This window comes from Tachyglossus aculeatus, chromosome 11, assembly GCF_015852505.1.
Source record: "Tachyglossus aculeatus isolate mTacAcu1 chromosome 11, mTacAcu1.pri, whole genome shotgun sequence".
In the NCBI taxonomy this organism is placed as follows: domain Eukaryota; kingdom Metazoa; phylum Chordata; class Mammalia; order Monotremata; family Tachyglossidae; genus Tachyglossus; species Tachyglossus aculeatus.
The window spans coordinates 23,433,031-23,696,839 of record NC_052076.1 but is presented as its reverse complement, the minus strand read 5'-3'; the positions used below and the strand labels follow the sequence as shown (position 1 = coordinate 23,696,839).

The window sequence follows — 263,809 nt, the reverse complement described above, 5'->3', positions numbered from 1 at the left end:
GGAGTACAAGCCAACTTGTACTTCCCAAGCGCTTAGTACAGTGCTCTGCACACAGTAAGCGCTCAATAAATATGATTGAATGAATGAATGAACAGTGCTTTGCACATAGTAAGTGCCTAATAAATGGCATCATCATTATCATTATGATTAGTGAATTACAATCTAGGGGAGAGCCACCCCTGAAATTCATTCATTCAGTCAATCGTATTTATTGAGCGCTTACTGTGTGCAGGGCAATAAAATAATTAGCTTGTAATTAGCTTGTACTTATATTAGCTTAAAACAATTTAATAATTTAATAATTTAAGATTGGGTGGAAGAAGCAAAGGGAATATTTAGGTTGGTGCAAAGTGCCGACATGAGAATTGTGCAAAAAAATTTATTCTAATTATTTTGTTAATATGTTTTGCTTTCTTCTCTGTCTCCCTCTTCTAGCCTGTGAGCCCACTGTTGGGTAGGGACCGTCTCTCTACGTTGCCAATTTGGACTTCCCAAGCGCTTAGTCCAGTGCTCTGCACACAGTAAGCACTCAATAAATACGATTGAATGAATGAATGAACAGTGCTTTGCACAAAGTAAGTGCTTAATAAATGCCATCATTATTATCATTATTATTATTATTATTATTATTACTGAATTACAACCTAGGAGAGAGCCACCACTAAAATTCATTCATTCAGTCAATCGTATTTATTGAGCGCTTACTGTGTGCAGAGCAATAAAATAATTAGCTTGTAATTAGCTTGTACTAATATTAGCTTAAAATAATTTAATAATTTAATTTAATTTAATTTAATAATTTAAGATTGGGTGGAAGAAGCAAAGGGAATATTTAGGTTGGTGCAAAGTGCCGACATGAGAGTTGTGCAAAAAAAATGGGATGGGGAGAAATTTAGCTACCAAGTAATTCAGTGTCCAGTCTCCTAACCATGAATCTACGCCACTCATAGCCTAGGGGAACCAGTTAATAATCGATTAATAAAATCGTATTTATTGAGTGCTTACTGTGTGCAGAGCACTGTACTAAGCGCTTGGGAAGTCCAAGTCAGCAGCATATAGAGACGGTCCCTACGCAACAACAGGCTCACAGGCTAGAAGGGGGAGACAGACAACAAAACCAAACGTGTGGACAGGTGTCAAGTCATCAGAACAAATAGAATTAAAGCTAGATGCACATCAATAACAAAATAAATAAAATAGTAAATATGTACAAGTAAAATAAATAGAGCATTCATGCATTCATTCAATCATATTTATTGAGCGCTTACTGTGTGCAGAGCACTGGACTAAGCGCTTGGGAAGTACAAGTCGGCAGCATATAGAGACGGTCCCTAACCAACAGTGGGCTCACAGTCTAGAAGAGCAATAAATCTGTACAAAAATATGTACAAGTAAAATAAATAGAGCATTCATTCATTCAGTCATATTTATTGAGCACTTACTGTGTGCAGAGCACTGGACTGAGCACTTGGGAAGTCCAAGTTGGCAACATATAGAGACGGTCCCTACCCGACAGCGGGCTCACAGTCTAGAAGAGCAATAAATCTGTACAAACATATATACATCCCATCCCCCCCGCCTTCCCTCCTTCCCCTCCCACAGCACCTGTATATATGTTTGTCCATATTTATTACTCTATTTGTACATATTTATTCTATTTATTTTACTTTGTTAATATGTTTTGTTTTGTCGTCCGTCTCCCCCTTCTAGACTGTGAGCCCGCTGTTGGGTAGGGACCGTCTCTAGACGTTGCCAACATGGACTTCCCAAGCGCTTAGTCCAGTGCTCTGCACACAGTAAGCGCTCAATAAATAGGATTGAGTGAGTGAATGAATGAATATATACAGGTGCTGTGGGGAGGGGAAGGAGGTAAGGCGGGGGGGATGGGGAGGAGGAGAGGAAAAAGGGGGCTCAGTCTGGGAAGGCCTCTTGGAGGAGGTGAGTTGATGATGATGATGGCATTCGTTAAGCGCTTACTACGGGCAAAGCACTGTTCTAAGCGCTGGGAGATACAATGGGATCAAGTTGTCCCACGTGGGGCTCACAGTCTTAATCCTCATTTTACAGATGAGGGAACTGAGGCTCAGAGAAGTTAAGCGACTTGCCCAAGGTCGCACAGCAGAGTTCTCAGTAGGGCTTTGAAGGGAGGAAGAGAGTCGTTAAATTCTGAACGAGAGCAAAAACCTCTCGAAAACCTGGAGATATCAAAACGGTTGATGTGTTTCTTGCCTTCCTGTGAATCAGCTTCCTTTCGGAAGGCCTGGTGACTGTGAGTCACTGATAAACTGTGGAAGGGACCCGGAATTCTCCTCAGAGATGAAAAGCTAGGATCCATTCCTGATTGACCGGACGGAGGCGGGCACCATTTAAAAACTCACAACTACAACAAGTCAATCAATCAATCAATCGCATTTATTGAGCGCTTACTGTGTGCAGAGCACTGGACTAAGTGCTTGGGAGGTCCAAGTTGGCAACGTATACAGACTGTCCTCTATTACTCTATTTATTTATTTATTTTATTTGTACATATCTATTCTATTTATTTTATTTTGTTAGTATGTTTGGTTTTGTTCTCTGTCTCCCCCCTTTTAGACTGTGAGCCCGCTGTTGGGTAGGGACTGTCTCTATATGTTGCCAATTTGTACTTCCCAAGCGCTTAGTACAGTGCTCTGCACATAGTAAGCGCTCAATAAATGCGATTGATGATGATGATGATGATGATGTCCTTACCCAACAGTGGGCTCACAGTCCAAAACGTTAGGGTTTGTTTTGTTTTTCTTTAATAATAATAATAATAATAATGACATTTATTGGGCGCTTACTATGTGCCAAGCACTGTTCTAAGCGCCGGGGAGGTTACAAGGTGATCAGGTTGTCCCACATGGGGCTCACAGTCTTCATCCCCATTTGACAGATGAGGGAACTGAGGCCCAGAGAAGTGAAGTGACTTGCCCAATGGTGGAGCCAGGATTTGAACCCATGACCTCTGACTCCAAAGCCCGGGCTCTTTCCACTGAGCCACACTGCTTCTCCAATGCTATTTGTTAAGCGCTTACTGTGTGTCATGCGCTTTTCTAAGCGCGGGGGTAGTTAGGAGTTTGTCAGGTTAGACAGTCTGTGGCCCATAATAATAATAATAATGTTGGTATTTGTTAAGCGCTTACTATGTGCAAAGCACTGTTCTAAGAGCTGGGGAGGTGACAGGGTGATCAGTTTGTCCCACGGGGGGCTCACAGTTTTAATCCCCATTTTACAGATGAGGTAACTGAGGCACAGAGAAGTGAAGTGACTTGCCCAAAGTCACACAGCTGACAGTTATATATACAGTTATATAATGATATATATACAGTTATATAACAACAATAATAATAATAATAATGGCATTTATTAAGTGCTTACTATGTGCAAAGCACTGTTCTAAGCACTGGGGAGGTGACAGGGTGATCAGGTTGTCCCACGGGGGGCTCACAGTTTTAATCCCCATTTTACAGATGAGGTAACTGAGGCACAGAGAAGTGAAATGACTTGCCCAAAGTCACTCAGCTGACAGTTATATATAGTTATATAATAATACATATACATTTATATAATAATAATGGCATTTATTAAGCACTTTCTATGTGCAAAGCACTGTTCTAAGCGCTGGGGAGGTGACAAGGTGATCAGGTTGTCCCACGGGGGGCTCACAATTTTAATCCCCATTTTCCAGATGAGGTAACTGAGGCACAGAGAAGTGAAGTGACGCCCAAAGTCACTCAGCTGACAGTTATATATACAGTTATATAATGATATATATACAGTTATATAACAATAATAATAATAATGGCATTTATTAAGCGCTTACTATGTGCAAAGCACTGTTCTAAGCGCTGGGGGGGTTACAAGTTGATCAGGTTGTCCCTCGGGGGCTCACAGTCTTAATCCCCATTTTACAGATGAGGGAACTGAGGCACAGAGAAGTGAATTGACTTGCCCAAAGTCACACAGCTGACAGTTATATATACAGTTATATAATAATGCATATACATTTATATAATAATAATAATGTTGGTATATGTTAAGCACTTACTATGTGCAAAGCACTGTTCTAAGCGCTGGGGAGGTGACAAGGTGATCAGGTTGTCCCACGTGGGGGCTCACAATTTTAATCCCCATTTTCCAGATGAGGTAACTGAGGCACAGAGAAGTAAAGTGACTTGCCCAAAGTCACACAGCTGACAGCTATATATACAGTTATATAATAATATATACATTTATATAATAATAATAATAATAATAATAATGGCATTTATTAAGCGCTTACTATATGCAAAGCACTGTTCTAAGCGCTGGGGAGGTTACAAGGTGATCAGGTTGTCCCACGGGAGGCTCGCAATTTTAATCCCCATTTTACAGATGAGGTGACTGAGGCACAGAGAAGTTAAGTGACTTGCCCAAAGTCACACAGCTGACAGTTATATATACAGTTATATAATAATATATAGAGAGTTATATAATAATAATGGCATTTATTAAGTGCTTACTATGTGCAAAGCACTGTTCTAAGCGCTGGGGAGGTGATAAAATAATAATGGCATTTATTAAGCACTTACTATGTGCAAAGCACTGTTCTAAGCGCTGGGGAGGTTACAAGGTGATCAGGTTGTCCCACGGGGGGTTCACAATTTTAATCCCCATTTTCCAGATGAGGTAACTGAGGCACAGAGAAGTGAAGTGACTTGCCCAAAGTCACACAGCTGACAGTTATATATACAGTTATATAATGATATATATATATACAGTTATATAACAATAATAATAATGATGGCATTTATTAAGCGCTTACTATGTGCAAAGCACTGTTCTAAGTGCTGGGGAGGTTACAAGGTGATCAGGTTGTCCCACGGGGGGCTCACAGTCTTAATCCCCATTTTACAGATGAGGGAATTGAGGTCCAGAGAAGTGAAGTGACTTGCCCAAAGCCACACAGCTGACAGTTATATATACAGCTATATAATAATATATATACAGTTATATAATAATAATAATAATGGCATTTATTAAGCGCTTACTATCTGCAAAGCACTGTTCTAAGCACTGGGGAGGTTACAAGGTGATCAGGTTGTCCCTCGGGGGGCTCACAGTCTTCACCCCCATTTTACAGATGAGGGAACTGAAGCACAGAGAAGTGAAGTGACTCGCCCAAAGTCACACAGCTGGCAATTGGCAGAGCCGGGACTCGAACCCATGATCTCTGACTCCAAAGCCCGGGCTCTTTCCAGTGAGCCACACTGCTTTGGGATTCACAGTCTAAGAGGGAGGGAGAAGGATTTAATCCCCATTTTACAGTTGAGGAAACCGAGGCACAGAGAAGTGAAGCGACTTGCCCAAGGTCACGTACAAGCCATTGGCATGGTGGGAATTAGAATCCAGGTCCTCTGACTCCCAAAGTCTCTGCTCTTTCCACTAGGCCATGCTGCTTCTCATCATCATCAATAGTATTTATTGAGTACTTACTGTGTGCAGAGCACTGTACAATACACTAGAGTTGGCAGATAATAATAATAATGATGATGATGGCATTTATTAATCGCTTACTATGTGCTAAGCACTGTTCTAAGCGCTGGGGAGGTTACAAGGTGATCAGGTTTAGGGGCAGGTCTGTGACAGTCTAGAAAGGGGGAGGTGGCAGAACTGGGATTCGAACCCAGAAAGCAGCAAGGCTTTAGTGGATTGAGTGTGGGCCTAGGAATCAGAAGGATCTGGGTTCTAATCCTGTCTCCACCACTTTCAGTCATTCATTCAATCGCATTTATTGAGCGCTTACTGTGTGCAGAGCACTGGACTAAGCGCTAGGGAAGTCCAAGTTGGCAACATATAGAGACGGTCTCTACCCAACAGTGGGCTCACGGTCTAGAAGGGGGAGACAGAGAACAAAACAAAACATATTAACAAAATAAAATAATTAGAATAAATATGTACAAATAAAATAGAGTAATAAAAAATTGTCTGCTGTATGACCTTGGGCAAGTCATTGACTTCCCTGTGCCTCAGTTACCTCATCTGTAAAATGAGGATTAGGACTATGAGCTCCATTTGGGACAAGGATTAGGATTAAGTGGTTGTATCTAACCCAGCACTTAGTACAGTGCCTGGCACATAGTAAGTGCTTAACAAATACCACTGTTTTTGTTATTATTACTATTATTAGTTGTAGTAGTAGTACTAATAGTACTACGAGAAGCAGCATGGCTTAGTGGAAAGAGCCCAGGCTTGGGAGTCAGCGATCATGGGTTCTAATCCTGCTCCACCACTTGTCAGCTGTATGGCTTTGGGCAAGTCACTTAATAATAATAATAATAATTATTATTATTATTATGGCATTTATTAAGCGCTTACTATGTGCAAAGCACCGTTCTAAGTGCTGGGGAGGTTACAAGGTGATCAGGTTGTCCCACGGGGGGCTCACAGTCTTCATCCCCATTTTGCAGATGAGGGAACTGAGGCCCAGAGAAGTGAAGTGACCCGCCCAAAGTCACCCAGCTGACAATTGGCGGAGCAGGGATTTGAACCCACGACCTCTGACTCCAAAGCCCGGGCTCTTTCCACTGAGCCACGCTGCTTCTCTGTGCCTCAGTTGCCTCATCTGTAAAATGGGGATTAAAACTGTGAGCCCCAGGTGGGACAACCTGATTACCTTGTATTCCCCCTCCCAGTGTTTAGAACAGTGCTTGGCACGTAGTAAGCGCTTAACAAAATGCCATTATTATTTTATTATTTTTAATAGCGCTTAACAAATACCAACATTATCATCATTATTATTCTAGCTTTACTTCTATTTATTCTGATGACTTGACACCTGTCCACATGTTTTGTTTTGTTGTCCGTCTCCCCCTTCTAGACTGTGAGCCCGCTGTTGGGTAGGGACCGTCTCTCTATGTTGCCGACTTGCACTTCCCAAGCGCTTAGTACAGTGCTCTGCACACAGTAAGCGCTCAGTAAATACGATGGATGGATGGAATGAATGAATGAATGAATGAATGTACCCCCACGCCTGGCGGGGCGCTTGGCGCGGCGCTCCCTCCCGCCGACAGGGGGCAGCGGCGCCCCGCGCACGCGCACTCCCACCCAGCCTCGCGAGCCGGCCACGCGCCAAGCCACGCCCCTTCACGGTACTACAACCCCCATGGGCCTTTGCGCGCGCACGCGGATGGGAAAACTACGTCTCCCATCAGCCCCTCGGGTCCACCTTCCGGTTCTCATCTCCTCCACTTCCGGCCCTTCGGACGGATGACGGGCGGCTTTCCCTTCCGCAGCTAATTAGAAGGCTCTGACCTTTGACCTTTGACCTCCTTCCTTCTCAGTTCGAGGAAGGAAGAGAGTTTGGGCCCTGGGCGGCTCCTTCCCTCAAAGACACCCCTTAATAACAATAATAATGATAATAATAATATCAATAATAATGAGTGTGGTATTTGTTAAGCGCTTATTATAAGAATAAATAATAATAATGATGGCATTTGTTAAGCTCTTATTATGTGCCAAGCACTGTTTTAAGCACTGGGGGGAATACAAGGTGTCCCACGTGGGGCTCACAGTCTTCATCCCCATTTTGCAGGTGAATAATAATAATAATGATGGCATTTATTAAGCGATTGTGGTATTTGTTAAGCGCTTATTATAATAATAAATAATAATGGCATTTGTTAAGCTCTTATTATGTGCTAAGCACTGTTTTAAGCGCTGGAGGGAATACAAGGTGTCCCATGTGGGGCTCACAGTCTTCATCCCCATTTTGCAGATTAATAATAATAATAATAATGATGGCATTTATTAAGCGATTGGGGTATTTGTTAAGTGCTTAGTATAATAATAAATAATAATAATGATGGCATTTGTTAAGCTCTTATTATGTGCCAAGCATTGTTTTAAGCGCTGGGGGGAATACAAGGTGTCCCACGTGGGGCTCACAGTCTTCATCCCCATTTTGCAGATGAATAATAATAATAATGATGGCATTTATTAAGCGATTGGGGTATTTGTTAAGCGCTTAGTATAATAATAAATAATAATGATGGCATTTGTTAAGCTCTTATCATGTGCCAAGCACTGTTTTAAGCTCTGGGGGGATACAAGGTGTCCCACGTGGGGCTCACAGTCTTCATCCCCATTTTGCAGATGAATAATAATAATAATGATGGCATTTATTAAGCGATTGTGGTATTTGTTAAGCGCTTATTATAATAATAAATAATAATGGCATTTGTTAAGCTCTTATTATGTGCCAAGCACTGTTTTAAGCGCTGGAGGGAATACAAGGTGTCCCACGTGGGGCTCAAAGTCTTCATCCCCATTTTGTAGATGGATAATAATAATAATAATAATAATGATGGCATTTATTAAGCGATTGGGGTATTTGTTAAGTGCTTATTATAATAATAATAAATAATAATAATGATGGCATTTGTTAAGCTCTTATTATGTGCCAAGCACTGTTGTAAGCGCTGGGGGGAATACAAGGTGTCCCACGTGGGGCTCACAGCCTTCATCCCCATTTTGCAGATGAATAATAAAAATAATAATGATGGCATTTATTAAGCGATTGGGGTATTTGTTAAGCGCTTATTATAATAATAAATAATAATAATGATGGCATTTGTTAAGCTCTTATGTGCCAAGCACTGTTTTAAGCACTGGGGGGAATACAAGGTGTCCCACGTGGGGCTCACAGTCTTCATCCCCATTTTGCAGATGAATAATAATAATAATGATGGCATTTATTAAGCGATTGTGTTATTTGTTAAGCGTTTATAATAATAATAATAATAATAATAATAATAACGATGGCATTTGTTAAGCTGTTATTATGTGCCAAGCACTGTTTCAAGCACTGGGGGGAATACAAGGTGTCCCACGTGGGGCTCACAGTCTTCATCCCCATTTTGCAGATGAATAATAAAAATAATAATAATGATGGCATTTATTAAGCAATGGGGTATTTGTTAAGCGCTTATTATAAGAATAAATAATAATGATGGCATTTGTTAAGCTCTCATTATGTGCCAAGCACTGTTTTAAGCGCTGGGGGGAAGACAAGGTGTCCCACGTGGGGCTCACAGTCTTCATCCCCATTTTGCAGATGAATTATAATAATAATAATAATGGCATTTATTAAGCACTTACTATGTGCAAAGCACCGTTCTAAGCGCAGGGAGGCCTCAGTCCCCTCATCTGGAAAATGGGGATGAAGACTGTGAGCCCCCCGTGGGACAACCTGATCACCTTGTCACCTCCCCAGCGCTTAGAACACTGCTTTGCACATAGTGAGCGCTTAACAAATGCCATTATTATTACCATGACCTCTGACTCCAAAGCCCATACACTTTCCACTGAGCCACACTGCTTCTCGGAACTGAGGCTCAGAGAATAACGGTAATAATAATAATAATAATGGCATTTATTAAGCGCTTACTATATGCAAAGCTCTGTTCTAAGCGCTGGGGGGATACAAGGAGATCAGGTTGTCCCACGTGCGGCTCACAGTCTTCATCCCCATTTTGCAGATGAAGGAACTGAGGCTCAGAGAATAATAATAATAATAATAATGATGGCATTTATTAAGCACTTACTATATGCAAAGCACAGTTCGAAGCGCTGGGGAGTTCACAAGGTGATCAGGTTGTTCCACATGGGGCTCACAGTCTTCATCCCCATTTTACAGATGAGGTAACTGAGGCACAGAGAAGTGAAGTGACTTGCCCAAAGTCACACAGGAGACATGTGGCGAAGCTGGGATTAGAACCCACGACCTCTGACTCCCAAGCCCGGGCTCTGAGCCACGCTGCTTCTCTGTGTGCCAGGCACTATACTATACAAGAGAAGCAGTGTGGCCCAGTGGAAAGAGCACGGGCTCTGGAGTCAGAGGTCGTGAGTTCAAATCCCGGCTCCGCCACTTGTCAGCTGTGTAAATTGGGGCAAGTCACTTTAACTTCTTTGCACATAGTAAGCGCTTCATAAATGCCATCATCATCATCAAGTCACTTCACTTCTATGGTCCTCAGTTCCATCATCTGTAAAATGGGGAATAAGACTGTGAGCTCCAAGTGGGACCACCTGATCACCTTGTATTCCCCCCCCCCCAGCGCTTAGAACAGTGCTTCACACATAGTAAGGGCTTAACAAATATCATCATTATTATTATCTACCCCAGCGCTTAGTATAGTGCCCCAAACATAGTAAGCTCTTTACGAACATCATTATTATTATCTTGTCATCATCATCATCAATCGTATTTATTGAGCGCTTACTATGTGCAGAGCACTGTACTAAGCACTTGGGAAGTACAAATTGGCAACACATAGAGACAGTCCCTACCCAACAGTGGGCTCACAGTCTAAAAGGGGGAGACAGAGAACAAAACCAAACATACTAACAAAATAAAATAAATAGAATAGATATGTACAAGTAAAATAAATAGAGTAATAAATATGTACAACCATATATACATATATACAGGTGCTGTGGGGAAGGGAAGGAGGTAAGATGGGGGGATGGAGAGGGGGACGAGGGGGAGAGGAAGGAAGGGGCTCAGTCTGGGAAGGCCTCCTGGAGGAGGTGAGCTCTCAGCAGGGCCTTGAAGGGAGGAAGAGAGCGAGCTGGGCGGATGGGCAGAGGGATTGGGGGCATTCCAGGCCCGGGGGAGGATGTGGGCCGGGGGTCGATGGCGGGACAGGCGAGAGCAAGGTGAGGAGATTAGCGGCGGAGGAGCGGAGGGTGCGGGCTGGGCTGTAGAAGGAGAGAAGGGAGGTGAGGTAGGAGGGGGTGAGGTGATGGCCAGCCTTGAAGCCCAGGGTGAGGAGTTTCTGCCTGATGCGCAGATTGATTGGTAGCCACTGGAGATTTTTGAGGAGTTGTCCTCTCCCAAGCGCTTAGTACAGTGCTTTGCACCCAGTAAGTGCTCAATAAATACGACCGAATGAATGGGTGACCCTGCCTCCCTCCCTCCCTCCTGGGCGCTCAGCCCGCGTTGACCTCTGAACTCTGACCTCAGCCAACCTCCCTCGCCGAGTCCGAGAGGAGCGGGACCGCGCTTCTGTTGGACTGTTCTCTCCCGAGCGCTTAGTACAGTGCCCCGCACATGGCAAGCGCTCACTGAACCCCACTGATGGATCGATCGATCAATCGATTGACTGATTCAAAGCCCTTCAAAGCCCTACTGAGAGCTCACCTCCTCCAGGAGGCCTTCCCAGACTGAGCCCCCTCCTTCCTCTCCCCCTCCTTTCCCTTCCCCTCCCCACAGCACCTGTATATATGTATATATGTTTGTACGTATTTATTACTCTATTTATTTTATTTGTACATATTTATTCTATTTATTTTATTTTGTTTATATGTTTTGTTGTTGTTCTCTGTCTCCCCCTTCTAGACTGTGAGCCCACTGTTGGGTAGGGACCATCCCCCCATCTTACCTCCTTCCCTTCCCCACAGCACCTGTATATATGTATATATGTTTGTACATATTTATTACTCTATTTTACTTGTACATATCTAATCTATTTATTTTATTTTGTTAATATGTTTGGTTTTGTTCTCTGTCTCCCCCTTCTAGACTGTGAGCCCACTGTTGGGTAGGGACCATCTCCAGATGTTGCCAACTTGGACTTCCCAAGCGCTTAGTACAGTGCTCTGCACACCGGAAGCGCTCAATAAATACGATTGATTGATTGACCGTCTCTATATGTTGCCAACTTGTACTTCCCAAGCGCTTAGTACAATGTTCTGCACACAGTAAGTGCTCAATAAACACCATTGAATGAATGAATTGAATGAATGAATGAATGAATGAATGATTCCCGCCAAGCGCTCGAACCGGCAGGGCGCTCTCCGGCCGCCAGGTGGGGCCCTGGGCGGGGTGGGCGGGGATTGAGGGGGCGGGGTTTAGGAGCCGGTCTCTGATTGGTCAGGGCCCTGGAGGGGGCGTGTCTTGCGCGCGGGGCCCGGAGGCAGGGACGGGGGCCTAAGGGGCGGGGCTTAGGGACCGGTCTGTGATTGGTCAGGGCCGGGAGGGGGCGTGTTCTGCGGGCGCGGGGCCTGAGGGGCGGGGCCTAGGGGCCGGCCTGTGATTGGTCAGCGCCGGGGAGGGGCGTGTCCTTCTTGTCCTTCTCAGACTGAGCCCCCTCCTTCCTCTCTCCCTCCTCCTCCTCCCCATCCCCCCACCTTAACTCTTTCCCCTTCCCACAGCACCTGTATATGTGTATATATGTTTGTACATATTTATTACTCTATTTATTTATTTTATTTGTACATATTTATTCTGATTATTTTATTTTGTTAATACGTTTTGTTTTGTTGCCTGTCTCCCCTTTCTAGACTGTGAGCCCACTGTCGGATAGGGACCGTCTCTATATGTTGCCAACTTGTACTTCCCAAGCGCTTAGTCCAGTGCTCTGCACGCAGTAAGCGCTCAATAAATATGAATGAATGAATGAACTTGTACTTCCCAAGCGCTTAGTACAGTGCTCTGCACGCAGTAAGCGCTCAATAAATACGATTGAATGAATGAATGAATGATTGATTGCTCAGGGCGCGGGAGGGGGCGTGCCCTGCGGGCGCAGGGCCTGAGGGGCGGGGCTTAGGGGCCGGCCTGTGATTGGTCAGGCCCCGGGAGGGGGCTGGTCCTGCGCGAGCGGGGTCTGAGGGGCGGGGCTTTGGGGGCAGGCCTGTGATTGGCTAGGGTCGTGGAGGGGGCGGGTCCCCGCGCGCGGGGCCTAGGGGGCGGGGCTTATGGGCCGGTCTGTGATTGGTCAGGACCCGGGAGGGGGCGTGTCCTGCGGATGCGGCTCTGAGGGGCGCGGTTTAGGGACCGTCCTGTGATTGGTCAGAGCCAGGGAGTGGGCGTGTCCTTTGGATGCGGCCCCCCCGTGGGGCGGGGCTTAGGGACTGGTCTGTGATTGGTCAGGGCCTGGGAGGGGGCGTGTCATGCGGATGCGGGGCCCGAGGGGGCGGGGCTTAGGGGCAGGTCTGTGATTGGTTTGGGCCCGGGAAGGGGCTTGCCCTGCTTGCTCGGGGCCTGAGGGGGCGGGGCTTATGGGCCGGCCTATGATTGGTCAAGGCCGTGGAGGGGGCGTGCCCTGCGCGCGCGGGGTCGGAGGGGCGGGGCTTAGGGGCAGGCCTGTGATTGGTCAGGGTCGGGGAGGGGACGTGTCCTGCGAACGCGGGGCCTGAGGGGGTGGGGCTTAGGGACAGGTCTGTGATATTGGTCAGGGCCGGGGAGGGGGCGTGTCCTGCGCGCTAGGGGCCTGAGGGGGCGGGGCTTATGGGCAGGTCTGTGATTGGTCAGGCCCGGGGAGAGGGCGTGCCCTGCGCGCGCGGTGCCTAAGGGGGCGTTGCTTATGGGCCGGCCTGTGATTGGTCAGGGCCGGGGAGGGGGCGTGTCCTGAGCGCGCGGGGCCCGAGGGGGCGGGGCTTATGGGCAGATCTGTGATTGGTCAGGCCCGGGGAGGGGGCGTGTCCTGCGCGCGCGGGGCCCGCGTTGGTTGGCGCCCGGGGCCAGTGGAGCGGCCGGACGGGCCTCGGGCGGGAGCCGAGCCCGGAGTCCGCCGGAGCCGGATCGGGAAGGCCCGGAGCGCGGAGCCCGGAGCGCGGAGCCCGGAGCGCGGAGCCCAGGGCCGGATCGGGAAGACCCGGAGAGCGGCGTCCGGAGCCGGATCGGGAAGGCCCGGAGCCGGAACGGGCGGGCCCGGAACGCGGAGCCGAGAGCCGGATCGGAAAGACCGGGAGCCCGGAGTAGGATCGGGAAGGCCCGGAGCGCGGACCCCAGAGCCGGATCGGGAAGGCCCGGAGCGCGGAGCCCGGAGCCGGATTGGGAAGGCCCCGAGCGCGCGGCCCAGAGCCCGATCGGGAAAGCCCGGAGCCGGATCGGGGAAGGCCCGGAACGCGGAGCCCGCAGCCGGATCAAGGAAGGCCCGGAGCGCGGAGCCCGGAGCCGGATTGGGAAGGCCCCGAGCGCGCGGCCCAGAGCCCGATCGGGAAAGCCCGGAGCCGGATCGGGGAAGGCCCGGAACGCGGAGCCCGCAGCCGGATCAAGGAAGGCCCGGAGCGCGGAGCCCGGAGCCGGATTGGGAAGGCCCCGAGCGCGCGGCCCAGAGCCGGATCGGGAAAGCCCGGAGCCGGATCAAGGAAGGCCCGGAACGCAGGAGCCCGGAGCCGGATCGGGAAAGCCCGGAGCGCGGAGCCCGGAGCCGGATAGGCAAGACCCGGAGTCCGGAGTCGGATCGGAGAGGCGCGGAGCGGAGAGCCGGATCGGGAAGACCCGGAGCGCGGAGCCCGGGGCCGGATCGGGAAGGCCCCGAGCGCGCGGCCCGGAGCCGGATCGGGGAAGGCCCGGAGCCGGATCGGGAAAGCCCGGAACGCGGAGCGCGGAGCCGGATCGGGAAGGCCCGGAACTCGGAGTCGGATCGGGAAGACCCGGAGCGCGGAACCCGGAGCCGGATCGGCCAGGCCCGGGGCCCGGAGCCCGGAGCGCGCAGATCCGCGGAGCGGGACCGGGGTGGATGTCGGGGCGCGGCGCCGTGGGGTTCCCGCTGAGCCCCGGGGGCGGGCCGGTGGGGGCCGCCGCGCTGGGGGCGCCCCCCCCTCCGCCTCCCTCCCACCCTCCTCCTTCCCACCCGCCGCCGCCGCCTCCTCCTCCTCCTCCTCCTCCTCCTGCGTCCGGCCCTCCCGGCGGCCCCGCCGCGGGGCCCGGGATGCTGCCCGGCCCGGCCATGCGGGGCCCGGGGCCGGGACAGGGCCCGGCGGGGCCCGCGGGGGCGCCCGGCCCCAACGCCTTCAGACCCCTGGGCCCCGCGGGGAACAACACCCCCTACCAGGTGAGACGGGGGCGGGGGGGAGGGAGGGAGAGAGAGAGAGACCCCCGGGGCGGGGAAGGGGGGGGACAGGTGGGAGCTGGGGGGGGGGGGAAGAGGCGAGGGGGATGGGGTGGAAATGGGGGGGCGGGGGGGCGGGGGAAAGAGGGGCAGCGGGAGGGGGTGGGAAAGATGGGGCAGGGGGGGAGGGGGTAGAAATGGGGGGCAAGAGGGGATGGGAAAGAGGCAGGCAAGGGGGATGGGGTAGAAATGGGGGGAAGGAGGGGATGGGAAAGAGGTGGAGCAGGAGGAGATGGGAAAGAGGGGGAGCGGGAGGGGATGGGAAAGGGGCAGGGGGGATGGGGTAGAAATGGGGGGCGGGAGGGGGTGGGAAAGGGGCAGGGGGGATGGGGTAGAAATGGGGGGCGGGAGGGGATGGGAAAGGGGCAGGGGGGATGGGGTAGAAATGGGGGGCGGGAGGGGATGGGAAAGGCAGGGGGGATGGGGTAGAAATGGGGGGCAGGAGGGGATGGGGTAGAAATGGGGGGCAAGGGGGGTGGGGAAGAGGCTGGAGGGGATGGGAAAGGGGCAGGGGGGATGGGGTAGAAATGGGGGGCAAGGGGGGATGGGGTAGAAATAGGGGGCAGGGGGGGATGGGGTAGAAATGGGGGGCAGGAGGGGATGGGGAAGAGGCAGGAGGGGATGGGGAAAGGGGCAGGGGGGATGGGGTAGAAATGGGGGGCAGGAGGGGATGGGAAAGAGTCAGAGGCAGGGGAAGGAGGGTAGAAGTGGGGGCTGGAGGGGATGGGAAGAGGTGGAGCAGGAGGGGACGGGGCAGGGGCAGGAGGGGATGGGGTAGAGGCAGGGGGGGATGGGGTAGAAGTGGGGGGCAGGAGGGGAGGGGGTAGAGGCAGGAAGAGGGAGGTGGGGTAGAAGTCGGGGGCAGGAGGGGATGGGGAAGGGGCAGGGGGCAGCAGCAGTTGGGCTAGAGGTGGCGGCCCAGAGGGATGGAGGAAGGGGGTGGGGGGGGGGAGGTGGGGAAGGGAAAAGGGCCGGGCGGAGGGGCTGGGGAAGAGTAGGGGGCCCGGGGAGGGAGGGAGGGAAGAGGGGGAGGAGGGAGGCTGTTGGCCGCCTAGGGCCTCTGTCCCCGTCCCCGGGCCTCCCCGAGAGACCCCAGCCCGCCCGGAGCCTGCCCAGGTGGCCCTCAAAGCCGCGAGGGCCGGCATCGAGGGCCTCAGGGCTGGGGCAGTGGCCTCGGGTAATAATAATAAGAAGAAGAATTATAATGATCAATCAGTCATATTTATTGAGCGCTTACTGTGTGCAGAGCACTGGACTAAGCGCTGGGGAAGTCCAAGTTGGCAACACATAGAGACGGTCCCTACCCAACAGTGGGCTCACAGGCTAGAAGGGGGAGACAGACAACAAAACAAAACATATTAACAAAATAAAGTAAGTAGAATAGATATGTACAAGTAAAATAAGTAAATGGAGTAATAAATCTGTACAAACATATATACATATATACAGGTGCTGTGGGGAAGGGAAGGAGGCAAAGCGGGGAGGATGGAGAGGGGAAGGAGTGCGTAGTACAGTGCTGTGCACACAGTAAGCGCTCAATAAATACGATTAATTGATTGAAGGAGGCATTTATTAGCACTTACTCTGTGCAAAGCACCGTTCTAAGCCCTGAGGAGGTTACAAGGTGATCAGGTTGTCCCACATGGGCCTCACAGTGTTAATCCCCACTCTACAGATGAGGGAACTGAGGCACAGAGAAGTGAAGTGACTTGCCCAACAGACCCGTGGCGGGGCCGGGATTAGAACCCACGACCTCTGGCTCCTAAACCCGGCGTTTTGGCCACTAGGCCCTGGAGAAGCAGGCAGGGGTCTCCCCCCACTGCCCTCCCACCCGGCAGCCTGGTTTGGCTGGTTTGACTGGTTGCTCAATCCCCAGCCCCGCCTGGGGAAGTTGTTGAGGGGCAGTTGGGCGGGGAGAGCAGAAGCGGCGTGGCTCAGTGGAAAGAGCCCCGGCTTGGGAGTCAGAGGTCCGGGGTTCAAATCCCGGCTCCGCCCCTTGTCAGCTGGGTGACTTTGGGCAGGTCACTTCCCTTCTCTGAGCCTCAGTTAACTCATCTGTAAAATGGGGATTAAGACTGTGAGCCCCCCCGTGGGACAACCTGATCACCTTGTAACCTCCCCAGCGCTTAGAACGGTGCTTTGCATATAGTAAGCGCTTAATAAATGCCATTATTATTATTATTATTCTCTGTGCCTCAGTTACCTCATCTGTAAAATGGGAAATAAGACTGGGAGCCCCCCTTGGGACTATCTGATCACCTTGTATCCTCCCCAGCACTTAGAACGGTGCTTTGCACATAGTAAGCACTTAATAAATGCCATCATTATTATTATTATTATTATTCTCTGTGCCTCAGTTACCTCATCTGTAAAATGGGGAATAAGACTGGGAGCCCCCCTTGGGACTATCTGATCACCTTGTATCCTCCCCAGCGCTTAGAACAGTGCTTTGTACATAGTAAGCGCTTAACAAATACCACAATTATTATTATTATTATTATTATTATTGTTCTCTGGGCCTCAGTTCCCTCACCTGGAAAATGGGGATTAAGACTGTGAGCGCCCCATGGGACAACTTATCACCTTGTGTCCTCCCCAGTGCTTAGAACGGTGCTTTGCACATAGTAAGCGCTTAACAAATGCCATCATTATTATTATTATTCTCTGGGCCTCAGTTCCCTCATCTGTAAAATGGGGATGAAGACGTGAGCCCCCCGTGGGACAACCTGATCACCTTGTAACCTCCCCAGCACTTAGAATGGTGCTTTGCACATAGTAAGCGCTTAACAAATGCCACAATTATTATTATTCTGTGGGCCTCAGTTCCCTCATCTAGAAAATGGGAATGAAAACTGGAAGCCCCCCGTGGGACAACCTGATCACCTTGTAACCTCCCCAGCGCTTAGAACGGTGCTTTGCACATAGTAAGCGCTTAATAAATGCCATCATTATTATTATTATTCTCTGCGCCTCAGTTCCCTCATCTGGAAAATGGGGATGAAGACCGGGAGCCCCCCGTGGGACAATCTGATCACCTTGTATCCTCCCCAGCGCTTAGAACGGTGCTTTGCACATAGTAAGCGCTTAACAAATGCCATTATTATTACCACGCAGGGGCAGCGGGGCTGCGCTGTGTGTCGATTGGGGGTTTGCCCCTGCTCTAGCCTGCCTCCTCCCCAATAATAAATAATAATAATAGTAATGATGGTATTTATTAAGCGCTTACTATGTGCAATGCACTGTTCTAAGCGCTGGAGAGGTTACAAGGTGATCAGGTTGTCCCACAGGGGGCTCCCAGTCTTCATCCCCATTTGACAGATGAGGGAACTGAGGCCCAGAGAAGTGAAGGAGCAGCTTGGGTCAGTGGAAAGAGCCCGGGCTTTGGAGTCAGAGGTCATGGGTTCGAGTCCCTGCTCCACCACATGTCTGCTGTGTGACCTTGGGCAAGTCACTTAACTTCTCTGAGCCTCAGTTCCCTCATCTGTAAAATGGGGATTAAGACTGTGAGCCCCACGTGGGACAACCTGATCACCTTGCATCCCCCCCAGTGCTTAGAACAGTGCTTTGCACATAGTAAGCACTTAGGAAATGCCATCCCAGACTGAGCCCCTTTCTTCCTCTCCCCCTCGCCCCCCTCTCCATCCCCCCCATCTTACCTCCTTCCCTTCCCCACAGCACCTGTATATATGTATATACGTTTGTACAGATTTATTACTCTATTTTCCTTGTACATATCTATTCTATTTATTTTATTTTGTTAGTATGTTTGGTTTTGTTCTCTGTCTCCCCCTTTTAGACTGTGAGCCCCCTGTTGGGTAGGGACTGTCTCTATATGTTGCCAAATTGGACTTCCCAAGCGCTTAGTCCAGTGCTCTGCACACAGTAAGCGCTCAATAAATACGAATGATGATGATGATGATGATGAAGTGATTTGCCCAAAGTCACCCAGCTGACAAGTGGCGGAGCTGGGATTCGAACCCATGACCTCTGACTCCAAAGCCCGGGCTCTTTCCACTGAGCCACGCTGCTTCCCAGTGTCTCGGGAGAGGCCGGGGGTGGTCGGCCCTGAGTCCGGCGTGGCTGTGGGGTCCTGTCCCCCACCCCACCCATGTCCTTTACCCACAGGGCCCAGAGAAGCAGCGTGGCTCAGTGGAAAGAGCCCGGACTTTGGAGGCAGAGGTCATGAGTTCAAATCCCGGCTCCGCCAATTGTCAGCTGGGTGACCTTGGGCAAGCCACTTAGCTTCTCTGTGCCTCAGTTAACTGTAAAATGGGGATGAAGACTGTGAGCCCTACGTGGGACAATATTATCACCTTGTAACCTCCCCAGCGCTTAGAACAGTGCTTTGCACATAGTAAGCGCTTAACAAATGCCATCATTATTATTATTATTATTATTAAGAGGAGGAAAGAAAGGGGACCAGGACTAGTGACGGGCGAAGCAAGGGCCACCTCCATCCCCCCCTCGACCTCAGTCCCCCGCTCGGCCCATCCCCGTCTTCCCTGGGATCTTGGAGGCCGCGGGGGCGGGGATGGGGTCACTTGGGTTAGAGAAGCAGTGTGGCTCAGTGGAAAGAGCCCGGGCTTTGGAGTCAGAGGTCATGGGTTCAAATCCCGGCTCCGCCAATCGTCAGCTGTGTGACTTTGGGCAAATCACTTCACTTTCTAGACTGTGAGCCCACCGTTGGGTAGGGACCATCTCTATCTGTTGCCAACTTGTACTTCCCAACCGCTTAGCACAGTGCTGTGCACACAGTAAGCGCTCACTAAATGTGATTGAAAGAATTGAATGAATAACTTCCCTGTGCCTCAGTTCTCTCATCTGTAAAATGGGGATTAAGACTGTGAGCCTCGTGTGGGACAACCTGATCACCTGGTAACGTCCCCAGCGCTTAGAACAGTGCTTTGCCCATAGTAAGCGCTTAATAAATGCCATTATTATTATTATTATTGGGTTTCGGCGCCCCCCTCTCCCATCGCCCCCAGTTCCTCATTCATTCATCCAATCGTATTTATCATCATCAATCGTATTTATCGAGTGCTTACTGTGTGCAGAGCACTGTACTAAGCGCTTGGGAAGTCCAAGTTGGCAACATATAGAGACGATCCTTACCCAACAGCGGGCTCACGGTCTAGAAGGGGGAAGACAGACCACGAAGGAAAACCTATTAACAAAATAAAATAAATAGAGTAGTATTCACTCATTCATTCATTCAATCGTATTTATTGAGCGCTTACTGTGTGCAGAGCACTGCACTAAGCGCTTGGGAAGTCCAAGTTGGCAACATCTAGAGACGATCCTTACCCAGCCGCGGGCTCACGGTCTAGAAGGGGGAAGACAGACCACGAAGGAAAACCTATTAACAAAATAAAATAAATAGAATAGTATTCACTCATTCATACATTCAATCGTATTTATTGAGCGCTTACTGTGTGCAGAGCACTGTACCAAGCGCTTGGGAAGTCCAAGTTGGCAACATATAGAGACGATCCTTACCCAACAGCGGGATCACAGTCTAGAAGAGAGAAGACAGACCACGAAGGAAAACCTATTAACAAAATAAAATAAATAGAATAGTATTCACTCATTCATTCATTCAGTCGTATTTATTGAGCACTTACTGTGTGCAGAGCACTGTACCAAGCGCTTGGGAAGTCCAAGTCGGCAACATATAGAGACGGTCCCTACCTGACAGCGGGCTCACAGTCTAGAGCCTTCCTCCCTTCAAGGCCCTACTGAGAGCTCACCTCCTCCAGGAGGCCTTCCCAGATTGAGCCCCTCCCTTCCTCTCCCCCTCGTCCCCCCTCTCCATCCCCCCCATCTTACCTCCTTCCCTTCCCCACAGGACCTGTATATATGTATATGTTTGTACATGTTTACTCTATTTATTTTACTTGTACATATCTATTCTATTTATTTTATTTTGTTAGTATGTTTGATTTTGTTCTCTGTCTCCCCCTTTTAGACTGTGAGCTCACTGTTGGGTAGGGACTGTCTCTATACGTTGCCAACTTGTACTTCCCAAGCGCTTAGTCCAGTGCTCTGCACACAGTAAGCGCTCAATCAATACGACTGATCGATTGATTGATAGAGCCAGTCTAGAGTCATGAGCCAGTGAACGGGCCGCCTCTCTCGGGCGCCGCGGGCACGGGCAGAGCTGCCAAACCGGGTTTCTTCCTTCCTTTCTTCTTTCTTCCTTCCGGGTTTCTCCGGAAGAATCAATACGATTGATTGACTGATTCTTCCTGAGCCCCCGCCCTCAGGGCACGAGTCCAGGGCAGAAGGAGTAGCCAAGAGCCCCGGCCTTGGCCTAGCCCGGGCTGGATGGGGCGCAGCGGTGGGGAGCCAAGAGATAATAATAATAATAATAATAATAATAATAATAATAATAATAATAATGGCATTTATTAAGCGCTTACTATGTGCAAAGCACTGTTCTAAGCGTTCAGCACCGTTCTAAGCTGCTGGGGTGGGTGGGCGGCCCCTTCTCCACCCCGGGCACCGCTGCCTTGGCAGTTGGTGAGGTTGGGGCCGATGGATACCCGGGGAAGGGGACGTGGACCAGGTCTGTCCGGTCGGGGGGGGAAAGCCGGGAGGGCCAGTGGGCTGGACGCCCCGCGGTGACACGCGTGTCCTCTCTCTCCCCAGCGTCCGGGCATGTCTCCCGGGAGCCGCATGCCCATGGGGGGTCTGCAGGTGGGGCCCCCCGCCGGGCCCCCGTTTGGGACGGCCTCCCCGCTGCGCCCCGGGATGCCGCCGGCCATGATGGACCCGTTTCGCAAACGCCTGCTGGTGCCCCAGGCCCAGGCCCCGCTGCCTCCCCAGCGCCGAGGGTGAGGTTCAGCCATTCATTCCATCGTATTTATTGAGCGCTTCCTGTGTGCAGAGCACTGGACTAAGCGCTTGGGAAGCACAAGTTGCCAACTCCCGCCGGGGACGGGGAGGGTGGGCCCGCCGGCCCGCTGACCGGCCCTCGCGTGTGTTTGCCTTTGCGTGTGTGTCGCATGTCCGTGTGTCCCTCTCGCGTCCGGACGCTCAGCCTGAAGAGGAGAAAGATGGCGGACAAAGTTCTACCTCAGCGGGTGAGCCTCTCCCTCCTCCCCTCCCTCCTCCCCTCCCTCGCTTTCTGCCGCACTGGACTCCAGACACCTTGCCTGGCTCGGGGTGGAGGGGGAAAGGGACCGTGGCGACCCCCGGACGACGGGACGGGGCCCTACTGAGAGCTCACCTCCTCCCGGAGGCCTTCCCAGACTGAGCCCCTTCCTTCCTCTCCCCCTCGTCCCCCTCTCCATCCCCCCCATCTTACCTCCTTCCCTTCCCCTATTACTCTATTTATTTATTTATTTATTTTACTTGTACCTATCTATTCTATTTATTTTATTTTGTTAGTATGTTTGGTTTGGTTCTCTGTCTCCCCCTTTTAGACTGTGAGCCCAATGTTGGGTAGGGACTGTCTCTATATGTTGCCAATTTGGACTTCCCAAGCGCTTAGTCCAGTGCTCTGCACATAGTAAGCGCTCAATAAATATGATTGATTGATTTGATTGATTCCCCACAGCACCTGTTTATATGTACATATGTTTGTACATATTTATTACTCTATTTATTTTACTTGTACACATCTATTCTATTTATTTTATTTTGTTAGTATGTTTGGTTTTGTCTCCCCCTTTTAGACTGGGAGCCCACCGTTGGGTAGGGACTGTCTCTAGATGTTGCCAATTTGTACTTCCCAAGCGCTTGGTACAGTGCTCTGCACACAGTAAGCGCTCAATAAATACGATTGATGATGATGATGATGATATGTATATACGTTTGTACATATTTGTTACTCTATTTTACTTGTACCTCTCTATTCTATTTATTTTATTCTGTTAGTATGTTCGGTTTTGTTCTCCGATGATATGTATATATGTTTGTACGTGTTTGTTACTCTATTTTACTTGTACATATCTATTCTATTTATTTTATTTTGTTAGTCTGTTTGGTTTTGTTCTCCGTCTCCCCCTTTTAGACTGTGAGCCCACTGTTGGGTAGGGACCGTCTCTACATGTTGCCAACTTGGACTTCCCAAGCGCTTAGTCCAGTGCTCCGCACACAGTAAGCGCTCAATAAATACGATTGATGATGATGATGATGACGACCTCCCCGTCTCCTCCTCCTCCTCGGCTCCCAGATCCGGGAGCTGGTCCCGGAGTCTCAGGCCTACATGGACCTGCTGGCTTTTGAGCGGAAACTGGACCAAACCATCGCCCGGAAGCGCATGGAGATCCAGGAGGCCATCAAGAAGCCCCTCACGGTGAGGCGGCCCCCGTCCCGGCCCCCTCCCGTGAACGGGAGGCCTGCCCGGGGGCGGCGGGCGGGAGGGAGGGGGCCGGGACGGCGGCCCCGCGGCCCCGGTGACGCGGGTCTCCTCTCGGTCCCCCCAGCAAAAGCGGAAACTTCGGATCTACATCTCCAACACCTTCAGCCCCGGCAAGGCGGAGGGCGAGGGGGCCGCCGGCGCGGCCCCCGGCGCGGCCCCGGGGGACAAGGTGGCCTCCTGGGAGCTGCGCGTGGAGGGGAAGCTGCTGGACGACGTAAGCGGGGAAGCAGCGCGGCTCAGTGGCAAGAGCCCGGGCTTGGGAATCCGAGGTCGTGGGTTCGAATCCCGGCCCCGCCACGTATCTGCTGTGTGGCCCTGGGCAAGTCACCTCACTTCTCTGAGCCCCAGTTCCCTCATCTGTCAAATGGGGGTTAAGACTGTGATCCCCGTGTGGGACAACCTGATCACCTTGTATCCCCCCCAGCGCTTAGAACAGTGCTTTGCACATAGTAAGCGCTTAATAAATGCCATCATTATTATTATGGGGAAGCTGCGTGGCTCAGTGGAAAGAGCCCGGGCTTTGGAGTCAGAGGGTCAAATCCCGGCTCCGCCAATTGTCAGCTGCGTGACTTCGGGCAAGTCACTGCTCCGGGCCTCAGTTCCCTCATCTGGATAATGGGGATCAGGACTGTGAGCCCCCCGTGGGACAACCTGATCACCTTGTAACCTCCCCTTCGCTTAGAACAGTGCTTTCTCCCCCTTCTAATAATAATGATAGCATTTATTAAGCGCTTACCATGTGCAAAGCACTGTGAATGTGAGCCCACTGTTGGGTAGGGACCGTCTCTATATGCTGCCGACTTGGACTTCCCAAGCGCTTAGTACAGTGCTCTGCACACAGTAAGCGCTCAGTAAATACGATTGATTGATTGACTTCTCCCCCGTCTAGCCTGTGAGCCCACTGTCGGGTAGGGACCGTCTCTATATGCTGCCGACTTGGACTTCCCAAGCGCTTAGTACAGTGCTCTGCACACAGTAAGCGCTCAGTAAATACGATTGATTGATTGACTTCTCCCCCGTCTAGCCTGTGAGCCCACTGTCGGGTAGGGACCGTCTCTATATGCTGCCGACTTGGACTTCCCAAGCGCTTAGTACAGTGCTCTGCACACAGTAAGCGCTCAGTAAATACGATTGATTGATTGACTTCTCCCCCGTCTAGCCTGTGAGCCCACTGTTGGGTAGGGACCGTCGCTATACGTTGCCAACTTGTACTTCCCAAGCGCTTAGTCCAGTGCTCTGCACACAGTAAGTGCTCGATAAATACGACTGAATGAATGCTTTGCGCATAGTAATCAATCAATCGTATTTATTGAGCGCTTCCTGTGTGCAAAGCACCGTACTAAGCGCTTGGGAAGTCCAAGTTGGCAACCTATAGAGGCGGTCCCTACGCAACAGTGGGCTCACGGTCGAGAAGGAAAGCACTTAATAAATGCCGTCGTTATTATTACGGGGAGGCGAGCCGGAGGCGGGCCCCCCCCTCCCCGACGCGTCTCCGTCCCCCTCCAGCCCAGCAAGCAGAAGAGGAAGTTCTCTTCGTTCTTCAAGAGCCTCGTCATCGAGCTGGACAAGGAGCTGTACGGGCCGGACAACCACCTGGTGGAGGTGAGCCGCCGCTCGGCCCCGCCGGGCCTCCCCTCTCGCCCCCCCAGCTTGGCCGTCCGGGGGGCCTGGGGGGGCGGCCGGGCCCGCGGGGAGCGGCCGGATTCGGGGGGGGGGGGGGCACCAGCCCGGAGCTCATCCAGCGCTTAATAAATAAATACGATTGAATGAATGAATGAATGAATGACTGTGAGCCCGTTGTTGGGTAGGGACCGTCTCTAGATGTTGCCGACTTGTACTTCCCAAGCGCTTAGTACAGTGCTCTGCACACAGTAAGCGCTCAATAAATGCGATTGAATGAATGAATGAATGAATGAACAAACGATACAGTCCCCAAAGCTATATCTTCAGCCAGATTCCCAGATGACTGAGTCCCTTCCTTCCTCTCCCCCTCGCCCCCCTCTCCATCCCCCTCATCTTACCTCCTTCCCTTCCCCACAGCACCTGGATATATGTTTGTACAGATTTATCACTCTATTTGTTTATTTATTTATTTATTTTACTTGTACCTATCTATCCTATTTATTTTATTCCGTTGGTGTGTTTGGTTTTGTCGTCTGTCTCCCCCCTTCCCCACAGTACCTGTATAGATGGATATATGTTTGTACAGATTTATCACTCTATTTATTTTGCTTGTACCTATCTATCCTATTTATTTTATTCCGTTGGTGTGTTTGGTTTTGTCGTCTGTCTCCCCCCTTCCCCACAGTACCTGTATAGATGGATATATGTTTGTACAGATTTATTACTCTATTTGTTTATTTATTTATTTATTTTGCTTGTACCTATCTATCCTATTTATTTTATTCCGTTGGTGTGTTTGGTTTTGTCGTCTGTCTCCCCCCTTCCCCACAGTACCTGTATAGATGGATATATGTTTGTACAGATTTATCACTCTATTTATTTATTTATTTTGCTTGTACCTATCTATCCTATTTATTTTATTCCGTTGGTGTGTTTGGTTTTGTTGTCTGTCTCCCCCCTTCCCCACAGTACCTGTATAGATGGATATCTGTTTGTACAGATTTATCACTGTATTTATTTATTTATTTATTTATTTTACTTGTACCTATCTATCCTATTTATTTTATTCCATTGGTGTGTTTGGTTTTGTCGTCTGTCTCCCCCCTTCCCCACAGTACCTGTATAGATGGATATATGTTTGTACAGATTTATCACTCTATTTGTTTATTTATTTATTTTGCTTGTACCTATCTATCCTATTTATTTTATTCCGTTGGTGTGTTTGGTTTTGTTGTCTGTCTCCCCCCTTCCCCACAGTACCTGTATAGATGGATATATGTTTGTACAGATTTATCACTCTATTTATTTATTTATTTATTTTGCTTGTACCTATCTATCCTATTTATTTTATTCCGTTGGTGTGTTTGGTTTTGTCGTCTGTCTCCCCCCTTCCCCACAGTACCTGTATAGATGGATATATGTTTGTACAGATTTATCACTCTGTTTATTTATTTATTTATTTTACTTGTACCTATCTATCCTATTTATTTTATTCCGTTGGTGTGTTTGGTTTTGTCGTCTGTCTCCCCCCTTCCCCACAGTACCTGTATAGATGGATATATGTTTGTACAGATTTATCACTCTATTCGTTTATTTATTTATTTATTTTACTTGTACCTATCTATTCTATTTATTTTATTCCGTTGGTGTGTTTGGTTTTGTTGTCTGTCTCCCCCCTTCCCCACAGTACCTGTATAGATGGATATATGTTTGTACAGATTTATTACTCTATTCATTTATTTATTTATTTTGCTTGTACCTATCTATCCTATTTATTTTATTCCGTTGGTGTGTTTGGTTTTGTTGTCTGTCTCCCCCCTTCCCCACAGTACCTGTATAGATGGATATATGTTTGTACAGATTTATTACTCTATTTATTTTGCTTGTGCCTATCTATCCTATTTATTTTATTCTGTTGGTGTGTTTGGTTTTGTTGTCTGTCTCCCCCCTTCCCCACAGTACCTGTATAGATGGATATATGTTTGTACAGATTTATCACTCTATTTGTTTATTTATTTATTTATTTTACTTGTACCTATCTATCCTATTTATTTTATTCCGTTGGTGTGTTTGGTTTTGTCGTCTGTCTCCCCCCTTCCCCACAGTACCTGTATAGATGGATATATGTTTGTACAGCTTTATCACTCTATTCATTTATTTATTTATTTTGCTTGTACCTATCTATCCTATTTATTTTACTCCGTTGGTGTGTTTGGTTTTGTTGTCTGTCTCCCCCCCTTCCCCACAGTACCTGTATAGATGGATATATGTTTGTACAGCTTTATCACTCTATTCATTTATTTATTTATTTTGCTTGTACCTATCTATTGTATTTATTTTCTTCCGTTGGTGTGTTTGGTTTTGTTGTCTGTCTCCCCCCTTCCCCACAGTACCTGTATAGATGGATATATGTTTGTACAGATTTATTACTCCATTTATTTATTTATTTTGCTTGTACCCATCTATCCTATTTATTTTCTTCCGTTGGTGTGTTTGGCTTTGTCGTCCGTCTCCCCCTTTCAGACTGACTGTTGGGTAGGGACCGTCTCTAGATGTTGCCAGCTTGGACTTCCCAAGCGCTTAGTCCGGTGCTCCGCACACAGTAAGCGCTCAATAAATACGATCGATTGATTGATCCGGGCCGTCGGGTCCGGTCCGGTCGGGGCGGGCGGGCGGTCTCACGACGGGTCCCGCCTCCCCCTCCCCGCCTCAGTGGCACCGGATGCCGACGACCCAGGAGACGGACGGCTTCCAGGTGAAGCGGCCCGGGGATCTGAACGTCAAGTGCACCTTGCTGCTCATGCTGGACCACCAGGTGACCCCCAACCCGCCCGACTAGCCCGGGAGCCCGCCCTCGGGTAGGGACCGGCCATGTTGCCGACTTGGACTTCCCGAGCGCTTAGTCCGGCGCCCTGCACGCAGCAAGCGCTCGGTAAATACGATGGAGAATGGCTAGCGGGCCGCCGCCGCCGGGCCCCCCCGGGTGACCCCCCTCCCCGCCCTCCGCAGCCCCCCCAGTACAAGCTGGACCCGCGGCTGGCGCGGCTGCTGGGCGTGCACACCCAGACCCGGGCGGCCATCATGCAGGCGCTGTGGCTCTACATCAAGCACAACCAGCTGCAGGACGGGCACGAGCGCGAGTACATCAACTGCAACCGCTACTTCCGCCAGGTCCGTCCCCTCGGCCGCCGGCCCCTCCTCCTCCGGCCTCAATCAATCAATCAATCAATCGTATTTATTGAGCGCTTACTATGTGCAGAGCACTGTACTAAGCGCTTGGGAAGTACAAATTGGCATCAATTGGCCTCCCCTGACGCCCCCCGCCTCCTCCTCCCCCCGCACCCCCCAGATCTTCAGCTGCGGCCGCCTGCGTTTCTCGGAGATCCCCATGAAGCTGGCGGGGCTCCTGCAGCACCCGGACCCCATCGTCATCAACCACATCATCAGGTGGGGTCGGGCCGGGGGGCGGGGGGGGGGGGGGGGCGGCCCCTCACCGGACCCCGGCTTGACCCGCCCCGGTCCCCCGCAGCGTGGACCCCAGCGACCAGAAGAAGACGGCCTGCTACGACATCGACGTGGAGGTGGACGACCCCCTCAAGGCCCAGATGAGCAATTTCCTGGCCTCCACCACCAACCAGCAGGAGATCGCCTCGCTGGACGGCAAGGTCAGGGGGCCGGGAGCCGCGCGGCCGGCGCGGCCGGCCCCCGCCGCGGGCCTGACCGTCGCCCTCCCGCTCCCCCCGGCAGATTCACGAGACCATCGAGTCCATCAACCAGCTGAAGACCCAGCGGGACTTCATGCTGAGCTTCAGCACGGACCCCCAGGACTTCATCCAGGAGTGGCTGCGCTCCCAGCGCCGCGACCTCAAGGTCTGGACCGCGTTAAGCCGGGGAGGGGCCGGGGCCGGCGGTCCGGGCACGCCGTCTCTCATTCCCTCCCTCCCGCAGATCATCACGGACGTCATCGGGAACCCGGAGGAGGAACGCCGCTCCGCCTTCTACCACCAGCCCTGGGCCCAGGAGGCCGTGGGCCGCCACATCTTCGCCAAGGTGAGGCACCGGCCTTCCCCTCCGCGCCGCCCCTCGGGGTTCGTTCGTTCGTTTAGTCGTATTAATCAATCGGGGTTCATTCATTCGTTTAGTCGTATTAATCAATCGGGGTTCATTCATTCGTTCAATCATATCAATCAATCGTATTGAGCGCTTACTGTGTGCACGGCACCGTACTAAGCGCTTGGGAAGTCCAAGTTGGCAACACATACAGTCCCTACCCAACATCATCAATCGTATTTATTGAGCGCTTACTATGTGCAGAGCACCGGACTAAGCGCTTGGGAAGTCCAAGTTGGCAACGCATACAGTCCCTACCCAACATCATCAATCATCAATCGTATTTATTGAGCGCTTACTGTGTGCAGAGCACTGTACTAAGCGCTTGGGAAGTACAAATTGGCAACATATAGAGACAGTCCCTACCCAACATTGTCAATCGTACTTACTGAGCGCTTACTATGTGCAGAGCACTGTACTAAGCGCTTGGGAAGTACAAATTGGCAACATATAGAGACAGTCCCTACCCGACAGTGGGCTCACCGTCTAAAAGGGGGAGACAGAGAAGAAAACCAAACATACTAACAAAATAAAATAGATATATACAAGTAAAATAAATAAATAGAATAATAAATATGTACAAACATATATACGTATATACAGGTGCTGTGGGGAAGGGAAGGAGGTAAGATGGGGGGGGATGGAGAGGGGGAGAACAGTGGGCTCACAGTCTAGAAGGGGGAGACAGGTAATCAGACTGTCCCACGGCGGGGCTCACCGTCTTCACCCCCATTTTCCAGATGAGGGAAACTGAGGCCCCAAGTCACAGCAGACGTGTGTGTGGGGGTCGGGATTAGAACCCACAACCCCCGACTCCCAAACCCGGGCTCTCTCCGCTGAGCCCCGCTGCTTCTCCGAGGAAGGGAGCGGCGTCCCACGGGCGTCGATCCCAACCCCCTGAGCCAACTTGTACCTCCCCAAGCGCTTACTACAGTGCTCTGCACGCAGCGTGATTGATTTCCAAGGAAGGCTTGCATGATGCCTGGGCATCAGTACTGTCTCTGTATGTTGCCAATTTGCACTTCCCAAGCGCTTAGTACAGTGCTCTGCACATAGTAAGCGCTCAATAAATACGATTGATGATAAAGGAAGCTTTCTTTTGGGTAGAGAGTGTTGGGGAATGAGATAGGTTACATCTAGATGAAACCATTTTGAGCCAAAATATAATTTGATCCATAAAAATGTTACACACTTGCTTTAAAAATTAGATACAGAACATGTTTGTGCAGGCCTTTTCTTTAATTACAGATGTCTGTTTGACATATTTATTACTCTATTTTACTTGTACAGATTTATTCTATTCATTTTATTAATATGTTTTGTTGTCCGTCTCCCCCTTCTAGGCTGTGAACCCGCTGTTGGGTAGGGACTGGCTCTCTATGTTGCCACCTTGTACTTCCCAAGCGCTTAGCCCAGTGCTCTGCACACAGTAAGCGCTCAATAAATACGATTGAATGAATGGAAAGAGCCCAAGCTTGGGAGTCAGAGGTCGTGGGTTCTGCTCTCAACCCCCCCTCACACGTCTGCTGTGTGACTTGGGGGCCTCAGTTCCCTCATCTGGAAAATGGGACAGTCTGATTACCTTGTATGCACCCCCCGCACGCTTAGAACAGTGCATCGCACATAGTAAGCGCTTAACAGATGCCACCATTATTATTATTATTATTATTATTCCTCGCACATAGTAAGCGCTTAACAGATGCCACCATTATTATTACTCCTCGCACATAGTAAGCGCTCAACAGATACCACCATTATTATTATTACTCCTCGCACATAGTAAGCGCTTAACAGATGCCACCGTTATTATTACTCCTCGCACATAGTAAGCACTTAACAGATGCCACCATTATTATTATTACTCCTCGCACACAGTAAGCGCTTAACAGATGCCACCACCATTATTATTACTCCTCGCACATAGTAAGCGCTTAACAGATGCCACCACCATTATTATTACTCCTCGCACATAGTAAGCGCTTAACAGATGCCACCATTATTATTACTCCTCGCACGTAGTAAGCGCTTAACAGATGCCACCATTATTATTACTCCTCGCACATAGTAAGCGCTTAACGGATGCCACCAGTATTATTACTCCTTGCACATAGTAAGCGCTTAACAGGTGCCACCATTATTATTCCTCCTCGCGCAGAGTAAGCGCTTAACAGATGCCACCATTATTGTTATTACTCCTCGCACATAGTAAGCGCTTAACAGATGCCACCATTATTATTATTCCTCCTCGCACATAGTAAGCGCTTAACAGATGCCACCAGTATTATTATTCCTCCTCGCACATAGTAAGCGCTCAACAGATGCCACCGTTATTATTATTCCTCCTCGCACATAGTAAGTGCTTAACAGATGCCACCATTATTATTATTACTCCTCGCACATAGTAAGCGCTTAACAGATGCCACCATTATTATTATTACTCCTCGCACATAGTAAGCGCTTAACAGATGCCACCATTATTATAATTACTCCTTGCACATAGTAAGCGCTTAACAGATGCCACCATAATTATTATTATTATTATTCCTCGCACATAGTAAGCGCTTAACAGATGCCACCAGTATTATTATTACTCCTCGCACATAGTAAGCGCTTAACAGATGCCACCAGTATTATTATTCCTCCTCGCACAGAGTAAGCGCTTAACAGATGCCACCATTATTATTATTACTCCTCGCACATAGTAAGCGCTTAACAGATGCCACCACTATTATTATTACTCCTCGCACATAGTAAGCGCTTAACAGATGCCACCATTATTATTACTCCTTGCACATAGTAAGCGCTTAACAGATGCCACCATTATTATTATTACTCCTCGCACATAGTAAGCGCTTAACAGATGCCACCATTATTATTATTACTCCTCGCACAGAGTAAGCGCGTAACAGATGCCACCATCATTATTATTATTACTCCTCGCACATAGTAAGTGCGTAACAGATGCCACCATTATTATTACTCCTCGCACATAGTAAGCACTCAACAGATGCCACCATTATTATTATTACTCCTCACACATAGTAAGCGCTTAACAGATGCCACCGTTATTATTATTATTATTACTCCTCGCACATAGTAAGCGCTTAACAGATGCCACCAGTATTATTACTACTCCTCGCACATAGTAAGCGCTTAACAGATGCCACCATTATTATTATTACTCCTCGCACATAGTAAGCGCTTAACAGATGCCACCATTATTATTATTACTCCTCGCACATAGTAAGCGCTTTAACAGATGCCACCATTATTATTATTACTCCTCGCACATAGTAAGCACTTAACAGATGCCACCGTTATTATTATTACTCCTCGCACATAGTAAGCGCTTAACAGATGCCACCACCATTATTATTACTCCTCGCACATAGTAAGCGCTTAACAGATGCCACCATTATTATTATTACTCCTCGCACATAGTAAGCGCTTAACAGATGCCACCAGTATTATTATTACTCCTCGCACATAGTGAGCGCTTAACAGATGCCACCATTATTATTATTATTCCTCGCACAGAGTAAGCGCTTAACAGATGCCACCATTATTATTATTCCTCCTCGCACAGAGTAAGCGCTTAACAGATGCCACCATTATTATTATTCCTCCTCGCACAGAGTAAGCGCTTAACAGATGCCACCGTTATTATTATTATTATTATTGTTCCTCTCCCAGGTCCAGCAGCGGCGGCAGGAACTGGAACAGGTGCTGGGCCTCCGCCTGACCTAGCGCCCGCGGGGAGCCCGCGGCCTTCTTAGTTAGCCACAGTAGATGTAGGATGGGGAGGGGGCGGCCGCTCCGCCCCGTCTCCTCGCCCGCCGGGGCCACCGTCCCGGGGGTCCGGAGCCGGGGAGGGGGGCGCTTGGTATATAGGGGGTGGGGGTGGGGGGGGGGCGGCGGCGGCATTGGGGGGACGGAGGGTGGGTGGGTGGGTGGGGGCGAAGGGGCTGGGCTGGGACTCTCCAACTGAGAACTTTTCCTTCTGAACCAAAGGCGGCGAGTGCGTGTTTACAGGCCCCGGGAGGGGTCGGGGGGCGCGGGCTTTTCTAAACCAAAGATCCGGGTGGGCCGCCCCGTACCCCTCTCCGCCCCGCCGGTCTCTTTCCTTCAGGTATTTGCACTATCCCGGGGGGGGGCGCGGCGGCGGCGGCAGCGAGGAGCCGGGGCGGGGGCACGGGGGGGCGATGCCAGCCGCCCCCCTCCCGCGGCACTTCTTTCCTCCATCTATGCAAGGGGCTCAGGGTTGCCCCCCGACCTCGTGGGCATCATCGCCGGGAGCGGGGCGGTTGGGGCGGGGGCCGGGTGGGGGCTTTAGCGGGGGCCGGGGTGGGCTCGTTCGGAGTTTTTTCTTTTTCCAATAAAAATCCCTTTGTTTACGTGTGGGCCTGGTCCCTGCGCCCGCAGGAGGGGCCCCAAAGCCAAGCAAAACGACCACCGCGTCCGGGCAACACAGCTTTATTGGGGTCGGCCACGGCCCCTCATTTCCACAGCTTCTTGATGGACATGTTCTTCTCGCTGTCCTTCTGCATGACCTACAAGGGGCACACACGGGGGGTTGGGAGCGGGCACGCACCCCCGAACCCCTCTCGCCACCCCCTTCATTCAATCGTATTTATTGAGCGCTTACCGTGTGCACAGCACTGGGCTAAGCGCTTGGGAAGTCCAAGTTGGCAACATCTGGAGACGGTCCCGACCCAACGGTGGGCTCACAGTCGAGAAGGGGGAATCCCTCCTAGCGCTTAGAACAGTGCTTGGCACATAGTAAGCGCTTAACAAATTCATTCAATCGTATTTATTGAGCGCTTACTGTGTGCAGAGCACTGCACTAAGCGCTTGGGAAGTACAAGTTGGCAACATCTGGAGACGGTCCCGACCCAACGGCGGACTCACAGTCGAGAAGGGGGAATCCCTCCTAGCGCTTAGAACAGTGCTTGGCACATAGTAAGCGCTTAACAAATTCAATCGTATTTATTGAGCACTTACTGTGTGCAGAGCACTGTACTAAGCACTTGGGAAGTCCAAGTTGGCAACATATAGAGACGGTCCCTACCCGACAGTGGGCCATCATTATTATTATTAATTCCCATTTTACTGATGAGGACACTGAGGCCCAGGGAAGTGAAGCGGCCTGCCCAAGGTCACGCAGCTGACAAGCGGCGGAGCCGGGGTTAGAAACCCGGGCTCAGTGGAAAGAGCCCGGGCTTTGGAGGCGGAGGTCATGGGTTCAAATCCCGGCTCCGCCACTTGTCAGCCGTGTGACCCCGGCCAAGTCACTTCACTGGGCCTCAGCTACCTCACCTGCAAAATGGGGATTAAGACCGTGAGCCCCACGCGGGACAACCCGATCGCCCTGCAACCTCCCCAGCGCTCGGAACGGTGCTTCGAACGTAGTAAGCGCCGCCTTGGACTTCCCAAGCGCTTAGTCCAGTGCTCTGCACACAGTAAGCGCTCACTAAATAGGATCGATTGATTGATTGAACAAATACCATCCTTATCATGGGAAGCCACGACCTCCGCCCCCCAACCCCAGGCTCTTTCCACCGAGCCCCGCTGCTTCTCTCTACCTTGGCCACGGCCATCTCGAAGTCCTCCTGCGTGACGTGGACGCGGCGTTCCCGCAGGGCGTACATGCCGGCCTCCGTGCACACGCCCTGGGGGGGCGGGAGGGAGGTGAGGGGCCCGCGTCGCCCCCCGCCGAATCCATCCCCCGGCCCCGAGCCCCGGCCGCCTACCTTGACTTCGGCCCCCGACGCCCCCGGCATGAGCTCGGCGATCTTGCGCAGGTTGATGCCCCGCGTCAGGTTCATCTTCCGCGAGTGGATCTTGAGGATGTCCAGGCGGGCCTGGGGCCGGCAGGGCACCTCAGTGCCCGCCCTCCCGTCCCGTCCCGTCCCGTCCCCGCCACCCCAAAACCACCCTACCTCCTCGTTGGGCGGGGGGAACTCAATCTTCCTGTCGATGCGGCCCGGGCGCAGCAGGGCCGAATCCAGGATGTCGATCCTGTTGGTGGCCATGATGACCTGGGGGCCGGCGGACCGTCGTCAGGGTCTCGCGGGACGGGCGAGCCCGGCCCCCCGCCGCCGCCGCCGCCCCCCGGCCCGCCCACCTTGATGTTCTTGGTGGCCTCGAAGCCGTCCAGCTGGTTGAGCAGCTCCAGCATCGTGCGCTGCACCTCGCTGTCGCCGCCGGAGCCCCCCTCCAGGCGCGAGGAGCCGATGGAGTCGATCTCGTCCATGAAGATGATGGAGGGGGCGTGCTCCCGGGCCATGACGAACAGCTCCCGCACCATGCGGGCCCCTGGGGGCGGGGAAACCAGCCGTCCAGGGGCGGTCAGCGCGGGGTGGGTCGGCCCCCGGCCGGCCCAACGGCTCCGTCGGATCGGTCGGTTGGCAGTGGCGGCCGAGCGTCGCCCAGGGACAGAGCAACAGTTGCTCTGAGGGGACCACGGCGGAGGGAGCGGTGACGATCCCATCATCAATCGCATTTATTGAGCGCTTACTGTGTGCGGAGCACTGGACTAAGCGCCTGCGGAACGGGCCGAGCACTTGACGCCGTGCTGACTGGGGACAGGAGCAGGATAACCGGGTGGGACACGGTCCCTGCCTCACCCGGGGTGCCCAGTCCGGGGAGGAGGGAAACGGGTTTCGAATCCCCGTTTTAGACCGTGAGCCCACTGTTGGGTAGGGACTGTCTCTATCTGTTGCCAATTTGGACTTCCCAAGCGCTTAGTACAGTGCTCTGCACATAGGAAGCGCTCAATAAATACGATTGATGATGATGGCAGGAGCAGGATAACCGGGTGGGACACGGTCCCTACCTCACCTGGGGTGCCCAGTCCGAGGAGGAGGGAAACGGGTTTCGAATCCCCGGTTTAGACCGTGAGCCCACTGTTGGGTAGGGACTGTCTCTATGTGTTGCCAATTTGGACTTCCCAAGCGCTTAGTACAGTGCTCTGCACATAGGAAGCGCTCAATAAATACGATTGATGATGATGATGATGGCAGGAGCAGGATAACCGGGTGGGACACGGTCCCTACCTCACCCGGGGTGCCCAGTCCGGGGAGGAGGGAAACGGGTTTCGAATCCCCGTTTTAGACCGTGAGCCCACTGTTGGGTAGCGACTGTCTCTATGTGTTGCCAATTTGTACTTCCCAAGTGCTTAGTACAGTGCTCTGCACATAGGAAGCGCTCAATAAATACGATTGATGATGATGATGATGACAGGAGCAGGATAACCGGGTGGGACACGGTCCCTACCTCACCCGGGGTGCCCAGTCCGAGGAGGAGGGAAACGGGTTTCGAATCCCCCTTTTAGACCGTGAGCCCACTGTTGGGTAGGGACTGTCTCTATATGTTGCCAATTTGGACTTCCCAAGCGCTTAGTACAGTGCTCTGCACATAGGAAGCGCTCAATAAATACGATTGATGATGATGATGATGACAGGAGCAGGATAACCGGGTGGGACGCGGTCCCTACCTCACCTGGGGTGCCCAGTCCGGGGAGGAGGGAAACGGGTTTCAAATCCCCCTTTTAGACCGTGAGCCCACTGTTGGGTAGGGACTGTCTCTATGTGTTGCCAATTTGGACTTCCCAAGCGCTTAGTACAGTGCTCTGCACATAGGAAGCGCTCAATAAATATGATTGATGATGATGATGATGACAGGAGCAGGATAACCGGGTGGGACACGGTCCCTACCTCACCCGGGGTGCCCAGTCCGAGGAGGAGGGAAACGGGTTTCGAATCCCCGTTTTAAACCGTGAGCCCACTGTTGGGTAGGGACTGTCTCTACATGTTGCCAATTTGGACTTCCCAAGCGCTTAGTACAGTGCTCTGCACATAGGAAGCGCTCAATAAATATGATTGATGATGATGATGATGACAGGAGCAGGATAACCGGGTGGGACACGGTCCCTACCTCACCCGGGGTGCCCAGTCCGGGGAGGAGGGAAACGGGTTTCGAATCCCCGTTTTAAACCGTGAGCCCACTGTTGGGTAGGGACTGTCTCTACATGTTGCCAATTTGGACTTCCCAAGCGCTTAGTACAGTGCTCTGCACATAGGAAGCGCTCAATAAATATGATTGATGATGATGATGATGACAGGAGCAGGATAACCGGGTGGGACACGGTCCCTACCTCACCCGGGGGTGCCCAGTCCGAGGAGGAGGGAAACGGGTTTCGAATCCCCATTTTAGACCGTGAGCCCACTGTTGGGTAGGGACTGTCTCTACATGTTGCCAATTTGGACTTCCCAAGCGCTTAGTACAGTGCTCTGCACATAGGAAGCGCTCAATAAATATGATTGATGATGATGATGATGACAGGAGCAGGATAACCGGGTGGGACACGGTCCCTACCTCACCCGGGGTGCCCAGTCCGAGGAGGAGGGAAACGGGTTTCGAATCCCCGTTTTAGACCGTGAGCCCACTGTTGGGTAGGGACTGTCTCTACATGTTGCCAATTTGGACTTCCCAAGCGCTTAGTACAGTGCTCTGCACATAGGAAGCGCTCAATAAATACGATTGATGATGATGATGACAGGAGCAGGATAACCGGGTGGGACACGGTCCCTACCTCACCCGGGGTGCCCAGTCCGGGGAGGAGGGAAATGGGTTTCGAATCCCCGTTTTAGACCGTGAGCCCACTGTTGGGTAGGGACTGCCTCTATATGTTGCCAATTTGGACTTCCCAAGCGCTTAGTACAGTGCTCTGCACATAGTAAGCGCTCAATAAATACGATTGATGATGATGATGATGACAGGAGCAGGATAACCGGGTGGGACGCGGTCCCTACCTCACCTGGGGTGCCCAGTCCGGGGAGGAGGGAAACGGGTTTCAAATCCCCCTTTTAGACCGTGAGCCCACTGTTGGGTAGGGACTGTCTCTATGTGTTGCCAATTTGGACTTCCCAAGCGCTTAGTACAGTGCTCTGCACATAGGAAGCGCTCAATAAATACGATTGATGATGATGATGATGGCAGGAGGAGGATAACCGGGTGGGACACGGTCCCTACCTCACCCGGGGTGCCCAGTCCGGGGAGGAGGGAAACGGGTTTCGAATCCCCGTTTCAGACTGTGAGCCCACTGTTGGGTAGCGACTGTCTCTATATGTTGCCAATTTGGACTTCCCAAGCGCTTAGTACAGTGCTCTGCACATAGGAAGCGCTCAATAAATACGATTGATGATGATGATGATGATGACAGGAGCAGGATAACCGGGTGGGACACGGTCCCTACCTCACCCGGGGTGCCCAGTCCGAGGAGGAGGGAAACGGGTTTCGAATCCCCCTTTTAGACCGTGAGCCCACTGTTGGGTAGGGACTGTCTCTATATGTTGCCAATTTGGACTTCCCAAGCGCTTAGTACAGTGCTCTGCACATAGGAAGCGCTCAATAAATATGATTGATGATGATGATGATGACAGGAGCAGGATAACCGGGTGGGACACGGTCCCTACCTCACCCGGGGTGCCCAGTCCGAGGAGGAGGGAAACGGGTTTCGAATCCCCGTTTTAGACCGTGAGCCCACTGTTGGGTAGGGACTGTCTCTACATGTTGCCAATTTGGACTTCCCAAGCGCTTAGTACAGTGCTCTGCACATAGGAAGCGCTCAATAAATACGATTGATGATGACGAATCCCCGTGTCACAGAAGAGGTGCGGAGAAATGGCTAGCCCGAGGTAACAAGGGGGTGGCAAAGCCGCTTCTCCCGGAGACGCCACCCCTCCCCTCTTCGGGCGGGTAAGACGCCCCGTGCGCCGGTGCCACGGCCCGGCGGCCGGGCTAAGCGGGGAAGGCCGCCCGGAGGAGAGGGGCTCTCACCTTCTCCGATGAACTTCTGCACCAGCTCGGAGCCCGAGACGCGGATGAAGGTGCAGTCGGTGTGATGGGCCACGGCCCGGGCCAGCAGGGTTTTCCCGGTGCCGGGGGGCCCGTACAGCAACACTCCCTGGGACGGATTTGGGGGTCAGCGGCCCGGCGAGCCCCCGCCGCCGCCGCCGCCCCCGCGAGCCTCCCCTCACCTTGGGCTGCGCGATGCCCAGCGCCTCGAACAGCTCGGGATGCTTGACGGGCAGCTCGATGACCTCCTTGATCTCCTTGATCTGCTTGTCCAGGCCGCCGATCATCTCGTAGGTGGAGTCGGGCACCTTCTCCACCATCATGAGCGACACCAGGGGGTCCACTTTGTTGGGCAGGATCTTGTGCAGGGTGTAGCTGTCGTTGCGCAGGGCCACGCGGCAGTTGGGGGTCACCTGCCCGGGCGGCCCACCAGCCGGGTGACTCGGGGGGGGCCCCCCCTCCGCGCCCCTCTGCCCCGTCCCGCCGCCGCGGACGCCCCCCATCCCCGGCCCCCCGGCCCCCGACTCACGTCGTTGATGTCTATGTTCTTGTCCACGTCCACCACGAACTTGCCCTCGGGATGGACCTAGGCGTGCACACCCGGAGCTGCTCAGCGTGGGGCTTCGGACCACCACGACGGGGGGACGGGATGATAGGGGGGGATCTGGGAGGGGGCCATACCTTCACCAACACCTTCTTCTTGTCCATGGCCCGGACCACCTCTCCAACGTAGGAGCCCTGCTCCTGCAGCAGCTGGAGCTCTTCCCGCAGCAGCCGCACTGAGAATAATCAATCGATCAATCAATCAATCGTATTTATTGAGCGCTTACTGTGTGCACGGCACTGGACTAAGCGCTTGGGAAGTACAAGTTGGGAGTACAAGAGAGAATAATAACAATAACAACGATGGCATTGGTTAAGCGCTTACTATGTGCCAAGCACTGTTCTAAGCAAGTGCTGCGGAGGTTACACCCCATTTTCATTCATTCAATCATATTTATTATCATTATTATTATTAATAGCATTTATTAAGTGCTATGTGCAAAGCATTGTTCTAAGCACTAGGGAGGTTACACGGTGATCAGGCTGTTCCACGGGGGGGGGCTCACAGTCTCCATCCCCATTTTCATTCATTCGGTCGTATTAATTACTATTATTAATAGCATTTATGAAGTGCTATGTACAGAGCACTGTTCTAAGCGCTGGGGAGGTTACAAGGTGATCAGGTTGTCCCACGGGGGGCTCACAGTCTCCATCCCCATTTTCATTCATTCAATCGTATTTATTACTATTATTATTATTAATAGCATTTATTAAGCGCTTACTATGTGCAAAGCACTGTTCTAAGCGCTAGGGAGGTTACAAGGTGGTCAGGCTGTCCCACGGGGGGCTCACAGTTTCCATCCCCATTTTCATTCATTCAATCATATTTATTATTATTATTATTGTTAATAGCATTTATTAAGTGCTTACTATGTGCAAAGCACTGTTCTAAGCGCTGCGGAGGTTACAAGGTGATCAGGTTCTCCCACGGGGGGCTCACAGTCTCCATCCCCATTTTCATTCATTCAATCGTATTTATTACTATTATTATTCATAGCATTTATTAAGCGCTTACTATGTGCAAAGCACTGTTCTAAGCGCTAGGGAGGTTACAAGGTGATCGGGTTGTCCCACGGGGGGCTCACAGTCTTCATCCCCATTTTACAGATGAGGGAACTGAGGCACAGAGAAGTGAAGTGACTTGCCCAAAGTCACCCAGCTGACAACTGGCGGAGCGCTTACTGTGTGCAGAGCACCGTACTAGGCGCTTGGGAAGTGCAAGTCGGCGACATATAGGGACGGTCCCTACCCGACAGCGGGCTCACAGTCTAGCAGTTCCAGGTGAGGGAACTGAGGCCAAGAGAAGTGACTTGACCAGAGTCGTTGATAGTTGGCAGAGCCGCGATTTGAACCCACGACCTAGACTGTGAGCCCACTGTCGGGTAGGGACTGTCTCTGTATGTTGCCAACTTGTACTTCCCAAGCGCTCAGTCCAGTGCTCTGCACGCAGTAAGCGCTCAATAAATACGATTGAATGAATGAATGACCTCTGACTCCAAAGCCCGGGCTCTTTCCACTGTGCCACGCAAGCACTTGCCATGGGGCTATTTATTTATTCTATTCTATTTATCCTCGTCCCCCTCTCCATCCCCCTTATCTCACCTCCTTCCCTTCCCCACAGCACCTGGATATATGTTTGTAAATATTTATTACTCTATTTATTTATTTATTTTACTTGTCCACATCTATTCTATTTATTTTATTTTGTTAGTATGTTTGGTTGTGTTCTCCGTCTCCCCCCCTTTTAGACTGTGAGCCCACTGTTGGGTAGGGACCGTCTCTAGATGTTGCCAACTTGTTCTTCCCAAGCGCTTAGTCCAGTGCTCTGCACACAGTAAGCGCTCAATAAATACGATTGATGATGATGATGATGATGTTGGGTAGGGACCGTCTCTATATGTTGCCAACTTGTTCTTCCCAAGCGCTTAGTCCAGTGCTCTGCACACAGTAAACGCTCAATAAATACGATTGATGATGATGATGATGATGTTGGGTAGGGACCGTCTCTATATGTTGCCAACTTGTTCTTCCCAAGCGCTTAGTCCAGTGCTCTGCACACAGTAAGCGCTCAATAAATACGATTGATGATGATGATGATGATGTTGGGTAGGGACCGTCTCTATGTGTTGCCAACTTGTTCTTCCCAAGCGCTTAGTCCAGCGCTCTGCACACAGTAAGCGCTCAATAAATACGATTGATGATGATGATCATCTAGTAGGCGCCTACTATGTGCCAAGCGCCGAGAGAGATACGAGTTAAGCGGGTTGAACGCAGGCCCGCCCCGCATGGGGCTCCGTCTCAATCCCTATTGTCACGTGAGGTCACCGAGGCGAGTGGCGTGACTCGCCCGAGGTCAGACAGGTGGCACGGCCAGGATTAGAACCCGCTCCCTCCATCTCCCGGGCCCTCATTACTAGACTGCGCGTGCGCCGGGGTGGATATGAGATTCAGTCAATCGTATCTATTGAACGCTCACTGTGTGCAGAGCACTGGACTAAGCGCAAAGTACGAGATGGCCAGACCGGAGGCGGTCCCTGGCCCCTCAGGGGACTCCCGGTCTAAGGGGGAGGACGGATTTTTTCGACTGTGAGCCCACTGTTGGGTCGGGACCGTCTCTATATGTTGCCAACTTGGACTTCCCAAGCGCTTAGTCCAGTGCTCTGCACACAGTAAGCGCTCAATAAATACGATTGATTGAAACATTGATTCCTCCCTTCAAGAGCTCAGGGCCTTCCCAGGCTGAGCCCCTTCCTTCCTCTCCCCTTCGTCCCCCTCTCCATCCCCCCCATCTTCCCTCCTTCCCTTCCCCACAGCACCTGTATATGTGTATATATGTTTGTACAGATTTATTACTCTATTTATTTATTATCTTGTACCTATCTATTCTATTTATTTTATTTTGTTAGTATGTTTGGTTTTGTTCTCTGTCTCCCCCTTTTCGACTGTGAGCCCACTGTTGGGTCGGGACTGTCTCTATATGTTGCCAACTTGGACTTCCCAAGCGCTCAGTCCGGTGCTCTGCACACGGTAAGCGCTCAATAAATACGATCGATTGATCGATCGATCTCACCCCATTTTACAGAACGGGAGACCGAGGCCCCAAGAAGTTAAATGACAGGACCGACATCACCAGAGTTGGGATCAGGACCCAGATGTCCGGATTCCCAGGCCTCCTCCCGCTAGGACGAGCCGGGAGGGCCATCGGCTTGGGGAAAGGAGCCTACGTCTCCCGCCGGGCGGCTCTGGGCCGCTCAATCGATCAATCCGTCGTATTTATTGAGCGCTTACTGTGTGCACAGCACTGTACTGAGCGCTTGGGAAGTCCAAGTTGGCAACATATAGAGACGGTCCTTACCCAACAGTGGGATCACAGTCGAAAAGGGGGAGACTCCAAGCTCCCCGTGGGCAGGGAGCACGTCAACCCGCTCCGTCGGACTGGGCGCTCAGTAGCCGCGACGGACATCGCGGATGGATCGGGGGGGGCCCCGCCGCTTTCCCCCCCGCCGCCCGTCTCCGGTGGGGAGAGGGACCCCCGAGGCCCGGCCCCCCGCTTACCCTTGGCATTCAGCTCGTTTCTCTGGGCCTGCAGTCGCCGCAGGTTCTGGCTCTTGTCGTTCACGATCAGCTGTTCGGGGGCGCAAGGCGGGGGGCGTCAATCATCATCATCATCAATCGTATTTACTGAGCGCTACCACCGCCCCGGGCAGCGGGGACCCCCCCTTTTTAGACTGTGAGCCCAATTTTTAGACTGTGAGCCCACTGTTGGGTAGGGACCGTCTCTATATGTTGCCAATTTGTACTTCCCAAGCGCTTAGTACAGTGCTCTGCACATAGTAAGCGCTCAATAAATACGATTGATTGATTCCCCGACCCCGGCGGGCAGACGTTGCCCCGACGCCCCCTCAAAAACCTCAGGGACCCTTGGGGGCCCCCCATCCCGCTCACCAGGCCCACGGCACTCTTCTCCCGTCTCCGGGCCCCGAGCAGGGCCACGCTTCCACCGGCGCTTAGAACAGTGCTTGGCACATAGTAAGCGCTTAACAACTACCAGCATCATCATCGTGTAGACAGTAAGTTCCTCTGTGGGCTCAGTCCAGTGCTCAGCACGTAGTAAGCGCTCAATAAATACCACCGATAAGTCCCTCTGTGGGCAGGGGCGTGTCTGTCAAGTCCGCTGTTTCCTCGCAAGCGCTCAGTCCAGTGCTCAGCACGTAGTAAGCGCTCAATAAATACCACTGATAAGTCCCTCTGTGGGCAGGGGCGTGTCTGTCAAGTCCGCTGTTCCCTCGCAAGCGCTCAGTCCAGTGCTCAGCGCACGTAGTAAGCGCTCAATAAATATCACAGATAAGTCCCTCTGTGGGCAGGGGCGTGTCTGTCAATTCCGCTGTTCCCTCGCAAGCGCTCAGTCCGGTGCTCAGCACGTAGTAAGCGCTCAATAAATACCACTGATAAGTCCCTCTGTGGGAAGGGGCATGTTCCCTCACAAGCGCTCAGTCCAGTGCTCAGCACGTAGTAAGCGCTCAATAAATACCACTGATAAGTCCCTCTATGGGCAGGGGCGTGTCTGTCAAGTCCGCTGTTCCCTCCAAAGCGCTCAGTCCGGTGCTCAGCACATAGTAAGCGCTCAATAAATACCACCGATAAGTCCCTCTGTGGGCAGGGGCGTGTCTGTCAATTCCGCCGTTCCCTTGCAAGCGCTCAGTCCAGTGCTCGGCACGTAGTAAGCGCTCAATAAACACCACCGATAATAATAATAATTGTGGCATTTGTTAGGCACTTACTCTGTGCCAAGCCCTGTTCTAAGTGCTGGAGAGGATACAGGGTGATCAGGTTGTCCCACGGGGGGGCTCACAGTCTTCATCCCCATTTTACAGATGAGGGAACTGAGGCCCAGAGAAGTGAAGTGAATTGCCCAAAGTCACACAGCTGACAAGTGGCGGGGGCAGGATTTGAACCCATGACCTCTGACTCCAAAGCCCGGGCTCTTTCCACTGAGACACGCTCTCTCTGTGGGCAGGGGCGTGTCTGTCAAGTCCGCTGTTCCCTCGCAAGTGCTCAGTCCAGTGCTCAGCACGTAGTAAGTGCTCAATAAATACCACTGATAAGTCCCACTGTGGGCAGGGGTGTGTCTGTCAAGTCCGCTGTTCCCTCGCAAGCGCTCAGTCCGGTGCTCAGCACGTAGTAAGCGCTCAATAAATACCACCGATAAGTCCCTCTGTGGGCAGGGGCGTGTCTGTCAAGTCCGCCGTTCCCTTGCAAGCGCTCAGTAGTAAGCGCTCAATAAATACCACTGATGGATTGATTTCCCCCCACTTCCAAGCCTAACTAGGAACCGAGCCCCTTCGGGAATCAATCAATCAATCAATCGTATTTATTGAGCGCTTACTATGTGCAGAGCACTGTACTAAGCTCTTGGGAAGTACAAATTGGCAACATACAGAGACAGTCCCTACCCAACATTGGGCTCACAGTCTAAAAGGGGGAGACAGAGAAAAAAAAAACAAACATACTAACAAAATAAAATAGAATAAATATGTACAAATAAAATAGAGTAATAAATATGTACAAACATATATACATATATAGAGGTGCTGTGGGGAAGGGAAGGAGGTAAGATGGGGTATGGAGAGGGGGACGAGGGGGAGAGGAAGGAAGGGGCTCAGTCTGGGAAGGCCTCCTGGAGGAGGTGAGCTCTCAGCAGAGCTAGGGGCGCCTGTCAAGTCCGCTGTTCCCTCGCAAGCGCTCAGTCCGGTGCTCAGCACGTAGTAAGCGCTCAATAAATACCACTGATGGATCGATTTCCCCCACTTCCAAGCCCAACTAGGAACCGAACCCCTCCGGGAAGCCTCTTCCTCCTCCTCCCCGGGCCTGGCTCTGGGGCCCACTCCTCCTGGACTCTAAGCTCGTTGTGGGCAGGGAACGTGTCCGCTTGGCGTCGCGTCGCACGGTCCCGAGCGCTTACTACAGTGCTCGGCACCCAGTAAGCGCTCCCTGAACGAAGGAACGGGGCCGGGGGTGGCACTCACCTGCAGCTCCTCGATCTTCGACAGGTAATACTGGCGGAGGCCGCTGCCCACCTTGCCCTCCTCCAACTCCATCTGCAAGCAGAAGGCACCGCCGCCTCGTCAGCCCGATCCCACTGATCCAACTCCCTCCGGACTGTAAGCTTGCTGTGGGTAAGGGACGGGCCCACCGTATTCATTTCATCATACTGAGCGCTTACTGTGTGCAGAGCACTGTGCTAAGCGCTTGGGAAGTCCAAGTCGGCAACAGAGCCGGTCCCCTTGGACTTCCTGAGCGCTCAGTCCAGTGCTCGGCACACAGTCAGCGCTTAATAAATACGATGGAATGCATGAATGAATAAATAAATAGGGAAGCAGCGGGGCTCAGTAGAAAAGAGCCCGGGCTCGGGAGTCAGAGGTCGTGGGTTCTAATCCCGACTCCGCTACTTGTCTGCTGGGTGACCTTGGGCAAGTCGCTTCACTCCTCCGGGCCTCAGTTACCCCATCTGGAAAATGGGGATTAAAAAGTGTGAGCCCAATCATCACCATCATCAATCGTATTTATTGAGCGCTTACTATGTGCAGAGCACTGTACTAAGCGCTTGGGAAGCACAAATTGGCAACAATATGGGACAATCGGATTATCTTCTATCTACTGTGCTTAGAACAGTGCTTGGCACATAGTAAGCGCTTAACAGATACAATAGTGATTATTACTATATACGATCAAGTGAATGAATGACTGAATTCTATACGCTTTATTTCTATTTATTCTGATATCCTGACACCTGTCCACATGCTTTGTTTTGTTGTCTGTTTTCCCGTTGCTGGGTAGAGACCGTCTCTAGATGTTGCCGACTTGGACTTCCCAAGCGCTTAGTTCAGTGCCCTGCACACAGTTAGTGCTCAATAAATACGACTGAATGAGTAAATTAATGTTTTGTTTTGTCGTCTGTCTCCTCCTTCTAGACTGTGAACCCGTTGTTGGGTAGGGACCGTCTCTATCTGTTACTGACTTGTGCTTCCCAAGCGCTTAGTCCAGTGCTCTGCACACAGTAAGCGCTCAGTAAATACGACTGAATGAACGAATTAACGCTTTGTTTTGTTGCCTGTCTCCTCCTTCTAGACTGTGAGCCCCTTGTTGGGCAGGGACCGTCTCTAGATGTTGCCGATTTGTGCTTCCCAAGCGCTTAATACAGCGCTCTGCACACAGTTAGCACTCAGTAAACACGACTGAATGAGTGAATTAATGTTTTGTTGTCTGTCTCCCCCTTGTAGACTGTGAGCCCCTTGTTGGGCAGGGACCGTCTCTAGATGTTGCCGATTTGTGCTTCCCAAGCGCTTAATACAGTGCTCTGCACACAGTTAGCGCTCAGTAAACACGATTGAATGAGTGAATTAATGTTTTGTTTTGTTGTCCGTCTCCCCCTTCTAGACCGTGAGTCCCTTGTTGGGTAGGGACCGTCTCTAGATGTTGCCAGCTTGGACTTCCCAAGCGCTTAGTCCAGTGCTCTGCACACAGTTAGCGCTCAGTAAATACTACTGAATGAACAGATTAATGTTTTGTTTTGTTGCCTATCTCCTCCTCCTGGACTGTGAGCCCCTTGTTGTGTAGGGTCCGTCTCTACATGCTGCCGACTTGTGCTTCCCAAGCGCTTAATACAGTGCTCTGCACACAGTTAGGCGCTAAGTAAGTACGATTGAATGAATAAATTAATGTTTTGCTTTGTTGCCCGTCTCCCCCTTCTAGCCTGTGAGCCCGCTGCTGGGGAGAGACCGTCTCTAGATGTTGCCGACTTGGACTTCCCAGGCGCTTAGTCCAGTGCTCTGCACACAGTCAGCGCTCAGTAAATACGACTGAATGAACGAATTAACGTTTTGTTTTGTTGTCTGTCTCCCCCTTCTAGCCTGTGAGCCCGCTGTTGGGTAGGGGCCGTCTCTATCTGTTGCCAACTTGTACTTCCCAAGCGCTTAGTCCAGTGCTCTGCACACAGTAAGCGCTCAATAAATACGATTGAATGAGTGAATGAACATCCATCCCCCCTCCACCCCCCCATCTTACCTCCTTCCCTTCCCCACAGCACCTGTATATATGGATTTATGTTGGTACATATTTATTACTCTATTTATTTTACTTGTACCTATCTATTCTATTTATTTTATTTTGTTGGTATGTTTGGTTTTGTTCTCTGTCTCCCCCTTTTAGACTGTGAGCCCGCTGTTGGGTAGGGACTGTCTCTACATGTTGCCAACTTGTACTTCCCAAGCGCTTAGTCCAGTGCTCTGCACACAGTAAGCGCTCAATAAATACGATTGATGATGATGATGATTGAATGAGCGAATGACTAAGTGAATGTTTCGCCCTCCCCGGGGGGGGGCCGGTGATGCAGCAGATCGTCCCCCCCCCCCCCCCCATGGCGGTCCCTCACCTGCTCGGGCCCGTCCAGCGCCATCTTTGCCCACTTCCGGCGGCGGCGGCGGCAACCGGCATCTGAGCCAGGCCGCGGGAACCACTTCCGGGTTAAGGGTCGGGCCGCGCCTGCGCACCAAGAGGGCGGCGGGCCGGACTTCCGGCGAGGGGTGGGTCCGCGCCTGCGCACTAAGTGGGCGGTGGCCCGGACTTCCGGCGAGGGGTCGGGCCGCGCCTGCGCACTAAGCGGGCGGCGGGCCGGACTTCTGGCGAAAGGTCGGGCCGCGCCTGCGCACTAAGCGGGCGGCGGGCGGAACTTCTGGCGAGGGGTCGGACCGCGCCTGCGCACCAAGCAGGCGGCGGGCCGGACTTCCGGAGAGGAGTGGGTCCTATGTATATATCAATCAATCAATCAATCAATCAATCAATCTTATTTATTGAGCGCTTACTATGTGCAGAGCACTGGACTAAGTGCTTGGGAAGTACAAATTGGCAACATCTAGAGACAGTCCCTACCCAACAGTGGGTTCACAGTCTAGAAGGGGGAGACAGAGAAAAAAACCAAACATACTAACAAAATAAAATAAATAGGATAGGTACAAGTAAGATTTATAAATAAATAAGTAAATAGAGTAATAACTATGTACAGACATACATACATATATTCAGGTGCTGTGGGGAAGGGAAGGAGGTGAGATGGGGGATGGGGAAGGGGACGAGGGGGAGAGGAAGGAAGGGGCTCGGTGTGGGAAGGCCTCCTGGAGGAGGTGAGCTCTCAGTAGGGCATTGAAGGAAGAGAGATAGCTTGAAGGATGGGCAGAGGGAGGGCATACATATATATACATATATGTATATATGTTTGTATTACTCAATTTTTTGGTACATATTTATTCTATTTATTTTATTAATATGTTAATTTTGTTAATATGTTTTGTTTTGTTCTCTGTCTCCCCCTTCTAGACTGTGAGCCCACTGTTGGGTAGGGACGGTCTTTATAGGTTGCCAACTTGTACTTCCCAAGCGCTTAATACAGTGCTCTCCACACAATAAGCGCTCAATAAATACGGATGAATGAATGAATGAATGAATGAATGAATGAATGAGAGGTCGTGAGGCCGGCGGGAAGGACTTCCGGCGAGGGGTCGGGCCGCGCCTGCGCACCAAGCGGGCGGCGGGAGGGACTTCCGGCGAGGGGTCGAGCCGCGCCTGCGCACCAAGCGGGCCACCGACGGGCGGGACTTCTAGCGAGGGGTGGGGCCGCGCCTGCGCACCAAGCGGTGGGCGGCAGGAAGTACTTCCGGCGAGGGGTGGGGCCGCGCCTGCGCACCAAGCGTGCGGCGGGCGGGCGGGGGAAGGACTTCCGGGTGAGGGGTCGTGGCGCGCGGGTGACGTCAGGGAGGGCGGGGCCGGAAGTGTTTTTTGCGCGCGGGGCTCCACGTGCGCGTCGGAAGGCGCGAGGCCCGAGGCCCCCCGGGCCCCCCGAAGCCCCCCGAAGCCCCCGCCATGGGCAAGAAAGGAAAAGTCGGGAAGAGCCGCCGGGACAAGTTCTACCACCTGGCCAAGGAGACCGGTGAGATCATAATCATAACAATTATAATAATGGCATTTAGTAATAATAATAACAACTGGCATTTGTTAAGCGCTTACTACGTGCCAAGCACTGTTCTAAGCGCAGGGGAGGATACAGGGTGATGAGGTTGTCCCACGTGGGGTTCACAGTCTTCATCCCCATTTGACAGATGAGGGAACTGAGGCCCAGAGAAGTGAAGTGACTTCCCCAAGATCACACAGCAGACACGTGGCGGAGCCGGGATTCGAACCCACGACCTCTGACTCCAAAGCCCGGGCTCTTTCCACTGAGCCACGCTGCTTCTCTTAGGAAGCGCTTACTATGTGCAAAGCACTGTTCTAAGCGCTGGGGAGGATACAGGGAGATCAGGTTGTCCCACGTGGGGCTCCCAGTCTTCATCCCCATTTTACAGGTGAGGGAACTGAGGCCCAGAGAAGTGAAGTGACTTGCCCAAGATCACTCTTCATCCCCATTTGACAGATGAGGGAACTGAGGCCCAGAGAAGTGAAGTGACTTCCCCAAGATCACACAGCAGACACGTGGCGGAGCCGGGATTCAAACCCACGACCTCTGACTCCAAAGCCCGGGCTCTTTCCACTGAGCCACGCTGCTTCTCTTAGTAAGCGCTTACTATGTGCAAAGCACTGTTCTAAGCGCTGGGGAGGATACAGGGAGATCAGGTTGTCCCACGGGGGGGCTCTCAGTCTTCATCCCCATTTTACGGGTGAGGGAACTGAGGCCCAGAGAAGTGAAGTGACTTCCCCAAGATCACTCTTCATCCCCATTTGACAGATGAGGGAACTGAGGCCCAGAGAAGTGAAGTGACTCGCCCAAGATCACACAGCAGACACGTGGCGGAGTCGGGATTCGAACCCACGATCTCTGACTCCAAAGCCCGGGCTCTTTCCACTGAGCCACGCTGCTTCTCTTAGCGCTTAGTGTGTGCAAAGCACTGTTCTAAGCGCTGGGGAGGTTACAAGGTGATCAGGTTAAGCGCTTAGTCCAGTGCTCTGCATCATAATCATCATCATCAATATGTGCTGTGCTAGATAAATAGAATAGATATTTATATTCTAGAATTTATATTCTATTTATCATCAATATGCTTTGCACAGACTGAGCCCCTTCCTTCCTCTCCCCATCGTCCCCCTCTCCATCAATCAATCGATCAATCGTGTTTATTGAGCGCTTACTGCGTGCGGAGCACTGGACTAAGCGCTTGGGAAGTCCAAGTTGGCAACACATAGAGACGGGCCCTACCCAACAGCGGGCTCGCAGTCTAGAAGGGGGAGACAGAGAACGAAACCAAACATACTAACAAAATAAAATAAATAGAATAGGTATGTACAAGTAAAATAAATAAATAGAGTAATAAATCAGCACAAACATATATCTATCTATACAGGTGCAGTGGGGAAGGGAAGGAGGTAGGGCGGGGGGGGGGTGATGGACGAGGGGGAGACTTTTAGACTGTGAGCCCACTGCTGGGTAGGGACCGTCTCTATATGTTACCACCTTGGACTTCCCAAGCGCTTAGTCCAGTGCTCTGCACACAGTAAGTGCTCAATAAATACGATTGATGATGATGATGAGAGAGGAAGGAGGGGGCTCAGTCGGGGAAGGCCTCCTGGAAGAGGTGAGCTCTCAGTAGGGCCTTGAAGGGAGTGCTAGTGATATGTTTTGGTTAGGGAGAGGAGCTTCAATAGGCCCAGTTTTCTGATGCTAGCCCACTGTTGGGTAGGGACCGTCTCTATATGTTGCCAACCTGGACTTCCCAAGCGCTTAGTCCAGTGCTCTGCACACAGTAAGCGCTTAATAAATACGATTGATTGATTTAAAACTCTTTCTCTAGGGCAAGCGAAATAAGTACTCACTTATAAGTCCCTTTGCTTATAATAATAATGATGATGGGGGCATTTATTAAGCGCTTACTATGTGCAAAGCACAAATAAGTCGTCCCCCAGCCCGTGTGTGACCCGAGTTGGACGCAATCCTAGCCCAAATCCACAACTCCAGCCCAGCTACGGTGGAGGGCAGTGGGCCGCAGTTCAGCCAAACTCCCACCACCGCTCGGCCTGCCCCCGTTTCGGCCCCTCTCCATCCCCCCCATCTTACCTCCTTCCCTTCCCCACAGTACCTGTATATATGTATATATCTTTGTACAGATCGATTACTCCATTTATTTATTTTACTTGTACCTATCTCTTCTATTTATTTTATTTTGTTCATCGTCATCGTCAGTGGTGTTTATTGAGCGCTTCCTGTGTGCAGAGCACTGTACCAAGTGCTTGGGAAGTCCAAGTTGGCAACATCTAGAGACAGTCCCTACCCAACAGCGGGCTCACAGTCTAGAAGGGGGAGACAGGGAACAAAACGAAACATATTCACAAAATAAAATAAATAGAATAGATATGTACAAGTCAAATAAATAAGTAAATAGAGTAACAAATACGTACCAACATATATACATATAAACAGGTGCTGTGGGGAAGGGAAGGAGGTAAGTTGGGGGGGGATGTTAGTATGTTTGGTTTTGTTCTCCGTCTCCCCCTTTTAGACTGTGAGCCCACTGGTGGGTAGGGGCTGTCTCTTTTCGTTGCCAACTTGTACTTCCCAAGCACTTAGTCCAGTGCTCTGCACACAGGAACCGCTCAATAAATACGATTGATTGATTGATTGATTGAATAAATGATTATTCAACCGTATTTATTGAGCGCTTACTGTGTGCAGAGCACTGGACTAAGTGCTTGGGAAGTACAAGCTGGCAACGTATAGTGACAGTCCCTACCCAACAGCGGGCTCACAGGCTAGAAGGAGGAGACAGACAACAAAACAAAACATATTAACAAAATAAAATAAATAGAACAAATGTGTACAAATAAAATATAGAGTAATAAATACGTACAAACATAAATACGTATATACAGGTGCCGTGGGGAGGGGAAGGAGGTGAGGCGGGGGGGAGGAGGAATTAATGAATGAATAAATAAATCAGGTTGTCCCACCGGGGGCTCACAGGCTTCATCCCCATTTCCAGATGAGGGAAGTGAGGCCCAGAGAAGTGAAGCGGCTTGCCCAAAGCCACCCAGCTGACAAGTGGTGGAGCCGGGATTAGAACCCACGACCTCGGACTCTCAAGCCCGGGCACTTGCCACTAAGCCACGCTAATGATGATGGTATTTGTTAAGCATTTACTAGGTGCGAAGCACTGTTCTGAGCGCTGGGGGGGATACAAGGTGATCAGGTTGTCCCACGGGGGGCTCACGGTCTTCATCCCCATTTTACAGATGAGGGAACTGAGGCCCAGAGAAGTGAAGGGACTTGCCCGAAGTCAGCTGACAATTTGCAGAGCTGGGATTAGAACCCACGAACACTGAGTCCAAAGCCCCTGCTCTTGCCACTGAGCCACGCTGCTTCTCTAGTAATAATTTTGGTATTTGTTAAGCGCTTACTATGTGCAAAGCGCTGTTCTAAGCGCTAGGGAGGTTACAAGCTGATCCGGTTGTCCCACGGGGGGCTCCCAGTCTTAATCCCCATTTTCCAGATGAGGGAACTGAGGCCCAGAGAAGTGAAGTGCCTTGCCCGAAGCCAGCTGACAGTTGGCAGAGCCGGGATTTGAACCCATGACCTCTGACTCCAAAGCCCCAGCTTTTTCCACTGAGCCACGCTGCTGCTCTAATATTAAATTCGGTATTCGTTAAGCGCTTACTAGGTGCGAAGCACTGTTCTAAGCGCTGGGGGGGGATACAAGGTGATCAGGTTGTCCCACGGGGGGTTCACAGTCTTCCTCCCCAACTGAGGCCCAGAGAAGGGAAGCGGCTTGCCCAGAGTCACACAGCTGACAAGTGGCGGAGCCGGGATTTGAACCCATGACCTCGGGCTCCCAAGCTCAGGCTCTTGCCACTGAGCCACGCTGCTTCTCTGAAATACATCACCCGACCCCAGTGCTCACATCGGCCGTAAAGACACACAAACAGGCTACTTGAGGGAAGCAGTGTGGCCTAATGGAAGGAGCCCAGGCCTGGGGGTCAGAGGACCTGGGTTCTAATCCCGGCTCTGCCACTTGTCTGCTGGGTGACCTTGGGCAAGTCACTTCCCTGGGCCTCAGTGACCTCATCTGTAAAATGGGGATTAAGACTGTGAGCCCCACGGGGGACAACCTGATCACCTTGTATCTACCCCAGTGCTTAGAACAGTGCTTGGCACATAGTAAGCACTTAACATTCATTCATTCAGTCGTATTTATTGAGCGCTTACTGTGTGCAGAGCACTGGACTAAGCACTTGGGAAGTCCAAGTTGGCAACATACAGAGATGGTCCCTACCCAACAGCGGGCTCACAGGCTAGAAGACTGCCACAGTTAATAATAATAATAATAATAATGATGATGATGGCATTTATTAACTGCTTAGTATGTGGCAAGTAATGATGGCATTTATTAAGCGCTTACTATGTACAAAGCACTGTTCTAAGCACTGGGGAGGTTACAGGGTGATCAGGTTGTCCCATGGGGGGCTCACAGTTGAGGTAACTGAGGCACAGAGAAGTTAAGTGACTTGCCCAAAGTCACACAGCTGACAATTGGCGGAGCCAGGATTTGAACCCCTGACCTCTGACTCCAAAGCCCGGGCTCTTTCCACTGAGCCACGCTGCTTCTCTGCTGCCAAGCACTGTTCTAAGCGCTGGGGAGGTTACAGGGTGATCAGGTTGTCCCACCGGGGTCTCACAGTCTTCCTCCCCACTTTCCAGATGAGGTCACTGAGGCCCAGAGAAGTGAAGTGACCCAAAGTCACCCAGCTGACAATCGGCGGAGCCGGGATTCGAACCCCTGACCTCTGACTCCAAAGCCCGGGCTCTTTCCACTGAGCCACGCTGCTTCTCTGCCCCAGTTACTGTTAATACACAGACCCGAGCGCTTAACAGATGCTAAAATAGTATTAACACAGACCCGAGAGCTTAACAAATACCGCAATTATTATTAAGACGTAGACCCTCCATGTGCTTCCCAATGCCCACGTATCCTCCCTTTGCACCCGCCAATACGTACACACTTCTGTGCCACTTCCCAAGGCCCACCCCCGCCCCCCCTATTCATCATCATCAATCGTATTTATTGAGCGCTTACTGTGTGCAGAGCACTGGACTAAGCGCTTGGGATGTACAAGTCGACAACATCTAGAGACGGTCCCTACCCAACAGCGGGCTCACGGTCTAGAAGGGGGAGGCAGACAACAAAACAAAACAAAATAAAATAAATAGGATAAATATGTACGAGTAAAATAAATGAATAGTGTAATAAATATGTACAAACATATATACATATGCACAAGCAAAATAAATAATTAATAATAATAATAATAATAATTAATATTATTAGCAGCGGGCTCACAGTCTAGAAAGGGGAGACAGACAACAAAACAAAACATATTAACAAAATAAAATCAATAGGATAAATATGTACGAGTAAAATAAATGAATAGCGTAATAAATATGTACAAACATATACATATGCACAAGCAAAATAAATAAATAAATAATAATAATTAATAATAATAATAATTAATAGTAGATAAATATTCCCAACGTTCCCACCCTGTCGCCGGCCCCGCTGACGTCTTCCTGCCGTTCCCACAGGTTACCGCTCCCGCTCGGCCTTCAAGCTAATCCAGCTGAACCGCCGCTTCCAGTTCCTGCAGAAATCCCGGGCCCTGCTGGACCTGTGCGCCGCGCCGGGCGGATGGTACGTGTCATCATCAATCGTATTTATTGAGCGCTTACTGTGTGCAGAGCACTGGACTAAGCGCTTAGGGTGGTACGTGTCGTCCCGGGAGCTCGCCCCGGCCCCCTTTCATTCATTCCGTCGTCTTTATTGAGCGCTTACTGTGTGCAGAGCACTGGACTAAGCGCTTGGGAAGTCCAAGTTGGCAACATCTAGAGACGGTCCCTACCCGACAGCGGGCTCACAGTCTAGAAGGGGGAGACGGACAACAAAACAAAACATATAAGCCAAGTAAAAGAAATATGTACAAGTAAAATAAATAATAATAATAATAATGACGATGGCATTTGTTAAGCGCTTACTATGTGCAAAGCACCGTTCTAAGCGCTGGGGAGGTTACAAGGTGATCAGGTTGTCCCACGGGGGGCTCCCAGTCTTCATCCCCATTTTACAGATGAGGGAACTGAGACACAGTGAAGTGACCTGCCCAAAGTCACCCAGCTGACAGTTGGCAGAGCTGGGATTTGAACCCATGACCTCTGACTCCAAAGCCCGGGCCCTTCCCAATGAGCCACAGCAGCTTCTCCTGATAGAATAATAAATAATAAATAATAGATATAAATAATAATAAATAATATAATAATAATAAATATGTACAAACATATATACAGGTGCTGTGGGAGGTCGGGTGGAATAGTAATAATAATATTCATACATTCATTCAATCGTATTTATTGAGCGCGTACTGTGTGCAGAGCACTGGACTAAGCGCTTGGGAAGTCCAAGTCGGCAACATCTAGAGACGGTCCCTACCCAACAGCGGGCTCACAGTCTAAAAGGGGGGAGACAGACAACAAAACATATAAATCAAATAAAATCAGTAGAATAAATATGTACAAGTAAAGTAAATAGAGTAATAAATATGTGCAAACATATATACGGGTGCTGTGGGAGGTTGGGTGGAATAGTAATAATATTCATTCAATCGTATTTATTGAGCGCTTACTGTGTGCAGAGCACTGGACTAAGCGCTTAGGAAGTCCAAGTTGGCAACATCTAGAGTCAGTTCCTACCCAACAGCGGGCTCACGGTCTAGAAGGGGGAGACAGACAACAAAACAAAACATATTAACAAAAGAAAATCAATAGAATAAACATGTACAAGTAAAATAAATAGAGTAATAAACACGTACAAACATATATACAGGTGCTGAGGGAGGTTGGATGGAATAGTAATAATAATATTCGTTCAGTCGCATCTCCTGAGCGCTTACTGTGTGCAGAGTACCGTACTAAGCGCTTGGGAAGTCCAAGTTGGCAACATATGGAGACGGTCCCTACCCAACAGCGGGCTCACAGTCCATAATCAATCAATCAGTCGTATTTGTTGAGCGCTTACTGTGTGCAGAGCACTGTACTAAGCGCTTGGGAAGTCCAAGTTGGCAACATCTAGAGACGGTCCCTACCCAACAGTGGGCTCACAGTCTAAAAGGGGGAGACAGAGAACAAAAACCAAACATACTAACAAAATAAAGTAAATAGAATAGATAGGTACAAGTAAAACAAATAAGTAAATAGAGTAATAAATATGTACAGACATATATACGGAAGGGGGAGATGGACAACAAACCCAAACATATTAACAAAAGAAAATCAATAGAATAAATATGTACAAGTAAAGCGACCCCCACAAGGCTCCAGGGCCCGCCGTGGGTCGGGATGGGGCCGTTGCTGCCGACTGAGCTTCTTCAATCAATCGTATTTATTGAGCGCTTACTGTGTGCAGAGCACTGTGCTAAGCGCTTCAGCGTTCTTCCCTCTCCTCAGGCTGCAAGTGGCTTCCAAGTTCATGCCAGTGTCCAGCCTGGTCGTCGGTGAGTAGCCGGGGGTGGGAATCAGCAAAGCCCGGGCTGGGGAGGGGGCAGGAGACGCGTAGAGTGGCAACCATGTAATCGATGGTATTTACGGAGCTCCTGCGCTGTGCAGAGCAGCGTACTGAACGCTTGGGAGAGGGCGGTAAGATTGGGAGATGTGGTTCATTCATTCATTCATTCAATCAATCGTACTGTTCCTAGTAACAGTAGTAATAATAAGAATAATGATGGCATTTATTAAGCACTTACTATGTGCAAAGCACTGTTCTAAGCACTGGGGAGGTTACAGGGTGATCAGGTGGTCCCACGGGGGGGGCTCACAGTCTTCAGCCCCATTTTACAGATGAGGGAACTGAGGCTCAGAGAAGCGAAGTGACTTGCCCAAGGTCAAACAGCAGACACGATTGAATGAATGAATAATTATATTGAGCGCTTGCTTATTATGTGTCAAGCAATCAATCAATCGTATTTATTGAGCGCTTACTGCGTGCAGAGCACTGGACTAAGCGCTTGGGAAGTACAAGTTGGCGACATATAGAGACGGTCCCTACCCAACAGCGGGCTCACAGTCTAGAAGGGGGAGACAGAGAACAAAACCAAACATATTAATAAAATAAATAGACTAGATATGTACAAGTAAAATAAATAAATAGAGTAATAAATATGTACAAACATATATACGTATATACAGGTGCTGTGGGGAAGGGAAGGAGGTAAGACTGGGGGATGGAGAGGGGGACGAGGGGGAATCAATAAATCAGTCGTATTTATTGAGTGCTTACTGTGTGCAGAGCACTGTACTAAGCGCTTCGGAAGTACAAGTTGGCGACATATTAGAGACAGTCCCTACCCAACGGTGAGCACTGTTCTAAGCGCTGGTAACAAATCACCATCATCTGTTGTCATCGCCATCACGAGCACCATTATAGCAGATCAGATAAGTGCTTCGTACAGTGCCAAGCACATAGTACAGTGCTCTGCACACAGTAGGAGCTCAATCAGTACAATTGAATGAATGAATAATTATTTTAAGCGCTTGCGTACTATGTGTCAAGCACTGTTCTAAGTGCCGGTAACAAATCACCGTCATCCGTCGTCATCGCCATCACGAGCGCCGTCACAACAGATCAGATAAGCGCTTAGTACAGTGCCAAGTGTGTAGTACAGTGCTCTGCATACAGTAAGCGCTCAATCAATACAATTGAATGAATGAATAATTATATTAAGCACTTGCATACTAAGTATCAAGCACTGTTCTAAGCGCTGGTAACAAATCACTGTCATCTGTCACATCGCCATCACGAGCGCCATCCTAACAGATCAGATCAGATAAGCGCTCAGTACAGCGTCAAGCGTGTAGTACAGTGCTCTGCACAAAGTAAGCCCTCAATACGATTGAATGAATGAATAATTATATTAAGTGCTTGCGTACTGTGTGTCAAGCACTGTTCTAAGCGCCAGCAACAAATCACCGTCATCCGTCGTCATCCATCGTCATGAGCGCCATCATAACAGATCAGATCAGATAAGCGCTTAGTACAGTGTTCTGCACGCAGTAAGCACTCAATCAGTACGGTTGAGTGAATAAGACCATCATCGGAACAGACTCTGCCCCCCGGACTCACAATCTAAGTAGGAAAGAGAAATTGAAAGCCCGTTTTACAGTTAAGGTAACCGAGGCCCGGAGATGTGAAGGGATTTGCTCGAGGTCAATCAATCGTATTTATTGAGTGCTTACTGTGTGTAGAGCACTGTACTAAGCGCTTGGGAAGTCGAAGTTGGCAACATATAGAGACAGTCCCTACCAACAGTGGGCTCACAGTCTAGAAGCAAATGAGTCGTAGAGCAAATGAGTGGCGGAGCTGGGATTAGAACCCAGGTCCTTCCGATTCCCGGGGCTATGCTCTATCCACTTGGCCGTTCTCTGGCATTTGTGAAACCAGGCACTGTACTAAGCGCTGGATATAAGCAAATCCCGTTGGACACAATCAATCATATTTATTGAGTGCTTACTATGTGCAGAGCACTGTACTAAGCGCTTGGGAAGTCCAAGTTGGCAACATAGAGAGACGGCCCCTACCCAACAGTGGGCTCACAGTCTAAAAGATGCAGGCACTCTTGCGGGGAGGGTCTCGGGCAGGTCGAGACTGTGTTTTCTTCCCCAGGAGTGGATCTGGTCCCCATCAAGCCGCTTCCCAACGTGGTCACCCTGCAGGAAGACATCACCACTGAGCGCTGCCGCCAGGTATGCTCCCCCCGGCCCGCCCATGGCCCGCGTCCTTCCCACTCCCCCGCAGAGGAGGGCGGGAGTCCGGGGGTCCGGGAGACGCCACCGTGACCCGCGTCGCCGGGAGAGGTGACGGAGAGGCCGTCGTCAATCAATCAATCAATCAATTGTATTTATTGAGCGCTTACTGTGTGCAGAGCACTGTACTAAGCGCTAGGGAAGTCCAAGTTGGCAACATATAGAGACAGTCCCTACCCAACAGTGGGCTCACAGTCTAAAAGGGGGAGATGGAGAACTAAACCAAACATACTAACAAAATAAAATAAATGTACAAGTAAAATAGAGTAATAAATCTGTACAAACATATGTACATATATACAGGTGGTGTGGGGAAGGGAAGGAGGTAAGATGGTGGGGATGGAGAGGGGGACGAGGGGGAGAGGAAGGAAGGGGCTGAGTGTGGGAAGGCCTCCTGGAGGAGGTGAGCTCTCAGCAGGGCCTTGAAGGGAGGAAGAGAGCGAGCTGGGCGGATGGGCAGAGGGATTGGGGGCACTCCGGGCCCGGGGGAGGACGTGGGCCGGAGGTCGATGGTGGGACAGGCAAGAACGAGGCCTAACGGTGAGGAGGTTAGTGGCAGAGGAGCGGAGGGTGCGGGCTGGGCTGGACAAGGAGAGAAGGGAGGTGAGGGAGGAGGGGGTGAGGGGATGGATGGACAGCCTGGAAGCCCAGGGTGAGGAGTTTCTGCCTGATGTGCAGATTGATTGGGAGCCACTGGAGAGTTTTGAGGAGGGGAGTAACATGCCCAGAGCATTTCTGGACAAAGACAATCCGGGCAGCAGTGTGAAGTATGAATTGAAGTGGAGAGAGACACGAGGATGGGAGATCAGAGAGAAGGCCGATGCAGTAGTCCAGACGGGATAGGAGGAGAGCTGAATGAGCAGGGGAGCGGTAGGGATGGAGAGGAAAGGGCGGATCTTGGCAATGTCCTTCCCGCCAGGCGCTGCGGAAGGAGCTGCAGACGTGGAAGGTGGACGTGGTGCTCCACGATGGAGCCCCCAACGTGGGGTCCAGCTGGGACCACGATGCCTACTCCCAAGGTGCCGGCCGGGGCGGGAGGGGGGTCGGGGGGGCGCGGCGGGTCCTCGGGCCGAACCCCAACGCCCGTGGCGGTCTTCTCTCCCGCCCCGCAGCCCACCTGAGCCTGCAGGCGCTCCGCTTGGCCTGCGACTTCCTTGCCCGCGGAGGCTGGTTCATCAGCAAGGTGTTCCGCTCGCGCGACTACGCGCCCCTGCTCTGGCTCTTCCAGCAGCTCTTCTGCCGCGTCCAGAGCACCAAGCCCCAGGCCTCGCGGAACGAGTCGGCCGAGATCTTCGTCGTCTGCCAGGGTGCGTGGGGGGGGTGCCATCCCCGCGGTCCCCCCCCGTAATCAATCAATCAATCAATCGTATTTATTGAGTGCTTCCTGTGTGCAGAGCACTGGACTAAGCGCTTGGGAAGTCCAAGTCGGCAACATCTAGAGACGGTCCCTACCCAACAGCGGGCTCACAGGCTAGAAGGGGGAGACGGAGAACAAAACCAAACATATTAACAAAATAAAATAAATAGAATAGGTATGTAGATATATAGATACATATGTAGATACATACGTACATATCTACATATGTAGATACATATCTTTAGAATAGATACTAGAATATCTATTCTAAAATAGAATAGAAATAGACTAGAATAGATTAGAGAAGCAGTGTGGCTCAGTGGAAAGAGCCCGGCTTTGGAGTCAGAGGTCATGGGTTCGAATCCCGGCTCCGCCACATGTCTGCTGTGTGATCTTGGGCAAGTCACTTAACTTCTCTGAGCCTCAGTTCCCTCATCTGGAAAATGGGGATGAAGACTGGGAGCCCCCCGTGGGGCAACCTGATCACCCTGGATCCTCCCCAGCGCTTAGAACAGTGCTTTGCACATAGTAAGCGCTTAACAAATGCCAATTATTATTATTATATGTACAAGTAAAATAAATAAATAAATAAATAGAGTAATAAATCTGCACAAACATATGTACATATATACAGGTGCTGTGGGGAAGGGAAGGAGGTAAGATGGGGGGGGATGGAGGGGGGACCAGACAGAGGCGGTCCCTACCCAACAACGGGCTCACCGCCTAGAATAATAATAACGATGGCATTTCTTAAGCGCTCACTATGTGCAAAGCACTGTTCCAAGCACTGGGGAGGTTACAAGGTGATCAGGTTGTCCCCCGTGGGGCTCGCAGTCTTCATCCCCATTTTCCAGATGAGGTCGCTGAGGCCCAGACAAGTGAAGTGACTTGCCCAAAGTCCCATAGCTGACATCTGAAGCAGCGCAGCTCAGTGGTAAGAGCCCGGGCTTTGGAGTCAGAGGGCGTGGGTTCAAATCCCAGTTCTGGTAATTGGCAGCTGTGGGACTTTGGGCAAGTCACTTCACTTCTCTGGGCCTCAGTTACCTCATCTGTACAATGGGGATTAAGACTGTGAGCCCCACCGTGGGACAACCTGATCACCTTGTAACCTCCCCAGCGCTTAGAACAGTGCTTTGCACATAGTAAGCGCTTAATACATGCCATCATTAGAGAAGCAACATGGCTCAGTGGAAAGAGCGTGGGCTTTGGAGTCAGAGGTCGTGGGTTCGAATCCCAGCTCCGCCAGTTGTCAGTTGGGTGACTTTGGGAAAATCACTTCACTTCTCTGGGCCTCAGTTCCCTCATCTGGAAAATGGGGATGAAGACTGGGAGCCCCATGTGGGGCAATGTGATCTCCTGGTAACCTCCCCAGTGCTTAGAACAGTGCTTTGCACATAGTAAGCACTTAATAAATACCATCGTTATTTTTAGAGAAGCAGCGTGGCTCAGTGGAAAGGGCCCGGGCTTTGGAGTCAGAGGTCATGGGTTCGAATGCCGGCTCCACCAACGTGTCTGCTGTGTGACCTTGGGCAAGTCACTTCTTGGGGCCTCAGTGACCTCATCTGTAAAATGGGGGTGATGACTGTGAGCCCCACGTGGGACAACCTGATCACCTCGTATCCCCCCAGCGCTTTGCACATAGTAAGTGCTTAACAAATGCCATTATTGTCATTATTATCTGGCAGAGCTGGGATTTGAACCCACGGCCTCTGACTCCAAAGCCCGGGCTCTCTCCACTGAGCCCCGCTGCTCCCATTGACCCGACCCGCTTTTTCCCCCCCAGGTTACCTGGCCCCCGACAAGATTGACGGCAAGTTCTTTGACCCCAAGTACGCCTTCAAGGAAGTGGAGGTTCAGGCCAAGACCGTGACGGAGCTGGTGACCAAGAAGAAGCCGAAGGTGTGGGGGCGGCGGGGTGGGCCTCCGGGCCTCCGGCCGGCCCCATCGGCGCCCGGGGGAGAGACCGAGGCCCTGTGGGCCACCACCGTTGTCCCCATCATCACCATCATCGATCGTATTTATTGAGCGCAAACTGTGTGCAGAGCACTGGACTAAGCGCTCGGGAAGTCCAAGTTGGCAACATAAAGAGACAGTCCCTACCCAACAGTGGGCTCACAGTCTAAAAGACTAAAGTCCCCTCCCCAAGAAAAGCAGCGTAGCTCAGTGGAAAGAGCCCGGGCTTTGGAGTCAGAGGTCGCGGGTTCAAATCCCGGCTCTGCCACTTGTCAGCTGTGGGACTTTGGGCAACTCACTTAACTTCCCTGGGCCTTAGTTCCCTCATCTGTAAAATGGGGATGAAGACTGTGAGCCCCCCGTGGGACAACCTGATCCCCTTGTAACCTCCCCAGCGCTTAGGACGGTGCTTTGCACATAGTAAGCGCTTAATAAGTGCTATCGTTATTATTATTATTCTTCACCCCGGGTCCCTGGACGCCTGCCGTCCGTGACCGGTTGCCCCACCGTCCCACCCGCCAGGCCGAAGGCTACGCCGAGGGGGACCTGACGCTCTACCACCGCTTCTCGCTCACCGACTTCCTCCGGGCGCCCAACCCCGTCGACTTCCTCTCCAAGGCCAGCGAGGTGAGCCAGGGCGGGCGTGAGGCCGCCACCCCCGGGGCGCCCCTTCCCCTTCCCACCCCAATCAGTCAGTCAATCAATCAATCAATCGTATTTATTGAGCGCTTACTGTGTGCAGAGCACTGGACGAAGCGCTTGGGAAGTCCAAGTTGGCAACATATAGAGACGGTCCCTACCCAACAGTGGGCTCACAGTCTAGAAGGGGGAGACAGAGAACAAAACCAAAGATACTAACAAAATAAAATAAATAGGATAGATATGTACAAGTAAGATAGGGTAATAAATATGTACAAATGTATATACATATATACAGGTGCTGTGGGGAAGGGAAGGAGGTAAGATGGGGGGGATGGAGAGGGGGACGAGGGGGAGAGGAAGGAGGGGGCTCAGTCTGGGAAGGCCTCCTGGAGGAGGTGAGCTCTCAGCGGGACCTTGAAGGGAGGAAGAGAGCGAGCTTGGCGGATGGGCAGAGGGATTGGGGGCATTCCGGGCCCGGGGGAGGACGTGGGCTGGGGGCCGATGGCGGGACGGGCGAGAATGAGGCCTAACGGGGAGGAGGTGAGTGGCGGAGGAGCGGAGGGTGAGGGCTGTGATGGACAAGGAGAGAAGGGAGGGGAGGTAGGAGGGGGCCAGGGGATGGATGGATGGACAGCCTGGAAGCCGAGGGTGAGGAGTTTCTGCCTGATGCGCAGATTGATTGGGAGCCACTGGAGATTTTTGAGGAGGGGAGTGACATGCCCAGAGCGTTTCTGCACAAAGACAATCTGGGCAGCGGCGTGAAGTCTGGATTGAAGTGGGGAGAGACACAAGGATGGGAGATCAGAGAGAAGGCTGGTGCAGTAGTCCAGACGGGAGAGGATGAGAGCTTGAAGGAGCAGGGGAGCGGTTGGGATGGAGAGGAAAGGGCGGAGCTTGGCAATGTTGCGGAGCTGAGACCGGCAGGTTTTGGTGACGGCACCACCCGCCCCCCCTCCCTCCCTCCGGGCAGATCACCCTGGACGACCCTGAGCTGGAGGGCCACCCGGCCACCACCGAAGACGTGCGAGAAAGCTGCCGTGACATCCGCGTGCTGGGCCGCAAGGAGCTGAGGTGGGTTGACGGGGCGGGGCAGGGCAGGGTGGGGAGAGGCCGGGCAGCCGGATATGCTGAGCGCTCACTGTGCGCAGAGCGGGACAGTAAAAGAAGAAGCGGCGGGGCTCAGTGGAAAGAGCCCGGGCTTTAGAGTCAGAGGTCATGGGTTCAACTTCTGACTCCGCCACTTGTCAGCTGTGAGACTTTGGGCAAGTCACTTCACTTCTCTGGGCCTCAGTTCCCTCATCTGGAAAATGGGGGTGAAGACTGTGAGCCCCCCCGTGAGACAACCTGATCACCTTGGAACCTCCCCAGCGCTTAGAACAGTGCTTGGCACATAGCGCTTAACAAATGCCATCATCATTATTATTATTATGCTCTGGCCCTCGGTTCCCTCATCTGTAAAATGGGGGTGAGCCCCACAGGGGACAACCTGATTATCTTGCTACCTCCCCAGCGCTTAGAACAGTGCTTGGCACATAGTAAGCGCTTAACAAATGCCATCATTATGATTATTATTCTCTGGGCCTCGGTTCCCTCATCTGTAAAATGGGGGTGAGCCCCACGGGGGACAACCTGATCACCTTGCTACCCCCCCAGTGCTTAGAATAGTGCTTGGCACATAGTGAGCGCTTAACAAATGCCATCATTATTATTATTATTATTATTCTCTGGCCCTCGGTTCCCTCCTCTGTAAAATGGGGGTGAAGACTGTGAGCCCCATGGGGGACAACCTGATCACCTTGTAAACTCCCCAGCGCTTAGAACAGTGCTTGGCACATAGTAAGCGCTTAACAAATGCTATTATTATTATTATTCTCTGGCCCTCGGTTCCCTCATTTGAAAATGGGGGTGAAGACTGTGAGCCCCACGGGGGATAACCTGATCACTTGCTACCTCCCCGGTGCTTAGAATAGTGCTTGGCACATAGTAAGCGCTTAATAAATGCCCTTAGCATTATTATTATTAATAAAAGAGAACGGTATAGTAAGCGCTTAATAAATGCCTTTATTATTATTATTACTATTAATGATAAAAGAGAACGCTATAACAGATAACACTCCCCACGCAGGTCCCTGCTCAACTGGAGGACAAAGCTGCGACGGTTTGTGGCCAAGAAGCTCAAAGAGCAGGCCAAGGCGCTGGACATCAGGTGAGGCCGGAGCGGGGGGTCCCTCCGTGCGGCCCTAGCAGGTGGCGGGGGGCGCGGGGGGCCGGGCCAAAGGACCCCCTCTTGCCTCAGCCTCAGCTCCGGGGAGGAGGACGCCGAAGATGAGGAGCGGGACCAGAAGACGCAGCTGGAGGCCGAGAGGAAGAAGGAGGAGGAGGAGGAGGAGGAGCAGCTGCTGCACCGGAGCCTGGCCGAAATGAAGGCCCAGGAGGTGGCAGAGCTGAAAAGGTGCCTGGGGAGCCCCGGAGGGGCTGGGGGAGGGAGCGGAGCGGTCGTACGGGGGGCCTGAGCGCCCTTTTTTCCCCTCCCCCCCCCCCCCCCCCCCCGGCCCCCCAGGAAGAAGAGGAAGCTCCTGCGGGAGCAGCGCAAACAGCGCGAGCGCGTGGAGCTGAAGATGGACCTGCCCGGCGTCTCCATCGCCGACGGCGGCGACTCCTCTATGTTCTCCCTGAGCGCCGTGCGCGGCCGACGGGTACGGGGAGCGGGGCCCGCGGGGACGGGTGGGGGCCGGGGCCCGGGGCCCGGGGCGGCGTGGCCCCCGCTGAGCCCCCGCTGAGCCCCCGCCGCCCCCAGCTGATGCAGGAAATGGTCCGAGGGGACATGGGGGGCGGCCGACGCCTTGCTGGCCGAGGCCCCGGACGCGGACGTCTACCTGTCGGACGCCGACGACGCCAACGACGACCTGTCCTCGGACGGTGACCTGGACCCGGAGGAGCGGCCGGAAGCCAGGAGTCCCCGCCGGCGGTACGGACGGGAGGTTGGGTCAACTCGGGTCGGGGGTCAGAGGTGGGGCCGGCTCCTTTCATCTCTCAATCAATCAATCAATCAGTTGTATTTATTGAGCGCTTACTGTGTGCAGAGCACTGTACCAAGCGCTTGGGAAGTACAAGTTGGCAACATATAGAGACAGTCAATCAATCAATCAATCGTATTTATTGAGCACTTACTGTGTGCGGAGCCCTGGACCAAGCGCTTGGGAAGTACAAGTTGGCAACATATAGAGACAGTCAGTCAATCAATTAATCAATCAATCAGTTGTATTTATTGAGCGCTTACTGTGTGCAGAGCACTGGACTAAGCGTTTGGGAAGTACAAGTTGGCAACATCTAGAGACAGTCAATCAATCAATCATATTTATTAAGCGCTTACTGTGTGCGGAGCACTGGACTAAGCGCTTGGGAAGCCCAAGCTGGCAACACCTAGAGACGGTCCCTACCCAACGGCGGGCTCACAGTCTAGAAGGGGGGGACAGACAACCAAACAAAATCAATCAGTCGTATTTATTGGGCGCTTACTGTCTGCAGAGCACTGTACTAAGCGCTTGGGAAGTACAGGTTGGCAACATAGAGAGACGGTCCCGACCTGACAGTGGACTCACAGTCTTTAGAAGGGGGGGAGAGAACAAAACCAAACGTATTAAAAAAATAAAATAAATAGATATGTACAAGTAAAATAGAGTAATAAATATGCACAAACATATATATACATATATATATACACACACACATATATGTATATATATATGTATATATGCATATACATGCATGTACACACATACATATGTACGTATACATGTATATATACATTATGTATATATACACATGTACATGCATATATACATGTATATGTATGTATGCATGCATATATATGTATGTATACATATATATGTATGTATGTGTATATATATGTATGTGTATATGTGTGTGTGTGTGTGTGTGTGTACGTATATATATATATATATATATATATATATATATATATATATATATATATATATATATATATATATATATATATATATATATATATATATATATATACACACAGGTGCTGTGGGGAAGGGAAGGAGGTAAGACAGGAGGGATGGAGACCCTTGAACTGCCCGTCGTGTCTTTCTGCCTCTCATTTCATTTGGTGCCCATCTGCCCGTCCCCCCAGGCCGGGCACAGGTTGTCCTGGGGCTCCGGCCGGCTACCCGCCGACTGAGGGCTGCCCGCTCTGCGCCCAGAGGGCCCTCGGGCAGGAGACTTTTAGACTGTGAGCCCGCTGTTGGGTAGGGACCGTCTCTATATGTTGCCAACTTGTACTTCATCGTCATCATCATCAATCGTATTTATTGAGCGCTTACTATGTGCAGAGCACTGGACTAAGCGCTTGGGAAGTCCAAGTTGGCAACATCTAGAGACAGTCCCTACCCAACAGCGGGCTCACAGTCTACAAGGGGGAGACAGAGAACAAAAGCAAACATACTAACAAAATAAAATAAATAGAATAGATATGTACAAGCAAAATAGAGTAATAAATATGTACAAACACATATCCATATATACAGGTGCTGTGGGGAAGGGAAGGAGGTGAGATGGGGGGGATGGAGAGGGGGACGAGGGACTTCCTGAGCACTTGGTACAGTGCTCTGCACACGGTAAGCGCTCAATAAATACGACTGATTGATTGATTGATGGATGGATCAGCTGACCGAGCGCAGGGGCGCCTCGGCCAAGCTGTCCCGGTTGGAAGGGAACGGGGGCCCGCCCGCGACGGCCGCTTCACCTGGGCCCGGCCCCCCGCCTCCCCGTTCCCGGGTTGCAGGGCGAAGCACCCGGGCGGCAAGAAGCCGGAGGAAGAAGAGGAGGAGGAAGAGGAGGAGGAGAACCCCTTGCTGGTGTCCCTGACAGACAAGGCCACCCTGCAGGAGCAGCAGACCAGCCTGTGGTTTTCCAAGGTGAGGGACGGGGTATCTCTGGCCGGGCGCAGACTGGACCCGCGGGGACCCCCCCAGCTGAGCGGCGTCCCCCGTCCCGTCCCCCGTCCCCCCCCAGGGCGCCTTCGTGGGGATCGAAGATGACGCGGACGAGGAGCTGGAGCTCCAGCAGAGCCAGGTGCTGCTCCGGGCGAGTCGGGCCCCCCGGCCGGACGCCCGAGGGAGCCGCGGAAGGGCCGGAGGGGACCCCCGGGAGCCCCCCGAGGCCGGGCCCGGGCCGGGAGAAGGCGGGGCCCCGGACCCCCTGGACCCCAGGGCCCAGGCCGGCTCCCCGGGGGATACCGAGGCAGCAGCAGGCGCCGGCGGCTCAGAGAGCGACCACGACACCGACGACAGCAGCAGCATCAGCAGCGAGGAGGAAGAGGGGTGAGTCCTGGGCGGGGGGGGGGGCTTGTTTAGCGTGGCTCAGTGGAAAGAGCCCGGGCTTGGGAGTCCAAGGTCATGGGTTCTAATCCCCGCTCCGCCACTCGTCAGCTGTGACCTTGACTTCACGTCACTTCTCCGTTACCTCCTCTGCAAAACGGGGTTTAAGAAGACTGTGAGCCCCACGTGGGGCGGCCTGATGACCTTGAGAAGCAGCGTGGCTCAGTGGAAAGAGCCCGGCCTTTGGAGTCCGAGGTCATGGGTTCAAATCCTGGCTCCGGCGCTTGTCAGCTGTGTGACTTTGGGCAAGTCACTTCCCAGTGCCTCAGTTACCTCAACTGTAAAATGGGGATTAAGACTCTGAGCCCCACATGGGACAACTTGGTCACCTTGTAACCTCCCCAGTGCTTAGACCGGTGCTTTGCACATAGTAAGCGCTTAATAAATGCCATCATCATCATCATTGTATCTACCCCAGTGCTTAGCACGTAGTAATTGCTTAACAAATACCATCTACCAGGAGAAGCAGCGTGGCTCAGTGGAAAGAGCCCAGGCTTTGGAGTCCGAGGTCATGGGTTCAAATTCCAGCCCCGCCAATTGTCAGCCGGGTGACTTGGGGCAAGTCACTTCGCTTCTCTGGCCCTCAGTGACCTCATCTGGAAAACGGGGGTGAAGACTGTGAGCCCTTTGTGGGACAACCTGATCCCCTTGTCACCTCCCCAGCGCTTAGAACGGTGCTTTGCACATAGTAAGCGCTTAACAAATGCCATCATTATTATTATTATGTTGCCGATTTAATAATAATAATAAAGCATAGTGACTTGCCCAAAGTCACCCAGCTGACAAGGGGTGGAGCTGGGATTAGCACCCATCGCTTCTGACTCCCAAGCCTGTGCTCTTTCCACTGAGCCACGCTGCTTCCCCAGCGCTTAGAACAGTGCTTTGCGCATAGTAAGCGCTTGATAAATGCTATCGTTGCGTGTGTGTGTGTGTTTGTATGTATGCAGATGCTGAATTGTACTTTCCAAGTGCTTAATACAGTTCTCTGCATACAGTAAATGCTTAATAAATATGATTGGATTTTTAAAAGAAGAACCACCCCCCTCCCATCCCCTCTGCCTACCCCCTTCCCCTTCCCCCAGCACTTGTGGATATTTGTACATATTTATTACTCTATTTTATCAGTGATCATCATCAATCGTATTTATTGAGCGCTTACTATGTGCAGAGCACTGTACGAAGCGCTTGGGAAGTACAAATTGGCAACGTATAGAGACAGTCCCTACCCAACAGTGGGCTCACAGCCTAAAAAGTGGGCTCACAGTCTAAAATGTGCATATGAATTATGTGCATATTGCTGTAATTCTGCTTATTCTGATGGTATTGACACCTGCCTACTTGTCTTGTTCGGTTGTCTGTCCCCCCCCTTCTAGACTGTAAGCCCGTTGTTGGGTAGGGGCCGTCTCTAGACGTTGCCGATTTGTACTTCCCAAGCGCTTAGGACAGCGCTGTGCACGCAGTAAGTGCTCAATAAATTCGATTGAATGAATGAATGACTCGATCAGTCGTATTTATCGAGCGATTAATCAGTCATTAGTGAACGAATGATTAATTACCTCAGGGAGGCCCCGCGACAGCGGGCCCAGAAACGGGGCCGGCCGGAGGCGGGCGACGGCTTCGAGGTGGTGCCCATAGAGGACCCAGGTGAGGGGGCGGGACGGGGACGGGGACGGGGTGCGGGGAGGCCCAGGCCGACAGCCGTCCCTCTCCGGCTCCAGGGAGACGGCGGGTCTTGGACGCCGAGGGCCTGGCGCTGGGGGCCGTCGTCGCCACCTCCCGCCGCGCCCGCCGCGACCTAGTGGACGCCTCCTTCAGCAGGTACGGGAGGGGCCCGGGGGCGGGGGGGGGGGGGGGAGCGCCGCCACCGCCGTCGGCCTCCCGGCTACCTGCCGCCCACCCGCAGGTACGCGTTCAACGAGGAGGCGGAGGAGCTGCCGCCGTGGTTCGCGCAGGACGAGCAGCAGCACCGCACGCGCCCGCTGCCCCTGGACCGGCAGGAGGTGGAGCGCTACCGGGCCCGCTGGCGCCAGATCGACGCCCGCCCCATCCGCAAAGTGGCCGAGGCCAAGGCCCGCAAGAAGCGCCGGGTGAGTGGGGTCCGGTCCCCGTCCCCGTCCCCTCGGAGCGGCCCCTGACCCCTCTCCTCTCCCCCCGCCGCAGATGCTGAAGAAGCAGGAGCAGACCAGGAAGAAGGCGGAAGCCGTGGTGGGCGCCGTGGACGTGTCCGACGGGGAGAAGGCGGCCCAGCTGCGCAGGTAGAGACCCGGGGGGGACACGCAGGCGGCCGCGGGAGGGTCCCCGCCCGCGGCCCTGACCCGGATCCCCCCCCTCCCCAGCCTCTACAAGAAGGCCGGCCTGGGCAAGGAGAAACGCCAGGTCACCTACATCGTGGCCAAGAAGGGGGCCGGGGGCCGCAAGGTGCGGAGGCCCGCCGGCGTCAAGGGCCACTTCAAGGTGGTGGACACGCGGATGAAGAAGGACCTGCGGGCCCAGCGGCGCCAGGACCGGAGGAAGAGGCGGAAGAAGAAGTGAGGGGCGGCCGGCCCCGTCCAACTTCTCTGGGAGCGGGCGGCGGGATGGACGCGCCCGGACTTTGGAGGGATTCAATGAAGGGCGGAGAGCCGAGTTTAAAAAAAGAGCTGAGGTTTATTTAATTTACCAACCTCTGGGTGGGGCGGCCGCCGCGGGAGTCAGGGGGATGTTCCCTCCCCGTCCCCCAACTCTTGCGTGGGGGGGAACTGGAGGCCAAAGCAGGGTCCGGAGGGGTCGGGGCGCCGGGGAAGGGGGCCCCCCCGGGAGTCGGGCTGAAAAAAGAACCGAGGTCAAAGCGGTAGTCCGGGGGGGAATTCCCAGGGCGGGGTGGGAAGCCCCGCCAGCCTGGCTTGCCCATTTTGGGGGGGGAGAAGTGGGGGGCCCGGGGTCAGCAAGAAATCCTAAAATAAAATAAACAAAATGGGGGGGAGACGGAGACAGACAGACACACACACACACACACACACCCGGCCCGCACGCACGCGCACACATCCACACAGACGCACTCGCCCCCTTAACTGTCCCACCGGCTCTTCTTGCGTTTGGGCGGCTCGGGGACGGCAAAGCCGTCCGACTTGTCCGTCCTGGCGTCGGGCGCGGCGTCCGGCCTGGGTTCCGCCTTGGCATCGGGCCTGCCGTCCCCCTTGGCCGGCCGGCCGCAGCCGTCTCTCCTGTCGTCCCCGTTGCGGCCGTCGCCGTGCCTGCCCGCTCCGCCGCCTCCGCCGCCGCCGCCGGGGGGGTGCCGGTGGGGGTCCCCGCCGTGCCGCCCGCCGCCGGGCTCGGGGTGGCGGTGCCCGTCGCCGTGGCGGTTGTCGCCGTGGCCGTGCCGCCCGCCGCCGCCGCCGCCGCCCCGGGCCTCGCCGTGGCGATCCCTGTTGGCGTTGGGGCCGCCCAGGGCAGCGGCGGCGGCCGGGTGACTGGGGTCCTGGGCTCCGGCCCCGGGGTGAGCCGCGGGCACGCTGCTCAAGTTCCCGGCGCTGGTGAAGCCCGGGATGCCCCTGGGGGCCGGGGGAAGGGGGCCGTCGGGGCCCGGGTGGGCTGACCGCGAGCAGGAGGAGGCCGAAGAGTTGGCGGGGACCGAGTTGAGGCTCCCGGCGCTTTTCCAGCCGCTGGCCCCCGCGGCCGAGCTGCCGGCCTTCTGGTTGGTCAGGCTGGCGGCCACAAAGTGGCTCTTGTACTGCGACTGTCGAGGGGAGGGAGGGAGACAAAAGCAGAGCGGAGCCCGTCAGAGGGCCAGAAGCCCCCAGCCCCTCTCCGTCTCGCGCCTCGCCCACCTCAGGGTCCTCAATTCTGGGGGTCTCGCCCTGTACCGCGGGCGTGGGAAGCGTCTCCGTTCTCTCCCGCGCGCTCGGCGCAGTGCTCCGCACACGGTCAACGGCCCGTCAACACGCGGCCCCGCGGTCGGACCTGAAAGGCGGCCTTCATTGCGGTCAGCCTGTCCCCCATGGCCCCCGTGGCCGGCTTGTAGGCTTCGTAGTTGCTCATGACGTTGCTGTTCCCCCGGTCCTGCGGGGCGAGAGGCGGCGCGGAGGTGAGGGCTCCGCACACGGTAAGCGCTCAATACATACGGTCGATTGATTGATCGATCGGCCGGGCCGGGGGCCGTCGTCCTGTTCCCCCCACCCAGGGCGGAAGCCGCAAGCCGAGCCCGCTGTCGGGTAGGGACCGTCTCTGGATGTTGCCGACTTGGACTTCCCAAGCGCTTAGTACAGTGCTCCGCACACAGTGAGCCCCCCGTGGGACCACCTGATCACCCTGTAACCTCCCCAGCGCTTAGAGAAGCAGCATGGCTCAATGGAAAGAGCTTGGGCTTTGGAGTCAGGTCATGGGTTCGAATCCCCACTCCACCACATGTCTGCTGTGTGGCCTTGGGCAAGTCACTTCACTTCTCTGCGCCTCAGTGACCTCATCTGTAAAATGGGGATGAAGACTGTGAGCCCCACGTGGGACAACTTGATCACCTTGTATCCCCCCAGCGCTTAGACCAGTGCTCTGCACATAGTAAGCACTTAATAAATGCCATCATTATTATTATTTGCACACAGTAAGCCCTTAATCATCGTCATCATCATCAATCGTATTTATTGAGCGACTACTGTGTGCAGAGCACTGTACTAAGTGCTTGGGAAGTACAAATTGGCAACATATAGAGACAGTCCCTACCCAACAGTGGGCTCACAGTCTAAAAGGGGGAAATAAATAAATGCCATTATTATTATTATTATTAATAAATACGACGATGAATGAATGAATGCTAGACCATCAGCTCCCCGAGGGCAGGGATCCGTCTCCCGACTCGGGCGCTCACCCACGCGCCCGCTACAAGGCTCTGCCCACCGCAGGCGCTCAAATCCGGCTGAGGCCCCCCATCTATTAACTGGTTCTCCTTGGGAGAAGCAGGGAATGTGTTTACTGGTGTATCGTACTCTCCCGAACGCTTACTACAGTGCGCTGCACACAGTAAGTGCTCAATACATACTACTTACAGAGAAGTACTACTAATACAGAGAAGCAGCGTGGCTCAGTGCTCAATAAATACTACTTACAGAGAAGTACTACTAGTACAGAGAAGCAGCGTGGCTCAGTGGCAAGAGCCCGGCCTTGGGAGCAGAGGTCGTGGGTTCGAATCCCAGCTCTGCCACTTGTCAGCTGTGGGACTCTGGGCAAGTCACTTCACTTCTCTGGACGCTTCCCAGTCTTCTAGCCTGTGAGCCCACTGGTGGGTAGGGACTGTCTCTATACGTTGCCGACTTGGACTTCCCAAGCGCTTAGTACAGTGCTCTACACACAGTAAGCGCTCAATAAATACGATTGATTGATTGATTCTCTGGGCCTCAGTTCCCTCATCTGGAAAATGGGGATGAAGACTGTGAGAGCCAAGTGGGACAACCTAATTACCTTGCAGCGCTTAGAACAGTGCTTGGCACATAGTAAGCGCTTAAGAAATAGCAACATTATTATTATCATGTCTCCCACGGCTACTCTGCCGGTTCTTCGAGGGTGGGGACCACAGGTACCCGCTCTCTGGTGCTCTACACTCTGCAGGTCCTCTGGAAGCCCACTCGGGACAGGAAGGGCCTTGGGGGGCCCCTGCTTATAATAATAATAATAATAATAATAATAATAATAATGGCATTTATTAAGCACTTACTATGTGCAGCGCACTGCACTAAGCGCTGGGGAGGTTACAAGGTGATCAGCTCTCTTCCTCCCTTCAAGGCCCTACTGAGAGCTCACCTCCTCCAGGAGGCCTTCCCAGACTGAGCCCCTTCGTCTCCCCCTCGTCCCCCTCTCCATCCCCCCCATCTGACCTCCCTCCCTTCCCCACAGCACCTGGATATATGGATATATGTTTGTACGGATTTATTACTCTATTTTACTTGTACATATCTATTCTATTTATTTTGTTAGTATGTTTGGTTTTGTTCTCTGTCTCCCCCTTTTAGACTGTGAGCCCACTGTTGGGTAGGGACTGTCTCTAGATGTTGCCAATTTGGCCTTCCCAAGCGCTTAGTACAGTGCTCTGCACATAGCGCTCAATAAATATGATTGATGATGATTATCAGGTTGTCCCACGGGGGGCTCACAGTCTTCATCCCCATTTTACAGATGAGGTCACTGAGGCCCAGAGAAGTGAAGTGCCTTGCCCAAAGTCACCCAGCTGACGATTGGTGGAGCCGGAATTTGAACCCACGACCTCGGACTCCAAAGCCCGGGCTCTTTCCACTGAGCCGCGCTGCTTCCCCAAGCACTTCTAAGCCATTCTGCTTCCAGCTTGAGACCCTTGGGTCCGGGGCTGATTCCAGCTCCGCGCCCCCAGCCCCATTTCCGCCTCCTAGGACTGGGGGTGGTGGTGGGGGATAATAATAATAATTATGATGGCATTTGTTAAGCGCTTACTATGTGCAAAGCACTGTTCTAAGCGCTGGGTGGTGGCGGTAATAATTGTAACGATGGCATTTATTAAGTGCTTACTATGTTCTAAGCGCTGGGGAGTATACAAGGTGATCAGGTTGTCCCCCGGGGGGCTCGCAGTCTCAATCCCCATTTTCCAGACGAGGTCACTGAGGCCCAGAGAAGTGGAGTGACTTGCCCAAAGTCACCCAGCTAGCAATTGGCGGAGCCGGGATTTGAACCCATGACCTCTGACTCCAAAGCCCGGGCTCTTGCCACTGAACCACGCTACTTCTTCACGGTAGCCCCAATGGGGCTCGCCTACGATGGCCGGCAACCCTCGGGGCCGGCCTGCCGCCTGGCCGCACCGTCCTGGCCTGGGTGGGTAAGATGATGATGATTATGATGATGATGATGGCGGCATTTATTAAGCGCTTACTATGTGCAAAGCACCCTTCAAAGCGCTGGGGAGGTTACAAGCTGATCAGCTTGCCCCACGGCGGGGGCTCACAGTCTGAAGCAGCGTGGCTCAGTGGAAAGAGCCCGGGCTTTGGAGTCGGAGGTCATGGGTTCAAATCCCCGCTCTGCCACATGTCTGCTGTGTGACCCTGGGCAAGTCACTTCACTTCTCTGGGCCTCAGTCCCCTCATCTGGAAAATGGGGATTAAAAGATCGTGAGCCCCACGTGGGGCAACTTGGTCACCTTGTATCCCCCCAGCGCTTAGAAAAGTGCTCTGCACATAGTAAGCGCTTAACAAATGCCATCATTATTACTGTGATTATTATTAATCCCCATTTTACAGATGAGGGAACTGAGGCCCAGAGAAGTGAAGCGACTTGCCCAAAAGTCACCCAGCTGATGGCAGAGCCGGGATTTGACCCCATGACCCCTGACTCCAAAGCCCGTGAGCCCACTGTTGGGTAGGGACCGTCTCTAGATGTTGCCAACTTGGACTTCCCAAGCGCTTCGTACAGTGCTCTGCACGCAGTAAGCGCTCAATAAATACAATTGATTGATTGATCACTATTACTATTATTATTAATCCCCATTTTACAGATGGGGGAACTGAGGCCCAGAGAAGTGAAGCGACTTGCCCAAAGTCACCCAGCTGACAATTGGCAGGGCCGGGATTTGACCCCATGACCCCTGACTCCAAAGCCCGTGAGCCCGCCGTTGGGTCGGGACCGTCTCTGTATGTTGCCAACTTGGACTTCCCAAGCGCTTAGTCCAGTGCTCTGCACACAGTCAGCGCTCGATAAATATGATTGACTGATTGATTTCCACTGAGCCAAGCTCAGTGGCCTCGGGCCAGGGCCAACAGGAGTGAAAACGGGTGAGAAGCAGCGTGGCTCAGTGGAAAGAGCCCGGGCTCTGGAGTCCGAGGTCACGGGTTCGAATCCCGGCTCCGCCACATGTCTGCCGTGTGACCTTGGGCAAGTCACTTCGCTTCTCTCAGCCTCAGTTCCCTCACCTGGAAAACGGGGATGAAGACTGTGAGCCCCCCGTGGGACAACCTGATCACCTTGCCTCCGCCCCAGCGCTTGGAATAGTGCTTTGCACATAGTAAGCGCTTAACAAATGCCATTATTATCATCACTGATCGTATTTATTGAGCACTTACTATGTGCAGAGCACTCGACTAAGCGCTTGGGAAGTACAAATTGGTAACATATAGAGACAGTCCCTACCCAACAGCGGGCTCACAGTCGAAAAGAGGGAGACGGGGCCTATCCCGGGGGCCGCCACCCACCCGTCCGTCCGGCCTTCTGGTCTCCCCGCCGGGGCCGCTGAAGGGTCTCGGCCCCCGCCGCGGGGGGCCGTTCCCCTCGGCTCGGCCCGCCCCCCGGACTCACCGTGCTGTCCGAGCCCAGGCCCGGCCGCTCGCGGTAGCCCAGGCCGCCTCCGCCGATGTTCAGCTTCTTGCCCTTGCCTCCTTTGAAGCGGGATTTCCGGAACCAGGCGTTCTGCGCGGGACAGGAGACGTCCGGCTCGGCCCCGGCGGCGGCCCCCCCACCTCCGCCGCCCCCGGCCCGGCCCGGGCGGCCCCCCACCTGCATGGCCAGGTCGAGGAGCTCCTTGGACACGTGCTGGTTGGCCCCCTCCAGGTTCCTGACGAGGTCGCCGGCGAAGTTGCTGTCCTTGGGGGTGAGCAGCGTGTAGGCCACCCCCTTCTCGCCCGCCCGGCCCGTCCGGCCGATCCTGTGCGTGTGGGTGTCGATGTCCCGGGCCACGTCGTAGTTGACCACCGTCTTGATGGAGGGGATGTCCAGCCCCCGGGCTGCAACGGCGGCCCACGGGAGGAGTCGCCCGGGGCCCCCGGCCCGCGGAGCCCGCCCGCCCCGTGCCCCGAGCCCCCCTCCGCTTCACCTGCCACGTCGGTGGCCACCAGGACCGGGATGCCCTTCTTCTTGAAGTCCGAGATGACCCTGTTGCGCTCGCTCTGGTCCATGTCGCCGTGCAGCAGGCCCAGGCTGTGGCCCTCCTGGCGCAGGTTGGTGGCCAGCTCGTCGGCGTTGGCCTTCTTGGTGACGAAGAGGAGGACGCTGCCCGCCGACGTGAACTCCACCAGCCGGCGGGTCAGCCAGTTCCACTTGCTGGGGCCCGAGTGCAGGATCTCCACCATCTGCGTCACGTCCTCGTTGGCCTGGGGGAAGCGGGGACCTGCCGCTACCGTCCTCCACGGCGCAAGCTCGGCGTGGGCAGGCTGGGCGGGGAACTCTCCCGGCCATCATCATCATCATCATCATAAGCGCTCACTATGTGCCAGGCACTTAATAAAGCGCCGGGGAGGATACGAGGTGAGCAGGTTGTCCCACTTGGGGCTCACGGTCTTCATCCCCATTTGACAGATGAGGTCATCATCATCAATCGTACTGATTGAGCGCTTACTGGGTGCAGGGCACTGGACTCAGCGCTTGGGAAGTAGTGCTGTCTCTGTTGACAGCTGTCAACAGTCTTTTGTACAATTTGTACTTCCCGAGCGCTTAGTACAGTGCTCTGCCCATAGTAAGCGCTCAATAAATACGACTGATTGATTGACTGGGAAGTCCAAGTTGGCAAAGCCCGGCTCGGTAGGAAGAGCCCGGGCTTTGGGGTCAGCGGTCATGGGTTCAAATCCGATTGTCAGCTGTGTGACTCTGGGCAAGTCCCCTCTCTGGGCCTCAGTGACCTCATCTGCAAAATGGGGATGGAGACTGGGAGCCCCACCATGGGACAACCTGATCCCCCTGTAACCTCCCCTGCGCTTAGAACAGTGCTTTGCACATAATAGGTGCTTAATAAATATTATTATTATTATTGTAACCTCCCCTGACTTGGAACAGTGCTTTGCACATAAGTGCTTAATAAATATTATTATTATTATTGTAACCTCCCCTGACTTGGAACAGTGCTTTGCACATAAGTGCTTAATAAATGTTATTGTTATTATTGTTTTAGACTGTGAGCCCACTGTTGGGTAGGGACTGTCTCTATCTGTTGCCAACTTGGACTTCCCAAGCGCTTAGTCCAGTGCTCTGCACACAGTAAGCGCTCAATAAATACGATTGATTGATTGATTGTAACCTCCCCTGCGCTTAGAACAGTGCTTTGCACATAATAAGTGCTTAATAAATATCATTATTACTATTGTAACCTCCCCTGACTTGGAACAGTGCTTTGCACATAAGTGCTTAATAAATGTTCTTGTTATTATTGTTTTAGACTGTGAGCCCACTGTTGGGTAGGGACTGTCTCTCTATGTTGCCAACTTGGACTTCCCAAGCGCTTAGTACAGTGCTCTGCACACAGTAAGCGCTCAATAAATGCAATTGATTGATTGATTGATTGACACCTTGGCCCCGAGAATAGAGGCCGAAGTCCGAGCCTCCCGGCTCACGCTCGCTAGCCTGGAAAGTTCCCTGTGGGCGGGGAACGGGCCTACCGACTCTGTTGTACTCTCCCTGGCGCTCAGGACAGTGCTCTGCCCACGGTAAGCGCTCAATAAATACCATCGACGGACCGACTAACTGGTTCCCGGGAGGGCGCGGGTTTCCCGAGCTTCCCGCGCCGGGCGGAGGAACGGGACCCGACAAAAGAGAAGCGGCGGGGCTCGGTGGAAAGAGCCCGGGCTTTGGAGTCCGAGGTCATGGGTTCGAATCCCGGCTCCGCCAACTGTCAGCTGGGTGACTTTGGGCAAGTCACTTCACTTCTCTGGGCCTCTGTTCCCTCATCTGGAAAATGGGGATTAAAACTGTAAGCCCCCCCCGTGGGACAACCTGATCACCTTGTAACCTCCCCAGCGCTTTGCACATAGTAAGTGCTTAACAAACACCATTATTATTATTATTATTATTATTATAAGGGCTTCCCGGCAGGTTCTACGTGTGGGAATTCCGTGTGTCCGGCTTCCTGCCCCTTTCCTCGGAGTTCCTCCCTCCTGTTGGGAAGCCTTCTTTCTCTTCCACCGCCCTGGTCCAAATGTAGAATTTCTTCTACATTTGGACCATTTGGAAGTACATTACATTTGGAAGTACTAATTTGTACTTCCCAAGCGCTTAGTACAGTGCTCTGCACATAGTAAGTGCTCAATAAATATGATTGATTGATTGATTGATTCCCTGCCACTTACCGGGTGGCTCCCAAAGGGAGAGGAAATCAATCTCAATCTGACACACACACACAAAACTGTCATTCATTCATTCATTCGTATTTATTGAGCGCTTACTGTGTTCAGAGCACTGTACTGAGCGCTTGGGAAGTACAAATCGGCAACCACCCGCGCACATCCATAATTACTCCATGCCAAGCTAGTCTGGATAAACAAAAATCGCGCAGGTGACCGTGAGCCCGTTGTGGGCAGGGATTGTCTCTCTCTCTTGCTGAACTGTACTTTCCAAGCGCTTCGTACACTGCTCTCCACATGGCAGGCGCTCAATGAATACGACTGAATGAATAATAATAATAATGATGGCATTTATTAAGCGCTTACTACGTGCAAAGCACTGTTCTAAGCGCTGGGAGGTTACAAGGTGATCAGGCTGTCCCACGAGGGGCTCGCAGTCTTCATCCCCGTTTTCCAGATGAGGTCACTGAGGGCCAGAGAAGCGAAATGACTTGCCCCAAGTCACCCAGCTGACAGGTGGCGGGGCCGGGATTTGAACCCATGACCTCGGACTCCAAAGGCCGGGCTCTTTCCACTGAGCCATGCTGCTTCTCATGACTGTCCCAGATGAGCCGGCAAAATGGGGTTTTGTTTTTCCTTCTCTTCCTCCTCCCTTCTCTCTGTGGAGGACGTTAGTGTCACACTCCCCTACTCTGTTCTCTGGTCCCTGAGGGCAGGGATCCCGTTTTCTCATTCTACTGAACTTCCCCAAGTCCTTAGTAATAATAATAATAATAATAATAATAATAATAATAATAATAATAATAATAATAATAATAATAAATAATAATAATAGCATTTGTTAAGCGCTTACTATGTGCAGAGCACTGTTCTAAGCGCTGGGGGAGGATACAAGGGGATCAAATTGTCCCACATGGGGCTCACAGTCTTCACCCCCATTTTCCAGATGAGGTCACTGAGGCCCAGAGAAGCAAAGTGACTTGCCCAAAGTCACCCGGCTGACAGGTGGCGGAGCCAGGATTTGAACCCATGACCTCGGACTCCAAAGCCCGGGCTCTTGCCACTGAGCCACGCGGCTTCTCAGGCATGGTGGACAGAGCCCAGGCCTGGGAATCTGAAGGTCACGGGTTCTAATCCCAGCACTGCCGCCACTCGGCGGTCGTGTGACTTTGGGCAGGTCACTTCACTTCTCGGTGCCTCCGTTTCCTCGTCTGTAACACGGGAGAGTTGGGACCGCGAGCCCCACGTGGGACAGGGATCGTGTCCAACCCAATTTGCTCGTATCTACCCCTGTGCTTAGTACAGTGCCTGGCACATAGAAAGCGCTTAACTGATTTGATTTTATTTTACTTGTACATATCTATTCTATTTATTTTATTTTGTTAGTATGTTTGGTTTTGTTCTCTGTCTCCCCCTTTTAGACCGTGAGCCCACTGGTGGGTAGGGACTGTCTCTAGATGTTGCCAACTTGGACTTCCCAAGCGCTTAGTACAGTGCTCTGCACACAGTAAGCGCTCAATAAATACAACCCAATTTGCTCGTATCTACCCCCGTGCTTAGTACGGTGCCTGGCACATAGAAAGCGCTTAACTGATTTGATTTTATTTTACTTGTACCTATCTAGTCTATTTATTTTATTTTGTTAGTATGTTTGGTTTTGTTCTCTGTCTCCCCCTTTTAGACTGTGAGCCCACTGCTGGGTAGGGACCATCTCTAGATGTTGCCAACTTGGACTTCCCAAGCGCTTAGTACAGTGCTCTGCACACAGTAAGCGCTCAATAAATACAACCCAATTTGCTTGTATCTACCCCCGTGCTTAGTACAGTGCCTGGCACATAGAAACCGCTTAACTGATTTCATTTTATTTTACTTGTACCTATCTATTCTATTTATTTTATTTTGTTAGGATGTTTGGTTTTGTTCTCTGTCTCCCCCTTTTAGACCGCGAGCCCGCTGTTGCGTAGGGACTGTCTCTATATGTTGCCAACTTGGACTTCCCAAGCGCTTACTACAGTGCTCTGCACACAGTAAGCGCTCAATAAATACAACCCAATTTGCTCGTATCTACCCCCGTGCTTAGTACAGTGCCTGGCACATAGAAAGCGCTTAACTGATTTGATTTTATTTTACTTGTACCTATCTATTCTATTTATTTTATTTTGTTAGGATGTTTGGTTTTGTTCTCTGTCTCCCCCTTTTAGACCGCGAGCCCGCTGTTGCGTAGGGACTGTCTCTATATGTTGCCAACTTGGACTTCCCAAGTGCTTAGTACAGTGCTCTGCACACAGTAAGCGCTCAATAAATACGATTGATGATGATGATACCACAATTACTATTACTATTCTTTGAGGACTGGGATAGAGTCCACTAAATCTACTGTACTCTTCCAAGCGCTACGCACAGTGCTCTGCCCAAACAAATCACTCAATCAACAGAGGGCTGTGTACGGAGCATGCTGCTACACACTTAGGAGAGCCCAATATAATAACAACGATGGTATTTGTTGAGCGCTTACTATGTGCAAAAGCTCCGTTCTAAGCGCTGGGGAGGATACAGGGCGATCGGGTCGTCCCACCGCCTTCATCCCCATTTTGCAGGTGCGGTCACTGAGGCGCAGAGAAGTGATGATGATGATGATGATGTTGGTATTTGCTAAGCGCTTACTATGTGCAAAGCACTGTTCTAAGCGCCGGGGGGATACAAGGTGATCGGGTCGTCCCACATGGGGGGCTCACAGTCGTCATCCCCATTTTCCAGATGAGGGAACTGAGGCCCAGAGAAGTGAAGTGACTCGCCCACGGTCCCACAGCTGACAATTGGCAGAGCCGGGATTTGAACCTATGACCTCTGACTCCAAAGCCCGGGCTCTTTCCACTGAGCCACCCTGCATCCCCTAAAGCTCACCTAAAGCCACCCAGCGGCTCACCTAAAGCCACCCAGCTAAGCGGCGAAGGCGGAATTTGAACCCACGACCTCTGACTCCCAAGCCCGGGCTCTTTCCACTGAGCCGCAGAGAAGTGATGATGATGATGTTGGTATTTGCTAAGCGCTTACTATGTGCAAAGCACCGTTCTAAGCGCTGGGGGGATACAAGGTGATCGGGTCGTCCCACATAGGGGGCTCACAGTCCTCATCCCCATTTTCCAGATGAGGGAACTGAGGCCCAGAGAAGTGAAGTGACGCGCCCGCGGTCCCACAGCTGACAGTTGGCAGAGCCGGGATTTGAACCTATGACCTCTGACTCCAAAGCCCGGGCTCTTTCCCACTGAGCCCCGCTGCTTCCCCTAAAGCTCACCTAAAGCCACCCAGCTAAGTGGCGAAGGCGGAATTTGAACCCACGACCTGTGACTCCCGAGCCCGGGCTCTTCCCACCGAGCCGCGCTGCTTCTCTACTATAACAGAGCTGGCGCTTACTAGTAGGGACTGTCTCTATATGTGGCCAATTTGTACTTCCCAAGCGCTTAGTCCAGTGCTCTGCACATAGTAAGCGCTCAATAGATATGATTGATGGTGATGATGATGATATCATGGGCTAATAATCAATCCCCCCCCCCCAGTTTCCTGAGGCCGAGTAGCCGTCGGGCAGCGACCCGGGACGGACCGTGAGGAAGGGGGGGGCGCGGGGTTGGGCGCGCGTACCTCGCCGATGTCGCCCTGCACCACTCGGATGGGGTCGATCAGGATATCCCGGGCAAGTTTCTCGATCTTCTTCCGGAAAGTGGCACTGAACAGCAGAGCTGGGGGCAAGGAAAAGGCTGCCGGTGGTCAGCGCCCGCTTCCCACTTGCCGCCGGCCCTCCGCCTTCCGGAGCCGGGCGAGGGAGGAGCGGAGATGGGGGTGTGTGTGTGTGTGTGGGTGGGTGGGTGGGTGGGTGTGGGTGTGTGTGGGTGTGTGGGTGTGGGTGGTGGGGAGAGTCCCCTTTTCGACTGTGAGCCCACTGTTGGGTAGGGACTGTCTCTATGTGTTGCCAATTTGTACTTCCCAAGCGCTTAGTCCAGTGCTCTGCACATAGCAAGCGCTCAATAAATACGATTGATTGATTGATTGATTGATTGATTGAAAGGGGGGGGTGCCTGGCAACTGGCAGCCTCAAAATGGCAACGACGGCAGCGTGGCTCGGTTAGACTGTGAGCCCACTGTTGGGTGGGGACCGTCTCTCTACGTTGCCAATTTGGACTTCCCAAGCGCTTAGTACAGTGCTCTGCACATAGTAAGCGCTCAATAAATACGATTGATTGATTGATTGATTGATTGATTGATTGAAAGGGGGGGGTGCCTGGCAACTGGCAGCCTCAAAATGGCAACGACGGCAGCGTGGCTCAGTTAGACTGTGAGCCCACTGCTGGGTAGGGACCGTCTCTATACGTTGCCAATTTGGACTTCCCAAGCGCTTAGTACAGTGCTCTGCACACAGTAAGCGCTCAATAAATACGAATGATTGATTGATTGATTGATTGAAAGGGGGGGGTGCCTGGCAACTGGCAGCCTCAAAATGGCAACGACGGCAGCGTGGCTCGGTTAGACTGTGAGCCCACTGCTGGGTAGGGACCGTCTCTCTACGTTGCCAATTTGGACTTCCCAAGCGCTTAGTCCAGTGCTCTGCACATAGGAAGCGCTCAATAAATACGACTGATGATGAAAAGAGCACGGGCTTTGGGGTCAGAGGTCGCGGGTTCGAATCCCGACTCCACCACATGACGGCTGTGTGACCTTGGGCAAGTCACTGAGCCTCAGTGACCTCATCTGTAAAAGGGGGATGGATTGTGAGCCCCCCGTGGGGCGACTTGATCACCTTGTATCAATCAATCAATCAATCATATTTATTGAGCGCTTACTGTGTGCAGAGCACTGGACTAAGCGCTTGGGAAGTCCAAGTTGGCAACAGATAGAGACAGTCCCTACCCAACAGTGGGCTCACAGTCTAGAAGGGGGAGACAGAGAAGAAAACCAAACATACTAACAAAATAAAATAAATAGAATAGATATGTACAAGTAAAATAGAGCAATAAATATGTACAAACATATATACATATATACAGGTGCTGTGGAGAAGGGAAGGAGGTAAGATCTTTTTCTAGCTTTCCTTAAAGGGATAAGGGGACGGGGGATGGGATCATCATCATCAATCGTATTTATTGAGCGCTTACTATGTGCAGAGCACTGTACTAAGCGCTTGGGAAGTACAAATTGGCAACATATAGAGACAGTCCCTACCCAACAGTGGGCTCACAGTCTAAAAGTCTTAACAAATGCCATCGTTATTATTATTATTGCGGCCGAGCCGGACGGTGGGCTCCGGATTAATAAAGGTGGCAACGGGCAGACGCAAGCCTACAGACTGGGTGCCCCGGGACGCCCGCGGCCACATTTTCGGGCCTTTTGGATGGGGTCCCTCTCGGGCAGCACGGTAACGGGAGGGGAGGAGGAGGTGGGCGTTGCAAGGCGCTCCTCCCTCAATCAATCAATCAATCAATCGTATTTATTGAGCGCTTACTATGTGCAGAGCACTGTACTAAGAGCTTGGGAAGTACAAATTGGCATCACATAGAGACAGTCCCTACCCAACAGTGGGCTCACAGTCTAAAAGGGGGAGACAGAGAACAGAACCAAACATACCAACAAAATAAAATAAGTAGGATAGAAATGTACAAGTAAAATAAATAAATAGAGTAATAAATCTGTACAACCATATATACATATATACAGGTGCTGTGGGGAGGGGAAGGAGGTAAGGCGGGGGGGATGGGGAGGGGGTGAGGAAGGAGGGGGCTCAGTCTGGGAAGGCCTCCTGGAGGAGGTGAGCTCTCAGCAGGGCCTTGAAGGGAGGAAGAGAGCTAGCTTGGCGGATGGGCAGAGGGATTGGGGGCATTCCAGGCCCGGGGGAGGACGTGGGCCGGGGGACTCCTCCCTCCTCCCTCCTGACCCAAGCGGGCAGCGGCCGGCCCGACGCTCCGAGACGCTTCCGGGCCCGGGCCGCCGAGCCGGATGTGCCGCTCCGGACTCCCGGGGCCCGGACGTGGAGGCGGGTCGCCGACACCCGCGATCCCTTATGGCCACTGTTGGGTTGGGACCGTCTCTCTATGTTGCCAACTTGGACTTCCCAAGCGCTTAGTACAGTGCTCTGCACACAGTAAGCGCTCAATAAATACGATTGATTGATTGATTGATTTTGGCGGGAGCGGCCCAGGCCAAGCTTCTGCTCGGCCGCTGCTGAGGGGACTGTCGCGGAGGCGGGGACCCCAGAACCGGGAGGGATCGGGACGGCCCCGAGGACTCACCCCAGGGACCCCCGGACCCCACCACGGCGATTCAGGAAACCCCAAGGACCGAGCTCCATGACCCCGAAGTGAAGGCCGGCCCGGACAGACGGTTTCGTACTCACTTTGCCGGTCGGGACGGACGTGGCTGGCCACGGATCGCACCTGGTACTCTAGAAGGAGAAAACCCGGGGGCGTTAGACGGTCCCCTCCGCCGGCGTGGCCCTCGGGGGCCGGGGAGTGCTTTTCACAAAGTCTCGGGGGGCAAAAGAACCCCGGTGGGCCCACAGCCTTGCTGCTCCTTCCCCGAAAGCACATCCCGAGACCCCCTCCATGGGGAAGGGCCGGGCACCGCGGGCACAACTGGCCTCACGTAATAATAATGATGGCATTTATTAAGCGCTTTCTATGTGCAAAGCACTGTTCGGGGGGGATACAAGGTGATGAGGTTGTCCCCCGTGGGGCTCCCAGTCTTCATCCTCATTTTCCAGCTGAGGGAACTGAGGCCCAGAGAAGTGAAGTGACTTGCCCAAAGTCACCCAGCTGACAAGCGGCGGAGCTGGGATTTGAACCCCGACCTCTGACTCCAAAGCCCGGGCTCTTTTCCACTGAGCCACGCTGCTTCTCACATGGGGCAGGACAGGGAGGGAGAAAGCCAAAAGACGTCCCGGTCTGGGCCAGAAGCAAAAAATCCCTCTGGGATGGGGTGGAGAGAGGAGGACGAGGGGAGAGAAACGGCAGGGCCTGTCTCGGTTTTCCCGGGCTCCCTTTTATCATCGTCAATCATATTTATTGAGCGCTTACTATGTGCAGAGCACCGTACTAAGCGCTTAAAGTCCCTTTTAGACTGTGAGCCCACTGTTGGGTAGGGACTGTCTCTAGATGTTGCCAACTTGGACTTCCCAAGCGCTTAGTCCAGTGCTCTGCACACAGTAAGCGCTCAATAAATACGATTGATTGATTGATTGATTGCTCGTCCGGGAGAAAACAGCCCCGCAGTGACCAACCTGCTGCCCTCCCTTGAGACTGTAAGCTCGCTGTGGGGAAGGAACGTGTCTGACTGCACTCCCCAAGCGCTCAGCACAGTGCTCTGCACAGCGCAAGCGCTCGAGGAGTACGACTGACTGAGGACCGCTGGGAGTTAAACGAAGGTGGCTTAGAAGAACTCCCGTATTCCCGTTTCTCGGCAGCGTCTCCTGTGACACGAATCTCAGACGCAGTGGGAAAATTCAGGAAAAGGGGACGGGGAGGGGAGGGCGGAGGGGAAAGAGGGAGAGTCTCTTCCGCAGCCAGGGACCGGCACCTACCGAAACCCATGTCGAACATCCGGTCGGCTTCGTCGAACACCAGGTACGAGACCCGCTGGAGATTGGTGGCTTTCTTCTTCACGTGGTCGATCAGCCGGCCCTGGGGCGGATCCGAGAGGAAACCGGCTTCAGAGACAACCGGGTCGGGGGAACCCTCCGGCTTTAATCAATCAATCAATCGTATTTATTGAGCGCTGACTATGTGCAGAGCACTGCTTTAGGCACGGAGCACGGGCCGGCCCGGGCCTTGACGCCCTGAGACGTCCTTCTTGACCGCGACCCCGCTGTTGGGTAGGGACCGTCTCTATATGTTGCCAACTTGGACTTTTTTTTTTTTTAATATGGCATTTATCAAGCGCTTACTATGTGCAAAGCACTGTTCTAAGCGCTGGGGAGGTTACGAGGTGATCGGGTGGTCCCACGGGGGGCTCCCAGTCTTCATCCCCATTTGACAGATGAGATCACTGGGGCACGGAGAAGTGCCTTGCCCAGAGTCACACAGCTGACAATTGGAAGAGTCGGGATTGGAACCCGCAACCTCTGACTCCAAAGCCCGGGCATTTATTAAGCGCTTACTATGTGCAAAGCACTGTTCTAAGCGCTGGGGAGGTTACGAGGTGATCGGGTGGTCCCACGGGGGGCTCCCAGTCTTCATCCCCATTTGACAGATGAGATCACTGGGGCACGGAGAAGTGCCTTGCCCAGAGTCACACAGCTAATTGGCAGAGTCAGGATTGGAACCCGCGACCTCTGACTCCAAAGCCCGGGCTCTTTCCATTGAGTGAGCGCTCAATAAATACGACTGAATGAATGAATCCCCCTTTTCCCACTGAGACCCACGGAGAAGGGGAAAGGGGTTGGGGCGTCCAAGCCGCCCGCTCCAACTTCACTACCTGCTATCACCTCCGGCGTCCAAAAAGTCCCCCGAGGAGATGCGTTCGAGGCACTGGCAATTTTTTAAAGCCACCCCAGGCTTTTTTTCAGGGGGGGAACTAGGGTCTCCCTTACCCTAAACAGCCCGGGAGAGCCGAAGAGTCCGTCTTGGGCCGGACAGCCCAGCCCGGACCCCCGGGCGACCCCGGCCCGAGAGCCCAGACGCCCACCAAAGCCCTTGCGGGCACGCAGGCAGGACACTCCGGGCCCTCAGGAGTGTCTATCGGGTCACTTTGGGCCGCGGGCCGCCACGGGCCGACCGATCCCGGGCTCAGCCGGCGGGGCTCCGGACCGGCCGGACCCGATCCCGCCAGGACACGGGGAGGCCGAAGAGGGACCGGGGGAAAGGCGGGACCACGGGACTCGTCCTCTTAATCAATCAATCAATCAATCAATCGTATTTATTGAGCGCTTACTATGTGCAGAGCACTGGACTAAGCGCTTGGGAAGTACAAATTGGCATCACATAGAGACAGTCCCTACCCAACAGTGGGCTCACAGTCTAAAAGGGGGAGACAGAGAACAGAACCAAACATACCAACAAAATAAAATGAGTAGGATAGAAATGTACAAGTAAAATAAATAAATAAATAAATAAATAGAGTAAAAAATATGTACAACCATATATACATATATACAGGTGCTGTGGGGAAGTTAGTTCTCGGTCTCCCCCTTTTCGACTGTGAGCCCACTGCTGGGTAAGGACTGTCTCTCTATGTTGCCAACTTGGACTTCCCAAGCGCTTAGTCCAGTGCTCTGCACACAGTAAGCGCTCAATAAATACGACTGATTGATTGATTGATTGGTCAACGGACATCCGGTTGGATTCCCGACCGGCCTCTCCTGATGTGCTGGGAATCCCCGGCTCCGGGCTTGGGGCTGACGTCTCCTCCCGAAGAAGCCAGGCGGCTATTCTCTTTTCACGAACCCGCTCACTGCCTCTCAAGAGCAGCTAGATTGTAATCTCTCTGAGGGCAGGGAAGCGTGCTGGACGTCTACCGGACTCTCCCAGGCGCTCAGCACGGCGCTCTGCACACGGCAGGCACTCAGCTACAACTTTTCTAGACTGTGAACCCACTGTTGGGTAGGAACTGTCTTTAGATGTTGCCAACTTGGACTTCCCAAGCGTTTAGTACAGTGTTCTGCACACGGTAAACGCTCAATAAATACGATTGAACTGAAGAACTGACAGGGCCGAGCTAAAATTCTCAGTTAGACGGGGCTTACGCCCCCTCACCTCCTCACTCCCTCCGTAGGCGTGCAGACAAAAAACCCTCCGCTGCCAGGCACAATAATAATAATAGATGGTATTTGTTAAGCGCTTACTATGTGCCAAGCGCTGTTTTAAGCACTGGGGTGGATGCAAGCTAATCAGGTTGTCCCACATGGGGCTCACTCTTCATCCCCATTTTCCAGATGAGGCCCAGAGAAGTGAAGTGGCTTGCCCAAAGTCACACAGCCGATGAGTGGCGGTGCCGGGATTAGAACCCACGACCTCTGACTCCCAAGCCCGGGCCCTCGCCACTGAGCCACGCTGCTTCTCCAAGAGCGGGGCTGTAGGACACCCTACGACCTTCAACTGCCCGAAGGCCCGAGAGCCCGGAATCTGGGCTCCGTCTGGATCCTCGTGTTTTAGGGCTTCTCATCCGATGTTGGACAACGTTCCCAAAGGGGTCTGGGAATGGCCCCGCAGAGAAGGGAAGAACCAGGACCCCCAAAAGCGAGCTTGTCCGCTGGCCTGACCGGGCTCCTCTGCCGCCCCGTGGCCGAAGCCCCGGCCGGTGGTGTCACCCGTGGGCCCCCCCGACTCCATCATTACCAAAGACACGTCTCCTCCGAGAAGCCTTCCCTCAGTCCCCCTTTCTTCTTCTCCCACTCCCTCCTGCGGCCCCGACTTGCTCCCTCTCTATTCATCCTTTTGTTCTGACGACTTGACACTTGTCCACATGTTTTGTTTTGTTGTGTCTCCCCCTTCTAGATTGTAAGCCAGCCGTGGGGTAGGAACCGTCTCTCCAGGTTGCCAACTTGGACTTCCCAAGCGCTTAGTCCAGTGCTCCGCACACAGGAAGCGCTCAATAAATACGACTGAATGAAGGAATCCCCCCTCCCAGCCCCACACCTCTCATACGTCCCTATCTGTCAGTTCTTCATTTCTATTAACGTCCGTCCCCCCCCCTCTAGACGTAAACTCGTTGTGGGCAGGGAGTACGTCCGCTTATTGCTGTACTGTTCTCTCCCAATCGCTCAGTTTCGTGCTCTGCACACAGGAAGCGCTCAATAGATACGACTGAATGAAGGAATCCTCCCTCCCAGCCCCACACCTCTCATCCGTCCCTATCTGTCAGTTCTTCATTTCTATTAACGTCCGTCTCCCCCACTAGACGTAAACTCATTGTGGGCAGGGAGTATGTCTGCTTATTGCTGTACTGTTCCCTCCCAAGCGCTCAGTTTCATGTTCGGCACACAGGAAGCGCTCAATAAATACGAGTGAATGAAGGAATCCCCCCTCCCAGCCCCACACCACTCATACGTCCCTGTCAGTTCTTCATTTCTATTAACGTCCGTCTCCCTCCTCTAGACGCAAACTCGTTGTGGGCAGGGAGTATGTCTGCTTATTGCTGTACTGTTCCCTCCCAAGCGCTCAGTTTCATGTTCGGCACACAGGAAGCGCTCAATAAATACGATTGAATGAAGGAATCCCCCCTCCCAGCCCCACACCACTCATACGTCCCTGTCAGTTCTTCATTTCTATTAACGTCCGTCTCCCCCCTCTAGACGTAAACTCGTTGTGGGCAGGGAGTACGTCCGCTTATTGCTGTACTGTTCTCTCCCAATCGCTCAGTTTCGTGCTCTGCACACAGGAAGCGCTCAATAGATACGACTGAATGAAGGAATCCCCCCTCCCAGCCCCACACCTCTCATCCGTCCCTATCTGTCAGTTCTTCATTTCTATTAACGTCCGTCTCCCCCACTAGACGTAAACTCATTGTGGGCAGGGAGTATGTCTGCTTATTGCTGTACTGTTCCCTCCCAAGCGCTCAGTTTCATGTTCGGCACACAGGAAGCGCTCAATAAATACGATTGAATGAAGGAATCCCCCCTCCCAGCCCCACACCTCTCATACATCCCTATCTGTCAGTTCTTCATTTCTATTAACATCCGTCTCCCCCCTCTAGACGTAAACTCGTTGTGGGCAGGGAGCATGTCCGCTTATTGCTGTACTGTTCCCTCCCAATCGCTCAGTTTCGTGCTCTGCACACAGGAAGCGCTCAATAAATACGACTGAATGAAGGAATCCCCCCTCCCAGCCCCACACCTCTCATCCGTCCCTATCTGTCAGTTCTTCATTTCTATTAACGTCCGTCTCCCCCCTCTAGACGTAAACTCGTTGTGGGCAGGGAGTATGTCCGCTTATTGCTATATTGTTCTCTCCCAAGTGCTCAGTTTCGTGCTCTGCACCCAGGAAGCGCTCAATAAATACGTCTAAATGAATGAATCCCCCCTCCCAGCCCCACACCTCTCACACATCCCTATCTGTCAGTTCTTCATTTCTATTAACATCCGTCTCCCCCCCTCTAGACGTAAACTCGTTGTGGACAGGGAGTATGTCCGCTTATTGCTGTACTGTTCTCTCCCAAGCGCTCAGTTTCGTGCTCTGCACAGGAAGCGCTCAATAAATACAACTGAATGAATGAATCCCCCCTCCCAGCCCCACACCTCTCATCCGTCCCTATCTGTCAGTCCTTCATTTCTATTAACGTCCGTCTCCCCCCTCTAGACGTAAACTCGTTGTGGGCAGGGAGCGTGTCTGCTTATTGCTGTACCGTTCTCTCCCAAGCGCTCAGTTTCGTGCTCTGCACAAGAAGCGCTCAATAAATACGATTGAATGAAGGAATCCCCCCTCCCAGCCCCACACCTCTCATACGTCCCTATCTGTCAGTTCTTCACTTCTATTAACGTCCGTCTCCCCCCTCTAGATGTAAAATCGTTGTGGGCAGGGAGCATGTCTGCTTATTGCCGTACTGTTCTTTCCCAATCGCTCAGTTTCGTGCTCGGCGCACAGGATGCGCTCAGTAAATACCATCGACCGATCGAGCCTGCGTCGAAGCAGACGGGGAGGGGTTGGGATCCCCCAGAGCTCGGCGCGGCGGCCCGCCCGGTCGGCGTCTCTCACCGGGGTGCAGACGACGATCTCGGCCCCTTCCTGCAGGGCTTTGGCCTGCTCCCACATGCTCCCGCCGCCGTACACCGCCACGGACCGCAGGTTGTACGCTTTGCCGAACCGCTTGCACTCGGCGTGGATCTGCGAGGGACGAAAAGCGGCTCGTCGGGCGGCGGCTCCTCGCCGCCCCGGAGGGCGAGCTGGCGCCGGGGGGAAAGGGGCCCGCTGGCCTTTTAAACCTTGGAAAAATCGCTGTCCCTAATGATGCTTCTGGGTTTGCGGCATTCCCTCTTTCCTCTCCTGTCTGCCTCCAGATCTCTCCTCCCCTTATTCCTCAGACTGTGAGCTCCCGGAAGGCAGGGGAACCGGTCCGAGTCTCTCGACATTTACGCGGTGCTCCTCGAGACGTCGTGGCCCTCCAGGAATCCCATCTCCCCCAGGAGGCCTTCCTCCCACGCGAAACCCTTGATTTCCCCCCTCCGCGTCGACTCTGCCCTCGGCCGGGCTCTCCGACGCTCGGCCCGGCCCCAAAATACATTCGCAAACCTTCCTCTACTCTACTGTTTCCCCTCTCCTTAGCCTGTAAGCTCCTTGTGGGCAGGGAGCGCACCTTCCAACTCTGCAGTACCGCACTTTGCCGAGCGCTTACTACAGTGCTCTGCACCTAGTAAGCGCTCTCGAAATACCACTGACTGGACGATGGATCGATAGAAACAGCTCGAGACGGTAAGCTCGTTACGGGCTGGGAAGGTGTCTGCCGATTCTGCTCCCAAGCGCTTGGTACACGAGCAAATTGAGTTGGCCACGTCCCCGTCCCGCGTGCGGCTCAGAGTCTCAGTCCCCACTTGACGGATGAGGTAACTGAGGCACAGAGAATAATCATAATTTGTGGATTTGTTAAGCGCTTACTAGGTGCAAAGCACTGTTCTTAGGCATATAGTAGGCACTGGTCCAGCCAGCGGCCTAGGGACGGAGGCTTAGCTCCACACTCAGAGTCAGAGAAAGCTCGGGACCCTTGGCCCGCTCCCCGTCCCCGGGACGAGGAAGCCGGGACCGCCGGGGCCGGACCGACCCGCCGACCGACCGACCTGCTGACACAGCTCCCGCGTCGGGCAGACGATGACGGCGATGGGGCCGTCCCCGGGCTCCAGCTCTTTCTGGTCCATGATGTGAATGAGCATGGGCCAGATGAAGGCCGCCGTCTTCCCGCTGCCCGTTTTGGCGATGCCGATCATGTCTCGGCCGCTCAGGGCCACTGGAACGCCCTGGAAGACGGACGGTTAGTGCTGTACGAAGCGCTTAGTACAGGGCTCCGCACGTAGTAAGCGCTCAGTAAATACGACTGATGATGATCGCTGACGGTGCCCCGCTGAACGCCCCGACTCCGGCCACCCCCACGATCCTTCCTGGCCCGCGGCGGTCACGGCCCCTGGGGTGGGGTCACCCGAGGAAGCCCTCAAACTTCCTCTGACGGCCAAGCGGGGAGAGGAAGGCGAGGGAGGAGAGGAGGGGACGAATTCTCCCGTACGCCACCCCCCTCGTTAAATGCGACTGATCCATTTTTAGACTGTGAGCCCACCGTGGGGTAGGGACTGTCTCTAGATGTTGCCAATCTGTACTTCCCAAGCGCTTAGTACAGTGCTCTGCACACAGTAAGCGCTCAATAAATACGATTGATGATGATTAAATAACTCTGAGGAAGGGAGGAAACGGGCTCAGTCTTTCCCACCGCCCTTTGCGACGTAATCCCCAGCCCAACTCGGCGACGGCCTCCTTCGGTGCCGGGCTGTGTCCTCCACAGCCGGCGTGACTGTTGAGACTCTTCCTCCCTCCCGGGGAATAATTCCCATCTCGTTCATTCATTCAGTCATATTTACTGAGCGCAGGGCACTGTACTAAGCGCTTGGGAGGTACAAGTTGGCAACATAGAGAGACGGCAACCTCTGGCCTCCCCGCAACCGAGATGGGGGCAATCAGTCACTCCTGAGTTTGAGCGTGTTGTTGTTTTTTAAATGGTATTAAAGTGCTTACTACGTGCCAGGCACTGTACTAAGCACTGGGTTAGACACAAGCTAATCAGGTTGGAAAAAGCCCCCGTCCCACACGGGGCTCACACTCTTCACCCCCATTTTACAGAGGAGATAACCGAGGCCTAGAGGAGTGAAGTGACTTAACCAAGGTCACACGGCAGGCAGGTGGTGGAGCTGGGATCAGAACCCATATCATTCAAAGGGAAGACCCTGTGGGCCAGATTTTCTAACACAATAATAATAATAATTGTGGTATCTGTTGAGCGCTTACTACGTGCCAGGCCCTGTACTAAGTGCTGGGCTGGATACCAGCAAATTGAGTTGGCCACAGTCCCTGTCCCACGTGCGGCTCAGAGTCTCAGTCCCCACTCGACAGATGAGGTAACTGAGGCACAGAGAATAATCATCATCATCATCAATCGTATTTATTGAGCGCTTACTATGTGCAGAGCACTGTACTAAGCGCTTGGGAAGTACAAATTGGCAACACATAGAGACAGTCCCTACCCAACAGTGGGCTCACAGTCTAAAAGGGGGAGGGCACATAGTTGTGCACATAGAGGGCACATAACAATAATCATAATTTTGGGATTTGTTAAGCACTTACTATGTGCAAAGCACTGTTCTAAGCGCTGGGGAGGGTACAAGGTGATCAGGTTGCCCCATGTGGGACTCACAATCAATCTCCATTTTACAGGTGAGGGAACTGAGGCACAGAGAAGTGACACGGCTGACAAGTGGGGGAGCAGGGACCCGTGACCTCTGACCCCCAAGCCCGGGCTCTTTCCACTGAGCCACGCTGCTTCTCTAATAACAATGGCATCAAGCGCTTAGTACAGTGCTCTGCACATAGTAAGCGCTCAATAAATACGATCGATGATGATCTATTAAGCACTATGTGCAGAGCACTGTTCTAAGCGCCGGGGAGGGGACAAGGTGATCAGGCTGTCCCGCGCGGGGCTCCCGGTCTTCATCCCCATTTTACAGATGAGGCCCAGAGAAGTGAAGTGACTTGCCCGAGGCCACACAGCAGACAATCAATTGAGGGGAAGGGCAGACCCAAAGCGGCCCGGAGGCCCCAGCCCCTCTTCCCGGCGACCTCTGGCACCGGACGGCCCGCAGATCCCAGCCCCGGCCCTCCCGGGCTCACCTGGCACTGGATAGGAGTCGGCTGGGTGTACTCGGATTTCCGAATCTGGTGCATGAGCTGCTCGTCAAAGCCGAAGTGAGCAAAACTGCTGCCCGGCCTGGGCGGGGCGGCCCCGGACACCTAAAACCAGAGAGAATAGTAATATCATCATCATCACCAATCGTATTTATTGAGCGCTTACTATGTGCAGAGCACTGGACTAAGCGCTTGGGAAGTACAAAATTGGCAACAAATAGAGACAGTCCCTACCCGACAGTGGGCTCACAGTCTAAAAGGGGGAGACAGAGAACAAAACCAAACATACTAACAAAATAAAATAGATATGTACAAATAAAATAAATAGAGTAAAAATATGTACAAACATATATACATATATACAGGTGCTGCGGGGAAGGGAAGGAGGTAAGATGGGGGGGATGGAGAGGGGGACGAGGGGGAGAGGAAGGAAGGGGCTCAGTCTGGGAAGGCCTCCTGGAGGAGGCGAGCTCTCAGCAGGGCCTTGAAGGGAGGAAGAGAGCTAGCTGGGCGGGTGGGCAGAGGGATTGGGGGCATTCCAGGCCCGGGGGATGACGTGGGCCGTTAATAATAACGTTGGTATTTGTTAAGCGCTTACTATGTGCCAAGCACTGTTCTAAGCGCTGGGATAGACACAAGGCTCGTAGGTTGTCATCATCATCATCAATCGTATTTATTGAGCGCTTACTATGTGCAGAGCACTGTACTAAGCGCTTGGGAAATACAAATTGGCAACACATAGAGACAGTCCCTACCCAACAGTGGGTTCCTGTCCCACTTGGGGCTCCCAGTCTTCACCCCCATTTTCCAGATGAGGGAACTGAGGCCCAGAGAAGTGAAATGACCTGCCTGAAGTCACCCAGCTGACAAGCGGCGGAGCCGGGATTAGAACCCACGACCTCTGGCTCCCAAGGCCGGGCTCCTTCCACTAAGCCGTGCTGCTTATTACTCCATTTATTCATTTATCTTACTTGTACCTATCTATTCTATTTATTTTATTTTGTTAGTATGTTTGGTTTGGTTCTCTGTCTCCCCCTTCTAGACTGTGAGCCCACTGTTGGGTAGGGCCCGTCTCTATGTGTTGCCAACTTGGACTTCCCAAGCGCTTAGTACAGTGCTCTGCACACAGTAAGCGCTCAATAAATACGATTGATTGATTGATTGATTGATTCTCACAGAGGCTCGGCCAGGATGGCGAGCGGCACGGCAAAGGAAGGGGAGCCGCCCGCGACCCCCGGCGTGGCCTGGGCCGCCACACAGTCCGAGTCCCGGCTCGGGCCCCTCCCCTTCCCTCCGGAAAAACCGTCGATCCACGTCCGTCCTCACACCCGGCGGCAACGTAAACCCCGGGACTTTGTGGGGAAGAATCCCGGCGACGGGACCGGTGCCAAAGAGGGGGAAATCGTCAACCCCTTTAAGGGACGGTCCCGCTCGGGTCCCGTCTCACTTCCCGGGAGCCCCGAGGAAGGGGCCCGCTGGCCTCTAATCCGGTCTGGAGGCTAAAACGGCGATAAGTCGAAAGCCACTGACGGTCATCGATGAGAAGAGTAAACTGGAAACACGACCCTGTCCTAACATTTCAGGAGCCGAGGGGACCAAGACGATGGAGTCGGGACTATTTCCTGGGACTTCCATCACCCGTGCACCCTATTTCCTGCTTGCTGGTGAACGGGGAGGGGAAAAGGGGAAAGGAGGGAGAGAGGGGAGAAGGGGGGGAACCTGCGGATGGACATGATATTTAAATGATGGGTAGAGAGGGATGCTTGTATGAGGGAGAGGAAATCTCTTCTGGACAAACAGGAAGATGGAGAGGGAAGGGGGAGAGGGGTCTCTGAGCTGCAGGTGCGCCTCTTTTTCAAGCCTGGAAGCTCTTCGCTCGCTCTACCGTACTGTCCTAAGCGCTGACCAGAGGGCTCTGCAACCAGCAGCCCCGCAAGGAAGACGACAGACCGGACCCTAGGAGAGGATAAGCAGCCCAGATGGGGCGAGGCGTAGGCGGGGGTCAGCCATTACAAGGTCTGGGGACCGGCAAGATAGTCAAGTGACGCCAACCTTCCACTTCTAGTGCGGGGTGGGAAAAAGAGGCAGATATTTGGGGGGTCGGGGCGGGGACTTGGAGGGGACAGGCTCACAAGAGACCATGGGCCAGAAGAGCACCCTCTTGAGAAGCAGCGTGGCTCAGTCGAAAGAGCCCGGGCTTTGGAGTCAGAGGTCATGGGTTCAAATCCCGGCTCCGCCAACTGTCAGCTGTGTGACTTTGGGCAAGTCACCTCACTTCTCTGGGCCTCAGTTCCCTCATCTGTAAAATGGGGATGAAGACTGTGAGCCCCCCCGTGGGACAACCTAATCACCTTGTAACCCCCCAGCGCTTAGAACAGTGCTTTGCACATAGTAAGCGCTTAATAAATGCTATCATTATTCTTATTATTGTCATTGGGGGGACAGGGGTGTCTCTTCAGCCCCAACTGGAAACGCTGAGTAGGGTTGAGTCCAGCTCAAAAGAAAAAAAATCCACGGGGCTCTCTCGCCTCGCCCCAATGGGTCGAAGAGACGGGACACTGTCATCGGGAATGGGACGGAAGGGGCCTTGGCCTGCCCCACTTAGGCCCTGGAACTCAGGAGAAGGGTTCCTGGGAGAAGGAGAAGGAGAAGGGCCTTGGGGCCGCCGGGAAGTCACGGGGTCCTACGTGAGAGTCACAGAAAACTCCTCGCGTTTGGGGCTAGCTGGAATGGGCGGCAGGGAGCCCTTCTAGGAGAATTTAAGCCCGTTCCTTGCGAGGATCCTCGCCGCCGGGTCACCCCAAAGGTGCGGGCTAGTGGGCCCCAGGTGGCACCTCCTCCCAGGGATTCCCTCGGTTCTCACCCGCAGATTGAGCTTGTGGCGCAGATCTATCACTTGCTGTGGAGTGAGGCTGGTGATCTCCTCGTGCTCATTGTAGAAATTCTTCTCAAACGGGGGATATTCAATCTGCGGGTCCAATTAGTCAAAGTTAGTCCACGACGCGCGCGGAGCCGCTCCAAGTTTCACTTCGCCGCCGAGGCTTCGGAGCCGTCGCGGAAGCGCGACCCTTCGAGTCCTCATCTCCCCAAGCTTCCAAAACCTCTAGGGGTTGCCCATCTACCTCCCATCAAACCTTTGGCTTTAGAGCACTCAATCGGCTGGCTCCCTCCGACTTTACCTCGCTGCTCTCCTACTATAGCGCAGCCCGCGCACTTCCCTCCTCCATCACCAACTTACTCGCTGCGCCTCCATCTCACTGCCGACTGCTCACCCACATCTTGCCCCTGGCCTGAAACTCCCCACCTTGTATATATGTATATACGTTTGTACGTATTTTTTACTCTATTTATTTATTTATTTTATTTGTACATATCTATTCTATTTATTTTATTAGTATGTTTGGTTTTGTTCTGTGTCTCCCCCTTTTAGACTGTGAGCCCACTGTTGGTTAGGGACTGTCTCTATATGTTGCCAATTTGTACTTCCCAAGCGCTTAGTACAGTGCTCTGCACATAGTAAGCGCTCAATACGATTGCTGATGATGATGATGATGATGTCCAAGGGACCACCCCATCTTCAAAGCCCCCTTGTGACCACCTCTCCTCCAATAGGCCTTCCCTAAGCTGCCATTTCCCCTATCCATCCTCCCTTCTGGTTCGCCCCCGCACTTGGTAGTGTATCCCTGATGGACTTTGATATTCTCCTCAAGTCCCACAGCACTTACATGAACCTCCTTATACTCTATTTCTCCTCTCAGTACTTTAATATCTGTCTCCCCCCCGTAGACTACAAGCTCCTCGTGGGCAGGGACGGGCCTACCAACTCCGGTGTGGCGTCTTTCCCGGGGGCTGGAGTGCGACGCGGTGAGGCCTCGATAGACACCTCTCCGCTTCCCTCGCCCGCCTCCCGCCAGGTTCCGCGGGGGGCTTCCTGCCCCGTCGCCCTGAGCGGAGCCCCCTCAACATCCCCGGAGCCCGGGCTGTCGTGGCAAGGTTGGAATTTCAAAGCAGCGTGAGAACCAGGAGGGGTCGGGGGCCCCCACCTTGAAGGGAAGGGGCCGGGAATGGTCTTTCCACGTCGAGCCGATCCGGAGAGGGTCTTCCCTCCTAGATGCCAGTCTGGCACGAGGCCGCAACTCCCCCGTCCCCTACCATCGCCCCGTCCGAAGACTCCAAGGCCACGGGACGCTTCCGAGCCGAGAGCTCCGGAGACCCCCCTCCAGGCCCCACAGCCCTACCTGTCACTTATTTGCGCGTGCTGACGTCTCCCCGACATCAGGAGACGGGATTCGGCTGGAAACCCAGCCGCCGCGCTCCGGGGACCCTCGGCTCCGGAGCCGGGGGGACGCCTACCTCCGAGTGGTCGATGGGCGGGAGAGGGTCGATGACTTTCTTGGAAGGCGCGATGGGGTTCCCGTCGCTGTCGTACTCCAGGTTATCCTCCTCCTCCTCCGGGACCACGCCCGCCGTGGGGTTCTCGGCCATGTAGCGGAAATAGGCTTCCTGCGGGAAAACACAGGGGTCAGATCGCACCCCCGTCGGACACGGGACCGCCATCTGCTCGCCCCTGAAACCTGCAAATGACGTGAACGCTCCCTTTCGACGCCCACGAGGCGGGGCGGGGGCCGCGATCCCGCCGTCGGAGAGGCGGTCCCGAAGGCCGGATGGACGACCGCCGGAAGGCTGGAGGGGAGCGGGCGAGGCGCTCGGTCGGCGCCCCGGCGGACGTGGCACGGGATCGGAGAGGACCCGTGCGGGGCGGCCCCACCGCGGGACGGAACCCCGACTTTGGCAGCTGCCGCGGAGCGGGACCGCCACCCACCTCTTCCCTAGCTCCCTCTCCCACACTGCCCTCCCGGCCTGACCGGCGGGAAATAAACGACTGAGACGACCGAGAGCCCATCCCACCGGGCCGGAAACGCCGACGGCTCCCTTCGAGAGAGACCCGGACCCGAAGTCACCGGCCGACCGTGCGGCAGGATGTAAAAATCCCACCACACAGTCCCTCGGGGGATAGATTGGCGTGAAAAGCCCCAGTGCTGTTTGGGAGCGACTTCTCCGGCGTGCGGGGACGAGCCGGGGGGGGACCCCAAAGCCGGCCCCCGATCCTCTACTCCTCCGACGTCGGGAGAAGCAGGGCCCGCTGGGTCTCGGGGCCGGGTCCCTGTCCCGAGGCCGCTTTTGGCGGGGGGATACACATAAAAGGTAGAAATACTGCAGAGGAACTCACTTGGTCATCTTCCTCTTCAATGTCATCACGAATACCCCTGGAAAAACAAGCGGAGAAACAAACTTCCCTGCAAATGTTCCACAGACCCAGCTCCGCGCTGCTAAAAGGCTTGTGCGGCGTCGCTCCCGGCTGGGGGAGGGCCCGGCCCGGACCGTGAACAGTCCCCGCTGACCCGCGTGGGTTCCCTGGGGGTGGTCTTCACTGTCGGGGGCTAACGGGAGACTCTCTCAAGATCCTCTCTAAAGTCACCTCGGCCGCCCCGGCCCCCGCTGCGCCGTCGGGAGGTCCCGGGCGGTCACGTCAGGCGGCCGGCGGCGGGACACCTGCCTCCAGCCGGGCCCCCAAGGATGGTGGGTGTTTAGCGGGAGGGACGAAAAGCCTCCCCACTCCCGCCCTCTGATTTTCTTGCTGTCCTGAAGAGGAAGGAACCCGAGCAGCCCTAGCAGCCGCAGCAGGACCAGAAGTCCCACGACCAGCCATCTTGGTGAGCAAAGCGCCTAAAAAGCTTCCTCCTTCAGGACAGCAATACGCAGAGAGACGGGGCCCGCTCCGGGGCTCTGCACGGGGGCTCAGGTGTGTCCTCCTCCCCTCTTCGGGAGTCCGACTATATACTGAGCGCCACGCACCGTCCCGAGGGCGGGGGCGGCCAGCAGCAGGCCGCTCCGTCCCGCTCCAGGTCCTCCCTCTCTTGTCTTGGCTCTTCCCGCCCCTCGTCCCGGCAGCAACACTAGACTGAAAGCTCTTTGAGGGCAGGGAACGGGTCTACCGCCTCCGCCGTATTGTCATCACTCTGCACATAGTAAGCGCTCAGTAAATACGATTGATGATCATCATCATCATCAACCGTATTTATTGAGCGCTTACTGTGTGCGGAGCACTGTACTAAGTGCTTGGGAAGTACAATTTGGCAACATATAGAGACGGTCCCTACCCAATAGTGGGCTCCATATTGTCCTCACCCAAGCGCTTAATACGGTGCTCTGCACACCGTAAGCGCTCGATAAACATGCCCGATTGATTATACTATCAATCAATCAAATTTATTGAGCGCTTACTGTGTGCAGAGCACTGGACTAAGCGCTCGGGAAGTACAAGTTGGCAACATCTAGAGACGGTCCCTACCCAACAGCGGGCTCACAGTCTAGAAGGGGGAGACAGAGAACCGAACCAAACATATTAACATTGATATGTGAATATTAATGTTAATAATAGTGTTAATATTAACATATACTAGACAGAGAAATGGTCAAGAGGGGCTGCAAACATTCACTGGGCATGGCTGAGACCTGATCGTCGCCCCCGCAGCCCTCGCGAGGCCCGTGAGCTTCAGTGAGACGCTCTCTCAGGCAAGGGCTGGGGTGGGGGACGCACCCCCCAAAAACTCAGTCCACCGGCATAAGCATCAGATGGCGAATCAGGCCATCAGTTCTACCTCTCCCCTTCAAGGATTTTATGATCATTACTACTAATAACCGTGGTTATTTGTTAAGTGCTTCCTAGGGTGTCGAGCGCTGTTCTAAGAGGTAGAAACCAGATCGCCAGGTCCAACGGGGGACTCGGTGTTTAAACAGGAGGGAGAAAAGGGACTGAATGCCCATTTCGCAGATGAAGGAAGCGACTTGCCCAGAAGGTAGGTGGCGGAGCCGGGATTAGAACTCGTGTCCTCTGACTCCCAACCCCACTCTCCTTCCCCTAGGCCGCCACGCTTCTCTCCGGGCCGAAGCTGCTTCGGCACAGCCCTGCCCCGATCCCTGACTCTCCCCCCGGCTAAGCCGGCGTTAATCCCTGCAGAGGCGGAGAAAACGGCGGAGAAAACAGGGGACGACCCCGCTATGGAACACGGACGCCGTTTGCAGCGGAGCGGAGCGAACACGGCCGTACGCAGGTACCCTCGGTGGGGCCGGGGAAGCGACTTACTTGACGTTTTTCTTCTCCTTGTCCTTATCCTCGAGTCGCTTCATGTCTCGGGCCGCCTGATCCTGAGGGAAGAGGAAAGGCCGTAGGCTGTGAGCTCGTGGTGGGCAGGGAATGTGTCTGATACACCGGACTCTCTCAAGCGCTTAGCACGGTGCCCCGCACCAAGTAAGCGCTCAATAAATACGACTGACCGACCGACTGGGACGGCCTGGGGAGAGGAAAAAAGTGTTTTCGAAGAATTTAAGTGCACTACCCTGAAAGTAAATTAGCACGAGCTAAAAAGAATTCCTCTCCTCATTCCCCGTGAAGGGACGTACTCATGGCACAATGGAAAGCTAACGCTTGATGTACTCCTTGAGGGCAGGAACCAACTCTGTTATAATGTATGCTCCCAAGTGCTTAGCACAGTGCTCTGCACACAGAAAGCGCTCAAGAAATACCGTTGATTGACTAATTGCCAGGCTCCATCGCCACTCCGTCAAAGATCTGGTCCCAGCAAGGAATCTCGGGCGGGGGGACGGGAACGACGACTTTTTCAGAAAACAGAGCGCTACTCGGTTTCTCTGACATCGGCTTGTCCCAGCGATTTATTCACTTGTGGAATAAAGATCACCCAGGGAACTCAATTTTCCTAATGTTTCCAGGAGAAGCGGGCCCAGTGCAAAAAGCACAGGCCTGGAGTCAGAGAACAACTCTTGGACGTATTTACTATTCTATTTATTTATTCTATTTTGTTAATGATGTGCATTTAGCTTTAATTCTATTTGTTCTGACGACTTGACACCAGTCCATGTGATTGGTTTTGTTGTCTGTCTCCCCCTTCTAGCCCGTTGTTGGGTAGGGACCGTCTCTATACGTTGCCAACTTGGACTTCCCAAGCGCTTAATACAGTGCTCTGCACACAGTAAGCGCTCAATAAATACGATTGAATGAATGAATGAATGAATGAGGGTTCTCATCCTGGCTCTGCCATTTACCTGCTGCGTGTGTCCTTGGGCATGCCACTTCACTCTGCCTCAGTTTCTTCATCTATAAAACAGGGGGTTCCAAACCCGTCCTCCCTCCTCCTCAGACTATGAGCCCCGTATGGGGCGGGGCCAGTCCTGATTATTTTGTACCTACTCAATCAATCAATTGTATTTATTGAGCGCTTCCTATGTGCAGAGCACTGTACTAAGCGCTTGGGAAGTACAAATTGGCAACATATAGAGATGGTCCCTACCCAACAGTGGGCTCACAGTCTAAAACGGGGAGACAGAGAACAAAAGCAAACATACTAACAAAATAAAATAAATAGAATAGATATGTACAAGTAAAATAAATAAATAAATACAGTAATAAGTATACTGACTATACTCCTCAGTATAGTGTCGGGCACATAGAAAGCACTTAAATCCCCCAAATATTACCATCATTCTTAAATGTATAAGGCTGAAAATGTTAGGAAAAAACCTCGTTCTGGTTCACAGATCGAGTGACCGCATTTCATCGCCCCTCCCTCATTACCAACCAGCAAACGGTTGCCCAGCGTTCGACAGCAGAGGAATCAGGGCTGGCTCAAGTCCTTCACTCATTTATTCCTTCCATCGTATTTATTGAGCGCTTACTGTGTGCAGAGCACTGTACTAAGCGCTTGGGAAGTACAAACCGGCCACATACAGAGATGGTTCCTAACCAACGACGGGCTCACGGCTGCTCTTTCGGTGCCAGAAAAGAAGAATTGCCCCAAACTCTAATAATAACAATGACGAGATGCTGAATTTGCCCAGCACTTTGCCATTACTCCTCGGAACAGCCCACTGAAGTCGGGAGAGGCAGGAATTATTCTCCACATTTTCCAGCTGAGGCAACTGAGGCCCAGGGAGGTGGAATCACAATCCCAGAACTAGAAACGAGGTCGCCTGGCTCCCGGATCCCAGGTTCTTTTCCCTCAGCCGCAAATTTGTCGGCAAAGACCAATTTTGTTCCAAGCAGGGCCGAGTTTGGAAACAGGAAACCAACCACCCTTTATAAAAAGGCAGAATATTTCTAGTTCAAGATTCTTCCTGAAGAAGGGGAAAGAAAGAATTTGGATTACTCTGTAAATACTCTGATGACTGTCTGCCCCGTCAATAACTCAATCAATAGTATTTCTTGAGCCCTGTGGGCAGAGCACTGTACTAAGTGCTTGGGAGAGTACAATATAAGAGTCGGTTTCTGCCCAAACTAAATTACGGTGTAGAGGGGGAAACAGATATTGCCATAAATCAGTTACAGACGTGCACATAGATGCCGGGGGCTGAGGCCGAATTTGGATTACTCTGTAAATACTCTGATGACTGTCTGCCCCGTCAATAACTCAATCAATAGTATTTCTTGAGCCCTGTGGGCAGAGGACTGTACTAAGTGCTTGGGAGAGTACAATATAAGAGTCGGTTTCTGCCCAAACTAAATTACGGTGTAGAGGGGGAAACAGATATTGCCATAAATCAGTTACAGACGTGCACATAGATGCCGGGGGCTGAGGCCGAATTTGGATTACTCTGTAAATGCTCTGATGACTGTCTGCCCCGTCAATAACTCAATCAATAGTATTTCTTGAGCCCTGTGGGCAGAGGACTGTACTAAGTGCTTGGGAGAGTACAATATAACAGAGTCGGTTTCTGCCCAAACTAAATTACGGTGTAGAGGGGGAAACAGATATTGCCATAAATCAGTTTACAGACGTGCACATAGATGCCAGGGGCTGAGGCCGAATTTGGATTACTCTGTAAATACTCTGATGACTGTCTGCCCTGTCAATAACTCAATCAATAGTATTTCTTGAGCCCTGTGGGCACAGCACTGTACTAAGTGCTTGGGAGAGTACAATATAACAGAGTCGGTTTCTGCCCAAACTAAATTACGGCGTAGAGGGGGAAACAGATATTGCCATAAATCAGTTACAGACGTGCACGTAGATGCCGGGGGCTGAGGATAGGGAGAATACGAGGGTACAAATTCAAATGCAAGGGTGACACAAAATTTATCGGCAAGCTTGCGGCCCAGAAAGCCCAGAAGAGTCTGACGAGCCGGGCTACTTTGGGGCACAATTCAGGGGCGTTTCTTTGGTGCCACTTGCTTATTTATGGATAAAAGTCTCCGTGACCTCCCGCCTACGTCCTGCCTCTGGCCTGTTACTCTTCCCACCTTCAAAGCCCAATTGAAGGCCCATCTCCTCTCGGACTCCTTTCCTCTTCCCCCACTCCCTTCCGCATTGCTCTGACTTGCTCCCTTCACTCATCCCCTCCCTCCCAGCCCCAGAGACAAATGTACATATCGGTCATTTTATTTACGTTAATGTTTATCTCCCCCCGCCTTAGACTATAACTCTTTGTGGGAAGGGTATGTGTCTGTTATATCGCTACACCGCGCTCTCCCAAGTGCTTTGTACACAGCTATGCGCACGGTAAGCGCTGCCCCAGAGACAAATGTACATATTGGTCATTTTATTTACGTTAACGTTTGTCTCCCCCCACCTTAGACTATAAACTCGTTGTGGGAAGGGAACGTGTCTGTTATATCGCTACACCGCGCTCTCCCTAGCGCTTCGTACACAGCTACGCGCACGGTAAGCGCTGCCCCAGAGACAAATGTACATATTGGTCATTTTATTTACGTTAACGTTTGTCTCCCCCCCCCACCTTAGACTATAACTCGTTGTGGGAAGGGTATGTGTCTGTTATATCGCTACACCGCGCTCTCCCAAGCGCTTCGTACAGAGCTACGCGCACGGTAAGCGCTCAATTATATACAATTGACTGACCGACCGAACCTCAGGACTCCCGGGACGCACGCTGGTCCGGAAAATTCAAGGCCCAGGGGAGGGAGTGGGATTCCCGGGACACACGCTGGTCCGGAAAATTCAAGGCCCGGGAGTGGCAATCCAAGGGCCAACGCCTCCAACCCAAACCTGCCGGGAGGGCAGCGCCCGGCCCCCCACCCGGCCCACGCCGGCCCACACCCACCCCGGCTGCTCCCCGAATAAGAGACGGAGCCGCGGGCTCCAGGCTTGCCTCCACTTCGGCCATGAACGCTTCCAGGGGGTCATCGTCGCTGTCGGAGTCGGCCGACTTGGAGTGGAACTGTTGGCGGGTGGGCGAGTTTTCGGCCGGAATGTAGGGCAGTTCGACGTTGCCGGAGTCTTCTTCCTCGTCCTCGAAATAGCTGCAAGGGGAGAGGCAGTCCGGGAGACGCTCTCCCGTCCCTCCGCGGGCCCACTTCGGTGCCGTGGGGTTACCGGGCCCGGTTCTGAATCGGGCGATTCCCCAGTCAATCGATCGGATTTCTTGAGTGCGTAATCATCATCATCAATTGTATTTATTGAGCGCTTACTGTGTGCAGAGCACTGTACTAAGCGCTTGGGAAGTACAAGTTGGCAACAGAGAGAGACAGTCCCTACCCAACAGTAGGCTCACAGTCTAAAAGAGTCACCTGCTTAGAGGTGGTGGTTGAAGCAAAGGGAATTGACGAGTTCCCCAAAAGAGTGGTTTTAGGAGAGAAGAGGATGCGTAATGCGTGCAGAGCGCTTGGGAGCGTATGACAGAACAGAGTTGGCAGGCACGTTCCCTGCCCACAACTAGCTTCCAGTCTAGAGGGGGAGAGGGACAGGCCAAGAGAGGCCTAAAACAAACGTTTTAAAATAAACAAACATTTGTTTATTTGTACATTTATTGGTACTTTGTAATTTGTATTTATTTATACACTTGTACATATTTATTCTATTTATTTTATTTTGTTAATATGTTTTGTTTTGTTCCCCGTCCCCCTCTTCTAGACTGTGAGCCCACTGTTGGGTAGGGACCGTCTTTATATGTTGCCAACTTGTGCTTCCCCAGCGCTTAGTCCAGTGCTCTGCACGCAGTAAGCGCTCAATAAATACGACTGAATGAATGAATGAGGGGAGAGGTCCTTCGCCTGGGATGTCAACGAGGAGGAACTGCCCGCCGACTGCGCTGGTTTAGACGGAGCCTTGTCGGGGGAGAGGTGAGGGAGTGGGAAGGGGATAACGGGCCCGAGAGCGGCTCCTCCTGACCCCAAAGCCGGAGGCTGAGCACGGATGCCTGTGGGAAGACCACCCTTCCCCAAGAAGCAGCCCAACTCCGAGCTTGGGCTGTTCAGAAGGAAGCAGGCCCTTCCTCCGTCCGAACCTTGGCCATTCCTGGAGGACTCGGGGGCGAGGAACGCGTCTCCTGACTCTGTCTTGTCCTCTCCCGAGCACTCAATCCAGTGCTCGTCCACGGTCAGCGCTCGATGGGTACCCCGATCGATTGATGGGGCCTCAGGTGTCCTCAAATTTGCTCTCCCCACACGGCTAGCTCTCCTTTTCTCACCCCCCCACCCCGATTCTTGCCATGAACCTCCTTGGGCCCCCTCACCTCCTCGTCACCCACGGTCCCTAGGATGCCCTAAGGACGTCTCCTCGTCTCGAGCTCAGTTCGAGGCCTCTCGGAAGCAGCAAAAGCTAAGTTAGAGGCTTCGGAGTTGGAGGCCAACAGAGAGGAGGGGGAGGAAGACGAGGAGGAGGCTTCTACACTTCCAGCCTGTGAGCCCGTTGTTGGGTAGGGACCGTCTCTATCTGCTGCCGACTTGGATTTCCCAAGCGTTTAGTCCAGCGCTCTGCACATAGTAAGTGCTCAATAAATACGATCGAATGAATGAACGAGATGACGTGCCCCTGGATTTCAGGCCCGGATTGTGGAACGGGTGCGGCCCTATCCGGGCGGCCCAAACCACGAGCCCGCAGGTGGGCCAGGTCCCTTCGCCCTTTGGGGGACCCCCCTCCCCACGACTCACGCGTTCTCCTCGTCGAAGTTGGCCCGCTTGGAGCCGATTTTGTAGAAGGAAGGGAGCTGCGGGGAAGCCCCCTTGCCCAGCCCGGCGGCGGAGCCCGCGGCCCCGAAGGCGCTGTGCGACGGCTGCGGCAGCTTGGGCTCCTCCTTCTTCCCGGCGGCGATGGCGAAGCCGCCGAAGCCGAAGCCCCTCTTCGTCCCGGGGCCGCCCTTGTTCCAGTTCATCATGCGGACGATCTGCCCGGGGGGGGGCGGGAGGCCTTCAGCTCTCTCGGGGGGCACGGGCCCTCACTCTCCCGCCCACGCTCACCCCCACCTACCGAAATAACGGGGACGATAAGAATCGCGGTACTCGTTAGGCGCTTTCTACGGGCCAAGGACTGGGAGATACAAGCCGATCAGATCGGACGCGGGCGCTGTCCCCCACGGGGCTCACGGTCTTAATCCCCATTTGAGGTGAGGCACGGAGAAGCGATGGATCAGAACCCAGGCCCCCCGACTTCCGCTCTTTCCCGCTTCCCCGGTTCGGCCCTTCCCGATCAAACGCGCCCTCCCGACTCGGACTCCGGCTATTTCCCGGACGGGCCGGGGACGCGAACGTCCCGGAGATTTGGCAACAGTCTCCGAGGCCTCGTCCGGCAACCCGCCCAGTCCTTGCCTCCCTTCTGCTTGGAACTGCCCGTCTCTCTGTCGTTCAGCAGGCCGGTGGCCTCCCCATCTTCAAAATCCTCCTCCTCCAGGAAGCCTTCCCTGATTAATTTCTCATCTACCCACCCTAAACCGCTTCCCCCGACCGCCAACTGCCATTTCGGCACCTCAGTATCACACAAGCACTTGAAAACTCACCCGCACACACCCCCCAAAACACCCACAGCACTTAGGTACGTATCTTTATAGTCTAGTGTTTACCCCTTCCAGTAATTTACTTTTATTTCTGTCTCCCCCGCACCCCTGGATTGTAAGGTCCTTGAGGGTAGCGATCGTGCCAATTAACTGCGCGTTCTCCCAAGCGCTCAGTATACACCACTGATGGATCGGCTGAAATGTGCTCTTCCAACTTGTCTACCATCACTTCTTGGATGCCTCCAAAACGTGATCAGCCCCGGACGGTCCACGTTCCGGAGAATTTAGAACAGCCGCAGAAATCGCATCTCCCCCTCCACTGAGCCCTTTCCACACTCACCCTCCCTTCTCCCTGAAATAAAAACAATGATAATAATAATGTTGGTATTTGTTAAGCGCTCACTACGTGTCACGCACTGTTCAAAGCGCTGGGGTAGATATAAGGTGATCAAGCTGTCCCATGTGGGGCTCCCCGTCTTCACCCCCATTTTACAGCTGAGGGAACTGAGGCCCAGAGAAGTGAAGTGACCTCCCCAAAGTCACCCAGCTGACAGTTGGCGGAGCCGGGATTCGAACCCATGACCTCTGACTCCAAAGCCCGGGCTCTTTCCACTGAGCCACGCTGCTTCTCATCTGCAAAACGGGGATGAAGACCGTGAGCCTCACGTGGGACAGGGACTGCGTCCAACCCACTCTGCTTGTATTTCCCCCCCACGGGACCTAAGACAGTGCCAGGCACATAGTAAGCGTGTGGAGCAGCGTGGCTCCGTGGAAAGAGTGCGGTCTTCGGAGTCAGAGGTCATGGGTTCGAATCCCGCCTCCCCCACACGTCTGCTGGGTGACCTTGGGCCAGTCACTTCACTCCTCTGTGTCTCAGTTCCCTCATCTGTAAAATGGGGACAAAGACTGTGAGCCCCACGTGGGACAACCTCATCTCCTTGTATTCCCCCCAGCGCTTAGAACGGTGCTTTGCACATAGTAAGCGCTTAACAAATACCAACATTATTATTATTATTATTAACAGATACCACGATGATGATGATGATTAGCCCACACTGTATCCCTTTGGGAACAAGATCCGAGCCGCCGCGAGGAAGTGAAATGGGCACACTTCAGTGGGGGCACTGAGGACAGTCCGGTTTGATGGGAATAATCGGGAGCCCCGGATCAATTGATCAATCGTGTTTATTGAGCGTGCTCTGCACACGGTAAGCGCTCATTAAATACGACTGAATGAAAGAACGAATGCAGAGCACTGTACTGAGCACTCGGAAGAGGACGACGCAACAGAGTTAGCAGACCTGCTCCCTGCCCAGAATAAGCTTGCAGCCTAGAGGGGGGGAGACGGGCGTTAATAGAAATACCCGATGTTATACGATTTATAACTATAAATCTACACACAGGAAGCGCTCAATAAATACGATTGATGATGGTGATGATTTAAAGATACGTACATAACCCCTGCGGGGGGGCGGAGCGTAGAGCGAGTGTCCGAAGGTCACAGATGATAAGCGCTTAGTAATAATAATAATAATAATGCTGGTATTTAAGTGCTTACTATGTGCAAAACACTGTTCTAAGTGCTGGGGTACATACAATAATAATAATAATGGCATTTGTTAAGCGCTTACTATGTGCCGAGCACTGTTCTAAGCGCCGGGGGTGGATACAAGGTGATCAAGTTGTCCCACATGGGGCTCACAGTCTTAATCCCCATTTTACAGATGAGGGAACGGAGGCTCAGAGAAGCTAAGTGACTTGCCCAAGGTCACACAGCAGACATGTGGCGGAGCCGGGATTCGAACTCATGACCTCTGACTCCAAAGCCCGGGCTCTTCTCCACTGAGCCACGCTGCTCCTCAATACAAGGTAATCAGGAGCCACGCTGCTCCTGATACAAGGTGATCGGGTTGTCCCACGAGGGGCTCCCAGTCTTCATCCCCATTTTACAGATGAGGGAACTGAGGCCCAGAGAAGTGAAGCGACTTGCCCGAAGTCACACGGCTGACAAGTAGCGGAGCCGGGATTTGAACCCACGGCCTCTGACTCCAAAGCCCGGGCTCTTTCCGCTGAGCCACGCTGCTTCCCCGGAGCACTACAGTGCTCTGCACACAGTAAGCGCTCAATAAATACGACTGAATGAATTAAAGGGCGCGGATGATGCAGGAGGGAGAGGGAGCCAGGGAAAAGAGGGCTTAATCGGAAGGCTCGCACATGCGAATCCCACGGGTAGTGGCGGGGGGGAAAATGGAGAGGAGCAGATCACCATCATCATCATCAATCGTATTTATTGAGCGCTTACTATGTGCACAGCACTGTACTAAGCGCTTGGGAAGTCCAAGTTGGCAACATATAGAGACAGTCCCTACCCAACAGTGGGCTCACGGTCTAAAAGGGGGAGACAGAGAACAAAACCAAACTAACAAAATAAAATAAATAGAATAGATAGGTACAAGTAAAATAAATAAATAAGTAGAGTAATCATCATCATCATCAATCGTATTTATTGAGCGCTTACTATGTGCACAGCACTGTACTAAGCACTTGGGAAGTACAAATTGGCAACATATAGAGACAGTCCCTACCCAAATATGTACAAACATATATACCCTTGTCCCTTGAATCTCCCAATATTTAGAGTTAAGCTGCCGTTGGGTGGTAGAGGAGGCCCCGGCGGTGAGCACTGTGGGCGACTGAGGCCCAGAGAAGGGAAGTGACTTGCCCCAAGTCACCCAGCGGACAACTGGCGGAGCCGGGATTTGAACCCGTGACCTCCGACTCCAAAGCCCGGGCTCTTTCCACTGAGCCACGCTGCTTCTCAAGGAATACGTCTCTTATACCATTCTATTGTACCCTCCCAGGCACTTAGTACAGTGCTCTGCGCACAGTAAGCGCTCAGTAAATACGATCGAGTGAATGAATGAGTGGACTCTTCAGGCAGCTGGGTCCCAGCTCCACCTGTATCCCCGGTTCATCCTGGTGGAATACCGGATCACAGCCCCAGTGCCTGGGATGACCTGTATATATGTATATATGTTTGTACATATTTATTACTCTATTTATTTTACTTGTCCGTATCTATTCTATTTATTTTATTTTGTTAGTATGTTTGGTTTGGTTCTCTGTCTCCCCCTTTTAGACTGTGAGCCCACTGTTGGGCAGGGACCGTCTCTAGATGTTGCCAACTTGGACTTCCCAAGCGCTTAGTACAGTGCTCTGCACACAGTAAGCGCTCAATAAATACGATTGATGATGATGATGATGACTGGGCCTCCGTAGCCCGACGCGAGCCCGACCATCACCGGGCTCCTGGGCAGGTGTGCCAGGTTGCCCGAGCCCGGGGCCAGCGTGGCTCAGTGGAAAGAGCCCGGGCTTTGGAGTCAGGGGTCACGGGTTCAAATCCCGGCTCCACCAATTGTCAGCTGGGTGACTTTGGGCAGGTCACTTCACTTCTCCGGGCCTCAGTTCCCTCACCTTACCATCATCATCATCAGCAATCGTATTTATTGAGCGCTTACTGTGTGCAGAGCACTGTACTAAGCGCTTGGGAAGTCCAAATTGGCAACATATAGAGACGGTCCCTACCCAACAGTGGGCTCACAGTCTAAAAGGGGGAGACAGAGAACAAAACCAAAATACTAACAAAACAAAATAAATAGAATAGATATGTACAAGTAAAATAGAGTAATAAATATGTACAAACATATATACATATATCCAGGTGCTGTGGGGAAGGGAAGGAGGTAAGATGGGGGGCATGGAGAGGGGGATGAGGGGGAGAGGAAGGAGGTCACCTTGTAACCTCCCTGGCGCTTAGAATGGTGCTTGGCACATAGTAAGCGTTTGATAAATGCCGTCATTATTTATTTATTGTTATTATTATCCGGGCCCGCCCCCCAGGACAAGACTGATTAGCACAAAGAGATGAAATTAGGACTTGGGGTCGGAAAAGCCCAGGAGGACGACGTGCAGCCCGTTTTCCGAAATCTCCCGTAGGGGAGTCTCGAAAATAGGTCAGAGGGGCCCCTCCGTCAGCTCGTACAATATCGGTGGGTCGGCCGGACCTGACGCTTTGACCTCCGCCCTTCTCCGGGATTCACGACGGGAGTTGTGAAGCGCGTGCTATGCGCCGGGCACTGTACTGAGCGCCGGGGTGGATGCAAGGAAATCCGGTTGGACGCCGTCCCTGCTCCATATGGGGCTCACAGTCTTCACCCCCATTTTCGAGATGAGGTAACTGAGGCACAGAGAAGTGAAGTGGCTCCCCGGGCACTGTACTAAGCGCCGGGGTGGATGCAAGCAAATCCGGGTGGACACCGTCCCTGCTCCATATGGGGCTCACAGTCTTCCCATTTTCGAGATGAGGTAACTGAGGCACAGAGAAGTGAAGTGGCTCCCCGGGCACTGTACTAAGCGCCGGGGTGGATGCAAGCAAATCCGGGTGGACACCGTCCCTGCTCCATATGGGGCTCACAGTCTTCACCCCCATTTTCGAGATGAGGTAACTGAGGCACGGAGAAGTGAAGTGGCTCAGTGGAAAGAGCCCGGGCTTTGGAGTCATCATCAATCGTATTTATTGAGCGCTATGTGCAGAGCACTGTACTAAGCGCTTGGGAAGTACAAATTGGCGACATAGAGAGACAGTCCCTACCCAACAGTGGGCTCACAGTCTAAAAGAGTCAGGGGTCACGGGTTCAAATCCCGGCTCCGCCAACTGTCAGCTGTGTGACTTTGGGCAAGTCACTTCACTTGTCTGGGCCTCAGTTACCTCAACTGTAAAATGGGGATTAATACTGTGAGCCCCCCGTGGGACAACCCGATCACCTTGTAACCTCCCCAGCGCTTAGAACAGTGCCTTGCACATAGTAAGCGCTTAATAAATGCCATTAAAAAAAAAAAAAGGAAGTGACTTGCTCAAGGTCACAGAGCGGACAAGCGGCAGAGCCGGGATTAGAACCCATGACCTTCGGACTCCCAAACCCGGGCTCTTCCCACTAGGCCATGCTACGTCTGTATTCGCCCAAATCGGTAGAGTGAAGGGGCCGTGGAAGAGAATGATAATAACTGTGGTATTGGAGAAGCAGCGTGGCTCAGTGGAAAGAGCCCGGGCTTTGGAGTCAGAGGTCATGGGTTCGAATCCCGGCTCCGCCACTTGTCAGCTGGGTGACTTTGGGCAAGTCACTTCACTTCTCTGGGTCTCAGTTCCCTCATCTGGAAAATGGGGATTGAGACTGTGAGCCCCCCGTGGGACAACCTGATCCACCCTGTAACCTCCCCAGCGCTTAGAACAATGTTTTGCACATAGTAAGCGCTTAATAAATGCCATCATTATTATTAAGCATTTACTATGTGCCAGGCACTGTACTAAGCATTAGGATGGATCCAAGCAGGCCAGAAGCAGCGTAGCTCAGTGGAAAGAGCACGGGCTTTGGAGCCAGAGGTCATGGGTTCGAATCCCCGCTCCACCACTTGTCAGCTGGGTGACTTTGGGCAAGTCACTTAACTTCTCTGGGCCTCAGTTCCCTCATCTGTAAAAGGGGGATTAAGACTGTGAGCCCCCTGTGGGACAACCTGATTGCCTTGTAACCTCCCCAGCGCTTAGAACAGTGCTTTGCACATAGTAAGCGCTTAATAAATGCTATCATTATTATTATAGAAGCAGCGTGGCCATTTATTTATTTATTTTACTTGTCCATATCTATTCTATTTATTTTATTTTGTTAGTATGTTTGGTTTTGTTCTCCGTCTCCCCCTTTTAGACTGTGAGCCCACTGTTGGGCAGGGACCGTCTCTAGATGTTGCCAATTTGGACTTCCCAAGCGCTTAGTCCAGTGCTCTGCACACAGTAAGCGCTCAATAAATACGGTTGATGATGATAGAGCCCCGGCCCGGGAGTCGGAGGGACCTGGGTTCTAATCCCGGCTCCGCCTCTTGTCTTCTTGGGTGACCCTGGGAAGGTCACTTTACTTCACTCGGCTTCAGTCCTGACATCTTTAAAATGGGAACGAAGACCATGAGCCCCAAGGGGGACAATACCTGACTACCCTGTACCTAAGCTAGCCCTCAGTACAGTGCCTAGCACAGAGTAAGTGCTTAACAGCGCTTAAGAGAAGCAGCGTGGCTCAGTGGAAAGAGCCCGGGTTTTGGAGTCCGAGGTCGTGGGTTCAAATCCCTGCTCTGCCACTTGTCAGCTGCGTGACTTTGGGCAAGTTACTTCCCTTCTCTGGGCCTCAGTGACCTCATCTGGAAAATAGGGAGGATGACTGTGAGCCCCCAGCGGGACAACCTGATCACCCTGTAAACTCCCCAGCACTTAGAACAGTGCTTTGCACATAGTAAGCGCTTAATAAATGCCATCATCATCATTATTATTACTGTTTTGTTGTCTGTCTCCCCCTTCTAGACGGTGAGCCCACTGTTGGGTAGGGACCGTCTCTATATGTTGCCAACTCGTACTGCCCAAGCGCTTAGTACAGTGCTCTGCACACAGTAAGCGCTCAATAAATACGATTCAGTGAATGAATGAATGAATTTACGGAGGACTTACTGTGTGTGCAGCATGGCACTAAGCGCTTGGGAGAGTTCACCGCAACAGAGACAGCCGACGTATTCCCTGCCACAGAGAGACCACGTACTCTCCCAAGCGCTTAGTACAGTGCTTTGTTGTACTAAGCTCCCAAGAGCTTAGGCTACACCAGACTAAGCTCCCGAGAGTTTAGTACAATAAACGCTCAATAAATAAACAATAGTCTAGCCTATCCTTGCATTAGTGTGACTTATTTTCCTTAATGGGCCATCGAATCCTCCACAGCAGGGCCCCCATATGCCCAAGACTATACGCTCCTTGAGGGCAGGGACCACATCTACTATAAATACTATTCTATTTATTTTATTTTGTTAATATGTTTTGTTCCGTTGTCTGTCTCCCCCTTCTAGACTGTGAGCCCGCTGTTGGGTAGGGACCGTCTCTAGATGTTGCCAACTTGGACTTCCCAAGCGCTTAGTACAGTGCTCTGCACACAGTTGAACTAAGCACCCAGATTCTTCTGTGATATTTCATAGTAAGCGCTTATCGCTCTCACTCGTCCCGCCGTCGACCCCCAGTCCCCGTCCTCCCCCTGGCCCGGAATTCCCTCCCTCCGCACATCCGCCAAACTAGCTCTCTACCTCCCTTCAAAGCCCTACTGAGAGGTCACCTCCTCCGGGAGGCCTTCCCACACTCAGCCCCCTTTTTCCTCTCCCCTTCCTCCCCCTCTCCACCCCCCGTCTTACCTCCTTCCCCTCCCCACAGCACCAGTATATATACATATGTACATATATATATGTTTGTACATATTTATTACTCTATTTACTTTATCTGTACATATTTACTATATTTATTTTACTTTGTTAATACGTTTTGTTTTGTTGTCTGTCTCCCCCTTCTAGACTGTGAGCCCGCCGTTGGGTAGGGACCGTCTCTAGATGTTGCCAACTTGGACTTCCCAAGCGCTTCATTCACTCATTTGTATTTATTGAGCGCTTACTGTGTGCAGAGCACTGCACTAAGCGCTTGGGAAGTCCAAGTTGGCAACCTATAGAGACAGTCCCTACCCAACAGTGGGCTCACAGTCTAGAAGGGGGAGACGGACAACAAAACCAAACATATTAACAAAATAAAATAAATAGAATAGATAAGTACAAATAAAATAGAGTAATAAATCCGTACAAACATATATCCATCTATACAGGTGCTGTGGGGAAGGGAAGGAGGTAAGGCGGGGCGGGGGGGGGGGAGTGGAAAGGGGGAGGAGGGAGAGAGGAAGGAGGGGGCTCAGTCTGGGAAGGCCTCCTGGAGGAGGTGAGCTCTCAATCAATCAATCAATCGTATTTATTGAGCGCTTACTGTGTGCAAAGCACTGGACCAAGTGCTTGGGAAGTACAAGTTGGCAACATATAGAGATGGTCCCTACCCAACAGCGGGCTCACAGTCTAGGAGGGGGAGACAGACAATCAATCAATCAATCATATTTATTGAGCGCTTACTGTGTGCACAGCACTGTACTAAACAGTTGGGAAGTCCAAGTTGGCAACATATAGAGACGGTCTCTACTCAACAGTGGGCTTGCAGTCTAAAAGGGGGAGACAGAGAACAAAACCAAACATACTAACAAAATAAAATAAATAGATGTGTACAAGTAAAATAAATAAATAAATAGAGTAATAAATCTGTACAAACATATATACATCTATACAGGTGCCATATACTGTGGGGGTTCCCCAAGGTTCAGTGCTTGGTCCCCTTCTGTTCTCAATCTACACTCACTCCCTTGGTGACCTCATTCGCTCCCACGGCTTCAACTATCATCTCTACGCTGATGACACCCAGATCTCCATCTCTGCCCCTGGCCTCTCCCCCTCCCTCCAGGCTCGCTTCTCCTCCTGCCTTCAGGACATCTCCATCTGGATGTCCGCCCGCCACCTAAAGCTCAACATGTCGAAGACTGAGCTCCTTGTCTTCCCTCCCAAACCTTGTCCTCTCCCTGACTTTCCCATCTCTGTTGACGGCACTACCATCCTTCCCGTCTCACAAGCCCGCAACCTTGGTGTCATCCTCGACTCCGCTCTCTCATTCACCCCTCACATCCAAGCCGTCACCAAAACCTGCCGGTCTCAGCTCCGCAACATTGCCAAGATCCGCCCTTTCCTTTCCATCCAAACCGCTACCCTGCTAATTCAAGCTCTCATCCTATCCCGTCTGGACTACTGCACTAGCCTTCTCTCTGATCTCCCATCCTCGTGTCTCTCTCCACTTCAATCCATACTTCATGCTGCTGCCCGGATTATCTTTGTCCAGAAACGCTCTGGACATATTACTCCCCTCCTCAAAAACCTCCAGTGGCTACCAATCAATCTGCGCATCAGGCAGAAACTCCTCACCCTGGGCTTCAAGGCTGTCCATCCATCCCCTCGCCCCCTCCTACCTCACCTCCCTTCTCTCCTTCTACTGCCCAGCCCGCACCCTCCGCTCCTCCACCACTAATCTCCTCACTGTACCTCGCTCTCGCCTTTCCCGCCATCGACCCCCGGCCCCCGTCATCCCCCGGGCCTGGAATGCCCCCAGTCCCTCTGCCCATCCGCCAAGCTCGCTCTCTTCCTCCCTTCAAGGCCCTGCTGAGAGCTCACCTCCTCCAGGAGGCCTTCCCAGACTGAGCCCCTTCTTTCCTCTCCCCTCGTCCCCCTCTCCATCCCCCCGTCTTACCTCCTTCCCTTCCCCATAGCACCTGTATATATGTATATATGGTTGTACATATTTATTACTCTATTTATTTATTTATTTATTTTACTTGTACATTTCTATCCTACTTATTTTATTTTGTTGGTATGTTTGGTTCTGTTCTCTGTCTCCCCCTTTTAGACTGTAAGCCCACTGTTGGGTAGGGACTGTCTCTATGTGATGCCAATTTGTACTTCCCAAGCGCTTAGTACAGTGCTCTGCACATAGTAAGCGCTCAATAAATACGATTGATTGATTGATTGATTGATTGGGAAGGGAAGGAGGTAAGATGAGGGGGATGGAGAGGGGGACGAGGGGGAGAGGAAAGAGGGGGCTCAGTCTGGGAAGGCCCCCCGTAATCAATCAATCGTATTTATTGATGGCTTACTGTGTGCAGAGCACTGTACTAAGAGCTTGGGAAGTCCAAGTTGGCAACATCTAGAGACGGTCCCTACCCAACAGTGGGCTCACAGTCTAGAAGGGGGACACAGAGAACAAAACCAAACAGATTAACAAAATAAAATCAATAGAATAGATATGTACAAGTAAAATAAATAGAGTAATAAAGCCATACAAATATCTACACATATATACAGGTGCTGAGGGGAAGGGAAGGAGGCAAGACAGGGGGGATGGAGAGGGGGAGGGGAAGGAAGGGGCTCAGTCTGGGAAAGCCTCCTAGAGGAGGTGAGCTCTCAGTAGGGCCTTGAAGGGAAGACAACAAAACCAAATATACTAACAAAATAAAATAAGTAGAATAGATATGTACAAGTAAAATAAATAAATAAATAGAGTAATAAATATGAACAAACATATGTATCCATCTATGCAGGTGCTGTGGGGAAGGGAAGGAGAAGGAGGGGGAGAGGAAGGAGGGGGCTGAGTGTGGGAAGGCCTCCTGGAGGAGGTGAGCTCTCAGTAGGGCCTTGAAGGGAAGACAACAAAACCAAACATACTAACAAAATAAAACAAGTAGAATAGATATGTACAAGTAAAATGAATAAATAATAGAGTAATAAATACAAACAAATATATATGTATCCATCTATCCAGGTGCTGTGGGGAAGGTTAGGAGGAGGAGGGGGCTGAGTGTGGGAAGGCCTCCTGGAGGAGGTGAGCTCTCAGTAGGGCCTTGAATGGAAGACAACGAAACCAAACATACTAACAAAATAAAACAAATAGAATAGATATGTACAAGTAAAATAAAGTGATAGATACGAACAAATATATATATATCCATCTATCCAGGTGCTGTGGGGAAGGGAAGAAGGAGGAGGGGCCTGAGTGTGGGAAGGCCTCCTGGAGGAGGTGAGCTCTCAGTAGGGCCTTGAAGGGAAGACAACAAAACCAAACATACTAACAAAATAAAATAAATAGAATAGATATGTACAAGTAAAATAAAGTGATAGATACGAATATAACAAAATAAACAACAACAAAACCAAACATACTAACAAAATAAAACAAATAGAATAGATATGTACAAGTAAAATAGAGTAATAAACACACACACATATATATATATATCCATCTATCCAGGTGCTGTGGGGAAGGGAAGGAGGAGGAGGGGGCTGAGTGTGGGAAGGCCTCCTGGAGGAGGTGAGCTCTCAGTAGGGCCTTGAAGGGAAGACAACAAAACCAAACATACTAACAAAATAAAATCAATAGAATAGATATGTACAAATAAAATAAATAGAGTAATAAACACGAACAAATATTTATATATCCATCTATCCAGGTGCTGTGGGGAAGGGAAGGAGGAGGAGGGGGCTGAGTGTGGGAAGGCCTCCTGGAGGAGGTGAGCTCTCAGTAGGGCCTTGAAGGGAAGACAACAAAACCAAACATACTAATAAAGTAAAGTAAATAGAATAGATATGTATAAGTAAAATAAATAAATAGAGTAATAAATACAAACAAACATATATGTATCCATCTATCCAGGTGCTGTGGGGAAGGGAAGGAGGAGGAGGGGGCTGAGTGTGGGAAGGCCTCCTGGAGGAGGTGAGCTCTCAGTAGGGCCTTGAAGGGAAGACAACAAAACCAAACATAACTAACAAAATAAAACAAATAGAATAGATATGTACAAGTAAAATAAATGGAGTAATAAACATGAATATATATATATATATATATATATATATATATATATCCATCTATCCAGGTGCTGTGGGGAAGGGAAGGAGGAGAAAGGGGAGAAAAAGGAGGGGGCTGAGTGTGGGAAGGCCTCCTGGAGGAGGTGAGCTCTCAGTAGGGCCTTGAAGGGAAGACAACAAAACCAAACATACTAACAAAATAAAATAAATAGAATAGATATGTACAAGTAAAATAAATAAATAGAGTAATAAACATGAACACACACACACACACACACATATATCTATATATCTATATATCTACATATATATATATATATATATATATATAACCATCTATCCAGGTGCAGTGAGGAAGGGAAGGAGGAGGAGGGGGCTGAGTGTGGGAAGGCCTCCTGGAGGTGAGCTCTCAGTAGGGCCTTGAAGGGAAGACAACAAAACCAAACATACTAACAAAATAAACTCAATAGAATAGATATGTACAAGCAAAATAAATGAATAAATACAGTAATAAACACGAACAAACATATATATATATATATATCCATCTATCCAGGTGCTGAGGGGAAGGTTAGGAGGAGGAGGGGGCTGTGTGGGAAGGCCTCCTGGAGGAGGTGGGCTCTCAGTAGGGCCTTGAAGGGAAGACAACAAAACCAAACATACTAATAAAGTAAAATAAATAGAATAGATATGTACGAGTAAAATAAATAAATAGAGTGATAAATACGAACAAATACATATATATCCATCTATCCAGGTGCTGTGGGGAAGGGGAGGAGGAGGAGGGGGCTGAGTGTGGGAAGGCCTCCTGGAGGAGGTGAGCTCTCCGTAGGGCCTTGAAGGGAAGACAACAAAACCAAACATACTAATAAAGTAAAGTAAATAGAATAAATATGTACAAGTAAAATAAATAGAGTGATAAATACGAACAAATATATATATATATTTGGGGAAGGGAAGAAGGAGGAGGGGGCTGAGTGTGGGAAGGCCTCCTGGAGGAGGTGAGCTCTCAGTAGGGCCTTGAAGGGAAGACAACAAAACCAAACATACTAACAAAGTAAAATCAATAGAATAGATATGTACAAGCAAAATAAATGAATAAATACAGTAATAAACACGAACAAACATATATATATATATCCATCTATCCAGGTGCTGAGGGGAAGGTTAGGAGGAGGAGGGGTCTGAGTGTGGGAAGGCCTCACCGACCGGCCGGGCCGTCCGTACCTGTCGGCCCTTCCGCCGGCCCGGGTGGCCGGGACCGGGGGCCTGAAGCCGGTCCGATCCGGTCCGGTCCGGTCCGATCCGGTCCGGCCCTCACGGGCCCTCAGGGCTCCGCTCCTTCGCCGGCCCGACGCGGGGCCCGTTGCTCCGAGGGGGAGGGGCGGGGCCAGGGAGCATGCGCACTAGGGCCCGCGCGGCCGTAAAGGGACATGCGCACTGCGGGCCGGGCGGGGGGACGTAACGGGACATGCGCACTGGAGCCCCGGCGGGGTGACGTCACAGGACATGCGCACTGGAGGCCGCGCGGGACAGGGGCGGGGCCCTGGGGGCGTAAAGGGACATGCGCATTGGAGGGCGCGCGGGATCATCATCACCATCAATCGTATTTATTGAGCGCTTACTATGTGCAGAGCCCTGTACTAAGCGCTTGGGAAGTACAAATTGGCAACATCTAGAGACAGTCCCTACCCAACAGTGGGCTTACAGTCTAAAAGGGGGAGACAGAGAACAAAACCAAACATACTAACAAAATAAAATAAACAGATATGTACAAGTAAAATAGAGTAATAAATATGTACAACCATATATACAGGTGCTGTGGGGAGGGGAAGGAGGTGAGATGGGGGGATGGGGAAGGGGACGAGGGGGAGAGGAAGGAAGGGGCTCAGTGTGGGAAGGCCTCCCGGAGGAGGTGAGCTCTCAGCAGGGCCTTGAAGGGAGGAAGAGAGCGAGCTGGGCGGATGGGCAGAGGGATTGGGGGCATTCCGGGCCAGGGGGAGGACGTGGGCCGGGGGTCGACGGCGGGACAGGCGAGAAAGAGGTACGGGGAGGAGATTAGCGGCGGAAGAGCGGAGGGTGCGGGCTGGGCTGGACAAGGAGAGAAGGGAGGGGAGGGAGGAGGGGGCCAGGGGATGGATGGACAGCCTGGAAGCCCAGGGGGAGGAGTTTCTGCCTGATGCACTGATTGATTGGTAGCCACTGGAGATTATTGAGGAGGGGAGTGATATGCCCAGAGCGTTTCTGGACAGAGACAATCCGGGCAGCAGCGTCAAGTATGGATTGAAGTGGAGAGAGACACAAGGATGGGAGATCAGAGAGATGGCTGATGCAGTAGTCCAGACGGGATAGGATGAGAGCTTGAACGAGCAGGGGAGCGGTTTGGATGGAGAGGAAAGGGCGCATCTTGGCAATGTTGCGGAGCTGAGACCGGCAGGTTTTGGTGTCGGCTTGGATGTGAGGGGTGAATGAGAGAGCGGAGTCGAGGATGACACCAAGGTTGCGGGCCTGTGAGACGGGAAGGATGGTAGTGCCGTCAGCAGAGATGGGAAAGTCAGGGAGAGGGCAAGGTTTGGGAGGGAAGACAAGGAGTTCAGTCTTCGACATGTTGAGCTTTAGGTGGCGGGCGGACATCCAGATGGAGATGTCCTGAAGGCAGGAGGAGATGCGAGCCTGGAGGGAGGGGGAGAGAGCAGGGGCAGAGATGGAGATCTGGGTGTCATCAGCGTAGAGATGATAGTTGAAGCCGTGGGAGCGAATGAGGTCACCAAGGGAGTGCGTGTAGATCGAGAACAGAAGGGGACCAAACACCGAACCTTGGGGAACCTCCACAGTAAGGGGATGGGAGGGGGAGGAGGAGCCTGCAAAAGAGACTGAGAATGAACGACCGAAGAGGTAAGAGGAGAACCAGGAGAGGACGGAGTCTGTGAAGCCAAGGTCAGATAGCGTGTTGAGGAGAAGGGGGTGGGCCACAGGGTCAAAGGCAGCTAAGAGGTCGAGGAGGATTAGGACAGAGTAGGAGCCGTCGGATTTGGCTAGCAGGCGGTCATTGGGGATCGGGGAAGGTGGGTACGTAACGGGACATGCGCACTGGACGCCGCGCGGGAAAGGGGCGGGGGGACGTAACGGGACATGCGCACTAGGGTCCGCGCGGGAAAGGGGCGGGGGGGACGTTACGTAACATGCGCACTGGAGGCCGCGCGGGAAAGGGGCGGGGGGACGTAAAGGGACATGCGCACTGCGGGCCGGGTGGAGGGACGTAACATGACATGCGCACTGGAGCCCCGGCAAGGGGACGTCACGGGACATGCGCACTGGAGGCCTCGCGGGAAAGGGGCGGGGCCCTCGGGGGGGCGTCAAGGGACATGCGCACTGCGGGCCGCGCCGGGGGGGGGGGGGGGGGGGCGTTACACGCCATGCGCACTGGAGGCCGCGCGCGGGCACAGGGCGGGGCCAGGGCAGGGGACGGGACGTGACATGCGCACTGGGGGCCGCGCGGGAAAGGGGCGGGGCCGGGCGGGGAGGGGGCGTAAAGGGACATGCGCACTAGGGGACGCGCGGGAAAGGGGCGGGGGGACGTAAAGGGACATGCGCACTGGAGGCCAAGCGGGAAAGGGGCGGGGGGACGTAAAGGGACATGCGCACTAGAGGCCGCGCGGGCAAGAGGGGGGGGGGATGTAAAGGGACATGCGCACTGGAGGCCGCGCGGGAAAGAGGCGAGGCCTGGGCAGGGCGTCTTTCTATCCCCCCCATCTTACCTTCTTCCCTTCCCCACGGCACCTGTATATATGTTTGTACATATTTATTACTCTATTTATTTATTTTACTTGTACATATCTACTCTATTTTATTAGTATGTTTGGTTTTGTTGTCTGTCGCCCCCTTTTAGACTGTGAGCCCACTGTTGGGTAGGGACTGTCTATGTTGCCAACTTGGACTTCCCAAGTGCTTAGTCCAGTGCCCTGCACACAGTAAGCGCTCAATAAATACGATTGATTAAGAAAATAAATATGAGTAGTAACTATGTACAAGTAAAATGAATAGAGTGATAAATAGGTACAAATATATGCTGTGGGGAGGGGAAGGAGGTAGGGCGTGGGGGGACGATGGGGAAGAGTTGCTAATTAGGAAGTTGTTTTCTGTTAAAAAATCCGTTAAAAATCATTCAGTCAGTCAGTCATTCAATCGTACTTATTGCGTGCTTACTGTGTGCAGAGCACTGGACTAAGCGCTTGGGAAGTACAAGATGGCAACATCTAGAGGGGGTCCCTACCCAACAGCGGGCTCACGGCCTAGAAGGGGGAGACAGAGAACAAAACAAAACATGTGGACATTCATTCATTCATTCAATCGTATTTATTGAGCACTTACTGTGTGCAGAGCACTGGACTAAGCGCTTGGGAAGTACAAGCTGGCAACATCTGGAGACGGTCTCTACCCAACAACGGGCTCACAGTCTAGAAGGGGGAGACAGACAACAAAACATGTGGACATTCATTCATTCAATCGTACTTATTGAGTGCTTACTACGTGCAGAGCACTGGACTAAGTGCTTAGGAAGTACAAGCTGGCAACGTATAGAGACGGTCCCTACCCGACAGCGGGCTCACAGCCTAGAAGGGGGAGACAGACAACAAAACAAAACGTGGACATTCATTCATTTATTCAATCGTGTTTATTGAGCACTTACTGTGTGCAGAGCACTGGACTAAGCGCTTGGGAAGTACAAGCTGGCAACGTATAGAGACGGTCCCTACCCAACAGCGGGCTCACAGTCTAGAAAGGGGAGACAGACAACAAAACAAAACATGTGGACATTCATTCATTCGATCGTATTGAGCGCTTACTGTGTGCAGAGCACTGGACTAAGCGCTTGGGAAGTACAAGCTGGCAACATATAGAGACGGTCCCAACTCGACAGTGGGCTCACAGTCTAGAAGGGGGAGCCAGACAACAAAACAAAACATGTGGACATTCATTCATTCAATCGTATTTATTGAGTGCTTACTGTGTGCAGAGCACTGGACTAAGCGCTTGGGAAGTACAAGCTGGCAACATATAGAGATGGTCCCTACCCAACAGCGGGCTCACAGGCTAGAAAGGGGAAACAGATGACAAAACAAAACATATTAACAAAATAAAATAGAATAGTCAATATGTGCAAGTAAAATAAATGGAATAATAAATCTGTACAAACATATGTACAGGTGCTGTGGGGAGGGGAAGGAGGTAGGGTTGAGGAGGAGGAGGAGGAGGAGAGGAAAAAGGGGGCTCAGTGTGGGAAGGCCTCTTGGAGGAGGTGAGCTCTCAGTAGGGTTTTGAAGGGAGGAAGAGAGCGAGCTTGCTGGATGTGTGGAGGGAGGGCATTCCAGGCCAGAGGAAGGACGTGGGCCGGGGGTCGATGGCGGGACGGGCGAGTACGAGGCCCAGTGAGGAGGTGAGCGGCAGAAGAGCGGAGGGTACGGGCTGGGCTGGACAAGGAGAGAAGGGAGGTGAGGGAGGAGGGGGCCAGGGGATGGATGGACAGCCTGGAAGCCGAGAGGAAGGAGTTTTTGCTTGATGCGTAGATTTTTCCTCCCCTCTGTGCCTCCCTCGGTGCCCAGGACAGAGAGACAGAGAGAGTCCTCTCAGACTGGCAGGACCTTGAGGGCAGGGACCTTGTCTCATGTCCTGCCTCTGTCTTTCCCTCAGCATCGAGAGAGAGAGAGAGAGAGAGACCTGCCTCCTTGTCAGACTCCTGCAGACCTTTGCAGGCAGGGACCCTGTTTCTTCCCAAGCGCTTAGTCCAGTGCTGTGCACATAGTAAGCACCCGTTGTTGGGTAGGGGCCGTCTCTATATGTCGCCAGCTTGTACTTCCCAAGCGCTTAGTCCAGTGCTGTGCACACAGTAAGCGCCCGTTGTGGGGTAGGGACCGTCTCTATATGTCACCGACTTGTCAATCAATCAATCGTATTTATTGAGCACTTACTATGTGCAGAGCACTGTACTAAGCACTTGGGAAGTACAAATTGGCAACATATAGAGACAGTCCCTACCCAACAGTGGCCTCACAGTCTAAAAGGGGGAGACAGAGAACAAAACCAAACATACTAACAAAATAAAATAAATAGAATAGATATGTACAAGTAAAATAAATAAATAGAGTAATAAATATGTACAAACATATATACATATATACAGGTGCTGTGGGGAAGGGAAGGGGGGGATGGAGAGGGGGACGAGGGGGAGAGGAAGGAAGGGGCTCAGTCTGGGAAGGCCTAGTCCAGTGCTGTACACACAGTAAGCGCCCATTGTTGGGTAGGGACCGTCTCTATATGTCGCCAGCTTGTACTTCCCAAGCGCTTAGTCCAGTGCTCTGCACACAGTCAGCGCCCGTTGTTGGGTAGGGACCGTCTCTATATGTCGCCGACTTGTCTATCAATCAATCATATTTATTGAGCGCTTACTGTGTGCAGAGCACTGTACTAAGCGCTTGGGAAGTACAAGTTGGCAACAACTTGTCACAACAACTTGTCCTTCCCAGTGCTTAGTACTGTTATCATCGAAAAGTAGGGTGCAAAATAAATTAATCGGTGTAAATCAGCCGCAGGGTTCGTGTACCCACGGTGGTGACGCAGATAGGAAAAATGACTCGGAGACGTGAGTTCAGATAGAGTAGTAAAGAAGGAAAGTGGCTACCTGCCCGTTCACCTCCCGGGAGAGGTATGAGGGATCAATCAATCAATCAATCATATTTATTGAGCGCTCACTATGTGCAGAGCACTGTACTAAGCGCCTGGGAAGTACAAATTGGCAACATATAGAGACAGTCCCTACCCAACAGTGGGCTCACAGTCTAAAAGGGGGAGACAGAGGACAAAACCAAACATACTAACAAAATAAAAAAAATAGAATAAATATGTACAAGTAAAATTAATAAATAAATAGAGTAATAAATATGTACAAACATATATACGTATATACAGGAACATATATACATATATACAGCCTGAGCAGCCCTGATCCCAGCAGCGCTTCTTTCTCTTTTATTGGGTTTCAAATCCGAGCTACACAATGAGGCCTTGGCATTCCTAGATCCCAAGTTAAAGTACAACCGTTTGTTTGTCACGGTTTGGTTAGTGTTAAAAATCCCTGTTTACCAGATATTTTCAGGAGATAAGGGTCAACACAGGATGGGGACATTCCAAACAGAGAGAAGCCACTTTGGTGAATGTTACTTTACACACTGGAGTGCTTTCGGTCTACACAAAATTGAGGGTTACTGTTGGCACGCACAACATGGTGTCAGTCATGCCAAGTTCGCTTGCGGACAACAGTTTTGACACAGTAAGTGCTCAATAAATACGATGGAATGAATGAATGAATTTGGCTTAGTGGAAAGAGCCCGGGCTTTGGAGTCAGAGGTTAGGGGTTCAAATCCCGGCTCCGCCAATTGTCAGCTGTGTGACTTTGGGCAAGTCACTTCTGGGCCTCAGTTCCCTCATCTGTAAAATGGGGATAAAGACTGTGAGCCCCCCGTGGGACAACCTCATCACCTTTTATCCCCCCAGCGCTTAGAACAGTGCTTTCCCAATAGTAAGTGCTTAACAAATATCATTATTATTATTATTAATCAATATGATCCTGTATATATGTTTGTACAGATTTACTACTCTATTTATTTTACTTGTACATATTTACTATTCTATTTATTTTGTCAATGATGTGCATCTAGCTATAATTCTATTTGTTCTGACGACTTGACACTTATCCACTGTATTGTTTTGTTGCCTGTCTCCCCCTTCTAGACTGTGAGCCCGTTCATTCATTCATTCAATTGTATTTATTGAGCGCTTACTGTGTGCAAAGCACTGTACTAATCAATCAATCGTATTTATTGAGCGCTTACTGTGTGCAGAGCACTGTACTAAGCGCTTGGGAAGTCCAAGTCGGCAACATCTAGAGATGGTCCATTCCCAACAGTGGGGTCACAGTCTAGAAGGGGGATATAGAGAACAAAACAAAACGTATTAACAAAATAAAATAGAATAAATATGTACAAGTAAAATAAATAATAATAATAATGATGGCATTTGTGAAGTGCTTACTATGTGCAAAGCACTGTTCTAAGCGCTGGGGGGGATACAATGTGATCAGATTGTCCCACGGGGGGCTCACAGTCAATCCCCATTTTACAGATGAGGTAACTGAGGCTCAGAGAAGTGAAGTGACTTGCCCGAGGTCACCCAGCAGACATGTGGCGGAGCCAAGATTGGAACCCATGACCTCTGACTCCAAAGCCCGGGCTCTTTCCACGGAGCCATGCTGCTTCTCTAAATAAATAGAGTAATAGTGAAATAAATAAATAGAGCCCGTTGTTGGGTGGGGCCCGTCTCTAGATGTTGCCAACGTGTACTTCCCCAGCGCTTAGTACAGTGCTCTGCCCCCAGTAAGGGCTCAATCAATAAGAAGCAGCGTGGCTCAGTGGAAAGAGCCCGGGCTTTGGAGTCAGTGGTTGTGGGTTCGAATCCCGGCTCTGCCATTTGTCAGCTGTGTGACCTTGGGCAAGTCACTTCACTTCTCTGGGCCTCAGTTCCCTCATCTGCAAAATGGGGGTTGACTGTGAGCCCGCCGTGGGGCAACCTGATCATCATCATCAATCGTATTTATTGAGCGCTTACTGTGTGCAGAGCACTGTACTAAGCGCTTGGGAAGTACAAATTGGCAACCTATAGAGGCAGTCCCTACCCAACAGTGGGCTCACAGTCTAAAAGGGGGGACAGAGAACAAAACCAAACAGACTAACAGAATAAAATAAATAGAATAGATATGTACAAGTAAAATAAATAAATAAATAGAGCAGTAAATAGGTACAAATATGATCACCTTGTAACCCCCCCAGCGCTTAGAACAGTGCTTTGCAGCGCTTAATAAATGCCATCATCATTATTAGTATTACGATGGAATGAATGAATGACTGACCGACTGACTGACTGACTGAATGAATGAATGACTGACTGAGAGTCCCCGGCGCGCGCAGGCGCAGTGATGCCGGGGCAGGCGGAAGCCCCGCCCACCGCTCCCCTCCCCTCCCCTCCCCTCCCCTCCCCGCAGCGCTGGGGTCAGGCGCCCCCCCCCCTCCCCTCCCTTCTCTGCGCATGCGCGCCGGGCCGCGGCCCACGTGCAGCGGCGCTGCGGAGGCGGCCTGACTGTGCGGGGGTTGGAGGGGCGCTTTCGGCGCATGCGCGCCCGGCGGCGGCTCGACTGCGCGGATCCCCCCGCTCTGCTCATGCGCGCCGGTCGGCGGCCTGACTGCGCGGCCCCCCCGCCCCTTTCTGCGCATGCGCGCCAGGCCGCGGCCCTCGCCTCCCGTCGAGCGGCCTGTCAGCGCGGCCCCCGCGGAGCGGACGGGACCGGAGCGGACAGAACCGGACAGAACCGGAGCGGAGCGGTCCGGGCCGTGAGGGGAAAGGCCCCCGTCCGATCGTCGGCGGTGCCGGAGCCGGAGCCGCCCGCCCCGGCCCGGTAGGCTGGGAGGGTCCCGCCCTGTGCCCACCTTGGCCCGCTCCCTCCCGTGCCCCCCTCTCCCCGCCCCCCCCCTCCCCCTGTAACCTTCCCTTGCCCTCCACTTCCCAGCCCCTTTCCTTCCTTTCCCTGTCCTTCTCTCCCTTCCCTTCTCTTTCTTTTTCTTTTCCCTTTTCCTTTTCTTCTTTCCCTTCCCTTCTTTCCCTTTCCTTCTTTCCCTTCTATTCTTTCTTTTTCTCTTCCCTTTTCCTTTCCATCTTTCCCTTCCCTCCTTTCCCTTTCCATCTTTCCCTTCCCTTCGTTCCCTTTTCTCTTCCCTTTTCCTTTCCTTCTTTCCCTTTCCTTCTCTCCCTTCTCTTTCCTTTTCTCTACCCTTTTCCTTTCCTTCTTTCCCTTTTCCTTCCCTTCTTTCCCTTTCCCTTCCCTTCTTTCCCTTTTCCTTTCCTTCTTTCCCTTCCCTTCTCTTTCTTTTTCTTTTCCCTTTTCCTTTCCCTTTCCCTTTTCCTTTCCTTCTTTCCCTTCCCTTCTCTTTCCTTCTTTCCCTTCCCTCTTCCGTTTTCCTTTCCTTTCCTTCCTTCCCATCCCCTTTCCTTCCTTTCCCTTTTCCTTTCCTTCTTTTCCTTTCTTTCTTTCCCTTCCCTTCTCTTTCTTTTTCTTTTCCCTTTTCCTTTCCCTTTTCCTTTCCTTCTTTCCCTTCCCTTCTCTTTCCTTCTTTCCCTTCCCTCTTCCGTTTTCCTTTCCTTCCTTCCCATCCCCTTTCCTTCCTTTCCCTTTCCTTCTTTCCCTTCCCTTCTCCTTCCTTCTTTCCCTTCCCTCTTCCGTTTTCCTTTCCTTTCCTTCCTTCCCATCCCCTTTCCTTCCTTTCCCTTTCCTTCTCTTCCTTCCCTTCTTTCCCTTCCCTTCTCTTTCATCATCATCATCATCATCATCAATCGTATTTATTGAGCGCTTACTGTGTGCAGAGCACTGTACTAAGCGCTTGGGAAGTACAAATTGGCAACATATAGAGACAGTGCCTACCCAACAGTGGGCTCACAGTCTAAAAGGGGGAGACAGACAAGAAAACCAAACATACTAACAAAATAAAATAAATAGAATAGATATGTACAAGTAAATTAAATAAATAGAATAAAAAAATATGTACAAACATATTTTCCTTCCCTTCTTTCCCTTTCCTTCCCTTCTTTCCCTTTTCCTTTCCTTCTTTTCCTTTCCTTTCCTTCTTTCCCTTCCCTTCTCCTTCTTTTTCTCTTCCCTTTTCCTTTCCCTTTCCATCTTTCCTTTCTCTTTCCTTCTTTCCCTTTTCTCTTCTGTTTTCCTTTCCTTTCCTTCCCATCCCCTTTCCTTCCTTTCCCTTTCCTTCTCTTCCTTCCCTTCTTTCCCTTCCCTTCTCTTTCCTTTTCCCTTCCCTTTTTCTTTCCTTCTTTCCTTCTTTCCTTCTTTCCCTTCCCTTCTTTCCCTTTTCCTTTCTTTCCCTTCCCTTCTCTTTCCTTTTCTCTTCCCTTTTCCTTTCCTCCTTTCCCCTTCCCTTCTTTCCCTTTTCCTTTCCTTCTTTCTCTTCTCTTCTTTCCCTTCCCTTCTTTTCCTTCCCTTTTGCTTCCCTTCTTTCCCTTCCCTTCCCTCATCCCTTTTCCATTCCTTCTTTCCCTTCCCTTCTCCATTCCTGTTTCCCTTTCCTCTTCCCTTTTCCATTCCTACTTTTCCTCCCCTTTCAATTCTCTTTCCTTCCTTTCCCTTTCCTTCCCTTTCTTTCTTTCCCTTTCCCTTCCCTCTTTCATTCATTCATTCATTCAATCGTATTTATTGAGCGCTTACGGTGTGCAGAGCACCGGACTAAGCACTTGGGAAGTACAAGTCGGCCACATAGAGAGACGGTCCCTACCCAACATTCATTCAGTCATCTTTATTGAGCCCTTACGGTGTGCAGAGCACTGTACTAAGCGCTTGGGAAGTACAAGTTGGCAACATGTAGAGACGGGCCCTACCCAACCTTCATTCATTCAGTCGTTTTTATTAAGCGCTACCTGTGTGCAGAGCACTGTACAAAGCGCTTGGGGAGTGCAAGTTGGGAACATCTAGAGACGGTCCCTACCCAACAGTGGGCTCACAGTCTAGAAGGGGGAGACAGACAACAAAACATGGAGACAGGTGTTAAAAGTCGTCAGAACAAATCTGCTTCGTGGCCTTGGGCAAGTCCCTTCCTCCTTCCCTTTCCTTCCTCTTTCCCTTCCCCTTTCACTTCCCTCTCACTTTGCTTCCCTTGTCTTTCCTTTCCTTCCCTTTCCCATAATAATAATAATAATAATAATAATAATAATGGTATTTATTAAGCACTTACTATGTGCAAAGCCTTGTTCTAAGCGCCGGGGAGGTCACAAGGTGATCAGGTTGTCCCACGGGGGGCTCCCAGTCTCCATCCCCATTTTCCAGATGAGGTCACTGAGGCCCAGAGAAGTGAAGTGACTTGCCCAGTCACACAGTTGACAAGTGGCGGATCCAGGATTTGAACCCGTGACCTCTGACTCCAAAGCCCGGGCTCTTTCCACTGAGCCACGCTGCTTCTTTCCTTCCCTTCCCTTCTCTTCCCCACACCTCTCCCTTCTCCCTCCAGGGAGGCAGCCTGGTCTACTGGTTAGAAGCAGCCCAGGGATTCAATCAATCAATCAATCAATCAATCGTATTTATTGAGCACTGACTGTGTGCAGAGCACTGTACTAAGCGCTTGGGAAGTATAAGTCGGCAACACATAGAGACAGTCCCTACCCAACAGTGGGCTGATAGTCTAAAAGGGGGAGACAGACAACAAAACCAAACATACTAATAAAATAAATAGAATAGATATGTACAAGTAAGATAAATAAATAAATAGAATAATAAATATATGCAAACATATATACAGGTGCTGTGGGGAAGGGAAGGAGGTAAGATGGGGGGGATGGAGAAGGGGATTCAGAAGGTCATGGGTTCTAATCCCAGCTCTGCCACTTGTCTGTTGCTTGGCCTTGGACGATTGTTGCCAAATTGTAGTTTCCAAGCGCCTAGTAGAGTGCTCTACACAGCGGGGCTCAGTGGAAAGAGCTCGGACTTGGGAGTCAGAGGTCGTGGGTTCTAATCCCAGCTCCACCACATGTCTGCTGTGTGACCTTGGGCAAGTCACTTAACTTCTCTGAGCCTCAGTGACCCCATCTGTAAAATGGGGGTGAAGACTGTGAGCCCCCCGTGGGACAACCTGATGACCTTGTATCCTCCACACCGGCACTTAGAACAGTGCTTTGCACATAGTAAGCACTTAACAAATGCCATCATTATTCTTCTAGACTGTAAACCCGCTGTTGGATAGGGACCGTCTCTATCTAATAATAATGATAGTATTTATTAAGCGCTTACTATGTGCAAAGCGCTGTTCTAAGCGCTGGGGAGGTTACAAGCTGATCAGGTTGTCCCACGGGGGGCTCACAGTCTTAATCCCCGTCCCGGCTCCACCACGTGTCTGCTGTGTGACCCTGGGCAAGTCACTTAACTTCTCGGAGCCTCAGTTACCTCATCTGTACACTCTGAATCTACACTCACTCCCTTGGTGACCTCATTCGCTCCCACGGCTTCAACTATCACCTCTACGCTGATGACACCCAGATCTACATCTCTGCCCCTGCTCTCTCCCCCTCCCTCCAGGCTCGCATCTCCTCCTGCCTTCAGGACATCTCCATCTGGATGTCCGCCCGCCACCTAAAGCTCAACATGTCGAAGACTGAGCTCCTTGTCTTCCCTCCCAAACCTTGTCCTCTCCCTGACTTTCCCATCTCTGTTGACGGCACTACCATCCTTCCCGTCTCACAAGCCCGCAACCTTGGTGTCATCCTCGACTCCGCTCTCTCATTCACGCCTCACATCCAAGCCGTCACCAAAACCTGCCGGTCTCAGCTCCGCAACATTGCCAAGATCCGCCCTTTCCTCTCCATCCAAACCGCTACCCTGCTAATTCAAGCTCTCATCCTATCCCGTCTGGACTACTGCACTAGCCTTCTCTCTGATCTCCCATCCTCGTGTCTCTCTCCACTTCAATCCATACTTCATGCTGCTGCCCGGATTATCTTTGTCCAGAAACGCTCTGGACATATCACTCCCCTCCTCAAAAACCTCCAATGGCTACCGATCAATCTGCGCATCAGGCAGAAACTCCTCACCCTGGGCTTCAAGGCTCTCCATCACCTCGCCCCCTCCTACCTCACCTCCCTTCTCTCCTTCTACTGCCCAGCCCGCACCCTCCGCTCCTCCACCACTAATCTCCTCACTGTACCTCGCTCTCGCCTGTCCCGCCATCGACCCCCGGCCCACGTCATCCCCCGGGCCTGGAATGCCCTCCCTCTGCCCATCCGCCAAGCTAGCTCTCTTCCTCCCTTCAAGGCCCTGCTGAGAGCTCACCTCCTCCAGGAGGCCTTCCCAGATTGAGCCCCTTCTTTCCTCTCCCCCTCGTCCCCCTCTCCATCCCCCCGCCTTACCGCCTTCCCCTCCCCACAGCACCTGTATATATGTATATATGGTTGTACATATTTATTACTCTGTTTATTTATTTATTTATTTATTTTACTTGTACATTTCTATCCTACTTATTTTATTTTGTTGGTATGTTTGGTTCTGTTCTCTGTCTCCCCCTTTTAGACTGTGAGCCCACTATCGGGTAGGGACTGTCTCTATGTGATGCCAATTTGTACTTCCCAAGCGCTTAGTACAGTGCTCTGCACATAGTAAGCGCTCAATAAATACGATTGATTGATTGATTGATTGATTGATTGATCTGTAAAATGGGGGTGATAACTGTGAGCCCCCTGTGGGACAATCTGATCACCTTGTATCCCCCTCCCAGCGCTTAGAACAGTGCTTTGCACATAGTAAGCGCTTAATAAATGCCATTACTATTATTATTATTTACAGACGAGGTAACTGAGGCCCAGAGAAGTTAAGTGACTTGCCCAAAGTCACACAGCTGGCTATTGGCAGAGCCGGGATTTGAACCCACGACCTCTGACTCCAAAGTCCAGGCTCTTTCCACTGAGCCACGCTGCTTCTCTCTGTATGTTGCTAACTTGTACTTCCCAAGCGCTTAGTACAGTGCTCTGCACACAGTAAGCGCTCAATAAACATGAATGAATGAATGAATAAGAGTGAATGAAGTCACTTCACTTCCTTGTGCCTCACTTCCCTCATCTGGAAAATGGGATTAAGACTGTGAGCCCCATGTGGAACAGGGACTGGGTCCGCCCCGATTTCCTTGTAGTAATAATAATGATGATGATTATGGTATTTGTTATGCGCTTACTATGTGCCAAGCACTGTTCTAAGCGCCGGGGGAGATACAAGATAATGAGGTTGTCCCACTTGGGGCTCACGGTCTTAATCCCCATTTTCCAGATGTGGTCACTGAGGCCCAGAAAAGTGAAGTGACTTGCCCAGGGTCACCCAGCAGGCAAGTGGCGGGGCCGGGATTGGAACCCACGTCCTCCGATTCCCAAGCTGCTGCTTCTGTCCACCCCAGCGCTTAGTATAGTGCCTGGCACAAGGTAAGCGCTTAACAAACACCATTGTTATTATCGTTGATGTTAAGAACGTGAAGGAACGAGAAACAGCGATGCCTAATGGAGAGAGCCCAGGCCTTGGAGTCCAAGGTCCTGGGTTCTAATTCCGCTCTGCTAATTGCTTGCCGGGGGATCCCGAGCAAGTCATTTTTTAATGGTGTCAGGCGTTTACTATGTGCTTGGCATTGTACTAAGCACTGGGGAGATACAAGCTAATCAGGTTGGACAAAGTCCACGTCCCATCTAGGGCTCACGGTCTTCGTCCCCGTTTTACAGATGAGGGAACTGAGGCACAGAGGAGCGAAGTGACCTGCCCAGGGTCACACAGCAGAGAAGGCACGTCACTTCTCTGGGCCTCAGTGACCTCATCTGCAAAATGGGGATGAAGACCGTGAGCCCCACGTGGGACAACCTGATCGCCTTGTATCTACGCCAGCGCTTAGAACAGTGCTCGGCCCATAGTAAGCGCTTCCCACGTACCATCGTTATTATTAATAATAGTATATTAGTCTTAACAGTCTTAATCCCGTTTTCCAGATGAGGGAAGTGAGGCATAAGGAAGTGAATGAAGTCACTTCATTATTATTATTAATAATAGTAATATTATCAATCAATCATATTTATTGAGCGCTTACTGTGTGCAGAGCACTGTACTAAGCGCTTGGGAAGTTCAAGTTGGCAACATCTAGAGACAGTCCCTACCCAACAGTGGGCTCACAGTCTACAAGGGGGAGACAGAGAACAAAACCAAACATACTAACAAAATAAAACAAGCACTTAGTACAGTGCTCTGCACACAGTAAGCGCTCAATAAATACGATTGATGATGATGATAAATAGAATAGAATAAAGTAAACAAAATAGAGTAGAATAAAATAAATAGAATAGATTAGAATAGAATAGAACCTGATCACCTTGTAGCCTCCCCAGCGCCTAGAATGCGCACAGTAAGCGCTCAATAAATACGATTGATGATGATGATAAATAGAATAAAATAAATAGAATAGAGTAGAATAAAATAAATAGAATAGAATAGAACCTGATCACCTTGTAGCCTCCCCAGGACCTAGAATGCACACAGTAAGCGCTCAGTGAATACGATTGATGATGATGATAAGTAGAATAGAATAAAATAAATAGAATAGAGTAGAATAAAATAAATAGAATAGATTAGAATAGAACCTGATCACCTTGTAGCCTCCCCAGCGCCTAGAACGCACACAGTAAGCGCTCAATAAATACGATTGATGATGATGATAAATAGAATAGAATAAAATAAATAGAATAGAGTAGAATAAAATAAATTGAATAGATTAGAATAGAATAGAATAGAACCTGATCACCTTGTAGCCTCCCCAGCGCCTAGAACGCACACAGTAAGCGCTCAATAAATACGATTGATGATGATGCTAAATAGAATAGAATAAAATAAATAGAGTAGAATAAAATAAATGGAATAGAATAGAATAGAACCTGATCACCTTGTAGCCTCCCCAGCGCCTAGAAGGCACACAGTAAGCGCTCAATAAATATGATTGATGATGATGCTAAATAGAATAGAATAAAATAAATAGAATAGAGTAGAATAAAATAAATAGAATAGATTAGAATAGAATAGAACCTGATCACCTTGTAGCCTCCCCAGCGCCTAGAACGCACACAGTAAGCGCTCAATAAATACGATTGATGATGATGCTAAATAGAATGGAATAAAATAAATAGACTAGAGTAGAATAAAATAAATAGAATAGATTAGAATAGAATAGAACCTGATCACCTTGTAGCCTCCCCAGAGCCTAGAACGCACACAGTAAGCACTCAATAAATACGATTGATGATGATGATAAATAGAATAGAATAAAATAAATAGGATAGAGTAGAATAAAATAAATAGAATAGAGTAGAACCTGATCACCTTGTAGCCTCCCCAGCGCCTAGAACGCACACAGTAAGCGCTCAATAAATACGATTGATGATGATAAATAGAATAGAATAAAATAAATAGAATAGAGTAGAATAAAACAGAATAGAACCTGATCACCTTGTAGCCTCCCCAGCGCCTAGAACGCACACAGTAAGCGCTCAATAAATACGATTGATGATGATGATAAATAGAATAGAATAAAATAAATAGACTAGAGTAGAATAAAATAAATAGAATAAAATAGAACCTGATCACCTTGTAGCCTCCCCAGCGCCTAGAACGGTGCTTTGCACATAGTAAGCGCTTAATAAATGCCATCATCATCATCATCAGTGGTGCCGTTATTATTAGCGTTACAACCCACCCACCCAGCCCGGGGCGGCCGAGCCCCCTCCCCAATCCCAGGGCCCGGCAGGATTTGCCCTCCAGTGGCCGAGATCAATCAATCAATCGTATTTATTGAGCGCTTACTGTGTGCAGAGCACTGTACTGAGCGCTTGGGAAGTCCAAGTTGGCATCATAATAGAGACAGTCCCTACCCACCAGCGGGCTCACGGTCTGAGAAGCAGCGTGGCTCAGTGGAAAGAGCCCGGGCTTTGGAGTCAGCGGTCATGGGTTCGTATCCCGACTCTGCCCCTTGTCAGCTGGGTGACATTGGGCGAGTCACGTCACTTCTCTGGGCCTCAGCGACCTCATCTGTTATATGAGGATGAAGACGGTGAGCCCCCCGTGGGACAACCTGATGGCTTTGTGACCTCCCCAGCGCTTAGGACGGTGCTTTGCACGTAGTAAGCGCTTAATAAGTGCCATCATTAAAAGGGACGGTCCAGGGCCGGCGGCGACGATGGGCGGGCCGGGCCTCCCGTACGCCGTGATGCTGCTGCTGCTGCTGCTGCTGGGGCCGGGCCGCGGCGCCGGGGCCAAGCTGGCCGAGTTCGAGGACGGCGCCGACGACCTGGCCGACTACGACGACAACGACTTCGCCGAGTTTGAGGACGGCGGGGAGGAGGCGGGCCCGGGCGCGCCCCAGCGCCCGGCCGCCCCCGACGAGGACGAGGACGACGACGACGAGGACGACGAGGCCACCGTGGAGCTGGACGGGCCCGCCGACCACCGGGACGACTTCGAAGACGCCGACGGACAGGTGACGGGTCGATCGGCCGCGCTGACTGAGCGCCCGCCGGGTGCCGGCCGCTGTGCTGAGCGCCGGGGCCGGCGAGGGGGGGCGGGGCGGGGACAGGGTAAACACCCGCGACAGGAAGCCCGTTGAGGACAGGGAACCTGTCTGCTGATTCCGCTGTACCGCAACGAGAATAAAATAATGATGGCATCGGATGGCGTAAGAGAAGCGGCGTGGCTCAGTGGAAAGAGCCCGGGCTTTGGAGTCAGAGGTCATGGGTTCAAATCCCGGCTCTGCCAACCGGCAGCTGGGTGACTTTGAGCAAGTCACTTCACTTCTCTGGGCCTCAGCTGCCTCATCTGGAAAATGGGGATTAAGGCTGTGAGCCCCCCGTGGGACAACCTGATCACCTTGCCGCAGCGCTTAGAACAGTGCTTTGCACATAGTAAGCGCTTAATAAATGCCATTATTATTATTATTATTATTAGTTGTTAAGCGCCTGCTATGTGCCAAGCACCATACTAAGCGCTGGGGTAGACCCAAGGCGATCAGGTCGTCCCACGTGGGGCTCACGGTCCTAACCCCCATTTTCCAGGTGGAGTAACCGAGGCCCAGAGAAGTGAAGTGACTTGCCCAAGGTCACCCAGCGGACAAGTATTTATTTATTTTGCTTGTACCTATCCATTCTATTTATTTTATTTTGTTAGTATGTTTGGTTTTGTTCTCTGTCTCCCCCTTCTAGACTGTGAGCCCGTTGTTGGGTAGGGACTGTCTCTAGATGTTGCCAATTTGTACTTCCCAAGCGCTTAGTCCAGTGCTCTGCACACAGTAAGCACTCAATAAATACGATTGATGATGATGGTGGAGCTGGGATTCGAACCCACGTCCTCTGACTCCCAAGGCCGTGTTCTCGCCACTAGGCCCTGCTGCTTCTCTTGTACTTATTTGTGCTCTCCGAGTGCTTAGTACGGTGCCCTGCACGTAATAAACCCTCACTAAAGGGGTGGAGAAGCGGCGTGGCCCGGTGGAAAGAGCCCGGGCTTGGGAGTCCGAGGTCGTGGGTTCGAATTCCGGCTCCGCCACTTGTCAGCTGGGTGACTCTGGGCAAGTCACTTCACTTCTCTGGGCCTCAGTTCCTTCATCTGGAAAATTAGGGTGAAGACTGTGAGCCCCAAGTGGGACACCCTGATCGCCTTGCAACCTCCCCAGCGCTTAGAACAGTGCTTGGCACATAGTAAGCGCTTAATAAATACCAACATAATTATTATTATTGCTATTATTATTAAATGCCATCCATGGAGCGGGAGGGGACAGTCTGGTAGAGCGAGGAGCCCCCATCCCTGCCTTCATTCATTCATTCATTCCATCGTATTTATTTATCTTCCCTTGGAATTCCCCATCCCCGTGCCGGGATTGGTTTTGCCGGGACTCTGGCTTGGTCGTCTTCGTCGTGTCACCTTTCAATCAATCAGTCGTATTTATTGAGCGCTTACTGTGTGCAGAGCACTGGACTAAGCGCTTGGGAAGCAGCGCTAGACAAGCAGCGTGGCTCAGTGGAAAGAGCCCAGGCTTTGGAGTCAGAGGTCATGGGTTCGAATCCCCGCTCCGCCATATGTCTGCTGTGCGATCTTGGGCAAGTCACTTCACTTCTCTGGGCCTCAGTTACCTCATCTGTAAAATGGGGATTAAGACTGTGAGCCCCCCGTGGGACAGCCTGATCCCCCTGTATCCTCCCCAGCGCTTAGAACAGTGCTTTGCACATAGTAAGCGCTTAACAAATGCCAATTATTATTATTATTATTATTGGGAAGTACAAGTTGGCAGCATATAGAGACACAGGGTCTTCCCCTCAGGAGCATCCGCAGGCTGCGGGCCGACCCGGGGTGAGGGGCGGGACCCCCAACAGTTCAGGCCACGGAAGTGTGATTTGGGGGTTTTGTCAGGTTTTCTTTAAATAATAATAATAACAACGGCGGCATTTGTTAAGCGCTTACTATGTGCAAAGCACTGTTCTAAGCGCCGGGGAGGTTACAAGGTGATCAGGTTATCCCACGGGGGGGGGGGCTCACAGTCTTCATCCCCATTTCTAAGTGCTGTTCTCAGCGCTTCGAACAGTGCTTTGCACATAGTAAGCGCTTAATAAATGCCATAATTTTTACAGATGAGGTCACTGAGGCACAGGGATGTGAAGTGACTTGCCCAAAGTCACCCAGCTGACAAGTGGCGGAGCCGGGATTTGAACCCATGACCTCTGGCTCCAAAGCCCGGGCTCTTTCCACTGAGCCACGCTGCTTCTCGGCCATAAATGCTGTCTGTTCATTCATTCGTATTTATTGAGCGCTTCCCATGTGCAGAGCACTGTACTAAGCGCTTTGGAAGCCCAAGTTGGCAACGTATAGAGACGGTCCCTACCCGACAACGGGCTCACAGTCTAGAAGGGGAAGACGGACAACAAAACAAAACACGTGGACGGGTGTCAAGTCGTCAGAACAAACGGAATTAAAGCTCGATGCACATCATTAACAAAATAAATAGAATAGTAAATGTGTACAAGTAAAATAAATAGTGATAAATCTGTACAAATATATATACAGGTGCTGTGGGGAGGGGAAGGAGGTAGGGCGGCGGGGATGGGGAGGAGGAGGGGAAAAGCAGCGAAAAGTAGAGAAGCAGCGTGGCTCAGTGGAAAGAGCCTGGGCTTTGGGGTCAGAGGTCATGGGTTCGAATCCTGACTCCGCCACATAAATAATAATAATAATAATGGCATTTATTAAGCGCTTACTATGTGCAAAGCACTGTTCTAAGCGCTGGGGAGGTTACAAGGTGATCAGGTGGTCCCACAGGGGGCTCACAGTCTTAATCCCCATTTTACAGATGAGGGAACTGAGGCCCAGAGAAGTTAAGTGATGATGCTGATGATGATGGCATTTATTAAGCGCTTACTATGTGCAGAGCACTGTTCTAAGCGCTGGAGAGGTTACAGGGCAATCCGGTTGTCCCATGGGGGGCTCACAGTTTTAATCCCCATTTTACAGATGAGGAAACTGAGGCCTAGAGAAGTTAAGTGACCTGCCCACAGTCACACAGCTGACAAGTGGCGGAGCCGGGATTTGAACCCATGACCTCTGACTCCCAAGCCCGGGCTCTTTCCATTGAGCCACGCTGCTTCTCCTCCGCGCTGCTTCTCACATGTCTGCTGTGTGACTTTGGGCAAGTCACTTCACTTCTCTGAGCCTCAGTTAACTCATCTGTAAAATGGGGATGAAGAGTGTGAGCCCCCCATGGGACAACCTGATCACCTTGTAACCTTCCCAGCGCTTAAACGGTGCTTTGCACATAGCAAGTGCTTAATAAATGCCATTATTATCATTATTATTATTATTAAAAAGGGGGCTCAGTCTGGGAAGCCCTCTTGGAGGAGGTGAGCTCTCAGTAGGAGAGCTTACTATGTATTGAGCGCTCACTCTGTGGCAGGCACTGTTCTAAGCGCCGGGGAAACAGTAATAATAATGAACGTATTTATTGAGCGCTTACTGTGTGTCGGGCACTGTGCTAAGCGCTTGGGAAAGTTCAATGTAACATCAGACACATTATTTTGTTAATATGTTTGGTTTTGTTCTCTGTCTCCCCCTTTTAATCAATCAATCAATCAATCAATCGTATTTATTGAGCGCTTACTGTGTGCAGAGCACTGTACTAAGCGCTTGGGAAGTCCAAGTTGGGAACATCTAGAGACGGTCCCTACCCAACAGTGGGCTCACAGTCTAAAAGGGGGAGACAGAACAAAACCAAACAGACTAACAAAATAAAATAAATAGAATAGATATGTACAAGTACAAAAAATAAATAGAGTAATAAATATGTACAAACATATATCATCATCAATCGTATTTATTGAGCGCTTACTATGTGCAGAGCACTGTACTAAGCGCTTGGGAAGTACAAATTGGCAACATATAGAGACAGTCCCTACCCAAGGTGGGCTCACAGTCTAAAAGGGGGAGACAGAGAACAAAACCAAACAGATTAATAAAATAAATAGAGTAGATATGTACAAGTACAATAAATACATAGAGTAATAAATATGTACAAACCTATATCGTCATCAATCGTATTTATTGAGCTCTTACTATGTGCAGAGCACTGTAGTAAGCGCTTGGGAAGTACAAATTGGCAACATATAGAGACAGTCCCTACCCAACAGTGGGCTCACGGTCTAAAAGGGGGAGACAGAGAACAAAACCAAACAGACTAACAAAATAAAATAAATAGAATAGATATGGACAAGTAAAATAAATAAATAAATAGAGTAATAAATATGTACAAACATACATACAGGTAATTTTATATTATTTAGACTGTGAGCCCACTGTTGGGTAGGGACCGTCTCTATATGTTGCCAACTTGTACTTCCCAAGCGCTCAGTCCAGTGCTCTGCACACAGTAAGTGCTCAATAAATACGACTGATTGATTGATTGATTGATTCCCTGCCCACAGTCTAGAGGGGGAGATAGACATGAATAGAAGTAAATAAATAGGCACAAGTTAGTAGGTTTGGATACAATCTGTGTCCCACCTGGGGCTCCCAGTCTTAATCCGCATTTTCCAGATGAGGGACCCGAGGTCCAGAAAAGTCAAGTGACTTTTCCAAGATCACACAGCGGACAAAAGGGGAACCCAGAGGACCGGGGTGTTTCCGCTAAGCCTTGCTCTTTCTCCCCGCCGCCGTCCGGGGGTCCCGGGGGGCGGCTTATGGCCGAGGCCCCAAGCGGGCTGACGCCGGGTCCGTTCCCTCTCTGCAGGAGGGAGACACGGAGAGCGAGCCTTACGACGACGAGGAGTTCGAAGGTTACGAAGACAAACCGGACGTGTCCCCCGGCAAAAATAAAGATCCCATCACCATCGTCGACGTAAGTGTCCGGGGCGGCCGAGGGCTCGGGACCGGGGACGTTGGGGGCACGTTCATCCGTCAGCAAATAGTTCCGACTGTGTGCTGAGCAGCGGGGAGAGCCCGACGGAGTTAGCGGACACGATCCCTGCCCTCGAGGAGCTTACAATCATCATCATCATCATCATCAATCGTATTTATTGAGCGCTTACTGTGTGCAGAGCACTGGACGAAGCGCTTGGGAAGTCATCATCATCATCATCAATCGTATTTATGGAGCGCTTACTGTGTGCAGAGCACTGTACGAAGCGCTTGGGAAGTCCAAGTTGGCCACATCTAGAGACGGTCCCTACCCAACAGTGGGCTCACAGTCTAAAAGGAGGAGACGGAGAACAAAACCAAACCTACTGACAAAACAAAATCAAGCGTGGGAAACAGAAATTAGGGGAGGGAGGGAGCGGTGGAGTTTACCACGCTGGGAAAGGAGCCTGGGCCCGACAGTCAGAAGGACCCGGGTTCTAATAAAAAATAAAAATAATAATGGCATTTGTTAATCAATCAATCAATCAGTCATATTTATTGAGCGCTTACTGTGTGCAGAGCACTGTACGAAGCGCTTGGGAAGTCCAAGTTGGCAACATCTAGAGACGGTCCCTACCCAACAGTGGGCTCACAGTCTAAAAGGAGGAGATGGAGAACAAAACCAAACCTACTAACAAAAGAAAATCAAGCGTGGGAAACAGAAATTAGGGGAGGGAGGGAGCGGTGGAGTTTACCATGCTGGGAAGGAGCCTGGGCCCGACAGTCAGGAGGACCTGGGTTCTAATAAAAAAATAAAAATAATAATGGCATTTGTTAATCAATCAATCAGTCGTATTTATTGAGCGCTTACTGTGTGCAGAGCACTGGACTAAGCGCTTGGGAAGTCCAAGTTGGCAACATCTAGAGACGGTCCCTACCCAACTGTGGGCTCACAGTCTAAAAGGGGGAGACAGGGAAGAAAACGAAACATACTGACAAAACAAAATCAAGCGTGGGAAACAGAAATTAGGGGAGGGAGGGAGCGGTGGAGTTTACCACGCTGGGAAGGAGCCTGGGCCCGACAGTCAGGAGGACCCGGGTTCTAATAAAAAAATAAAAATAATAATGGCATTTGTTAATCAATCAGTCAATCAATCGCATTTATTGAGCACTTACTGTGTGCAGAGCACTGTACTAAGCGCTTGGGAAGTCCAAGTTGGCAACATACAGAGACGGTCCCTACACAACAGTGGGCTCACAGTCTAAAAGGGGGAGACAGAGAACACAACCAAACATACTAACAAAATAAAATAAATAGAATAGATATGTACCAGTAAAATAAATAAATAGAGTAATAAATATGTATATGTACAAACATATATACATATATACAGGGCATATATTAAGCGCTTACTATGTGCAAAGCACTGTTCTAAGCGCTGGGGAGAATACAAGGTAATCAGGTTGTCCCAGGTGGGGCTCACAGTCTTAATCCCCATTTGACAGATGAGGGAACTGAGGCACAGGGAAGTGAAGTGACTTGCCCCAAGTCACCCAGCTGACAGGTGGCGGAGCCAGGGTTTGAACCCATGACCTCTGACTCCAAAGCCCGGGCTCTTTCCACACTGAGCCACGCTGCAGTATATATGTTTGTACATATTTATTACTCTATTTATTTATTTATTTATTTTACCTGTACATATCTATTCTATTTATTTTATTTTGTTAGTATGTTTGGTTTTGTTCTCTGTCTCCCCCTTCTAGACTGTGAGCCCACTGTTGGGTAGGGACCGTCTCTAGATGTTGCCAACTTGGACTTCCCAAGCGCTTAGTCCAGTGCTCTGCACACAGTAAGCGCTCAATAAATACGATTGATTGATCGATTGCGGCTCCGCTCTTGTCTGCCGTGTGACCTCGGACAAATCACTTCGCTTCTCTGGGCCTCAGTTCCCCCATCTTTGTCAGGTGGAGATTGGCTGAGCCCCACCCACGTGGGACAGGGCCCACGTCCAGCCCGATGAGGGTGCGTCTTCTACAGTGTGAGCCCGCTGTTGGGTAGGGACCGTCTCTAGATGTTCATTCATTCAGTCAGTCAGTCCTATTTATTGAGCGCTTACTGTGTGCAGAGCACTGGACTAAGCGCTTGGGAAGTCCAAGTCGGCAACATCTAGAGACGGTCCCTACCCAACAGTGGGCTCACAGTCTAGAAGGGGGAGACAGAGAACAAAACAAAACATTAACAAAATAAAATAAATAGAATAAATATGTACAAATAGAGTAATAAATATGTACAAACATAAATATAATAATAAAGCATTATTTATTAGAGCAATAAATAGAGTAATAAATATATACAAATATATATACATATATGTACATATGTACATATGTATATATGTACGCATATACAATCAATCAATCAATCGTATTTATTGAGCGCTTACTGTGTGCAGAGCACTGTACTAAGCGCTTGGGAAGTCCAAGTTGGCAACATATAGAGACGGTCCCTACCCAACAGTGGGTTCACAGTCTAAAAGGGAGAGACAGAGAACAAAACCAATCATACCAACACAATAAAATAAACAGAATAGATATGTACAAGTAAAATAAATAAATGGAGTAATAAATATGTACAAATATATATACATATATACATATGTACATATACATATATATACATGTTGCCAACTTGTACTTCCCAAGCGCTTAGTCCAGTGCTCTGCACACAGTAAGCGCTCAATAAATACGATTGATTGATTGAAATACCGCAGTTATTATTATTATTATTATTATTATTATTATTATTATTATTATTATTGAAGATAGGCCCCGGGGGACAGACTTCTGCCCCGGCCCAAGAGTGGCGCAGCAGTTGTTCCCGCTCGGCCCCGGGTTTCGTCTCTCTTAGATGGGATTTCTTTTTTTTGTGTTTTCATTCATTCATTCATTCATTCATTCATTCAATCGTATTTATTCGTTCATTCATTCAATCGTATTTATTCATTCAGTCAGTCAGCCGTATTTATTGAGCGCTTACTGTGTGCAGACACTGTACTAAGCGCTTGGGAAGTCCAAGTCGGCAACATCTAGAGACGGTCCCTACCCAACAGCGGGCTCACAGGCTAGAAGGGGGAGACGGACGACAAAACAGAGCATGTGAACAAAATAAAATAAGTAGAATAAATATGTACAAAGAAAATAGACTAATAAATGCGTACAAACATATATACATCTATACAGGTGCTGTGGGGAGGGGAAGGAGGTAAGGCAAGGGGGGGATGGGGAGGGTTTTCGCATCAGGGCCCTGCTGAGAGCTCACCTCCTCCAGGAGGCCTTCCCAGACTGAGCCCCTTCCTTCCTCTCCCCCTCGTCCCCCTCTCCATCCCCCCATCTTACCTCCTTCCCTTCCCCACAGCACCTGTATATATGGATATATGGTTGTACATATTTATTACTCTATTTATTTATTTATTTATCTTACTTGTACATTTCTATCCTATTTATTTTATTTTGTTGGTGTGTTTGGTTCTGTTCTCTGTCTCCCCCTTTTAGACTGTGAGCCCACTGTTGTGTAGGGACTGTCTCTATGTGTTGCCAATTTGTACTTCCCAAGCGCTTAGTACAGTGCTCTGCACATAGTAAGCGCTCAATAAATACGATTGATGATGATGATGATGATGATAAATATAATAATAAAGTATTATTTATTAGAGCAATAGAGTAATAAATATATACAAATATATATACATATATGTACATATGTACTTATGTATATATGTATGCATATACAATCAATCAGTCGTATTGATTGAGCGCTTACTGTGTGCAGAGCACTGTACTAAGCGCTTGGGAAGTCCAAGTCCGCAACATCTAGAGATGGTCCCTACCCAACCGCGGGCTCACAGGCGAGAAGGGGGAGACGGACAACAAAACAGAACATGTGAACAAAATAGAATAAATATGTACAAATAAAATAGAGTAATAAATGCGCACAAACATATATACATCTATACAGGTGCTGTGGGGAGGGGAAGGAGGTAAGGCGGGGGGGATGGGGAGGGTTTTCGCAGCAGGGGTTACCGTGGCAACGGGGAGGGGAAGGAGAGGGTTGTCGCATCAGGGGTTACCGTGGCAACCCCTCCCCGTTTCCCCAGGTCCCCGCACACCTGCAGAACAGCTGGGAGAGTTACTACATGGAGATCCTGATGGTGACGGGTCTGCTGGCCTACATCATGAATTATATCATCGGGAAGAATAAAAACCATCGCCTGGCCCAGGCCTGGTTCAACACCCACCGGGAGCTGCTGGAGAGCAACTTTGCCCTCGTCGGTGAGTCGGGGCCGGAGACCCCGCGGCCCTCCCCCCCCCCCCGCCCGCCCCGGGCTCGCTGAGAATAATAATAATGGGATTTATTAAGCGCTTACGATGTGCAAAGCACTGTTCTAAGCGCTTGGGAAGGATACGAGGGGATCAGGTTGTCCCTCGGGGGCCTCCCACAGTCTTAATCCCCATTTTACAGATTATTTATTTATTTATTTATTCTATTTATTTTGTTTTGGTAATCAAAATTATTTCGTTAATATGTTCTGTTTTGTTGTCTGTCTCCCCCGTCTAGCCTGCGAGCCCGCTGTTGGGTAGGGGCCGTCTCTAGACGTTGCCAACTTGGACTTCCCAAGCGCTTATAATAATAATAATAATGGCATTTATTAAGCGCTTACTATGTGCAAAGCACTGTTCTAAGCGCTTGGGAAGGATACGAGGGGATCAGGTTGTCCCTTGGGGGGGCTCACAGTCTTAATCCCCATTTTACAGATTGATTGATTGATTGATTTATTCTATTTTATTTTGTTAATCAAAATTATTTTGTTAACATGTTCTGTTTTGTTGTCTGTCCCCCCGTCTAGCCTGCGAGCCCGCTGTTGGGTAGGGGCCGTCTCTAGATGTTGCCAACTTGGACTTCCCAAGCGCTTAGTAATAATAATAATAATAATAATAATAATAGCCTTTATTAAGCGCTTACTATGTGCAAAGCACTGTTCTAAGCGCTTGGGAAGGATACGAGGGGATCAGGTTGTCCCTCGGGGGGACTCACAGTCTTAATCCCCATTTTACAGATTTATTATTTATTTATTTATTCTATTTATTTTATTTTGTTAAGCAAAATTATTTTGTTAATATGTTCTGTTTTGTTGTCTGTCTCCCCCGTCTAGCCTGTGAGCCCGCTGTTGGGTAGGGGCCGTCTCTAGATGTTGCCAACTTGGACTTCCCAAGTGCTTAGTAATAATAATAATAATAATAATAATAATGGCATTTATTAAGCACTTACTATGTGCAAAGCACTGTTCTAAGCGCTGGGAAGGATACGAGGGGATCAGGTTGTCCTTCGGGGGGACTCACAGTCTTAATCCCCATTTTACAGATTTATTATTCATTTATTTATTCTGTTTATTTTGTTTTGTTAAGCAAAATTATTTTGTTAATATGTTCTGTTTTGTTGTCTGTCTCCCCTGTCTAGCCTGTGAGCCCGCTGTTGGGTAGGGGCCGTCTCTAGATGTTGCCAACTTGGACTTCCCAAGCGCTTTGTAATAACAATAATAATAATAATGGCCTTTATTAAGCGCTTACTATGTGCAAAGCACTGTTCTAAGCTCTTGGGAAGGATACGAGGGGATCAGGTTGTCCCTCGGGGGGGGCTCACAGTCTTAATCCCCATTTTACAGATTTATTATTTATTTATTTATTCTATTTATTTTGTTTTGTTAAGCAAAATTATTTTGTTAATATGTTCTGTTTTGTCGTCTGTCTCCCCCGTCTAGCCTGTGAGCCCGCTGTTGGGTAGGGGCCGTCTCTAGATGTTGCCAACTTGGACTTCCCAAGCGCTTAGTAATAATGATAATAATAATGGCATTTATTAAGCGCTTACTATGTGCAAAGCACTGTTCTAAGCGCTTGGGAAGGATACGAGGAGATCAGGTTGTCCCTCGGGGGGGCTCACAGTCTTAATCCTCATTTTACAGATTTATTATTTATTTATTTATTTTATTTTGTTAATCAAAATTATTTTGTTAACATGTTCTGTTTTGTTGTCTGTCCCCCTGTCTAGCCTGTGAGCCCGCTGTTGGGTAGGGGCCGTCTCTAGATGTTGCCAACTTGGACTTCCCAAGTGCTTAGTAATAATAATAATAATAATAATAATAATAATGGCATTTATTAAGCACTTACTATGTGCAAAGCACTGTTCTAAGCGCTGGGAAGGATACGAGGGGATCAGGTTGTCCCTCGGGGGGACTCACAGTCTTAATCCCCATTTTACAGATTTATTATTTATTTATTTATTCTATTTATTTTATTTTGTTAAGCAAAATTATTTTGTTAATATGTTCTGTTTTGTTGTCTGTCCCCCCCGTCTAGCGTGCGAGCCCGCTGTTGGGTAGGGGCCGTCTCTAGATGTTGCCAACTTGGACTTCCCAAGCGCTTTGTAATAACAATAATAATAATAATGGCCTTTATTAAGAGCTTACTATGTGCAGAGCACTGTTCTAAGTGCTGGGGAATTTACAAGGTGATCAGGTTGTCCCACGTGGGGCTCACAGTCTTCATCCCCATTTTACAGATGAGGGAACTGAGGCCCAGAGAAGTGAAGTGACTTGCCCTAAGTCACGCAGCTGACAAGTGGCGGAGCCGGGATTTGAACCCATGACCTACGACTCCAAAGCCCGGGCTCTTTCCACTGAGCCACGCTGCTTCTCTAATAATAATGTTGGTATTTCTTAAGCGCTTACTATGTGCAAAGCACTGTTCTAAGTGCTGGCGGGAACACAAGGAGATGAGGTTGTCCCACGGGGGGCTCACAGTCTTCATCCCCGTTTTCCAGATGAGGGAACTGAGGCCCAGAGAAGTGAAATCACTTGCCCAAGGTCACACAGCAGACAGGTGGGGGAGACGGGATTCAAACCCATGACCTCTGACTCCCAAGCCCGCGCTCTTTCCACTGAGCTTAGTACAATGTCTGCACACAGTAAGCGCTCAATAAACACGATTGAATGAATGAGCCCACTGTTGGGTAGGGACCGTCTCTATATGTTGCCAATTTGTACTTCCCAAGCGCTTAGCACAGTGCTCTGCACACAGTAAGTGCTCAATAAATGCGATTGATGATGAATGAATGAATAAATATGATTGAATGAATGAATGAACGAATAAATACGATTGAATGAATGGGTGAATGAATGAAAACACAAAAAAAGAAATCCCACCTAAGAGAGACGAAACCTGGGGCTGAGCGGGAACAACTGCTGCCGCTGCTGTTGGGCCGGGGCAGAAGTCTGTCCCCGGGGGCCTATCTTCAATAATAATAATAATAATAATAATAATAACTGCGGTATCATCATCATCAATCTTATTGAGCGCTTACTATGTGCAGAGCACTGTACTAAGCGCTTGGGAAGTACAAATTGGCAACATATAGAGACAGTCCCTACCCAGCAGCGGGCTCACAGTCTAAAAGGGGGAGACAGAGAACAAAACCAAACATAGTAACAAAATAAAATAAATAGAATAGATATGTACAAGTAAAATAATTAGAGTAATAAATATGTACAAATATATATACATGTGCTGTGGGGAAGGGAAGGAGGCAAGATGGGGGTGATGGAGAGGGGGACGAGGGGGAGAGGAAGGAAGGGGCTCAGTCTGGGAAGGCCTCCTGGAGGAGGTGAGTATTTGTTGAGCACTGTTCTAAGCGCTAGGGAGGTTACAAGGTGACCAGGTTGTCCCACGGGGGGGGGGGGGGGGGGGGGGCTCACAGCCTTCATCCCCATTTTCCAGATGAGGGAACTGAGGCCCAGAGAAGTGCAGTGACTCGCCCAAAGTTCCACAGCTGCCAAGTGGCGGAGCCGGGATTGGAACCCACGACCTCCGACTCCGAAGCCCAGGCTCTTTCCACTGAGCCGCACTGAATAATAAATCTGTACAAAATGTCCACAAGTGCTGTGGGGCGGGGAAGGGGGTGTAGACCGGAGGGAGGGCGGGCCGGGGGAGCGGAAGGATCTGGGTTCTAATCCCAGCTCCGCCACATATCTGCTGGGAGACCTGGGGCGAGTCACCTCCCTTCTCAGAGCCTCAGTTCCCTCATCTGTAAAATGGGGATGAAGACCGTGAGCCCCATGTGGGACAACCCGATCCCCTTGTGAACTCCCCAGCGCTTAGGACAGTGCTTTGCACAGAGTAAGCGCTTAATAAATGCCATTATTATTTTTATTATTACACTCTGTGCCTCAGTTACCTCATCTGTAAAATATGGATGAAGACTGTGAGCCCCCCCCCCCGATTACCTTGTATCTACCCCAGTGCTTAGAACAGTGCTCGGCACATAGTAAGCGCTTAATAAATGCCATTATTATTTTTATTATTACTCTCTGCGCCTCAGTTACCTCATCTGTAAAATAGCGATGAAGACTGTGAGCCCCCCTGATTACCTTGTATCTACCCCAGTGCTTAGAACAGTGCTCGGCACAGAGTAAGCGCTTAATAAACGCCATTATTATTTTTATTATTATTCTCTGTGCCTCAGTTACCTCATCTGTAAAATAGGGATGAAGACTGTGAGCCCCCCCCGATTACCTTGCATCTACCCCAGTGCTTAGAACAGTGCTTTGCACAGAGTAAGCGCTTAATAAATGCCATTATTATTTTTATTATTACTCTCTGTGCCTCAGTTACCTCATCTGTAAAATAGGGATGAAGACTGTGAGCCCCCCCCCCGATTACCTTGTATCTACCCCAGTGCTTAGAACAGTGCTCGGCACAGAGTAAGCGCTTAATAAATGCCATTATTATTTTTATTATTACTCTCTGTGCCTCAGTTACCTCATCTGTAAAATAGGGATGAAGACTGTGAGCCCCCCCGATTACCTTGTATCTACCCCAGTGCTTGGGACAGTGCTCGGCACAGAGTAAGAGCTTAATAAATGCCATTATTATTTTTATTATTACTCTCTGTGCCTCAGTTACCTCATCTGTAAAATAGGGATGAAGACTGTGAGCCCCCCGTTTACCTTGTATCTACCCCAGCGCTTAGAACAGTGCTCGGCACATAGTAAGCGCTTAATAAATGCCATTATTATTTTTATTATTACTCTCTGTGCCTCCGTTACCTCATCTGTAAAATAGGGATGAAGACTGTGAGCCCCCCCGATTACCTTGTATCTACCCCAGTGCTTAGAACAGTGATCGGCACATACAAGCGCGTAATAAATACCATTAAAAAAAAAAGCGCTTAACAAGTACCGTTATTATTATTATTATCGTTATCATTAATAATAATAATAACAAGAAACGGCAACGGGTTCCGAAGCAGAACGCTGCCTGGATCCTGTTGGAAGGCAGTCAGTACAGGGATGGAAGGGTTTTGGGGGGGGTCTTACCTCCGTCCCTTCCCCACAGCACCTGTATATATGTTTGTACATATTTATTACTCTATTTATTTTACTTGTCCATATCTATTCTATTTATTTTATTTTGTTAGCATGTTTGGTTTTGTTCTCCGTCTCCCCCTTCTAGACTGTGAGCCCGCTGTCGGGTAGGGACCGTCTCTAGATGTTGCCAACTTGGACTTCCCAAGGGCTTCGTCCAGTGCTCTGCACACAGTAAGCTCTCAGTAAATACGATCGATTGATTGATTGATTGATTGACACTGATGGAGTTTGGTCTCCCCAGGGGATGATGGGACCAACAAAGAAGCCACAAGCACGGGGAAGCTGAACCAGGAGAACGAGCACGTCTACAACCTGTGGTGTTCAGGCCGTGTGTGTTGCGAGGGCATGCTTATTCAGCTCAAGGTGAGCGGCGGGGCGGCAGGGAAGGGCACAGTGACGGAGGGTGGGCGGCTTTCACCTTCCCACCCCTCCCTCCTCCTCCGGTTTCTTCCCCGATGGTATTCGTCAGGCGCTTAGTACGTGCCCCTAAGCGCTGGGGTGGATACAAGCTAATCAGCTTCATTCATTCCATCGTATTTATTGAGCGCTTACTGTGTGCAGAGCACTGGGAAGTCCAAGTTGGCAACAGATAGAGCCGGTCCCTACCCAACGGCGGGCTCGCAGTCTAAAAGGGGGAAGACAGAGAACAAAACCAAGCATACCAACAAAATAAAATAAATAGATATGTACAAGTAAAATAAATAGAGTAATAAATATGTACAAACATATACAGTCGTATTTATGGAGCGCTTACTGTGTGCAGAGCACTGGGAAGTCCAAGTTGCCAACAGATAGAGACGGTCCCTACCCAACAGCGGGCTCGCAGTCTAAAAGGGGGAAGACAGAGAACAAAACCAAACATACCAACAAAATAAAATAAATAGATATGTACAAGTAAAATAAATAGAGTAATAAATATGTACAAACATATACAGTCGTATTTATGGAGCGCTTACTGTGTGCAGAGCACTGGGAAGTCCAAGTTGGCAACAGATAGAGCCGGTCCCTACCCAACGGCAGGCTCGCAGTCTAAAAGGGGGAGACGGAGAACAAAACCAAACATACCAACAAAATAAAATAAATAGATATGTACAAGTAAAATAAATAGAGTAATAAATATGTACAAACATATACAGTCGTATTTATGGAGCGCTTACTGTGTGCAGAGCACTGGGAAGTCCAAGTTGCCAACAGATAGAGACGGTCCCTACCCAACAGCGGGCTCGCAGTCTAAAAGGGGGAAGACAGAGAACAAAACCAAACATACCAACAAAATAAAATAAATAGATATGTACAAGTGAAATAAATAGAGTAATAAATATGTACAAACATATACAGTCGTATTTATGGAGCGCTTACTGTGTGCAGAGCACTGGGCTAAGCGCTTGGGAAGTCCAAGTTGGGAACGTATAGAGACGGCCCCTACCCAACAGTGGGCTCACAGTCTAAAAGGGGGAGACAGAGAACAAAACCAAACATACTAACAAAATAAAATAGATATGTACAAGTAAAATAAATAAGTAAATAGAGTAATAAATATCTACAAACATATAGAGGTCGTTTTCAATCGTATTTATTGAGCGCTTACTGTGTGCAGAGCACTGGGCTAAGCGCTTGGGAAGTCCAAGTTGGGAACGTATAGAGACGGCCCCTACCCAACAGTGGGCTCACAGTCTAAAAGGGGGAGACAGAGAACAAAACCAAACATACTAACAAAATAAAATAGATATGTACAAGTAAAATAAATAAGTAAATAGAGTAATAAATATCTACAAACATATAGAGGTCGTATTCAATCGTATTTATTGAGCGCTTACTGTGTGCAGAGCACTGGACTAAGCGCTTGGGAAGTCCAGGTTGGCAACAGATAGAGACGGTCCTTACCCAACGGCGGGCTCACAGTCTAAAAGGGGGAGACAGAGAACAAAACCAAACATACCAACAAAATAAAATAAATAGAATAGATATGTACAAGTAAAATAAAGAAATAAATAAATAGAGTAATAAATATGTACAAACATATATACAGGTTGTATTCAATCGTATTTATTGAGCGCTTACTGTGTGCAGAGCACTGGACTAAGCGCTTGGGAAGTCCAAGTTGGCAACATAGAGAGACGGTCCCTACCCAACAGTGGGCTCACAGTCTAAAAGGGGGAGACAGAGAACAAAACCAAGCATACTAACAAAATAAAATAAATAGAATAGATATGTACAAGTAAAATAAATAGAGTAATAAATATGTACAAACATATACAGGTCATATTCAATCGTATTTATTGAGCGCTTACTGTGTGCAGAGCACTGGACTAAGCGCTTGGTAAGTCCAAGTTGGCAACGTATAGAGACGGTCCCTACCCAACAGTGGGCTCACAGTCTAAAAGGGGGAGACAGAGAACAAAACCAAACATACAAACAAAATAAAATAAATAGAACAGATATGTACAAGTAAAATAAATAGAGTAATAAATATGTACAAACATATACAGGTCATATTCAATCGTATTTATTGAGCGCTTACTGTGTGCAGAGCACTGGACTAAGCGCTTGGGAAGTCCCAAGTCGGCAACAGATAGAGACGGTCCCTACCCAACAGCGGGCTCACAGTCTAAAAGGGGGAGACAGAGAACAAAACCAAACAGACTAACAAAATAAAATAAATAGAATAGATATGTACAAGTAAAATAAAGAAATAAATAGAGTAATAAATATGTACAAACATATACAGGTCGTATTCAATCGTATTTGTTGAGCGCTTACTGTGTGCAGAGCACTGAACTAAGCGCTTGGGAAGTCCAAGTGGGCAACGTATAGAGATGGTCCCTACCCAACAGTGGGCTCACAGTCTAAAAGGGGGAGACAGAGAACAAAACCAAACATACTAACAAAATAAAATAAATAGAATAGATATGTACAAGTAAAATAAATAAATAGAGTAATAAATATGTACAAACATATGCAGGTCATATTCAATCGTATTTATTGAGCGCTTACTGTGTGCAGAGCACTGGACTAAGCGCTTGGGAAGTCCAAGTTGGCAACATCTAGAGACGGTCTCTACCCAACCGCGGGCTCACAGTCTGGAAGACTGTGAATCTTCTAGAATCAGGTTGGACCCGGTCCGCGCCCCACATGGGACTCACGGTCTTATCGCCCATTTTCCAGATGTGGGAACTGAGGCGCAGAGAAGTGAGGCGACTTGCCCCGGGGTGGCACGGCCAACAAGTAGCGGAGCCGGGATTAGAACCCAGGGCCTCTGGATTCCCGGGCCCGGGCTCTGTTTTCTAGGCCACGTCGTTCCCCTCCCTTCTCCTTCTGTCCTGTCCATCCTCCCCTTTTCCCACCCATCTCCTCTTCCCCCTTGCCTTATTGCCTTGGGAAAGCCCAGCCCATCAGCTGAATGAGGGGGCTTTTGGGGGCCGGGAAGGTGACGGAAGGAGACCGGGAGAGAGGCGTCTCTCGGCGCCTCGCCTGACCCGCCCCTCGGCCTCTTTCAGTTTCTCAAGAGACAAGACCTGCTGAACGTCCTGGCGCGGATGATGCGGCCAGCCTGCGACCAAGTGGTAACAATGATCGTAAAAACGGTGGCATCATCATCATCAATCGTATTTATTGAGCGCTTACTACGTGCAGAGCACTGGACTAAGCGCTTGGGAAGTACAAATTGGCAACATCTAGAGACAGTCCCTACCCACCAGTGGGCTCACGGTCTAAAAGGGGGAGACAGAGAACAAAACCAAACATACTAACAAAATAAAATAAATAGAATAGATATGGACAAGTAAAATAAATAAATAGAGTAATCATCATCATCATCAATCGTATTTATTGAGCGCTTACTATGTGCAGAGCACTGTACTAAGCGCTTGGGAAGTACAAATTGGCAACATATAGAGACAGTCCCTACCCAACAGTGGGCTCACAGTCTAAAAGGGGGTGGCAGAGAACAAAACCAAACATACTAACAAAATAAAATAAATAGAATAGATATGTACAAGTAAAATAAATAAATAAATAAATAGAGTAATAAATATGTACAAACATCTATACATATATACAGGTGCTGTGGGGAAGGGAAGGAGGTAAGAAGGGGGGATGGAGAGGGGGACGAGGGGGAGAAGTAGGAAGGGGCTCAGTCTGGGAAGGCCTCCTGGAGGAGGCTCAGTGGATAGAGCCCGGGCTTTGGAGTCAGAGGTCATGGGTTCAAATCCCGACTCTGCCAATTGCCAGCTGTGTGTGACTTTGGGCCTCACAAGTTAAGAAGTCACTTAATCAATCAATCGTATTTATTGAGCACTTACTGTGTGCAGAGCACTGGACTAAGCGCTTGGGAAGTACAAGTTGGCAACATATAGAGACGGTCCCTACCCGACAACGGGCTCACAGTCTAAAAGGGGGAGACAGAGAACAAAACCAAACATACTAACAAAATAAAATAAATAGAATAAATATGTACAAGTAAAATAGAGTAATAAATACGTACAAACATACATACATATATACAACATATATACATATATAAGTGCTTGCTATGTGCCCAGGCACGCTCCTACACACTGGAGTGGATAGGAGCGAGTCGGGTTGGGCGCAGTCCCTGTCCTGTGTGGGGCTCACAGTCTCCATCCCCATTTTCCAGATGGGGGAACTGAGGCACAGAGAAGGGACGTGACCTGCCTGAGGCCGCCCAGCAGACATCATAATAATAACGTGAGAAGCAGCGTGGCTGTGAGAAGCAGCGTGGCTCAGTGGCAATCATCATCAATCATCAATCGTATTTATTGAGCGCTTACTGTGTGCAGAGCACTGGACTAAGCGCTTGGGAAGTACAAGTTGGCAACATCTAGAGACAGTCCCTACCCAACAGTGGGCTCACAGTCTTAAATGGGGAGACAGAGAACAAAACCAAACATACTAACAAAATAAAATAAATAGCAAGAGCACGGGCTTTGGAGTCAGAGGTCATGGGTTTGAAGCCGACTCCGCCACAGGTCTGCTGTGTGGCCTTGGGCAAGTCACTTAAATTCTCAGAGCCTCAGTTCCCCTCATCTGTAAAATGGGGATGAAGACTGTAAGCCCCACGTGGGACACCTTGATCACCTTGTATCATCATCATCATCATTATCATCAATCGTATTTATTGAGTGCTTACTATGTGCAGAGCACTGTACTAAGCGCTTGGGAAGTACAAATTGGCAACATATAGAGACAGTCCCTACCCAACAGCGGGCTCACAGTCTAAAAGGGGGGAGACAGAGAACAAAACCAAACATACTAACAAAATAAAATAAATAGCAAGAGCACGGGCTTTGGAGTCAGAGGTCATGGGTTTGAAGCCGACTCCGCCACAGGTCTGCTGTGTGGCCTTGGGCAAGTCACTTAAATTCTCAGAGCCTCAGTTCCCCTCATCTGTAAAATGGGGATGAAGACTGTAAGCCCCACGTGGGACACCTTGATCACCTTGTATCATCATCATCATCATTATCATCAATCGTATTTATTGAGCGCTTACTATGTGCAGAGCACTGTACTAAGCGCTTGGGAAGTACAAATTGGCAACATATAGAGACAGTCCCTACCCAACAGCGGGCTCACAGTCTAAAAGGGGGAGACAGAGAACAAAACCAAACATACTAACAAAATAAAATAAATAGAATAGATATGGACAAATAAAATAAATAGAGTAAAAAAATATGTACAAACATATATACATATATACAGGTGCTGTGGGGAAGGGAAGGAGGTAAGATGGGGGGATAAAAATATGTACAAACATATATACATATATCCAGGTGCTGTGGGGAAGGGAAGGAGGTAAGATGGGGGGATGGAGAAGGGGGCGAGGGGGAGAGGAAGGAAGGGGCTGAGTGTGGGAAGGCCTCCTGGAGGAGGTGAGCTCTCAGCAGGGCCTTGAAGGGAGGAAGAGAGCTAGCTCGGCGGAGGGGCAGAGGGATTGGGGGCATTCCAGGCCCGGGGGAGGACGTGGGCCGGGGGTCGATGGCGGGACAGGCGAGAGCGAGGTACGGGGAGGAGATCAGCGGCGGAGGAGCGGAGGGTGCGGGCTGCGATGGACAAGGAGAGAAGGGAGGGGAGGGAGGAGGGGGCCAGGGGATGGATGGATGGACAGCCTGGAAGCCCAGGGGGAGGAGTTTCTGCCTGATGCTCGGATTGATTGGGAGCCACCGGAGGTTTTTGAGGAGGGGAGTAACATGCCCAGAGCGTTTCCGGACAAAGATAATCCGGGCAGCAGCATGAAGTATGGATTGAAGTGGGGAGAGACACGAGGATGGGAGATCAGAGAGAAGGCCGGTGCAGTAGTCCAGACGGGACAGGACAAGAGCTTGAATGAGCAGGGTAGCGGTATGGATGGAGAGGAAAGGGCGGATCTTGGCAATGTTGCGGAGCTGAGACCGGCAGGTTTTGGTGCCGGTTTTCGTTCAACCCTCGCCCCCCGCGAGATGATCCGTCGGGAGGCTCGGACGGCGGTCCTGAGTTTCTCGGTAGGGCAGCCCTCCCCGTCCTTTCAGCAAATCAAAGTGACGGTGAACGACGAAGACATGGACAGCTACGTGTTCGCCGTCGGGACGCGGAAGGCGCTGGTGCGGCTGCAGAAGGAGATGCAGGACCTGGTACGTGGTCGGAAGGGCGGTGGGAGCGGCGGGCACGGTGAGGCGCGCTACACTGATTCACTTAATAATATTGCTATTTGTTAAGCGCTTACTCTGTGCAAAGCACTTTTCTAAGCGCTGGGGTAGGTACAAGGTAATCAGGTTGCCCCACGAGGGGCTCACAGTCTTCACCCCCATTTTACAGATGAGGGAACTGAGGCCCAGAGAAGTGAAGCGACTTGCCCAACGTCACCCAGCTGACAAGTGGCGGAGCCGGGATTGGAACCCACGACCTCTGACTCCAAAGCCCGGGCTCTTTCCACTGAGCCACGCTGCTTCCCCTAAGGAAGCTTTCCCCTTGGGAAAGTAGAGCGGAAAAAAGCCTCACGTTTCCTTCCAGGAAGGAGCTTCCACTTTAACGGGGAAGACGGACAGGGAAATGTTTGCCGGTGGAATGGCCGGAAGAGATGGTTAAGAGAATAATTATTTTTGTCTAGTATTCGTTAATCAATCAATCAATTAGTCGTATTTATTGAGCGCTTACTATGTGCAAAGCACTGTTCTAAGCGCTGGGGTAGGTACAAGGTAATCAGGTTGCCCCACGAGGGGCTCACAGTCTTCACCCCCATTTTCCGGATGAGGGAACTGAGGCCCAGAGAAGTGAAGCGACTTGCCCAACGTCACCCAGCTGACAAGTGGCGGAGCCGGGATTGGAACCCACGACCTCTGACTCCAAAGCCCGGGCTCTTTCCACTGAGCCACGCTGCTTCCCCTAAGGAAGCTTTCCCCTTGGGAAAAAAGCCACACGTTTCCTTCCAGGAAGGAGCTTCCATTTTAACGGGGAAGACGGATAGGGAAATGTTTGCCGGTGGAATGGCCGGAAGAGATGGTTAAGAGAATAATTATTTTTGTCTGGTATTCAGAGAAGCAGCGTGGCTCAGTGGAAAAGAGCCCGGGGTTTGGAGTTAGAGGTCATGGGTTCAAATCCCGGCTCTGCCAATTGTCAGCTGGGTGACTTTGGGCCTGTCACTTCACTTCTCTGGGCCTCCATGACCTCATCTGTCAAATGGGGATGAAGACTGTGAGCCCCCCGTGGGACAACCTGATCACCTTGTATCCTCCCCAGCGCTTAGAACAGGGCTTTGCACATAGTAAGCGCTTAATAAATGCCATCATCGTTATTATTATTATTACCAACTCATTTCTACTGTACTGGAGAAGCAGCGTGGCTCAGTGGAAAGAGCCCGGGCTTTGGAGTCAGCGGTCACGGGTTCAGATCCCGGCCCCACCAATTGTCAGCCGTGGGACTTTGGGCAAGTCACTTCACTTCTCTGGGCCTCAGTTACTCATCCGTAAAATGGGGATTAAGACTGTGAGCCCCCCGTGGGACAACCTGATCAGCTTGTATCCTCCCCAGCGCTTAGAACAGTGCTTTGCACATAGTAAGCGCTTAATAAATGCCATTATTATTATTGTTACCAACTCATTTCTACTGTACTGTAGAAGCAGCGTGGCTCAGTGGAAAGAGCCCGGGCTTTGGAGTCAGCGGTCACGGATTCAAATCCCGACTCCGCCAATTGTCAGCCGTGTGACTTTGGGCCTGTCGTTTCACTTCTCTGGGCCTCAGTGACCTCATCTGTCAAATGGGGATGAAGACTGTGAGCCCCCCGTGGGACAACCTGATCACCTTGTAACCTCCCCAGCGCTTAGAACAGTGCTAGTAAGCGCTTAATAAATGCCATCAATATTCGTTAATCAATCAATCATATTTATTGAGCGCTTACTATGTGCAGAGCACTGTACTAAGCGCTTGGGAAGTACAAGCTGGCAACATATAGAGACAGTCTAAGCGCTTCTTAGGCACTGTGCTAAGCCCTGGGGAGAGGTACAGGCTAGTCAGGTCGGAGGCGTGTCTGCTTGTTTTGTTTTGTTGCCTGTCTCCCCCCCGTCTAGACCGTGAGCCCGTTGTTGGGTAGGGACCGTCTCTATCTGTTGCCGAATTGTACCTTCCGAGCGCTTACTACAGTGCTCTGCACACAATAAGCGCTCAATAAATGCGACTGAATGAATGAACGGAGTGAATAAATACGATGGCGTGGGTGAATGAATACGGTCCTTGTCCCACGTGGGGCTCACAGTCTTAATGAGAAGCAGCGTGGCTCGGTGGAAAGAGCCCGGGCTTTGGAGTCAGAGGTCACGGGTTCAAATCCCGGCTCCGCCAATTGTCAGCCTTGTGACTTCGGGCAAGTCACTTCACTTCTCTGTGCCCCAGTTACCTCATCCATAAAATGGGGATTAAGACTGTGAGCCCCCTGTGGGACAACCTGATCACCTTGTATCCTCCCCAGCGCTTAGGACAGTGCTTTGCACATAGTAAGCGCTTAATAAATGCCATTATTATTATTATTACCAACTCATTTCTACGGTACTGCAGAAGCAGCGTGGCTCAGTGGAAAGAGCCCGGGCTTTGGAGTCAGAGGTCACGGGTTCAAATGCCGACTCTGCCAATTGTCAGCTGTGTGACTCTGGGCAAGTCACTTCACTTCTCTGTGCCCCAGTTATCTCATCCGTAAAATGGGGATGAAGACTGTGAGCCCCCCGTGGGACAACCTGATCACCTTGTATCCTCCCCAGCGCTTAGAACAGTGCTTTGCACATAGTAAGCGCTTAATAAATGCCATCATTATTATTATTACCAACTCATTTCCACTGTACTGTAGAAGCAGCGTGGCTCAGTGGAAAGAGCCCGGGCTTTGGAGTCAGAGGTCACGGGTTCAAATCCCGGCTCCGCCAACTGTCAGCTGTGTGACTTTGGGCAAGTCATTTCACTTGTCTGGGCCTCACTTGAAAAATGGGGATGAAGACTGTGAGCCCCCCGTGGGACAACCTGATCACCTTGTATCCTCCCCAGCGCTTACAACAGTGCTTTGCACATAGTAAGCGCTTAATAAATGCCATCGTTATCATTACTAATAAACGGAGACACCCAAGTGCTAAGGATGGGTTTAGATAATAATAATAATAATAACAATGGCATTTATTAAGCGCTTACTATGTGCAAATCACTGTTCTAAGCACCGGGGAGGTTACAAGGTGATGAGGTTGTCCCACGGGGGGCTCACAGTCTCAATCCCCATTTTACAGATGAGGGAACTGAGGCCTCATCACACGGCTGACAGTTTAGAGCGGCGCTTCCGTGCGTTCCCGGGAAGAAATCAGTCTCACTTCCTTCCTTCTTGGTTATAAACGTTAACTCTTTGGAGCAAAGAGGGTTGCGTGCGAAAGGTGGGATCTCTGGAAGGCGGGGAGGGAAGCAGAGCCTTAGTCTGTGGCCCTTCCGCCCGCGGGGGGACCGTCCCCCTCGGAGCGAAGCCCCTCAGACTCAGTCTCCGGGCCCGGGGGCGTCCATTGGGGTGGAGGCGGGAGGGTGGAGAGGCGGGAGCGTCAGGAGGGGAGTTCGGAAGGGAAAAAGCTGGGGTGAAGTGGAAGGAGAATGATAATAATAATAATAATAATAATAATAATGATGGCATTTATTAAGCGCTTACTATGTGCAAAGCACTGTTCAGGTTACAGGGTGATCAGGTTGTCCCACGGGGGGCTCACAGTCTTCATCCCCATTTTCCAGATGAGGTCACTGAGGCACGGGGAAGTGAAGTGACTTGCCCAGAGTCACACAGCCGACAGTCGGCGGAGCCGGGATCTGAACCCCTGATCTCTCACAGTCTTCATCCCCATTTTCCAGATGAGGTCACTGAGGCACGGGGAAGTGAAGTGACTTGCCCAGAGTCACACAGCCGACAGTCGGCGGAGCCGGGATTTGAACCCCTGATGTCTCACAGTCTTCATCCCCATTTTCCAGATGAGGTCACTGAGGCACGGGGAAGTGAAGTGACTTGCCCAGAGTCACACAGCCGACGGTTGGCGGAGCCGGGATTTGAACCCCTGATCTCTCACACACAGTCTTCATCCCCATTTTCCAGATGAGGTCACTGAGGCACGGGGAAGTGAAGTGACTTGCCCGGGGTCACACAGCCGACAGTTGGCGGAGCCGGGATTTGAACCCCTGATCTCTCACACACAGTCTTCATCCCCATTTTCCAGATGAGGTCACTGAGGCACGGGGAAGTGAAGTGACTTGCCCAGGGTCACACAGCCGACAGTTGGCGGAGCCGGGATTTGAACCCCTGGTCTCTCACACACAGTCTTCATCCCCATTTTCCAGATGAGGTCACTGAGGCACAGGGAAGTGAAGTGACTTGCCCAGAGTCACACAGCCGACAGTTGGCGGAGCCGGGATTTGAACCCCTGATCTCAGACTCCAAAGCCCGGGCTCTTTCCCACTGAGCCCGGCCGCTTCCCCTAAGTAGGTGGAGCATTTCCCAAGTGGGGAACACGCCATCCAAAGAAGCGGTCATTCCTTCCGCCCTGAAAGGAGAGACAGCCATCAAAATCATCATCATCATCATCAATCGTATTTATTGAGCGCTTACTATGTGCAGAGCAGTGTACTAAGCGCTTGGGAAGTCCAGATCGGCAACAACTTTCGGGAAACCGAAGCGCCCCGGGGGCTCATTTGGGTACAGGAGGGGTGGGGACCGTGCCTAGGGGGTCCCGAGGGCCAGAGTTCCCCCCCAAGTCGGCTCCTTCCCGTCATCCCTCCCTCTCCACAGAGCGAGTTCTGCAGCGACAAACCCAAATCCGGGGCAAAGTACGGGCTTCCCGACTCCTTGGCCATCCTGTCGGAGATGGGCGAAGTCACCGAGGGAATGATGGACACCAAAGTAAGTGGCGCCGGAGGGGAGCCGGGATGAGGGGGGCGGTCCCGGGCACGGTGGGGGGGCCTCAAGGGTCAGCGCCGGGTCCCCTCCTATTCTCCATCTACACCCGCTCCCTCAGAGCGGCTGTCATGGCTGCACCTATTCATTCAGTCAGTCAATCGTATTTATTGAGCGCTTACCGTGTGCAGAGCACTGGACTAAGCGCTTGGGAAGTCCAAGTTGGCACCATATAGAGACGGTCCCTACCCAACAGTGGGCTCACGGTCAACCACCTCCGTGATTCCCGAACGCCCGTCTCCGGCTGTGATCTCTGTCCCTCTCTGCAACGTCGCATTTCCTCCTGCTTCCGAGACACGGCCACTCGAGTGTCCCGCCGTCCCCTCATCGTCATCATCAATCGTATTTATTGAGCGCTTCCTGTGTGCAGAGCACTGGACTAAGTGCTTGGGAAGTCCAAATTGGCAACATATAGAGACAGCCCCTACCCAACAGTGGGCTCACAGTCTAAAAGGGGGAGACAGACAACAAAACCAAACAGACTAACAAAATGAAAAGAATAGATATGTACAAATAAAATAAATAAATAAATAGAGTAATAAATATGTACAAACATATATCCGTATATGCAGGTGCTGTGGGGAAGGGAAGGGGGTAAGATGGGGGGGATGGAGAGGGGGACGAGGGGGAGAGGAAGGAAGGGGCTCAGTCTGGGAAGGCCTTCTGGAGGAGGTGAGCTCTCAGCAGGGCCTTGAAGGGAGGAAGAGAGATCATCGTCATCAATCGTATTTATTGAGCGCTTACTGTGTGCAGAGCACTGGACTAAGCGCTTGGGAAGTACAAGTTGGCAACACATGTTTGTACATATTTATTACTCTATTTTACTTGTCCATATCTATTCTGTTTATTTTATTTTGTTAGTATGTTTGGTTTTGTTCTCTGTCTCCCCCTTTTAGACTGTGAGCCCACTGTTGGGCAGGGACTGTCTCTAGATGTTGCCAATTTGTACTTCCCAAGCGCTTAGTACAGTGCTCTGCACACAGTAAGTGCTCAATAAATACGATTGATGATGATGAGACAGTCCCTACCCAGCAATGGGCTCACAGTCTAAAAGGGGGAGACAGAGAACAAAACCAAACATACTAACAAAATAAAATAAATAGAATTGATATGGACAAGTAAAATAAATAAATAGAGTAATAAATATGGACAAACATATATACATATATACAGGTGCTGTGGGGAAACGCGTCCAAAACAGAGCCTCTTACCTTCCCACCTAAACCCTTCCTGTCTCGCAAGCCCTTAACCTTGGCATTATCCTCGAGAAGCAGCGTGGCTCGGTGGAAAGAGCCCAGGCTTTGGAGTCAGAGGCCATGGGTTCGAATCCTGGCTCCGCCGCTTGTCAGCTGGGTGACTTTGGGCAAGTCACTTCACTTCTCTGAGCCTCAGTTACCTCATCTGTTAAATGGGGACTAAGACTGGGAGCCCCACGGGGGACAACTTGATCACCTTGTATACCCCCCCAGCGCTTAGAACAGCGCTCTGCACATAGTAAGCGCTTAACAAATGCCATTATTATTATTATTATTATTTTTCAAATCCCAGCTCCTCCTTTTGTCAGCTGGGTGACTTGGGGCAAGTCACTTCACTTCTCCGGGCCTCAGTTCCCTCATCTGGAACATCACATCTTTTAGACTGTGAGCCCACTGTTGGGTAGGGACTGTCTCTAGATGTTGCCAGTTTGTACTTCCCAAGCGCTTAGTACAGTGCTCTGCACATAGTAAGCGCTCAATAAATACGGTTGATGATGATGATCTGGAAAATGGGGATGAAGACTGGGAGCCCCACGGGGGACAACCCGATCACCTTGTAACCTCCCCGGCGCTTGGAACTAGTGCTTTGCACATAGTAAGCGCTTTGAGCCCACTGTTGGGTAGGGACTGTCTCTATATGTTGCCAATTTGTACTTCCCAAGCGCTTAGTACAGTGCTCTGCACATAGTAAGCGCTCAATAAATACGATTGATGATGATGATGATGATGATGATGATAAATGCCATTATTATTATTATTATTCAAAACACGTATTCAATCCATCACTAAATCCTGTCGGTTACACCTTCACCGCATGGTTAAAATCCTCCCCTTCCTCTCCGTCCAAACTGCCACCACGGTAATCCAGACGTTTCTCCTCTCCCGCCTCGATTATCATCATCAATCGTATTTATTGAGCGCTTACTATGTGCAGAGCACTGTACTAAGCGCTCGATTACTGTTTCAACCGGACGTTTCTCCTCTCCCGCCTTGATTACTGTTTCAACCCCCTCGGTGACCTCCCCTCCTTCCGTCTTTCCCCACCCCAGTCCATATTTCACTCCGCTGCCCGGATCCTTTTTCTACAAAAACGCTCAGTCCGTGTTTCCCTTCTCCTCACGAATCTCCAGTGGTCCACTTTCCCATCAAACCCAAACTCCTTACTATTGGCAGGGAAGCAGCGCGGCTCAGCGGAAAGAGCCCGGGCTTTGGAGTCGGAGGTCGTGGGTTCGAATCCCGACCCCGCCACCTGTCTGCTGGGTGACCTTGGGCAAGGCACTTCACTTCTCTGAGCCTCAGTGACCTCATCTGGAAAATGGGGATTAAGACCGTGAGCCCCACGGGGGACAACCTGATCACCTTGTATCATCAATCGTATTTATTGAGCGCTTACTGTGTGCAGAGCTTAGAACAGTGCTTGGCACATAGTACGCGCTTAACAAATGCCATCATTATTATTATTATTATTATTATTATTTAAAGCAGTCAGTCATCATCAATCGTATTTATTGAGTGCTTACTATGTGCAAAGCACTGTACTAAGCGCTTGGGAAGTACAAATTGGCAACACATAGAGACAGTCCCTACCCAACAGTGGGCTCACAGTCTGAAAGGGCTCACAGTCACAATCAATCCTCTTGCTCCTCCTACTCCAACCCAGCGTGCACACTTTGCTCCTCTAATAATAGTAAAATAATAATAATAATTTGCTCCTCTAATAATAATGATGGCATTTATTAAGCGCTTACTATGCGCAAAGCACCGTTCTCAATCTCATCTCATCTTACCACCTACCTCTCGCCCCCATCCTGCCTCTGGCTTGGAACGCCCTTCCTCCTCATATCGTAAGCGCTTAGTACAGTGCTCGGCACACAGTAAGCGCTCAATAAATACGATTGAATGAATGAATGAATATCAGACAGTGACTCTCCCCCACTTCAAAGCCTTATTGAAAGCTCATCTCCTCCAGGAGGCCTTCCCTGACTAAGCCTTCCGTTCCTCCTCTCCCACCTCCTGTTGTGTCACCCCGACTTGCTCCCTTTATTCAGCCCCACAGCACCTATTTACGTATCTCTAATTTATTTACCTTAATATCATCATCATCATCAATCGTATTTATTGAGCGCTTACTATGTGCAGAGCACTGTACTAAGCGCTTGGGAAGTCCAAATTGGCAACATCTAGAGACAGTCCCTACCCAACAGCGGGCTCACAGTCTAAAAGGGGGAGACAGAGAACAAAACCAAACTTACTAACAAAATAAAATAAATAGAATAGTTATCTGTCTCCCTCGAGACTGTAAGCTCGTTATGGGCAGGGAATTCATTCATTCATTGTCGTATTTATTGAGCGCTTACTGTGTGCAGAGCACTGGACTAAGTGCTTGGGAAGACCAAGTTGGCAACATATAGAGACGGTCCCTACCCAACAGTTGGCTCACAGTCTAGGAGGGGGAGACAGAGAATAAAACAAAACATATTAACAAGATAAAATAAATAGAATAAATCTGTACAAATTAAATAAATAGAGTAATAAATACGTACAAACATATATACATATATACAGGTGCTGTGGGGAGGGGAATGTGTTTACTGGTGTATCATCCTCTCCCAAGTGCTTACTGCAGTGCGCTGCACACAGTAAGTGCTCAATAAATACTACTTACAGACCATCTATATAGGGACTGTCTCTATATGTTGCCAACTTGTACTTCCCAAGCGCTTAGTACAGTGCTCTGCACACAGTAAGCGCTCAATAAATACGATTGAATGAATGAAAGTCCTACTAATACAGAGAAGCAGCGTGGCTCAGTGGAAAGAGCCCAGGCTTGGGAGTCATAGAGTTCATGGGTTCGAATCCCGGCTCCGCCAGTTGTCAGCTGGGTGACTTTGGGCGAGTCGCTTCACTTCTCTGGGCCTCAGTTCCCTCATCTGTAAAATGGGGATGAAGACTGTGAACCCCACGTGGGACAACCTGATTGCCTTATATCCTCTCCAGCGCTTAGAAAAGTGCTTTTCACATAGTAAGCGCTTAATAAATGCCATTATCATTATTATTATCATTATTATTATTACTGACTGGCTTCGCTTCACAAATGCCATCATTATTATTATTATTATTATCATCAATTGTATTTATTGAGCGCTTACTATGTGCAGAGCACTGTACTAAGCGCTTGGGAAGTACAAATTGGCAACATATAGAGACGGTCCCTACCCAACAGTGGGCTCACAGTCTAAAATTATTACTGACTGGCTTGAAAAATACCATTTTTAAAAAAAGCAAATGTCCCATTCCTGGCCCGCAGGGATCTCACGGGCTCGTGGGGGAGGCGGGCCGGAATCATCTTTCCCGGTCGGGTACCGACGGATGGAAGGGATTGACGGATGGATGGAAGCAGCGTGGCTCAGTGGAAAGAGCCCGGGCTTTGGAGTCGGGGGTCATGGGTTCAAATTCCGGCTCCGCCAATTGTCAGCTGGGTGACTTCGGGCAAGTCACTTCACTTCTCTGGGCCTCAGTTACCTCATCTGTCAAATGGGGATTAAGACTGGGAGCCCCCTGTGGGATAACCTGATCACCTTGTATCACCCCAGCGCTTAGAACAGTGCTTTGCACATCGTAAGCGCTTAATAAAAAATGCCATTATTATTATTATTATTATTGTAATTGTATGGATTCTGTTCCAGTTCCTGTTGCCGTTTTCTTTCGCGGGGGGCCCTTTTGGGGCCTCCTTAGCTATTTGATTTTGGAGATCTGGGAAAGCGGGAGGAGGCGGGGAAGGTGAGCGAAGCCGGCTCTGAGCAGGGATTCTCTCTCCCAGATGGTGCACTTCCTCACGCACTACGCCGACAAGATCGAGTCCATCCACTTCTCGGACCAGTTCTCCGGTCCGAAGCTCCTGCAGGAGTAAGTACGAGGGAGGGGGGGGCCCCAGGAAGACGCTAAGCCGGGCGGGAGCTCGGAGCCGGCCCCGCTTCCCGGTCGCCTTCCCGCCCGCCTTCCCCGGCGCTTGGAAGCCAACGCGCCCCGCTTTATGGGCCGCCCCGCCGGGAGGAGAAGCCGTGCGGCCTCGTGTTACCGATTTGTACTTCCCAAGCGCTTAGTACAGTGCTCTGCACATAGTAAGCGCTCAATAAATACGATGGATGATGATGATGATAGTGGTTGAAGCCCGGCCCTGGCTCCTGGTCCCGGCTCCGCCGCTCGCCTGCTGCCGGGCGACCTTGGGCGAGTCACCTCACATCTCTGGGCCTCAGTTCCCTCCGTCTGGAAAATGGGGATGAAGGCGGTGAGGCCCGTGAGGGACGTGGAATGTGTCCCACCTGCTTAGCCTGTAACTACCCCGGCGCTTAGAACAGTGCCTGGCACGTAGTAAGTGCTTAACAGACGCCGTAAAAAAAAAAAAAAAAATCCTCCGGGCTGGGTCCCGGCTGAAAAACAGAGCAGGGGAGACGGTGGGGTGGATATTTACTATTCTATTTATTTTGTTAACGGTGTGCATCTAGCTTTATTTCTATTTATCCTGACGACTTGACACCTGTCCACATGTTTTGTTGTCTGTCTCCCCCTTCTAGACTGTGAGCCCGTCGTCGGGTAGGGACCGGCTCTAGATGTTGCCGACGTGTACTTCCCAAGCGCTTGCTCTGCACACAGTAAGCGCTCAATAAATGTGATTGAATGAATGAATGAAGGGGTGGGGGGGAGTCACCCTTTTGTGGATCAGGCCCTGACTAACAGCTTTGAAACAGGACAGAAGCATCCCCCTCAAACCCAGCAGGGTCCCCTGTTTTGAGTGGGAATCGATGAACTAAGTTGCCCGACGGGCCAGATGGCGTATTTTATTCTAGAGCTCTGGTTGGTCTCCATAATAATTAATAGTGATGATGATGGTATTCGGGGCTGGCAGAGTAGTGAGGAAGAGAGACTCTAAAATACTTTTCCTGAGAGGAGGAAGCGGGGAGGGGGATAATAATAATAATAATAACAAATGATGGCATTTATTAAGCGCTTACTATGTGCAAAGCACTGTTCTAAGCGCTGGGGAGGTTACAAGGTGAACAGGTTGTCCCCTGTGGGGCTCACAGTCTTCATCCTCATTTTACAGATGAGGGAACTGAGGCCCAGAGAAGTGAAGCGACTTGCCCAAAGTCACCCAGCCGACAGTCGGCAGAGCCGGGATTTGGGGAAGCAGCATGGCTCAGTGGAAAGGGCCCGGGCTTTGGAGTCAGAGTTCGTGGGTTCGAATCCCGGCTCCGCCAATTGTCGGCTGGGTGACATTGGGCAAGTCGCTTCATCATCATCATCATCATCATCATCAATCGTATTTATTGAGCGCTTACTGTGTGCAGAGCACTGTAGTAAGCGCTTGGGAAGTCCGAGTTGGCAACATATAGAGACAGTCCCTACCCAACAGTGGGCTCACAGTCTAAAAGGGGGAGACGGAGAACAAAACCAAACATACTAACAAAATAAAATAAATAGAATAGATATGTACAAGTAAAATAAATAAATAAATAGAGTAATAAATCTGTACAAACATATATCCAGGTGCTGTGGGGAAGGGAAGGAGGTAAGATGGGGGGGATGGAGAGGGGGACGAGGGGGAGAGGAAGGAAGGGGCTCACTTCTCTGTGCCTCAGTTACCTCATCTGGAAAATGGGGATTACGACTGTGAGCCCCCCATGGGACAACTTGGTCACCTTGTAACCTCCCCAGCGCTTAGCACGGTGCTTTGCACATAGTAAGCGCTTACTAAATGCCATTAAAACAAAAACCCATGACCTCTGACTCCAAAGCCCGGGCTCTTTCCACTGAGCCATGCTGCATTTCCGTGAGTGAGAGTTTAAGGAACCGGGGAGGAACAAAAATGCTCCAACTGGTTGCAGATGAGAAGCAGCGAGGCGTAGTGAATAGAACCCGGGCGGAAGTCAGAAGGTCATGGGTTTTAATCACGCTCCGCCACTTGTCTGCTGTGTGGCCTTAGGCAAGTCACTTTACTTCTCTGGGCTTCAGTTCCCTCACCTGTAAAATGGGGATTGAGACTGTGAGCCCCACGTGGGACAAAGGACTGTGTCTAACCCAATTTGCTCGTATCCACGCGCTTAGTATAGTGCCTGGCACGTAGTGAGTGTTTACTAAATACCATAATAATTATTATTGTGCAGTTAAGAGTGTGGCTGGTGTGGAGGACCCGAGTGGGCGATAGGATAAAAGAAGTAGCACGGCCTGATGGATAGAACAGTGCTTTGCACATAGTAAGCGCTTAATAAATGCCATTATTATTATTATTATTATTATGGAGCACAGGCCTGGGCGTTAGAAGGACCTGGGCTCTAAGCAGCGTGGCTCAGTGAAAACAGCCCGGGCTTTGGAGTCAGAGGTCATGGGTTCAAATCCCGGCTCTGCCATTTGTCGGCTGTGTGACTTTGGGCAAGTCACTTCACTTCTCTGGGCCTCAGTTCCCTCATCTGGAAAATGGGGATTAAGACCATGAGCCCCCCGTGGGACATCCTGATCACCTTGTATCCCCCCAGCGCTTCATCATCATCATCAATCATATTTATTGAGCGCTTACTGTGTGCAGAGCTCTGTACTAAGCGCTTGGGAAGTCCAAGTTGGCAACATATAGAGACAGTCCCTACCCAACAGTGGGCTCACAGCGCTTAGAACAGAGCTTTGCACATAGTAAGCGCTTAACAAATACGATCATTATTAGTATTATTATTGTCTGCCGTGTGATCTTGGGCGAGACACCGTGCCTCGGTGTCCTCATCTGTAAATTGGGGCTTAAGACTGGGAGCCCCATTTGGAAACTTGTTTCTACACCCAGCACTTAGTACAGTGCCGGCCACTTAAGAAATACTATTTTTTTTAAAAAAAAAGGCCAGGGCAGGGCGGCGAGAGAACTGAATTGGGAAAGGCCTCCTGGAGGAGATGTAAAGCCGGGAGTGCTTACTTATTGAGTGCTTCTTGCATGCAGAGCACTGTACTAAACGCGTGGGAGAGAACAGTGTAACAGACGCATTCCCTGCGCACAGCAGGCTTCCAGTCTTCCGGTTACTTTACCTGGCGCTGCGCACAGCGCTTAGAACAGTGCTTTGCACATAGTAAGCGCTTAATAAATGCCATCATTATTATTAAGGGGAAAATGAGACGGTCCCGGTGGGCAGAGGGGGCTGTGCTAAACGTTCGGGAGAGTCCCGCCCTGACAGTCCTCTGGACCGTGAGCCCGTTGTCGGGTAGGGACCGTCTCTATGTGTTGCCAACTTGGACTTCCCAAGCGCTCAGTCCAGTGCTCTGCACACAGGAAGCGCTCAATAAATACGATTGATTGATTGATTGATTGAAAACAGCGTGAGCCGGGAAGAGAGCGGAGCAGCAATAACCCGCCTTTTTTTCTCTTTTAGACTGTGAGCCCGCTGTTGGGTAGGGACCGTCCCTATATGTTGCCAACTTGTACTTCCCAAGCGCTTAGTACAGTGCTCTGCACATAGTAAGCACTCAATAAATATGATTGATGATGATGATGGTGATTGAAAAGAGCGTGAGCTGGGAAGAGAACGGAGCAGTGATAACCCGTCTTTTCTTTTAGACTGTGAGCCCGCTGTTGGGTAGGGACCGTCCCTATATGTTGCCAACTTGATCTTCCCAAGCGCTCAGCCCAGTGCTCTGCACACAGTAAGCGCTCAATAAATACGATTGATGATGATGATTGAAAAGAGCGTGAGCTGGGAAGAGAGCGGAGCAGCGATAACCCCGCCTTTTCTCTTTTAGACTGTGAGCCCACTGTTGGGTAAGGACCGTCCCTATGTGTTGCCAACTTGATCTTCCCAAGCGCTCAGCACAGTGCTCTGCACACAGTAAGCGCTCAATAAATACGATTGATGATGATGATTGAAAAGAGCGTGAGCTGGGAAGAGAGCGGAGCAGCGATAACCCACCTTTTCTCTTCTAGGCTGTGAGCCCACTGTTGGGTAGGGACTGTCTCTATATGTTGCCAACTTGATCTTCCCAAGCGCTTAGTACAGTGCTCTGCACATAGTAAGCGCTTAATAAATACGATTGATGATGATGATTGAAAAGAGCGTGAGCTGGGAAGAGAGCGGAGCAGCGATAACCTGCCTTTTCTTCTCTTTTAGACTGTAAGCCCACTGTTGGGTAGGGACTGTCTCTATATGTTGCCAACTTGATCTTCCCAACCGCTTAGTACAGTGCTCTGCACACAGTAAGCGCTCAATAAATACGATCGATTGATTGATCGATTGCTTTTTCTTCTCCCATCCGGCAGGGAAGGGCAGCCCCTAAAGCTGCCGGACACGAAGAGGACGCTGCTGTTTACATTTAACGGTGAGCGGCGGGGAGCCGGGCCCCCGGCCGCCCGGCCGGACACTGGGGGAGACGCCCAGAACTTGACGCGGGTCGAGCCAAGGCGGGGAAGGGGCCGGGGAACGCGCCCCTGACGGGCGGCGGGCTTCCTCTTCCCAGTGCCCGGTTTAGGGAACACGTCCCCGAAGGACATGGAGGCTCTGCAGCCGCTGATGAACATGGTGATCTACTCCATCGACAAGGCCAAGAAGTTCCGGCTTAACAGAGAAGTAAGTGCCGCCGCCGCCGGCTCCGTCGTATTTATTGAGCGCCTACTGTGTGCAGAGCACTGGACTGAGCGCTTGGGAAGTTCGTTCATTCAGTCAGTCGTATTTATTGAGCACTTACTGTGTGCGGAGCACTGGACTAAGCGCCGGGGACCCAGGTTACTTTGAAGCAGGGCTCCGGGAGGACCACTGATGGGCCACCGATCCCCCCCCTTCTCAGTCAGTCAATCAATCAATCGTATTTATTGAGCGCTTACTATGTGCAGAGCACTGGACTAAGCGCCGGGGACCCAGGTTACTCTGAAGCAGGGCTCCCGGAGGACCACTGATTGGCCACCGATCCCCCCCCCTTCTCAATCAATCATATTTATTGAGCGCTTACTATGTGCAGAGCACTGTACTAAGCGCTTGGGAAGTCCAGATTGGCAACATATAGAGACAGCCCCTACCCAACAGCGGGCTCACAGTCTAGAAGGGGGAGACAGAGAACAAAACCAAACATACTAACAAAATAAATAGAATAGATATGGACAAGCAAAATAAATAGAGTAATAAATATGTACAAACTCGACTGTGAGCCCACTGTTGGGTAGGGACCGTCGCTATATGTTGCCAACTTGGACTTCCCAAGCGCTTAGTCCAGTGCTCGGCACACAGTGAGCGCTCAATAAATATGATTGAATGAATGAATCAATCAATCGTATTTATTGAGCGAATGAATGAATGAATGGCCAAGTTCAGTTGGACTTTTTACAAAAATCCGCTGCATTTTCACTTCTGGTCAAGAGAGGAGGTGGGGGGGGACGGGGGCGGTCTCTTAAATTAGGTGGAATGTTTATTGTTGCATTGTGTACTCTCCCAAGCGCTTAGTACAGTGCTTGGTACACAGTAAGGGCTCAATAAATGGCTGGCTGACTCAGAGGACAGATAGCAGGACGGATTTGAAGGGACTTTACAAAAATCTGCAGGAGCGCTAGGGATCCCCTCCCCACCCTTCCTTCCTTCAATCGTACTTATTGAGCACTTACTGTGTGCAGAGCACTGTACTAAGCGCTTGGGAAGTACAAGTTGGCAACATATAGAGACAGTCCTCTTATTCATTCATTCATTCCTTCAATCGTATTTATTGAGCGCTTACTGTGTGCAGAGCACTGGACTAAGCGCTTGGGAAGTACAAGTTGGCAACATATAGAGACGGTCCTCTTATTCATTCATTCATTCCTTCAATCGTATTTATTGAGCGCTTACTGTGTGCAGAGCACTGGACTAAGTGCTTGGGAAGAACAAGTTTGCAACATATAGAGATGATCCTCTTATTCATTCTTTCCTTCAGTCGTATTTATTGAGCGCTTACTGTGTGCAGAGCACTGGACTAAGTTCTTGGGAAGTACGCTAAGGAAACATATACAGTCCTCTTAATCATTCATTCATTCAATCATATTTATTGAGCACTTTCTGTGTGCACAGCACTGTACTAAGCGCTTGGGAAGTACAAGTTGGCAACATATAGAGACAGTCCTCTTATTCATTCATTCAATCAATCAATCATATTTATTGTGCGCTTACTGTGTGCAGAGCACTGGACTAAGCGCTTGGGAAGTACAAGTTGGCAACATATAGAGATGGTCCTCTTATTCATTCTTTCCTTCAGTCGTATTTATTGAGTGCTTACTGTGTGCAGAGCACTGGACTAAGCGCTTGGGAAGCACAAGTTGGCAACATATAGAGATGGTCCTCTTATTCACTCTTTCCTTCAGTCGTATTGAGCGCTTACTGTGTGCAGAGCACTGTACTAAGTGCTTGGGAAGTACACGAAGGAAACATAGAGACAGTCCTCTTAATCATTCATTCATTCAATCGTATTTATTGAGCATTTTCTGTGTGCACAGCACTGTACTAAGCGCTTGGGAAGTACAAGTTGGCAACATATAGAGACAGTCCTCTTATTCATTCGTTCATTCAATCGTATTTATTGTGCGCTTACTGTGTGCAGAGCACTGGACTAAGTTCTTGGGAAGTACAAGAAGGAAACATATAGAGACAGTCCTCTTAATCATTCATTCATCCAATCGTATTTATTGAGCACTTTCTGTGTGCAGAGCACTGGACTAAGCGCTTGGGAAGTACAAGTTGGCAACATATAGAGATGGTCCTCTTATTCATTCTTTCCTTCAGTCGTATTTATTGAGCGCTTACTGTGTGCAGAGCACTGGACTAAGCGCTTGGGAAGCACAAGTTGGCAACCTATAGAGATGGTCCTCTTATTCATTCTTTTCTTCAGTTGTATTTATTGAGCGCTTACTGTGTGCAGAGCACTGGACTAAGTGCTTGGGAAGTACACGAAGGAAACATATACAGTCCTCTTAATCATTCATTCATTCAATCATCTTTATTGAGCACTTTCTGTGTGCACAGCACTGGACTAAGCGCTTGGGAAGTACAAGTTGGCAACATATAGAGACAGTCCTCTTATTCATTCATTCAATCAATCAATCGTATTTATTGTGCGCTTACTGTGTGCAGAGCACTGGACTAAGCGCTTGGGAAGTACAAGTTGGCAACATATAGAGATGGTCCTCTTATTCATTCTTTCCTTCAGCCGTATTTATTGAGCGCTTACTGTGTGCAGAGCACTGGACTAAGCGCTTGGGAAGCACAAGTTGGCAACATATAGAGACGGTCCTCTTATTCATTCATTCATTCCTTCAATCGTATTTATTGAGCGCTTACTGTGTGCAGAGCACTGGACTAAGTGCTTGGGAAGAACAAGTTGGCAACATATAGAGATGGTCCTCTTATTCATTCTTTCCTTCAGTCGTATTTATTGAGCGCTTACTGTGTGCAGAGCACTGGACTAAGCGCTTGGGAAGTACACTAAGGAAACATATACAGTCCTCTTAATCATTCATTCATTCAATCATATTTATTGAGCACTTTCTGTGTGCACAGCACTGTACTAAGCGCTTGGGAAGTACAAGTTGGCAACATATGGAGACAGTCCTCTTATTCATTCATTCATTCAATTGTATTTGTGCGCTTACTGTGTGCAGAGCACTGGACTAAGCGCTTGGGAAGTACAAGTTGGCAACATATAGAGACAGTCCTCTTATTCATTCATTTATTCAATCGTATTTATTGAGCGCTTATTGTGTGCAGAGCACTGTACCAATGCTGCACCACCCCTCCCACCTTACCTCCTTCCCCTCCCCACAGCACCTATATATATGTATATACGTTTGTACGGATTTATTACTCTATTTATCATCGTCAATCGTATTTATTGAGCACTTACTATGTGCAGAGCACTGGACTAAGCGCTTGGGAAGTACAAATTGGCAACATATAGAGACAAAACCTCTATCTTATTTGTACATATTTATTCTATTTATTTTATTTCGTTAATAGTCCAAGTCGGCAGCACGTAGAGACGGTCCCTGCCCGACAACAGGCTCACGGTCCAGAGGAGTGTCAGGGCGGGACTCTCCCGAACGTTTAGCACAGCACCCTCTGCCCACCGGCAGCGCTCGATAAATCAGTCCGTCGGTGGTATCTGTCGAGCAGCGGCGTGGCGTAGGGCCTTGTGGCCAACTTGTACTTCCCAAGCGCTTAGTACAGTGCTCTGCACACAGTAGGCGCTCAATAAATACAATTGATTGATTGATTGTGGTCAGAAGGTCATGGGTTCTAATCCCGCTCTGACATTTATCTGCTCTGTGACCTTGGGTAAGTCACATCACTTCTCTGGGCCTCAGTGACCTCATCTGGAAAATGGGGATTGAGACTGTGAGCCCACATGGGACAGGGACTGTGTCCAATCCGATTTGCTTGTAATAATAATGAAATAATGGCGTTTGTTAAGCCTTACTGTGTGCCAAGCACTGTTCTAAGGGCTGGGGGAGATACAAGGTCATCCAGTTGTCCCAGGTGGGGCTCACGTTCTTCATCCCCATCCTTCATCCTTCATTCAAGCACTTAGTACAGTGCTCTGCACATAGTAAGCGCTCAATAAATACTAAAAAAATAAATAAAAATAAAATCCCCATTTTCCAGATGAGGTCAATGAGGCCCAGAGGAGTGAAGTGACTTACCCCCAGTCACACAGCTGACAAGTGACGGAGCCGGGATTAGAACCCACGACCTCTGACTCCAAAGCCCGGGTTCTTGCCATTGAGCCACGCTGCTTCTCGCTGCTTGTATTCATTCATTCAGTCGTATTTATTGAGCGCCTACCGTGTGCAGAGCACTGGACTAAGCGCTTGGGAAGTCCAAGTTGGCAAAATATAGAGATGGTCCCTACCCGACAGCGGGCTCACAGTCTAGAAGGGGGAGACAGACAACAAAACATATGAACAAAATAAAATAAATAGAATAGATATGTACAAGTAAAATAAACAAATAGAGTAATAAATCTGTACAAATATATATACATATATACAGGTGCTGTGGGGAGGGGAAGGAGGTAAGGCGGGGGGATGGGGAGAGGAAGGAGGGGGCCCTGGTGCTTAATAATAGTAATAATAATAATGATGGTATTTGTTCATTCATTCATTCAATCATTCATTCAATCATATTTATTGAGCGCTTACTGTGTGCAGAGCACTGGACTAAGAGCTTGGGAAGTACAAGTTGGCAACATATAGAGACGGTCCCTACCCAACAGTGGGCTCACAGTCTAGAAGCGCTTATTATGTGCAAAGCACTGTTCTAAGCGCTGGGGAGGTTACAAGGTGATCAGGTTGTCCCACGTGGGGCTCCCAGTCTTCATCCCCATTTTCCAGATGAGGGAACTGAGGCCCAGAGAAGCGAAGTGACTTGCCCAAAGTCACACGGCTGACAGTTGGCGGAGCCGGGATTTGAACCCATGACTTCTGACTCCAAAGCCCGCGCTCTGTCCATTAAGCCACGCTGCTTCTCCACACTGCTTAATACAGTGTCTGGCCCATAGTAAGGCTTAACAAATGCCATTATTTTATCATTATTACAAGCAAATGGGATTGGACACCGTCCCTGTCCCACGAGAAGCAGCGTGGCTCAGTGGCAAGAGCCCGGGCTTTGGAGTCAGAGATCACGGGTTCAAATCCCGGCTCTGCCAGCTGTCAGCTGTGTGACTTTGGGCCAGTCACTTCACTTCTCTATGCCTCAGTGACCTCATCTGTCAAATGGGGATGAAGACTGTGAGCCCCCCCGTGGGACAACCTGATCACCTGGTAACCTCCCCAGCGCTTAGAACAGTGCTTTGCACATAGTAAGCGCTTAATAAATGCCATAATAATAATAATAATAACTTCACTTCTCTATGCCTCAGTTACCTCATCTGTAAAATGGGAATGAAGACTGTGAGCCCCCCCGTGGGACAACCTGATCACCTGGTAACCTCCCCAGCGCTTAGAACAGTGCTTTGCACATAGTAAGCGCTTAATAAATGCCATAATAATAATAATAACTTCACTTCTCTATGCCTCAGTTACCTCATCTGTAAACTGGGGATGAAGACTGTGAGCGCCCCCTGTGGGACAACCTGATCACCTGGTAACCTCCCCAGCGCTTAGAGCAGTGCTTTGCACATAGTAAGCACTTAATAAATGCCATCATTATTATTATTATTATGTTGGCTCACAGTCTCAGTCCCCATTTTGGGGATTAACAGACACTATTAATTCCCCTTTTAGACTGTGAGCCCACTGTGGGGTAGGGACTATATATGTTGCCAACTTGGACTTCCCAAGCGCTTCGTCCAGCGCTCTGCACGCAGTAAGCGCTCAATAAATACGATCGATTGATTGATTGATGAGCCCACTGTGGGGTAGGGACCGTCTCTAGATGTTGCCAACTTGGACTTCCCAAGCGCTTCGTCCAGTGCTCTGCACGCAGTAAGCGCTCAATAAATACGATCGATTGATTGATTGATGAGCCCACTGTGGGGTAGGGACCGTCTCTAGATGTTGCCAACTTGGACTTCCCAAGCGCTTCGTCCAGTGCTCTGCACGCAGTAAGCGCTCAATAAATACGATTGATTGATTGATGAGCCCACTGCGGGGTAGGGACCGTCTCTAGATGTTGCCAACTTGGACTTCCCAAGCGCTTCGTACAGCGCTCTGCACGCAGTAAGCGCTCAATAAATACGATTGATTGATTGATGAGCCCACTGCGGGGTAGGGACCGTCTCTAGATGTTGCCAACTTGGACTTCCCAAGCGCTTCGTACAGCGCTCTGCACGCAGTAAGCGCTCAATAAATACGATTGATTGATTGATGAGCCCACTGTGGGGTAGGGACCGTCTCTAGATGTTGCCAACTTGGACTTCCCAAGCGCTTCGTACAGTGCTCTGCACGCAGTAAGCGCTCAATAAATACGATTGATTGATTGATTGATGAGCCCACTGTGGGGTAGGGACCGTCTCTAGATGTTGCCAACTTGGACTTCCCAAGCGCTTCGTCCAGTGCTGTGCACGCAGTAAGCGCTCAATAAATACGATTGATTGATTATAATTAACAGGGTGTAACAGACACTATAATTCTCATTATGACCGTGTGCAGAGCACCGTCCTAAGCGCTTGTGAGAGCACGATAACACAATAGACGGACACGTTCCCTGCCCCGCAACGAGCCGACGGGCTCCGGGCCCCCGGGACGGAGGGAGCGGCGGCGGCCGGCGCGGTTTTCCCGCGGCTTGAGGTGTCCCGTTTTCCCGCGGGGCAGGGCAAGCAGAAGGCCGACAAGAACCGGGCCCGGGTGGAGGAGAATTTCCTGAAGCTGACTCACGTGCAGAGGCAGGAGGCCGCCCAATCCCGCCGGGAGGAGAAGAAGCGGGCCGAGAAGGAGCGGATCATGAACGAGGAAGATCCCGAGAAGCAGCGCAGGCTGGAGGTACGAGGACCGCGGCCGGCGGGGTCCCGGGGGGACGGCGAGGCTCCAAGTGTGTATACCTGTATAATAATAATAATAATAATAATAATGGCATTTGTTAAGCGCTTACTATGTGCAAAGCACTGTTCGAAGCGCTGGGGGGATACAAGGTGATCAAGTTGTCCCATGTGGGGCTCACAGCCTTCATCCCCATTTTACAGACGAGGTAACTGAGGCGCAGAGAAGTGAAGTGACCTGCCCGAGGTCACACAGCAGACATGTGGTGGAGCCAGGATTCGAACCCCATGACCCCCGACTCCAAAGCCCGGGCTCTTTCCACTGAGCCACGCTGCTAATAATAGCAAGAATGGCATTTGTTAAGCGCTGACTATGTGCAATCAATCAATCGATCGTATTTATCGAGCGCTTTCTGTGTGCAGAGCACTGGACTAAGCGCTCGGGAAGTACAAGTTGGCAACACATAGAGACAGTCAATCAATCGATCGTATTTATTGAGCGCTTACTGCGTGCAGAGCACTGGACTGAGCGCTTGGGAAGTCCAGGTTGGCCACATCTAGAGACGGTCCCTACCCAGCAGCGGGCTCCCAGTCGAGAAGGGGGAGACGGAGAACAAAACCAAACGGATTAACAAAATAAAATCAGTAGAATAGATAGGTACAAGTAAAATAAATAGAGTAATAAATCCGTACAAACATCTATACGTATATACAGGTGCTGAGGGCAAAGCATTGTTCTAAGCGCCGGGGAGGTTACAAGGTGATCAGGTGGTCCCACGGGGGGCTCACAGTCTTCATCCCCATTTTACAGATGAGGGAACTGAGGCCCAGAGAAGCGAAGGGACTTGCCCAGAGTCACACAGCTGACAGTTGGCGGAGCTGGGATATGAACCCATGACCCCCGACTCCAAAGCCCGGGCTCTTTCCACTGAGCCGCGCTGCTTCTCTGCTGCTCACGCTGCTGCTGTATAATAATAATAATGGCATTTATTAAGCGCTTACTATGTGCCAAGCACTGTTCTAAGCGCTGGGGAGGCTACAAGGTGATCAGGTTGTCCCACGGGGGGGCTCACAGTCTTAATCCCCATTTTACAGGTGAGGGAACTGAGGCACAGAGTAGTGAAGTGACTTGCCCAAAGTCACACAGCTGACAAGTGGTGGAGCCGGGATTCGAACCCATGACCTCTGACTCCAAAGCCCGTGCTCTTTACACTGAGCCACGCTGCTTCTCATATATGCTGCTGCTGTATATATGTATACCTGGATATATGTATATATGTTTGTACATATTTATTACTCTATTTACTTATTTTACTTGTACACATCTATTCTATTTATTTTATTCTGTTAGTATGTTTGGTTTTGTTCTCTGTGTCCCCCTTCTAGACTGTGAGCCCACTGTTGGGTAGGGACTGTCTCTAGATGTTGCCAGCTTGGACTTCCCAAGCGCTTAGTCCAGTGCTCTGCACACAGTAAGCGCTCAATAAATACGATTGACTGATTGATTGAAGTGGCCACCGGCCAGCCCGCCCGGGCGTCCTCAGGCAGTCGGATCCGGAGGCCACGACACCGCCAATCAATCAATCAGTCAATCAGTCGTATTTATTGAGCGCTTACTGTGTGCAGAGCACTGTACTAAGCGCTTGGGAAGTACAAGTTGGCAACATATAGAGACGGTCCCTACCCAACAGTGGGCTCACAGTCTAAAAGGGGACTGGCTGGCTCTCTTCCTCCCTTCAAAGCCCTCCTGAGAGCTCACCTCCTCCGGGAGGCCCTCCCACACTCAGCCCCCTTTTTCCTCTCCTCCTCCTCCTCCTCCTCAACCCCACCTCCTTCCCCTCCCCACAGCACCTGTATATATCTGTACAGATTTATTCCTCTATTTTACTTGTACATATTTACTATTCTATTTATTTTGTTACGGATGTGCATTTAGCTTTACTTCTGTTTATTCTGACGACTTGACACCTGTCCGCACGTTTTGTTTTATCTGTCTGTCTCCCCCTTCTAGACTGTGAGCCCGTTGTTGGGTAGGGACCGTCTCTATATGCCGCCCAAGTGCTTAGTACAGTGCTCTGCACACAGTAAGCACTCAGTAATAATCAATCGTATTTATTGAGCGCTTACTGTGTGCAGAGCACTGGACTAAGCGCTTGGGAAGTCCAAGTTGGCAACATATAGAGACAGTCCCTACCCAACAGTGGGCTCACAGTCTAGAAGGGGGAGACAGAGAACAAAACCAAACATACTAACAAAATAAAATAAATAGAATAGATAGGTACAAGTAATAATAATAATGATGGCATTTATTAAGCGCTTACTAAGAGCCTGGGCTCTTTTCCACTGAGCCACGCTGCCTCCCCGCAGCAATAAATACGATTGAATGAATGACTGTTCATTCATTCATTCATTCTTTTAGACTGTGAACCCACTGTTGGGTAGGGACTGTCTCTATATGCCGCCCAAGTGCTCACACAGTAAGCGCTCAGTAATAATCAATCAATCATTCAATCGTATTTATTGAGCGCTTACTGTGTGCAGAGCACTGGACTAAGCGCTTGGGAAGTCCAAGTTGGCAACATATAGAGACAGTCCCTACCCAACAGTGGGCTCACAGTCTAGAAGGGGGAGACGGAGAACAAAACCAAACATACTAACAAAATAAAATAAATAGAATAGATAGGTACAAGTAATAATAATAATGATGGCATTTATTAAGCACTTACTAAGATCCCGGGCTCTTTTCCACTGAGCCCGATTTGTACTTCCCAAGTACAAATACAAGTACAAAGTGCCGATTTGTACTTCCCAAGCGCTTAGTACAGTGCTCTGCACATAGTAAGCGCTCAATAAATACGATTGATTGATTGATTGATTGAGCCACGCTGCCTCCCCGCAGCGATAAATACGATTGAATGAATGACTGTTCATTGATTCATTCATTCAATAAATCAATCAATCAATCATATTTATTGAGCGCTTACTATGTGCAGAGCACTGTACTAAGCGCTTGGGAAGTACAAATTGGCAACATGTAGAGACAGTCCCTACCCAACACTGGGCTCACAGTCTAAAAGGGGGAGACAGAGGACAAAACCAAACATACTAACAAAATAAAATAAATAGAATAGATATGTACAAGTAAAATAAATAGAGTAATAAATATGTACAAACATATATACATATATCCAGGTGCTGTGGGGAAGGGAAGGAGGTAAGATGGGGGGGTTGGAGAGGGGGACGAGGGGGAGAGGAAGGAAGGGGCTTAGTCTGGGAAGGCCTCCTGGAGGAGGTGAGCTCTCAGTAGGGCCTTGAAGGGCATTCATTCTTTTAGACTGTGAACCCACTGTTGGGTAGGGACTGTCTCTATATGTTGCCAACTTGTACTTCCCAAGTGCTTAGTACGTGCTCTGCACACAGTAAGCGCTCAGTAAATACAACTGATTGATTGATTGATTGATGACTGAGAATGGTGGAAGCAACGTGGCCTAGCGGAAAGAGGCCGGGCCTGGGAGACAGGAGGACCTGGGTTCTAGTCTCATCTTCCCCACTTGCTTGCTGTGTGACCTTGGGCAAGTCACGTCACTTCTCTGGTCCTCAGTTACCTCATCCGTCAAATAACAATAACGATGGCATTTATTAAGCGCTTACTGTGTGCAAAGCACTGTTCTAAGCGTGGGGGGGATACAAGGTGATCAGGTTGTCCCACGGGGGGCTCTCAGTCTTCATCCCCATTTTACACTGGGTGACTTCATCATCAATCGTATTTATTGAATACGTATTTACTGAATCGTATTCATTATTTATTGAGTGACTTGCCCAAGGTCACACAGCAGACATGTGGCGGAGCCGGGATTCGAACCCATGACCCCGACTCCAAAGCCCGGGCTCTTTCCACTGAGCCACGCTGCTTCTCTTGGGGATTAATAGTGTGAGCCCCAGGTGGGACAGGGATTGGGTCCAAACCTGACGTGCTTGTATCCACCCCAGCGCTGAGTACAGTGCATGACATAGTAAGCGCTTAACAAATGCTGTTAGTATTATTGTGTCTGCCCGTTGGAATGGATTTAGTGTGTTTGTGTGGCTGCAGGGGAGCGCGGGGTGGGGGTGGGAGGTCCTGGGGGGGCTGCAGAGAACTTCAGCGGGGCCGAGTTTGCTCACCTTAACCGAGGCATACTTCATGCTGCTGCCCGGATTATCTTTGTCCAGAAACGCTCTGGGCCTATTACTCCCCTCCTCAAAAATCTCCGGTGGCTCCCAATCAATCTGCGCATCAGGCAGAAACTCCTCCCCCTGGGCTTCCAGGCTGTCCATCCATCCATCCCCTGGCCCCCTCCTACCTCACCTCCCTTCTCTCCTTCTCCAGCGCAGCCCGCACCCTCCGCTCCTCCGCCGCTAATCTCCTCACTGTACCTCGCTCTCGGCTGTCCCGCCATCGACCCCCCGGCCCACGTCCTCCCCCGGGCCTGGAATGCCCCCAATCCCTCTGCCCATCCGCCCAGCTCGCTCTCTTCCTCCCTTCAAGGCCCTGCTGAGAGCTCACCTCCTCCAGGAGGCCTTCCCAGACTGAGCCCCTTCCTTCCTCTCCCCCTCGTCCCCCTCTCCATCCCCCCATCTTACCTCCTTCCCTTCCCCACAGCACCTGTATAGATGTATATATGTTTGTACATATTTATTACTCCATTTATTTATTTTACTTGTACATATCTATTCTATTTATTTTATTTTGTTAGTATGTTTGGTTTTGTTCTCTGTCTCCTCCTTTTAGACTGTGAGCCCACTGTTGGGTAGGGACTGTCTCTATATGTTGCCAATTTGTACTTCCCAAGTGCTTAGTACAGTGCTCTGCACACAGTAAGCGCTCAATAAATACGATTGATGATGATGATGATGATGATGATGAGGCAGGGTAAATGGAAAAGTCGGGGGTGGTGGGCAGGTTTCCTAATCCTGTAGAAAAAGGGAAATTGTTGTTGCCGACTGAAGATGCCGCAACTTTTGCTATTCAGAGGAGACCTCTAGACTGTGAGCCCACTGTTGGGTAGGGACCATCTCTGTGTGTTGCCAATTCGTACTTCCCAAGCGCTCAGTACAGTGCTCTGCACATAGTAAGCGCTCAATAAATACGATTGATTGATTGAAGAAGGGCTTAAATTAGCCCAAGTTCCTCCCTCCCTCCCCCCTCATTGACCCTCACAGCCAAAATATCCATTGAATTGGATGGTGGAAAAAACCTGGATAATAATAATAATAATAATGTTGGTATTTGTTAAGCGCTTACTATGTGCAAAGCACTGTTCTAAGCGCTGGGGGGAACACAAGGAGATGAGGTTGTCCCACGGGGGGCTCACAGTCTTCATCCCCATTTTACAGATGAGGGAACTGAGGCCCAGAGAAGTGAAGTGACTTGCCCAAGGTCACCCAGCAGACATGTGGGGGAGGCGGGATACGAACCCATGACCTCTGACCCCCACGCCCGCGCTTCTTCCATTGAGCCACGCTGCTTCTCAATCATTAATTCTCAATAATAATCATTCATTCATTCAATCGTATTTATTGAGCGCTTACTGTGTCCCTTTCCCCCCTCTTCTCCCACCACCTATGATTATTATTATTATTATTAGCACTTACTATATGTCAAGCACCGTTCCAAGCAGTGGGATAACAGGAATTAAATCCCCATTTTGCTGATGAGGAAACTGAGGCAAAGAGAAATTAAGTGACTTGCCCGAGGTCACACAGCAGATAACCGGCAGCGCCGGGTCGGACACAGGTCCTCTGAGTTCTTCGGCCTACCCTCTTTCCACCAATCAATCAATCAATCAGTCGTATTTATTGAGCGCTTACTATGTGCAGAGCACTGTACTAAGCGCTTGGGAAGTACAAATTGGCAACACATAGAGACAGTCCCTACCCAACAGTGGGCTCACAGTCTAAAAGACCAGGCCTCGCTGCTTCAGCGTATATATGCTTCCCTGTATATATGTATATATGTTTGTACGTATTTATCACTCTATTTTATTTGTACATATTTATTCTATTTATTTAATTTTGTTAATATGTTTCGTTGTCCGTCTCCCCCTTCTAGACTGTGAGCCCGCTGTCAGGTAGGGACCGTCCCTAGATGTTGCCGACTTGGACTTCCCAAGCGCTTAGTCCAGTGCTCTGCACACAGTAAGCGCTCAATAAATACGAATGAATGAATGAATGAGTGCTTTGGCGCTTAGAGTGGGTCTCAGTTCCCTCATCCACGAAATGGGGATTGAGACTGTGTCCAACTGGATTTGGTTGTAATAATAATGATAATGATGGCATTTGTTAAGCGCTTACTATGTGCAGGGCACTGTTCTAAGCGCTGGGGAGGATACAAGGTGATCAGGTTGTCCCACGCGGGGCTCACGGTCTTAAACCCCATTTTACAGATGAGGCAACTGAGGCACAGAGAAGCGAAGTGACTCACCCAATGAGAAGCAGCGGAGCCGGGACTAGAACCCATGACCTCTGACTCCCAAGCCCGGGCTCTTTCCACTGAGCCACACTGCTTTCCTGCTACCCCTGTGCTTAGAACAGTGCTTGGCATGTAAAAATCCAGCGCTTAGAACATCGTCATCAATCGTATTTATTGAGCGCTTACTGTGTGCAGAGCACTGTACTAAGCGCTTGGGAAGTACAAATTGGCAACATCTAGAGACAGTCCCTACCCAACAGTGGGCTCACAGTCTAAAAGGGGGAGACAGAGGACAAAACCAAGCATACTAACAAAATAAAATAAATAGAATAGATATGTACAAATAAAATAAATAAATAAATAGAGTAATAAATATGTACAAACATATATACATGTTTATATGTACATACATATATACATATATACAAACAGTGCTTTGCACATAGTAAGCGCTTAATAAATGCCATCATTATAATAATAATGATGATGACGGCATTTATTAAGCATTTATTAAGCGCTTACTATGTGCAAAGGACTGTTCTAAGCGCTGGGGAGGTTACAAGGTGATCAGGTTTGTCCCACGTGCGGCTCCCAGTCTTAATCCCCATTTTACAGAGGAGGCAACTGAGGCCCAGTGAAGTGACTTGCCCAAAGTCACCCAGCTGACAATTGGCGGAGCCGGGATTCGAACCCATAATAATAATTTTGGTATTTGTTAAGCGCTTACTACGTGCAAAGCACTATTCTAAGCACTGGGGAGGTTACAAGGTGATCAGGTTGTCCCACGGGGGGCTCACAGTCTTCATCCCCATTTTACAGATGAGGTAACTGAGGCACAGAGAAGTTAAAGTGACTTGCCCAAAGTCACCCAGCTGACAAGCGGCGGAGCCGGGATTTGAACCCATGACCTCTGACTCCCAAGCTCGGGCTCTTTCCACTGAGCCACACTGCTTTCCTGCTACCCCTGTGCTTAGAACAGTGCTTGGCATGTAAAAATCCAGCGCTTAGAACAGTGCTTTGCACATAGTAAGCGCTTAATAAATGCCATCATTATAATAATGATGATGACGGCATTTATTAAGCGCTTACTATGTGCAAAGGACTGTTCTAAGCACTGGGGAGGTTACAAGGTGATCAGGTTTGTCCCACGTGCGGCTCACAGTCTTAACCCCCATTTTACAGAGGAGGCAACTGAGGCCCAGAGAAGTGAAGTGACTTGCCCAAAGTCACCCAGCTGACAATTGGCGGCGCCGGGATTCGAACCCATAATAATAATTTTGGTATTTGTTAAGCGCTTACTACGTGCAAAGCACTGTTCTAAGCACTGGGGAGGTTACAAGGTGATCAGGTTGTCCCATCTGGGGCTCACAATCTTAATCCCCATCCCCAGTCTTAATCCCCGTTTTACAGATGAGGTAACTGAGGCACAGAGAAGTTAAAGTGACTTGCCCAAAGTCACCCAGCTGACAAGCGGCGGAGCCGGGATTTGAACCCATGACCTCTGATTCCCAAGCCCGGGCTCTTTCCACTGAGCCACGCTGCTTCTCTAGTAGTAAGGGCTTAACAAATACCAATATTATTAATGGTATTATTATCATTAATAAATAACATTATTACTGTGTGCTAAGTGCTGGGGTAGATGCCAGTTCCTCAGATCCAGTAGTCTTGCCGTTTCCAAGCCGGCGAAGCGCAGGGACCCGGCTGATCATCATCATCATCATCAATCGTATTTATTGAGCGCTTACTGTGTGCAGAGCACTGTACTAAGCGCTTGGGAAGTCCAAGTTGGCAACATAGAGAGACAGTCCCTACCCAACAGTGGGCTCACAGTCTAAAAGATCCCACCAACGAGCAACCATCATCATCATCATCAATCATATTTATTGAGCGCTTACTACGTGCAGAGCACTGTACTAAGCGCCTGGGAAGTACAAATTGGCAACACATAGAGACAGTCCCTACCCAACAGTGGGCTCACAGTCTAAAAGCGCTGGCTTCGCCTGGAAAAGCAAAAGAGAAGCAGCGTGGCTCAGTGGAAAAAGCCCGGGCTTTGGAGTCAGAGGTCATGGGTTCAAATCCCGGCTCCGCCAATTGTCAGCTGGGTGACTTTGGGCAAGTCACTTCATTCATTCGATCGTATTTATTGAGCGCTTACTGTGTGCAGAGCACTGGACTAAGCGCTTGGGAAGTCCACGGTGGCAACATACAGAGATGGTCATTCATTCAATCGTCTTTACTGAGCGTTTACTGTGTGCAGAGCACTGTACTAAGCGCTTGGGAAGTCCAAGTTGGCAACATCTAGAGACGGTCCCTACCCAACAACGGGCTCCCAGTCTAGAAGGGGGAGACGGACAACAAAACAAAACATGTGGACAGGTGTCAAGTCATCAGAGTAAATAGAATTAAAGCTTGATGCACATCATTAACTAAATAAATAGAATAGTAAATATGTACAAGTAAAATAGAGTAGTAAATCTGTACTGGGCCTCAGTTCCCTCATCTGTCAAACGGGGATGAAGAGAAGCAGCGTGGCTCAGTGGAAAGAGCCCGGGCTTTGGAGTCATCATCATCATCATCATCATCAATCGTATTTATTGAGCGCTTACTATGTGCAGAGCACTGTACTAAGCGCTTGGGAAGTACAAATTGGCAACGTATAGAGACAGTCCCTACCCAACAGTGGGCTCACAGTCTAAAAGGGGGAGACAGAGAACAAAACCAAACATACTAACAAAATAAAATAAATAGAGTCAGAGGTCACGGGTTTGAATTCCGACTCCGCCGCATGTCCGCTGTGTGATCTTGGGCAAGTCACTTAATTTCTCTGGGCCTCCCCTCATCTGTAAAATGGGGATTAAGACTGTGAGCCCCCCGTGGGACAACCTGATCACCCTGTATCCTCCCCAGCGCCCAGAACAGTGCTTTGCACATAGTAAGCGCTTAACAAATGCCATCATTATTATTAGAAGGGGGAGACAGACAACAAAACAAAACATATTAGCAAAATAAAATAAATAGAATAGTAAATATGTACAACTAAAACAGTGCTTTGCACATAGTAAGCGCTTAACAAATGCAAATTATTATTATTATTATCATCAATAAATACGATCGGGTGAATTATTAAGTCCAAGCGGTGCTGACCTGGGTCCCCCTTATTATTATCATCATTAATAATAAATACGATCGAGTGACTTATAAGTCCAAGCGGTGCCGACCTGGGTCCCCCTTATTATCATCATTAATAATAAATACGATCGAGTGACTTATAAGTCCAAGCGGTGCCGACCTGGGTCCCCCTTATTATTATCATTAATAATAAATACGATGGAGTGACTTATAAGTCCAAGCGGTGCTGACCTGGGTCCCCCTTATTATTATCATTAATAATAAATACGATGGAGTGACTTATAAGTCCAAGCGGTGCTGACCTGGGTCCCCCTTATTATTATCATTAATAATAAATACGATGGAGTGACTTATAAGTCCAAGCGGTGCCGACCTGGGTCCCCCTTATTATTATCATTAATAATAAATACGATGGAGTGACTTATAAGTCCAAGCGGTGCCGACCTGGGTCCCCCTTATTATTATCATTAATAATAAATACGATGGAGTGACTTATAAGTCCAAGCGGTGCCGACCTGGGTCCCCCTTATTATTATCATTAATAATAAATACGATCGAGTGACTTATAAGTCCAAGCGGTGCCGACCTGGGTCCCCCTTACTATCATCATTAATAATAAATACGATCGAGTGACTTATAAGTCCAAGCGGTGCCGACCTGGGTCCCCCTTATTATTATCATTAATAATAAATACGATCGAGTGACTTATAAGTCCAAGCGGTGCCGACCTGGGTCCCCCTTACTATCATCATTAATAATAAATACGATCGAGTGACTTATAAGTCCAAGCGGTGCTGACCTGGGTCCCCCTTATTATCATCATTAATAATAAATACGATGGAGTGACTTATAAGTCCAAGCGGTGCCGACCTGGGTCCCCCTTATTATTATCATTAATAATAAATACGATCGAGTGACTTATAAGTCCAAGCGGTGCTGACCTGGGTCCCCCTTATTATCATCATTAATAATAAATACGATCGAGTGACTTATAAGTCCAAGCGGTGCTGACCTGGGTCCCCCTTATTATTATCATTAATAATAAATACGATGGAGTGACTTATAAGTCCAAGCGGTGCCGACCTGGGTCCCCCTTATTATTATCATTAATAATAAATACGATGGAGTGACTTATAAGTCCAAGCGGTGCTGACCTGGGTCCCCCTTATTATTATCATTAATAATAAATACGATGGAGTGACTTATAAGTCCAAGCGGTGCCGACCTGGGTCCCCCTTATTATCATCATTAATAATAAATACGATGGAGTGACTTATAAGTCCAAGCGGTGCTGACCTGGGTCCCCCTTATTATTATCATTAATAATAAATACGATGGAGTGACTTATAAGTCCAAGCGGTGCCGACCTGGGTCCCCCTTATTATTATCATTAATAATAAATACGATGGAGTGACTTATAAGTCCAAGCGGTGCTGACCTGGGTCCCCCTTATTATTATCATTAATAATAAATACGATGGAGTGACTTATAAGTCCAAGCGGTGCCGACCTGGGTCCCCCTTATTATCATCATTAATAATAAATACGATGGAGTGACTTATAAGTCCAAGCGGTGCTGACCTGGGTCCCCCTTATTATTATCATTAATAATAAATACGATGGAGTGACTTATAAGTCCAAGCGGTGCTGACCTGGGTCCCCCTTATTATTATCATTAATAATAAATACGATGGAGTGACTTATAAGTCCAAGCGGTGCCGACCTGGGTCCCCCTTATTATTATCATTAATAATAAATACGATGGAGTGACTTATAAGTCCAAGCGGTGCCGACCTGGGTCCCCCTTATTATTATCATTAATAATAAATACGATGGAGTGACTTATAAGTCCAAGCGGTGCCGACCTGGGTCCCCCTTATTATTATCATTAATAATAAATACGATCGAGTGACTTATAAGTCCAAGCGGTGCCGACCTGGGTCCCCCTTACTATCATCATTAATAATAAATACGATCGAGTGACTTATAAGTCCAAGCGGTGCCGACCTGGGTCCCCCTTACTATCATCATTAATAATAAATACGATGGAGTGACTTATAAGTCCAAGCGGTGCTGACCTGGGTCCCCCTTACTATTATCATTAATAATAAATACGATGGAGTGACTTATAAGTCCAAGCGGTGCTGACCTGGATCCCCCTTATTATCATCATTAATAATAAATACGATGGAGTGACTTATAAGTCCAAGCGGTGCCGACCTGGGTCCCCCTTATTATCATCATTAATAATAAATACGATGGAGTGACTTATAAGTCCAAGCGGTGCCGACCTGGGTCCCCCTTATTATCATCATTAATAATAAATACGATCGAGTGACTTATAAGTCCAAGCGGTGCCGACCTGGGTCCCCCTTATTATCATCATTAATAATAAATACGATCGAGTGACTTATAAGTCCAAGCGGTGCCGACCTGGGTCCCCCTTATTATTATCATTAATAATAAATACGATCGAGTGACTTATAAGTCCAAGCGGTGCCGACCTGGGTCCCCCTTATTATTATCATTAATAATAAATACGATCGAGTGACTTATAAGTCCAAGCGGTGCCGACCTGGGTCCCCCTTATTATTATCATTAATAATAAATACGATGGAGTGACTTATAAGTCCAAGCGGTGCCGACCTGGGTCCCCCTTATTATCATCATTAATAATAAATACGATGGAGTGACTTATAAGTCCAAGCGGTGCTGACCTGGGTCCCCCTTATTATTATCATTAATAATAAATACGATGGAGTGACTTATAAGTCCAAGCGGTGCTGACCTGGGTCCCCCTTATTATTATCATTAATAATAAATACGATGGAGTGACTTATAAGTCCAAGCGGTGCCGACCTGGGTCCCCCCTTATTATCATCATTAATAATATATACGATGGAGTGACTTATAAGTCCAAGCGGTGCTGACCTGGGTCCCCCTTATTATTATCATTAATAATAAATACGATGGAGTGACTTATAAGTCCAAGCGGTGCTGACCTGGGTCCCCCTTATTATTATCATTAATAATAAATACGATGGAGTGACTTATAATCAATCAATCAATCAATCGTATTTATTGAGCGCTTACTATGTGCAGAGCACTGTACTAAGCGCTTGGGAAGTACAAATTGGCATCACATAGAGACAGTCCCTACCCACCAGTGGGCTCACAGTCTAAAAGGGGGAGACAGAGAACAGAACCAAACATACCAACAAAATAAAATAAGTAGGATAGAAATGTACAAGTAAAATAAATAAATAGAGTAATAAATATGTACAACCATATATACATATATACAGGTGCTGTGGGGAAGGGAAGTCCAAGCGGTGCTGACCTGGGTCCCCCTTATTATTATCATTAATAATAAATCTGATGGAGTGACTTATAAGTCCAAGCGGTGCTGACCTGGGTCCCCCTTATTATTATCATTAATAATAAATACGATGGAGTGACTTATAAGTCCAAGCGGTGCCGACCTGGGTCCCCCTTATTATTATCATTAATGATAAATACGATGGAGTGACTTATAAGTCCAAGCGGTGCCGACCTGGGTCCCCCCGGGGGGCAGACCCCCGGGAGGGCCGGTCGGCGGGCCTCCGGCTCCAACACCTCCTCCTCCTCCTCCAGGAAGCGGCTCTGCGGCGGGAGCAGAAGAAGCTGGAGAAAAAGCAGATGAAGATGAAGCAGATCAAAGTGAAAGCCATGTAGAGTCACGGCAGGGAGCCGGGCCGCGCGGAAACCCGGACGGCACGGGGTCCCCAAAACGCCGTCGGCCCCCGGGCTCCCTCGCCCCTCTGGGCCGGTCCAGCAAGCCGGGCCCTCCGCCTCGGTATTTTTCTTCCGGATAATTGCGACGTATTTTTTTAAAACAAAACGCCGGCGAGCGCCTCGGGTTTCGTTTCGAACCGTCCCGCGACCCGCCGGCGCGGTGTCCGCGCTCTGCCGACGCCAAGCCCGCGGGGAAGCGGCGGGCGGGCAGGGTCCCCGAACCGGGCCGAGGGGCCCAACTCTAAACCGAGATCCTTCCAAATCGAAACTGCACAATAAAATTGGTGTTCCTCTTCCGCGTCAGCATCCGGCTCGGGAAAGGGCGAAACCCAAAGGGCCTCGCCCGCAACCCGGCGGACTCAGAGACTCCCGACAAAACGTCCCAACCGACGTGGGGACGGGGCGGGTGGGAGTTGGGGGGGAGCCGTGTCGACAGCGTCGGGGGGCTTCGGCTGTAAACCAGCAGGTTCTCGGGGGGGGGCTTGGGGTGTCGATAAAAAAATCCCGGACAGGCGATGGTTTTAGCCAAGGGTGCGTTTTGGGTTTTTTGACCAGCAGCGACGCGTGAGAAATCGGCGGCTGTCACCCCTCGCATCGTTTTCGCCCTCGATTGCAACACCCCCCGCTTTCAGTTTACAACAAGTATTTATTGAGCGCTTACTACGGCGTGCGGAGCACTGGACTGAGCGCTTGGGAAGTCCAAGTTGGCCGCATGGAGAGACGGTCCCTACCCGACAGCGGGCTCACAGGGTTCAGCACGTCAGTGGAAAGAGCCCGGGCTTCGGAGTCAGAGGTCATGGGTTCAGATCGGCGCCGGCTTGTCAGCTGTGGGGCTTTGGGCGAGTCACTTCTCTGGGCCTCAGTTACCTCATCTGTAAAGTGGGGGTTAAGACTGTGAGCCCCACGTGGGACAACCTGGACACCCTGTATCCTCCCAGTGCTTTGCACATAGTAAGCGCTTAACAAATACCACCATTATTATTATTATTATTGAGAAACCTGGATCTCCTCCTCTCCTCTGCACATAGTAAGCACTCAATAAATACGATTGATGATGATGATGATGTCGCCTCGCCCTCCCCTGGACGCCATGGCCAGGAAGCCCCTCGGAGCTCGCTCCCAATCCCGCGCGTCCTACTGTCATCATCATCATCATCATCAATCGTATTTATTGAGCGCTTACTATGTGCAGAGCACTGTACTAAGCGCTTGGGAAGTACAAATTGGCAACATCTAGAGACAGTCCCTACCCAACAGTGGGCTCACAGTCTAAAAGGGGGAGACAGAACAAAACCAAACATACTAACAAAATAAAATAGAGTAGATATGTACAAATAAATTAGAGTAAAAAAAAAATATGTACAAACAAATATACATATATACAGGTGCTGTGGGGAAGGGAGGGAGGTAAGATGGGGGGATGGAGAGGGGGACGAGGGGGAGAGGGGTCGCGTCGCATCCTTCCCACCCCTGCTCAGGCTGGGCGTTCCACGTTGGGTCTTCGTTCATTTATTCAATCGTATTTATTGAGCGCTTACTGTGTGCAGAGCACTGGACTAAGCGCTTCATTGGGGCTGGGGGCCTGTCACGGGGGGCATCTACCCCCCATGACTCCCGAGGGGCAGATGGGGTCCGAGGCAAGACCGGCCGGTGGCTACGGAAACACTCCACGCCGCACCGGGGGCCGCGTGTTTTTTTTTTTTAACCTGAGCGAACGCCGCTATCTGTAATGCGAGAGGTTGCGAGTGCGATTTTTTTAATGATTCGTCGGAATTAAATGATTAAAATCGCTTCAGATGACATGGAATTGAACTCTTTGCACCCTGTCGCTAGCATCGGCATTGTTTCCCACCTTTAACGCTCCCTGCGGATGGAGCCTGAAGGAAAGTTTCCTTAAGGCCCCCCTCCACTTCATCATCATCGATCGTATTTATTGAGCGCTTACTATGTGCAGAGCACTGTACTAAGCGCTTGGGAAGTACAAATTGGCAACATAAAGAGACAGTCCCTACCCAACAGTGGGCTCACAGTCTACCACCTCCATGATTCCCAAACGTCCGTCTCCGGCTGTGATCTCTGTCCCTCTCTGCAACGTCACATTTCTTCCTGCTTCCGAGACACAGCCACTCGAGTGTCCCGCCGTCCCCTCATCATCATCATCATCATCAATTGTATTTATTGAGCGCTTACTATGTGCAGAGCACTGTACTAAGCGCTTGGGAAGTACAAATTGGCAACATCTAGAGACGGTCCCTACCCAACAGTGGGCTCACAGTCTAAAAGGGGGAGACAGCGAACAAAACCAAACATACTAACAAAATAAAATAAATAGAATAGATATGTACAAGTAAAATAAATAAATAGAGTAATAAATATGTACAAACATATATACGTATATCTGACAGCTACCTTTGTTATGAATACCCGTGGGAACTCCTGGCAAGCATATTAAAATCATTGACAGTTCTTTTCTTTCTTTTATTCTTTTTTCCTGGATCCTCTGTCAGGAGAACGAACCGGTTAAACTACTCCCTGCCCGTAGCGGAAGCCAGAGGAGGGATAATCAGTCGAGTGTCTATCTACTGAACCCCCTTTTTAATAATAATGGCATTTATTAAGCGCTAACTATGTGCAAAGCACTGTTCTAAGCGCCGGGGAGGTTACAAGGTGATCAGATTCATTCATTCAATCGTATTTATTGAGCGCTTACTGTGTGCAGAGCACTGGACTAAGCGCTTGGGAAGTCCAAGTTGGCAACCTATAGAGACGGTCCCTACCCAACAGTGGGCTCACAGTCTAGAAGGGGGAGACAGGCAACAAAACAAAACATTAACAAAATAGAATAAATAGGTACAAGTAAAATAGAGTAATAAATATTAATTATAATTAATTAATAAATAATAATACAGTGTTCTGCACATAGTAAGCGCTCAATAAATACAATTGATGAAATATGTACAAACATATACATATATACAGGTACTGTGTGCAGAGCACTGTACTAAGCGCTTGGGAAGTACAAGTTGGCAACATATACAGGGCTTTGAAGGGAGTAGTCAAAGCAGTCATTCATTTATTCGTATTGATTGAGCACTTACTACGTGCAGAGCACTGGACTAAGCGCTTGGAAAGTACAATTCGGCCACAGATGGAGACGGTCCCTACCCAACGACGGGCTCACGGTCTAGAAGGGGGAGACAGACAACAAAACAAGTAGACAGGTGTCAATGTCATCAGAATAGAAGAGAAGGTGTGGAAAGAGCCTGGGTTTGGAGTCAGAGGTCATGGGTTCAAATCCCGGCTCTGCCCATTGTCAGCTGGGTGACTTTGGACAAGTCACTTCACTTCTCTGGGCCTCAGTGATCTCATCTGGAAAATGGGGATGAAGACCGTGAGCCCCCCGTGGGACAACCTGATCACCTTGTAACCTCCCCGGTGCTTCGAACGGTGCTTTGCACATAGTAAGTGCTTAATAAATGCCATCATCATCAGAATAAATAGAATTATTCATTCAATCAATCGTATTTATTGAGCGCTTACTATGTGCAGAGCACTGGCCTAAGTGTTTAAAGTACAGTTCAGCCACAGACAGGTTGTCCCACGGGGGGCTCACAGTCTTCATCCCCATTTTACAGATGAGGGAACTGAGGCACGGAGAAGTGAAGTGACGACTTGGCCAAAGTCACCCAGCTGACGATTGGCGGGGCCGGGATTTGAACCCGCGACCTCTGACTCCAAAGCCCGGGCTCTTTTCCACTGAGCCACGCTGCTTTTTGGGAGGAGGTGTACATTGGGAGGTTGCCAAGAACAGATAGGCTCACGGCAAATAAAGATGGCCCTAGTGGAAAGAGCCCGGGGTTGAAAATCTGATTTTAGTGTCGGTCTCCCTGTAGACAGTAGGCTCCTTGCGGGCAGGGATCGCATCTTCTGCTATTATATAGTACCAACTAGTCTTTACCAAGCGCTTAGTACAGTGCTCTGCACACAGTAAGTGCTCAATAAATACGATTGATGATGATGATGATGATTATATCGTACCAACTTGTCTTTCCCACGCGCTTAGTCCAGTGCTCTGCACACAGTAAGCGCTCAATAAATACGATTGGTGATGATGATGATGATTATATCGTACCAACTTGTCTTTCCCACGCGCTTAGTACAGTGCTCTGCACACAGTAAGCGCTCAATAAATACGATTGAATGAATGAATGAATAACATACCTCTGCGTCCAGCGCTCTGCACACGGTAAATATCGAGAAGCAGCGTGGCTCAGTGGAACGAGCCCCGGGGTTAGGAGTCAGAGGTGTACTTCCCAAGCGCTTAGTACAGTGCTCTGCACATAGTAAGCGCTCAATAAATACGATTGATGATGATGATGATGATGGATTCAAGTTCCGGCTCCGCCAATCGTCAGCTGTGTGGCTTTGGGCAAGTCACTTAACTTCTCTGGGCCTCAGTTACCTCATCTGTCATTCATTCAGTCAGTCATATTTATTGAGCGCTGTGCGCAGAGCACTGTACTAAGCGCTTGGGAAGCCCAAGTCGGCAACATATGGAGACGGTCCCTACCCGACAGCGGAGCAGCGTGGCTCAGTGGAAAGAGCCCGGGCTTGGTAGTCGGAGATCATGGGTTCTAATCCCGGCTCCGCCACTTGTCTGCTGTGTGACCTCACCTCCCTCCCTTCCCCACAGCACCTGTATATATGTATATATGTTTGTACATATTTTTTTACTCTATGTATTTAATTCATTTGTACATATCTATTCTATTTATTTTATTTTGTTAGTATGTTTGGTTTTGTTCTCTTTCTCCCCCTTTTAGACTGTGAGCCCACTGTTGGGTAGGGACTGTCTCTATATGTTGCCAATTTGTACTTCCCAAGCGCTTAGTACAGTGCTGTGCACATAGTAAGCGCTCAATAAATACGATTGATGATGATGATGATGATGATGATGTGACCTTGGGCGAGTCGCTTCGCTTCTCTGGGCCTCAGTTCCCTCGTCCGGAAAATGGGAAGGAAGACTGTGAGCCCCATGTGGGACAACCTGATTACCCTGTATCTCCCCCAGCGCTTAGAACTGTGCTTGGCACGTAGTAAGCGCTTAACAAATACCACCATTATTATTATTATTATTAGAAGGGGGAGACAGACAACGAAACAAAGCATGTAAACAGGTGTCAGAATCGTTAGAATAATTCTATTTATTATTCTATTATTCTGTTCTATTCTAATTCTGACACCTGAATCGTTAGAATAAATAGAATTATAGCTACACGCACATCATCAACAAAATAAATAGAACAGAACTCTGCACCCGCGAAGTGCTGAATAAAAATCATTTATGGTTTAGTGGAAAGAGCCCAGGCCTGGAGTCAGGGGACCCTAGGGGCTAATTCCAGCTCCACTCCTGCTGTGTGACCTTAGGCAAGTCATTTAACTTCTCAGCGCTTCAGTTTCCTCAACTGTAAAATGGGCTAGGCTCTAGACTGTAGCAGGGAATGTATCTGTATATATATGTATGTGTATATATATACACATATATATGTGTATATATACATATATATGTATATATACACATATATGTATATATACACACATATATGTGTATATATACATGCATATATATATGTATGTATGTGTATATATATACACATATATGTGTATATATACATATATATGTATATATACATATATACATGTATATATGTATATATGTTTGTACATATTTATTACTCTATTTATTTTACTTGTACATGTCTATTCTATTTATTTTACTTTGTTAGTATGTTTGGTTTTGTTCTCCGTCTCCCCCTTTTAGACTGTGAGCCCACTGTTGGGTAGGGACCGTCTCTATATGTTGCCAATTTGTACTTCCCAAGCGCTTAGTCCAGTGCTCTGCACATAGTAAGCGCTCAATAAATACGATTGATGATGATGATGATGATGATGATCTAACCAACTCTGTTATATTGTTCTCTCCCTCAGGTTTTTAACACAGAAGAGAAGCAGCGTGGCTCAGTGGATAGAGCCCGGGCTTTGGAGTCAGAGGTCATGGGTTCAAATCCCGGCTCTGCCAATTGCCAGCTCTGTGTGACTTTGGGCCTCACAAGAAGTCACTTAATCAACTGTATTTATTGAGCGCTTACTGTGTGCAGAGCACTGTACTAAGCGCTTGGGAAGTCCAAGTTGGCAACATATAGAGACAGTCCCTACCCAACGGTGGGCTCACAGTCTAAAAGGGGGAGACAGAGAACAAAACCAAACATACTAACAAAATAAAATAGAATAGATATGGACAAGTAAAATAAATAGAGTAATAAATACGTACAAACGTATATACATATATACAACATATACACAACTTAGCTTCTCTGGGCCTTGGTTCCCTCATCTGTAAAATGGGGATGAAGACTGTGAGCCCCCCGTGGGACACCCTGATCACCTTGTAACCTCCCCAGTGCTTAGAACAGTCCTCTGCACATAGTAAGCGCTTAATAAATGCTACCATTATTATTATTATTATTATTATTGTTACAGTTCTCTGCACATCGTAAGCGCTCAGTAAATATGATTGAGGGATTGATTGATTGATTAACTGGGATCAATACCTGTTCTCCCTCCGATTAAGCTCTCCCTCCCTCTTCTAGACTGTGAGCCCACTGCTGGGTAGGGACCGTCTCTGTACGTTGCCAACTTGGACTTCCCAAGCGCTTAGTACAGTGCTCTGCACACAGTAAGTGCTCAATAAATACGATTGATTGATTGATTGATTGATTGATTAAGACTGTGAGCCCCATGTGGGACAGGGAATGGGTCCAACCTGATTAATTTGGATCCATCCCAGCGCTTCAACCAGTGCTTGACACGTAATAAGGGCTTAACAAATGTCATAATTAATATTTATTGACAGACAATCAGGCTGGGGCAGAATTGTGGTGTTTGTTAAGCGCTTACTATATGCCAAGCACTGTTCTAAGCGCTGGGATAGATACGAGAGAAGAGAAGCAGCCTGGCGAAGTGGCTAGAGCACAGGCCTGGGAATCAGAAGGTCATGGGTTCTAATCCCTGCTCTGCCTCTTGTCTGCTGTGTGACCTTGGGCAAGTCACCTCACTTCTCTGGGCTTCAGTGACCTCGTCTGTAAAATGGGGATTAAGGCTGAGCCCCTTGTGGGACAGGGACCGTGTCCAACCTGATTTGCCTGTACCCACCCCAGCGCTCAGTACAGTGCCTGGCACATAGTAAATGCTTGACAAATACCATAATATCAATCAATCGGATTTATTGAGCGCTTACTGTGTGCAGAGCACTGTACTAAGCGCTTGGGAAGTACAAGCTGGCAACATACAGAGACAGTCCCTACCCAACAGTGGGCAGAAGCAGCGTGGCTCAGTGGAAAGAGCCCGGGCTTTGGAGTCAGAGGTCATGGGTTCAAATCCCGGCTCCGCCAATTGTCAGCTGTGTGAGTTTGGGCGAGTCACTTCACTTCTCTGGGCCTCAGTTCCCTCATCTGGAAAATGGAGTGCGAGCCCGCCGTGGGACAACCTGATCACCTTGTAATCTCCCCAGCGCTTAGAACCGTGCTTTGCACGTAGTAAGCGCTTAATAAATGCCATTATTATTATTATTATTATTATTATTATTATTATTGTTATACAAGCTAATCAGGTCAGTCATGGGCCAGGCTCCAAAGAGCAAACGGGCCAGAAAGCCCCCATGGTGGGGGGGTCTTTTGGGTCCTGATTCCACGTCACATTCATTCATTCATTCAATCGTATTTATTGAGCGCTTACTGTGTGCAGAGCACTGGACTAAGCGCTTGGGAAGTCCGAGTTCGCAACATCTAGAGACGGTCCCTACCCAACAGCGGGCTCACAGTCTAGAAGGGGGAGACAGACAACAAACCAAAATATATTAACAAAATAAAATAAATAGAATAGTAAATATGTACAAGTAAAACAGGGTCATAAATCTGTACAAACACATATACAGGTGCTGTGGGGTGGGGGGAAGGAAGGAGGGGGCTCAGTCTGGGGCCATAGTAAGCGCTTAATAAATGCCATCATTATTATTATTACTATTCTCTGGGCCTCAGTTCCCTCATCTGTAAAATGGGGATGAAGACTGGGAGCCCCTCGGGGGACAACCTGTGGACATTGTATCTACCTCAGCGCTTAGAACAGTGCTGGGCACCTAGTAAGCGCTTAATAAATCCATTCGTTCATTCAATTGTATTTATTGAGCACTTATGGTGTGCAGAGCACTGTACTAAGCGCTTGGGAAGTACAAGCCGGCAACAGATAGAGACGGTTGCTACCCAACAACAGGGTCATCACTATTATTATTCACCTAAGAAGCTTTTCCAGTGCTCAGAACAGTGCTTGGCACCTAGTAAGTGCTTAACAAATGCCATCATCATTATTATAATAATTATTATTATTATTATTAGCAAGCATTTAACAAATGCCATCATTCTTATTGTTGAGTGCTTTGTCCATAGTAAGCGCTTAACAAATGCCATCATCATTATTATTCTCTTATTATTACTATTTATTTTTACTATTTATTTTTTATTTATTTATTTACTATTTATTTTTACTATTTATTATTACTATTATTCAAGGCCCTACTGAGAGCTCACCTCCTCCAGGAGGCCTTCCCAGACTGAGCCCCTTCCTTCCTCTCCCCCTCGCCCCCCTCTCCATCCCCCCATCTTACCTCCTTCCCTTCCCCACAGCACCTGGATATATGCATATATGTTTGTACATATTTATTACTCATTTATTTATTTATTTTACTTGTACATATCTATTCTATTTATTTTATTTTGTTAGTATGTTTGGTTTTGTCCTCTGTCTCCCCCTTCTAGACTGTGAGCCCACTATTGGGTAGGGACTGTCTCTATATGTTGCCAACTTGTACTTCCCAAGTGCTTAGTACAGTGCTCTGCACACAGTAAGCGCTCAATAAATATGATTGATTGATTGATTGATTGATTGATTACTCTTCTCTGGGCCTCAGTTCCCTCATCTGTAAAATGGGGATGAAGACTGGGAGCTCCTCGGGGGACAACCTGAGGACCTTGTATCTACCTCAGCGCTTAGAACAGTGCTGGGCACCTAGTAAGCGCTTAATAAATTCACTCGTTCATTCAATCGTATTTATTGAGCGCTTAAGGTGTGCAGGGCACTGGACTAAGCGCTTGGGAAGTACAAGTCGGCAACAGAGACGGTCGCTACCCAACAATGGGCTCATCATTATTATTATTATTCTCTGAAGAAGCCTTTCCAGCGCTCAGAACAGTGCTTGGCACCTAGTAAGCGCTTCACAAATGCCATCATTCTTATTATTGAGTGCTTTGCCCATAGTAAGCGTTTAATGCCATCATTCATCATCATCAATCGTATTTATTGAGCACTTACTATGTGCAGAGCACTGGACTAAGCGCTTGGGAAGTACAAATTGGCAACATCTAGAGACAGTCCCTACCCAACATTGGGCTCACAGTCTAAAAGGGGGAGACAGAGAACAAAACCAAACATACTAACAAAATAAAATAAATAGAATAGATATGTACAAATAAAATAAATAAATGAATAAATAGAGTAATAAATCTGTACAAACATATATACATATATACAGGTGCTGTGGGAAAGGGAAGGAGGTAAGATGGGGGGGATGCTTTGTCCATAGTAAGCGCTTAACAAATGCCATCATCATTATTATTATTACTCTTCTCTGGGCCTCAGTTCCCTCATCTGTAAAATGGGGATGAAGACTGGGAGCCTTTTGTTAATGATGTGCACCTAACTTTACATCTATTTATTTGGATGACTTGACACCCGTCTCCATGTTTTGTTTTGTTGTCTGTCTCCCCCTTCTAGACTGTGAGCCCATCATGGGGTAGGGCCCGTATCTATATGTTGCCGACTTGGACTTCCCAAGCGCTTAGTACAGTGCTCTGCACACAGTAAGCGCTCAATAAATACGATTGAATGAATGAATGACAACCTTAGAACAGCACTGGGCACCTAGTAAGCACTTAGCAAATGCCATGATTCTTATTATTGTGTGCTTTACCCATAGTAAGCACTTAACAAATGCCATCATTATTATTATTACTCTTCTCTGGGCCTCAGTTCCCTCATCTGTAAAATGGGGATGAAGACTGGGAGCCTTTTGTTGATGATGTGCATCTAGCTTTACATCTATTTATTCTGATGTTCCTCATGTTTTGTTTTGTTGTCTGTCTCCCCCTTCTAGACTGTGAGCCCGTTATTGGGTAGGGACCGTCTCTAGTTGCTGCCGACTTTGACTTCCCAAGCGCTTAGTACAGTGCTCTGCACACAGTAAGAGCTCAATAAATACGATTGAATGAATGAATGAATGAAATTTATTCTACTTATTTTATTTTGTTAATATGTTTTGTTCTCTGTCTCCCCCTTCTAGACTGTGAGCCCGCTGTTGGGTAGGGACCGTCTCTCTATGTTGCCACCTTGGACTTCCCAAGCGCTTAGTACAGTGCTCTGCACACAGTAAGCGCTCAATAAGTACGATTGAATGAATGAATGAATGAAATTTATTCTACTTATTTTGTTAATGTTTTGTTTTGTTCTCTGTCTCCCCCTTCTAGACTGTGAGCCCGCTGTTGGGTAGGGACCGTCTCTAGATGTTGCCACCTTGGACTTCCCAAGCGCTTAGTACAGTGCTCTGCACACACTAAGCGCTCGATAAATACGATTGAATGAATGAAATTTATTCTACTTATTTTGTTAATGTTTTGTTTTGTTCTCTGTCTCCCCCTTCTAGATTGTGAGCCCGCTGTTGGGTAGGGACCGTCTCTAGATGTTGCCAACTTGGACTTCCCAAGCGCTTAGTACAGTGCTCTGCACACAGTAAGCGCTCGATAAATACGATTGAATGAATGAAATTTATTCTACTTATTTTGTTAATGTTTTGTTTTGTTCTCTGTCTCCCCCTTTTAAGACTGTGAACCCACTGTTGGGTAGGGACCGTCTCTAGATGTTGCCAACTTGGACTTCCCCAGCGCTTAGTACAGTGCTCTGCACACAGTAAGCGCTCAATAAATACGATTGAATGAATGAATGAATGAGCCCCCCACCCCCCCGCCTCACCTCCTTCCCCTCCCCACAGCACCTGTATATGTATATATATATGTGTTTGAACGTATTTGTTACTCTATTCATTTACCTTATTTCTACATATTCTATTTATTTTATCTTGTTAATATGTTTTGTTCTCTGTCTCCCCCTTGTAGACTGTGAGCCCGCTGTTGGGTAGGGACTGTGTACGTTGCCACCTTGGACTTCCCAAGCGCTTAGCACAGTGCTCTGCACACAGTAAGCGCTCAAGAAATACGATTGAATGAATGAATGAACAAAGGCCATCAATCAATCAATCAATCAATCGTATTTATTGAGCGCTTACTACGTGCAGAGCACTGGACTAAGCGCTTGGGAAGTACAAATTGGCAACACATAGAGACGGTCCCTACCCACCAGTGGGCTCACAGTCTAAAAGGGGGAGACAGAGAAGAGAACCAAACATACCAACAAAATAAAATAAGTAGGATAGAAATGTACAAGTAAAATAAATAAATAAATGAATGAATGAATGCCATAATTATTATTATTATTATTAACAAATGCCATCATGATTATTCTTATTCTCGGTGCCTCAGTTCCCTCATCTGTAAAATGGGGGTGAAGACTGGGAGCCCCCCGTGGGCCCACCTCATCACCTTGTCACCTCCCCGGCGCTTAGAACGGCGCTCTGCACAGAGTCAGTGCTTAATAAACGCTCTTATCGTGATTATAATTACGAACAAGGGCCGTCACGATGAGGATTACTGTTCTAATGGCGATCCCTTCAGGGTTTCCTCAGAGTGAGGCGGCTGAGGCGGCGCCGCCATGGCGAGGCCTCCTCAGCGCGCGCGCCTCCTCAGCGCGCGCGGGCTGGCGCGGCGTGGGCGTGTCCCTGGCGCCGCCCGCAGTGCGCATGCTCCGTGCGGCCCCAGCCCAGCAACCGGCCCGGCGACAGCGGCGGCGGAGAGGAGGAGGCGGCGGCGGCGGCGTTGGCGGGCTTGGGGCTCACACCCGCATCCACGCCGGGCCTCAACGGCCGGACCACCCCCGCCAGGTACCCTCCCCTGCCGACCCACCGAGACCCTTTCCTTCCGCCCTCCTCCTCACCCCCGGCCGGACCGGGCCCCGCCCCCTGACATCACCCCGCAACCCGCGCCCCTGACGTCATTCTCCTCGGGTCCGCCCCCTGACGTCACTCTCAGGTCACTCCTCGCGGCCCGTCATCAGGCCCCGCCCGCTGACGTCACACTCATCAGACCGCGGTCATTCGCCTTCCAGCGGCCCCTCATCAGGCCCCGCCCCCTGACGTCACTCTCCTCCGACCACGCCCATTCGCCTTCCCCCGGCCCCTCATCAGGCCCCGCCCCCGACATCACTCCTCAGGCCCCGCCCCTTCCCCCCCTCCCCGGGCCCCTCATCAGGCTCCGCCCCCTTTCGGATCTCTCCCCAGGCCCCGCCCCGTCGTCCTTCCCATCGGGCCCCCCCCCACTGACGTCACTCCTCAGACCCCGCCCCGCCACCTGCGACCCCTTATCAGGCCCCGCCCCCGACGTCACTCTCATCAAGCCCCTCCCCCTGACGTCACCCATCGGGCCCCCCACGGCCCCTCTTCAGACCCCTCCCCCGATGTCACTCTTCGGGCCCCGCCCCTTCCCCGCGGCCCCTCATCCGGCCCCGCCCCCTGACGTCACTCTCATCCAGCCCCACCCCTCCCCGCGGCCCCTCATAAGGCCCCGTCCCCTCCCCCGTTGTCCCGCATCAGGCCCCGCCCCCCGGCGTCACTCTTCAGGCCCCGCCCACGCTCCCTGTCAGGCCCCGCCCCTGACGTCACTTTTCAGGCCCCGCCCCCACCGGACCCTCACGCTTCAAGCCCCGCCCTCTTCTCCCTCCCCAACGGCCCCGCCCCCTGACGTCACTCTTCAGGCTCCCGCCCACGGTCTCTCTTTAGGCCCCTCCCCACTCCACCCTCGTGGGTGGGCTTCTCAGGCCCCGCCCCCTGACGTCACTCCTTAGGCCCCGCCCCTGACGTCACTCTTGAGACCGCACCTCCCCCAACACATCTCTTCAGGCCCCGCCCCTGACGTCACAATTCAGGCCCGCCCCTCGTCAGGCCCCGCCCCTGACGTCACTTAAGAGTAATAATGATAGCATATATTAAGCGCTTACTATGTGCCAAGCACTGTTCTAAGCGCTGGGGCGGTTACAAGGTGATGAGGTTGTCCCACGGGGGGCTCACAGTCTTTATCCCCATTTTACAGGTGAGGGAACTGAGGCCCAGGGAAGTGAAGTGACTTGCCCAAAGTCACCCAGCTGACAAGTGGCGGAGTCAGAATTTGAACCCATGACCTCTGACTCCAAAGCCCGGGCTCTTTCCACTGATCCACGCTGCTTCTCATGATGGCCAATGATGGCATTTGTTAAGCGCTTACTATGTGCGAAGCACTGTTCTAAGCGCCGGGGGGATACTAGTTGATCAGGTTGTCCCCCGTGGGCCTCACAGTCTTTAGCCCCATTTTACAGATGAGGTCACTGAGGCTCAGAGAAGTTAAGTGACTTGCCCAAGGTCACACAGCAGACATGTGGCGGAGCTGGGATTAGAACCCCTGACCTCTGGCTCCCAAGCCCGGGCTCTTTCCACTGAGACACGCTGCTTCTCTCAAAACAAGCAAACAGGCAATATTTAATCATTCACTCAATTGTATTTATTGAACGTTTACTCTGTGCAGAGCACTGTACTAATCAATCAATCAATCGTATTTATTGAGTGCTTACTGTGTGCAGAGCACTGTACTAAGCACTTGGGAAGTCCAAGTTGGCAACGTATAGGGACGGTCCCTACCCAACAACGGGCTCACAGTCTAGAATTGAGCGGCATCATATGCAGTTGGCATCATATACAGTCCCTACCCAACAGTGGGCTCACAGTCTAAAAGGGGGAAACAGAGAACAAAACCAAACATACTAACAAAATAAAATAAATAGAATAGATATGTACAAGTAAAATAAATAAATACATAAATAAATAGAGTAATAAATCTGTACAAACATATACATCTATACAGGTGCTGTGGGGAAGGGAAGGAGGTAAGATGGGGGGGAAGGAGAGGGGGATGGGGGGAGAGGAAACTAAGCGTTTGGAAAGTACAAATTGGCAACATAATCAACACCCCATAATCAACATAATCAACACCCCAAGGCCCGTCAAATCTCGGGGACTGTCCGGCTTGGAGCAGGAGCGAAAGGACAGCTTCCCTCAGCGAATGGCATCTTGGATAATAATAATAATGATGGTATTTATTAGCGCTTACTATGTGCCAAGCACTGCTTTAAGCGCTGGGGTAGATCATCATCATCATCATCAATCGTATTGATTGAGCACTTACTATGTGCAGAGCACTGTACTAAGCGCTTGGGAAGTACAAATTGGCAACATATGGAGACAGTCCCTACCCAACAGTGGGCTCACAGTCTAAAAGGGGGGAGACAGAGAACAAAACCAAACATACTAACAAAATAAAATAAATAGAATAGATATGTACAAATAAAATAAATAAATATAAATAGAGTAATAAATATGTACAAACATATATGCATATATACAGGTGCTGTGGGGAAGGGAAGGAGGTAAGATGGGGGGATGGAGAGGGGGACGAGGGGGAGAGGAAGGAGGGGGCTCAGTCTGGGAAGGCCTCCTGGAGGAGGTGAGCTCTCAGCAGGGCCTTGAAGGGAGGAAGAGAGCTAGCTTGGCGGATGGGCGGATACAAGGTAATCACGTTGCCCCACAGGGGGCTCACAGTCTTAACCCCCCCCATTTTACAGATGAGGTAACTGAGGCACAGGGAAGTTAAGTGACTTGCCCAAAGTCGCTCATCCGATAAGTGGCGGAGCCGGGATTAGAACCCACGACCTCTCACTCCCAAGCCCGCGCTTTTTCCACTTAAGCCACGTTACTTCTGGGGGTTTAGGAGAAAACGCCCCAGAGTATTTTGCAACTATTCTGTTCGGTCTTCATTAGATTTGAAACCGGCCCCCTGCCAACTGGGCGGCCTCTACCTTTCCCCTACTGTTTCAGCAGTTCTGGCCTTAGAGGAGCAGGAGAAGGGGTTGAATCAATCAATCAATCAATCGTATTTATTGAGCGCTTACTGTGTGCAGAGCACTGGACTAAGCGCTTGGGAAGTCCAAGTTGGCAACATCTAGAGACAGTCCCTACCCAACAGCGGGCTCACAGTCTAAAAGGGGGAGACAGAGAACAATACCAATCAATCAATCAATCAATCAATCGTACTTATTGAGCGCTTACTGTGTGCAGAGCACTGGACTAAGCGCTTGGGAAGTCCAAGTTGGCAACATATAGAGACAGTCCCTGCCCAGCAGTGGGCTCACAGTCTAAAAGAGGGAGACAGAGAACAATACCAAGCATACTAACAAAATAAAATAAATAGAATAGATATGTACAAGTAAAATAAATAGAGTAATAAATATGTACAAACATATATACATATATACAGGTGCTGTGGGGAAGGGAAGGAGGTAAGATGAGGGGGATGGAGAGGGGGACGAGGGGGAGAGAATGACTCTCTGCCCCTTTTTGTCACTAGTATCTTTAGCCAAGCACCGTCATTTAACTTAACTGTATTTACTGAGCGCTTACTGTGTACATCATCATCATCAATCGTATTTATTGAGCGCTTACTATGTGCAGAGCACTGGACTAAGCACTTGGGAAGTCCAAGTTGGCAACATTTAGAGACAGTGCCTACCCAACAGCGGGCTCACAGTCTAAAAGGGGGAGACCGAGAACAATACCAAACATACTAACAAAATAAAATAAATAGAATAGATATGTACAAGTAAAATAAATAAATAAATAGAGTAATAAATCTGTACAAACATATATACATATATACAGGTGCTGTGGGGAAGGGAAGGAGGTAAGATTGGGGGGATGGAGAGGGGGACGAGGGGGAGAGAATGACTCTCTGCCCCTTTTTGTCACTAGTATCTTTAGCCAAGCACCGTCATTTAACTTAACTGTATTTACTGAGCGCTTACTGTGTACATCATCATCATCAATCGTATTTATTGAGCGCTTACTATGTGCAGAGCACTGGACTAAGCGCTTGGGAAGTCCAAGTTGGCAACATATAGAGACAGTGCCTACCCAACAGCGGGCTCACAGTCTAAAAGGGGGAGACCGAGAACAATACCAAACATACTAACAAAATAAAATAAATAGAATAGATATGTACAAGTAAAATAAATAAATAAATAGAGTAATAAATCTGTACAAACATATATACATATATACAGGTGCTGTGGGGAAGGGAAGGAGGTAAGATTGGGGGGATGGAGAGGGGGACGAGGGGGAGAGAATGACTCTCTGCCCCTTTTTGTCACTAGTATCTTTAGCCAAGCACCGTCATTTAACTTAACTGTATTTACTGAGCGCTTACTGTGTACATCATCATCATCAATCGTATTTATTGAGCGCTTACTATGTGCAGAGCACTGGACTAAGCGCTTGGGAAGTCCAAGTTGGCAACATATAGAGACAGTGCCTACCCAACAGCGGGCTCACAGTCTAAAAGGGGGAGACCGAGAACAATACCAAACATACTAACAAAATAAAATAAATAGAATAGATATGTACAAGTAAAATAAATAAATAAATAGAGTAATAAATCTGTACAAACATATATACATATATACAGGTGCTGTGGGGAAGGGAAGGAGGTAAGATTGGGGGGATGGAGAGGGGGACGAGGGGGAGAGAATGACTCTCTGCCCCTTTTTGTCACTAGTATCTTTAGCCAAGCACCGTCATTTAACTTAACTGCATTTACTGAGCGCTTACTGTGTACATTATTATTATTATTATTATTACATAGCAAGTTTCTTAACTTCTCAGTTACCTCATCTGTAAAATGGGGATTAAAACTGTGAGCCCCCCATCGGACAGCCTGATCACCTTGTAACCTCCCCAGTCCTTAGAACAGTAGTAAGTGCTTAACAAGCACCATCATTATTATTATTATTTGGATTTTTTTTTTCTTAAAGGACACCGAAACAATCCCTGATTTCCTTCTCTGAGATGCCCAAGGTTCCTCACAGTAGTTACCAATAAGGAACTGAAAAGTGTGCCGCGGAGTAGGTTCTCAACCAGTCCATCAGCTCAGGTACGGTAGTAGTATTTGTATTTATTAAGCGCCTACCGTGTGCGAAGCACTGTATTTAGTGCTGGGAAAACAGGCGGGTGGGAATTAGACACGGTCACTGGCCTCTAGTGGGTTCACAATCTAAGGATGGAGAAGGGCTGAGGGGGTGAAACGATAAAAGCACAAATAGAAAAGACCGGGACAATGAGGAGGAGAATAGTTGCCTTGAGGAGAAGAGTTCCAGGCTCCTCATCAATCGTATTTATTGAGCGCTTCCTGTGTGCAGAGCACTGTACTAAGCGCCGATCCTCGTGGATCAGAGTCCGACTGTCACAGTTGCGGCCTTCTGAATCAGCTGCTGCTGATTTCTCGCCCTTCCCCGGGCCGGAGCAGAGGCTGGTGGGAAGTTCCAAGCGCTTAGTACAGCGCTCTGCACACAGTAAGCGCTCAATAAATGCGATTGAATGAATGGCGGCTGGGCAGCTTCCCTCCCGAGCCTGCGGAGCTCTGGTCTGGTGATAAAGTCCGTCCTTCATCATCATCATCAGTCGTATTTATTGAGCGCTTACTGTGTGCAGGGCACTGTACTAAGCGCTTGGGAAGTCCAAGTTGGCAACATATAGAGACGGTCCCTACCCAACAGTGGGCTCACAGTCTAGAAGGGGGAGACAGAGAACAAAACCAAACATACTAAGAAAATAAAATAAATAGAATAGATAGGTACAAGTAAAATAAATAGAGTAATAAATATGTACAAACATATATCCAGGTGCTGTGGGGAAGGGAAGGGGGTAAGATGGGGGGGATGGAGAGGGGGACGAGGGGAAGAGGAAGGAAGGGGCTCAGTCTCCTCCTTCCCTTTCCAATCAGGACAAGCGCCGCTCGGAAGGTTTAGTGGAGGGTCTGTGGTTGTGATCTCTAAAAAGTGAGGCGGCTTTGCAAGTCGCAAGGAAAATCCACCGTAGGAAGGTAAGGCCCAAAAACCAATGCAAGGACCTTTCAAGAAAAGACTTCCTTCCCTTTTTCATCATCAATCGTATTTATTGAGCGCTTACTATGTGCAGAGCACTGGACTAAGCGCTCGGGAAGTACAAATTGGCAACATATAGAGACAGTCCCTACCCAACAGTGGGCTCACAGTCCCTTTTTCCCCTTTTTCTGCCACGTCTCCAGCATGATGCCAAAGGGAGGCAGTGGGTCATCCTTAGGGTTTTGATCCTGGGATTCAATAGCGGCGCGGACTCCGTCTCATTAGAAGAACCGCGTATTTTGATCAGCAGGAGCAGATGGTCGCTAAAGGCTATCCTATCTCTCGTTTTCAAAACACATTCAATCGTATTTATCGAGCGCTTACTGTGTGCAGAGCACTGGACTAAGCGCTTGGGAAGTCCAAGTCGGCAGCATCTAGAGACGGTCCCTACCCAGCAATGGGCTCGCAGTCTAGAAGGGGGAGACAGGCGACAAGACATGGAGACAGGTGTCAAAGTCGTCAGAACAAATAGAATTAAAGTTAATCATCATCATCATCAATCGTATTTATTGAGCGCTTACTATGTGCAGAGCACTGTACTAAGCGCTTGGGAAGTACAAATTGGCAACATATAGAGACGGTGCCTAGAGATGGGCTTAGTACAGTGCTGTGCACACAGTAAGCGCTCAATAAGTACGACTGAATGAATAGGGACCGTCTCTATCTGTTGCCGACTTGGACTTCCCAAGCGCTTAGTACAGAGCTCTGCACACAGTAAGTGCTCAATAAATACGATTGAATGAATGAATGAATCCCCATTTTCCAGATGAGGTAACCGAGGCACAGAGAAGTGAACCGTGTGAGCCTGCTGTTGGGTAGGCACCGTCTCTATCTGTTGCCGACTTGGACTTCCCAAGCGCTTAGTACAGTGCTCTGCACACAGTAAGCGCTCAATAAATATGATTGAATGGATAGGGACCGTCTCTATCTGTTGCCGACTTGGACTTCCCAAGCGCTTAGTCCCGTGCTGTGCACACAGTAAGCGCTCAGTAACTACGATTGAATGAATGAATGAATCGCCATTTTCCAGATGAGGTAACTGAGGCACAGAGAAGTGAACCGTGTGAGCCCGCTGTTGGGTAGGCACCGTCTCTATACGTTGCCAACTTGTACTTCCCAAGGGCTTAGTACAGTGCTCTGCACACGGTAAGCGCTCAGTAAGCACGATTGAATGAATAGGGACCGTCTCTATCTGTTGCCGACTTGGACTTCCCAAGCGCTTAGTCCCGTGCTCTGCACACAGTAAGCGCTCAGTAACTACGATTGGATGACTGAATGGATCCCCATTTTCCAGATCATCATCATTATCATCATCAATCGTATTTATTGAGCGCTTACTATATGCAGAGCACTGTACTAAGCACTTGGGAAGTACAAATTGGCAACATATAGAGCACATAGTAAGCGCTCAATAAATACGATTGATGATGATGATGATGATGATCTGGATGAGGTAACTGAGGCACAGAGAAGTGAACCGTGTGAGCCCGCTGTTGGGTAGGCACCGTCTCTATACGTTGCCAACTTGGCTTGGTACAGTGCTCTGCACACAGTAAGCGCTCAATAAGCACGATTGAATGAATAGGGACCGTCTCTTTCTGTTGCCGACTTGGACTTCCCAAGGGCTTAGTACAGTGCTCTGCACACGGTAAGCGCTCAATAAGTACGATTGAATGAATAGGGACCGTCTCTTTCTGTTGCCGACTTGGACTTCCCAAGGGCTTAGTACAGTGCTCTGCACACGGTAAGCGCTCAATAAGTACGATTGAATGAATGAATGAATGAATGAACTGTCGGGTCTTGGTAGAGACCCGGAGCCCCCCCTCAAACAGCCGGTGGTGTTTGTCTGTTGTTTGTCTGTTTGACGTCAAACAGACGTCATCGCTGGTGGCCTGGTTTCGTGGTTGCCCGCTGCCCAGACGGGCGAGTACCAGTCTTTCCGAACCCGAGGTTTTGCAGAGAACACGGTGGGGAGATAGTGGGCCTTGACGCTCAAAAAAGCACAGTTGACAGGGAAGTTCCCCTCTGTATGGGTGGGTCGGGGGGCTGGGGGTGGGCTGGGGCTGAAAAGGCCATCATCATCATCATCAATCGTATTTATTGAGCACTTACTGTGTGCAGAGCACTGGACTAAGCGCTTGGGAAGTACAAGTTGGTAACATATAGAGGGACTCTATATGTCTCTATATGTCTCTATATGTTGCCAATTTGTACTTCCCAAGCGCTTAGTGCAGTGCTCTGCACATAGTAAGCGCTCAATAAATACGATTGATGATGATGATATAGAGGGACTCTGTATGTCTATATGTCTCTGTATGTCTCTATATATCTCTATATGTTGCCAATTTGTACTTCCCAAGCGCTTAGTGCAGTGCTCTGCACATAGTAAGCGCTCAATAAATACGATTGATGATGATGATATAGAGGGACTCTATATGTCTATATGTCTCTTTATATCTCTATATGTCTCTATAGGTTGCCAATTTGTACTTCCCAAGCGCTTAGTGCAGTGCTCTGCACATAGTAAGCGCTCAATAAATACGATTGATGATGATGATATAGAGGGACTCTATATGTCTATATGTCTCTGTATGTCTCTATATATCTCTATATGTTGCCAATTTGTACTTCCCAAGCGCTTAGTGCAGTGCTCTGCACATAGTAAGCGCTCAATAAATACGATTGATGATGATGATATAGAGACAGTCCCTACCCAGCAGTGGGCTCACAGTCTGAAAGGGGGAGACAGAGAACAAAACCAAACAGACTAACAAAATAAAATAAATAGAATAGATATGTACAAGTAAAATAAATAGAGTAATAAATCTGTACAAACGTATATCCATATATACAGGTGCTGTGGGGAAGGGAGGAGGTAAGATGGGGGGATGGAGATGGGGACGAGGGGGAGAGGAAAGGTAGGGCTCAGTCTGGGAAGGCCTCCTGGAGTAGGTGAGCTCTCAGTAGGGCCTGACTAATTACCTCAAAGACGGCAGGATACTGGAAGATAACCAGAGAAGTCACTTCTCTGGGCCTCGGTTCCCTCATCTGTAAAATGGGGATTAAGATTGTGAGCCCCACATGGGACAACCTGATCTCCTGTATCCTCCCCAGCGCTTAGAACAGCGCTTTGCACATAGTAAGCGCTTAACAAATACCAAAATTATTATTATTATTATTATACGCAGAGCACTTAGTCCATCAAATTCAAAATGGCGGCACCCAATCTCCTCAGAGCACACGACGAGCTGGGCGGTTTTCTTCCAGACCCCATTTTCCCGGTCGAATCTATGCTGGGAAACGAAATCGAAAACCTTGCCGAATCGGTGAGGTTTCGATCCACTCCAGCTGCTGTTCGACGTTTGGCTCGGTCGTCGGAGATTAGATTGACCTTGCCTGGATTTATCCTTCCCCAAACCATTCTGGTTATCTTCCAGAATCGTGCCGTCTTTGAGGTAATTAGTCAGTTGGGCCTTTTGATAAAAATAATGATAATAATGGCATTTGTTAAGCGCTTACTATGGGCAAAGCACTGTTCTAGGCGCTGGGGAGGTTACAGGGTGATCAGGTTGTCCCACAGTCTTCATCCCCATTTGACAGGTGAGGTCACTGAGGCAAAGAGAAGTTAAGCGACTTGCCCAACGTCACACAGCTGAGAAGCGGCGGAGGCGGGATTTGAACCCATGATCTCTGACTCCCGAGCCCGGGCTCTTTCCACTGAGCCATGCTGCTTCTCTATCATCGCTTAATAAATGCCATCATTATTATATATGTTTGTACATATTTATATATGTTTGTACGTATTTATTACTCTATTTATTTTACTTGTACATATCTATTCTATTTATTTTATTTTGTTAGTATGTTTGGTTTTGTTCTCTGTCTCCCCCTTTTAGACTGTGAGCCCCCTGTTGGGTAGGGACTGTCTCTATATGTTGCCAATTTGTACTTCCCAAGCGCTTAGTACAGTGCTCTGCACATAGTAAGCGCTCAGTAAATACGATTGATGATGATCATCATCATCATCCCTGGTGTTTACTGAGCGCTTACTATTTGCAGAGCACTGTTGAAGCTCTTAGGAGAATACAATGCAGCAGAGTTGGCAGACACGTGCCCTGCCCACAGCGAGCTTACAGTTTAGAGGGGGAGGCAGACGATAACATAAAACAACGTAGACTGTAGAATTGAAAAGGACAGCACCTGTATATATGTATATATGTTTGTACGTATTTATTACTCTATTTTAGTTGTACATATCTATTCTATTTATTTTATTTTGTTAGTATGTTTGGTTTTGTTCTCTGTCTCCCCCTTTTAGACTGTGAGCCCACTGTTGGGTAGGGACTGTCTCTAGATGTTGCCAACTTGGACTTCCCAAGCGCTTAGTCCAGTGCTCTGCACACAGTAAGCGCTCAATAAATACGATTGATGATGATGATGATATGTACGTATGTGGGGTTGAGGGTGGGGTGAATATTGAATGGCTAAAGGTCACAGATCCAAGTACCCAGACGATGTAGATGGGGCATAGAGGATCAATCAATCAATCAATCGTATTTATTGAGCGCTTACTATGTGCAGAACACTGTACTAAGCGCTTGGGAAGTACAAATTGGCAACACATAGAGACAGTCCCTACCCAACAGTGGGCTCACAGTCTAAAAGGGGTTAGACAGAGAACAAAACCAAACATACCAACAAAATAAAATAAATAGGATAGAAATGTACAAGTAAAATAAATAAATAAATAAATAGAGTAATAAATATGTGCAACCATATATACATATATACAGGTGCTGTGGGGAAGGGAAGGAGGTAGGATGGGGGGATGGAGAGGGGGACGAGGGGGAGAGGAAGGAAGGGGCTCAGTCTGGGATGAATTTGTTTCCTTCTATTTTCCATTTTCTAGAAGTTAGGTTTTCCGGTCTCCCTTTCCTTCCACATCTGAATAAAACTACTGATCGTGGCCAGCGTACTTCCTTCTTTGGATTTCAAGTTCCCACTGGGATGAGCATTTTATGGAGGGGGGTGGGGAGAGCAATTGGTAAGAATTTATGTGCTTTCTCTTATTTGATGATGATTTCCCAGATGTTTCCCTTTCCCTCTTTTGAAGACAGAGCCCCTTCGATGGTCTGCCCGTCTGCCCCTTAAGTGAATAATCAAGAGCGCTTTTTTTTTAAAATTGATTTTCAACGCTTTCCTCTTACCCTAAAGCATCCAGGACCGCGACTCGTGGAAACCGTGTTTCCCTTTCATTTTCAGGACTCCGAAAAATATTACTGAAATTGGAGTTGGCCTACAAACTAGGAGCCCCATGTCTTTTCTTGTAAGTAAACCAGAGCGGATTAGGGTGAGTTTCAATCCTTCTGTCTTTTCTCAACGTTTTGTGTTTTGTTCCGAATGGGAGGTTTTCAGTTTTATTTTCCCAAATGAAAATGCTTGGTGGGGTGGTGAGGCGGGGATGCCCGGAATTAGCCTACGGATGATGGGAGGTGGGAGAAATTGTGTGGCAGCTATACGGTTGGCCAGTGGAGAGCTGAGTCAGAGGTGGGGAAAAGAGCCGCTGAGAGAGGGTTATCCTATTTCTAGCCCTCTAAGGCCTTTCCCTCTCAAAAAAAATAAAAATAAATAAATGATGGTACTCATTAAACACTTACTAAGCTCTATTCTAAACACTGGGGTAGATACAAGTTAATCAGTTGGCCGCAGTCCCTGTCCTACATGGGGCTCGCGGTCTTATCCCCATTTTCCAGATGATAAGGGAACTAAGGCCCAGAGATGTGAAGTGGCTTCCCCTGAGTCACACAGCAGATATGTGGCGGGTTTAGAACCCAGGTCCTCCTAACTCCTAGGCCTGCACTCTGTCTACTCAGCCGCAGCTCCCAAAATAGATCCGGGCTCTCCCAGGAGTTTGTTGACATCCGGGAAGAAGCAAAGTGCTTACGGGTTTTCCTTGCCTCTCATTCTTAACTCGGTTTTGAGGTGTTTTTGTTATTTTTTTTAAACTAGTCCATGCTAAAATCTAACCCATCCCTTCCTGGGGAAAGGTTTTTCTAAGATTGTAGTAGCTATTCAAAGTTGAAGTTTTTATGAACACTCCCTCCTTCCCCCCCCCCCCGCCCTACCTCCTTCCCCTCCCCACAGCACCTGTATAGATGTTTGTACAGATTTATTACTCGATTTATTTTACTTGTGCATATTTACATATTCTATTTATTTTATTTTGTTAATATGTTTTCTTTGGTTGTCTGTCTCCCCCTTCTAGACTGTGAGCCTGCTGTCGGGTAGGGACCGTCTCTATATGTTGCCAACTTGTACTTCCCAAGCGCTTAGTACAGTGCTCTGCACACAGTAAGCGCTCAATAAATATGATTGAATGAATGAATGAACCTTTTAGTGCCAGAGAGCATACATTAAAACTTTCATGTTAAATATGGAACTCTGAAACCCCATGGGCGCGGAGGATTGCAAAACCAATGGAAATGTTTCCTTCTCTGCAATTCTCCAAATTAATTTCTTATTTTTTTCTTTTTATCGTATTTGTTAAGCGTTTAACAATAATAATAATAATAATGGTATTTTTTAAGCGCTTACTACGTGCCGAGCACTGTTCTAAGCATTGGGGGAGTAGATGCAAGGTAATCAGGTTGTCCCACAGTCTTAACCCCCGTTTTACAGATGAGGTAACTGAGGTACAGAGAAGTTAAGTGATTTGCCCAAGGTCACCCAGCAGACAAGTGGCAGAACCGGGATTAGAACCCACGTCCTCTGACTCCCAAGTCCGTGCTCTTGCCACTAAACCTGTCGATTTTGACACCCGTCTCCACGTTTTGTTTTGTTGTCCGTCTCCCCCTTCTATCAATCAATCAATCGTATTTATTCAGCGCTTACTGTGTGCAGAGCACTGTACTAAGCGCTTGGGAAGTACAAGTTGGCAACAACTTCTAGACCGTGAGCCCTTTGTTGGGTAGGGACCGTCTCTGTATGTTACCGACTTGTACTTCCCAAGCGCTCAGTACAGTGCTCTGCACACAGTAAGCGCTCAATAAGTACGATTGCATGAATGAATGAACTAAGCCATGCTGCTGTGCCAGACGCCGTACTAAATCTGGGGGAGATAATAAGATAATCAGGTGACCCATTCCCACGTGGGGCATACAGTCTTAACCCCCATTGGAAGATGAGGTAACTGAGGCACAGAAAAGTGAAGTGACTCGTCCAAGGTCACACAGCAGACCGAGGGGGAGCCGGGATCATAGCCCGGGTCCTCCGACTCCCAGCTCCAAGCTCTTTCCACTGGGCCACACTGCTCCATTTTTCAGAAAATATTTCAGAGCCATGTGCTCTACTAAGATCTTCTATTTGGTATCTCTATTTTTATGCCTAGACCAGAGATTCTGAAGTAGAGAGGATTCATTCATTCATTCAATCGTATTTATTGAGCGCTTACTGTGTGCAGAGCACTGTACTAAGCGCTTGGGAAGTGCAAGTTGGCAACATCTAGAGACGGTCCCTACCCAACAGTGGGCTCACAGTCTAGAAGGGGGAAGGGGATTAAACCCTTCTTGCCAAAAATCAATAAACAAAGTGGGTTTTGTGCTGCAGTAAATTGGACTTTTTAAAATGATATTTTCAGCCGCGTTATCTGTGAAATTAAACTGCTGCTGCACTCCCGGTCATCATCATCATCATCATCATCAACTGTATTTATTGAGCGCTTACTATGTGCAGAGCACTGTACTAAGCGCTTGGGAAGTACAAATTGCCATAGAGACAGTCCCTGCCCAACAGTGGGCTCACAGTCTAAAAGGGGGAGACAGAGAACAAAACCAAACATACTAACAAAATAAAATAAATAGAATAGATAATGTGTGGGTGGCCATGACTGTCACTGCCGCTCGATTTACAGATTTAGGTTCCTTATTTCTGAATAGTCCATATTCCCCTTTTCCTGGGTACTTTAAGAAAGTTGAGCGTTATTCCACTCCCGGTCATTAATGTGGGTGGCAATGACTGTCACTGCCGCTCGATTTACAGATTTAGGTTCGTTATTTCTGAAATAGTCCATATTCCCCTTTTCCTGGGTACTTTAAAAAGGTGAGCGTTATTAATGAAAACCCAGCAAGAGCGGGAGCTTCGCTCGTTGGCTGGTAGACTGCCTGCTGGGAAATCAAATCCCCAGATAATAATAATAATAATAATGATGATGGCATTTATTAAGCGCTTACTATGTGCAAAGCCCTGTTCTAAGCGCTGACTATGTAGATAGACTGATGTAGATGTAGATAGCTGATAGACGATGTACCATTCCTAGAGAGAAATCCGTCATCATCATCCATCGTATTTATTGAGCGCTTACTATGTGCAGAGCACTGTACTAAGCGCTTGGGAAGTACAAATTGACAACATATAGAGACAGTCCCTACCCAACAGTGGGCTCACAGTCTAAAAGTCTAAACAAGTCACTGTCCCGACTTGTTCGTCAAATCTCCCTGTGCACATCAAGGCAGTGGGAGCACGGTAGAAATCAAATCGTCCTTTGAAAATGGTCAGCAGGTTTGAGGTGGGCTTGCAGGATTTTTCTTTTTTCCGTTTTGTTTGTTTTTTATTTATTTATTTATTTATTTTCCTGGCATTTGTTAAGCGCTTACTATGTGCAGAGCACCGTTCTAAGCGCTGGGGGGGTTACAAGGTGATCAAGTTGTCCCACGTGGGGCTCACAGTCTTCATCCCCATTTTACAGATGAGGCTCAGAGAAGTTAAGTGACTTGCCCAAGGTCACACAGCAGACATGTGGGGGAGTCGGGATTCGAACCCATGACCTCTGACTCCCAAGCCCGGGCTCTTTCCACTGAGCCACGCTGCTTCTCTGCCATTTTTTATGCCATTCGTTGAGCACTCTACTAAGTGCCGGGGTAGACACGAGCAAATCAGGTTGGACACAGTCCGTATCCTCTGTGGGGCTCACGGTCTTAATCCCCATTTTGCAGATAAGGTAACTGAAGCCCAGAGAAGTGAAATGGCTTGCCCTAGGTCATTCATTCATTCAGTGGTATTCATTCATTCATTCATTCAGTCGTATTTATTGAGCGCTTACTGTGTGCTGAGCACTGTACCAAGCGCTTGGGAAGTACAAGTCGGCAACATATAGGGACGGTCCCTACCCAACAATGGGCTTACAGTCTAGAATTGAGCGCTTACTGTGTGCAGAGCACTGTACTAAGCGCTTGGGATGTACAAATCGGCAACATACAGAAACGGTCAATCAGTCAATCAATCAATCGTATTTATTGAGCGCTTACTGTGTGCAGAGCACTGGACTAAGCGCTTGGGAAGTCCAAGATGGCAACATCCAGAGACAGTCCCTACCCAACAGTGGGCTCACAGTCTAGAAGGGGGAGACAGACAACAAAACAAAACGTATTAACAACATAAAATAAATAGAATAGATATGTACAAGTAAAATAAATAGAGTAATAAATACGTACAAACATATATACGTATATACAGGTGCTGTGGGGAGGTGAAGGAGGTAAGGTGCAGGGGGATGGGGAGGGGGAGGAGGGCGAGAGGAGGGAGGGGGCTCAGTGTGGGAAGGCCTCCTGGAGGAGGTGAGCTCTCAGTAGGGCTTGGAAAGGAGGAAGAGAGCGAGCTTGGCGGATGGGCAGAGGGATTGGGGGCATTCCGGGCCAGGGGGAGGACGTGGGCCGGGGGTCGATGGCGGGACAGGCGAGAACGAGGTACGGGGAGGAGATCAGCGGCGGAGGAGCGGAGGGTGCGGGCTGGGCTGGACAAGGAGAGAAGGGAGGGGAGGGAGGAGGGGGTGAGGTGATGGACAGCCTGGAAGCCCAGGGTGAGGAGTTTCTGCCTGATGCGCAGATTGATTGGGAGCCACTGGAGATTTTTGAGGAGGGGAGTAACATGCCCAGAGCGTTTCTGCACGAAGACGGTCCGGGCAGTGGCGTGAAGTGACTCACCCAAGGTCACACAGCCGTCAGGTGGCGGAGCTGGGACTGGAATCCAGGTTTTTCTGACTCCCCTCATCATCATCAATCGTATTTATTGAGCGCTTACTATGTGCAGAGCACTGTACTAAGCGCTTGGGAAGTACAAATTGGCAACATCTAGAGACAGTCCCTACCCAACAGCGGGCTCGCAGTCTAAAAGGGGGAGACAGAGAACAAAACCAAACATACTAACAAAATAAAATAAATAGAATAGAGAGTACAGTGCTCTGCACATAGTAAGCGCTCAATAAATACAATTGATGATGATGATATGTACAAGTAAAATAAATAAATGAATAGAGTAATAAATATGTACAAACATATATCCATATATACTGGTGCTGTGGGGAAGGGAAGGAGGTAAGATGGGGGGGATGGAGAGGGGGACGAGGGGGAGAGGAAGGAAGGGGCTCAGTGTGGGAAGGCCTCCTGGAGGAGGTGAGCTCTCAGTAGGGCCTTGAAGGGAGGAAGAGAGCTAGCTGGGCGGATGGGCAGAGGGATTGGGGGCATTCCAGGCCCGGGGGAGGACGTGGGCCGGGGGTCGACGGCGGGACGGGCGAGAACGAGGTACGGGGAGGAGATTAGCGGCGGAGGAGCGGAGGGTGCGGGCTGGGCTGGAGAAGACTCCCAGGGTGGGCTCTATCCACTAGGCCATGCCGCCTCTCCACAAGACCACCAGCCTGGCCCATCATCATCATCATCATCAATCGTATTTATTGAGCGCTTACTGTGTGCAGAGCACTGGACTAAGCACTTGGGAAGTCCAAGTTGGCAACATATAGAGACAGTCCCTACCCAACAGCGGGCTCACAGTCTAGAAGGGGGAGACGGACAACGAAACCAAACATGTTAACAAAATAAAATAAATAGAATATGTAAATAGGTCAGGGGGCCCGGAACCTAGGATTTCGGAGTGAGTGAACGAGCCCCAGGGGAACTTTCTGCCCAGTGCCCGGCAGAAGCTACAGAGCTTCCGCGTTTTAGTGCCCATTTTATGCCAACCCGGGGGACTAAGAACCGTGAACCATCCCTGGGCAGGGCCCGGACCATGAATGGAGAGCCCAGAGAAGCAGCGTGGCTCAGTGGGAAAAGCCCGGGCTTGGGACTCAGAGGTCGTGGGTTCAAATCCCGGCTCCGCCACTTGTCAGCTGGGTGACTTTGGACAAGTCACTTCACTTCTCTGGGCCTCAGTTCCCTCACCTGGAAAATGGGGATTAAGACTGAGAGCCCCACGTGGGGCAACCTTGATTACCTTGTATCCCCCACCAGCGCTTAGAACAGTGCTTGGCACATAGTAAGCACTTAACAAATACAGACACTGTTATTATTATCAATGAAACTTAGAGAAGCAGCGTGGCTCAGTGGGAAGAGCCCGGGCTTGGGGCTCAGAGGTCGTGGGTTCAAATCCCGGCTCCGCCACTTGTCGGCTGGGTGACTTTGGACAAGTCACTTCACTTCTCTGGGCCTCAGTTCCGTCACCTGGAAAATGGGGATTAAGACTGAGAGCCCCACGTGGGGCAACCTCGATTACCTTGTATCCCCCACCAGCGCTTAGAACAGTGCTTGGCACGTAGTAAGCACTTAAATACCGACACTGTTATTATTATTAATGGAACTTAGAGAAGCAGCGTGGCTCAGTGGAAAGAGCCCGGGCTTGGGAGTCAGAGGTCGTGGGTTCTAATCCCGCCTCCGCCAATTGTCGGCTGTGTGACCTTGGGCAAGTCACTTTACTTCTCTGGGCCTCAGTTACCTCATCTGTAAAATGGGGATTAAGACTGTGAGCCCCCCGTGGGGCAACCTGATCACCTTGTATCTCCCCCAGCGCTTAGAACGGTGCTTTACACATAGTAAGCCCTTAATAAATGCCATCGTTATTATTATTGTCAGCTGGGTGACTTTGGGCAAATCACTTCACTTCTCTGGGCCTCAGTTCCCTCATCTGTAAAATGGGGATTAAGACTGAGAGCCCCACGTGGGACAATCTCAATTACCTTGTATCCCCCACCAGCGCTTAGAACAGTGCTTGGCACATAGTAAGCACTTAACAAATACAGACAATGTTATTATTATCAATGAAACTTAGAGAAGCAGCGTGGCTCAGTGGGAAGAGCCCGGGCTTGGGAGTCAGAGGTCATGGGTTCTAATCCCGCCTCCGCCAATTGTCGGCTGTGTGACCTTGGGCAAGTCACTTTACTTCTCTGGGCCTCAGTTACCTCATCTGTAAAATGGGGATTAAGACTGTGAGCCCCCCGTGGGGCAACCTGATCACCTTGTATCTCCCCCAGCGCTTAGAACGGTGCTTTACACATAGTAAGCCCTTAATAAATGCCATCGTTATTATTATTGTCAGCTGGGTGACTTTGGGCAAGTCACTTCACTTCTCTGGGCCTCAGTTCCCTCATCTGTAAAATGGGGATTAAGACTGAGAGCCCCACGTGGGACAATCTCAATTACCTTGTATCCCCCACCAGCGCTTAGAACAGTGCTTGGCACATAGTAAGCACTTAACAAATACAGACAATGTTATTATTATCAATGAAACTTAGAGAAGCAGCGTGGCTCAGTGGGAAGAGCCCGGGCTTGGGAGTCAGAGGTCGTGGGTTCTAATCCCGGCTCTGCCAATTGTCGGCTGTGTGACCTTGGGCAAATCACTTTTCTTCTCTGGGCCTCAGTTACCTGATCTGTAAAATGGGGATTAAGACCGTGAGCCCCCCGTGGGGCAACCTGATCACCTTGTAACCTCCCCAGCGCTTAGAACAGTGCTTTGCACATAGTAAGCGCTTAATAAATGCCATCGTTATTATTATTGTCAGCTGGGTGACTTTGGGCAAATCACTTCACTTCTCTGGGCCTCAGTTCCCTCATCTGCAAAATGGGGATTAAGACTGAGAGCCCCACATGGGACAACCTCGATTACCTTGTATACCCCACCAGCGCTTAGAGCAGTGCTTGGCACATAGTAAGCACTTAACAAATACCGACACTGTTATTATTATTAATGAAACGCAGAGAAGCAGCGTGGCTCAGTGGAAAGAGCCCGGGCTTGGGACTCAGAGGTCGTGGGTTCAAATCCCGGCTCCGCCACTTGTCGGCTGGGTGACTTTGGGCAAGTCACTTCACTTCCCTCATCTGTAAAATGGGGATTAAGACTGAGAGCCCCACGTGGGACAACCTCGATTACCTTGTATCCCCCCCCAGCGCTTAGAACAGTGCTTGGCACGTAGTAAGCACTTAAATACCGACACTGTTATTATTATTAATGAAACTTAGAGAAGCAGTGTGGCTCAGTGGAAAGAGCCCGGGCTTGGGACTCAGAGGTCGTGGGTTCAAATCCCGGCTCCACCACTGTCAGCTGGGTGACTTTGGGCAAGTCACTTCACTTCCCTCATCTGTAAAATGGGGATTAAGACTGAGAGCCCCACATGGGGCAACCTCGATTACCTTGTATCCCCCACCAGCGCTTAGAACAGTGCTTGGCACATAGTAAGCACTTAACAAATACCGACACTGTTATTATTATTAATGAAACGTAGAGAAGCAGCGTGGCTCAGTGGAAAGAGCCCGGGCTTGGGAGTCAGAGGTCGTGGGTTCTAATCCCGCCTCTGCCAATTGTCGGCTGTGTGACCTTGGGCAAGTCACTTTTCTTCTCTGGGCCTCAGTTACCTCATCTGTAAAATGGGGATTAAGACTGTGAGCCCCCCATGGGGCAACCTGATCACCTTGTATCTCCCCCAGCGCTTAGAACGGTGCTTTACACATAGTAAGCCCTTAATAAATGACATCGTTATTATTATTGTCAGCTGGGTGACTTTGGGCAAATCACTTCACTTCTCTGGGCCTCAGTTCCCTCATCTGTAAAATGGGGATTAAGACTGAGAGCCCCACGTGGGACAATCTCAATTACCTTGTATCCCCCACCAGCGCTTAGAACAGTGCTTGGCACATAGTAAGCACTTAACAAATACAGACAATGTTATTATTATCAATGAAACTTAGAGAAGCAGCGTGGCTCAGTGGGAAGAGCCCGGGCTTGGGAGTCAGAGGTCGTGGGTTCTAATCCCGGCTCTGCCACTTGTCGGCTGGGTGACTTTGGGCAAGTCACTTCACTTCTCTGGGCCTCAGTTCCCTCATCTGCAAAATGGGGATTAAGACTGAGAGCCCCACGTGGGGCAACCTTGATTACCTTGTATCCCCCACCAGCGCTTAGAACAGTGCTTGGCACGTAGTAAGCACTTAAATACCGACACTGTTATTATTATTAATGAAACTTAGAGAAGCAGCGTGGCTCAGTGGAAAGAGCCCGGGCTTGGGACTCAGAGGTCGTGGGTTCAAATCCCGGCTCTGCCACTTGTCAGCTGGGTGACTTTGGGCAAGTCACTTCACTTCCCTCATCTGTAAAATGGGGATTAAGACTGAGAGCCCCACGTGGGACAACCTCGATTACCTTGTATCCCCCCCCAGCGCTTAGAACAGTGCTTGGCACGTAGTAAGCACTTAACAAATACCGACACTGTTATTATTATTAATGAAACTTAGAGAAGCAGCGTGGCTCAGTGGAAAGAGCCCGGGCTTGGGACTCAGAGGTCGTGGGTTCAAATCCCGGCTCCACCACTGTCAGCTGGGTGACTTTGGGCAAGTCACTTCACTTCCCTCATCTGTAAAATGGGGATTAAGACTGAGAGCCCCACATGGGGCAACCTCGATTACCTTGTATCCCCCACCAGCGCTTAGAACAGTGCTTGGCACATAGTAAGCACTTAACAAATACCAACACTGTTATTATTATTAATGAAACGCAGAGAAGCAGCATGGCTCAGTGGAAAGAGCCCAGGCTTGGGAGTCAGAGGTTGTGAGTTCTAATCCCGCCTCCGCCAATTGTCAGCTGTGTGACCTTGGGCAAGTCACTTTACTTCTCTGGGCCTCAGTTACCTGATCTGTAAAATGGGGATTAAGACTGTGAGCCCCCCGTGGGGCAACCTGATCACCTTGTAACCTCCCCAGCGCTTAGAACAGTGCTTTACACATAGTAAGCGCTTAATAAATGCCATCGTTATTATTATTGTCAGCTGGGTGACTTCGGGCAAATCACTTCACTTCTCTGGGCCTCAGTTCCCTCATCTGTAAAAGGGGGATTAAGACTGTGAGCCCCACGTGGGACAACCTTGATTACCTTGTATCCCCCCCAGCTCTTAGAACAGTGCTTGGCACATAGTAAGCGCTTAACAAATACCAACATTATTATTATTATTATTATTATTAATAAAACTTAGAGAAGCAGCGTGGCTCAGTGGAAAGAGCCCGGGCTTTGGAGTCAGAGTCCATGGGTTCAAATCCCAGCTCCGCCAATTGTCAGCCGTTTGACTCTGGGCAAGTCACTTAACTTCCCTGTGCCTCAGTTCCCTCATCTGTAAAATGGGGATTAAGACTGGGAGCCCCCCGTGGGACAACCTGATCACCTTGTAACCTCCCCAGAGCTTAGAACAGTGCTTTGCACATAGTAAGCGCTTAATAAATGCCATTATTATTATTCATCATTATTATTATTATTAGTTGAACCTTTTCTAATTTTGCCAAATAAATGATGCCTAACCGCTCCGTGTGATTCGGTGATCATGTTTGTTTTTGTTGGCCTGTAAATGGCTGAACTATGGATCGTCTGGAAAAAAATACTAATTCTCTTTGGGGTTTTCCTCCTTAGCGGTGGGTCTCGGAAAAGTTCATTGTTGAGGGCTTAAGAGATTTGGAACTATTTGGAGGTAAGTCCTCTCTCTGTGTGTGTTTGTGTGTTTGTGTGTTTGTGTGTATGTATACATGTTTTTATACATAGCATTCGGTCATTTCAGGGGAAATCTCCCTGATTCTGTGTTGAATAAATCCACTCTGTGGGATAGATCGCGAGCGCGGTGTTGGGGAGGGATTGTCTCTGTGTGTTGCCGAATTGTGCTTTCCAAGTGCTTAGTACAGTGCTATGCACATAGTAAGTGCTCAGTAATAATAATAATGATGATAGCATTTGTTAAGTGCTTACTATGTGCAGGAAATCTCACTGATTCCGTGTTGAATAAATCCACTCTGTGGGATAGACCATGAGCCCGGTGTTGGGTAGGGATTGTCTCTGTCTGTTGCCGGATTGTACTTTCCAAGTGCTTAGTACAGTGCTGTGCACATAGTAAGCGCTCAATAATAATAATAATAATGATGATAGCATTTGTTAAGTGCTTACTATGTGCAGGAAATCTCACCGATTCTGTGTTGAATAAATCCACTCTGTGGAATAGACTGCGAGCCCGTTGTTGGGTAGGGATTGTCTCTGTCTGTTGCCGAATTGTACTTTCCAAGTGCTTAGTACAGTGCTGTGCACATAGTAAGCGCTCAATAATACTAATAATGATGATGATAGCATTTGTTAAGTGCTTACTATGTGCAGGAAATCTCACCGATTCCGTGTTGAATAAATCCACTCTGTGGGATAGACCGCGAGCCCGGTGTTGGGTAGGGATTGTCTCTGTCTGTTGCCGAATTGTACTTTCCAAGTGCTTAGTACAGTGCTCTGCACATAGTAAGCGCTCAATAATAATAATAATAATAATGATGATAGCATTTGTTAAGTGCTTACTATGTGCAGGAAATCTCACTGATTCTGTGTTGAATAAATCACTCTGTGGGATAGACTGCGAGCCCGTTGTTTGGTAGGGATTGTCTCTGTCTGTTGCCGAATTGTACTTTCCAAGTGCTTAGTACAGTGCTATGCACATAGTAAGCGCTCAATAATAATAATAATAATAATGATAGCATTTGTTAAGTGCTTACTATGTGCAGGAAATCCCACTGATTCTGTGTTGAATAAATCACTCTGTGGGATAGACTGCGAGCCTGTTGTTTGGTAGGGATTGTCTCTGTCTGTTGCCGAATTGTACTTTCCAAGTGCTTAGTACAGTGCTATGCACATAGTAAGCGCTCAATAATAATAATAATAATAATGATAGCATTTGTTAAGTGCTTACTATGTGCAGGAAATCTCACCGATTCTGTGTTGAATAAATCCACTCTGTGGGATAGACCACGAGCCCGGTGTTGGGTAGGGATTGTCTCTGTCTGTTGCCGAATTGTACTTTCCAAGTGCTTAGTACAGTGCTATGCACATAGTAAGCGCTCAATAATAATAATAATAATCATGGTAGCATTTGTTAAGTGCTTACTATGTGCAGGAAATCTCACTGATTCTGTGTTGAATAAATCACTCTGTGGGATAGACTGCGAGCCCGTTGTTGGGTAGGGATTGTCTCTGTCTGTTGCCAAATTGTACTTTCCAAGTGCTTAGTACAGTGCTGTGCACATAGTAAGCGCTCAATAATAATAATAATAATGATGATAGCATTTGTTAAGTGCTTACTATATGCAGGAAATCCCACTGATTCTGTGTTGAATAAATCACTCTGTGGGATAGACTGCGAGCCCGTTGTTGGGTAGGGATTGTCTCTGTCTGTTGCCGAATTGTACTTACCAAGTGCTTAGTACAGTGCTGTGCACATAGTAAGCGCTCAATAATAATAATAATAGCATTTGTTAAGTGCTTACTATGTGCAAAGCGCTGTTCTAAGTGCTGATAAATACGACTGACTGACTGAATGAATGAATTGAACAGTCCTGGGGACAGTAGGCACAGGAATTTTGTGGCTTTTCAAAAACCCGTAGATAAAGTTTGGAGATGTAGCTGTTTGTGACGCCGGGGATGGAGCTCTGCTTTCACCTCAGCTCCACCCTGAGAAGCAGCGTGGCTCAGTGGAAAGAGCCCGGGCTTTGGAGTCAGAGGTCATGGGTTCAAATCCCGGCTCCACCAATTGTCAGCTGTGTGACTTTGGGCAAGTCACTTCACTTCTCTGGGCCTCAGTTCCCTCATCTGGAAAATGGGGCTTAAGAATGTGAGCCCCCCCGTGGGACAACTTGATCACCTTGTATCCCCCCCGCCCCAGCACTTAGAACAGTGCTTTGCACATAGTAAGCGCTAACAAATGCCATTATTATTATTATTATAACAAAGCAAGGCCCTGCTGAGAGCTCACCTCCTCCAGGAGGCCTTCCCAGACTGAGCCCCTTCCTTCCTCTCCCCCTCGTCCCCCTCTCCATCTCCCCCATCTTACCTCCTTCCCTTCCCCACAGCACCTGGATATATGGATATATGTTTGTACATATTTATTACTCTATTTATTTATTTATTTTATTTGTACATGTCTATTCTATTTATTTTATTTTGTTAGTATGTTTGGTTTTGTTCTCTGTCTCCCCCTTTTAGACTGTGAGCCCACTGTTGGGTAGGGACTGTCTCTAGATGTTGCCAATTTGTACTTCCCAAGCGCTTAGTACGGTGCTCTGCACATAGTAAGCGCTCAATAAATACGATTGATGATGATATCCGTCCAGTCGGATTTAAAGGTCGTCTTCAAGATGGAAAGCCAACTTTCGGCATGCTTCTGTTCTGTAAGGTGTTTTAACAGTCCACGTGTTGTGTCACCTGTCCACATGTTTTGTTTTGTTGTCCGGCTCCCCCTTCTAGACTGTTGTTGGGTCTCTTGGACTTCCCAAGCGCTTAGTACAGTGCTCTGCACGCAGTAAGCGCTCCATAAATGAATTGAATTTCTGACCGAGCGGCAAGGCTTCCGTCGGCCCCGTGGCCGGAGCCGATAAAGCCGTCGGCGGAGGGAGTGGGGCCCGGAGCGGTCGCTTATCTGGCCGAATCATCCTACTCTGCCACCACAGCTCCCTGCCCCGATCAGTCAATCGTATTTATTGAGCGCTTACTGTGTGCAGAGCACTGTACTAAGCGCTTGGGAAGTACAAGTTGGCAACAGATAGAGACGGTCCCTACCCAACAGTGGGCTCACATTCATTCATTCATTCATTCAATCGTATTTATTGAGCGCTTATTGTGTGCAGAGCACTGTACTAAGCGCTTGGGAAGTACAAGTTGGCAACAGATAGAGACGGTCCCTACCCAACAGCGGGCTCACATTCATTCATTCAATCGTATTTATTGAGCGCTTACTGTGCACAGAACACTGGACTAAGCGCTTGGGAAGTACAAGTTGGCAACATACAGAGATGGTCCCTACCCAAAAGTGGGCTCACATTCATTCATTCATTCATTCGATCGTATTTATTGAGCGCTTACTGTGTGCAGAGCACTGTACTATGCGCTTGGGAAGTACAAGTTGGCAACATATAGAGACGGTCCCTACCCAACAGTGGGCTTACATTCATTCAGTCGTATTTATTGAGCGCTTACTGTGTGCAGAGCACTGTACTAAGCGCTTGGGAAGTACAAGTTGGCAACATATAGAGACGGTCCCTACCCAAAAGTGGGCTCACATTCATTCATTCATTCATTCATTCAGTCGTATTTATTGAGCGCTTACTGTGTGCAGAGCACTGTACTAAGCGCTTGGGAAGTACAAGTTGGCAACATATAGAGACGGTCCCTACCCAACAGTGGGCTCACATTCATTCATTCAATCGTATTTATTGAGCGCTTACGGTGTGCAGAGCACTGTACTAAGCGCTTGGGAAGTACAAGTTGGCAACATATAGAGACGGTCCCTACCCAAACAGTGGGCTCACATTCATTCATTCATTCATTCAATAGTATTTATTGAGCGCTTACTGTGTGCAGAGCACCGTACTAAGCGCTTGGGAAGTACAAGTTGGCAACATATAGAGACGGTCCCTACCCAAAAGTGGGCTCCCATTCATTCATTCATTCATTCAATCGTATTTATTGAGCGCTTGCTGTGTGCAGAGCACCGTACTAAGCGCTTGGGAAGTACAAGTTGGCAACATATAGAGACGGTCCCTACCCAACAGCGGGCTCACATTCATTCATTCATTCATTCAATCGTATTTATTGAGCGCTTGCTGTGTGCAGAGCACTGTACTAAGCGCTTGGGAAGTACAAGTTGGCAACATAGAGAGACAGTCCCTACCCAATAGCGGGCTCACATTCATTCATTCAATCGTATTTATTGAGCGCTTGCTGTGTGCAGAGCAGTGTACTAAGCGCTTGGGAAGTACAAGTTGGCAACATATAGAGATGGTCCCTTCCCAACAGCAGGCTCACATTCATTCATTCATTCTTTCAATCATATTTATTGAGCGCTTACTGTGCGCAGAGCACTGTACTAAGCGCTTGGGAAGTACAAGTTGGCAACATATAGAGACGGTCCCTACCCAACACCGGGCTTACATTCATTCAGTCGTATTTATTGAGCGCTTACTGTGTGCAGAGCACTGTACTAAGCGCTTGGGAAGTACAAGTTGGCAACATATAGGGACGGTCCCTACCCAACAGCGGGCTCACATTCATTCATTCAATCGTATTTATTGAGCGCTTGCTGTGTGCAGAGCACTGTACTAAGCGCTTGGGAAGTACAAGTTGGCAACATATAGAGACGGTCCCTACCCAACAGCGGGCTCACATTCATTCATTCATTCCTTCAATCATATTTATTGAGCGCTTGCTGTGTGCAGAGCACTGTACTAAGCGCTTGGGAAGTACAAGTTGGCAACATATAGAGACGGTCCCTACCCAACAGCGGGCTTACATTCATTCAGTCGTATTTATTGAGCGCTTGCTGTGTGCAGAGCACTGTACTAAGCGCTTGGGAAGTACAAGTTGGCAACATATAGAGACGGTCCCTACCCAACAGCGGGCTCACATTCATTCATTCATTCCTTCAATCGTATTTATTGAGCGCTTACTGTGTGCAGAGCACTGTACTAAGTGCTTGGGAAGTACAAGTTGGCAACATATAGAGACGGTCCCTACCCAACAGTGGGCTCACATTCATTCATTCATTCATTCAATCGTATTTATTGAGCGCTTACTGTGTGCAGAGCACTGTACTAAGTGCTTGGGAAGTACAAGTTGGCAACATATAGAGACGGTCCCTACCCAACAGTGGGCTCACATTCATTCATTCATTCTTTCAATCGTATTTATTGAGCGCTTACTGTGTGCAGAGCACTGTACTAAGCGCTTGGGAAGTGCAAGTTGTAGTCTAGAGCCCAATGAGGAAGCGGGTTGGTGGGCGGAGGCCCCCTCAGCGACCGCTCCCGGGGCCTGGGCCGGGCACTCCTCAGTCCTCGCTGGCTGCTGGGTTCTTTTGGTTTTATTTTTTAATGGCATTTCTTAAGTGCTTACTATGTACTAGGCGCTGGGTTAGATACAAGCTAATCGAGTTGGACACGGGCCGCGTCTCCCAAGGGGTCACAGTCCTAATCCCCACTTTACAGATGAGGGAACTGAGGTACAGAGAAGTGAAGTGACTGGAGCTCGTCCCCCTCTCCATCCCCCCCATCTTACCTCCTTCCCTTCCCCACAGCACCTGTATATATGGATATATGTTTGTACAGATTTATTACTCTATATATTTATTTATTCTACTTGTACATATCTATTCTATTTATTTTATTTTGTTAGTATGTTTGGTTTTGTTCTCTGTCTCCCCCTTTTAGACTGTGAGCCCACTATTGGGTAGGGACTGTCTCTATATGTTGCCAATTTGTACTTCCCAAGCGCTTAGTACAGTGCTCTGCACATAGGAAGCGCTCAATAAATACGATTGATGATGATGATGGAGAAGCCGCGTGGCTCAGTGGAAAGAGCCCGGGCTTTGGAGTCCGAGGTCGTGGGTTCAAATCCCAGCTCCGCCACCTGTCAGCTGGGTGACTTGGGGCAAGTCACTTCACTTCTCTGGGCCTCAGTTCCCTCATCTGGAAAATGGGGATTAAGTCTGCGAGCCCCACGTGGGACGACTTGATTACCTTGTATCTATCTTTTAGACGGTGAGCCCACTGTTGGGTAGGGACCGTCTCTATATGTTGCCAATTTGAACTTCCCAAGCGCTTAGTACAGTGCTCTGCACACAGTAAGCGCTCAGTAAATACGATTGATGATGATGATGATGGTACCCCAGCGCTTAGAACAGTGCTTTGCACATAGTAAGCGCTTAATAAATGCCATCATTATTAGTATTGTCCAAGGTCACCAAGGAGACAAGGGGAGGAGCCAGGATGAAAAACTAGGTCCTTCCGACTCCCGGGCCTGTGCTGTTTTCACTAGACAACGAGCTCGTTGTGTATTATACAACGTTGTCATATTATACTCTCCCAAAGGCTCGGGACAGTGCTTTGCACATAGTAAGCGCAGAAGCAGCGTGGCTCAGTGGAAAGAGCCCGGGCTTTGGAGTCAGCGGTCAGGGGTTCAAATCCCGGCTCCGCCAGTTGTCAGCTGGGTGACTTTGGGCAAGGCGCTTCACTTCTCTGGGCCTCGGTTCCCTCGTGTGTAAAATGGGGATGAAGACTGTGGGCCCCATGTGGGACAACCTGATCACCTTGTAACCTCCCCAGTGCTTGGCACATAGTAAGCGCTTAATAAATGCCATCGTCATCATCAATCAATCAATCAATCAATCGTAGTTATTGAGCGCTTACTGTGTGCAGAGCACTGGACTAAGCACTTGGGAAGTCCAAGTTGGCAACCTATAGAGACAGTCCCTACCCAACAGTGGGCTCACAGTCTAAAAGGGGGAGACGGAGAACAAAACCAAACGTACTAACAAAATAAAATCAATCAATCAATCAATCGTATTTATTGAGCGCTTACTATGTGCAGAGCACTGTACTAAGCGCTTGGGAAGTACAAGTTGGCAACACGTAGAGACAGTCCCTACCCAACAGCGGGCTCACAGTCTAAAAGGGGGAGACGGAGAACAAAACCAAGCATACTAACAAAATAAAATCAATCAATCAATCAATCAATCGTATTTATTGAGCGCTTACTATGTGCAGAGCACTGTACTAAGCGCTTGGGAAGTACAAATTGGCAACATATAGAGACAGTCCCTACCCAACAGTGGGCTCACAGTCTAAAAGGGGGAGACAGAGAACAAAACCAAACATACTAACAAAATAAAATAAATAGAATAGATATGTACAAGTAAAATAAATAAATAAATAAATAGAGTAATAAATATGTACAAACATATATACATATATATCATCAACAATCGTATTTATTGAGCGCTTACTATGTGCAGAGCACATATATATCATCATCATCATCATTAGAGCCGGGAGGGCATTGCAGGCCAGAGGCAGGAGGTGGGCTAGGGGTTGGCAGCGAGACAGGTGAGATCAATCAATCAATCAATCGTATTTATTGAGCGCTTACTGTGTGCAGAGCACTGTACTAAGCGCTTGGGAAGTCAAGGTTGGCAACATATAGAGACGGTCCCTACCCAACAGTGGGCTCACAGTCTAAAAGATGGAAGCAGTGAGAAGTTTAGCACTAGAGGAGCAGAGTGTGCGGGCTGAGTGTCAATCGTTCACGCTAATTGAGCACTTACTATAATAATAATAATAATGATGGTATTTGTTAAGCGCTTACTATGTGCAAAGCACTGTTCTAAGCGCTGGGGGGGGATACAAGGTGATCGGGTTGTCCCATGTGGGGCTCACAGTCTTAATCCCCATTTTCCAGATGAGGGAACTGAGGCTCAGAGAAGCATAGCACTGTACTAAGCGTTTGGGAGAGGGCCGCACGTTCCCTGCCCGTAACGAGCTGACAGCACCGTGGCCTGGGAAAGTCACATGGCTGTGGTAATAATAATAATAATGGCATTTATTAAGCGCTTACTATGTGCCAAGCACTGTTCTGAGCGCTGGGGAGGTTACAAGGTGATCAGGTTGTCCCACGGGGGGCTCCCAGTCTTCATCCCCATTTTCCAGATGAGGGAACTGAGGCCCAGAGAAGGGAAGTGACTTGCCCGAAGCAGCTGACAGTTGGCGGGGCCGGGATTTGAACCCACGACCGCCGACTCCAAAGCCCGGGCTCTTTCCACCGAGCCACGCTGCCTCTCTAAAGCAGCGGTAGGTTGGAGAAACCTGCTTCCCAGAAGGAGTCGATTTCCACCCAGATCATCATCATCAATCGTATTTATTGAGCGCTTACTGTGTGCAGAGCACTGGACTAAGCGCTTGGGAAGTACAAGTCGGCAACGTAAGATCTCTTTCTGTCTTCTACATCCTGGGTGTGTGTGCTTGTGCTTGCACACGCCCCGGTGCCTGCCACGTATCCAGCGTTCCTTGTTTGGATGTTAAAGCGATTTCTCTGAATAAATGGGGTTTTTGGTGTGTTTAAATGTCGGGAGCATCCTTTGCTAAGAAACACCAAGCCAACCATGAATTTCTCCACTCCAGAGCAGCCTCCGGGTGACGCTCGGAGAAAAGTAAGTGCCTCTGCACGTAGTGGTGTTGTGGCCGTTGCATGGCAGTGTGGACATTTCTCTGTGTGTGTTTGTGTTTGTGTTGTGCGTTCATGTGTTTGTGTTGTGCGTTCACTGCTTCTTGTTCTTATGTATCCATCACCCTGCTGTCCGTGTCTCCGGGGGTTATTTATAAAACGCAGGTTTCACCCCGGAAAAGTGGCCCCGTGGGAGCCTGAAAATGTGGCTTCGTGATTCAATCTGGGGATGCTTCCTTTTAGGCCAGCCCCACTTGGCTTTCTAATAATAATAATAATAATAATTGTGGTATTTGTTCCTTCCTTCATTCATTCATTGTCGTATTTATTGAGCGCTTGCTGTGTGCAGAGCACTGGACTAAGCCCTTGGGAAGTCCAAGTTGGCAACATATAGAGACGGTCATCATCATCAATCGTATTTGTTGAGCGCTTGCTGTGTGCAGAGCACTGGACTAAGCGCTTGGGAAGTCCAAGTTGGCAACATATAGAGACGGTCATCATCATCAATCGTATTTGTTGAGCGCTTCCTGTGTGCAGAGCACTGGACTAAGCGCTTGGGAAGTCCAAGTTGGCAACATATAGAGACGGTCATCATCATCAATCGTATTTGTTGAGCGCTTGCTGTGTGCAGAGCACTGGACTAAGCGCTTGGGAAGTACAAGTCGGCAGCATACAGAGACGGTCCCTACCCAACAGCGGGCTCACAGTCTAGAAGGGGGAGACAGACAACAATCAATCAATCAATCGTATTTATTGAGCACTTACTGTGTGCAGAGCACTGGACTAAGCGCTTGGGAAGTCCAAGTTGGTAACATATAGAGACGGTCCCTACCCAACAGCGGGCTCACAGTCTAGAAGGGGGAGACAGACAACAATCAATCTATCAGTCAATCAATCAATCGTATTTATTGAGCGCTTACTGTGTGCAGAGCACTGGACTAAGCGCTTGGGAAGTCCAAGTTGGCAACATAGAGAGACGGTCCCTACCCAACAGTGGGCTCACAGTCTAGAAGGGGGAGACAGACAACAATCAATCTATCAGTCAATCAATCAATCGTATTTATTGAGTGCTTACTGTGTGCAGAGCACTGGACTAAGCGCTTGGGAAGTCCAAGTTGGCAACATATAGAGACGGTCCCTACCCGACAGCGGGCTCACAGTCTAGAAGGGGGAGACAGACAACAATCAATCAATCAGTCAATCAATCAATCGTATTTATTGAGCTCTTACTGTGTGCAGAGCACTGGACTAAGCGCTTGGGAAGTCCAAGTTGGCAACATAGAGAGACGGTCCCTACCCAACAGCGGGCTCACAGTCTAGAAGGGGGAGACAGACAACAATCAATCAATCAATCGTATTTATTGAGCGCTTACTGTGTGCAGAGCACTGGACTAAGCGCTTGGGAAGTCCAAGTTGGCAACATAGAGAGACGGTCCCTACCCAACAGTGGGCTCACAGTCTAGAAGGGGGAGACAGAAAACAAAACAAAACATATTAACAAAATAAAATAAATAGAATAGATATGTACAAGTAAAATAAATAGAGTAATAAATATGTGCAAACATATATACACTCTGCACAGTAAACATTCATTCATTCATTCATTCAATCGTATTTATTGAGCGCTTAACAAGACAAAACATATTAACAAAATAAAATAAATAGATTGAAATAAATTGTGAAGTGCTTACTGTGTGCCAGGCACTGTTCTAAGCGCTGGGGTGGATACAAGCAAATCAGGTCAGACGCAATCCCTGTCCCTCATGGGGCTCACGGTCTTAATCCCCATTTTCCAGATGGAAGAACTGAGGCCCAGAGAATCAATCAATCAGTCAATCAATCGTATTTATTGAGCACTTACTGTGTGCAGAGCACTGGACTAAGCGCTTGGGAAGTCCAAGTTGGCAACACCTAGAGACGGTCCCTACCCAACAGTGGGCTCACAGTCTAGAAGGGGGAGACAGACAACAAGACAAAACATATTAACAAAATAAAATAAATAGATTGAAATAAATTGTGAAGTGCTTACTGTGCGCCAGGCACTGTTCTAAGCGCTGGGGTGGATACAAGCAAATCAATCAATCAATCGTATTTATTGAGCACTTACTGTGTGCAGAGCACTGTACTAAGCGCTTGGGGAGTACAAGCTGGCAACATATAGAGACAGTCATCATCATCATCAATCGTATTTATTGAGCGCTTACTGTGTGCAGAGCACTGTACTAAGCGCTTGGGGAGTACAAGTTGGCAACATATAAAGACAGTCATCATCAACATCATCAATCGTATTTATTGAGCGCTTACTGTGTGCCGAGCACTGTACTAAGCGCTTGGGGAGTATAAGTTGGCGACATATAGAGACAGTCATCATCATCATCAATCGTATTTATTGAGCGCTTACTGTGTGCAGAGCACTGTACTAAGTGCTTGGGGAGTACAAGTTGGCAACATATAAAGACAGTCATCATCATCATCATCATCAATCGTATTTATTGAGCGCTTACTGTGTGCAGAGCACTGTACTAAGCGCTTGGGGAGTACAAGTTGGCAACATACAAAGACAGTCATCATCATCATCATCATCAATCGTATTTATTGAGCGCTTACTGTGTGCAGAGCACTGTACTAAGCGCTTGGGAAGTCCAAGTCGGCAACATATAGAGACGGTCCCTACCCAACAGTGGGCTCACAGTCTAGAAGGGGGAGACAGACAACAAGACAAAACATATTAACAAAATAAAATAAATAGATTGAAATAAATTGTGAAGTGCTTACTGTGCGCCAGGCACTGTTCTAAGCGCTGGGGTGGATACAAGCAAATCAATCAATCAATCAGTCGTATTTATTGAGCGCTTACTGTGTGCAGAGCACTGTACTAAGCGCTTGGGGAGTATAAGTTGGCAACATATAGAGACAGTCATCATCATCATCATCATCAAACGTATTTACTGAGCGCTTACTGTGTGCAGAGCACTGTACTAAGCGCTTGAGGAGTACAAGTTGGCAACATATAAAGACAGTCATCATCATCATCATCAATCGTATTTATTGAGCACTTACTGTGTGCAGAGCACTGTACTAAGCGCTTCGGGAGTACAAGTTGGCAACATATAGAGGCAGTCATCATCATCATCATCATCATCATCATCATCATCATCAATCGTATTTATTGAGCGCTTACTGTGTGCAGAGCACTGTACTAAGCGCTTGGGGAGTACAAGTTGGCAACATATAAAGACAGTCATCATCATCATCATCATCAATCATATTTATTGAGCGCTTACTGTGTGCAGAGCACTGTACTAAGCGCTTGGGAAGTCCAAGTTGGCAACACATAGAGACAGTCCCTACCCAACAGTGGGCTCACAGTCTAAAATCGGGTCAGACACAATCCCTGTCCCTCGTGGGGCTCACGGTCTTAATCCCCATATTTTCCAGATGGGAGAACTGAGGCCCAGAGAAGTGAAGTGACTTGACCGAGGTCACACAGCAGCCACGTGGCAGAGCTGGGATTCGAACCCAGGTCCTTCCGACCCCCAGGGCCCGACTCGATCCACTAGGCCACGCTTCTTTCTAAAGGGGCTTTCTCCCGAGGAGCTCAAAACCCTCTTGTTCACCCGGGCCAGGCCTTCCCGCCTCCCTCCAGAGTGAAAAAGGAAAGGCAGAAACAGCTAAGATTTGTACAGATTTACTACTCTATTTTACTTATACATATTTACTATTCTATTTCATCATCATCATCATCATCAATCGTATTTATTGAGCGCTTACTATGTGCAGAGCACTGTACTAAGCGCTTGGGAAGTACAAATTGGCAACATCTAGAGACAGTCCCTACCCAACAGTGGGCTCACAGTCTAGAAGGGGGAGACAGAGAACAAAACCAAACATACTAACAAAATAAAATAAATAGAATAGATATGTACAAATAAAATAAATAAATAAATAGAGTAATAAATCTGTACAAACATATATCCATATATACAGGTGCTGTGGGGAAGGGAAGGAGGTAAGATGGGGGGATGGAGAGGGGGAGAGGAAGGAAGGGGCTCAGTCTGGGAAGGCCTCCTGGAGGAGGTGAGCTCTCAGCAGGGCCTTGAAGGGAGGAAGAGAGCGAGCTTGGCGGATGGCCAGAGGGAGGGCATTCTATTTATTTTATTCTGTTAATATATTTGGTTTTGTTGCCTGTCTCCCCCGTCTAGACTGTGAGCCCGCTGTTGGGTCGGGACCGTCTCTATCTGTTGCCAACTTGGACTTCCCAAGTGCTTAGTCCAGTGCTCTGCACACAGTAAGCGCTCAATAAATACGATTGAATGAATGAATGAATGAATGAATGAATGAATTGGCCACTCGGATGTCTTCCCCTTTCTGTTGGTCCCGGCGCCTCTTTTGTTGTTGTTGTTGTTTTCACGTTTGGATCCAAGGAGGTAAAATAAACCTGGAGAGACTCTCTCCAAGACCCCAAATATTCCGTCTTTGCCGAGAAAAAAGGACTTCCCGTCGGAAAGAGCTCTAGGACCCCAAATGTCCATCTGGATCCCAAGTTCCAGAGCCCGGGCCAACCCAGTGGGCTTTTCCCGTGTGACCTGATACCTCCTTCGCTTCCCCACAGCACCTGTATATATGTATATATGTTTGTACAGATTTATTACTCTATTTATTTATTTTATTTGTACATATCTATTCTATTTATTTTATTTTGTTAGTATGTTTGGTTTTGTTCTCTGTCTCCCCCTTTTAGACTGTGAGCCCACTGTTGGGTAGGGACTGTCTCTAGATGTTGCCAATTTGCACTTCCCAAGCGCTTAGTACAGTGCTCTGCACGTAGTAAGCGCTCAATGAATACGATTGATGATGATGATGATGATGATGGTTTTGTTCTCTGTCTCCCCCTTTTAGACTGTGAGCCCGCTGTTGGGTAGGGACCGTCTCTATATGTTGCCGACTTGGACTTCCCAAGCGCTTAGTCCAGTGCCCTGCACACAGTAAGCGCTCAATACATACGATTGATTGATTAATAATTATTATAACAATAATAATTGTAGTGGCATTTGATGTTTACTGTGTGCCAAGCACTGTACTAAGCGCTGGGGGTAAATACATGGGCCTCGTGGCTCGGTGGAAAGAGCCCGGGCTTGGGAGTCAGAGGTCAAGGGTTCTAATCCCGGCTCCGCCGCTTGTCAGCTGTGTGACTTTGGGCAAGTCACTTAGCTTCTCTGTGCCTCAGTTCCCTCATATGTAAAATGGGGATTAAGACTGTGAGCCCCCCGTGGGACAACCTTGATTACCCTGTATCCCCCCCGCGCTTAGAACAGTGTTTGGCACATAGTAAGCGCTTAACAGATACTAACATTATTATTATTATTATTATTATAATACAAAATAACCAGGTCAAATGCAATAATAGTAATAATTATGGTATTTGTTAAGCATTTACTATGTGCCAAGCGCTGTTCTAAGCACCGGGGTAGATACAGGGTAATCAGGTTGTCCCACTTGGGGCTCACACTTTTAATCCCCATTTCACAGACGAGGTAGGTGAGGCACAGAGAAGTGAAGTGACTTGCCCAAGGTCGCACAGCAGACGTGTGGCAGAGGCAGGATTAGAACCCACATCCTCTGACCCCCAAGCCCGTGCGCAGAACCCAGGTCTGGGGCCCTCAGATAACAGCTCTGCTAATTGTCAGCTGTGTGACTTCAGGCAAGTCACTTAACTTCTCTGTTCCTCAGTTACCTCATCTGGAAAATGGGGATTAAGACTGTGAGCTCCCCATGGGACAACATGATCACCTAGTAACCTCCCCAGTGCTTAGAACAGTGCTTTGCACATAGTAAGTGCTTAATAAATGCCATTATTATTATTACTACACATAGTAAGCGCTTAATAAATGCCATTATTCTTCTTATTATTATTATAACAGCCCTCCCCTCTCTTTATTGTACTTTTGGGCAATTTTGGGGATTTTACTTATTACTGTATTTTACAGTATTTGGGGATACTTGGGGATTTTACCATTTTACTTTCGGGGATGAAGACCGTGAGCCCCCCGTGGGACAACCCGATCACCTCGTAACCTCCCCAGCGCTTCGAACAGTGCTTTGCACATAGTAAGCGCTTAATAAATGCCATTATTAGTATTATTTTGGGGTCCTCCTCCTCTCTGAGTGAAGAAGAAAGCCCCCCACCCTTGGCTGCTCCAAAGGAGCTGGGGTTTATTCTCTGCGAGGAGAAACTCGCTCGGTTTATTCCCGTCTCTGCCATCAAAAGTCGCCCACGCGGTGCTTTCTCGGAGCCGAATGAGTTCAGCAAGGGGAACTCGCTCCCTTTCTTTATTCTTTTCATGAGTGACAGCTCAAAAGGAGGGTCCACCCCCCTTTTTTTTTTATGGTAATGGTACTCGTTAAGCGTGTACTGTGTGAAGCGACTTGCCCAAGGTCACCCAGCAGACAAGCGATGGAGCCGGGATTAGGATCCAGGCTCTAGCCACTAAACCAGCCCGCTTCTCTGTGCCCAGTTTTCTCTGTAAAACGGTCTCAGCCGCCTTTCCTGGGACGGGATCACGGGGGGCTCCGGGTCTCTGCCCCGGCGGGACGGGCTGGGGTTTGTTCCCTGGCTTATTTGGGAAGCCAGAGTGGAAGTCTGGACTTTCAGGCCAGTTCCGCCCGGCCTGTGGGCCCGGGCCCCCAAACTCCTCTCTAAGTGAGGATGCAGAGCCTTCCCTGCGTCATCGCTTTAGGGAAAGTTTAGGGGGGGTCCCAGTCAGCAGAATACGGAGCAGCTACTTCATCATCATTTATTGAGCACTTACTATGTGCAGAGCACTGTAGTAAGCGCTTGGGAAGTCCAAATTGGCAACATCTAGAGACAGTCCCTACCCAACAGTGGGCTCACAGTCTAAAAGGGGGAGACAGAGAACAAAACCAAACATACTAACAAAATAGAATAGATATGTACAAGTAAAATAAATAGAGTAATAAATATGTACAAACATATATACATATATACAGGTGCTGTGGGGAAGGGAAGGAGGTAAGAAGGGGGGGATGGAGGGGGGACGAGGGGGAGAGGAAGGAAGGGGCTCAGTCTGGGAAGGCCTCCTGGAGGAGGTGAGCTCTCAGCAGGGCCTTGAAGGGAGGAAGAGAGCTAGCTGGGCGGAGGAGCAGAGGGATTGGGGGCATTCCAGGCCCGGGGGAGGACGTGGGCCGGGGGTCGATGGCGGGACAGGCGAGAGCGAGGCCTAACGGTGAGGAGATTAGCGGCGGAAGAGCGGAGGGTAAGGGGTGGGCTGGAGAAGGAGAGAAGGGAGGGGAGGTAGGAGGGGGCGAGGGGATGGATGGACAGCCTGGAAGCCCAGGGTGAGGAGTTTCTGCCTGATGCGCAGATTGATTGGTAGCCACTGGAGATTTTTGAGGAGCTACTTGCAAGGCGGCCAGCCAGATAACCTGCCTCTGAGCAACCGAGGGGAAAATCGGCCCGCTCCGCCGTCCGCACTGCCGGCCCAAGCCCAGTTCCGCACTGTAAGAGGGGAGGGGGTGGGCTCAGTTTGGTTCCTTCCCCCCAACCCACCCCCCTACCCCACCCTCCCGCCCCGGCCATCAGGGCCCCGGTGAAAGTGGTGAGGAGAATGAGTTGGAAATCAGCTGTTTCTTTGAGATCGGGCCTTCCTTTAGGGGCCCCAGGGTGAGAGACTTTTGCGGTTCCCAAGGGTGATGCTTCCAGGCCCATCTGCCTTTTAGACTGTGAGCCCACTGCTGGGGAGGGACTGTATATGTTGCCAACTTGTACTTCCCAAGCGCTTAGTACAGTGCTCTGCACACAGTAAGCGCTCAATAAATACGATTGATGATGATGATGATCTGCCTCGGACCCCTGCCCTTGTCCCCTCAGAGAGGGGGGAGCGGGCGGGGACCGCTTAGTGCCCTGGGGGAGAGTCTCTTCCATCTATCTGGGGGCAGAGTGCTGAACGAAGTGCTCGGGAGAGTACAATACAGTGGAGCTGGTGTCCTGTTAGAGGACACGCGGGCTCCGTTGGTACCCTGCCATCTGAACGAGAGTGCAGAGACTTGAACCCAGGTCTGGGGCCCTCAGATAACAGCTCTGCTAATTGTCAGCTGTGTGACTTTGGGCAAGTCACTTAACTTCTCTGTTCCTCAGTTACCTCATCTGGAAAATGGGGATTGACTGTGAGCCCCCCATGGGATAACGTGATCACCTAGTAACCTCCCCAGTGCTTAGAACAGTACTTTGCACATAGTCAGTGCTTAATAAATGCCATTATTATTATTACTGCACATAGTAAGCGCTTAATGAATGCCGTTATTCTTCTTATTATTATTATAACAGCCCTCCCCTCTCTTTATTGTACTTTTGGGCAATTTGGGGGATTTTACTTTTTACTGTATTTCACAGTATTTGGGGATATTTGGGGATTTTACCATTTTACTTTTAGGGGATGAAGACTGTGAGCCCCCCGTGGGACAACCCGATCACCTTGTAACCTCCCCAGCGCTTAGAACAGTGCTTTGCACATAGTAAGCGCTTAATAAATGCCATTATTAGTATTAGTATTAGTATCTGGATTCACCAAACAAAGCCAGTGGGAAAGACGTGGGAATGAGGATGCTGCGGTTCTGTTCCTGACAGCTTCAGTCATCCCCCTCCATCCTTTCACATTCCACCCCGAAACCCCCGGCCTCTCGGTGAGGGGTTGCCAAATCAGATTCAGGGCCAAGCACTGGGACGTGAGTTGGCAGCCAAGGACCGGGGCCCGTAGGTGGATCCCCAGTCAGAGGGCAACCGTTAAACCCTTGCCCTGGGCTGGCCGGATCAGTAGCCTGGCTCAGAAGCGGCATTTCCCTGCGTTGTTCGGGGACAGATAAAGGTTAGAGGGCAAGAGTCATACTGCTCCTGGCGCCAGGACCCCCAAACCATCCCGCCTCCCACCCTCTGGTTGCCGTCCGGTCCCTCAGGTTGGCAGGCGTAGCCGGGCCGAGCCGGGCCGACTTGAGTCTCGGCCCCCGGAACCCGGCTTTCAGCCCGCAGGAAGAACGAGCACAAGAGATCGTTGCCTTCGCTACGCCCTGCCACTGGGCTCAGGGCTTGGGCTACCCCCAGCCCCGTCTGGAAACAGGGGCCGTCTGGAATCAGGCAGAAACTCCTCACCCTGGGCTTCAAGGCTGTCCATCCCCTGGCCCCCTCCTCCCTCCCCTCCCTTCTCTCCTTGTCCAGCCCAGCCCGCACCCTCCGCTCCTCCGCCGCTAATCTCCTCCCCGTACCTCGTTCTCTCCTGTCCCACCATCGACCCCTGGCCCACGTCCTCCCCCGGGCCTGGAATGCCCCCAATCCCTCTGCCCATCCGCCAAGCTAGCTCTCTTCCTCCCTTCAAGGCCCTGCTGAGAGCTCACCTCCTCCAGGAGGCCTTCCCAGACTGAGCCCCTTCCTTCCTCTCCCCCTCGTCCCCCTCTCCATCCCCCTCATCTTACCTCCTTCCCTCCCCCACAGCACCTGTATATATGTATATATGTTTGTACATATTTATTACTCTATTTATTTACTTATTTTACTTGGACATATCTGTTCTATTTATTTTATTTTGTTAGTACGTTTGGTTTTATTCTCTGTCTCCCCCTTATAGACTGTGAGCCCACTGTTGGGTAGGGACTGTCTCTATATGTTGCCAACTTGGACTTCCCAAGCGCTTAGTCCAGTGCTCTGCACACAGTAAGCGCTCAGTAAATACGATTGATTGATTGATTGATTGGAAACCTGCGCCCGGGCAGCCTGTCTGCACTTCATGGCCAGGAGGCCGGAGAGGAGCCAGTGACCGCTTTCCCGAGCCCTCCCACCCCATCCCGTCCACTGCCTTGCTCTGGGGTTGTCTGGCTGGCCAAGGGGCAGATTATTCCGCGGACGGGTGGGTGGGCAGGGGCTTTTGGAGGGAGTGGGGCTTGTGGCGGGAAGATTCCCGGTCCCCTGAACCTGGGAAGAAATTGGATCTGAGCGGGAAGCAGCTCCAGGCGGGTTTGCTTTGGAATGGGTGGGAGGCGTCCCAGGTGTGGCCGTGGACAGGCCTTTCATTTCCAAGCGGGTGGCCCGGCGGACCGTCGAGGGCCGCCCGGCGGCCTCGGTCTTGGGGGGCTGCCTCCGGCCAAGGCCGGGCCCTGGGGGTTTGGGGGGCTCCTCTCTTGCTGACTCAGTTCCTCTTCCCTCCCCAGACCAATGAAGCGAGCTCAGAGTCGATAGCACCCTCCCCGAAACGGGCCGCCATGAGCAGCTTCCTGCCGGAGGGAGGGTATTACAAGTTGCTCACCATCATAGGTAACGGCGGGAAGAGCCCGGGGAAGCATTCCCAGCGGGACCGGCTCCCAGACGGCCACCCCGGACTCCCAGGGGATCGGCAGCGTCGTTCTCCGCTGCTTCTTTGAGGGGGGGGACCGCAGTGGAGAGCCTCAGGGCCGCCCCACGGACCACTCGCAGGCGGGTGCCCTTCTAGGAGTTTGCGCCCTGTGCCCACCACGGACCCGTCGGGGCGATGGAGGGAGGGGGATGCGCGGCCTTGGGGGCGTGGAAGATTTGTGGAGTGGCTGCCTTTGCCTGTCTGTTCAGGGGTGCCCCGCCGCTCCCCCCGTACCCCCCTTGTCCCTCAGGCAAGGGGTTTGAAGAGCTGATGACGGTGAACCTGGCCAGATACAAGCCATCCGGGGAGTACGTGACGGTCCGCAGGGTTAACCTCGAGGCCTGCACCAACGAGATGGTCACGTTCCTCCAGGTAACCCCCACAGTCGCCTCCGGGCCCGCGGGCGAGAGGGACATATTTTTTACTCTATTTATTTATTTATTTATTTATTTGTTTGTTTGTTTGTTTGTTTATTCATTCATTCATTCATTCATTCATTCATTCATTTATTTTACTTGTACCTATCTATTCTATTTATTTTATTTTGTTGGTATGTTTGGTTTTGTTCTCCGTCTCCCCCTTTTAGCCCGTGAGCCCACTGTTGGGTAGGGACTGTCTCTAGATGTTGCCAATTTGTACTTCCCAAGCGCTTAGTCCAGTGCTCTGCACATAGTAAGCGCTCAATAAATACGATCGATGATGATGATGACGGGAATGGAGCCGGGGTGGGACGGGGCCCGGCGGACCGGGCCTCTCTCTCTCTGCCGCCTGGGGCCCCGGGCCCCGTCTGCTCCTGGGAACACGCGGCCATCATCATCATCATCAATCGTATTTATAGAGCGCTTACTATGTGCAGAGCACTGTACTAAGCGCTTGGGAAGTACAAATTGGCAACACCTAGAGACACCGGAGGGAAGTCACTTAACTTCTCCGGGCCTCACTGACCTCATCTGTGAAATAGGGATTAATCAATCAATCAATCAATCAATCAATCGTATTTATTGAGCGCTTACTGTGTGCAAAGCACTGTGCTAAGCGCTTGGGAAGTCCAAGTTGGCAACATATGGAGACAGTCCTTACCCAACAGCGGGCTCACAGTCTAAAAGGGGGAGACAGAGAACCAAACCAAACCTACTAACAAAATAAAATAAATAGAATAGATATGATAAAATAAAATAAAAAATAAAATAAATAAAATAAAATAGAATGGATAAAATAAACAGAATAGAATAGAATAGAGAAGCAGCGTGGCTCAGTGGAAAAAGCACGGGCTTTGGAGTCAGGGGTCATGGGTTCAAATCCCGGCTCCACCACCTGTCAACTGTGTGACTTTGGGCAAGTCACTTCACTTCTCTGGGCCTCGGTTCCCTCATCTGTAAAATGGGGATGAAGACTGTGAGCCCCCCGTGGGACAACCTGATCACCTTGTAAATTCCCCAGCGCTTAGAACAGTGCTCTGCACATAGCAAGCGCTTAATAAATGCCATTATTATTATTATTATATGTACAAGTATATGTATATGTATATATGTATATATGTATGTATATATGTATGTATATACATATGTATGTATATATGTATGTGTATATATATGTATGTATGTATATATATGTATGTATATATATACATATGTATATGTATATATATATGTATGTATGTATATATATATATACATATGTATATGTATTCTGTAGCCACGCTAGAGAAGCAGCGTGGCTCAGTGGAAAGAGCACGGGCTTTGGAGTCAGAGGTCATGGGTTCGAATCCTGACTCCACCACAAGTCTGCTGTGTGACCTTGGGCAAGTCACTTAACTTCTCTGAGCCTCAGTTACCTCATCTGTAAAAATGGGGATTAAGACTGTGAGCCCCACGTGGGACAACTTGATCACATTGTATCCCCCCCCAGCGCTTAGAACAGTGCTTTGCACATAGTAAGCGCTTAATAAATGCCATTATTATCATTATTATTATATGTACAAGTAAAATGAATAAATAGAGTAATAAATATGTACAAACATATATACAGGTGCTGTGGGGAAGGGAAGGAGGTAAGATGGGAGGGGATGGAGAGGGGGACGAGGGGGAATTAAGACTGTGAGCCCCCCAGTGGGACAACCTGATCACCTTGTGACCTCCCCAGCGCTTTGAACAGTGCTCTGCACATAGTAAGCGCTTAGTAAATGCCGTCGTCGTTATTCCGACGGGGCCAACCGGACGGGACGGCGCCCGCTCTCCGCCGCCTCACCGGGTCTTCGGACTTGGGCCGGGCCCCACCCGTCCCTGACGGCCGCCTCGTCGCCCTCAGGGAGAGCTCCACGTGTCCAAGCTCTTCAACCACCCAAACCTCGTGCCCTATCGGGCCACCTTCGTCGCCGACAACGAACTGTGGGTGGTCACGTCCTTCATGGCCTACGGTGAGCCGGCCCGGCCCGCGGAGGGGGCGGGGGGCGGCGGGGCGCGCCTGCCCGTGGGGTGGGCTGGGACCCCCTCCCGACCCTCGCCCCCATCCCGGCCCACCCCCAGGCTCGGCAAAGGATCTCATCGGCACGCACTTCACCGACGGGATGAGCGAGCTGGCCATTGCCTACATCCTGCAGGGGCTGCTGAAGGCACTGGACTACATCCACCACATGGGCTACGTGCACAGGTAATAATAATAATACTAGGCATTTGTTAAGCGCTTACTATGTGCAAAGCACTGTTCTAAGCGCTGAGGGAGGATACGGGCTGATCAGGTTGTCCCACGGGAGGGCCCGCGGTCTTAATCCCCAGTTGCCTCATCTGGGAAATGGGGATTGAGGCTGAGAGCCAGTGACTGTGTCCAATCCGATTTGTTTGCATCCACCTCAGCGTTTAGTACAGTGCCTGGTACATAGTACCTGGAATGCCCCCAATCCCTCTGCCCATCCGCCAAGCTCGCTCTCTTCCTCCCTTCAAGGCCCTGCTGAGAGCTCACCTCCTCCAGGAGGCCTTCCCAGACTGAGCCCCTTCCTTCCTCTCCCCCTCGTCCCCCTCTCCATCCCCCCCATCCTACCTCCTTCCCTTCCCCACAGCACCTGTATATATGGATATATGTTGGTACATATTTATTACTCTATTTATTTTACTTGTACATATCTATTCTATTTATTTTATTTTGTTAGTATGTTTGGTTTTGTTCTCTGTCTCCCCCTTTTAGACAGTGAGCCCACAGTTGGGTAGGGACTGTCTCTATATGTTGCCAACTTGGACTTCCCAAGCGCTTAGTATAGTGCTCTGCACATAGTAAGCGCTCAATAAATACGATTGATGATGATGATGATTTTACAGGTGAGGTCACTGAGGCCCAGAGAAGTGAAGTGACTCGCCCAACATCACACAGCAGACGTGTGGCAGGGTCAGGATTCGAACCCGTGACCTCTGACTCCAAAGCCCGGGCTCTTTCCACTGAGCCACGCTGCAACCGGCTGGCGGGCGGGGACCGGGAGTCGGGAGTCTGGGCCCCGCGTCCCCGGCGGGGGGCTTGTCTCCCCCGTTTAATAGTCGGGGTAACGTTTCCCTCCCGTCCCCTCGGCCACCCCCCGACCCGTCCCAGAGTGAGGATTCATGACCGGAAGTCCGAGCGGGGCCACCTCTCTGCTGCGGGAAGAGGCGATTTCCCGCCCTGTCCGTTTTCCTGGAATTGGGGCCCAGAGCCTGGCCCCGGAGGGGAGGAGGTCAGCCTGCCCTCTGTCTCTTAGAGAATCAATCAATCAACCGTATTTATTGAGCGCTTACTGTGTGCAGAGCATTGGACTAAGCACTTGGGAAGTACAAGTCGGCATCATCATCATCATCATCAATCATATTTATTGAGCGCTTACTGTGTGCAGAGCACTGGACTAAGCGCTTGGGAAGTCCAAGTTGGCAACATCTAGAGACAGTCCCTACCCAACAGCGGGCTCACAGTCTAAAAGGGGGAGACCGAGAACAAAACCAAACATACTAACAAAATAAAATAAATAGAATAGATATGTACAAGTAAAATAAATAGAGTAATAAATATGTACAAACGTATAGACGTGCTGTGGGGAAGGGAAGGGGGTAAGATGGGGGGGTGGAGAGGGGGACGAGGGGGAGAGGAAGGAAGGGGGTCGTATTTATTGAGCGCTTACTGTGTGCAGAGAACTGGACTAAGCGCTTGGGAAGTCCAAGTTGGCAACATCTAGAGACAGTCCCTACCCAACAGTGGGCTCACAGTCTAGAAGGGGGAGACAGAGAACAAAACCAAACATACTAACAAAATAAAATAAATAGAATAGATATGTACAAGTAAAATAGAGTAATAAATATGTACAAACATATAGACAGGTGCTGTGGGGAAGGGAAGGGGGTAAGATGGGGGGGATGGAGAGGGGGATGAGGGGGAGAGGAAGGAAGGGGGTCGTATTTACTGAGCGCTTACTGTGTGCAGAGCACTGGACTAAGCGCTTGGGAAGTACAAGTTGGCAACATATAGAGACGGTCCCTACCCAACAGTGGGCTCACAGTCTAAAAGGGGGAGACAGAGAACAAAACCAAACATACTAACAAAATAAAATAAATAGAATAGATAGGTACAAGTAAAATAAGTAAATAGAGTAACAAATATGTACCAACATATATACATATATACAGGTGCAGTGGGGAAGGGAAGGGGGTAAGATGGGGGGGATGGAGAAGGGGACGAGGGGGAGAGGAAGGAAGGGGGTCGTATTTATTGAGCGCTTACTGTGTGCAGAGCACTGGACTAAGCGCTTGGGAAGTACAATTTGGCAACATACAGAGACAGTCCCTACCCAACAGTGGGCTCACAGTCTAAAAGGGGGAGACAGAGAACAAAACCGAACATACTAACAAAATAAAATAAATAGAATAGATAGGTACAAGTAAAATAAGTAAATAGTAACAAATATGTACAAACATATATACACATATACAGGTGCAGTGGAGAAGGGAAGGAGGTAAGATGGGGGGATGGAGAGGGGGACGAGGGGGAGAGGAAGGAAGGGGGTCGTATTTATTGAGCGCTTACTGTGTGCAGAGCACTGGACTAAGCGCTTGGGAAGTACAAGTTGGCAACATACAAAGACAGTCCCTACCCAACAGTGGGCTCACAGTCTAAAAGGGGGAGACAGAGAACAAAACCAAACATACTAACAAAATAAAATAAATAGAATAGATAGGTACAAGTAAAATAAGTAAATAGAGTAACAAATATGTACAAACATATATACATATATGCAGGTGCAGTGGGGAAGGGAAGGAGGTAAGATGTGGGGGATGGAGAGGGGGACGAGGGGGAGAGGAAGGAAGGGGGTCGTATTTATCGAGCGCTTACTGTGTGCAGAGCACTGGACTAAGCGCTTGGGAAGTACAAGTTGGCAACATATAGAGACAGTCCCTACCCAACAGTGAGCTCACAGTCTGAAAGGGGGAGACAGAGAACAAAACCGAACATACTAACAAAATAAAATAAATAGAATGGATATGTACAAGTAAAATAAGTAAATAAATAAATAGAGTAACAAATATGTACAAACATATATACATATATACAGGTGCAGTGGGGAAGAGAAGGAGGTAAGATGAGGGGGGATGGAGAGGGGGCAGCATGGCTCAGTGGAAAGAGCCCGGGCTTTGGAGTCAGAGGTCGTGGGTTCAAATCCCGGCTCCGCCAATTGCCAGCTGGGTGACTTTGGGCAAGTCACTTCACTTCCCTGGGCCTCAGTTCCCTCACCTGGAAAATGGGGATGAAGACCGTGAGCCCCCCAGCATGGGACAACCTGATCACCTTGTAACCTCCCCATCATCAGTCGTATTTATTGAGTGCTTACTATGTGCAGGGCACTGTACTAAGCGCTTGGGAAGTACAAATCGGCAACATATAGAGACAGTCCCTACCCAACAGTGGGCTCACAGTCTAAAAGTCCCCAGCGCTTAGTGGGCCGTAAGCGTAGTCGTAAGCGCTTAATAAATGCCATCGTTATGATGAGTATTAGTAAGGGGGGTGTCAGAGGCGGCGCGGGAGGGCCCCGCGGCCCCGGAGGAGAGGGGGCCGGGGTCCCTCTGACGGGGGCGGTCCCCGGGCAGGAGCGTGAAGGCGAGCCACATCCTCATCTCGGTGGACGGGCGGGTGCACCTGGCGGGCCTGCGCAGCAGCCTCAGCATGATCAGCCACGGCCAGCGCCAGCGCGTCGTCCACGACTTCCCCAAGTACGGCGTCAAGGTCCTGCCGTGGCTCAGCCCCGAGGTCCTGCAGCAGGTACGGGCCCCCGGCCGGACCCCCTCCGGCCCCCCCGGTGGACAGAGCCCGGGTCCTGGATTCTAATCCCACTCGTCTGGGGCCGGGCCCTTCGCTTCTCGGGGCCTCAGTGGCCTCATCCGGAAGATGGGGACTCGTTCGTTCATTCAGTCGTATTTATTGAGCGCTTACCGTGTGCCGAGCACCGCGGCGTGGCTCAGTGCAAAGAGCCCCGGCTTGGGAGTCAGAGGTCAAGCGCTTAGTACGGCGCTCTGCGCACGGTAAGCGCCCAATAAATACGACTGAATGAATGAATGGATGGATGGGTTCAAATCCCGGCTCCCCCACTTGTCTGGGGCCGGGCCCTTCGCTTCTCGGGGCCTTAGTGACCTCATCTGGAAGATGGGGACTCATTCGTTCGTTCATTCGTTCAGTCGTATTTATTGAGCGCTCGCCGTGTGCCGAGCACCGCGGCATGGCTCAGTGCAAAGAGCCCCGGCTTGGGAGTCAGAGGTCAAGCGCTTAGTCCAGTGCTCTGCGCACGGTAAGCGCTCAATAAATACGACTGAATGCATGAATGGATGGATGGGTTCAAATCCCGGCTCCCCCACTTGTCTGGGGCCGGGCCCTTCGCTTCTCGGGGCCTCAGTGACCTCATCCGGAAGATGGGGACTCGTTCGTTCATTCAGTCGTATGTATTGAGCGCTTACCGTGTGCCGAGCACCGCGGCGTGGCTCAGTGCAAAGAGCCCCGGCTTGGGAGTCAGAGGTCAAGCGCTTAGTACAGTGCTCTGCGCATGGTAAGCGCTCAATAAATACGACTGAATGAATGAATGGATGGATGGGTTCAAATCCCGGCTCCCCCACTTGTCTGGGGCCGGGCCCTTCGCTTCTCGGGGCCTCAGTGACCTCATCTGGAAGATGGGGACTCGTTCGTTCGTTCATTCGTTCAGTCGTATTTATTGAGCGCTCGCCGTGTGCCGAGCACCGCGGCGTGGCTCAGTGCAAAGAGCCCCGGCTTGGGAGTCAGAGGTCAAGCGCTTAGTCCAGTGCTCTGCGCACGGTAAGCGCCCAATAAATGCGATTGAATGAATGAATGGATGGATGGGTTCAAATCCCGGCTCCCCAACTTGTCTGGGGCTGGGCCCTTCGCTTCTCGGGGCCTCAGTGGCCTCATCTGGAAGATGGGGACTCGTTCGTTCGTTCATTCGTTCAGTCGTATTTATTGAGCGCTCGCCGTGTGCCGAGCACCGCGGTGTGGCTCAGTGCAAAGAGCCCCGGCTTGGGAGTCAGAGGTCAAGCGCTTAGTACAGCGCTCAGCGCACGGTAAGCGCCCAGTAAATACGATTGAATGAATGAATGGATGGATGGGTTCAAATCCCGGCTCCCCCACTTGTCTGGGGCCGGGCCCTTCGCTTCTCCAGGCCTCAGTGACCTCATCTGGAAGATGGGGACTTGTTCGTTCATTCATTGTCGTATTTATTGAGCGCTTACCGCGTGCCGAGCACCGCGGCGTGGCTCAGTGCAAAGAGCCCCGGCTTGGGAGTCAGAGGTCAAGCGCTTAATACAGCGCTCTGCGCACGGTAAGCGCCCAATAAATACGATTGAATGAATGAATGGATGGATGGGTTCAAATCCCGGCTCCCCCACTTGTCTGGGGCCGGGCCCTTCGCTTCTCGGGGCCTCAGTGACCTCATCTGGAAGATGGGGACTCGTTCGTTCGTTCATTCGTTCAGTCGTATTTATTGAGCGCTTACCGTGTGCCGAGCACCACGGCGTGGCTCAGTGCAAAGAGCCCCGGCTTGGGAGTCAGAGGTCAAGCGCTTAGTACAGCGCTCTGCGCACGGTAAGCGCCCAATAAATACGATTGAATGAATGAATGGATGGATGGGTTCAAATCCCGGCTCCCCCACTTGTCTGGGGCCGGGTCCTTCGCTTCTCCAGGCCTCAGTGACCTCATCTGGAAGATGGGGACTCGTTCGTTCATTCATTGTCGTATTTATTGAGCGCTTACCGCGTGCCGAGCACCGCGGCGTGGCTCAGTGCAAAGAGCCGCGGCTTGGGAGTCAGAGGTCAAGCGCTTAGTACAGTGCTCTGCTCACGGTAAGCGTCCAATAAATGCGATTGAATGAATGAATGGATGGATGGGTTCAAATCCCGGCTCCCCCACTTGTCTGGGGCCGGGCCCTTCGCTTCTCGGGGCCTCAGTGACCTCATCTGGAAGATGGGGACTCGTTCGTTCGTTCATTCGTTCAGTCGTATTTATTGAGCGCTTACCGTGTGCCGAGCACCACGGCGTGGCTCAGTGCAAAGAGCCCCGGCTTGGGAGTCAGAGGTCAAGCGCTTAGTACAGCGCTCTGCGCACGGTAAGCGCCCAATAAATACGATTGAATGAATGAATGGATGGATGGGTTCAAATCCCGGCTCCCCCACTTGTCTGGGGCTGGGCCCTTCGCTTCTCGGGGCCTCAGTGACCTCATCTGGAAGATGGGGACTCGTTCGTTCGTTCATTCGTTCAGTCGTATTTATTGAGCGCTTACCGTGTGCCGAGCACCACGGCGTGGCTCAGTGCAAAGAGCCCCGGCTTGGGAGTCAGAGGTCAAGCGCTTAGTACAGTGCTCTGCACACGGTAAGCACCCAATAAATACGATTGAATGAATGAATGGATGGATGGATGGGTTCAAATCCCGGCTCCGCCAATTGTCAGCTGGGTGACAGTTGGGCCTCAGTGACCTCATCTGGAAAATGGGGATGAAGACTGTGAGCCCCATGTGGGACAACCTGATCACCTTGTATCCCCCCCCAGCGCTTAGTACAGTGCTCTGCACACGGTAAGCGCCCAATAAATACGATTGAATGAATGAATGGATGGATGGGTTCAAATCCCGGCTCCGCCAATTGTCAGCTGGGTGACAGTTGGGCCTCAGTGACCTCATCTGGAAAATGGGGATGAAGACTGTGAGCCCCATGTGGGACAACCTGATCACCTTGCATCCCCCCCAGCGCTTAGAACAGTGCTTTGCACATAGCAAGCGCTTAACAAATACCATCATCGTCATCATCATCACTGTACTAAGCGCTTGGGAAGTACCAGTCGGTGATGTAGAGAGACGGTCCCTACCCGACAGCGGGCTCACGGTCTAGAAGCGGGAGACGGACAACAAAACAAAACATGGAGACGGGTGTCAAAAACCGTCAGAATAAATAGAATTAAAGCAAGATGCACATCATTCACAAAATAAATAGAAGAGTAAATATGTGCAAGTAGAATAAATAGAATAATGAATCTGTACAAACATATACAGAGAAGCAGCGTGGCTCAGTGGAAAGAGCCCGGGCTTTGGAGTCAGAGGTCATGGGTTCGAATCCCGGCTCCGCCACTTGTCAGCTGGGTGACTTTGGGCCAGTCACTTCACTTCTCTGGGCCTCAGTTCCCTCATCTGGAAAATGGGGATTAAGCCTGGGAGCCCCACGTGGGACAACTTGATCACCTTGTATCTGCCCCAGCGCTTAGAACAGTGCTTTGCACATAGGAAGCGCTTAATAAATGCCATCATTATTATATACACAGGTGCTGTGGGGAGGGGAAGGGGGTAGGGCCGGGGGGATGGGGAGGAGGAGCGGAAAAGGGGGGCTCGGTCTGGGAGATAGAAGAACCTTCCTTCTAATCCCGGCTTCTCTGCTGTTCATTCATTCATTCGGTCGTATTTATTGAGCGCTTACTGTGTGCAGAGCACTGGACTAAGCGCTTGGGAAGTACAAGTTGGCAACATATAGAGACGGCGAAGACAGCCCCACGCGGGGCAGGGACTGTGTCCGACGTGAGCCTCCCGTATCTGCCCCAGCGCTTAGAATAGTGCTTGCCACGTAATGAGCTCTTAACAAATGCTATGATTGTTCCTGTAATTATTATTATTATTATTATTCATCAATCGTATTTATTGAGCGCTTACTGTGTGCAGAGCACTGTACTAAGCGCTTGGGAAGTACAAATTGGCAACATCTAGAGACAGTCCCTACCCAACAGCGGGCTCCCAGTCTAAAAGGGGGACACAGAGAACAAAAACCAAACATACTAACAAAATAAAATAAATAGAATAGATATCATCATCATCATCCATCGTATTTATTGAGCGCTTCCTATGTGCAGAGCACTGTACTAAGCGCTTGGGAAGTACAAATTGGCAACATCTAGAGACAGTCCCTACCCAACAGTGGGCTCCCAGTCTAAAAGGGGGAGACAGAGAACAAAAACCAAACATACTAACAAAATAAAATAAATAGAATAGATATCATCATCATCAATCATATTTATTGAGCGCTTCCTGTGTGCAGAGCACTGTACTAAGCGCTTGAGAAGTACAAATTGGCAACATCTAGAGACAGTCCCTACCCAACAGTGGGCTCCCGGTCTAAAAGGGGGAGACAGAGAACAAAAAACAAACATACTAACAAAATAAAATAGAGTAGATATCATCATCATCATCAATCGTATTTATTGAGCGCTTCCTATGTGCAGAGCACTGTACTAAGCGCTTGGGAAGTACAAATTGGCAACATCTAGAGACAGTCCCTACCCAACAGTGGGCTCACAGTCTAAAAGAGGCAGCGTGGCTCAGTGGAAAGAGCCCGGGCTTTGGAGTCAGAGGTCATGGGTTCAAACCCCGGCTCTGCCAATTCATCATCAATCGTATTTATTGAGCGCTTACTATGTGCAGAGCACTGTACTAAGCGCTTGGGAAGTACAAATTGGCAACATATAGAGACAGTCCCTACCCAACAGTGGGCTCACAGTCTAAAAGGGGGAGACAGAGAACAAACATACTAACAAAATAAATAGAATAGATATGTACAAATAAATTAAATAGAGTAAAAAAAAATATGTACAAACATATATACATATATACAGGTGCTGTGGGGAATGGGGAAGGGAGGGAGGTAAGATGGGATGGAGAGGGGGATGGGGGGAGAGGAAGGAAGGGGCTCAGTCTGGGAAGGCCTCCTGGAGGAGGTGAGTCCTGGAGGAGGGGAAGGCCAATTGTCAGCTGGGTGACTTTGGGCAAGTCACTTCACTTCTCTGTGCCTCAGTCACCCCATCTGTAAAATGGGGATTAAGACTGTGAGCCCCATGTGGGACAACCTGATCGCCTTGTATCTCCCCCAGCACTTAGAACAGTGCTTTGCACATAGTAAGCGCTTAACAAATACCAACATTATTATTATTATTATTAAAAGGGGGAGTCAGAGAACAAAAACCAACATACTAACAAAAGAAAATAAATAGAATAGATATGTACAAGTAGAATAAATAAATAGAGTAATAAATATGTACAAACATATATGCATATATACAGTGCTCTAGTATTATTATTATAATAGTAACGATATTATTGTTATTATTAGGATCCCCGCCCCACCACCCCAGGGGAGCCAGGGGAGGGCAGGGGCCGGCGTCGGCCGGTCCAGAGGGCATTTTTAGCCGCTAACCAGTGGCCTTCTTGGGGTGCCCGGCCCTCCCCGGATGAGGGGGGGTCCCAGTATGTTCTCTGGGCTCACCTCGGGGGCCCCTACCCTCTTTTTCTCTCTCTCTCTCGTCGGGGAGGTGAGTGGGACCACCCGTGTAGGGACACGGTAGCCACCGTAGAGAAGCAGCGTGGCTCAGTGGAAAGAGCCCGGGCTTTGGAGTCCGTGGGTTCAAATCCCCGCCCCTCCAATTGTCAGCTGTGTGACTTTGGGCGAGCCACTTCACTTCTCTGGGCCTCGGTTCCCTCATCTGGAAAATGGGGATGAAGACTGGGAGCCCCCCGTGGGACAACCTGATCACCTTGTAACCTCCCCAGCGCTTAGAATGGTGCTTTGCACTTACTAAGCGCTTAACCCAGTCTTCTAGACTGTGAGCCCACTGTTGGGTAGGGACTGTCTCTATATGTTGCCAGCTTGTACTTCCCACGCGCTTAGTACAGTGCTCTGCACACAGTAAGCGCTCAATAAATACAATTGATTGATCGGTTGATTAACCCCTCTACTCCCCCTCCCCATGCCCCCCGCCTTACCTCCTTCCCTTCCCCACAGCACCTGTATATATGTATATATGCTTGTACAGATTTATTACTCTATTTATTTTAGTTGTACATATTCTATTTATTTTGTTTGGTTTATATGTTTTATTTATATGTCCCTTCAAGGCCCTACTGAGAGCTCACTTCCTCCAGGAGGCCTTCCCAGACTGAGCCCCTTCCTTCCTCTCCCCCTGGTCCCCCTCTCCATCCCCCCCATCTTACCTCCTTCCCTTCCGCACAGCACCTGGATATGTGGATATACGTTTGTACATATTTATTACTCTATTTTACTTGTACATATCTATTCTATTTATTTTATTTTGTTAGTATGTTTGGTTTTGTTCTCTGTCTCCCCCTTCTAGACTGTGAGCCCACTGTTGGGTAGGGACTGTCTCTATATGTTGCCAACTTGGACTTCCCAAGCGCTTAGTCCAGTGCTCTGCACACAGTAAGCGCTCAATAAATACGATTGATTGATTGATTGATTGATTGAGCCCGCTGTTGAGTAGGGACTGTCTCTGTATGTTGCAAACTTGTAATTCCCCAAGCGCTTAGTACAGTGCTCTGCACACGTTAAGCGCTCAATCAATATGATTGAATGAATGAATGAATGAACATTCATTTCTAGACCGTGAGCCCACTGTTGGGTAGGGACTGTCTCTATATGTTGCCAACTTGGACTTCCCAAGCGCTTAGTCCAGTGCTCTGCACACAGTAAGCGCTCAATAAATACGATTGATTGATTGATTGATTGAGCAGTGCTTTGCACATAGTAAGTGCTTAACCCCCCCTCCTCCCCCTCCCCATCCCCCTCCGCCTTACCTCCTTCCCCTCCCCACAGCACCTGTATATATGTGTATATGTTTGTACAGATTTATTACTCTATTTTAGTTGTACATATGTATTCTACTTATTTGGTTTGTATGTTTTGTTTTGTTGTCTGTCTCCCCCTTCTAGACCGCGAGCCTGCCGTTGGGTAGGGACCGTCTCCATATGTTGCCAACTTGGACTTCCCAAGCGCTTAGTCCAGTGCTCTGCACACAGTAAGCGCTCAATACATATGAATGAATGAATACCATCATTATTATTATTATTGGATCCCCCCCAGCGTTTAGTACAGTGCTTGGCACATAGTAATCAGGAGAAGCAGCGTGGCTCAGTGGAAAGAGCCCGGGCTTTGGAGTCAGAGGTCATGGGTTCAAATCCCGGCTCCGCCACTTGTCAGCTGTGTGACTTTGGGCAAGTCACTTCACTTCTCCGGGCCTCAGTTCCCTCATCTGTAAAATGGGGATGAAGCCTGTGAGCCCCCCATGGGACAACCTGATTACCTTGTAGCCCCCCAGCGCTTCGAACAGTGCTTTGCACATAGTAAGCGCTTATAAATGATATTATTATTATTATTATTATTATTAATCGCTTAATAAATGCCCTCATTATTATTATTATTGTTATTATCGGAGAGGGAGGAGCGAGCCCTCGATAGAGCTCAGCAGAAGGGGGTTGGGGGACGGGCCACCCAGGCCCCCCCACCAACCGGCCCCTCCATTCTGGCCACCGTCTCCACGGAGGCAGGGGACTGGCCGTTGTGGGCGAGCAAGGAGCCCGCCGTTGGTGGCCCTGAGGGCCGGAGGACCCTTCTTTCCGTCCCCCGACCCCCCGAACCTCCCTCCGGGCCCCGAGCCGCCGCTTCTCCGGACCCCAGGGGGGCCGGGGCCGCCTGACCCGTGACCGTTGTCCCCCGCCACAGAACCTGCAAGGCTACAACGCCAAATCGGACATCTACAGCGTGGGCATCACGGCCTGTGAGCTGGCCAACGGCCACGTCCCCTTCAAGGACATGCCCGCCACCCAGGTGAGGGGGCAGCCCGCCCGGCCCCGGCTCCGACTTCTCCCCACCGTGCAGCGGAGAAGGGCGGGCGCCCGGTGGGCACCCGGGGGGCCGGCGGCGAGCGTGGTGGCGGGGGCCCCGCCGGTGACGAGCTCGCTCGGCCCCAGATGCTGCTGGAGAAGCTGAACGGGACGGTGCCCTGCCTGCTGGACACCACCACCATCCCCGCCGAGGAGCTGGCCGTCGACGCGGCCCGCTCTGGAGCCAACTGGGGCCCGGGCGAGGGCCTGGCGGCCGGCGGCACGCGCCCCTCCAACGGGGACTCGCTCCCGCATCCGTACCACCGCACCTTCTCGCCCCACTTCCACCATTTTGTAGAGCTGTGTCTGCAGCGCAGCCCGGACCTGAGGTAATGCGGCCCAGCGCGGCCGGGGGCGGTTGGGCTGGGGGCTCGGAGGCCCGGGACGGCGCTCTCTGAACTTGTCTCCCCTCGCGCCAACCCTGCTGCCCTGGAGCTGGCAAAGGGGGACAGGGAGGGTCTGCTGAGGGGAGGATCCCCAGAGCCGCAAGAAGCCTTCCGGGGACCCTCCGGCTCCTAGAATTAGCAGCCGCCATCTGTCCCTCCTGTGCCCGATTCCCTGCTCTTCTGTGCCCGTGGAGGCCGGGCCGGAGGTCGGGTGGGCCAGGCCACCGGGGCCGGGAGACGGCCGTGGTGACTCTGGCTTCTTTCTTCTTCCGTGCCCTCTGTCCAGGCCAACCGCCAGCACCCTCCTGGGCCATTCCTTCTTCAAACAGGTACTGAAACGTGCCCCCCAACGCTGTCCCCCCCCACCGTGGCGGGGAGCTGGGCTCCCCCAGGCTCTGGCTCTCGGCTTGCGCTGGCCTATCCTCCCCCGTGCCCACCCCGAGGCGGGAAGTGGGTGCCCCCCGGCCCCGAGCCCCGCTCGCCCCGGGCCCTCGCGCGTCCGTCCGTCCGGCCTTGCAGCTCGTCTCCTCCCCCAGATCAAGCGCCGCGCCTGCGAGGCCCTGCCGGAGCTGCTCCGCCCCGTCACCCCGATCACCAGCTTCGAGGGCAGCAGTCAGCCCCAGGATCCCAGTGGCATCTTCGGGCTGGTGTCCAGCCTGGAACAGCTGGACGTGGACGACTGGGAATTCTGAGCCCCCCAGGGGTAGGGGATGGGGGGGGCGGGGGGGCGGGCCTCTCCCTGGACGGGCATCACGGTGTCTCGACGGGAAGCCGGCGGGCCGGGACAGGCGGGGCCCTGCTCTTCCCTCCATGTGGCCCAGGGGGTCAGGACCCCGAGGGTCAGCGGGTGACCGCACCATGGCCTCCGCCGGCTGCCGTGGACTGGGTTGGAGTGGCAGCGATGGAGTTGGGCCCTCCTTTGCCTCCTGGGGCGTGTGGGCAGCAGGCTGCCGGGCCCTCTGGGCAGCTGTGGGGTGGAGGTGGACCTGCCCGGTGGGATCTTAGCGCTGCCCCACTGCCGCTCGAGCCTGGAGCAGAGAGTGGTGCCCGGCCCCTACCCAGGGGGAGACGGGAGATGGACCCTCCTTGCCCGCTGCAGTCCCGCCGGGGCCGGGCTCCGTCCAGCTGCCGGGCACGCTCACGCCAAGCTGCTGAGGCAGGGCTGGGGGGTCTCCTCTGCTTGCCCCCACCGGGCCCCCTCCTCTAAGGCCAACTGAGATCTCGAGACCTGTTTTCCCCAGGCTCCCCCGCAGGGTCCCGGCGGTGGGCCCCTAGCGTGCCCCTCTCCGTCCGACCCCCCGGCTCCGGAACGGATTAAAGTTGCCATTAGTAGAACCCAGCCGGGAGCCTCCTGGTCTTTGGGGCCGAGGTTGGTCAAGTTGAGGAGCTACGGGGATCGGCGGGGGCACGAAGGTGCCCGCCCTGGGCTGGGGGGGAGCTGGGCACCCAGAGGGCACCGATGTGAGCAGGCATTGCCAA

The 263,809-nt window shown here is 50.2% G+C and overlaps 6 protein-coding genes across 10 annotated transcripts; 4 read left to right on the top strand and 2 right to left on the bottom strand.

Moving 5' to 3' along the window:
• The first annotated feature begins 14,753 nt into the window (after positions 1 to 14,753).
• Positions 14,754 to 32,842, top strand: SMARCD2 (SWI/SNF related, matrix associated, actin dependent regulator of chromatin, subfamily d, member 2). The gene is made up of 13 exons (XM_038753649.1): positions 14,754 to 14,843; positions 21,549 to 21,733; positions 21,940 to 21,982; positions 23,077 to 23,199; positions 23,330 to 23,479; positions 24,772 to 24,867; positions 27,602 to 27,703; positions 27,898 to 28,059; positions 28,238 to 28,335; positions 28,418 to 28,553; positions 28,636 to 28,758; positions 28,837 to 28,938; positions 32,692 to 32,842. The coding sequence occupies exons 2-13, from the start codon at positions 21,558 to 21,560 to the stop codon at positions 32,743 to 32,745; spliced, it is 1,365 nt and encodes a 454-aa protein (XP_038609577.1). The 5' UTR covers positions 14,754 to 14,843; positions 21,549 to 21,557; the 3' UTR covers positions 32,746 to 32,842.
• Positions 32,843 to 33,438: 596 nt separating this feature from the next.
• On the bottom strand, positions 33,439 to 47,981 carry PSMC5 (proteasome 26S subunit, ATPase 5). The gene is made up of 12 exons (XM_038753915.1): positions 47,891 to 47,981; positions 45,486 to 45,557; positions 43,015 to 43,084; positions 39,538 to 39,635; positions 39,386 to 39,442; positions 39,039 to 39,269; positions 38,839 to 38,965; positions 35,123 to 35,313; positions 34,938 to 35,036; positions 34,749 to 34,859; positions 34,581 to 34,667; positions 33,439 to 33,548 (listed from the first exon to the last, which is right to left on the bottom strand). Exons 1-12 carry the CDS (start codon positions 47,912 to 47,914, stop codon positions 33,495 to 33,497), a joined length of 1,221 nt encoding a protein of 406 aa, XP_038609843.1. The 5' UTR covers positions 47,915 to 47,981; the 3' UTR covers positions 33,439 to 33,494.
• A 1,343-nt stretch (positions 47,982 to 49,324) lies between these two features.
• On the top strand, positions 49,325 to 71,316 carry FTSJ3 (FtsJ RNA 2'-O-methyltransferase 3). Its single transcript, XM_038753450.1, is given in 21 exon segments — positions 49,325 to 49,441; positions 55,076 to 55,181; positions 56,987 to 57,033; positions 59,199 to 59,278; positions 60,258 to 60,357; positions 60,451 to 60,645; positions 62,479 to 62,594; positions 63,171 to 63,275; positions 64,261 to 64,361; positions 65,416 to 65,496; positions 65,587 to 65,742; positions 65,851 to 65,986; positions 66,088 to 66,117; positions 66,119 to 66,258; positions 68,104 to 68,236; positions 68,334 to 68,641; positions 70,260 to 70,342; positions 70,417 to 70,516; positions 70,602 to 70,785; positions 70,859 to 70,953; positions 71,035 to 71,316. Coding segments are annotated over 21 exon segments (2,559 nt in total). The 5' UTR covers positions 49,325 to 49,374; the 3' UTR covers positions 71,231 to 71,316.
• Positions 71,317 to 71,658: 342 nt separating this feature from the next.
• Positions 71,659 to 122,048, bottom strand: DDX42 (DEAD-box helicase 42). The gene is made up of 18 exons (XM_038753449.1): positions 121,959 to 122,048; positions 108,544 to 108,776; positions 106,764 to 106,914; positions 102,730 to 102,791; positions 100,813 to 100,849; positions 99,936 to 100,085; positions 98,446 to 98,550; positions 95,568 to 95,687; positions 93,476 to 93,652; positions 92,400 to 92,528; positions 87,293 to 87,392; positions 86,111 to 86,158; positions 83,368 to 83,465; positions 77,493 to 77,769; positions 77,177 to 77,403; positions 76,979 to 77,089; positions 72,638 to 72,736; positions 71,659 to 72,413 (listed from the first exon to the last, which is right to left on the bottom strand). The coding sequence occupies exons 2-18, from the start codon at positions 108,765 to 108,767 to the stop codon at positions 71,745 to 71,747; spliced, it is 2,784 nt and encodes a 927-aa protein (XP_038609377.1). The 5' UTR covers positions 108,768 to 108,776; positions 121,959 to 122,048; the 3' UTR covers positions 71,659 to 71,744.
• Positions 122,049 to 130,146: 8,098 nt separating this feature from the next.
• CCDC47 (coiled-coil domain containing 47) lies at positions 130,147 to 195,037 on the top strand. The gene is made up of 13 exons (XM_038754743.1): positions 130,147 to 130,234; positions 138,552 to 138,877; positions 143,657 to 143,764; positions 147,918 to 148,092; positions 153,481 to 153,602; positions 156,737 to 156,802; positions 159,764 to 159,865; positions 164,518 to 164,628; positions 169,759 to 169,844; positions 174,226 to 174,284; positions 174,423 to 174,532; positions 181,228 to 181,395; positions 194,601 to 195,037. The coding sequence occupies exons 2-13, from the start codon at positions 138,578 to 138,580 to the stop codon at positions 194,679 to 194,681; spliced, it is 1,488 nt and encodes a 495-aa protein (XP_038610671.1). The 5' UTR covers positions 130,147 to 130,234; positions 138,552 to 138,577; the 3' UTR covers positions 194,682 to 195,037.
• An 11,782-nt stretch (positions 195,038 to 206,819) lies between these two features.
• On the top strand, positions 206,820 to 263,034 carry STRADA (STE20 related adaptor alpha). Of its 5 annotated transcripts, none has more exons than XM_038753784.1 (14): positions 206,820 to 206,901; positions 211,908 to 212,026; positions 218,298 to 218,361; positions 228,741 to 228,798; positions 237,296 to 237,324; positions 247,554 to 247,656; positions 247,986 to 248,107; positions 250,043 to 250,151; positions 250,261 to 250,384; positions 253,828 to 253,999; positions 261,784 to 261,888; positions 262,032 to 262,273; positions 262,617 to 262,659; positions 262,867 to 263,034. In XM_038753784.1, the coding sequence occupies exons 3-14, from the start codon at positions 218,350 to 218,352 to the stop codon at positions 263,020 to 263,022; spliced, it is 1,275 nt and encodes a 424-aa protein (XP_038609712.1). In that variant the 5' UTR covers positions 206,820 to 206,901; positions 211,908 to 212,026; positions 218,298 to 218,349; the 3' UTR covers positions 263,023 to 263,034. The 5 variants fall into 5 exon arrangements, with proteins under 5 accessions (XP_038609712.1, XP_038609711.1, XP_038609715.1 ...); XM_038753783.1 differs by having other exon boundaries at positions 218,298 to 218,385; XM_038753787.1 differs by lacking the exon at positions 253,828 to 253,999 and having other exon boundaries at positions 218,298 to 218,385; positions 250,335 to 250,384.
• The last annotated feature ends 775 nt before the right edge of the window (positions 263,035 to 263,809 follow it).

What these genes read in the sequence shown, in the direction of transcription:
- SMARCD2 (XM_038753649.1), top strand. Translation starts at nt 21,558, where the DNA reads ATGTCTCCCGGGAGCCGCATGCCCATGGGGGGTCTGCAGGTGGGGCCC. An exon ending in AGGGGAAGCTGCTGGACGAC is followed by an intron (nt 23,480 to 24,771) that starts GTAAGCGGGGAA and finishes GTCCCCCTCCAG; the next exon opens with CCCAGCAAGCAGAAGAGGAA. An exon ending in CCCAGCGCCGCGACCTCAAG is followed by an intron (nt 28,759 to 28,836) that starts GTCTGGACCGCG and finishes TCCCTCCCGCAG; the next exon opens with ATCATCACGGACGTCATCGG.
- PSMC5 (XM_038753915.1), bottom strand. Translation starts at nt 47,914, where the DNA reads ATGGCGCTGGACGGGCCCGAGCAG. An exon ending in CGAAGATCGAGGAGCTGCAG is followed by an intron (nt 43,085 to 45,485) that starts GTGAGTGCCACC and finishes GCCCCCGAACAG; the next exon opens with CTGATCGTGAACGACAAGAG. An exon ending in TCGAGATGGCCGTGGCCAAG is followed by an intron (nt 33,549 to 34,580) that starts GTAGAGAGAAGC and finishes TGCCCCTTGTAG; the next exon opens with GTCATGCAGAAGGACAGCGA.
- DDX42 (XM_038753449.1), bottom strand. Translation starts at nt 108,767, where the DNA reads ATGATGAACTGGAACAAGGGCGGCCCCGGGACGAAGAGGGGCTTCGGC. An exon ending in GCCACAAGCTCAATCTGCGG is followed by an intron (nt 95,688 to 98,445) that starts GTGAGAACCGAG and finishes CTCTGGTTTTAG; the next exon opens with GTGTCCGGGGCCGCCCCGCC. An exon ending in GCCTGGGCTCGGACAGCACG is followed by an intron (nt 72,737 to 76,978) that starts GTGAGTCCGGGG and finishes CTCGCCCCGCAG; the next exon opens with GACCGGGGGAACAGCAACGT.
- CCDC47 (XM_038754743.1), top strand. Translation starts at nt 138,578, where the DNA reads ATGGGCGGGCCGGGCCTCCCGTACGCCGTGATGCTGCTGCTGCTGCTG. An exon ending in AGAAGGAGATGCAGGACCTG is followed by an intron (nt 159,866 to 164,517) that starts GTACGTGGTCGG and finishes CCCTCTCCACAG; the next exon opens with AGCGAGTTCTGCAGCGACAA. An exon ending in GCTGCTGTTTACATTTAACG is followed by an intron (nt 174,285 to 174,422) that starts GTGAGCGGCGGG and finishes TCCTCTTCCCAG; the next exon opens with TGCCCGGTTTAGGGAACACG.
- STRADA (XM_038753783.1), top strand. Translation starts at nt 218,350, where the DNA reads ATGTCTTTTCTTGTAAGTAAACCAGAGCGGATTAGG. An exon ending in CGGGTGACGCTCGGAGAAAA is followed by an intron (nt 237,325 to 247,553) that starts GTAAGTGCCTCT and finishes TTCCCTCCCCAG; the next exon opens with ACCAATGAAGCGAGCTCAGA. An exon ending in GCCATTCCTTCTTCAAACAG is followed by an intron (nt 262,660 to 262,866) that starts GTACTGAAACGT and finishes CTCCTCCCCCAG; the next exon opens with ATCAAGCGCCGCGCCTGCGA.